Genomic DNA, 283,984 nt, shown 5'->3' on the forward strand with positions numbered 1-283,984 from the left:
AAGGATCTGGTGCTCCAGTGGGAGGGATGGGGGCTGTTGTAAGGCTTTTTGGCTTCATCCTGAGGGTTGTGGGGGGGACCCCTGCAGAGTCAGAGGGCCATAGGGACAGTGGAGTACAGTGGGAGCAGGTGGACAGAGATGGCCAGAACTGCTGGGCAGGAGCCAAGGGAGAAGTGGGCACCCAGAGTCAGGGGGCCAGCTAGGGAATACAGAGGGGCCAGCAGATCTAAAGTAGCTGGGGGTACAGGCAGGCAGGGGTGACGAGGAGGGACGCAGTGAGCTAAACAAGGCTGGACTTCAGACCTGAGTGACCAGGAAGGGACAGGCCTTCCCTGAGAGCAGTCACTGGAGCAGGAGTGAGGAAGTAACGGAGGGCCTGGGCACAGGGAGTGTGTGCTGCCTCAGAAGCTCAGAGGGAGTGTGGGCTCCTGCAGGCCTGGGAGCAGATCTGGGGTGAGGCCCGGGTGTGCACTGGTCCTCAACCTTCCTAATGCCGCCACCCTTTAATATGGCAGTTCCTCAGGTGGTGGTGACCCCAACCATAAAATTGTTTTCATTGCTACTTCATAACTGTAATTTTGCTACTGTTATGAATTGTAACATAAATATCGGATAGGCAGGATGTATTTTCATTGTTACAAATTGAATGTAATGAAAGCATAGTGATCAATCACAAAACAATGTATAATTCTATATTGTGAAATATTTGTTTCTAGTGACAAATAATTGAAATGTTGTCTTGAAGCACGGTGTAGCGTGGGTAACAGTCTTCACACTGCGTACTCATAGGTGGGCGTATCTGCATGTGGGAGGACCCACCTGTATGGACAGAGGAGCCGTGTCTCAGTTCTTAAGGCCATCGGAAATATGTGCTTTCCGGTGGTCTTAGACGACCCCCGTGAAAGAGTTGAGACCCCCAGGTTGAGAACTGCTGCTCTGAAGGTTTTCTGGAGGCTTCCACTGCTAACGCCAAGGATGGACCTTCCGCTCCACCCCCCCTCCCCCGATGATGGGTGATCTGTTCCGGAAACTCGGCCAGTGGGCACGCAGTGGGGTGCAGACCCTGGCTTACCACCTGGGTGCGAGTGGTCAGAACCAGCTCCATGGAAACTGGCCGTTGACTCTCACGGGGTGGAGAGTCACACCGCGTGTAGGGAGCCGGGAGTTAAACCCACTGTCTTGAGTCTCAGAATCGGGCTTTCAGAGGCAGTGCCGCACCGTGTCCCCTGCATAGTTCACTCCCCAGACCAGTCCACCTCAGAAATCAGGCGCCCCAGGAGACTAGCCGGGTCCTGAGCCATCCTCCGCACCGTCTCTGGGCCACCAGCACAGGCCCTTGGCATCACGCGAATCCACCTGGTCCCTCAATCCTGAACTCCCTCATAAACTTCCTCTTCGAGAATGTTCCTCGCAGACAGGAGCCGGCCCATGCTTCTGCTCCTGGTGGAGCACTTTTTGGAGAAATCCCGGGCTCTGGTTTCTGAGTTTCCCAGGCTCACTGCCTCCATGCTGTAAGATCCCTGAGTGCAATCAGACGGACAGATGGATAGGGCAGGATAATGGGAGCATCTGGCCCCTTTGTAGAGCCTGCTGGCTGGCCACCTGGATCTTCAGGGCCCTCCTGAAATTCCTGACCAACAGCAATGGCCCTCATGACAGATGGAGGAGTTTGCTAGTCACGCCGGCCAGTAGAAGGCCAAGCCTCTGGATTCACGGAGGGGCCTTCCTGAGAGGGTGGGGGGCAGGCAGAAAGAGACTCAGAGCTTGGAGACAGGAGTTGGGGTTCACACCCCCAGCTCAGCCAGCGGCCTGTGACCCAGGCTCCAAGAACTGCCCTGAGGGTACCTGTTGAGAGAGACTTGCTTTTGAGGGATTGCTTTTAATTTCAATATCTTTCGTCCCAAAGTGCAGGCCACACCTGGAACTGGCTTCCGGGAAGGGGTGGGCGATGGCACTGGGCCTGAGGCGGGCAGGTTCATGGGGGCGGGGTGTGTGTGCACGTGGTCTTGACCAAAACCCCAAACCTGCACAGCCAGGGGTCAGCCACGCATGTCTCTTAAAGGGGTTGCCTGCAAGAGTGGTGCTCAGATGGCTGCCGTTTCCTTACCAAGCGCCCAGAGACGGAATATGAGGGCAGAGGCCCCCTCGGTTTGTCCAGTAACTGAGTGTGGAGAGAGACCAGCAACCAGTGGACCGCAGGGACTGGCCTGGAATTCAGGACCACTGAGCCCAGGGTGGTGGGATGAGGTGACCGTGGCAGGGACCTCAGGCCTGATACCCCTCCAATGCTGGGGGAGGGAGTAGGCGTTTTCAAGCCACAACCCCTGAGCCTTCAGAAGCAATGGATAAATAAGGTTGTGGTGACGGGGGCAGGAGGTCTCATTGCCACGGCCTGGCTGGGAGAGGAGGAGGATATGGGGGCTCCACAGGACAAGGTGGCATGCGGTGACCATCCCCTGCTAGCCAAAGCCCCCTCCTTCGACTCCGTGTGCTTCTAGCCAGCAGCTCTCCGTTGGCTCCAGCCCGGCCGACTGGCAGCGAACAGGTGGCCGCCCGGCCACGCGATCGGAATAGCAGGCCCTATATTAAGCCTGACCCTGAGGTGTGTGGTTAGGTCACTTGCTAAAAGCGTCAGGGAAGGACCCACAGACAAGGAAGCCATCGGCGTCTTGGTGCGGTGACCCTGGCGTGAGGTCGCCCCGTGTTTGTAAACTTCCCTGGGAGGCTGGGAGCATCCCTGGGAGAGACTCCAGGGCCAGGCCCCCTGCCTGCACCCCATCCGGCCTCTCTGCCTCAGGCGGCACCATGCTTGGAGTCTTCCGGCAAGCCTTCTCCAAAGTCTATGCCGTGCTGGTGGTAAGTTCCCTGCTTCTGCCCGCCCAAAGCCCTGGGCAGTGGCCCTCTTTGGTTTGTGGGCCCCACTCAGACATGGAAGCCCCTGGCCAGCCAGTCGGAAGGCTCCCTTTTCCAGGTGATGGCCATCCGTCCGTCTTGGGACTCCTTCCATCCTGAAGGCAGCAACATGGTGAAGGGCTGCCCTGCTTTCCTGAGCCTCACCAGTGTGCCGCTGTGCCGTGCCGGGTGCAGGCTGACCGCGTTTCTCTGTGTGTCTGCATGGAAAACCCTCACACGCTCCTGGCCTTCCTTCACGCCCCATGCGTTCCCGTCGGATGCAGAGGCCATTTGTTCTGCCTCACTTTTAGGTCCTGGTTCACACAGACGCCTGTTCTCGGTCAAAGGTGTCTGAGCTGACACTGGCGTGTGAGCTGGCCGCCGCCCTCCATTCCTGCGCCTCCGAGGGGTGCTCTGTCCACGTGGCCTGGGCCTGTTCTCAGGCTCATTGTTAGTTAAGTGGTGATTGTCCTGTGTGCACAACGTGGGTCCCTAGGTGGACGTACGGGCAGGTTCCCCTGTGAGGCTCCCCCTCCTCCTGCCCCTCTTCCTCCTCCTCTTGCTGGCTGCTTCTCTCTCTCTCTCTCTCTTCTCTCTCTCTCTCTCTCTCTCTCTCTCTCTCTCTCTCTCTCTCTCTCTCTCTCTCTCTCTCTCGTCCCGCACCCTGCTCACCCAGAAAGGTGCATGGTAAGCTGGAATCAAAGGATTCCCCCAGGAGCTTTTGGAAGCCCCTTCATATCCCTCCCCTTCTTCAGACCACAGAGGCGAGAGGGTCCTGGTGCGGTAGTCTGAGAGTCAACCAAACCTGGCACAAGGGATCCCTGCACCCCTCTCCCTGACTCCCGTCTTTGAGCATGTGATTCAGGGTGGAAGATGACAGAACAAGTTGGGGTTCTGCTCAACGGCCCTGTTGTGCCTGTGACCCCACTCCTCCCTGGGTGCCCTGTCCTTCCTGCATCCCAGCTGCCCTTGGATCCACGTGCTTGATGGTCCTGAAAAGTGTGGCCCTTCCGGGTGACAGTCCACCTTGCACTGCTGTTGGCGGGGCCACCGGGCTGCCCCATGTGCAACAGCCGGAGACACGCTTCCCCCAGTCTGGCTGGGTGAGCTCGCGTTCACCCTGCGGGCCCGCCGCGGGCCTGCACACTGTTGGGCTGGAAGCTGAGCTGGTGGGGTGAGGTCTGGTCCCGGCGTGAAGGGTATCTAAGTGGGGCCCACAGACTCGGGGCCCCACTGCTCTCTGCCTGATCTTCCTGTGTAAAGTGCGGTTATGGTTTGGGTGGAAACTTGCAGGGCAGATCGGCTCCCATTGCACAACTCACTCGTGCACGTGATGTGTCCGGAGCTGCATGCCCATCCACCTCCCTGACACAGACCTTCCTCCAGCCCCCGCCCGCCTGCCCGCCTGGCGTCGCTTTCAGCTTGTCCTTCTTTCCCGCTCTCCCTGCCTTCCTCTTGAGCCCCTGTTGACCTCTCTCTCGGTTGTTCTGTAGCTCTGGCCCCTGTCGCAGCCCATGGGTGCCTGCGGCCTGTTGGCTTCCCCCGGGCTCCCGGGGCCCCTGCCCATCTCCTCTCAGCAATCTTGTGGCTTCTGCTCAGCACTTTCTGTCCGTACATTTCTTCCCACATTTTTCAGGTGTGAGGTGGACACATGGTCCCAGCTTCCCCACTTCCTCGGAGTTGACCACACCCACACGGGACCCCTCCTGTGTGTTGGATGAGAATGGTGATCCCTTGGGCTTTCCTGGGCTGGTTTTCCTGGAATAGATCACCAGGCCTTTCCTCCAAAGCCCCTCTGGGCAGACTTGAACACCCAACATTTCAATCAGCAACTGAGATGCTGGATACATATACGTGGGTGGCGGCAGAGGGACATGCCTGCAGGATTTGCTGCTCTGCTGGGCCCGGCATGCCCTTCGCCCAGGCCCTCAGAGCTGCCAACACTTTGGGAGATAAAGTCTAGCTGGGTCCTTCAAGACCACGGGGCACGGGGTGCAGGCTCTAGGTGCAGATACAATGTGTAGTGGGGGGGGGTACTGTCTAGTTGGTTGTTGTACAACAGGACAAAGTACTGCCCAGTCCTGCGCCATCCTCACGATTGCTCTCCTGTTGGGCCCCATGGTTGGAGCCTCTGTGCCCGTCCTTCTTGTTGAGGGCCTTCTTATTTTTCACTGCCCCTCCACTTTGCCAAGCGTGGTGTCCTTCTCCGGGGTCTTGTCTCCCCTGACAACATGCCCAAAGTATGGGAGATGAAGCCATCCTTTGCTCCAGGGAGCATTCTGGCTGTAGCTCTTCCAAGAAAGATGTGTTGGTTCCTTTGGCAGTCCATGGCACTTTCAATATTCTTCTCCAGCACCACAATCCAAGTGCATTGATTCTTTCCCAGTCGTCCTTACTCAATGTCCACTGTGAACATGCATATGAAGCAACTGAACATATCATGCCTTGGGTCAGGCACACCGTGGTCCTCAACGTAACATCCTCGCTCTTCAACACTCTAACGAGATCTTGTGGAGCAGATTTGATCTCCTGACTGCTGCTACCATGAGCATTGATCGTGGATCCCAGTGAGACAAACCTTGGCCACGTCAATCTTTTCTCCATTGATCATGCTGCTACCTATGGGTCCAGTCGAGAGGATTTGGGTCTTCTTTACGCTGAGTTGTAATTAATCCACACTGCAGGCTACAATCCTTAATCTTCATCAGCAAGTACTTAAAGTCCCCTCACTTTCTTCAGGCCAGGTTGTGTCATCTGCCCATCTCAGGTTCTTCACACCATCCAGGTAGAGAAGGCCCTGCCCTAGGTGGAGGGGTCATTAGGGAGTCACCAGAAGGAGCTCAGGGGCCCCTGGGCTCTGTAGGGTCATCTGCTCAGAGTGACAGTGGCAGGGGGGGGGGGAGAGGTGGACATGGAAGCAGAGAGGCTGTGGTGGCCTGGTCCTGGGGAGTGAGCAGGGACAGTGCAGTGGGGAAAGTGCTGGCAGAAGTAACACTGGATCTGATGGGAAGATGAGGTCAGGGAACCTGTCCTGAGGTTGTTAGAGGGTGGAAGGTGAATGCAGCTTTAAGGTGGGGGGGGGCAGCGACCAGGCCCTGCTCATCTGTCCTCACTCCCTGCACCTCCCCCCAACACACACACACAACCCATGGCTGGCAAGAGTGATCACCACATGTAAAAGGAGAGCTATTGCATCACCAAGAAGCCCTGATGGCACACTGAGATAAGCTAGGTCGGTGGTTCAAAGCCACCAGCGTCTCTGAGGGAGAGAAGTGAGGCTGTCTGCTTCCGCAATGATTGACAGTCCTGGACACTGTAAGAGGCAGGTGGGCTCTGTCCCACAGGGTCAGCATCAGTTGGAATTGACTCAATGGCAGTGGGTTTTGTGGCGTTTTGTGTTTTTATGGTAACACACACACAGTTGCAGTCTGGTCCATTGTACCTCCGAATGACTTTCTTGCACAAGGTTGAGCTGCCCACGGAGTTTCCAGTCTGGAATGTTGATGGAAGCAGTCTGCCAGGCCTTTCTACTGAAGCCACTCATGGGGTCTCGCTGCCGGCCCTGCACTCAGCAGCCTGGAACTTGCCCTCTGAACCACAGGGCCATTCGGCCTTCGGAAGAACAGCCAGGGTACTCCTCAGAGACAACGATGGCAAGACTCCGCCTCGTGTACTTTGGACACGTTGACAGGAGAAGCCAGTCCCTAGAGAAGGGGCGTCATGCTTGGTAAAGCGGAGGGGCAGTGAAAAGAGGAGGACCTTCCACAGATGGACAGACACCACGGCTGCCACAATAGGCTCAGGTACAGCAGCAACGTTAAGGATGGTGTGAGACTGGGCAGCGTCTCATTCTGTCGTGCCTGGGGTCACGCAGGGTCAGAACTGTCCAGACGGCAGCTGAAACAAGGTACCCACAACAGATCTGTTGGCTTGAATTGGTGAACCTTCTGGAAACTCTGGAGGTCTTCCTTTTGATGAGGTGGGTGATATTTTGAAGCCACCAAGAGCATGTGATGTCAGGGATATGAGGTTGACAACTACAGGCAGACACGGCATACAATTTGTGTCCGACATGGATCAGCCAACGATTAATGCTTTTATTTCATTAGTCTTCTCTATAGATGTGAGCTCAGGAAACACCCACCCAGGGCAGGCTTGTTTAGGGGCTCTGTGATCAGAGGCTCCCCTGGGAGAAGCCGACAAGCAGATCTGCTTGTCCTATGCTGGCCTTGTCTGCCGGGCTCCATAGACCATGTCCATTGGTACCTCAGAGCCTGGGTGCACTTGGTCAGTTTCTACCCTGCTTGACCTCAGAGGGTTGGCATGAGTGCCCAGTGGCATGCAGATGCATTGGGTGGGCCCTTGGGAGCACCTGGGGCACTTCCTGACCCCAAACAAACAAAGCTGCATCTTAGACTGAAGGACAATTGCAACCATGGCCTAACCAAGTTGACGCACATTTGTGGGTTGGGGGGGACACGATTTAATGGGCACCCAAGTGTTACTGTATGCCTGACTCAGAGCAGATGGGTGCTGCTCCTGGTATGCTTCTACTACTGATATTATTGTCAGAGACTTTGGGGCTGGGTGCCGATGAGCAGCTGCCAGCACATGACATCTCTGTGGCCTGGGCTCAGGTATGGGCAGCCATGCAGGTGGGCCTTGAGCCAGGCCCTGTATGGACTGTTATAACAGCCCGGCTGTTATGCTATATGTCACAGTGTGTCCCGGGGCTGTCACCTTGCCTTTCTCCACTGAGACGTGAGTTCGTTCCCAGCCTCACCTCCTTCCTTCCCTTCTCCTCTCCTGCTGAGGCAGGAGGGGAGCCCCTGGCAGGAGGCTGGCTGGGGCGGGGTGCCTCCAGCACGTGGATATGGAGCTGAAAGGGCAGTGACATCTGCCAGAGGAGGCCCGCATAGCTGAGGGAGAGAGAGCTGTCCTACACTAACGGGGGACTCCTCTTGGAGAAGACACCCCAAGTGTGTCTGCTGGCATGGATCTTGTTTCTGGTACCTCCAAGCTCATCCCAATCCTGTTACTTCCCTGATAGCCATGTAAACGTGTCCAGTCTGGGAGTTCTGTGTGGCCATGGCAACTAGTGGTGGAACCTGGGAGAGAAGCAGAGTGCCCCATGGTCAGGACAGTGGGTGTCAGAAGTGGGTATGAGGAGGAGGAGGGAGGCAAGGGGAGGAGGGGAGGAGGAGGAGGGGGTAGGGGTAGGGGGAGAGGGAGGAGGAGGAGGGGGATCAGGGGGATGGGAGAAGAGGAGGAGTAGGAGGAAAAGGGGGAGGAGAGTGAGGGAGGGGGAGGAGGAGGAGAAGAGAAGAGGAGGAGGGAGGCAAGGGGAGGAGGAGGTGGAGGAGGGAGGAGAGTGAGGGAGGGGACCAGGAGGAGAAGAGAAGAGGAGGAGGGAGGCAGGGGGAGGAGGGGGAGAGGAGGGGAGGGAGGAGGAAGAGGGATGAGGAGAGGAGAGAAGGAGAAGGAGGGGAGGGAGGAGGGGGGAGGAGACGGAGAGGGAAAAGGGGAGAAGGAGAGGGGAGGAGGAGAGGGACTTGGAGAGTGGGAGGTGCTGAGCTCTGCCTCTCAGGGCTCAGCTGGGGTGTGGTGCTGGTGCTGGTGCTGGCTCTTGTTCTCCCAGAAGTTTGAGGAGGTCTGGAGCTGCCATGACCAGGACCCTCCCCGGACCTGGATTTAGACGTTTACAGAAAGAAGGCAGAAAAGCCCTGCTGGGTGCCAGGCTCACTGGGGAGCCAGCATCCCAGAGGTCCCTGTGGGTATCAGTCACCAGGATTCTCCCTGTCTCTGCTTCCAGACTTTCCACGGCCTCTCACCCCGGGCGTGCACACTAACACTCACACACACCACACACTGTTTTCACACATTCTCACAGGGGTTGCCACACAGCACACTCACACACATACAGGCACACACTCATTTACACGCTTACACTCGCGCTCTCCAACTCACACACCCACTCTCCACATGCACGCTATCAGGCATGCTCCAACCTCACTCACACTCAGTCACACACATGATCCCTCACACGCTGACACACACAATTTCACACACTTTTAAAAAATCATTTTATTGAGGGCTCATACAACTCTTATCACAATCCATCCATCCATCCATTGTGTCTAGCACATCTGTACATTCATTGCCCTCATTATTCTCAAAACATTTGCCCTCCACTTAAGCCCTTGGCATCAGCGGCTCATTTTTCCCCTCCCTCCCTGCTCCCCCCTCCCTCATGAACCCTTGACAATTTATAAATTATTATTTTGTCATATCTTATACTGTCTGGGGTCTCCCTTCACCCACTTTTCTGTTATCGGTCCCCTGGGAGGAGATTATATGTAGATCCTTGTAATCAGTTCCCCTTGCCACCCTACCCTTCCACCTCCCTCCCGGTATCGCCACTCTCACCACTGGTCCTGAAGGGGTCATCTGCCCTGGATTCCCTGTGTTTCCAGTTCCTGTCTGTACCAGCACACACTCACTTACACACAATCTCATACACATTGCCATGCACACTTCCCTCCCACACATTCACACAGTCTCTCCCACACAATCTCACACTCACACACACACACGCTCTCATCCATTCTGACATTTTCTCTCTCTCTCTCTCTCTCTCTCTCTCTCTCTCTCTCTCTCTCTCTCTCTCTCTCGGTGGGAAGCAGCATTGGTCATCTGAGCTGTGGATTGAGGGTCCTGGCATGCTGAAACTCACAGAATGGTGTCTTCTCCGTCTGGTTCTCCGTCCGACGTGCCCCAGTGAGACTGATGCTCACACTGACCCAGGGACATGGTTTCCCTAACAACAGCACTGTGGGAAATAGGAGCCTGTATTGATCAGTGGAGGGGCGTATTTGTGTCATAGTCCTTAGGTGAACCAAGGATTTATTCCAAACACAATCTGAATAACATACGGCCAGACAAGCAACAGGAAGGGCATTTTAACAGCACCCTTTATGTGGCTGGAAGGGCGGGTATGTGGACTATGGATTCTAATTCAGAAATGAACGCTTCGCTCCTTGGTTAACGGGGAGTAGACTGTGACCTTCTGACCTCCCCATGCATGTCCCTTGCCAGCAGATGTGAAAAGCATTGTCAGGGCTGTGTGCTGGCAGTTCCCATGATGCCACACTCCGAGTGCTCTCTGAGTCAGCATCCACTCCATGGCAGCGAGGCCGGTACCCCCTGGAGGTGGCTCGTGGGCCCTTCTTTCTCACACGTGTGCCTCGGAGTGAGGCCTGATGAGAGGCCCAGGGACCACTCAGGCCGAGGCCAGTGCTGGGACCGACTGTCCCCCACGGAGAGGCCTTCCTGTCGCTGTGACCATTTCCTCATTCACGTTTGAGTCTTCGCTTTTCAAACCTGGCATGGTTTGGCTCTAGAGACTGTGTCTATGAAGGGTCAGGGCCTCTTAGATACAACAGTGAAGTCCATTAGTGAAACCCACTGCCTTTGACTCAATTCTGATTCATAGCGACCTTCTAGAATGGAGGAGAACTGCCCCCTCCCCCCCAAGGCTTCCAGTGCAAAGCTTCATGGGAGCTGATCGCCTTTCTCCCTGGGAGCAATCGAGGGGTTTGAACCACTGCCCTTTCAGTAAGCACCATGGCCCTGTGCCACTTTGTAACAGTCAAGTAAGGCATGAAAGGCTTGGGATGCAGAAGAAGATACAGAACCGTATGTGTGTGGGGGGACACACACACACACGTTCTTCTTACAGACCACATGGGCGGGGTAGACCGCGTAGGTCTGGTGCAGAGGGCACTGACCTCGCAGTTCCTGGTGAGTGCTCTGGACCTGTGAGCAATGCATCTTAGTAGGGCCTCCTTTTCTTCCTGCCCCAGTACAGCTGTGCATCTGAGCTCCCCCAATCAGTCTGCTTCCTGAATGCACCTACTGGGGGAAGAATGGTCAAGTCCCCCCCCCCCTGCCACCCCTCTGACAATGTGGCAGATGCTGAAGCACAACCAGCGAAGCCTCCAACCTGGTGTGGCTGGTCACCACTGCTCTGCCCCCCACCCCCTACCCCCCGTGTGTCCTCTTGGCTGGGGCTGGGGTGGAACGCCAGGCTCTAGGAGAAGTGAGCATGCACGCCCACCTTGGCAATTGTAAGAGTAACTGAATATGAAGAGCGAACGGATTTCTTTTTTAAAAAAGAGCAAGGATATTCCGTTTTCACACAGTGGCATGCCAGAGCCAATGTTTGATTAAACAAGAGGCAGAGCCAAGTCGTGCGTGAGGTTTTCATGTGAATCAAGCTTTTTCTCCTCCCCCGCTTGCCGCCTGGGCTCAGTCAAAGGGAAGTTTAGTCCGAAACAGAATCATTGGGGAAGTTACCTGTCGGTTCAACACAAAAGCAACATCAATGTCAATGTTGTTTTTGTATTGAGTTGACAGGCAGTGTCTAAGACACCCTTGAACTTTGCTTAAGGAAGGGTAAATTTTCCCCAGGAAATGATGCGTTGATTAGAACTTTTCTTTCATGTTCTCATTTGTCATCTTCTGTTTTAAACCCAAACTTATATCAGAGGTGAGAATGGTGGATGGGGGCGGGAATGCGAAGGCCAGCAGGGAGCTTGGGTAAAGGGGTTGGCTCTGAAGGCCAAGCCGAGGGCCACTGAACCCCTGGGTTTTATTCAGACCTCTCTGGGTTTCTCCACGTGTGGTTGGGCCGGGATTCTCTAGACAGGAGCCTCTCTTTTCCCACTGCTTGGATGTCTTTGCTCTGACCTGCATAACGAAGGTGAACTTAGGACCAAAATAGGCCAGAAGAGAGGGAGCAAGACAGGTGCTGGGTGAAAGAAAAGCCGCCCTTGTCCACCCCTGCAGAGGAGAGTCCCGGGGCAGGTCGTCCCCAGTGAAGGAGGAGGCGGGAATGACAGTGAGGAGGACACCTTCCTGACTTCCCAATGTCGGCAGCTGGAGTGTGGCCACCCTCAGACTACTTTCTGGACATCTCGTGTTACTTCTCACGTTCTCTTTCTGGCTCCGTCTTCTGGGTTTTTCCCAGCGGGTATGGTCTAGAATTACCGGATCTCATCCACACTGGAAAATGCAGCAGAGCCAGCTGCCGCCTTTAGCGGTGCTGGGACCTGAAAGGCAACGTGCCCCACCTCAGTGTCCTGCCAACAGTAAAGCCCTTCTCCAGGCTGACCTCGTCTTGTTTTGTTCTCCATTCTTGCCCACGGTGGTCAGCCAGCTTTTATGACAAGAATGGAATCCTATAAAGTCCATACTTGCAGCAAACAAGTACTGTGTCACTTACAAATGGCTGTCGTTCAAAACTAGGCTGGCAGACAGCAAGCTCCCTGCGGTCCTGCTGCCGGGCTCCGTGTAGTTGGTTCTGACGCACACAACAGACCACGGGGCTGCCCGGTCGGGGTCACCCTCACAATATGTGCCCTGTCTGAGCCCCATGTTGCAACCATTGTGTCGATCCGTCTCCTTAAGGTTCTTCCGCCTTTCCTCTGACCCCACCTCCTGATAACATGCCCAAAGGGTGTGAAACGAAGTCTCCCCAGCCCCCCTTCCAAGGAGAATTCTGGGTAAACTTCTTCCAAGACAGGCTTGTTTGGGCATACCGTGCTAATACTTAAAATGATTCTCGGCACCATCATTCGAAGGCATTCATTCTTCTTGAGACTTCTTTATTCAGTTAGGCTTATCTAAATCTCCACGGTTCCCACCATTTTCGCTCCTTCCACAAGCTCTACAGAACTCATCTGCGGTGAGGGGATATCTGCTGAGCTCTGTGTTAGGCCGGGTCGACTAGAGAGCAAGCCCAGTGACACTCATATATGTGTAAGAAAAATCTCTATATCAAAGAGTAATTGGATATCAAGAAAACATCCCCGCCAAGTCCAGATCAAGTCCGTAAGTCTGAGACTAGTCCATAAATCCCTCTTCAGACTCACGCAGCTAAATGCAAGGATGAAGGATGCAGGAAGATCAGAGGCTGGTGGGTGCAGAGTCTTGGGGGTCCACTGACAGTGGTAACATCACAAGGCGCTGGCAGGTCTCAGCCACATGGCTTGTCAACAGGAAGAGTGTGTGGCCCGCCTCCAGGGAGAAGAGAAAGAGAGGAAGTTCCCAGAATCCTCATGTGGCAGTTACATCATCTCCTGTCAACTTGCAAAGGGGTGGAGCCTAGCCTGTCAATCAGGTCATAGTCAATGAAGCCTCTGTGTGGGCATGGCCTTCTCCTGAGGATTCTGGGAACTACTGTCTTCCTCCTTGCAGGCAGGACACACTCTACCTCTGCTTTGTCTTCCTGCTCACAAGACATATGGAGCTGCATTGATGGAGCCAGAGCTCTGGAGCTAGAGCCTTGGAGCTGGAGAGCCCCATGGAGACCCACACCAGCGCTGAGATCCTTCCACCACCACTGGATCCACAAGACTTCCCACCCACTGGCCTGTGATCTTCCTGCATTTGGCATCATTGCATGTGTTCTGTGAGTCTGAAGAGGAATTTATAGATTGGTATCATACATATGGGCTAATACTGGACTTCAGGACTTGATCTGGACTGGGCTGGGATGTTTTCTCAATATAAAATTACTCTTTATATAAAGCTCTTTGCTATACACGAAGGAGCGTCGATGAATTTGCTTCTCTAGTCCACCCAGACTAGCACCCCTCATGAGAAGGCCACGCCCATAGGAGGCATCATCAGGCTGTGGCCTGATTGACAGGCTAGACTCCACCCCCACACTTATTTATCGAGTTGACATAAAATGAAGTAACGACCACAGTGTCTGAGCGCAGGCTGCAGCTAAACAGCATGAGCCTGGGACTGTGTGTGTGGAGGGGAAGGGGTGGGGAGCAGCATAGTAGGAAATGGGGAGTGGGAGGACCATGTGTTGAGTGCCTTTTCACCCCTCTGTCGGGGAGGTGGTTCTAGTGCGTGAATGCGACCTGATGCATAAGATTTCCAAGCTTGTCAGTCTTCATGAGAGCACTCAGCCTCATCTTTCTCCTGGGGAGCAGTTAGTGGCTTTGAACCCTTAGCCCTTGGGGTAGCAGTCCAACACATAACCCACACTGCCGTCTGGGCTCCGTCTGGACCCTTGGGAGTTGTAGCCTGATGCAGGCCACCATGGCCTATGCCAATGCTCTGACCCCTTCAGATTGCTTCAGAATTTCTCTGTCCTCCCCTCCTGCCTCGCCTGAACCTCCATGGGTGCAGTTACTGAGTTATCTGCCCCTGGGCTTCTCCTGAAGAAGAAGCGGTGTAGGGAAACACACACTGTGGCTGTCCACACCACACGCATGGACATCCCCACCGGGAGACACTGCTGCCTTATGGCCGAGCCAACCCAAACTCACTGCCACGGAGTGGTTTCCGATGGATATTTCAAGCACGAAATACCCAAGAGAGAATTTGGGAGCAGCCCACTGAAATGAAGTGAAAGCTGAGTTAGGGAAGAGGACACCCCAGACGGGATGTGGTAGAGAACGACTTTCTGCCGTACGAGAAGCTTCAAGCACAGCTCCGGAGAACAGCAGCGCGAGACGGCTCTGGCTCCCTGGGAGAAAGTGGAGGTGCGTGGTGGGGGCCATGAGGAGATATTTTGAACATGGGTGTTTCTGTCCTGTGAGTGAAGCAGAGAGGAACTGGGCCAATGCATGTGAGGACCTATCACTCGCCATGAGGCTGCGATGCCAGGAGCTAAAGGCTGCCGGCACTTTAAACACCTGCAGGCTCACCAGGTTTCAGCAGAGCTTCCAGAATAAGACAGAGTGGGGGCGGGGGGGAAGTCTGGCACATTCTTCAAAAATGAGCCAATGGAAGCACTATGGGTCCCAAAGGAACGTCGCCACGGGGATCTGCTTTGGACATGTCAGCAGCCGGGGTCAGAGGCTGGTGTAGGACATTGGATTTGGCGAGAGGAGACCAGGAGGGCGAGGCAGATGCTCCGTGAGATGGGTGGTGGGCACTTGAGCTGCAACGATGGGCTGGCACATGTTGGTGATTTTGCCCCAAGCACATCCCACTGTGTGCCCCTCAGAATGCCCCCTACTGCTCCCAGGGTGCCCCTCACCATCTCACAGATGCCCCAGGGTGCCCCCAAGCAGCACTGCCGGCTAGGCCTGTCTGTTGTTGGGTAGAGGATTAAGCCACTCAGATGGCTTAAAAGGTTCCAGGGAGATGCCAGCTGCCAGCCCGGAGGTCCCCACACCCATCAGCTCTCTGTTGGTGTCAGAAAGAATGCGTAGAAGCACGATATTAAAGAACATTCATTAAAGATGCCATGCTCACTCCCACGCTGGCAGTGCCACTGTCGCTGTAAACAGAAGTTCCACTTCCCCGAAGCCCTGGGACCACACCCGCTCTCCCAAACCCATGCTCGACAGGTGACCACCGCGCTTCCTGTCTGGCCAGCACCCAAGAGGCTGATCGCGGACCTGCCATCGCTCCTGTCCTATGGATCTCGTCAGAATCCATGTGTCCACCTGGCTATCCAACAGGAGGCCAGTGGGACACCCTGCAGCTGCCCCCACCAGAGCCAGCCCAGGCCCCTTCAAACAAGCGCTTCCTGTTTCCCGCAGAGAAACAGCTTCCAGAGGGCACTGCCCACTGGCCTTTTGCAAGCCGTCTCAGCGTTAACAGTGCGAGAACAAAGGCCATCCGGCTGGCGAGCTCTGGGCATTTCCTGTACTGGCTGGTGCTTCTCTTTGTTGTTACAGAGAACAATCCACATGTTTACCCAGAACTCCTTTCCCCCAAGGACACGGGTCTCTCGGGTGTCCCTGGAGGGGGAAGAAGCTCACTGAACACGTGTCCCTGCTGACAATGGTCAGGCTCTCTGTACACACGTCAGGTGCAGTTCTGCAGGACAAGCACACAGCGTCTGAGGCTGCTTCCAACAGCCATGCCCGGAGAAGCCAGGGTGCCCTCCCTGTGCCCAGGACATCGCAGGGTGCGCCTCAGCATGGCCCTCACAGTGTCACACAGTGCTCCCAGTGTGGCCCTCAGAAAGGCCCCTCGAGCTCCCCCAGGGTGCCCCACAGTGAAGAGCACCTGCAAGCAGAACTGGGTGGGAGAGAGAGTTCTCGGGGAGCCATGGGGTGCTCTCCATTCCCTGGAGTTCAGCCAAGGCAGACGCCCTCCTGGACCCCTGGACACACAGACAGACAGGCATCCAGTCTGGTTGCAGTTCAGTGGCAGAACCCTAACCCTCCCCGCAGGACCCAGGTTTCTCAGGCAGTGCCCCCATACAGTCATCCCCATCCTGTCCAGACACCCTGGCACTGGCAGGCCAGTCCTGTCCTCTGGGTGGCTTCTCTGTCGGCACAGTGGCAGAGCACACCTCCGGCCCATCAGAGTCCAAGGGGTGGGGGCTTGGGGCTCCGTCTGTGGGACCATAGAGGCTGGCATGTGGCCGGGACTCAGGAACTCTGACTGGGGTATTCATATGCCCGCAAGGTCACCCACAGTGGATGGATTTTGGCAGATCCTGGCTCCCAGACAGACTTGGCCCACCGCGCTCTTTTCAGAAAAACAAAAACCAAAAAATCCGCCTTCCTCAGCAGCCTCTGGCGATGACAGCGTTGGGATAATGAGGGGGTGTTGGCCTTTGCAGCCCCTACCCCCACCCTGGAGTGTTCTAGGGACCCCCTTAGGGGCGTGTCACCAACTTTGGGAAACGCTGCAGCCTAAACTAGGAGAGACTAGGGCACCGGGCTTGGAGGTCCACTCCTGGAACAACCTCTGGCCGGCTGAGTGAGGAAAGGGCGCACCGCAAAGCAACCGCGGGAGGGGCTCCAGCTTAGCTCACTGTTGTTGGAGAAGCAGGCTGGGGACCAGCAGCCTGCCCTGAGCTGAGGGTGCTGGCCCCCCACTCCGAGGTCAGAGCCTGTGTGAGCCTCAGTGCGCAGCGTGGTGCCCAGTCTGGTGCGTCTGTCCGTCCACCAGGTGGAGGCGGGTGAGGAGGGGCGGCATGCACACATGTGCACCTTGTGAAATTGCAGTAGGGGGTGCGGGGTGAGGAGAGGGGAGGGGAGGGCTTCAGTTCAAGCGGACAGACAAAATCATGGGGAAATAAGCTGTTTCCACAGGGTGTGTCTTCCAGCATTTAAAAATGAGGAATATGGGTTCCAAATTTTTTTTAAAAATCCCGTCAGCACCCTTGCGTGCTGTTATACAGCGGGCGGCAGGTGCTGACACCACGGTCACATCGAGCCGCTCGTTCTGCGTTGGCATTTAAGAAGGGCCTTCTGGTATGTCTACAGTGCAACCTTGAACCTCTGCTGTCTCACGATTCTGTGCATGGATCAAGGGCTGAGCTGCCCTGGGCTCCAGGGGCTGTCAACCTGTACAGACACAGACTGCCGTCTTTCTCCCCATGAGGGGCAGGTGGTTTCGAACTGCTGACCTTGCAGCCCAACTAGCAACCAGGACACTGTCGGACTAACATGGGTTTTCCGAGGCTGCGACTCTTCATGAGAGCAGGCGACCTGTCCTTCCCCTCCTCCCCAGCAGAGCCTGGGGCCGTCCCGGAAAGCTGACGGGGCTTGGTCAGCTGCTTTGGTAAATGTGGTGCTAAGGAAGCCTTGTCTTAAGTGCCTTCACAACCCTCTGGCCCCTGGAGATGGTAGCTTCTCTCTCATATGCTGGGAGGGGCCCAAGAGGGCATCTGTGTTGGCAGGTGCTGGGCAGGTGTAGGCAGGTGCAGTTATGGTGTGCAGGCTGCAGTTCTGTCATGAAACAAAATGTGCATGAACCTTTGGATGGGAAACCAAGTGTCTCTAGAAACTTCCACCCAAGTCACAAGAAAATGCAGAAAATGAGTGGACGGACGCAGTCCCCCTACGGAGACAGGACCTGCAGGCCTGGGCCTGGGCTCCTGACTGCCCCTGGGGACCTGCCCCCCTGCTGAGTCCCCACTGACCCTGCTCCCACTCGACGCCCTCCCCCAGGGCTCTGTACAGACAAGAGCCTGCCTAGGCAGGGGAGGATCAATGGGTCCTGTGAGGAATGCATGCTGGGAGTCCTGGCCCTAATGGCCTGAGTGCCAGCCCTCAGTCGTCCTCTGAGGAAGAAATAACCGGTGTCTCCTCCATCATCTTCCTCCTCCATCACACGCACCCTTCCTGTGGTTGTTGGGTACTGCTGAGTAGGTTCCAACCCATGGGGACCCCATGCCCAAAAGAAGGAGACACTGCCCAATCCTGTCCATCCTCTTGATGGTTAAGTGTGAGTCTGTGTTAGTCTGGATGGACTAGAGAAACAAATTCATAGACACTCGTGGGTGTCCAAGAAAGAGCTTTACATCAAAGAGTAACTGTCTATTAAGAAACCATCCCAGCCCAGTCCAGATCAAGTCCAAAAGCCCCATACTAGCCCATATGCCCAACACCAGTCTGTAAATGCCTCTATAAATGACCACCAGTCTATAAATGCCTCTATAAATACCAGTCTATAAATGACTTACGCAACATATGTAATGACACCGAATGCAGGACGATCACAGGTCAGTGGGTAGAAAGTCTCGTGGATCCAGTGGCAGTGGAAGCATCTCAGCACTGGCGTGGGTCTCCACGTGGCTCCTCCAGCTCCAGGGCTCTGGCTCCATCAGCATAGCTCCATGTGGCTTGTCAACAGGAATGTCTCCCAGGGAGACAAGCAGAAAGAGTATTTATCTCTGCAGTGCCTCCAAATGAGGTCATCAAGCTGCGACCTGATTGACAGGCTAGACTCCACCCCTTCACTCTTAATAGCCTCACGTTGACACCAGATGATATAATTGCCACAGAGCCCATGGTCACAGCCAGTGTGTCCATCCTGCTCGTTGAGGTCCTTTCACTTTCCCCTGCTCCTCTACTTTACAGATAGCTTGTCGGCAGGAAGAGGAAGCAGAGAAAGTGTGGGCCCAGCCTCCAGTGAGCTATTTATCTCCTTCATGCCTCCAACTGAGATCATCAAGTTTGACCTGATCGACAGGTTAGCCTCCACCCCTTCCTCAAGTTGACAGATTAGGCAACTGCCACACTAAGAATTGGTTCCCCTCACGACAGCAGTCCTGCTCATGAGCATCGCGTTGGGAAACCTTACTCCGTCTGCCCTGCAGCCCTCACGGGCCGTCACGATTCTTTTTCACTCCCCAACCTCAGAGAACTTTCAAGAGGTACGTGATTTGAGTTCCTTGAGGTTGTCATGTGACTGATCCACGTTGATTGGATTTTTCTGGGAGGGCCCAGATCGAGAGCAACTCACTGCCATCGAGTCCCTGCCGACTCACAGTGACCCCCGGTGGGTTTCTGCGACTGTCCCTGTTGACGGGAGGAGAAAGCCCAGTCTTTCTCCTGCAGGGGTACTGGTGGCTTTGAACCAGGCTTGTAGCCCAACAAGTAACCACGGTGCTGCAGGGCTCCTTCAGGGAGATTGAAACGCCCCCTTCACGGGGGGGGGTCAGCCTAGAAGGCACAGGGCGTGTCCGGAGCAGCAGCTGCACGGTTCTGTATTTGTGATGTCTGACTTAGTCACAGGGTTTGTGTTTGCTTCATGAAATGCGTTTGGTAGTCTATTGTCTGCCTCCGTCTGTGGAATTAAGTTAAGGCTGTCTGTGTTGGATAAATAGTAATACTCCCAGTGGTGTTTGCTACCCTCAAACTCAAGGCTCAAACTCGCTGCCCCCAAGTTGATGTTGGCTCATAGCGACCTTGTAAAGCAGGGTAACAGACAAGCAAAAAAACACAGGGTAGAACAGCTTCTGGGAATCTTTGACTCTTTGTAGGAGTAGAAAGCCCTCTCTTTCCCCCACAGAGCGGCTGCTGGTTTCGAACTGCTGACCTTGCAGGGAGCAGTCCAGCGTGTCACGACTACATCAGCAGGGTTCCTTTGCTAGTATGATGCTAAATGATTCCTCTTGCTAGCATTGTTATTAAATGCATGCTGGGTTGCATCTGCATGTGTGCTGAACATCTTCTAAAGCTAAGTTGTAGATGTTACTGTTTACGAACGTAGGTCATGACCCTGTGCATCATGTCTACGCAGTCAAGAACTAACCATGACCTCATTGCGATGGCCACCTTGCTCCAGCTCCGGTACCTGGGACTAGCTAGCTCTTCCTCTGGTTGCTCCCAGGAGGGGCACCTGAGTGTTTGCTCAGCTGGTGTGTAAATGCTCAGGACAAGCATTGGCAGATGGCTGTTGGGTTCAGCCTGTGACACGGGTCGTTCCTGTCCAGAAACACAGGCACCGCTGCATTGACTTCACCTGCCACAGAACCTAAGTCCATGGCGTCTTCTTGGAGGTCATTTGGTCTGAGTCATCATATTGCAGTGAGGACGCCGAGGCTCCATGGCTCACGGCTGGCTAGTGGCCAGCTCAGGCTTCTGGTTCCCTTGTCAGGATCATTTTACTTGCCTGAGTTTCCCCACCACCCCCACCCCCCGCCCCCAGGACTAGCAGCTCAGAAAGTCCTTGGTGGGCGTTCTCAGCACTGCTCTGCGATGTACGTGTTTGACTGGCAGCCTCCCGCCCCCCCAACGTGGGAGCCCCTTTCCTCATGTGCTGCTGTGCTGTGGGGGCTGGGGTGGGGGTGGGGGTCTCCTTATGCTTTGCTGGAGGCCTGTCACCAAAGATGCAGTTCAGAAAATGGCCTGGCAGGACGCAGACGTCATCATATTCTCTATGGAACGAGCAGATTCCCAGGACTCGTGGGATTCCTATACTTTCAGATCTTGACTTAAAGTGCATCCAGGTAGATGGGGAGTGGGTATGGGGCTGGGGCCTCGTTTCCCCTCCTTCCCCTTCCTCTGATCCCCTCAAGAATAATAAGGATTTAAAATCATCAATAACAACAAAGCAGCCTCTCCACAGTTCAATGCTTCAACAATAGACAGACCTTCACCACTTCCTTGGGCTGGAGCTTGTTGTTGTTGCCAGGTGTCATTGAGTCCCTTTGTCTGTACAATGGAAGGAAACACAGCCTGGTCCTGCTGTCCTCACAATGATGGTCACCTTGGAGACTTGAGTCTAGTCCTTCCCTAAGAACACTAGAGACAACTAGACTGTTGCTTAAAAAAAATCATTCAAAACCCACCTGCTGCCACCAATGCTGCCTCCTATCAGCCCTGAAGCACAAAGCTGTTTTGCTCCTTAAAGTTTCTGAGGCTGAATCGTTACATGAGCAGGCAGCCTCATCTTTCCCTCACAGAGTGACGAGTGGATTTGAACTGCCAACCCGAGTCTCAAACTTCCTGAAAAGTAACCAGAACCCCCACTGGTCATCTAGGGAAGGAAGCACAATGCCCTAATTACCAGGAGCCGTGATCTCAGACGGCGGGCACAGGCACGGTGAATCCGGCCACGTGGAGCCAGGATTTGCAATTGTGCACACATACACCTGGTCCTCCTGAAGGACAGGGTGTCTGCAGAGCAGATGGCAGGTCCTGCGCAAGCCTGCAGACACCGTTCAGGGTTATCCAGTGGTCACTCAGTTATCTGAGAGGACGAGCTACTGGCCACTTAAAAAGGAGGTGAGAGGAGTGGAAAGGAGGGCTTTTCACAGGAGGGTGCTCTTCAGGCCTGTGTTCCCAGTGTGTGGCATGGGGAAGCCATGGCCAACAATTAGCTTCAGCCTTGGTCTTGGACCAAGCACAGGTGTCTGGAGAGTGACCCAGGGGCCCAGGCAGCTGAGGTGTGTCGTAGCTCACAAGGCCACACCGTCCACGCCCTGCTAGATCAAGACTGGAGGGGGTACTATTGTACAGGTACCGAGAGCAGTCCAGATGGCAGGCCCTCAGCAAGACCTGAGACCAGGAGGAGTTCGGAACAGCCCAAGGCCTGAGAGCAGGGCAGGTGGCTAAAGCCCAGGGCTTCTGGGGAAGGGGTGTGGTGGAGGCTGGAGTCTACAGTCTGCAGGTGTCCTGGTGGTCTCTATGGCACTGGGTGAGGGCTGCCAGCCTACTGTGGGCAGGTTGGAAAGGAAAGGTATCCCAAAGCGGTGGTGTGGAAGTAGGGCCACCATTTTTGTAAAATGCACACTGGCTTCTATTTGGGGTGTACTTGTGCGGATTCATTTGTCTTCCACATGAAGGCCACACCTTCTCAAACCCTCAATGAAATAACTAGTTTAAAGCTGCCTGTTAAACCCTGACCACTGGTAAGGAGAACATACACGCACACATACATGCATACATGTATGTATATACACACATGTGCACATACATGCATACACATACACACACATACTTACACACACACACACACACACCTGCATGCTCCTCTTCTTCAGGTTGGTGTTGGTGACTCTTGGGCATCTGTTGTCCCACTTAACAATGCAAAAGCATATCTGGCGGGCTGCACAAGGTAATTCCCGGATTTTCCTGGGAATTGCGTTAAACTTCGGATTGGTTTGGAGGGAATTTCTGTTCCCCTCATCTGAGGACCCTCTCGTCTTTGTTTTTATTGCTGTGCAGGGGTTCTCTCCTTTTATAATATTCTTTTGCCTTGGTATCACCCATAGTCTCATCATTGGCCCCCCTGGATGTTGCCGTGGTCAGCATCCCGACTCTTGGTACCCCCAGTGACCCCATGGGGCGGTCGGTCATCCGCTTCATGGAAGCAGAGAGCCAGGCTCTAACTCCAAGGAGCTGAAGGGTGGGTCTGAACCCCACACCTTCGGTGAGCAGTCAGTGGCCAAGCGTTCACAGTGCATCCTGCCATTGACTCCCCAGCTCCCCAGCTGCCACGACTGCTGCGTGGCTTTGTAAGTGGCACCCTTTCCGGCGGTGTCTTCTCGTTTGGGCTGGCGTGTGGAAACGAGATGAGCTTGGTTATTAATCTGACTCGTGCCAAATGCCTTCTGGGTTCGTGTCTGGGGGCTCTGAGGAAGCGGCACCACCTATGGATGACGGGTTTGCTCCTTTCTATCCAAAGGCGGACAAAGTCCCCTCTTCTCTGCACAGTGGCTGTTTCAAGTTGTGAGTCTGTGGTTGGGTGCGTGCAAGATCATCAGTTCAGTCAAGGAGACTCGCGTGACCGGTTAGGGTACCCTGTAAGCGGGGCGGGGCTTCTAAAGCTGCAGTCTTCCCAGTAAGGGAGCACAGGCATTTCCCTCCTGGGGCGGGGGAAGGGGGGTACTGCAGGGGGTCTGAATGCCCAGCCCTTTGGAGGGCAGCTGAGCACGTAGTGGTTGCAGTGCGAGGGCCCCTTCACTTCAGGGGTGCATCGACATTAAGGTGACCTTGACCATCAACAGGCAGAACCTATCACAGACCTCTGCTTATGGGTAGCTCCGACCTATGCTTACATGTGCAAATTTCCCGCCCTTGAAGCCTTTCTCACAGCACTTTCTCCATCACACCCACCTCCACAGTTGCTTTTAAGTCAGAGCACTCAACACACACACCAAGCTCACTGCCCTCGAATCCATTCCCACCCGCAGTGACCCTGTCGGCAGTGCAGAACCGGCCCCTGCGGGCTTCTGAAGCTGTAAGTCCTGCCGGGAGCAGACAGCCTCATCATTCTCTCACAGACCAGCTGGTGGGTTCAAACCCCCAGATCTTGCCGTTGGTAGCTCCATGCAAAACCCACCGTACCACCAGAACTCCCACCCAAACCCTCCGACAGATTCCCTTCTCAGCACAATGACCTCATGCAGGGTTTCTGAGACGGTAAACCACTATGGGGACAGACAGCCTCATCTTTCTCTCAAGGAGCGGCTGGTGGGTTTGAACAGCCAAACTTGCAGCTAGCAGCCCAATACTTAGCCCAGAGTGCCACCGGGACTCCTTAAAGTCCAGCCAAATCAGAACTGTGTGCACCTATTCCAACTCCTGCACAAACTTGACTCAAGGATGCACTTTGGAACAGATCTCAAAAGGTCAACTGTCCCCGAGTGCTCCCTCTTTGCATCATTGTCCCCGTTACAGACCTGCCATTGGGCTGGCAATTGAGACCCAGGCATGAGGTCAGTGACCCAGACCTGAGAGGTGGTTAAGGGCCCCATCTCGGGGTCCCCTGTCTCGATCTGACCAATCAGCCTTGTCTGTCCTACTGAGATTCGCAATGTACTTTGACCAGGTCCTGGAGGGCCAACAGTTTGGACCTTGAAACACTGAATCATTGGTTGGGGTCTTGGGAGAAGTGGAGCCAGCAATCTGGGAGAAGACCCCAGTGTCCACACCAGAGTACATGTGGCTTCCTCCTCCTTCAGGTAAAGATTGCTACAGACTAGGCTCTCGAGGGGCCCACTTTGGCCAGGCTGTTTGTTGGACTGATAAGCACAAGGTCACCAGCTCTTGCTTGGCAGAAAGATAAGGCTCTCTGCTCCTATGAAGTCCTAAATAGAGTCACTTTGAGTCAGGATTTGCTTAAGGACATTGGGTGGGACTTACTCCCATAGGAGCCCTGGAGGCATAGAGCTAACACATTGGGCTGCTAACAGCAAGGCCAGCCATTCAAACACACAAGCTGCTCATGGGAAAATGATGAGGCTCTCTGCTCCTGTAAAAATGGACACTCTCAGAGACCCAGTGGGGCACTTGTACTTGGCCCTACAGTGCAGGAAGGCACCCCTTGTAAGTGGATGGTCGGTGCTCCCGTCAGACCAGCAATACCTTTTGTTTTGCTTTGTTTTTAGGGAATTGCCCATTGTTTGCTGGCATTTGTACGCATTCCAGAAGGCTCACTCTTGGGGGGACTCGTCCTTCTGCCAAGAATGGTCCCACCCAACCACCAGCCTCTCCTGCAGCCTCGGATCAGTGGGAGCAGAATCACAGGGCACTGCCTGCCCAGGGTTGGCCCTCCTGGATTTGTGTGTCCGGAGTGTGTGTGCTCATCTCCTTCCGGTTCCCAAGAAGGACCCTGGGTCAGAAGTGCCGTCGGTGTCTAAAAATACGTCTCACAGGATAAACTCCCCCCGCTGAAAACGGAAGTGCTGGCCAGGAGGTCACATGCTCCCTGGGCCCAATGCACAGCCTGAGGGACAGTCTGACATGGCAATGATCTGGATCACAGAGCCCCTTCCTGCTATAGTTCAACTGCTTCCTCTTTCCTGCTGATCCCCACCCCCCTTGGGTAAGACTCCTCTCTCATCTGGGTCCAGGCCTGGGTGGCCAGAGAGCCTCCAAGTTTCCTGTTCACAACTCACTACCTTGGGTGTTGTCAGTCCAAAGGTGTCAGTCAGTGGTGAACTTCCTTACACTCCTGTCCTGAGGCGCGTTTTGGGCTGGCAAACCCTAAAACTGCCACCACCGAGTCGGTTCTGAGGCATCAGGGGTCCAGGACAGTACATCTACGGGGTGGATAGCGCCGTCTTTCTCCCACAGAGTAGCGGGTGATCCAGATCATTGTCATGTCAGACTGTCCCTCAGGCTGTGCATTGGGCCCAGGTGGGTTTGAACCACTGAGCCTGAGGTGAGCAGCCCAGCACTTACCCAAAAGGTGTCACCAAGTCTCCTCTGAACTGGAGTAAACCCCACAACTCCCAGTGACCCTGTAGGGCTGAGAAAAACTGCCCTTTTTGGGTTTCTTTTGTGTTTCTGAGGCTGTACATCGTTACAGGGGCAGAGTCTCATCTGTGTGCGCAGGGTGGCTGGTTGGCCCACACTGCCGGCTTTGCACTTAGCAGGCCATCACAGGATCCACTAGAACACCAGGGCTCCTTAACTTGGGGAACGGGATATAACACAGATAACTATTGACCTTCTTACTGACCTCCTGGAACGAGCTGCATTGGAGCCCTCGAGGAGGACAATGTATGCACAAGGGTAGCAAGCCCAAGCCCCAAAGTCCCCCAGCTGCTGGCATCTCCCCGGGAGAGGGCGGGGCCTGGGCTCTTGCTCCTCTACTGATGATTGCAGAAGAGCACACAATTTATGGCAGTAGACACTTCCCAACCTCTTGCCTGTATACATGCGTCTCGGTGCATGTCCATTTCCCTTCAAATGCTTCTTTCACAGACACAAGCTTCACATCAATGCCCATGCCCTGCCACCGTGCCACCAGCCTTTAACAAAGAAACTGTAGCCATTCTGTGTTCTAGAATGTCCTCCAGCAGAAGAACATGTGGGACTCGGTCTCTGCCCCAGGGCCCGTGGACGTTTTGACCTAACAGCATCTCTTGACCCAGTTTTGTTGCATGATCTGAACTCATCCCTGCTTGAGCTGCTCTCCCTCCTCCCCCCTCCCCTTCTTTGGGCTCTAACCAACAAATGGGTTCTCTCACAGTGAGGAGGCCACACGTCTGAATCTATGAAACTCTCTCTGCCAGCTCTGGGGGATGGTCCTGGTCTCCTTTCAGCACCTGTGGGCCTACCGTTCACTTTCTCCTCTTGATACCATCTTAGTAGCCCATAGCACAATCCAACCAAACCCAACCAACCCCAACTAAGCTGAACCCAACCAAACCCAACCAAGCACAACCAAACACAACAAAATCCAACCAAGCACAATCAAACCTATCTCTTCAGCATCCGGGGTAGAGTCAGGGTGCCTGTGTTGTTTATCTCAAGGGGTCTTACAGGGGTGGAGTGACACTGAGAGAAAGAGGCACCCTCAGAGTGCTCTGGGGACAGCATTCCAGCAAGGTTCCTAAGGATCAGTATGGAACAGGATGGGACAGACAGGCAGTGGATGGGATGAGGATGGCTGACCCAGCCACAATTTATTCAGAGGAGGCTGACCAGAAGCACCCCTCCATGAGTATGGGTGCAGTGGCCGGGTCCTGGCCCCAGTGAATGGGTGAGGGGCTTTAGACTCACCCATTCTGGGGTGCACAGGGTCACCTTGTGTGTCAGAACTGGCTCCAATGCAGTTATCAACAGCCCGGAGGAACTGACCCATAATAGCTTCCAGGGCATCAGTGGATAGTGGGGTTTCAGATGGATGGAAGAGGAAGGCATTTATGCCTTGCTACTATATCCCAGGAAGAGCAAGTGAGGGGGTGACTGTATTGCCGACCAAAGGCTTGGAGAGGAAAGCAGGGGGTTGAGGGGGCTTGGCAGGTCTTAGTGACAAGTGTCGGAGGCTCCTGAGCTGCAAGGAATAAGGAAGTGACAAGTTATCGCTCAACCTGGCCTTCCAGGCTCGGGCAGTGGGGTCGGTGGTAGCTGCTGTTGGGAGCCTGTAGGTCTAAGCCAACCATGGAGACCCTCCGGACAGAACAGAACTGCCCCGTCAGGTTCCCAGGCTGAAATGTTTGCAGATAGCCTGGTCTGTCTTCCTCCTGCAGAGCTGCAGCCACTGGGCGGATTCAAACTGCCAACCTTGGGGTCCGTCACTGAGCACTGGGCTCCTCGGGTGAGTAGCAGTCCAGTTTGATAAAGAGAGCTTTCAGGGAGAAATGATTTCCAATGGCAGCCTTCATTTTCAGTGTGAACTGAAAAACTCGCACTCACTCCCCTGGGATCGATGCCGGCACAGTGACTCGTCCTTGCCACTGTTGTTAGGTGCCATCAAGTCAGTTCCAAGTCACAGCGGCTCTCTGCACATAGGAAGAAGACACTGCCCACCTACACCACCTTCACACCTGTTCCTAGGCCTGAGCCCGCTGACACACCCACGCTAGTATCAGTCCATCTCCTGAGGGCCTCCCTCCTTCCCTCTGCTTTCCCAAACATGACGTCCTTCTCTAGGGACTGGCCCCTCCTGACAACGTGTCCAAAGTATGCAAGATGAGGTATCCCCATCCTCCAAGGAGCACTCTGGCCGTACTTCTCTCAACACAGATCGGTTTGTCCTTTTAGCCATCCATGGGACTTTGAATATTCTTCTCCGGCACCACAGTTCAAAGGCATTGGTCTTCTGTGGCCTTCTTTCTTCAGTGTCCATCTTTCACATGAATTATGAGGCAATGAAAAGTGTCATGGCTCCGGTCACCCACGACTCTCTAAGACAGGGCAGACCTGCCCTGTGGGTTTCCGAGACTGTAACTCTTCATGTCTGGTCTCTCCAGAGGAGCAGCTGGTGTCTACTGGCTGCTAACCTCGTGGTGAGCAGCCCATGCTGATCACTATGCCACCAAGGCTCCTGGGAACCCACTGTGACCCTGGACAGACGCTCCTGTCAACCGAGGGAGCTTACAGATGCAGCACCTGGCAATTCACAAAGCCCTTCCACCTTCCATTTAACCAAGCAGAAGGGCCTCATGTGGGGAATGGACTCGTGGCAACCCCCCTCCCTCTTTCTCAATGGAGTGGCAGGGCTGCTTCCACTCAGGGCCCTGGGCCTGCTAGCAGCCACCCTCAGTCCTGACAAAGCTGTCTCCAGACACAGCCACATGTCCCTCTGGGGGCACCATCTCTCCCCGTGGAGAAGTCAAGAGCTCAGAGAAATTCATCAGCATGGGCACACAATCATACCGTGGGTAGAAGTGTCACTCCAGACACGTTACTTCCAAATGTACCTGCTCTCTTGCTACCGAATGTTTTTAGATCCATTGGTCATTGAGCTCTAGCTGTGTCTAGTTTGTCATTTAACAGTCCATCTGGGTTGAGCTTTGTGTCTTAATTGGAAGGTTTTAAATATATATATATATATATATATGACTACATCTCTCCACTCTACAAGTATTCTAGTCATTTCATATCTGCTTGGTCACTTATGTCTCTCGACGGAGCCCTGGTGGCTTGTGGGGTACAGTGTCGGGTTGCTAACTGCAACATCAGCAGTTCAAACCCACCCTTGTCCCCAAGAAAAGGATGAGGTTGTCTGCTCCTGTGAGAATGTACAGCCTCAGAGCCTCTGGGTCACTGAGTCTGAATGGGCCCCACAGCAGCGAGTTGGGCTCCCTTGTACTGGTTTTATTCTATGATCATAGTTTGCATCCTTGCTTCTGTTTACTTGAAGATATTTAAATTCAATGACTGATATTCCAAGGAGTCCTGGTGGTGTTGTATTTAAGTGTCGGGCTGCTAGCCAAGTTTGTTGGTTCAATCCTACTAGCCCCTCCATGGGAGAAAGATGAGGCTGTCTGCCCCCACTCCCACCCCGCAAAGCCTTGGAGACCCACAGGGGCATGTCTCCTCTGTCCTGAAGGGTCACTGGGAATTGACTTGAGGGTGCGGGGACAAGTGCAGTGGCTAGAACCCAGACGTGCCCACCCTGGGCTCCTGTGAATGTGCCCAGGTGTCTTGGGGCTGAGTCTCAGGGACTCCCGACACCTGGGCTGAGACCTGTCTGTGTTCACTTCTAGGCACCTGGTGTGAGGCGAGCTCGAGGCCCCTTCAATTAGGACCTCTGCTCGCCAGCCAGGCATCGGTGGTACAGCTGTGTATGGACTGGGCCGAGAGGTCAGAGCCCTGCAGTCCAAGCAGGAGATAGCTGGCTCGTGTATGGACAGAGACAGCCACGTGGACAGACTCGGACACCCACAATGGCCTTATCCCTTTCCTACCCACTGCCACTCGGTGTCAAAACATGGGCATCAAGTAAAGTCTCGGCTCAGGGCTTTTACTAGAGAGCCTACAGCCTCGCCTGTGCCCTACCCCACTCCAAGCCCCCCCAAATACACACACCACCACCCCGGCCAAACCAAACACCTTGGTTGTGTTTTGACCGGCCTTCTGCGTGGCCTGCCCCTACCCGGAGTGTCAGCTCCTCTCCTGTTGCCCTGCCAGCTCTCACTCACCCTCAGGTCTGAGATGGCACCTCCTCACCTAGGATTGGTCATGGTGGCTGCCACGTGGGGCTGAGAGTGGCCAGGACCGGGCAATGTTTTGTTGCATTTTAAATGGGGCTGCTCTGACTCAGTGGTTCCTCAGGCCACGTCACCCCAGGCTACCTGTGTCAGCTCTCTGGGCTACCGGCACACCTGCTGGCTTGTTCTGAACACGTGAGTGAGGCCCCATCAGAGCAGGAAATCAAGCTATCAGCTTCTCCATGGCTCACCAGATGCAGAGCACTTCAATAAACAGGCCTCCCAGAGACGTCCCAAGACCCAGAGGCCAGGGAGGGGGTGCATGAAGAAGAGGAAACTAATTTCTAAAGAGCTCAGCATTCAGCATTCCCAGGAAGTCCACGGAGGTCGCCGGTCACCTCCCACCTTCGGGCTTGTCAGGGTCGCCCTCTCGTTATGTCATCTGACTTTTCCATCACTAGGACTTTAGAAAGGCATGGTGTAAAAGATGCCAAGCTATCCAAACATCCCACCGAAATAAAGTGGTTGTGCCCAAGCCGGTGAGCCTGAGCCCCCCCCCCCCAAGGACTCACGGTATAAGGAAAGTGGGGTCCCACCCTGTCCCCTACCCACGCCCCAACAAGGAACTCCTGCGGTGTCCGGAGGACCTAGGTCTCTCTCCAGCAAAGCCCGGCAGAGGTTAACCCCTGCTCTGCCCAGACGCCTGGTGGACTTACTGCCTGCCTCTTTCCACCTGCGAGTCAGCCAGGCTAGCGGTCGGTCGACCCATCGCAGAAAGCTCGCTCAGCACACATGGGAGTTTTGCAAACTGCCAGGCCAGGGCTGCCGCAGCCGCTCCACCTCACAGACCGGGGCACCGGGTCGTGCGCTCGCCCACCAGCTCTGCGTACACCCCCGCTAGGCACGTGGCCGCCGCGCAGGCCCGGGAGACCAGGGACCTGAGCGGCGCGCCCCCGCCACTACGCCCACCCAGGCCTTTCTCGAAAAGCGTGGGTGTGTGTTCCTTTTAGGATAACTGGCGGTAACTCCCCCTCCTCCCCCGACGGGCGCCTGTTGGGGCCGCGGGGCCGGCCTGGTCTGTGGTCTGGGCGGACCCTATGCGTCCGCGGCCCGAGGCCTTTGTCCTCCAGCCCCCGGGAAGCGGGCGCCCGTCACGTGGGGAGCAGTGAAGGGGCTGGGCCGTCGGTGTCGGGCTGGAGAAGCCAGGGGAGGAGCACCGCTTACGGTCTCTGCTTCCTAGGCCCCCCGGCTGGTGACCGCAGGGAGCTTGTGGGCGCACAACAGCCGGCGGCCGGCACGCGCGCGGGGCGCGGCTGTGGGGATGCCTGGGGCAGGGAGCTGCGCCATCCGCCCGGTTGCGCTGCGTGCGGCCAGAGGCGGCTGTGGAGAACAGCGACTGCAGCTTTCCACGGATCTTCTTTCCAGGCCTCGCCCGGTGGCGGAGGCGGGGACCCGGGCGGGGCGCGGGCGGCCCGCTGGGCGAGGGGCGCGGGGATTGGGCGGGCAGACCAGGGGAGCGCGGCCCACGCGGGCCAGGGGGAGGTACCAGGCCCGGGGGCGGAGCCGGAGCGGGGCGGATCCCTGCGGTCGAACGGGGCGGAGCCTGCGAGGCCGGAGCGAGAAGGGAAGGAGCAGGCGATACTGGGGCGGAGCCATGTGCGTGGTGGGCGGATCCAGTGAACCCTGGGCGGAGAGGGGGCGGGGCTAGAGGACCCGCGGGCGGAGCCTGGCGTAGCAGGTGGACCCGTGGGCGGAGCCGCGCGGAGCAGGTGGACCGTGGATGAGGCGGATGAAGCCGGGCGGGGCCGAGGGCGGGACCTATGGGTCAGGGGCGGGGCCGGGGCGGGGCCGGGGGCGGGCTGGGAGCCGGGTGGAGCGGCCCCGCGGGGAGGCTGAGCGGGCACCGGCGCGCCCGCCCTTTGTCCCCGGACCGCGCCGCCGCAGGGACACAGCCGGCGCCCCTGGAGGTGAGGGCCGGCGCTGGGATGCCCGAGCCTCCCGCGCGGCCCGCGGCTCCCGGTGGCCGGCGCGGGGCCCCGGCGCGGGCCATGGACGTGAGCATGAAGAAGTTCACGGTACGCAGGTTCCTGTCCGTCTACCTCCGCAAGAAGTCGCGCTCCAAGAGCGCCAGCCTTGGCCGCCTGGAGGTACGTCCCGCGCGCGGCCCGGCGCCCGGCAGCCACTTCCCAAAGTTGCGCTAAGGCCCGGCCACTCCGAGCCTCGGGGTCGTGACCTGGGATTGGTCTTCCGGCCGGCCCTTCTGGCCCAGCGGGGTCTGGACCCTTCCGAACAATAGCCTTCCGGGCCACTGTGGCCCGGGGCCGGGCGGGGGCCGCCCAGCGCGCTGCCGGGAGCATCCCCGTGGCCCGGCCGGCCGCCGCGCCCTGTCCACCGCCCCCCAGGTGCCTCACGGTGGCTGCGGACCCCTCGTCTGGATGGAGCAGCGCGGGCAGCGGGCAGCAGCAGTCCGCCTCGGCCAGTGTCTTCGGCTCGGCGCAAGTGCCTGATGCAATCTCGTTGGTGCAGCCGGGGGCCGGGGCAGACTTGTCCGGAGCGCTCGGACAAGGGGTGGGGGTGGGGGCGTCCTCTCGCGTGCCCTCGGCTTGTCATCCTCCGGTCCCCAAAGCCCCGGTGGACAGTTGGTTGTGGTGGTTCCGCCGTGTTTTGCAGGAACAATCACGTTGCCCCTCCATCCCTGCGTTCCTGTGACATTGTTGGATCGGAGCAAGGAATGGAGGCTTTGTGATGCCGGGAGGGGGGAGACAGCCCTCCACTGCCCTCACTCTCACCTTCCCCACCAGGGGGTAACTAGCATGGGGCCAGGGAAGGCTGGGGCTTGCTTCTAGTGAAGGCAGATCAGAGAACAATGTCACATTTTTCATCTCTGGAGTCTCTGTCCCCACTGCCATGGCAGGAGACACTGGCTTGGCTTCTGAAACAATTGCTGATCTTTTGAGCAGAGCGCAGGGTAGACAGGAAGGCAGTCAGGGAGCATCTTGTCGGAAAGTTTCTGTTCTGGGGGTGACAGGGTGTAGATCTGAAGTTCCTGGGTTCTGTTTTTGAGTTTGAGGGAAAGGCACCGGGTCCGTCCACTCCTCTGTCAGCCTCTGAGGGCTTGCTTTCAGCCTAACCTTGACCGAAGCAGTCATAAGTCATTGGTGGCCACCACTTTTCCTGGACTCCGGCAGGACCCCAGGATGGGGTTGGCTCCTTTATCAAAGGAGCTTTGGCTGCCCGTTTCACACCAAGGCCAAGCCCCGTGGCCAGCCCCTTCGTGCCTGTGTACTGTCCTGTCCACAGGCAGGCAGACCACAGCAGCACAAGAATGCACTGGCCGCCTGCTCCTGAAACCCCTTAGCCAGCACGCGCCTCTCTGATTTTGTGGTTTGCTCACCCGGGAGACTGGAGTGCAAGTGTTCAGGAAAATGGCAGCATGGGGAGAGCAGACCCCAGGGGCCGAGGCCACCAGGATGCCAGTTTCTACCTAGCCTGAACAAAGGGGCTCTCCCATATAAAGGGAAAGCTGACTGGAGAGAAATGGCCCGGGATTCGTGAGCCAGGCTGGGAGAGGCTTGTGAAAACGTAGGTGGGCACAGCTTACCATCCTCGCCACCGTGTCGGGGAGAGAAACCCTCGAAGCTGAAGGCCCCACAATCCTCACTGCGTCTGAGCCCCTGGTCGCAGCCACAGTGTCCGTCCAGCTCCTTCCTCTTTTTTTTTTTTTTGCTGCCCCTTTACTAAGCACAATATCCTTTACTAGGGACTGGTCTCTCCTGACAAGTCTCCATGGAGAGGTGTCTGGTCGTACTTCTTCCAAGACGGGGTTGTCTATTTTTCTGGCAGGCTCTGGGATAATTGAGCCCGTTGTTGCAGCCACCGTGTCAGCCTAACTCATGGAGGATCCTGCTCTTTTTCAGTGACCCACCGGAAAGATGCGTCCCTCCAGGAGACGTGTGCTAAGTAAGCAGGATCACGTCCCCCAAGGAGCATCTATCTAGTTGTGTTTTCTCTGAGGAGGATTTGTTCCATGAAACAGTCACTGTGTGCCCACAGTGTTGTGACTGTGATGGTTCCTCTGTGATCTTTGTTTGCCACCATGCAGCTCCTGCACGTCTCTGGGGGACTGGAACACCATGGTTTGAGCCAGGTGCGCCTCAGCCCTCACAGGGACAACACTGGTTTCGACGGGTGCGAAGAGGTGCTTTGGCACAGCCTTGCGTGGTGCAGACAGGTTGCTAGAGTTCTCAACAGCTGCTTCCGTGCACGTTGTCTGCTGATCCAAGAACAAAGACATCCTTGACAACTTCGAGGCCTCTGAGTTTTTCACAATGTTGATTATCGGTACAGTTGGAAAGATTTTTGTTGGGCCCTGGAGACCCCCAAAATACAAAACATGACACTTGAATTTAGTGAAAGAAATCTAGTAAGTGGCAGTCCCTGTACTGTCTTCCATCCAATATGTCCCATGTTCCTTCTCATGTGTATTACTGTTCGTTCCTTCCCAGAGAAGCTGACCTCTTCATTAGCATCTTCATGATCAGTTATAGGCCAGGATGCTCTAGCTGAAATAACGCAGTTCAGTTGGTGGGGGAAGGGTACCGGTATTACATACGTATAAAGTGCTTGCTCCGGATGCATATTCACTCTGTGTGGGCTAATGAGCAAGCCAACTCCTTCACGGCTCTTTGCAGTCGTTTCTGTGAAATCTGCATCTTGGAATTGGCACAGAGGCTTATAAAGCTTTGACTTTTGAAATCTGAAGCCTGGAGGCATGACCTGGAGAATCCCAGTAATGTTTAACACAATGCTGCCTTTATTAAAAGGACTTTTGGGAGGGGGCTGGCAATGGTGATCCTGCTCCTGGTGTTAAAGTGAGAGCTACAAAGAACATGTGACAACGGATGTGTAAGTGGATAGTTTGTATCAGCATCATGGATATTTTGTATCAGCACCGTGGATATTTTGTGTCAGCACCAGACTCACTGAGATGTCAGCTACTTGGCTCTGGCAGGTAGAGTACAGGAATGGGGGTCTTACACAGACCCCAGGAACACAGCCTGGAATGCTCAGAGGTTCTGCGGGAGACCCGCTCTGATATGGCTCTGCTCCAGTTCCAGGGTGTCGGCATCCTGGCCTGGGGGGTGAGGTGGCTCCCAGGAAGTGCTCTGCAGGCAGTTATTGCAAGGACTGCACTGTCTCTTACTGAGACTGGGAGTCCTTTGGGGCTGCATGGCTGCTGGGGTTGGCCGTGCCCTTGCTGGATGAGGTATGGAGAGGGCTCCTTGTTGGCATTTCTTTAAAGGAGTGTGTGGAGGGCGTACAACCTAAAGTTAGCCTAGAGTTGTCTGGAATGAATCTGGACTTGAAGCAGATGCATCTACATGGAATTCTCAGTCCTGCCTTCCACCAGCTGGCAGGCAGTTCCTCGACTCCTCCATGCCTCGTTCTCCTCCACAGCCCCTGCTTGCAAGGCTGGCAGTGGGGGGATCCATGAGCTACTCTATGTCATAGGCTCCCAAACCGATTGGCCCTTTCACTCTTTTTCTGAAAAAGAAATTGCTCAGCGCCCTCCTGGCAATTAAAAACACTTGTGCTATTGTTCATAATCCAGGACAAAGAGTAGGTGTCTGCTTTTGCAGCCCCCCAAAGGGCAGTGTTGCCCAACTGGGAAACACTGCTTCATTCCATCAGAGGAGCCCTGGTGGTGCCATGAGGGGGTTATGTGTCAGACTGCGTAAGATCAGCGGTTCAAATCCACCAACTGCTTTGCAGGAGAAAGAGGAGGCTGCCTGCTCCTGTAAAGACTGACAGTTTTGGTCTGTCCCACTGGGTTGCAATGAGTCAGAATCAACTTGATGGCAGTGGGTTATGTTTGGGTATGTCATCGGGGGGACCAGTCCCTGGAGAAGGACGTCATGCTTGGTAAAGTGGAGGGTCATTGAAAATGAGGAAGGCCCTCAATGAGATGGACTGGCATAGTGGCTACAGCACTGGGTGGCACGGGTCAGGCTTGGGGTCCCTCTGAGTCTGAGCAATGTGAAGGCACCTAACAACAACTTGTATAATCTGCACGTGGAAACATTGGCTCAGTCTTTCCTTGTGAGTTATTAATATTAATGAGGCTGCTTCCCGGGCTTACTGACAGGTTCACCCCACTCTGTCTATCTGTCTTCTGCTCCCGCCTGGACCGACAGTCACCCCCATGACCACCCTGGGAACCGGTGGCTTATGTCAGCTCTGTGACCAGCTCCCTGCCTGTTACCAGTGGTCCCTGGACCTTGCCTGAGAGGCCAGGGAATGGGTGCCAGCTATCGGCTATCCCAACCTGTGTTCCAGATTGTTCCAGATGATAAGCCTGGTCCCATTTCGTTTGCTGAGGTGGAGTGGCCTATCAATGTCCCTCTTCCTGCACCTGAGTCACAGACAATATCTGTCTGCTCCTTCCCCCAGCAGATGAGTCACCAAACCTGCTGCCTGGCTGGCCCTCTGGGAGTGTGGGCTTGGAGGGAGGAGATGCTGAGGTCACTGTCACAGCCATGGTCATGGCGCCCGGGTGAGCCTCGGTTGAGTTCGTACCACCAGCCTCTCGATGATGTGCCAAGGATGCTTTCCTCACAATCACTCCGTCCTTGAAAGACCATTAAAATCCCCAAGGCCAAACCCACTGCCACCATAAGGATTCTATCGGAAGGATTTGGACGCATTGCCACCCTGTAGGGCAGCAGGGCAGAGCTGCCCCCTGTGGACCGGACAGCCTCATCTTTCTCACTCCATCGGAGGGGCTGGTGGGTTTGACCACTGGCCTTTCAGTTCACAGCCCCGTGTTTAACCCAATGGGCCAGCAGGGTGCTGGGTAAAGTCTCCAAACCAAGCTCACCTTACTGCCATCGAGTCGATTCTGACTGGTGGGGACCCTCTAGAACAGGGGTCCTCAAGCTTTTTAAACAGGGGGCCAGTTCACTGTCCTTCAGACCCATTGGAGGGCCAGACTATAGTTTTTAAAAAAGCTATGAACAAATTCCTATGCACACTGCACATATCTTATTTTGAAGTAAAAAAACTAACAGGGCAAAAACACCCAGCAGGCCCGATAAATGTCCTCGGCGGGTCGCATGGGCCGTAGTTTGAGAACACTTGCTCTAGAACCAGGTAGACCATGTGCCTGTAACAGAAGTAGAATGGAACCAACGTCAGACACCAAAGGCTAATGTGGAATCCCAACAGAGCAAACGGGAGCAGGTGCTTAGCAAACATCACAAGATGGTTAGGCAGCAGCCATGGGGGAAGGGGCTTCCTGGAAAGGTAAACATGACACGCGATGGGTGAGCTCTTCCAGCACTCGGGAGCCACCTGGAAAACTGTTTCCAATGAAACCCGCCCCTAGGGGGTTCTGAGGCTGACTCCTTACAGAGGCGGGCAGCCTCATCTTTTTCCATGGAGCAGCGGATGGAATAGAACCGGCGACCTTTGAGCCAGAAGCCAAGCATGGAACCGCTGCACCAGCAGGGGCCCTTCTCATTCTGCTACACAAGGATTCTTTCCAACAACGGCGTGCTGTGGTTTGTCCGCCCCGCCCCGCACCCAGCATGACACGCTTGCTGATATAGCTGTGCTGGTCAGAAGCTCCCAAATTAAGCCCAAGTGAGCAGAAAACGGCCCACGGGCGGCCTGTGGCGCTGCAGTGCAACAGAGAGCTGCAGACAAGAAGCCTGCTGTCCGATCCGCTCTGTGGCCATGTGGGAGCTGCACACACCCTGGAGTCGCTGGGGAGGTGGAACTGGTGCGCCTATAATTAAACCCAAGGCACCCACACACCTGGGCCGTAGGACAGGAGCGCCCTAGCCCCCAACCGCTGATCCTGCCGCTCTGCAAAGGCCGGGCTGTCTGTCACCAGCCCAGTGTGGTGTTCATCCTGAGGTTCGCATGGATTCCTGGAGAGATAGTAGGAAGTGCGCCACTGGGTCAGGGAGCCCGTGTGAATGCAGCCAGCAGATCCTCCAGCCCCTCAGTCTCTCTCCTGGAGCTTGACGGGTCACAGGCTGTCTTCACCCTGAAACTGCCCCTGGCCAGGCCACACCTCTGCCCTTGCAGCTGGCAAGGACCCTGCCTGCATGTGGGGAGCCCCCATTCCCCCCCCCCCACACACACTGGACATGCCCAGGCCCTGCTGGCTGACCACGATCTTCCTGCATCTGCCTTGACCATCCACAGAACCCCTTGAATGCCACCCCCTAGGCGCACCCTCTGTGCGGATTGGTCAGGGCCCTCTTGTGGTGACCTTGGGTAGAACAGAAAAGTGGTGGCCAGGCCCCAGGCTGGCTTCAGGGTCCTTATGTGAGCTGACTGGTGTCCCTTTGAAGTCAGCCCTTCCTGGGGAGGGCCCCTTCATTGTCCCTGACCCCGGTGTTACCCAGCATGGTGTCCTCTTCTAGTGATTGGTCAGGAGTGTTCTGGCTGCACATCCTCCCTGGTGGACTCACCTGTTCTCCCGTGGCCCATGGCCTGTGGCTGCTGTAATGTTCTCCTCCAGCAACCGCGCTGCTTGTGGCGGTTTCAGGAGCGCAGCAGAGTTGATTCTGGCTGACGTTGTGGGGTTAAAATCACCTGGCCTCCTTCTGGGCCCCCTTTAAAGCTGTCTCCGGGTTTTGTACTTCCTGCTTTCCCTTCAACTGAGGTTTTTCCTCTGTTTTGTTGGGTCATCGCTGGGCTTCTGTTTGTCTGTTGTTTTGTTCTGTGTGGTCTCCGGTATCTGAAACCCAGGCTGGGTAAGTCTTAGAGGCAGTTACCAGATTAATAATTGCCTAGGGGCATCGCAGGGGGTGGGAGGCGGGGGCGGGGGGTAAGGAGCTGACGACAGTGAGTATGAATGAGAAGAAGGTTCCAAAATGGATCGTGTGCTGAAAGCACAGCTCCTCTTGATAGGATTGAACTATCCAGTTGTTTGATATGTGGAGCATATGCCAATAGAACTTAAAAAAAAAGGAGCTTTTACCAGGTGCAGTGCATCATTGGCTCTCTGGACTGCTGCATCCGTGAGCATTGATGGGGGATCCAAGGAGCAAGCGTTTGTGGACTTCTGTTCCTCGTCATTTGCCACCGATCACTTGTAGGGCCACTTCCTTAGATTGCCCTTCTGTCCCTGCCCCCTGACCCACAGTCAAGCACAGCCCCTGCCGCACTCGGGAAGTGCCGGGCACTGGCTGTGGAAACGGCTGCCCTCGCCTTGTGACACATTGGACAGTGTTGGAGCTGGGCTTTGCCTGGCCGTGTGACTGACTTGTGTTTTCAGCAGCTCCCTCTTCCAAAGTGGGGTGCTGAGTCTGTCCTGGAAGCTCTGCTGAAGCCTGTTCACTTTGGGTGACCCTGCTGGCATATGTGAAGAAGAATGTGGCATCCGGCTCAGAGGGAGGCACATTCACAACTCACGATAGGCAGACGGCACAAGCTCGCTGCTGACAGTGAGGAGAGGACTTGGAGCAGGTGCAGCTAGAGATCCGGGACCACAGCCTGCAGTCTGGATGAAGACTCAGAGTGAAGAAGACCCAGATCCTCGCACCTGGACCAGTAAGAACCATCACGATCGAAGAAGGAAAGACTGACATTGTCGAGGGTTTCGTTTGACTTGGATCCACAATGGATGCTCCTTGGAGCGGCGTCAAGAAATCAAAGGGCACATTGCATGGAATCAATCTGCTGCACAAGACCTCTTTGGAGAGTTGAGAAGCGGGGAGGTTACTTTGAGGACTAAGGTGCGTCTGACCCAAACCATGGTATTTTCCATTGCTTTGTGTGCGTGGGAAAGTCGGGCATCGACTAAGGAAGACCAAAGAAGAATCAATGCATCTGAACTCTGGTGCTGGAGAAGAAGGTCGACAGTGCCACGGACGGCTCGAAGGACAGGCCAATCTGTCTTGGAAGAAGTAAGACCAGGGAGCTCCTTTGAGGCAAGGATGGTGAGACTTCTCTTGCATACTTTGGACATATCGAGAGAGACCAGTTCCTGGAGAAGGGTGTCGTGTTGGTAAAGTCGGGGCAAGGCAGAGGAGGAAGGCCCTCAAGGAGCCGGGTGGACACAGTGGCTGCAACAGTGGGCTCACAATCAGGACCATTGTGAGGGTGGCACCGGGCGGGCTGTGTTTCCTTGTATTGGGTGCAGGGTCACTGTGAGTCCCAACTGACTCGAAGGCACCTAGCAATGACCACTCCTGCTCCTGTATCACACAGAGCCAGCTCTGCGTGGTCCCTCCTGGTGAAGACCTTGGCATTGCATTATGGTAAACAGCCTTGCCAGACCCCTCTCCTTGACCCCTTCCAGATCAGAGTTTATGCTAGCTTCCCAGAGGCTCTGGCTCGGTGGAGAAGGGGCCTGGCATGATGGCTGAACCTACGTTGCTCCCGGGACATTCCTGGTGGCAGGGGCTGCGGGGTTATCCGGGCTGCAGTGTGGGCAGAGTTATGCTTGGTATAGAAAGTGACCCCACCCCTCCTCCTGCCCCCAGTTGGCCATTCTGTCTCCTACAAGGAATGAGTTAGAAGGGAAGACAAGGGTGTGGCTTTCTTCCCTTCACCAAAGAAGGGCCCCGGTGAGACGGGCAGCCTCAGAAACAAGTTTCTCTACCCTGGAATGCGGAGGTTCTGTTGAGGGTGACCTGGTGGTTTAGCACCTGAAGGTTGGTCATTCAAACCCACCAGCTGCTCTGAGAGTCCTGGGCTCCGGTGAGCCTTGCAGGGGGGTTCTCTTGTGTGTCATGGGCTGGCTGTGAGTCAGAATAAACTCTAAGGCAGTGGGCTTGGTGTTGGATTCTGAGGTTTCCCTTTGGGGTGATGAAATGAGCCAAGGGTGTCTGTCTTTCTTATCGGTACCGTGACAGACATGACAGGGGGTGGGGTGGTGGTGGTAGTTTTACAGGACAGACTTTTATTTTCTCACAGTCGGGAGGTGAGAAGCCTGGGCTGAGGGCACGGACTCTGGGGGAGGAGCCAGGTCTCTATAGAAAATGCAGGTCCTGCCACCCTGGCGCTCACGGGGCCCTCCCCATGATTGGGAACGCACCATTGTTTCTCATTGTACTTCCCGGGACATTTAGAGCCCCTCTGGGGATCTGTGCCCCTACTTCCAGCTCAGGTGGTGATGCTGGTGCGTGCCCTGCACTGGCCCAGCCACGCTGCAGAGAGCCCTCTTCCCATATGGGATTGCACTAGGGGTCCCAACACTTTCATGGGAGTGGTGAGGGGGGACTCACAAAAGACCCTAACTCAGGGCTATCGAGTCCGTGCCGACTCAGCAGACCTACAGAACAGGCTTGGGCCGCCCCTTTGGCTTCTGGGACTGTCGTTCTTTACAGGAGTAAAAAGCCTTTTCTTTCTCCGTGTAGCAGCTGGTGGTTTCAAACTGTTGACCGTGTGCTTAGCAGGCCAACATATAACCACTGTGCCGCCAGGGCCTGCTGCCATCAACTCGATTCTGACTTATGGTGATCCTACAGGCCAGGGTGGAAGTGCACTGTGGCTTTCCGAGACTGTCACTCTTGATGGGAATGGTGTGATGGCACTATGATGCTGGAAGATACTCACAGTGGCAAGGTTTTGGTGACATACATTTTATCGCAACAAGCAGTTTCTTTACAGCTCCTCAGCGAGCCCAGGAGAGCTCGGGGAAGCTGGGCTTTCCCCTCGCCTCAGCCAGCAGCTGCCTCCCTGCCCCCAGGGTCCCTGCCCAGGTCTGCCCACCAAAGGGTGCGCCCTCAGGAGGCCCCCAGGACATCCCCACAGCCCTGGCCCAAGGGTCCCAGGAGACAGGAAAGCCACCCGGTGAGGTTGACTTTGAGGAGGAAGGAAGGGGAAACGGTCAGGAAGGAGCCAGTGCACCTATTTTTAGAACACCCTCGGTCTCTTGAATTCTGCTTGGCTGGCAGTCACGTTGTGGGGGTGACAGGAAGCCGATGGCGGTCACAGCTTGCTGCCCTGGTCCCCGATGGCCCCAAAATGCAGCATGCAGCCCTACACCACCCCAACGTCTCTAGCACTGAGGGGTGGGGGAAGATCCTGTATCCGAGGGCGATGTGAAATCCTGTTCTTTGTCACTGTTGTTAGCTGCCCTTGAATTTGGGCCAAGACGTGGCTACCCCAGGCACAGTGGGATGTGTGAAGTTGACTGCCTCACGAGTCTCAGTGTTTAGGCAGTTCAGACCTGGTAACTCCCCTAATGTTGTGTAATACAATGTAATCAACACCCAGGACAGTCCAGCAGTCGGGAGGTGAAGGTGAAGGGCCAGCCCCTCACTCAGGTCGCAGCCCTGGTGCAATTGAAAGGAGGTTTCTTGCTGGGTCCGGATCCTGCACTTGGCTCCTCTGCCTCTGGTTCTTTGCACTTGACCCAACAGCCTGCCCACTTGTCTGCAAGACTCTGGGAGCCAGCAGCCTTGCCATCTCGCCTGCCAACCTTGGACTTGTTGCCCTGTGCAACCACCAGCCCGACGTGCCAACTTTAGGTTTATTATCCGCCTGCCTCTGCAGCTACCAGCCTGCTGTCTTCCCGCGCTCCCCCCCCCCCCAATCCCATCGCATCTTGACATTTGAAACCATGGGCCTGAACTGGACTGGGAGTAGCTGCTTCTCTGGGTCATTATCTTGATATCAGTTTCTCTCTATGTACAAGTGTGCTGGTTTGGCTGCTCTAGAGACCCCCCACCCAGCACAGGATTGGGCCTGGCGAGCCATCGCATTTTCATAGGGTGGCTCACCAGGCCTCGCCTCCTGCTCTGTCTCCCTGGGAGCTGTCTGTTCAGCATTGTAGTGATGTGCAGAACCCCAGTGACAGGAGGTGCATTGACTGGGGACTCAACCCCAGCCTTCACCGAACCACCCCATGCGCGCCAGGCCTCGTTCTATCCCGCCCCTTCCTGCTCACGTCCCTCTTAAGCACGAGGGCAAGCCAAAAGCAGTGCTGCTAGATTCTGAGCACACACGTATGCACGTCTCTGCGCTCAGTGGGTAGCTGCAGGCAGGTCCTCTCAGTCACACACGGCCTTCGTCCCCATCAAACCAAAGGGCGAGGAAAGAAAACCACCGCCGTCGGGTGGTGCCGACCAATTGTGACCCTGAAGAGGGTCTCTGAGGCTTTGTGAATCCTGCTGGGAGCCGTTAGGGGCGTCCAAAGAGACCGGTTGAAGCCCAGGTTTCCCAGGGAGCAGCATTCCCGGCACAGAGCTGAGGGCGCCTGCTGTGGGGGGCTCAATGGGGTCACCCCGATGGGCTTTCTCAGACACAGGACGGTCGTGTGTGGACTGGCCCAGTTAGAGTGACCCCATGGGCCCTAAAGGCAATCCTGAGCTTCCCTGTGCCAGGGAGCAGAGGAGCCATGGAGACAGGGAACAAGAGGGCATGAGGATGAGCAGAGGGCCTGTGATCCAAGGAAAGCAGGTGGCCTGGCACTGCCTTCGCCAAGGTGTCCAGCGACAAGCCATCAGGGTGTGTGTGTGTTGTTGTTGTCATTTTGGTAGGTGCTATCAAGTCATGTCTGACTCCTCGTGACCCTGGTTACAGCAGAATGGGATGTTGCGCGGCCCTGCATCATCCTCACGAAGTCTCCATCCTCAGCTCTAAGGAGCACTCTGGTTGTTCTGCTCCAAATACACGTTTATTCTTCCTGAGGGCCGTGGATTATTACACATGTATTAGTGTGTCTCACAGACTTTAGACATGCCGTCAGGAGAGACCCGTCCCTGGAGAAGGGCTTCATGTTTGGTAAAGTGGGGGGGGGGGGCAGTGGCGAAAAAGAGGAAGACCCTGGAGGGGATGGACCGACACAGGGGCTCCAACAACGGACTCACAGGGGACAATGATTGTGAGGGGCGCAGGGCCTGCCAGTGTCCTTTTCTGCTGTATGTAACAGGGCCCCGGGGATTTGGAGCCAACTTCAAAGCAGCAGTAGTGACAGTGGTGGCGGCAGCAGGCATAGGTCTGGAGGTGGACGCGGGCTTTGTCCTGTGGGAAAGAGCCTGAGCCAGTCCTGAACCATTTAATTCCAGCCCTAAAAGGTCCCCGGTGAGGGAGCCCCGTGACCGTCCATCCCTCCCTGTAAAGTGATCGCTTGGATGTGGAGGGGTTAGACCACAGAAGAGAGGCAGGGAGAGGGGCTGGAAGGTTCTGGAGAGGCAGGGAGAGGGGCCAGAAGGTTCTGGAAGGTGGCTGCCATATGGACAGTTTCTCCATTGACTCAAGCCAGTTGTCGACGGGGAGTGAAGAGTCAAGAGTGACTCCTAGACTTTGGACCTGAGCAATGGGGTGAAAGGTGGCCTGCTGGTCTGGGGTAAGAGACCCTAGTCCTTCTGCCATCCGTCCATCTCCAGCACTGAGGTCGTAACAACTTCCAGCCAGCTCACCCAGCTTCTGGACCATTTGCTGTACAGCTCCCCACAAGTGGGCGACTTTATGAACTGCTAGTAGGTTACTCAACAAGTAATCCCAGTACCTTGGTCACTTTATAAGGTTCACTGGCAGAGGCCACTGCGAGTTAGGGCTGGACTTTGTCCTGATGACTCAATCACTGGGCTCCCCCCCTCCGCTCCCCCCTGAGATTCTGCTTCCCACGGAGGAGCAAGGAGAGACCAGGAGCCTCGTCCAGGCAACGGCTCTGCCTTCTCCCTGCTGGGCCAAGGTGGACATCACCTCTCTGTATGTCTTTGTCTACTTTTAACGTTTTATTGGCCTGTAATTCACATGTCCTATAATCCAATATTCAGTCACCACAATTGATTTTAGAACATTGTCTTCTCTCTTCCACTCATTGTGATTAGTTCCCCGGTTCCCCCCAACCTCTCCTGACATACAGCCAAGGAGCCATTAACCCAGTTACCGTCTCTATAGATCTACCTATCCTGAATTTCACATATAGCAAAACATTTTGGAAAAAAAATATTAACAATAATAGCCAAGTAAAACAGAGAAAAACCTCAATAGAAAAGAAAGCAGGAAATATCGAAAATGAGAACAAATTTAAAGTAGGCCAAAGGGAGATAAAATGATAAGGTGATAGACTTTAATCAAACTGCTTCTGCAATAATTCACTTTTCAATATACTGTACACGATAGCAAGGCTATTCAAACCCCTGGTCCACGGTCAGATGGGACTCACCAGAGACTTAATCCACCTGCACTTCCCCTTCACTTAAAAAGAAAGAGAATTTTAAAACGGGTCAAAGGGGAGATCAGATGATAAGGTGTTACATTGTACCCTAACCCTGTCTGCCTTCGGTGACTTTACAATGCCCTGTCAGCTCACAAGGCCGTTCACATCCCTTGGCTACAGCCAGAAGGGATTCAGCAGAGGCTTCATCCGTGTGGGGACCTTGCAAATGGACTTTGGGCTTCCACTGTCATCCTTGGCCTCCTGCAAACCAGGTGTTCACAATTTAAACTCTGGTACCATTCGCTCCTTCAGATTTGGATTTTACTATTTATAATCCCTGAATCACACTGACTGGTTGACTTAGTTAACACCTCGCTTAGATGACTCCTTGTGTGAAGACAAGCCTTTAAGACCCCAGGCACTATGCTTTCTGATGGCTGGGCACCATCTAGTGTCTTCACCACACTTTGCTAAAGCGCTTAGACTCGTCTCGTCAGTGATCTCTTTATAGAGTCGAATGGTGGAGGAGGGAAGAGGGGAAGGGGCACAGTTCACAAAGGAAGGAGAGGTGGGTGGACAGAGATGCAGAAAGAAGGCTGGCATGTGGGGAAGACTCGGGAGTGGCCACTGGGGAAATGTAAAGGTGTGGGAGGAGGGCCAGGCCCCCAGGGACAGATCAGAAATGGAGTCTGACCTATGGGCTGGGATCAAAGTCTGCTAGTGAAGCTGTTCTAAGCGCACATGTCACATGTGTACCTGGGATCATACCAACCCTCAGTGTCCGTGTCCCTCTGTATATGGGAGGGGGGACAGTCCAGGGCCCCCACAGGTGCTCAGTCCCTGATAACACATGGTGCACACCCTCCCCTGGGCTTCTGGCAAGCTGTCGATTAGTGATAATCCTAAGACAGTGAACATGCTATGCAAATAGCAACCCCCCCCATCACCTTCCAGGGGCTGCCTTGACCATCTACTTGCTCTCCCTCTGCATACCCCCAACCTGGGGGTGGCTGGACCTGAGGGCTGCTGTACAGACACAACAGGGTGTTGAAAAGGAACTGGGTGCCCAGAGGCCTGGTCCTGGTCTTAGGAGCTCGGGGCCCCCAAGGACGGAGGCCAACCAGCAGTTCCTGCCTGGCTGGAGTCCTAGTGGAAGTGCAGTTGGAGGCAAGGCTAGGTCAGGCCAGGTGGGTGGAACCTAGAATTGAAGCATGCAAGGGTGTTCTGAGCAGAGACTGGGCTCGCCGGCTGGCCAGAAAGACATGCTGAGTACTAAGGAGGTGGTTCCAGGTTTTGGGGGGCCTGTTGGTCCTTCCACACCCGTGAGCCAGCGCTCAGAGCTCTGATGGTTAAAGGACTTGGCTGTGTACCGAGAGGGCTGTGGATGGAGTCCACCAGCCACTCTGGGAGGACGAGGAGGCTGCCTGGTCCCAGGAAGGTGTGCATTCCCGAGGCCCCTGTGTGCAGCTCCGCACTGAGTCAGACTCCAAGGTCTCCCTGCCCCTCCCCCAAGCAGCCAACACCCAGAGGGTCATTAATTCTACCTGTGACTCAGTGGGGCTTCCCCATCACATCAGCGAGAGATCAGCAGCCAGCCATTATTGTGAAAGCGCCCACTCTGCTGCCCCACCAGCTTCTCCATAACCCTGACTGTCTGGGCCAGAACCCTTCCCCCAGGCATTCCTGGCCCACAAGCTGGGCCAGCTAAGGCCTTCTCTGAGCCCCAGTGTGACATCTCCCACCCCAGCATGGATGGTACCATCCTCTCCCCCTACTCTGCCTGCGTGTACATGCACACACACAGGCAGGGTGAGCCCCCCTGATGGAACTGTACTGAGAAGCCCCATGGGCCACCCCAGAGCAGGTGCAGCCTACCTCAGTGCAGAATCTCTGGTCCCTCCAAAAGCAGAGGGTGGGTCACACAGCTCTTGGGAATGAGCATGCAGGTGGGGGAGGAGTCTGGAAGGGTCTATCTCAGTGGTTCTCAACCTTCCTAATGCCGCGACCCTTTCATACAGTTCCTCATGTTTTTTTTTTATTTTTTTTATTAGGGCTCATACAACTCTCATCACAGTCCATACATACATCAATTGTGTAAAGCACATTTCTACATTCATTGATGGCCCTCATCATTCTCAAAACATTTGCTCTCCACTTAAGCCCCTGGTAGCTAGCTGGTCCTCAGTTTTCCCCTCCCTCCCCCTCCCTCATGAACCCTTGATAATTTATGAATTATTATTTTGTCATTATCTTGCCCTGTCTGATGTCTCCCTTCACCCACTTTTCTGTTGTCTGTCCCCCAGGGAGGAGGTCACATGCAGATCCTAGTAATCGGCTCCCCCTTTCCTACCCACCCTCCCAGTATCGCCACTCACCACTGGTCCTGAAGGATCATCAGCCCTGGATTTCCTGTGTTTCCAATTCCTATCTGCACCAGTGTACATCATCTGGTCTAGCCAGACTTGCAGGGTAGAATTCGGATAATGATAGTGGGAGGGGCGGGGGGGGGGTGAAGCATTTAGGAACTGGAGGAAAGTTGTGTTTTCATCATTGCTACACTGCACCCTGACTGGCTCATCTCCTCCCCGAGATCCTTCTGTAAGGGGGTGTCCAGTAGCCTACAAAAGGGCTTTGGGTCTCCACTCTGCACTCTCCCCCCCCCCCATTCACTATGGTAAGATTTTTGTTCTGATGATGCCTCATACCTGATCCCTTTGACACCTCGTGATCGCACAGGCTGGTGTGCTTCTTCCATGTGAGCTTTGTTGCTTCTGAGCTTGTTTACCTTCAAGCATTTAAGACCCTAGATCCTATATCTTTTGATAGCCGGGCACCATCAGCTTTCTTCGCCACATTTGCTTATGCACCTATTTGTCTTCAGCGATTGTATCATGGAGGTGAGCACACAATTATATGATTTTTTTGTTCTTTGATGCCTGATAACAGTTCCTCGTGTTGTGGTGACCCCCAACCATGAAATTCTTTTTGTTGCTACTTCATTACTGTAATTTTGCTACTGTTATGAATTGTCATGTAAATATCTGATGCAGGATGTATTTTCATTGCTACAAATTGAACATAACCACAACTGAATATAAAAAAGACCTATCAGCATCCAGTTTAAGTTCCCATGGTACATATATTTTTTGCAGTAGTTGATGATTTTGCAGTACATGATTTTACATTTACCCAGTAATTATAACTCATGAAGTGCCGTTTTACCTCCAGTACTGCTGCTCTCTGCACAGTAGCTGCTCTCTACACGTGTGACTGGTCCGCATAAGTGACTATGGCGCCAACCCTGTCAAACACCTGTATTTGTATGGGCTGTATGCAATGGGGTTGGCACGATGTTATCATCATCTCCCCCTCCCATACTCGTATGTGGGTGTATCTGCATGTGGGTGGACCCTCCTGGAGATGGATATAGGAGCGGTGCTTTGGTTCCTAAGACCATTAGAAATATATGTTTTCCAATGGTCTTAGACGAACCCTGTGAAAGGGTCATTCGACCCCCAAATGGGTTGCGACCCACAGGTTGAGGACCGCTGGTGTAGACCCTTGGGTTGTTGATGCTGTCGGCTGAGAAGCGCACACACCAGCAGCCCTGCAGTCCTGTCTGAGGGAATGTTCCCTCTTTGAGCAGGCTCCTTCTGAAAGGGGAGGTGGCGGAAGTCCCAGGTGGCCCTGCACTCCACAATCCCATCTCCCTCCCCTGCGCCCCCCGCCCCTATGGACCTGGGGAAGGAACAACCATGTTGGAGACCCCCGTGCTGAGGGACAACCAGGACAAAGGTTTCATACAAGCAAGCAAACCTGGGAGCTTACCGAGGGGGGAGGGCAAGGGAGGGAAGATGGAGCAAGAGGTGTTTGCTGCGGGGAGGGGAGATAGTCTGTCACAAGAGGGAGCAGAGGAGTGGACAGGGGAGCTACTCGGTGGAGGGGGGTGGGGGGATGGACAAGTAGCTTAAGTTGTGCAACACAAACCGCATGGTCCAAAACGTCAACCCCCACCTGAAACCACAGTTCACAAGAGAGGATCCAAAAGTCTGTTCTGCAGAGAGAATCCCTCACCTTTAAGAAACAGAGATCTGGATTTGAGTCCTTTAAATGTTTTTCTGGAATAGGTAAGACATAAGAAAACAATAGGCCATACACCTACCTGTGGGCTCATAAGTCATGCTCAGAGCCCACTTATAACTCAGCTCTCATTTCTGCCTTGCCCACACGGGAGCTGCCGTCGCCCCACAGTCTTGAACTCGCATCTGTCCCCCGGTCTGGTTCATCCAGTTCTCTTTAACGCCCGTAGCAGCTAAGCCGTGCGTGTTCTACCGGTGTTGGGTCTTGGCTGTGAGGTGACTGGGGCCGCAGGGGGTGTCTTCCAAGGCTACGGGGTCAGCATCCCCTGTTTGAGGTGCAGCCGTGTTGATCAGCGTAGCTCAGGACAACCTTACTAAGTCCCGCAGAACAAAACATGCCCCGGCCCGGTCCCAGTCCCACGCCACGCTCCGTGGGAGCCGTGGTTGCCGCCACGGTGTCGGTCCATCTCGGTGGGGGTCTTCTGTCCCTGTTCATCCGAGGTCCCTTTGTGTTGTTGACAGGCCCTGTTTCTGAAGGGGCCTGTGGGTGATGCTGGGTGGGCACAAGGCGTGCTTTCTCTACACCAGGACAGGGGAGAAAGCTTCCTGGGTTCTAGTGCTTGGGGTCTTTGGCTGTGCTAGATGTGACCCCCGTGTGCTCTCGCCTCTGGTGGTGCAGTAGGCCCTCCCCCAGCAGTGGGTGCAAGTCCCGGTCCTCCCCACCCTCGCCTGCCCGCTGTCGGGTGGCCCTGGCTCTTAGCAACCCTGTGGGCAGCAGCAGGGCTTCCTTCTGTGTGTGAGCCCCGCTCAAGCTCATGCAGGACTGCTAGCGTTGGCGCAGGCCCTGTGCTTCACCCACCACGATGCCCTTTTCCAGCGGGAGGAAGTGTTTGTGAGGCCCGGGCATGTGGCATGGTGTCTTCTTGATGCCCACCCCGGACGACCCCTGCCCTGGACGTCCTTCCCTGGGGTGTTAGCGAGGTCCCCTCTGCCCTCCTGGCCTCCGCTCCCTCTCGCCGGTTGGTAGGAGTTCCGTAAATTTGCCCCGTCAGCGGCGGCAGCCCCCAGAAAACCAGCTTGTTGGCACTGAGTCCATTATGGGCCCAGCAGCTCTGCAGGGCAGAGAGACACGGCCCCTGTGGTGTGCGAGGCTGTGGATCTTGACGGGAGCAGACAGCCACAGCATTCTCGTGCAGTGAGAGCACTCCACCACTGAGCCACCAGGGCGCCTTCAGTCACAGGTACGTGGCTCAGCGGCTTCGTGTCGGGCTGCTAACCACGAGGTCAGCGCTGCAATACCGCCAGCTGCTCCGTGGGAGCAAAGTTACAGTCCTGGAATCCCTGTCCCATCGGTCACTACTCAATGGCAGCGAGATGAATTATAAACATCATCTGGTTGGGACCTTTCTTTTAACCTGTGACATCACTGGATGTCTTTCTCCTCTCGCTCTCTCTCACTCTCTCTCTCGTTAGGGTCCTGTCTGTGTCCTAGGTAGGAAATCCACCCTAATTCTGTGTGTTATGCCCCATTGACTAGAGAAACCAATGCAGGACACTCATATGTGTAAGAGAGCTTTCTATCCAGAAGTCACTGTATATCAAGAAAACATCCCAGCCCAGTCCAGATTGAGTCCATAAGTCCGAGACAAGTCCATAAGTCCCACTTCTGACTCACAAAGCCACATGCAATGATGCAGAATTCAGGAAGATCACATGCCGGTGGGTGTAGTTTTGTTTATTCAGTGTTGCTGGATGCATCTCCAGGGCTCTGGCAGGTCTCAGAGTGGCTTTCCCACAGGAAGTTGAAGGCAGAGAGAGAGTGAAGGAGGGAGGGAAGGGGGTTCCCAGGACCCTCCTTAGGAGAAGGCCACGCCCACAAGGAGGCTCCATCAGGCTGTGACCTGACTGACAGGTTGAACACCACCCTGCACTTTATCTGTCTCCAAGTTGGCTTGAAAATTTGTAACTTCCACGCTCTGAACTCATTTAAAGATATAATCTCTTTGCATCTGGAAGCTGTCCTGTTTAGCCCTGTGGTTGTTAACTGCCTGGGATGAATTCCCTGCATGGTCGAAGGCCCACCCACCTTCTCTGTTTGATACGAGCTTGTCCACTTCCCACTGGGTTTGGGCGGTTCCTGTCACACTGTCGGCAAAGCCACTCTGCACGCGCCCCAGTAAGACTGCACCCCATTCCACTTCGAAGCCAAACCCCGTCTCGTTGAAGGTAACCCACTGTGGCTTGCCAATCTGCCCCTCTCTGCCATATGGGGGAGCGTTTTCTGCTTCTTCACGGAGCTCGGAGAGACAGCTCATCACAGACACGTTCTCGGGCCCACACTCCCTGAGGGGTCTTCCGTGGACGTGCTCTGTAAGCTGCAGTCATCCTTGTCAGGTGCCTGGAGCGGGTTCGAACTCATGAGACAGAGCAAAGTACTGCGGGCCGGCGCCATCCTCACAATTGCCACTGTCTGAGCCCGTGGTTGCAGTCACTGCATGAGTCTGTCACCACTAGGGCCTGGCCCTCCACTTCATGGAGCATGGTGCCCCTCCCAGGGCCTGGCATCTCCCGATAGCATGTCCAAAAGGCACCGGACAAAGTCTCAGCCGATCCTGCTTCCAGGAGCATCCTGGTCTCTCCCAAGGCAGTTTTGTTAGTCCCTCTGGCTTTTGGTCAGGTTTGTTAGTCTCTCAGCTTTCGGTCCGTGTTCTCCGTCCGCATCCGTCATTTCCAGGCATCAGTTCTTCCAAACTCAGGGGTGCATATCCTGGAGGGGCTGAGAGCCCATCTCTGGGTCCCAGGTTTGCTCAGATCTGCTTGTAGAGAAACCGGTGGGGGTGGTTGTGGGGAGAGAGAGGCCTGGCTGGGTTCCTCTCCCCCTGTGGATGTCCAGTCAGTATCCTCTGAGCTGATCCTCAGCCGGGCTCCCAGACACATAGGTCTTTTCTCTCTTCATCCACGAGCACTTTTTAAAGGCGGGGGCAGAGGGTTTTCCTGTGAGAAATGCTGGCCACGCCGCAGGGGGCCTGCCGTGGGAAGGATGCCATCCAAGTGGCTGACAGTGAGCATGTCATTTCCTTCTGGTGTTGGTAAGGCCGTTCCCAACATGTGCAGCATGTTCACGGCGAGGAGCAGGTGCGCTTTTGGCACCGATTCCTGCACACTTCAACTTTTGTCTCTTTTAAAACATCACACACACACACACACACACACACACACACACGACACAGGCAGCTTCGTGGCTCCGTCTGCCAGATGCGGCATGGACAGCAGCGTGCGTGCTAAAGGAGCTGTGTTTGCACGCACTCCTTCATTCGACCAGTCGTTGGCCGTGGTGCTCCTGGAGGTGCTGCGTATTTCGAGATCAAGTGGGCACCCTCCTCCCTAGCGTCACAGTGGGAAAAGCACCGGGCCGCTATTCACAGGCTGGCAGTTCAAACCCACCAGCCGCCCCGTGGGAGAAGGACGTGGCTGTGCGTCTCCATAAAGAGCCACACGTGCAGGCTCCCCATAAGGCAGTTGTAGTCTGTCGCCTCGAGCCATCCTCCACTGGGTGCCCAGGGGGTGGGCTTCCTGTGTTGGGTCTCCAGATGCCCCCACTGGAGGTTCTAGGCCACTCCGAGGCCCCCACAGAAGAAAACCTTGATGCTCTCGAGCCGAGGGCAACCTCACGGCCAAGGTGTCCTGGTGCCCTGCTCCCAGATCTGCCCCACGCCCCCGGCAGCCTCGCTGACGTCAGCGGATCTCAGGATAGCTCCTCTGACCACGTGAGCACAGCTTCTTCGGCCAAGTCCATCCAAACCTTCACACGGCCCCTGGGGTCTGCGGTTGGCAGATACCACCTTGATTTGTGGTTTCAGGTCAGAACTCACCTAGAGCAGGCCTTGACCCATCGCCCGGAGCCTTCCAGACTCCTTGAGGGGTGTGCCTCTCCAGGGCTGTGGGAGAGTGGACTGGGGGCTGATGGACAAGGAGAGCGCCCTGGGTGTGCAGGGACCGAGCCTTCCCCTGCCCCTCCCCTGCCTCAGAGGATGGACTGCTGGGAGCCGACTGCCCCGGTGTGGGTGAGGGATGTCTGAGGGGAATGAGCCCCACCAGCTTCGGGGAAAGGCTCAGATGGTGGGGCCCAGCGAATAGAGAGCTTTCAGCACTTACCCAGCCGGCTCTCCCCGCCTCCCCTCTCAACCCCCTTCCGTGGCGCAGCGGAAAGAATGTTGTATACGCAGAGAAACTCCGAGCCCAAATATTTAGTTTGACGCACACAGCATACCACGGTTTACGTGGCGGGAAGCGGGCCCCAGAGCTAAGAGTGCAGGTTCTTTAAACAGATGTCAAGAAGGTCAAGGAGGTCATCCGGCTCCACGACCTCCCACTGAGTCTGGCATTGAAGTTTCCTCCGCACTGATGGAACCCTGGTGGCACAGCGCCTAAAGGCCCGGCTGCTAATGGACAGGTCCGTGGTTCACACAAACCCACTGGTGGATCCGCAGGAGAAAGACGTGGCGGTCGGCCACTCTGACTTCACGGCTTTTTCCCTGTGTCTTCAGACTTATTCTGTCTCTCAAGAAGCATGGATAGCTGTCTCCCTTAGGTCCTGGACCTTTCTGATTAAAATTGGATACTGTTTGTAAGTAGATCACTTCACGTTTCATTTCTACTAGTGGTGGAGCAAGTCTATTTGTATATATTTTTCTTGGTTCCAATCTCTGTTGGAAAAATACCCCAGAGAGTCTAGACATTGTTTACAGAGGTGCATGGGTTTGTCCTAGATGTGTGATCGGGGTCTTAGCCAAGAAAACATGCCCTTGATTCCTGAACTAAACCTGAGCACTCCCTCCTTCCCCCTGCCCCCCACCCTTTCCTCCTTGTGACCTGGGAGGCTGGAGCAGACCGTCATTGCTGCAGTCAACAAGCCACACGCCATTTGCTTCATGGGGTTCCTTGCAAGCCCCTCGCTGTGACCCCACTAGCCCCACCTCCTGCCCATGTTTCCCGCCTCCACGCCTCCCCTCCCAGCCCTCCTGAGCATCATCCTGGCCCACAGAGTCCTGCTGACCTCAGAGGGTTGGGTGTGCTAAGGTGTGCACACCTGTCTGGTTAGAGCAGAATGTTCGGTTCACTTAACCTGTGAGTGCTGACCAGCTCACTGGGAACACGTTAGCCTTCTATTTGGAAAAATCATGTTTGCTGTTCTAATGCTGACTATCTCTGACCGGCCCTCTGCCGGGGAGCCCCGGTGGTAGAGTAGTTACATATGGGGTTGCAAACCCAAAGTTCCCACGTTCAAACCACCAGCCGCTCCTCCGGAGAGCCCTTACCGAGTGACAGTCCGGGCAGCTCTCAGGGCAGTTCCACCCTGTCCTGTAGGGTCCCAGTGAGTCAGCATCGAGCCAATGGCAGGGAGGTGAGAGTCCAGCTGAGCTTTCTGCTATTCTCAAACCATTTCTTTCTAAAAATGTGGATGTTTACAAAGAACACTAACCAACAGCTTTCAGGGGAAACAGGTAGTCAGGCAGGAATGGAGGAACAAGGGCTCTGAGGAGAAGGGGATCAGACACTCCCTGCTCCCCGGGGGCGTGGGGGGGTCCATGGGAGCAGTGAGGTGCTGCCTTGCACCCCTCGGTCAGTGCCCATCACTCCCAGAGCATCTGCCTGTGAGAAATGGGGGTGCACCTCACACAGAGCTGGTGGGATGGTGAACTGAGATTGTTTTGGGGGGCCCACTCACTGCCATCTATTCTGACTCATAATGACCCTATAGGATGGGGAGCAGTGTTCCCGAGACTTTCTCCCTGGGCCTATCGCTGCCAACTCGCTCAGCCCTCAAAGCCTCAACCAGGCCTTGACTTGACCAAGCCTTGGGGAGGGACCACACGGGAGTCCAGCACCATGCTAGGCTCAGCTGACGACAGCCAGACCCCACCGAGAGGAGGTGGGAGGGCTCAGCCAGCAAGGGTAGTGGGTGTGGGCACTCTGTGACCTAGACTCTTCCCAGCACATGCCCATCCAAAACCAACACCGACCTCACTGCCCTGGGGCCCCTGCTAACTCACAGTGCCCCTAGGGGACAGGGCAGAGCTGCCCCTTGTGTGTTTCCGTGCCTGGAAGGGGCTCTTGACTGGAGTAGACAGCCCCGTCTTCCTGTCCCCCGGGACCTCGGAGTGGCTGGTGTGAGAAATCACTAGACCACCCAGGCCCCTACATCATGTTGAGTTGTGAGGCCAAGACCCAGGATGTGACTGTGTGATGTTCTAGGACAGCGTGGAAAAGACGCCGAGCCCCGTCACCTTTGCTGCAGTGTGTGTGGGGGGGGGGGGGGCGGGGGCAGCCAGGAAACCAGACAGCAGAGACTGAGCTGATCGCAGTGGGACAACTTTGCAATGATCACGTTGGTGTCAAAAAGGAGACAGTGTGTGTGTGTGTGTGTGTGTGTGTGTGTGTGTGTGTGTACTCAGACACTGGTATTTCCTTCACTACTATATATGTGTGTCTCTACATGTGTATGTACACGTCTACTCAGAGACTGGCCTTTCCTTCACTACTGTGTGTGTCTGTGTGTGTGAGTCTATGTGTATTGTGTGTACGTGAAGTATTAGTTTTGGGTTTTGGTTTTTTTTGTAGTCTAAATTTTAAATCTAATATCAGAGTCTTATTTTGTGATACAATTCCATCTTTTCTCCTGAAAGCTGACACTTGGAGCTTTAAGTCAGTAAACAGCATTTCCAGCACTGTGTGTCCGTGAGTCCAACTGGGTAGCCGGCTCTGGTCCCAGGGGCCCAAGGGAGAGCTCCTCAGGGGCCTGGCCAACTCTCCACTCCGGAGCCTCCTCCTAGGCTCTCCCCTGACACCCCAAGGAGTCTGTCAGGGCACCAGCCTGGCAGCCCCTGCGTGTCAGAGTAGAACTCGTTTGTCATGGTTGTAAAATAGAGCTGAGGCCACATTGGCCAGCGGGCGGTTTCCACAGGCTGTTAACGACCCCCACGACATCTCTCACCAACATCCACCACCAGACTTCCCGTCCCAGTAAACAGATGCTCACCACTTCCCTAAACAGCTCCCCCCGGCCCCCTACCTACCTCCTGTCCCGGTAAAACCCCAAACAAACACAGCCCTCTGTGGATAAGTCGATTCTGAAGGGTGTACAGCCTTGCAGGACAGAACAGAACTGCCCCCTGGGGCCTCGAGACTGCCGTCATTACAGGGCAGATGCCACGTCTTCCTCCCTCAGAGTGGCCACCGGCTTCAAACCTACTCGATTCCTGGTCAGTGTGTCTGGTGCACACTGTGTGCGCCCCCCATCCCCTAACCCCAATCTGCCTGCCGTGCTGGGCAGCTGTCAGCCGCGCGTCCAGTCCAGGCCAGGCCAGGAAACAAGGCACAGAACCCCTTCTGCAACGCATCCGTGCAAGCTTCTTAGTGGCAGACTTCGGACCCACAGCTGGCCTGGGGGGCAGGGGTGGGGGCAGGATCACGGTGTCTCATGCCACTGTGCATGGGGGTGGGGGGTGGAGCCAGGGCCATCACCTGCAACCCATGGGCATGGAGGCCCCTCGTTTCACTGAGCAGAACTGCCCACAGGATTCTCCTGGCTGGAACCTTGATGGAGGTCACGGGCAGGCCTGTCCCCCCAACTCCCCTGTGGCTCTGCTGCTGGGTGGGTTCACAGCTGCTTGGAAAACCCATACACCCTGTTAGCATCGTGGCCGTGCCGAGTGTCCTAATGGCCCTTGCCGGTGTCACCCCTCCCATCGATGCTTCTTTGATTTCCCTTATTCATGAAGCGGCTTTCACGTGGGCGGACACCAGGCGAGTGAGAGTCCCAGGCTTGGTCAGGTTCATGTCAGTCCCCACAGGAGCGTCTTTGTGTCAACCCCTTACAGAGCTCTCATGCAGCAGATGTGCCCCATGCACTACGGCTGCAGTGTTCATGCGTAAGAAGCCTTGGTGGCATAGTGGTTATGTATTGGGCTGCTAGCTGCAAGGTCAGCGGTTCGAAACCACCAGCTGCTCTGCAGGAGAAAGAGGAGTCTGTTCCAGTAAAGAGTGACAGTCTTGGGAACCACGGGACAGGGGAGGGTGGAGCAGTTTTCCCCTGTGAGTCAGGAGCCGCTCGGTGGTCATGGGTTTCAGTGTTTGAGTTACTCCTCCCCTGACTCCCACCAGCTGCTGCTGGCATGTGCACCCGTGTTTCCCCGAGCAGCTCTGCCCACATTGGGGCTCCCCTGCTCCTTGGGACCCACCTTCCCCCAGCCAGTGCCTCTCCTCCCACTGAGCCCTCCTGTCTGAACCAGCCTGGGCACCTGTGTGTGTGGCCTCATCTCACCAGTGGGACAGGAAGCCTGTCCATTCAGGTTGTGCCACAGGTCCCCTTTAGGTGGACATAAAGCGAGATTCAGAGCCTTTGACTCTGGCCAGCAGATGCCCAAACTGGTGACGTAGTGGTTAAGTGCTCAGCTGTGAACCCAGAGGTTGGCGGTTCAAGCCCATGCCCCCAGCACTGCCCAGGGAGGAAGACCTCATTATGTGCTCCTGTGAAGAGCTCATACGGCCTTGGACACACCCAGGGGACACACCCAGGGGACACACCCCACGAGTTAGAACCAACAGGCGGGCAGCAGCAATGTCCAGGTAGAACCTCTCACGAAATGAGATTGGAACGGAGGGGGGCAGGGGGAGCTGTGAAAAGTGAGGTCATCCTCCAGGATTTGAGCAGAAGGCAACGGGGCAAGGTGCAACTTACCGAGACACGATGCTGATTTCAGCAGCCTCAGCCTCTCCTGCTGCTGGCCTCGAGGGGACCCAGGGGACAGCCAGGCCATGGCTGGATCGATTTGCTGGTGAAGCCACCAGCCCTGAGCTCCCGGCCGGTGTGCATCTGGTGACACAAGGCACAATGGGAAGGTGGGTCCGTGCATCATCCTCCATGCTGGGATGGATTCCAGGAGTCAGAAGAGACTTAGAAGCTTGGTCTCGAACTAAGAATGGTTAAAACCTAAGGAAGAAAGGATGAGGTCAAAGACGGAACAGAAGATTTCAGAGGGCAGCTCTGGAAGGCAGTATTCCAGTAAAATATGCCAGGGGCTGGAGTTAGAGGGCCACCAGGGAAGAATTTGCTTAGCATGGCTCAGCCTGGAAGCACGGAGGAGGAAATGCAGGCCTTGGGCTGCAGTACTGACAGATTCTGTGGGCAAAGGGCAGCAGAAGGATGAAGGAACTAGCAGGACCAGGGGAGCAAGACGCAGTTGAGCCTAGTCAGGAGCGAGCGTAAGATCAAGGAAGGAGTCCAGCCTGCCCTGAAGGCACCCTTGAAAAGCCAGGTAACAGGACGTGGTGGATATTAACTGAGATGTTTTAACAAGCGGATGCAAGTCATCTATGTGGAGACTCTCGGGAGACCACGACCTGGAAGGGACCTGTATTTGTGCCCATTCCTGGGGACGGAGGCTGTCAAAATCTCAAAGGGGTACTTCCCCTCCAGTGCAGGGTCTCGTGTGCCCCTGCAGGAATCGGACGTGGAGGAGAGTGGGCCCCAGCGCCTGCGGGCTGCACACCACCCTGGGGATGGAGAGCAGCCCCAGCGAGCTCTGTGAGCTCTGTGGGTGCAGAGGGTGGTGTCCTGCGTGATTCTGATGACCGCCGGGAAACATGCGGTGCTCTGTGTGACAGTGCTATCTGAGGCTGGGACACATCTTCCAATGACGCCACAGCCCAGTGCTGCTTCTCAACGCAGTCCCCTGGTAACCATCCCCCTGGCAGAGGCAGGCTTTTGCGGTAGCCCACTTGTCCTCCAGAAGGGGTGCGCACAATGGGGTCTTTTGTATGGAAGAGAGAAGTGGGGGACATTAAATAATGAAATGTAGTCACATTAAATGCCACAGAACTGGCCTCTTTGTGCCCAGTGAATCCAGGCTGCAGCCCGCCCCCGTGCGCGTGACAGGACGCTGCCCTTTGGTGGCCTGGTGGGAAGCTTGCCAGGGCACGGTCACTCGGGGCTTTCGTCTGTAAGTGCGCAGACCCGGGTCACTATCCCAGGACCCCAGTGCAGATGCCGTTTCGACAGCGCAGTGGAAAGGCTCTGGGGCCAGCACCACCGGGCCCTACCCTTTGCTCCTCCGTGGGGGCCAGTAGGCTGCAGCAGGAGCACTCCCTGGACAGCTCCCACCCAACGCCCATATACACCCCACTGTTCTGCTTCTCGGCTTCCTGGGGCCCTGCCTCTGACACAGCCACGCCCTGGCAGGAGCCCGCCCGAGTGGACTCGCTGGGCGAATAGCTCCTGAACTGCACCAGTGCCATCTCAAAGGCCGTGGAAACTGCCACAACCCCTCATTCCACGTTCCCACCTAGCGTATGAAGCCCCTCATAAGTGGTGCTCAGTAAGCTGAGCCCCATGGGCCACAGTTCACTGGGGCAGCACTGCTTCTGACTCAGGGTCCCTGCCTGCTGTGGGGTGGGCTGGGATGGATTCCCGGCCTGAGTGTCTCCCACACAGCCAACCCTGCCAGCGAGGAGGCCACATGGCACAGAAGTGGTCCCTCTGTTCCACTCTAGTGTCCTAATTGTATTCCTAGTCACCCTTGTTTCCCAGCATTTTTGTTTCCCGCCTTGTGGGACTTGTGGACCCCAGGGTCATACCATGTCTGGGAGCCTACACCAGTCTGAGCACGGAGACGTGGTTTCAGCTGCCACTCTCGCCCGCAGCTGGTGACTGGGGACAGAGAACAGAGCCATTGCCGGGGTGGGACCCAAGGTCGGTGGGAGCACGCTCTCTGGTCAGGAGGTCCACAGGGGGCCACCACTGGAGGCAGACACAGAGTCCCAGTGACGGGGAGATGAAGGGCCGGAGAGAGAGGTTCTTTGTGTCTCTCTCCTGTAGAAAAGGCCACACTCGCCAGGAAGCATCACCAGGCTGCCGTGTGATGGACTGGGGGGAGGGGGAGAGGAAGGACACCACCCCTCCCTCCACTCAGGCTTCCTTAGGTTGGCATGGAATCTGACCACCACATGCTGGTGTCATTCTGGTTGGATTTCATCCTGGTCTCAAGGTTGGCACCCACCGCACACAACCATAGCTCTCGGTAGAAGTGCCCTGGACTGAGGGATGGGGTCTCTGGGCAGGGCAGTGCTGCCTTGGTTCTCCAGACCATGGGCTGGGTCATGCCCTGGTCTTTCCGTGAGGGTGTCCACACTGGGGGGCAGGGGGCTTCAAGGAGTGCGTTTGCCCCCAGATGCATTGATTTCTCCTGAAGGGGAAGGACATGGATTTATCTGAGTCATCTGTTGGTGGAGGCTTGCCTGGTGTTGCCATGCTGATCGGGTTTCAGCAGAGCCTCCAGACATGGAGAGATGAGGAACAAAGGCCTGGCGGCCACCCAGCAGCAATAGGTTCTGCATCTGACCGTAGAGAGGGCACAGGATTGGACAGCGCTGTGTCCTCGGACGAGTGTGGTCTCCTGGAGGACCATGGGAGGCGGGTGGTGTGGAGGAGGGTGGACAGACCCACACCTATGCCCTCCCCAGCCCCCCGCCCCACCAGGAGCAGTCCCAGCATTTTCAGCTTTGCTGAGAGCTGAGTGCTAACTGCTAACCCAGATTCTCCGCCTGGGCTAATTTTAGCCCAGGCATAAATTTGGCTTCCCTTAGGCCTGTCTCGGTTGTTTAAATAATTCCCGCCCTCAAGGTGCCTGAGGGACCTCCTGCAGAACATGCCTTCCCCTTTCCATTCCCCCCAACCCCCCGGGGGGGGGGATGCTGCCTGAGTCTCTGAGAGGACACTGAACTGGTGCCTCCACCCCCACCCTGGTGCTTCCTTGTGCCTCCGGAGCCTGACCCCAGACCCTGTGCTCTGGATGGGCCAGGATGAGGCTGGCCTCCATCAGAGGACTCAGTGGGCAAAGGGAAGTTTCTGTGAAGGACCCTTTCTCCTTTTGGCAGAGGAGCTTGTACTTGTCTGCCTACTTCCTGGACCCTGACGGTCTTGGTAAGCAGTTCAAACCTACCTGCCACTCTGGAGGAGAAAGACGAGGCTGTCTGCTGGTAGGGAGATTTACAGTCTCCGGAATCTCGGATGGAGTCTCAGAGCCACAACCAACTGAAGGCCATGGGATTGGTTTGATTGGCAGCATGTTAATGGGGAACTAGATCTCTGAATCATACCCCAAACCAGTCACTTCTGACTTAGGATAGCCGGCCCTCCAGGACAGACTAGAGCTGCCTTCAGAAAGGCAGGCCACCTTGTCATCTCTCACCTGGGAACGCTGGTGGGTTTAAACATGAGCCTTTTGGTTAACATCAGTCTTAACCATGGTACTGCTGGGGGGCCTTGGATTTCCTAACAGCTCATGGAAGAAGCGCCTACGGCTCCCTCTTCACAGCCCACATACAGTCAGCTCAGTTCTGAGGCTCCTCTGCCTCCCTAAGACATGCAGGGACCAGCCCTCTGGTGGAAGATCTCTCTTTAGTCTGCTGGTCTCCCCTCAGTGGACAGTCTCCCCTCAGTGGGACGGTCTCTCCTCAGTGGGATGATCTCCCTGCAGCGAGAAACTCTCCCAGACAGACACTCCTGCATTGGGGAGGCCTCCATTTGTCCAGACAGGGGTCTCTAAGTATCACAACAGAGGCCATTGAACATTCCAGGTGAGAAAAGAAGAGCCGGTCAGGTCAGAGGGCACCCCACAGATGGCTCTTAGGACACCTTCTTCTGCAGAGTTCTCCTCAGGGGTCGGGGAGGAGGCCGGCCTGAGACTCAGGCAGCGCAGAGCTGAGAAGGTGGTGGGGAGACGCGTGGGCGTGGTGGGGAGGCACATGGTGGAGAAGCGTGGTATGAGCAGCACGTGGTGAGCCACCCACAGCTGTGCTATGTGCAGAGAAGCTATTGCAGGCTCCGGTGCACGTGGCTCACACACTAACCAGAAGGCCAGGGGTTCAGGTCCCCCTGGTCGCGTCTCAGTAGGAAAGCCTGGAAGCCTACTTCCCAAAGCCTGTGGGGTCCAGTCCTCTGATACATGCCAGGTCAACTTGAGGGGCCTGGTTTCCAGGATGGTGAGAGCCTCTCCAAACCATTTCCATCCAATCAACATTGACTCACAGAGACCCTATAAGACCAAGTAGGACCAACCGCCTCTGTGAGTCCCCGAGACTGCAATTCTTTACGGGAGTAGAAAGTCCCATCCAGGCTGGTGGTCTAGAACTGCCGACCTTGCAGGGAATGCCCAGCGAGACACTGTGCCACGAGGTGCTGGGCTTGGATCTATGGGGCCCAGGCTGGGAGTACCAGCTCAGCCAGGCACGATCTTAACCCATCAGTGACTGAACTACCTGGGGTGGGAGACCCGGTGGGAGAGATGGGCAGCGAAGATGCCCATGACTTCCTAAAGCCGAGTCCATGCTTTTCCTGGGCTCAGTGTCCCCGGGACATGGCTCGTGGCTCACAGCAGGTGGCAGACAGTTCTGCAAGTGGGACTCTTCAGTGAATAATGCCCCAGAGCTCACTATGGGACACCTGAAGCCGGCCTCTGCCAATGCCACGTGCTGTGGAGTCGGCCCAAACTCACAGCCCGATCCTGCACCCGCCTCACCATCCCTGCTGTGTCTGCCGCCTGTCCCCATGGTCACAGCCACCGTGCCAGCCCATCTACTGAGGGCCTTCCTCTCTTCCACTGCCCCTCCACTTTAAAGAGCACAATGCCCTTCTCCGGGGACTGGCCTCTCCTGACAACGTGTCTAAAGTACATTAGGCCAAGTGGCTCCATCCTCGCCCCTGAGGAGTGCTCTGGCTGAATGTGCTCTGAGAAAGACTGGGTGTGGTTCTTTTTGTTGTCGGTGGAAACCAGACCATCCTTGTCTCTGCCCCCACCACTACCCCACTTCCCACATGCTGCCTGGCAGTTTGTCACTTACAAATGAATGAAGACATTGATTCCTCTTCACCTTGTCCAGGGGTTGGGCTCTCCTGCCCAGCACATGCATTAACCATGCTGTGAGGTGAGAGGACCATGTGGCTCTCACGGGACTCGTCGCAGGGACACGAGATCGTATCGGGCAGAACTGCCGACTCGTGTCATCACAGAGACTCTGGGCACCGAGGTCCCACCTAAAGCCCCCCACTTATAACAGTGAGAAGCCCCGGGAGATCCAGCCAGTTCTGTCTGTGCCATGGCCCAGGCCACCGCCCTGGGAGAATCCACTGTGGCCACATGTTGTTAATGGAACAGTGTTCCCCGCCGAACCTGAGCCTCCTTCTAGCCTCCAGCTGTCACCTTGGGCCCCATGTGGCAGAGCAGAGCCCTGCTCCATCTGGTTTCCAAGGGCTGGCCTTTTTTCTGAGGCCCTTTGGGTGGCCCCGTGTACACTTCCCGCAGCTCTGGGACCCATATTCCAGCAACATAGGGCCACCCCTCTCCAAGCAGCAGACCCTGAACTCACGTCCAGGCCGATTTCGGTAGACGGCCACTTAGTCTCCGTAAGATGTGTGTGGCTTTGTCTGACAGGACCTGGGCATGTGTGCCCTTTGTGGGCTCGCAGCACTGACAGGAGTGTTTGCTGGTGGGTCCCAGTCCCCTAACCCGGTGTGTCCTCAGAGGAGCAACTCTGTCGATTGTTCAGCTGGAAGCTGAGCTTCTTGCGCACACAGAGCTCGCCCCGGGGACTCACTGGGATTGTGGTGTTGGGGTGGTCCAGGCTGGCCAGCCAGCCCAGCTCATGGGTGTGAGTCTGGTTGCAGGGCCAGAGGCTGGCTGCTCTCTGAGGAGCTGCTGTGGGCAGCGCGGGCGCCAGCAGGACGAGCAGAGAGGAGGACAGGCCTTCCTCCAGCTGCAGCGCAATCCCCTCTGGATGTGTTTAATACAGGCTGGGGGGCGGGGGGGTTGTCGACAGCCAGCAGGCATCTTCTGAACAGCATATCAGCCCTCAGACAGTAAGGAGGAAGGACCTGCAAGTCGGTGGGTGACACTGCAGGATGGGTTCCCTGGCAGGCCCTGGAGGGGACCTGGCTATGGTGATGGGGAGGGACCGCAGGGCAACCTTAGAGGACAGGGCACCCAGCAAGGCAAGCTGGCTCTGCACGTGTCCTTGCCCAGAAGCACTTCCCGTTGTTGGGGCTGGGGGAAATCTCAGCTAAGTCTAGGGTCTCCCCGCAGCCTGCTCAGTGCGTGCGTCTCCACGGATTACCATCATGGAGACACTTAGGCCCTTGTCCCCTCGTGTGAGGAGTGGCTCTGCAGAGCCAACCTCGGCGATGAGCTGGCCGGACCCGGTGGTTCCCCCCGAATGCCCACATCCGTAACACCGCACCCCGGGACCAGCCCTTTGTCCTTCCACGGTGGCTTGATGGCCACCATGTCTGTCGCACCACTCACCACAGGAACAGACTCCCTGCAGTCGGTCTCAGGGGTCATCAAGACTATCCCCGGCCATCGCAGCCCCAAAGGTCGGAGCCGACGTGCCCCAGAGGGTGTCCCACCCGTCATCTTTGCGGGACCACTGTGCCGGTGCTCATCTTCTGCAGTTGCTCTGGGTTCAGACCACTGGCCTTTCTGTTAGCAGCCGCGCCCAGGGCCCCTCTGCAGGTGGGAAGAGCTCATGCCTTCGAGTCAAGGTGCCAGCAAAGAATATCTGGCTGCGATCCAAAAGGTCGGCACTTCAAAACCATCGGGGCTTCCTACTCCCAGAAAGAGTCACAGTCTGGGAGACCCACGGGAACATTTCTGCCCTGTTGCAGAGGGCCACTCTGAGTCGGCGTGGCCTTGATGGCAGGGAGAGAGGAGCCACCTGTGTTGGAAGAAGCGTGGCCGGAAGGCTCCTTGGAAGATAAGCTGTCGAGACATCACTTCACCTACCGTGGCCCTGTGACCAGGAGGGACCGGCCCTGGCGAGGGGCCGCCTGTTGGCTAAAGTGGAGGGTGCGGCCGGGACTAGATGGATGGACACAGAGGCTGCCACAGGGGGCTTGGACATCACCCTGATGGTGAGGGCTGTATCAGTTGTGTTCTGGGTGGGGCCAGGGGAGCCGCCTGGTGGGCAGGCCCCTTCCAACAACACCGCATTCTCTGTGAGCCTCTAGGCTCCGTGTGGTGAGGTGCCAGGCCCTCCTCCTGGGTGCAGGTGTGTGTCTGCAGGCATGTCTCTCACCCTGACAGTCCCAGCTGCGAGTCCCTCTGTGCGGACCACTGTTTATGAAATCCTCAGCCACCCAGGGGTGCTCAGGAGGGCGGGAAGGGAGCACTTTGAGGGGAGCAGCAGGGGCTGGGGGAATCAAAGCAGAAACCGCGTGTGGGGTGCAGAGCTTTAGGTGAAAACTAGCGGGGTGAAGGGAAAACTTCTCTTGCCTCCATAGAGCAAGTCGGGGGGCAGCGGGAAAGGCAGGGCCGGGTGGCTTGGGGGACAGGGGGGAACTGGAGCAAACATGTGTATGGGAGCATTTGGGCCAGAGCCCCCTCCACAGCGACACCACTTTCCCCGGAGCTGCCGTACTTACTGCTCGGCCCCGCCCTTAGAGCAGTGCCCACCTGTCCCGGTGGTTTCCAGGGCACTTCTGGTCAGCAGCCAAGCACGTCGACCAGGGTGCCCCCAGGGACACTTTGTAACAGTTTGAAAGCAGAGCCCACGGTGGTGTCGTCGTGAGTGACACACTGGGCTGCTCACTGCAAGGTCAGCAGTTTGAACCCACAGGCCACTCCTCTGGAGAAAGATGAGGCTCTCTGTTCCTGTAAAGAGTTACTGTCGTGGAGACCCACGGGGGGGGGGGCATCTACCCCGTCCTGTAGGGTCACTGAGTCGCTGTCGAGCCGACAGCATTGGTGAGCTTGGAGAGCAGAGGCTGCTGGGTCCGTTGCCCATGACGATGGCTGCTCCAAGAGGAGGCAGTGCTGGCAGGCAGCTGGTCCTGCCCCTGACTCTGGTTCTCAGCCTGGGGTGCAAAGGCCTGACGTTTTGTGGTCATGTCACTGGGGAGCTGAAGTCATGCTTGTCTTGCAGATGCTGCAGGCAGTGCAGGTGGCACGGAGCAGACCTGCAGGCAGCTGCATCGTGGCATGCGGAAGCGGAATCAGCTGGGGCGGCAGAGGGTGGGGGGGGTGGCGCTCGAAGAACTCTGGTGGCATAAGGGTTAAAGCGCTTGGCAGGTATCCGGCCAGCTGGCGGCTCAAATGCACCAGCAACTCTGGAGGGGCAGGACAGGGTAGTCGGCACATGTAAGCATTTATAGCCTCCGGACCCCTCTGGGGCATCCTGTTCTGTGCCGCAGGGCCAGCCGGAACTGTGGGTCACACCCCGCTGGACACCGTGGGTGTGCTGTGGGTTTCGGGTGCTGGTGAGAACAGGGGACAAGTCTGGCCTGGCCCCACAGGCAGGATGGTGGCTTGAAGCTCTGAGGCGTCGCCCTGGGGGCTGTGAGCAGGGCCCCCAAATGTTGTGTGACCGCATGCTTCCTATCTTGTAGGAGGAAGGCCTGGTGAAGGAAGTGGACATCTGCCACCATGTGAAGGAGGGCTTTGAGAAGGCGGACCCCTCGCAGTTCGAGCTGCTCAGAGTGCTGGGCCAGGGCTCCTACGGGAAGGTGAGTGTGCGCCTGAGCCTGGGCCAGGGCTCCTATGGGAAGGTGAGTGTGCGCCTGAGCCTCGCAGCCGGAGCGGCACACCTGGCACGTAGGACTTGGCCGGTACCTGGGTGCAGGTCCAGTCCCATCACAAGGGGGACACCTCACGCATACACACATGCACACACATGCACACATTCGTACAAAACACGTGCACACTGTGTACACATATTTACATGCACGCACACGTGTATACCCACATACATGCATGCAAACACATTTTCACAAACACACAAAACATGTGCACACATTTAAATTAATGCATGTATACATATGCACGCACACATATATAGAGTTACATATGTTTGTACACTCATACAAATACATGTTTGCACACTAACACATGCACACATTTCCACACTCATCCATAGATATACACACATGTATATACATGTACACAGACATACTACATATGAATACGGATACATATAACATATACAAGCACACAGGTGTATATACATGCATGCTTGCATACACATGCATATGCCATGGTTATACATACACATATACACTAATGTATATACACATGCAAGTCATACCTGCGTACACACTAACACGTATTTGTGTGCATGTATACACACATGTATATTCAGACATTGCACATACACGCATATTTACATATACATATACTCACACACATGAGCATGCATGTTATCTACAAGCACTTTTATGCACTTATGTGTATGCACGTATGTCTACACACATCCACACATGTACACGCACACATACATGCCACTCTCACACCCACTGCTCCCCTCTCCATCAGTATCCCTCCACTTCCTGTGGTCACTGAGATGAGCTGGCCCCTGTGCAGGCGCCCGTGGACCTGAACACTCCACCTCAGCTGCCATTTCTCAGGAAGAACGCAAAGGGGGAAAAGCACCCTCTGGCTGTGGACAGTGGGCCCCGCCTCCCCTCGGCACTTCCACGCACTGCCCACCTCTCTGAGTCCCAGTGCCCCCGCCAGCTATAAAATGAAGACACGGTCTCGTCTGGCCATTTCCTGTTCCCCTGTGGATTTCAGCCCAGAATGCCACTCCTCACAGGACTCCCCCATTAGGGCACCACGGCCACTCAGAGGCTCAGGGGCTGCCGTGGAGGGAAAGCAGGACACAGAAACGTGCAGAGCCCGACTGGGTGGCCTCAGGAAAGAGACCACGTCCGATTCTTCTTGGGGCGTCCTAATCGAGTGTGCAGCCCTCGCAGGCCTCGGAGGTGATGGAGAATGCGATGGCGAATGCGATGGCCGGGCCAGGCGCACCTTAGTCTTCGAAGGGACCCTTGCTTGTCATCGCACTGAAGAGGCCTGGAGCAGCAGATTTGCCTAAAGAAGTGCATCTCCTGACTGCCGCTTCCATGAGCTGCGGCTGTGGATCCAGGCCAGGCAAAATCCTTGACAGCTCTGATCTTCTCACCTTTATCATGACCTCACCTCTTTGTCCGGCTGTGAGGCCTTGGGGAACCCGCACTGAAGGCCACAGTCCTGGATCGTTGTCAGCAAGTGCTTCAAGCCCTCTTGCTTTCAGCACGCAAAGCCAGGTCAATCAACCTTCCTCCAATCCTGACGTCACATTCTTATAACCCAGCTTCTCTGGTTACAGCACACAGATGGAACATGTATGTTGAGAGGATACAGCCCTGACCTTTCCTGACCTTGCACGATACAGTTTCCCTTGTTCTGTACCCGCTGAATGCCTGCATACCTGCAGCACCTGGCGTTCAGGAGGAGCTTGGCAAACTGATAAACCTACACAGCTGAGGACCAGTCCGTCTCACTGCTACTCAGTCTGCCCTCACTTAGGGCCACCCCCGGGCAGTGCTGCCCAGGCCCACACTGCCCCACAATTGCCAGTCTCCGCCCAGCAGCTCTTCCCCCGGCTCAGTGTCAGCGTTCATTCCGATCCACAAGGTGCTCATTGGCGGAGTTTCAGGATCTGGTCACCAGGCCTCTCTTCCTAGTCCGTCTTCGTGTGGACGCTGCACTGAAACCTGCCTGGGCGGTCCTGCTGGTGCCGGCAGCACCAGTGGGAACGAAAACGGCAACATTGCCACTGACCATCACACGCGAGAGCCGGAAACACAGCCGAGGGCGGCGCTTCTGTGGCAACGCCGGGTCCATTTTGACATCACTCGGACAAGGGTGGGGCTGGCCACTACCCTGTGTGTAGCTGGCCCTCAGCCCAGTCTGCAGCAGGTCGGGGATGGGGGTGTCTGACTGTTCACACCTGCTGGTGGCCGCTCTCCAGCCCTGATGTGGACTCCTGAGTGGACGCTGATGCGGGGGGGGGGGGGTGCTGGTAAAGGGAGCCAGTGGCCTCCTGGGGAGTCTGAGGACCAACTCTCCTACACAGTGGGTCTCCTGATGGACCCAGGGGCCCCTCCCAGGGTGAACTGAGAGTGGGCTGGTCCTCAGTGCCCAAGGCAGTCCTACAGCCCCCCGTGTGGGGACCCCACCTTCCTGTGGTGTCTGTGCCAGTGGTGTCTCCCACACTTCCCCGGGGTCCCCTGTTGGCTCAGGCAGGAAGCGAGTATGGGGTGCCCACCCAGCACTGACACCCATTTGCCCCGGCAGGTGTTCCTGGTGAGGAAGGTGAAGGGACCCGACTCGGGGCAGCTCTACGCCATGAAGGTGCTGAAGAAAGCCACCTTAAAAGGTAGGGATCCGTCTCCAACAGCCTCCTTGGGGCGTCCACGTGGCCCTCATGTCCCTGTGTCTTGGATAGCGCGGGGAGCCCCAGCACTGTCTTGTGTGGTTCTGCTGTGGTCTCAGCATGGATCCAGGGCAGCCAGCTCCTGGAACTGCCCCACCCCAGCTCAAAGGCCGACATGCCAAGTGGGGGTGGGCCAGGACACAGCCTGAGCACCCACCACAGCACCAAGCCACACTTCTCTGGTCCACGGAGTGAACCCCCGTCCACACTGGGTGTCACACACACACACACCCTGCCCTCCCCCCCAGGAAGGTCCGAGTGCTACAGATGTCTGACGGCTTCAGCCCCGGTGGCCAGACTTCCTGCATCACACCTCAGGGTGAGCTTGAACCTCCTGCCTCTGGGTCTCCACATCATAGAGGGTCACTGGAAGCCACCTTCTTCCAGGCCACATCTTCCACCCAGCCAAATGTGCTGGTCCCACACTGACTGCCTGGCTGGGGAATCAGGTGTGCTCTTTGAGCCCCGTAGGAGAGGCCTTTAAAGAGTCTGACGAATCCTATCATCTTTCGTTCCACGTCCCCTCAGCCTCTCTAAGTCCCCTCCTGTACAAGTGTGGAGCCCAAACAGTTAACTCAAAGCTCACTGCCACGGAGTCAATTCCGATTTACAGTGGCCCTATAGGACAGGGTAGAAGCCCAGTGAATTTCTGACACTGTAAATCTCTGTGGGATCAGAAGGTCTCGTCTTCCTCCCGAGGAGCAGCCAGTGGGTTTGAACTTTTGACTTTGCAGTAAACGGCCAACTAGCAACCCACTGCACCACCAGGGCTCCTGAGCCCAGACAGAGACAGACACCCGATGCCCCGGAGGCACTGCGCTGGAAGGTCGGAGGGTGGAGCTCACATAGCATCCCTCAGAAGAATCAACTTCTGAGAAACCAGCCCCTGCACATCCCACTTGGCACACGTGGGTCTGCGTCTGCACAGTTGGCTAGGTTCAGTGTCAGACACAGACAGGAGCCTTTCCCAGCAGGCTGGAGAGAAGACCCAGGAGACCCAGGGCAGGGCAACAGAAGGCGGGTGACATCCCCAGCGAGACCACTGTTACACAAACATGAAACCAGGCCGCTTGTCCAGGCTGCGTGGGGTCTCCTGGTGGGAGGGTGGAGGGCGGTTCTTAAAAATGCAGACCCACCCTCCAATTCTCTTTCCCATCGGATCAAAACACTGGTCTGGTGGTCATAAAAGGAGGAAAAGAAATATTGAAGCTGCCCCTCAGTGCTCTTGGAACCCGGCCTAGTTTCACACAGGGGAAAAGGGGAAAAAAAATGCAGACCTCTGGCCCGATCCCTGCTGACTTCGTCATCCTTTAGGCCTCTTGGCGTTGTGGGGTGCCGTTGAGTCCATCCCGACCCACAGCGACCCCATACAGAATAGAACAAAGTATTGCCTGGTCCTGCATCGTCCTCACAATGGTTCCCATGCCTGAGCCCATTGTTGCAGCCACGGCGTCCATCCTGCTCCCCGAGGGCCTTCCTCTCCTTCGCCGCCCCTCCACGTCACCAAACACAATGTCCTTCTCCGAGGACTGGTCTCTCCCGACCACACGTCTAACGTACCTGCAACAAAGTCTCGCCATCCTTGCCTCCAGGGAGCACGCTGGCCTTGCTTCTCCTGAGACAGGTTTGCTGGGTGTCTGCCAGTCCGTGATATATTCAGTCTTGTTTGCCAGCAACATGAAAAAGGAAGCTTCAACTTTGAGTGTACACTTGTCTGAATGCATGAAAAACGACTGGCCACCCTCTCTAAAAAGCAGTCACAGGTTAGACATCAAGTTCCCATAAACTCAAGACTCAAGTTCACTGCCGTCGAGGTAGAAGCGGATAGAACTGCCCTGTGGGTTTCTGAGACTCTGACTCTTTACGGGAGTAGGAAGCCCCATCTTTACCCCTCAGGTTACCAGATGACCCAGCAATCTGGGATATAACCTATGGGGGGATCGTTATGCATTCAAAGAAGCCCTGGCAGAGGGGTGGGTTAAGTGCTGCACTGTTAACAAGGCCAGTGGTTTGGACCCACTAGCCGCTCCTCAGGAGAAAGAAGAGGCCACCTGCTTCCATCACGTTGTCCCACCAGAGAAACCCTCTGTGGCTTCTGCTTGGTCCTATGAGCTTGCAACAAGTGGGACTCTGCTGTAGTGGGGGGTGGGGGCTCTTGTACAGGAAAGCCCAGGATTGCCGCAGAGCCTGTGTAAGGAGACCGCCAATCTTGCATCCTAACTTGAGCTCAGAACAGGGGCCGGGCCCCACTCTGTCTGAGGTGGGGAGGATGCCCCGTGCCTGCTCTCACCACGGGCCCAGTGAAGTGCCCCCTCCTCTTCTGGAAATGTCGGTCAGCCCTCGTGGGGGGCCGGTTCCATCTCACTCGATCATGCTCCCCGCTCCCCTCACGCCCTTCTCCTCTCCGCAGTCAGGGACCGAGTGAGGTCGAAGATGGAAAGGGACATTCTGGCTGAAGTGAATCACCCATTCATCGTCAGACTGCACTACGGTAAGGAAGCAGGCTGGGAGGGTCCACACAGGAGGACACAGAGGGCCACCGTCCAGCAGGAAGAGGGCCCATCCCGCCTGCTGGGCACTCATCCTGCGTCACAGGCCTTCATCCCCGACCCCACGTTACCGTCCCAGAATGAGCAGCGTGCCCTGCACAACTGCCTTTAGACGGGCCATCACTGTTACCAAGGAGGCCCGGTGGGTGCTCTGGGTCACTCCCTGCTATGGGTGGGGGTCTCTGGTTCCAGCCCGCCAGCGGTGCTGAGGGAGAAAGATGCAGCCATCTGCTTCAAACCCGAGGGATTGGGGACCTTTGTCCTCCAGCCGCTGCGCGTGGAACAGAGACCAGAACCACCGTGGACTTTGCGACTCCATGGTGATCAGTGAACCAGCCGCACTGATGGGTGCCCCCGCCCAGTCCTGGGGTGCGGTGAGCACTGGGGTTCTGCCATCTTGGAGAAGACTCTCAGGGCTCCCCAAACTTGCACTGGAGGCTGGGGGTGGTTTCCGGGGGGAACTGAGGCCCGGGTCAGCGGTTTGAATCCTGGTCTCATGCCTGAGTGGCTGCACCACATTCCCTCCTTTGTCTGCCCCTGCCCATCACCTCAGAGGAGCATTCAGTGAATCCTGATGGAAGTGTTCGAATCCACCCCTGGACAAGCCTGGGGTATGCTGACCCCCCTTACTGCCTGTGGCGGGCCCCTCAAGTCATGGAGATGGTGAATGTGCACGGTGTGCAGAGAAGGGCCAAGAAGGGGCACACACACACACACACACACACACACACACACGACGTTCACTCCTTATCGCACCCCAGAACAACTCAGACTGGCTTGGAAATCACGTAGCAGATAGGTCCAGGTCCTGGTTCACCGTGTGCGGGGCCCCTGGGGAGCGAGCGGCTGTTCCTCTGGCAGGCTGGGGACCGAGTTCCTGCCGAGGTGCATCAGGAGAGAGGACTGACAGTCTGCTTGTGAAGGTCAGCCCATGGCCACCGCTGATGCTACGCCAGGCTATGCTCTTCTCCGGCATCCCTCTGCCCCTGATCAGCTGTCCATCTGGGTCTCTTGTCATCATGGGCAGCTGCCACCCTCCAACCAGCAAGAAGGCCCTCCAGCAGTGGTGGCTGTGGCTGTATGGTCAACCGCACGGACCCTGGAAGAGCTGGGAGGGAGGGAGGCTCCTCCTGCCCTGTTCCTGTCACAAACCCACTGACAGCGAGCGGCCAGAGAGCATGTTACTGAGGCTGTGAATTGTCCTGGAAGCAAACAGGCAGCGTCTCCTCTGTAATTAAGAAAGAAGGGGGTGGGGAGGGGGGAAGCAGGCCCTCTCTGGACCTGCAGGAGAGTCAGAGACTGTCAGTGTTGAAGCCTGAAAACCCACCCACAGCCCCCAAGTCCACCCCAGCTCAGTGACTGTGCTGGACGGCCCTGTCGGCTTTGCAGACGCAGACTGACCGTTGTACTCCTGAGGGGAAGCTTGTGGCTCCAACCCTGCTCTAACCATTGGGCCCCTGGGCTCTGGGTATAACATGGGCTGTGCTCTCTGATCTCTGGCCCTGGCCAGAGTGTGTCTGGTCAGCTCTGCAGACCAAAGAGTGCTCATGGCCCAGGGAGGAGCAAGGCCACTCCTGAGGCCACTTCAGCTGGCCGTCCACTCATCCCTCTGCCCTTGGGACCATACCTGTTCCTTTGGTCACATGTCCTGTCTAGCCTTCAGCCCAAGTGTCCACCTCTGTCCTTCCGCCCACATATCCAACATTGTCCACCTGCTGACCTGTCCACCTGTGTCCCTCTGCCCCTCTTTCCATGTCTGGTCTATGCCCTGCTGACCTGTGTTGGCCATCTCTCTCCCACAGCCTTTCAGACTGAGGGGAAGCTCTACCTGATCCTGGACTTCCTGCGTGGTGGGGACCTATTCACCCGGCTCTCCAAAGAGGTGGGTGTCCCCAAAGCGTTCTCTGGGACCCACGGGGACTGAGGGGTGGAGACCCTGAGTGTGCACGTGTGAGTGCGTGAGGGTTTGTCTTGAGAGGGTGTGCGTGTACAAACGTGAGTGCATTTTGAGAGTGTGTGTCGAGTGTGTATTGAGAGCGTGTGACTGCGGGTGCTTCTACTTGAGTGTGTGCATGCTTAGTGTGGATGTAACCAGGAGTGTGTGTGTGTGTGTGTGTGTGTGCGTGCGTGCGTGTGTGTGATTGCACATTGCGTGGCTGACTTTAAAGTGGCTACCGACGAATCACACTAAAAGGTTGTGAAGAATGGAGTCCCACATGCCTCAGGTTGCCGTGAAGGTGAGCACGGGTTGTGCTACAGCCTAGGCTCACGGGGACAGTATGAGAGGACAGGGCCCATCCCTTTCCCCCACCATCCAGCCAGCTTCCACGAGCCAGAGGTTTTCCTGACCACTAGCCATCCACCGTTCAGTCTCATCGCTGACCTCCCGGCTCCTTCCACAGGAAGTGTGCAGAGTCGTCCCAGTGCCCCCCGAGAGCTTCCTGCCCACTCAACACTTGAGAAGCAAGCCGGCTCCTTGGCCCCCTTCCTCCATCACTGCTCTGAGTGCTGAGCTACCAAGGGCGGGGGCAGCTTGTCTGCGGGGACAGTCCAGGCAGCAGGGCTCGCGTGCTTCTGAGGGGCCTCACCTAGTGTGGAGGAGGGGTTGCTTTCTGTCAGTGGGGTGACCCGAGACCCCACCCCTGCCTTGTGCCACCCCTGTGAGATGTTGAAAACGAGGTCCTCGTGGCCTGCAGTGTTGTCATGGCCAACGGTCTGCAGCCCAGCACCAGGCCTCTTTCGTCACAGCCTGGAAGCTCCACTGACACAGGGCTCCATCACAGCAACTCGCAGGCCTGCAGGTGCAGGGCCTCTCAAGCACGTTGTTGTTGGTTGTCTCAAAGCACTTCCCCCCGCCCCCCATGAGTCAAAGATCCAAACATTGCCTGGTCCTGCCTGCTCAGCCTCCCAAGTGTTCTTAGGTGTGTGCCCATCCATACGGCCACCGTGTCCATCCATCTCACTGAGGGCCTTCCTCTGTTCTGCCGCCCTCCACTACTTTAGCAAGCATGACGTTCTTCTCCAGGGCCTGGTCCCTTCTGACAACACGTCCAAAGTGTGTGTGACAAGGTCTCGCCACCCCTGCCTCCAGGGGGCACTCTGGCCGGACTTCTTCCAGGACAGACTTGCTCATCCCACCAGGGCACAGTATGTCCAGAACCCTGTGCTGCCAAGGTCAAAGCCTCTGTTCTTCTTCGGTCTCCCTGGCCTGTTGTCCAGGGGATGGCTTCTGGGCAGTGGCTTCCTTGGACGTTGGTTTGGGACGCAAGTCAAGTCGCACCCTTGGCAGCATCAGTCTCCTGTAGGTGACGTTGGCCCGCTTGTTTCTCTGAAGGCATGTGTTCAGCTGGGTGCTCCAGGGAAGCACTTGTGAGCACAAAGGGAAGAAATCAGCATCAGGAGGCTCGTGCATCCCAGAGCAGGAAGCCCCGTCCCTCTGGTCTGAGGCTAAGCTGGACAGTCTCTCTGCCTCGCGCACAGCGGTCTGGGGCGCCGGTCCACAGGGCAGCTCTGTGCAGCACTGGCATCTCTGAGCCCCTGGGGGTGGGGGCTTGTGTGTCCATAGGGCAGGGATGGCCTTCTGCTTCACCAGGCCAGGAGTGAGAACCTCCGGGGGTGGGGTCCTGGTCCATCTGGGGAGTTCTCTGGACACCCAGTCAGGGGGCAGGGCCCATGCCCTTTCTCTCTCTGCTCCACTGATCAGGTGATGTTCACAGAAGAGGATGTGAAGTTCTACCTGGCAGAACTGGCCTTGGCTCTGGACCACCTGCATGGGCTGGGGATCATCTACCGTGACCTGAAGCCAGAGAAGTGAGTGAGCTCGAGGCAGGGAGGGAGTGGGCTGGAGCTCTCAGAGGGCCACTTACTCCTGGCCCAAGGCCATTGCAGTAGGCAGCCTCCTGACCTAGTTACCAGATATGAAACTGGGCCAGGAGGGCGGTCTCATGCCCACCCCCCCACCCCCAACACACACACACACCCTATCCAGGGCCTCCGAGGAGAGGTAGCAAACCCCACCTCCCCACCCTGAAAGGTGCTCAGGACTGGTGGGCTGTGCTGGCTGGCCCATACAGGGATGCCTCCGCACCTGCCTCACCTGGTAGGGGCCCAATGATGCCGCGGGTTAAGCCCTGGGCTGCTCACCACAGGTTAGGAGAGGGAGGGGGCAGACTGCTCCCAAGAGAGTCATAGCCTGCAGAACCCACGGCATCAGTTCTGCCCGGCCCTGTTGGGTCGAGATTGACCGGCCCCCACCTGACGGCTATGGGTTTGTTTGGGGTTGTCTGTTCAGGCAGAGTTTAGGGTCTGTCCACACTATCCAGATGAGGCTGAATATGGGCAGGAAGCCGTCCTGCGCCCTGCACCCCCATGGCCAAGAGCTGGGGTTCCAGGTCACCTACGTGGACCTAAGACACCCCAGGGCTTCTGGATGGACCATCTGCACCAGACTGAAGCCAGGCTGCCCCAGGGCACCGGTGAGAGGAAGTGACCATGCCGGGGGCAGGGGACAACCTTGGTTTATGGGGTGGGGGGTTGCTGCAGACAGAAAGTGCTGTTCCGTGGGACACTGGATGCCCTGCCCGCCGAAGCCCAGGGGGAGCTGAGTCCCTCAGGTTTCTGCGTGGACAACCTACAGTGGTTCAGCCCTGACTCCAGCCTAGTGGGAGCCAAGAGGAGGCACCTGGGCTGCCCCATCACCTGCCCTGTAGCAGGGAGCCTCATTCTAATGGCGTCTGCCACACCCTGCCTGGTGGTCAGTGGGAGCTTGCCCATCTAGACAGAGCAGGCATCCTGGCCCACAGAGGGCTTCCAGCCCGCCGCATGGAAGCACACCCATTTGCTCTCTGCTGAAAGCCATGAGGGGCTTTGTCCTGCGCGCTGCCTGTTTCTAGGGATGGGCTGAACGCGCAGCCAGGCTGGTGTGAGAGGAGAGCACGCTGACCGCTGCCTGGCTGCCTCTCTCCCGTGCCTAGATACTAGGGCGGCCTGCCCTGCCCTGCCCACTGTGGCTCAGGGGCAGAACGGCCAAAAGGTGAGCTCCCAGCAGCCGTGCCCATTCTCGGGCCCCGGCGGGTCAGTGCATCCGTTGTCCCTCAGGAATGGGTAGCCAGGGCTTTTCCCACCCTGTCTCTGGGCTTCCCAGCCGGGCTCTGTCTGCTGGGAGTCCCGACATGGGAGTCCCAGGAGACCCTTCAGAAGGATCGAGCATGAACCTCTGAAAGCGCGCAGATGTTTTTCCTTACCCTCTGGGTCTTGGGGGGCCGGGCTATGTGTCATGGGGAGCAGCCTGGAACAGGATTCCACAGCAGACAGACAGGCACTGCCGTGGAGATGTCTTCGAGACCCTCCCTGAGGTCCCAAGGGAGGGTATGTGCTCAGGCAGAATTTGTGAGTTTCCCCCCTGCCCCCTGAACCGGAGCACACTGTGTCTGGAAGTCAGGGACAATGTCACAGCTCAGTCCTGGGGGTCCAGCTAAAGTGGCTGGGGCCCCAGGGACAAAACAGGGGCTGGTGGTCGGGAGAGGGGACATCAGGTGATCTCCACCACACGTAAAGTCCACCCTAGGGTTCCGGATGCTGAGATTCACGCCAAGCTCAGCCCCGCCACAGCCAGGCTGCCCAAGAGTAGGTGTGGGCCCAGCCTGGGGGGATGCATGGCCCTGGACCACCAGGTACCTGGTGCAGAAAACCACTTCCAGAGCCTCTGGGCTCCACAGACCCGCTGACCCAGCCTCCTCTTAGTGTTGCGCTCCACACAGGATGATCCCAATGCTTCAGACCCCTAGCTCCTGCTGGAGCAGGTCCAAGGCCCTGGATTCCCATAGAAGCCAATATGATGTCAGAAGTCCCCTGAAGCCCAAATTAGAAAGTGACCCAGATCCCCAAGGCCTCTGGGGCCCTCCGGTGACTCCACAGACCTGGCCCGCTGGCCTCCTCTAATGCGTCTTCCCTCTCACTTCCTGCAGCATCCTGCTGGATGAAGAGGGCCACATCAAGATCACAGGTGGGTGCCGCTTGACCGAGTCCCTCTGATGCCCCCCGCGCTGAGCCCACACCCCAGAGCCACCAAGACACCTAGGCGCCCTGCTGCCCGCTGCGTTACCTGTGGACATGGGCAAGCTGTGTGTCTACCATGAGTGTTTGGAGATTGTAATGTCCACAAGTAATGCCCCCAACCCCCTCCCCACACATCTCATTTCTCCCTTGGACACCTGGGCCCCTGGGGCCCCCTCCAGGCTCCCATGGCCCTCAGCCACGTGATATTTCTCCTGGGTCACAGGAAGGAAAAACAAACGGGGGGCACACAGTGACCCGGGTCAGCCTGTGAACGTCTGCTGAGCTGCCAGCATCGCCCCAGACAGGTCCACAGCACCCCTAGGAGGGTTAGGGGGATGCAAGGCACAGCCCTCTTCTACCACCAGGGACCTTTGGACCAGTACAGGTCCCTCCTTGCCAGTAGACCCCCCACTCACAGCCTGCCATCCTCATGACCCCTGCTGGCTGGCAGACCCCTTACTCACTGCTGCCAAGGGTCCATCAGAGGAGAGTCCCATGGTCTGGAACAGCCCCATTTACAGTCCCACCCCCATGAAGGTGTCGGCAGATAGGTTCCTTCTGGAAGCTGCTGGAAGAACCCGGCCCGGCTGCCCACATTCCTGGACCAGGCCCCTCCTTGTCACTTGCCCTGGTCTCATGCAAGGGAGGGACCTAGGGGTCACTCCCCATGCTGCAGGGAAATCTCTCCTTCTCATAGCCTTTAACCCATGGGGTGCTACGGAGTAAAATGGGTGTCCATGGACCCTGGCCTGGCCACCATCCTAGCCCCCTAGTACCCAGACTGCCTGGGGCTGTGGGCCGGCTACCCCTGAACCAGGCTCCGTGCCCAGAAAGCTGCCTGTTCCCCCTCCACTGGAACCTGACCCCCACTGGGAGGCCAGCCCTGGAGTCTCCGGCCCAGCATCTGGCGATGGTCCACATTGCTCCCTCGGCGGCCTGCCACCAGCCATGAGGGCAGCCTCATCCTGTGTGTCAGCGCACGGCACGCTGGGTGCTCACCGATCACTGCCCGAGCCTGTGAGCCTGTGCCGGGTTTGTGAATGCAGGCTGGCTTCCCCAGCACTCTCAGTCAGGGCACCCAGGCACACTCACTCGCTCGCCCAGGCCTGGCCTGTGGGCAAGTGTCCCCTGCCCTGACCTCCATGGCAGGGTATGGAGCCGGTACTTCCTGTTCTCCTGTCCAGATTTCGGCCTGAGCAAGGAAGCGGTGGACCATGACAGGCGGGCCTATTCCTTCTGCGGGACCATCGAGTACATGGCGCCTGAGGTGGTGAACCGGCGTGGCCACACGCAGAGCGCCGACTGGTGGTCCTTTGGTGTGCTCATGGTGAGTGGGGAGGCACCCCATCCTGGGGTACCCTCTCATTGTGGTACGGGCTCTGCCTCCCTGTGCCACTGATCGTCTCGGTTAATAGAGGAACAAATCCAGAGACTCCCATGTGTGTCAAAGAGCTTTATATCAAAGAGCAATTGTAAATTGAGAAAACATCAAATCCCAGTGCAGATCCAGTCCATAAGACGCATATGAGTCCATATGTCCAATACTAGTCCATAAATCTCCCTTTAGACTTGCGCAGCACACGCAATGATGCTGAATGCAGGAAGATCACAGGCCTGTGGGTGGAAAGTCCTGTGGATCCAGTGGTGGTGGAAGCATCTCTAGGGCTCTGGCTGCCATCAGCATGGCTTCATGTGGCTCATCCACAGGAAGACCAAGCAGAGAGAGTGTCCTGCCTCCAGGCAGGAAGAAGTTCCAGGATCCTCATGAGAAGGCCACGTCACAAGGAGGGATCAATCAAACTGTGACCTGATGGACAGGCTAGACTCCACCCCTTCATTCTTTTATCAAGTTAACATGAAATCGAGTGTAATTTCTACAGCCACAGACCAGTCACGGCAGCAAACCCCAGTCGCTGCCATCCCTGTGCATCCAGTGCTTCTGGCCCACAGGACCCCCGAGTCCCAGAAGAATCCATCTACATTTCCAGGGGAGCAGACAGCCTGGGCTTTTTGCCCACAGAGCGGCTGGTGGATTTGGACCGCCAGCCTGTTGGTGAGCAGGGAGTGCTTACACCGGGGGCCAGCGGGGTGTCTTCGTCCAGCTCGCCGAGGGAGGACCGTTTCTGTCTCTCGGATACTCGTGGAAGTCAGACTCTGACCAAGGAAGACCTAAGAAGAGTTACTGATGCATTTGGACCGTGGGGCTGGGGAAGATCACAGAGTCCCAGAAGAATGGGAGGGCCAAAAGACCAAACGCATCTGTCCTGAAGAAGTGCAAGCAGAGTGCCTCCTGGAGGCCAGGATGGGGAAGACTCAGTCTTACGTGATGCGGACATGTTGTCCGGAGAGGCCGGTCCCTGGAGAAGGTCCTCACGCTTGGTCAAGTGCAGGGGCTCCAGAAAAGAGGAAGACCCTCAGCGAGATGGATGGACTCAGCGGCTGCAGCCATGGGCTCAGGCTCAGGAATGATGGCGAGACCAGCCCAGGGCCAGGCTATGTTCTGTTCTGTCCACCTGATCTATCGGAGTCGGAACCAACTCGGTGACACCCAACACCAGCGTTTGTGAGAACATGGGACCAAAAGATTCTGGAATTTTCCATGGGCCTTTGGAAGCCTCTTCCTATACCCATTTCCTTGGCCCTGCCATTTCTGTCCTGGTTACCTGCTCTGTGGATGACGCCCCTTCTTGGGAGAACCTCTTGCCCACATGCATGTATGTCCAGTAGCACCCCTTAGGCCTCCAGCCATAGACCTGGCCCTGCACTCAGGGACGCCCCGCAGCAGAGAGGGTTTCCGACATGTAGGGAGAAGTCAGCGTGTCAAACCGAGTGTTACAGAAAAGCACAGGAAGGAGAGGGTGCTGGGCGCTGTGGCTGAGGCCGTGGGTGGTGACAGGGTGCTCCCTGTGTGCCTGTGGGCAGGCCACCTCTCAGCAGGTCACAGAGCATCAGCACATAGGCTCCAGCTGGGACTTCAGCCGGCGTGGGAGATGCCGGTGCATGCCAGTTAGATCTGGGTCCCCTGAGGCCTGATATCCCTGCCTCCAGTTCCCACAGAAGCCAAGCGCTTGTGTCTGCCGGTGCCGTGGGCTCCAGAGTGCAGAGCAGGCCCCCTGCTCCCTCTCCTCTGTGCCCTGGGGTCCTGACCAGTGCCCAGCAGTGGTGGTAATGGTGGCCCCCGGGTTTTTGAGGTTGGTGGCGTCACTCTCAGATAAGTGGGGTCCTGCCCCCAGTGAGGGTGTGGGTGCAGAACCTCCTAGCACGTGGACTGATATCACTGGACCTCCCGGCAGCTACTGAGCCAGGAAGGACGTGCCCTGGTGCATGGAGGTACGCCCCTGGCTCTGTCCCCCGCACCCTGGCACCTATCAGAGGACTAGTATCCCTCTGTGCTTGGCTCCTTAGGAGCTCTCATTGTCTGCCTCAGCTCCCAGCCGGGCGGGGGGCCCTGCCAGTGCCTGCCTTAGTGGGTCAGTTGAGTGTGGGGTCACATGAGCCCTGGAGACTCATGTCCCCGTGTCCTTTTGCTCGGCAGTTCGAGATGCTGACCGGCGCCCTGCCGTTCCAGGGGAAGGACCGGAAGGAGACCATGGCCCTCATCCTCAAGTGAGTCACTGCGCCCAGGGGTGGCCCCACCCTTCCTAGGGCCCCAAGTCCATCGACAAAGAGGGAACATGGCTTCCAGAGCCCCAGCAGATAACCCCGGGTGGTGCACCATCACGACTGGCTATAATTGTTCTGTGCATGCTCGGTCCTGTGAGCGTTGAGGGAGAATAACATCATTCTGGAAAAATGGGTCGGGTTCTATCCTGAGAGACGGGGCCAGGGCTTCTCACAGTGTGGCCGCAAGGCGGCAGCAGGGCCCCAAGACCCTCCCGGAGCTGCAGTGCCCTCCGTGTCCCAAATCTGTGACACCTCCGTGGCCGGAGGTCCACCAGAATGGCACGAGGGACAAGGGCACTGCCTGGCATGGAGTGGGAGGAGACTGTCGGGGGGGCCAGGAGCTGCAGGTTTCTGTGGGATGCTCTCCTGGTTAGAAAAGAGCCTTCCATCCAGAAAGCTGTGTGGGCAGCGGTGTTGGGATTCCAGTGGTGGGTTTCCAAAGAACACACAAACAACTCTCAGCTTAAATGTCTCAACGCACTCAATGCCAACCGCTGGAACCTGCATCAGGGAAAGCGTGTTGGTGTCCTGGGTCACTGAGAGTCAATGGGGCTCTGCTGGGGAGGGGGCGTGGGGCGGGCCACCGAGGATTGCTCTGTGGACAGACCCACCTGCCTTATGCTGACTCTGCTTCTGCATTCCAGAGCCAAGCTGGGCATGCCGCAGTTCCTCAGTGCAGAGGCTCAGAACCTGCTGAGAGCCCTCTTCAAACGGAACCCCGCCAACCGACTAGGTGAGCCCAAGCCCACGCCCACTTGCCAGCTAGGTGAGCCTTAGTCCGTGCCCACCCGCTGGCCAGGTGAACCCTGAGTCCACAGACACTTACCAGCCAGGTGAGCCCGAGCCTATGGCCACTTGGGTGCCACCAACCCTGCTGCTGGGGGCCGCGTCCAGTCAGCCCCCTCTAGCAGAAGCAGACGTGCCCCTCCTGCACCCTTGCCCTGGAATTTCAGCTGTGGCTCTAGGTTGGTGCATCTCAGGGAGGGCGGCCCTGGCCTTGCTGACCAGACACAGCGGCCTTTTCTGGGACTGGGCTTCCCGGAAGTGCCTGGGCCTGGTTGTTGCCCCTGTGGCCTCTTGGGAACAGCCGCGGAGTCTCCTCTAGGAATGAGGTGTCAGGCTTCTCGCTCAGCTCTCCCCCACTCACCAGCTCCATTTGGGCTTTCTTACCACTCACCATGCATCAGTGGAGCCTGGGGTCTGTCACATGAAGGAGACCCTGTAGCACGCTGTTGGACACCCAGGACACAGGTCTGTGTGGGCTGGTGTCAGGCTGCCTGCCACAAAGCCTGTGGTTCAAACCCACCAGCCGCACCGCAGGAACAAAAAGAGGCTGTCTGCGTCCGTGAAAACTCACAGCCACGGGAGTGGTCCTGCTTGACCTGTAGGGTCTCCCGAGTCAGAACCAACTTGGGGGCCGTGGTGTGGGTTTGGGTGTCCATGTAGAGGAAGTCTGATGAGTCACATCGCGGGTGGCGGAAGGATGACTTTGTCCCGTCTGTCCTCAAGTCGTTAGAAAATTCCCGTCACCATGTCCAGAGCACACATCCCTGACCCAGGGCACCCCACCCCAGGGGGCTCCTGGCTGTCCATCTGCCTGGGTGCAGGTCCGCTGGAACTACTGGGGTGGAAATGGGATCGGAATCGGGGATCGCCTGCACAGCCGGGCTGAGCTTTGCCTGGGGTAGTGGTGAACGCTCCCAGCTCTCCCTGTGGGGCCTCTGTGCCCTTCCCTCTGGACCAGGACACCATGCCGACGAGGGGCCTTTCGATTCCCTCCACTTCTCCATGAGACCCCCGGTGCAGGAGGAAGGCGCCCCGGTGGGTGGCATAGAGGCTACACGTTGGGATGCTAACTGCGTGGCCAGTAGTTTGAAACCACCAGCTGCCCCTTGGGAGGCAGATGGGGCTTTCTGCTCCCGTAGAGAGTGGCCGTCCCAGTAGCCCTGCCCTGTCAGGCGGCTGTCCGTCAGAACAGCCTTGGTAGCAGTGAGTTTGGGGCTTGGGTTTGGTGGAGCCTTAGGACCCTCCGTCCACTCCTCTGACCTCACCCTGATTGATTGCATCCACAACACCCGCACCCGGAATTGTGTGTCAGCATGTCTTCTGGGGGGCACATTCCATCCTTGGTTGGGCCACCCAGACAGGTGACCAAGGAGGACAGAGAGCAAACCTGCCCGAGAGAAATCGAAGGAAGAGCTGGAGCCTGCAGGCTGCAGGCTCAGAGCGAGGCCCCCCGGAGCTCTTCTGGGGAGAGATAAGGAGCAGCGACGTGTGGGCAGCCGCCTCCTGTGGCGGGTGTTGGGAGACAGGTCAGACTGGGGGCGGGCAGTCCACTTCTCCAGGTGTGGAGAGGAGAGGCTTCGCCCCGTCAGAGGTGCCGTCTTGGCCGCCAGCTCAGCTCCTTTGTAACGTGACCAGGCCCCGAGGGATGGCAGCTGGAGGCGTCTGGGCTGGGGGCTGCATGCAGTCGCTGTGCAGCGCGTGGAGTGCCTCGTGGAAGAGTGAGCGCACGGGCACAGAGGGTGCGCTCAAAGCCGGTCCGTGTGGGCATCACCGGGAAGACTTCTGCTCGGCCCGGGAGCACAGTACTCTGTGCCGGGGAGGGCCAGGTGGGGTGGAGGGGCTCTGAGGCACAAGAACCACCCCGGATGAAGTCACAGCACTGAGGAGCATGGCAGGGTCCAGGGAAGGCTACGGGCACCCCTTGTGGCCATCACCACGGGCATGGGGGACGCTGGAGGTGCAGCAGGAGAGATGACAGTCCTGCAAGGTGTCTACATGGTCATGAACTAGAGCTGGCCCGTCTGGGCCCACCAGTGCGCAAACAGGTGGAGGGAATGTGTGTGTGTTGGATTGGGGTCTCAGAGGGACACCTGCCCATGCCAGGCGGCAGCTGCCTCTTTGGCATGATGACAGAACCCCTGAGACAAATGCTCCTCCACTCCTGATATTTCCGCTAACAGCCTCCCCATAGGACGCACACTCAACTGGGAGAGGTGACCAGCAGGTGCACTAGCAAAAGTCAGACGGGAGCACCAGTCCGGGAGAAAAGAAACCCCCTCACCCACCCCAGGTCCCTGAAGAATGTGGAGACATGGTGGAGACAGGAGCTGCCAAGCCCTTGTTCTGCATGGACCAGCAACCAATGCCCGTGGAAGCCACAGTCAGGAACCTAGACCATGTACGGACTGGCCACACGTGCTGCACAGACGCCTCTGAAATCCTGAAAAGCCAAGACGGTGTTGAATAAGATAGACCTGAGAAGAATCGCTGTCGCTGAATCCTCAGCGCTGTTGAAGATTATTGACTGAACCATGGACAAACTCATCGTCCCTGGACAAAGCACAACCAGGACTCTCCTTAGAATGGGATGCCTGACCTCACGTGCTTTGGACCTGTCTCAGGGGAGACCAGTCCTTGGAGAAAGCCTGACCTCCCTGTGGATTCTTTCATGTAGGACAGCAAAGTCCAGGGTGGGGGGGAGGGGTTGAGAGAGAGGAACGCCCTCTAGGAGATGGACAGACAGAGTGACCGCATCCGTGGGCTCGGCCACAGGACCGACGGGCAGTGTTTTGTTGTGTTGCATGGAGGGTGACTGAGAGTCAGATGGACAATGGGACAGTATCTGCCGGCGCCCTGGTGGACAGCAGGTAACATTGGGCTGCTAGCTAAGAGCAATGTCGGCAGTTCAAATCCAGCAGCCGCTCCGCAGGAGGAAAATGAGGCTGTGTGCTCCAGTCAAGGCTTACGGACATGAGAACCATAGGGGCCCGCTCTTCTCTGTCCCGTAGGGTCGCCCGATCAGGACTGCCTGAATGGTAGTCGTTTATTCAGTGCACGGTGGAGCTCTGGTGGTGATGGGGCCTCAGCGCAGGGCAACTCACACCTGCCAGCCGCTCCGTGGGAGAAAGAAGAGGCTTTGGGCGCCAGCCCAGGTTCACAGACCCAGAGCCCCTGAGGGCAGCTCCCACCATGCTGTGGGGCCGCCCAGGGGGCAGTGGGTGTGGTTTCAGGTTTCCCAGTCTCTGGCTGGCTGTGCTGGCTTAGGAAAGGCAGGGGGGTTTCCAGGCAAACCCAGTTCCTCCATCTCTAGAGCACCTGCGGGCCCCCTTCCCCGTCTTAAGTTCTGCTCTGCCTGTTCTCCAGGAGTCCGGCATCACCAGCACCTCTGGAACCAGGTGCTCACAGAGACGCCGAGGGTCTGTGAGCAAGGGGTGGGCGTGCCGGTGGACACTAAGACCCTACTATACCATCCACCACCAAGGAACCCCATCCGCTCCATAGCTGTAGGGCCGTGGCTTTGAGGGAGACCATCTCTGGCCGACCGAGGGGCCGCCAGCCTCAGTGCACCCAGGGAGGAGAGCGAGGATCTGGGAGGAGGTGGCAGGTCCCTCGGGCAGAGCATCTCTACCTCCGGAGGCTGGTCCAGAGCACAGACTGAGCAGCATGGGCTTGGGCTGGGCTGCCTGTGGAGCAGGCTCACCTGTCCTCCCAGGTGCGTCTGAGAGATGGTTGTAAAACTCACCTGGACCATGCTGTGTTGCATGATCAAAGGTGGCTGTAGAACTGTAGAGCAGAACAAGGCAGGGGAAGGCAGAGGGCAGCCCCACCCTTGGTGAGAGTACTAGGTCGTGGCAGCCCGTTCACACCAGGCTCCTAATGAGCCGCAATAATGACCTGAGTGGCGTGGACATGCAGACACAGGTCTTTCCAGGAGTCCTCAAACTTTTAAAATAGGGGGCCAGTTCTCTGCCTCTCAGACCCATTGGAGGGCCAGACTATAGTTAAAAAAAAAAAACTATAAGCAAATGCCTATGCACACTACACATATCTTATTTTGAAGTAAAAAAACAAACGGGGCAAAAACACCCAGCGGGCTGGATAAATGTCCTCGGCGGGCCGCTTGTGACCCACAGGCTGTAGTTTGAGGGCCTCTGCCTTAGACCCTCTGCCCCCAGCAGGCAGCACAGCTGGACAAGCAGTCAGGCAGACAGGGACCCTGTAACCTGTGTCCACCTGACAGCTGTCCCTGCAGCCAGGCCTCCCTGTGGATTCTTTCATGTAGGACAGCAAAGTCCAGGGTAAGGGGGTGGGGCTCAGCATATTCCTGACATTCACACTTCACACACATAAGGGGGTCCTTTCTGTCTGAGCTGTGTGAACCCCTCACCTCACACACAGGAAGTCAGGACAGCTGACACTCCAGCCTGCCCAGCCCATAATCTCGCCCCATCCCTCGGCAGGTAGCCTGCTGGGTCGTGGGCCCCGGGAACCTCAGGATCCTGACCCTCTGGCCTCCCTGTGGCCGGCTGCCTTCTCCTCCTCCTTCTCAGGCCTGGGCGGGGATGGGGCACATCAGGGCCTGGTTCTGACCATCCTCTTCTGCTTGTCACAGGGGCTGGCCTGGACGGGGTCGAGGAGATAAAGCGTCATCCCTTCTTCGTGACCACAGACTGGAATGTAAGCCCCCAGGGGGGAAGCAGGGTGAGGGGCGGGACCCTGCAGGGTCTGTGTCCAGGGGAGGCCCTTGTGGCCTGCGGGCCAGGACTAGCTACCACATATCTGGTCCCTGAGAGGGACGGACTGCCTGCAGAAGCCCACCACTGACCTGCCCACCCTGCCTTTCGGGTTAGCCTTCAAATCCCCAACTTTCCTTTGATGCTACTGACCCTTCAAGCCTGACCTCATCCCCAGGGCAGTCAGGACCCCACCCCCAGGGCATCCACCAAGTGTGCCCTCGTGCTGTGTCCTGTGCCCATGTGCTGTGGGCATGCCCCTTTGCTCGACCATTCCCCACAGCCTGCCCTGTGCAGGCATGTCCTTGGAGCCCGGGCAGCACCAGGACAGAGCACAGATCCCCTGCTGCTCCCCCGCAGAGCCTGAGGTGTGGAGGGGACGGAGTATAGGGGCAGATGTGGGAGGGAGGCGGTGCACAAACCAGTGCCCCGCCTTATCACCGTTGTCATGCCATCCTGGGCACGTTCTGCAGGATGGTAAGGACGAGGGGTGGCTGCCCTGTGAGGGTTTCCTGGAAGACATCCTGTCGACAAATATCATCTGCACACCATCCCCCACTCCATTCCCACTGGCCTGTCCCCACCGCGCCAGTGCCAGGTGCCTGGGCATGGGAGCTGAGCCCGGCTCAGGAGGTGGCCCGGCCGCCACAGCCTCAGCCTCTGCCCTCCCCCTAGAAGCTGTACAGGAAGGAGATCAAGCCTCCCTTCAAGCCAGCAGTGGGCAGACCCGAGGACACCTTCCACTTCGACCCCGAGTTCACATCCAGGACCCCAACAGGTCTGTGCCAGCGAATGTATCCCTTCTGGGAGCCCCAGGGTGACACATGGGCTAAGTGTGGGCCTTGAATGAAGAGGCCGGCGGTTTGGCCCCTCCTGCCCGCCCCCCCTCCCCCAACAGAAAGAAGCGGCAAGCAGCTGCTCTGCCCTAACCTGGAGATTCATTCCAGTTTCGTGTGGTGTGCACAGGCACCCTGGTGGTGTGGGGGGTGAGCAGGAAAGTCCGTGGTTCAAACCTGCCCGGCACCAGAAAGCCTTCATGATCTGCTCCCAAGGGGCAGCTCCGCGGGGTCCTGGACGGTCACTGCGAGTCGGCATCGACTCGATGGCAAAGTGGGCTTTGGAAGGAGCCCAGGGGCCTAGTGGGTTATGCACCGAGCTGCAAATCCCAAGGTCAGCAGTTTGAACCCACCAGCTGCTCTCCAGGGGAAAGACGAGGCTGCCTGCTCCCATTACAATGACTAGTCTGAGAAACCGCAGTGCTTGCAGGGTCACTGAGCCGGCATCGACCGATGGCAGTGTAGTTCTGAGTCTCCGAGGCAGTGAGCGAGGCTCACGGGCAAGAACCCTTGCCTCCCACACAGGAAACCCAGGCTCAGTCCCTGGCCACTCCCCTCGTCTTCAGCCACGCCCACCTTCGCTGCAAATGTGTGGGCTGACCTGGTGGTGCGTGGCTCCCTGCAGATCTTCCAGAGATAGACCAGAAAGAAAGGTCTGGCCACCACCTTCCAACAGCCAGTCACTGCCCACCCGTGGGCCACTGCAGTCCAGGGATGGCGCAGACTGGGAAGTGTCAGGTGTCCTCGTGCAGGGGTCCCCATGAGTGAGGAGTTGACTCTGCCCAACTCCTGCCCCTCAGGGTCCTTCTCTGAATTGAGAAAGACAGTGCCCCTGGGGGAGAAGACACGGGGTGCAGGCCTGCCTGTTGAGGACAGGAAGTGGCGCTAGGGCTTCTGGGTGTTTACTGGACCCAGACGCATTTCCTCCTTTGGGGGCCTGTGGGTCTGTCTGTGGTACGGGGGTCGGTCTGTGCTCTGTGGTCTGTCTTTGGGGTATGGGTTTGTCTGTGCTGTGTAGATCAGTCCATAGTACATGGTCTGTCTGTGGTATACGAGTCTATCTGTGGTGTGTGGGTCAGTCTGGTATGTGGGTTTATCTGTGGTACTTAAGTCTGTCTGTGCTGTGTGGGTGAGTCTGTGGCATATAGGTCTGTTTTGCTCTGTTGGTCTGTCTGTGGTACATGGATCAATCTGTGGTACGTGAGTCTGTCTCTGGTACGTGGGTCTGTCTGTGGTATGTGGGTCAGTCTGTGGTACATAGGTCTGTTTTGTTATGTGGGGCTGTCTGTGGTACATGGATCAGTCTGTGGTATGTGAGTCTGTCTCTGGTACGTGAGTCTGTCTGTGGTATGTGGGTCAGTCTATGGTCTGTGGGTCTGTGATGTGTGTGTGTGTGTGTGTGGTGTGTGTCTGTGGTGTGTGTGTCTCTGGGGTGTGGGTCAGTCAGTCACTGGGGCGCAGCAGAGTCAACAGCACCTGGCAGCAGTGACAGCCGTTGGGGAGCCCTGGCCCTGGGCCTCTGACCCACCCGGTCACCATGGGCAGCACGTGGTCTCTAGGACACGGTGTCTCACTCATCAGACAGGCAGGTCCTCTGCACCCGTGCTCGACCCTGGGTGTCTCTTGCCGAGAATGACTTCTGCAGGACTCTTTCCATCTTGGGGGTGGGTGATGCCCATGTGGGGGCTTTTATCACTGTGTCCAGGGGTCTTCTGCACCGCAGGGAGTAGCCGCGCGTCTGCTCAAATGTTGCCCATGCTCTTGGCCAGTGTCCTTCTGTGTCCCTCAGTGAGAAGCTGGCAGTCAGGTGGCACCGGCCTCGCCAAGCTGGGTGGCCATGAGGGGCTGTGGCTCTTCTGACCCTGCTGTTCTGTGCCAGGGCGGGCATCCCTGCCCAACTGTCCTGGAAGAGCAAAGCGCAGGGTCTCCCCTGGAGACTGGGCAGGGTGGAAGCAGGCAGAAAAGGTTGTCTGCACCCCACAGTGTGTGCCTGCGCACACACACTCACACACTCACACCCTACACTCAAGCATGCACTCATACATGCACACAGATGTGCTCACACTATACATACATGCATCCCCTATACCCTGGCACACGCACATATGTGCACAGGGGGTTTCCTTGCTTCCTCTACAACCCAGCCCCCAGAAGCTCTAATGCCCCCGTCTGTGGTAGTCTCTCTAGGCACACACACACACTCATCCCCCCCGCCCCCATGAGCGCAGACTCCCTGGGTGGACACACACACACATGCATACTCACTGCCCCGTATCTGTGCAGACTCCCCGGGCGCACCCCCCAGTGCCAGTGCACACCACCTGTTCCGAGGATTCAGTTTTGTGGCATCAAGCCTGGTCCAGGAGCCCTCGCAGCAGGATGTCCACAAGGCCACCGTCCACCCCATTGTCCAGGTAATGCCGGAGCCCAGGGCCAACCTAGTGACAGGCCATGCTGACGCCTTACACTGCATCCTGAACTAGGGACCCAAGTCAGCACCCAGATACCCCATACCCGCTTGTCACTCTAGCCCCCCACGTGCAGTCCCCTGAAAGAAAGGGAGAGCAGGTCCTTAGCAAGGACTAGGGATGGGAGCAATGACTGAGCCCCAGGTCAAATGTGGGTGCCCCATGTGGGTGCCAGCCGCTGTGAGCCATGAACACTCTGGGGTGGGGGTGGGGGTGGAGACACGCTTCTCCAGGCCTCTTCCCCGGGACAGGTCTGCCCTGTCCTGTCAGGCAGCGGTGAGTCAGAATGGGCCCCACAGCAGTGAGCTTGGTTCTATGTGGGGTCCACCTCATAGCCCTGGGGCTGCGTCCATTAGAGAGCCCAGCTGCTGACCACAAGGTAGGTGTTCAAACCCCCAGCCGCTCTGAGGCAGAGGAGTCCTGGCCATCTGCTTCCGGAGGGCTGTCAGCCTGAGCAGGCGCCCGGGCAGTGGGTGGGGCTTGGTTTTCCATCTTGTCCATCTGTGTAGCCGAAATTCAGAGACGTCTTTAAAGGCGGAGAATTCCCATCCCCATTGTGCAGGGACCGAGTCAGCCACACTGGTGGCCAGGGACTCCCCAGGTAGTTCTAGCCCCCCTGTCCTTGGAGAGAGAGGCAGGTATCCCAGTGAGGGAAGGCCCACTCCCCGTCCCTGCCGGTTCTCGGCAGCCTGGCTGCTAACGGACACTTCTCTCGGCCAACTCTCAGCAGCTGCATGGGAACAACATCCACTTCACCGATGGCTACGAGATCAAGGAGGACATCGGGGTGGGCTCCTACTCCGTGTGCAAGCGCTGTGTGCACAAGGCCACGGGCGCAGAGTATGCCGTGAAGGTGAGGGGGTGCTGGGCCGGGGTGGCTGGGGTCCCACGCGCCCTTACAGCCACTGTGATGACTCCCCTGCAGTGTCGGCCTCTCCCACTGGGCGTCCCCACACCCTGGTCACTGCCCATCAGCTGGGTTTGCTATCAGGTCCCCTGGAGAAATGCGTTTGTGAATCATCAGTGGGGTCACGCATGAACCCTGTGCCCGCCCTAACTAGCACCGAGAATGAGGGAAACAGGGCCAGTCAGGCCTGGCATGGGGGTGAGGAGGAGGGAAGGAGGAAACGGGTGGGGTGGGGAGAAGGGAAGGGCTGCCTGAGGAAGAAAGGGAGGGGCATTTCCTTTCTCCTCCTCGCCCCAGGGGCAGAACCGCCACCCCCTCCAGGTACTGAGGAAGCTGGTGGGGCCTTGCCGAGTTCTGCTCTGGCTCCCATGGCAGCTGTGGCACGCATGTGCCGTGTGTGTGTGTGTGTGTGTGTGTGCGCGCGCGCGCGCTGCTTGTCCCTGCGGGGCTGGCTTTCCCTGTCCCTTCAGCCCATCTGGTGGCCAGGGCCCCACAGTGGTCACACACTGGGCTGCTAACCACTAGGGTGGCAGTTTGAAACAACCAGCCGCCCCAAGGGAGAAGGGTGAGGCTTTCTGCCCCGTAAAAAGTCACTGTCCAGGCAACCTGTAGTGGCCATTCTACGCTGTCCCACAGGGTCACTACGAGTCAGGACTGGCTCAGGGAGCTGTTTGTTTTTGTGATCTGGTGGCCAGCTGCCGTCCTGGGGACAGGCTCTGCGGGCCAGCAGGGGCCAGGGGATGAGGCAGCTGGGGAACTGAGGTCTACAATCAGGCAGCCTTTCCAGAGAACAGCTGTGGGTCTGACCAGTCACCGCCTGGTGCCTTGGAGACGATCCCCCACTGACAAAGGCCAGCAGCGTCTGCCTGCCCGAATGTCCCCACACCCAACTCCGGCAGAAGGACACTGTCTGCATTCAGCATTCCCACGTGACTTAGAGTGCAGGCCCAGAGCCTCGGAGAGTCCGTGTCATGAGGGGCCTTTTGAAGGAGGCAGCTCCCATCGATCAGGGAGAAGAAGTGGGCTGGGGGAGGGGGTGCAAGCTCAGCAGGGGGACACTGCAGGACGCTCCCTCCCCCTGCAGTGAGGACGGCGGGGCGGGTCACTGTGTATGACCTGCAAGATGCTTGAGGTAGCCAGCACAGGCAGGGCCCAGGGTTCCTGCCCCATGAGGGTCTTGGCCCAGCACGCTCTCCATGCCCCCGTCACAAAGCCGTTCTGGGGGCGTGTTTCAGCTGAGCCTCGGAACAGTGACCACAAAGGCAGCTCCCGTGTCTGGGTTACTCTCAGAGAGGAAAGAGAGAATTTTCTGGCCAAGGGGCCACTGTTTGGGACCATTCCACTCAGTCCCCGCCCACTCCAGCTCACGGGCATCTCTGGAGCCTGCCCTGGGTCCAGCATTCCCAGAAGGACACTTACAGGGAAACCTGCCTGGGGATTTTCCCGGGGCACCTTGTGGGTGTGCTGGTGCCCCTCTGCTGAAGGAGGGGCTGTTTTGTTTGGTGTGTAGCTGGACCCCACTTCCACAGATGTCCTGCTGGGGGTCCGTCCTATACCTCAGTCACCCCATGGACAGTCTGAAACCCAGTCACCCAAGATCTTTCTGAAGTGCACCATCGGGATCAGGGGAAGGCTTCTCAACAGCCTGGGAAGGGCAGACGACACCACCTTGCTTGCAGAAAGTGAGGGGGCCTTGAAGCGCTTGCTGGTGAGGACCAAGGGTTGCAGCCTTCAGTGTGACCCAAACCCACATCCTCGCAATGGACCAAAAGGTGACATCAGGATAGATGGGGGAAAGGTTGAAGTTGTCCAGGATTTTGTCTTGCTGGGAACCGCCAACGCTCATGTAATCACCAGTCAAGAGACCAAAAGATGAGTTGCTTTAGGTAAATGTGCTGCACAAGACCTGTAGAGAGGGTTGAAAAACGAGGATGTCACTTGGAGGACATAGGTGGGCCTGGCCCAGATGATGGCATTTTCAATGGCCTCGCATGCATGTGAAAGTTGAGCACTGAATAAGGAAGACTGACGAAGAATAGACACGGGTGAGCTGCGGTGCTGGCGAAGAAGACCGAAAGTTCCGTGGATTGCCAAAAGAATACACAGATCTTTCTTGGAAGATGTGCATCCGGAGGCCTCCCGAGAGACCAGGATGGCGAAGCTCCATCTCGGGTGCTTTGGAGGTGTTGTCAGGAGAGACCGGTCCCTGGGAAGGGCATCATGCCTGGTACAGTGGAGGGCGGTGAAGAAGAGGAAGGCCCTCCAGGAGATGGGTGGACGCAGTGGCTGCACCGATGGGCTCTCACATGAGAACAATTGTGAGGATGGCGCAGGACTCGGCAGCGTTTGGTCCTGTTATGTGTGGGGTCCATGTGGGTCAGAACCAACTCTGCCCTCGTCCTCCTCCTCACTCCCAGCCCCACCCCCACCCCCAGGTCTGGCCGTCCCTTGTGATGGGTGTGTGGAGCCCCAATCCCTGCGCCGTGTGGGGACCCCACCAGGAAACAAGCCCTCTTTGTTAAATGTGTACATCCACCTCGGTGTGCAGGGTGTGTCCCATCCTGTCCCAGAGGTTCATGGAAGAGCCACGTGGGCACTCCCTGGGCCAGGTGACAGCATCGGAGGATCTCCAAAAACCGGAGGGTGCTGACAAAATCCCAAGTCCCTGATCCGAGTTCTACTTCCAGAACTGAGAAAATCATCATCTGTTCCTCAAAGCTACCCCCTTGCGGGGTCCCCAGGTCTGCAGCCCCAGGACACAGAGCCCACGTGCTCTGCTGTGTGGCCACAATATGCAGTTAGATGCTCTGAAGTCACCGGGGACATTGAGCCTGTCAGCTGGGCCTGCGTCTCATTTGGGCAGAGGTTGTTTCAGAGCTGCCTCCCAAAAAACCTCTGGAATCCAGCAGGGGTCCAGAAGGGTTCCTCCCCTGACCCAGGAGAGTCCTAAACTGAGCAGAGACCAAGGTGCCCAGGTCTCTAGTCCCCGTATGCTGGAAAGGATGCCAAGCTGCCAAAGAAGAAACAGGATCCTCCCAATGGCCTTCATCTTCCCTGCGGTGCCAAATGCCTCTGTTGTGGCACCCACCCTCCCAGCCACTCCGGACTGCACTATCTGCACAATCAGGCCTCCCTCTGCTCATCCTCAGGGCCACTGTGTCCCATGTCCTGCCATCCGGGGACCCCCTTTCCAGCTCCCTGTCAATGCTCTCCTGTGGCCCGCGCGATGTTCACTGGCTGACTTTCAGAAGTGAAGCAGCGGGTCTTTCTTCCCAGTCAGCCTCAGTCCCAAAGCCCCACCGAAGCCTGCTCACCTCAGGAGACCCCGCTGGTCTCTGAACTCCCACGACCGAGCCACCCATGAGCTCCACATTGGACACTCGGATGGATGATGGGAACCTGCTCCCAGAGGGATCTTATGTTAGACGGGGTTCTCTAGAGGAACAAAACCAGGACACTAACGATTTTATATATATGTATATAGATAGATACAACAAACAAATAAACAATTCATCTACAAAGCAGTACAAATGGCTCAGTGCAACTCATTCCCGTGAGACAGCTGTGAGACACTGGAAGTCCTTCAAGTCTTGGGGGCCTCCAGGTAGTCCTCCGTGGAGCAGTTCAGGATATCTGGGCACAGGCAGCAAACAGCAAACAGGGTCTGGTAGTCCCCAGCTCAAGCAATGTACACACCAGCAGTGTGGTGAAGCAGGTCTTGAAGGAACCTCAAACTACAGCGACACAGTCCATGGGTTAGTTGTCCCACAGGTAGTGTAGCTTGCAAATTGAGGCACAGAACAAGCTAAGGTGGCTGCACACTGGTCCGATCATCAAAGAGTGAGAGACAAGGAAGACGAAGCTCCCAAAGCCATTTATCTCTCCGCCCCTCAATCAATCCCACGTGTGTTCACTGACCAGGTTGGCACAACAAACCCCACCCATCACAGATATGTTCTGCATGGTCAAAGCCACCTCCGCAGGCCCTGGGGGCGAAGTCCAGCCTTGGCCTGGTGCTTTATGGGCCAGGACCACCTTTGCTCTTATGGAACCCTCTGGAATAGCCAGGAGCCCTTGGGTGGGCTTATGGTCAGCAGTTCAAAACCACCAGCCTCTTCGAGGAACGATGATAAGGTCTTCCACTCCCATAAACAGGCTGACGTGGCCGTGAGCAGCAGGACACGGCACCACGGAGCCCCATTCTCAACCACAGCTGCCACAGGAATCCACGGAATGGCCGGTGGGAAGTGACTCTCGGAACCGTGCCTGGAGCAGACCGAGTGCCACAGCCAGCGGATCCAAGGCCTGGAGCAGACTGCTGGACGGGCTGGTGGGAGTGGGGGACGGAGATCACCCTGACTCGTGGCCAGGAGTCCCCAGGAGACTTCTCGAATCCAATCTATCATTTTCTGGTTCCAGTGGGCACAAGGTGCTTAGAAGGCTGGGCCACTGTTCGTGAACTTGGGGTGTTGGTTGGTGTTGGGTCCCTGACTAGTGAAGTGGGTCCCCAGTGTCTCTGGTCCATTCCCCCCTGCATGCCGTGTGCAGCAGCAAGAAGGCATAGGTGAGGCCTTCGGAGCCGGGAGGGGGGCGGAGCTACCTTTTTCACCCCAGCCTTGTGGAAGTGCGTAGCACTGGGAAGGGTGACACCACTCGGCAGGGGTGTCAACTGTGTCCTGGAAAAAACACAACCAGAAAGCCCCCCGAGCGGCCTGCACCCTGCAAATCTTTGCTCCTGCGGTCAGTCTCCTAACGTGCACCCTCTGCCTCCATCAGACTCACCCCTGACCCAGGACCACCGCCACCCTGAGCTCTCTCACACAGCCACCCCTGCAACGTCTCTGACTGCAAAGGCGCCTGGCCATAAGGACCCAGTCCTCCATCCATGCTGGGTGGACGCATGCTGCCCGGGCCACGCCATCCCTGCTCTGGCCAGCAGGTGGCAGCAGCATTACGCAGTGTTTTCACCCACCTGGCCCCTCTGGAGCCTGCTGGGCAGCTAACTGCAATGCCAGCAGTTCAAAACTACCAGCCGCTCAGTGGGAGAAAGATGAGGCTTTCTGCGCCCCTAGAGCCTTGCAGTCCCAGAAACTCACAGGAGCAGCTCTATGCTTTCCTGCAGGATCACTGCAAGTTGGAACCAACTCGATGGAGGACGTTGGAGAGTCCGGCATCCGTCGAGCTAACTTTGAGGGGAAACTGGGTGGCGTGGGAATGTTCTTTTAACTCCAAGCAGGACAGACTGGGTTCCTTCTCTGTCTCTTGTCTTCTCACTTAGATGAGGCCGGGTCCAGGCCTCTTTCAGGGAGGTGGTCGACCTGGGACAGGCAAGAGAGGCTGCCCACTGCCCCTCCCACCACCTGCCCTGTGTCCCTTTCAGATCATTGACAAGAGTAAAAGGGACCCGTCGGAAGAGATTGAGATCCTCCTGAGGTACGGCCAGCACCCCAACATCATCACCCTCAAAGACGTAAGTGGCCCGAGCTTGTTGGCCCCCGACCCCTGCACATGCTGACCCCACCCCCAAACCACCCTGCCAGCACAGATAGAAACAAGGCTGGGGGAAGTGTGGGGTCTCCAGCCTTGGGCTCAGGCTGAGGGGCTTCTCCTTCCTGTCCTGCCACCACCCTGGGGGGGGGGGGTCATGAGGGCCCCTCTGCTTGGGGAGGTGAGAGCCGAGGGGCGTGGGGAGAAGTCAGAGTTAGCAGGCCTGTTGTGGAAGGGGATATGGCATTGACGTCAGGGGTCCCCAGAGACTCTCACACGTAAGCACACACAGCGAAATGCTTGCCTAATGACCACCAGGCCAGCGGTCAGTGGTCAGTCTGCTCCCCTAAACATGAACAACATGAACATGACAGCCTAAAAGGCTCTGTGGGGCGGCTTTAGAATCCCTTTGTTGACACACTACAGCCATGCGCGCATGTACACAAATACATACACACATGTGAACATGTACACGTACACACGAGCACACACAAACACGTGTATACACGCATGTAAACATGTGCGTGCACACACATAGTCCCACCCATGGTGCACACTGGACTGTGAACCCTAAGGTCAGCTGTTCAGACCCACTGACTGCTGCTAGCACTGCTCTAGTTTGATGGGCAGGAATTGCCCTGGAGGGGCTGTGGATCGCGGAGATGGGAGCATGAGCATTGTGCTCATGTGTTGGGCTGCTAACTGAAAAGCCTGCAGTTCAAATCCACGAACCACTCCAAGGGAGAACAACGAGGCTTTCTACTCCCGTAAAGAGTTACCATCTCGGAAACCCACAAGGGCAGTCCCACCCTGTCCTACAAGGTCGCTGTGAGTCAGCATCGACTCGATGACAGTGAGGTTGGTTTTTGATGAGTTCATCATGGGCCCTACCTTCCCACTCACCTGAGCCCCTGATCCTGGCCAGCCAGTGTGCAGCTGGGAGCGGTGTGACTGGCCTCCCCAGAGCCTTTAACAAATACGGGTCTGGGACAGCCCGCCCTCAGGGGCTGGAGCCTGTGTGCTACCTGGAACCGCCCCTCACCCTCGTGACCATCAGGGTGTGGGGCACCGCGTGGAGGACTGGCATGCAGCCAGGTGCCCACACTGCCCCTTCTCCATCACACAGCTGTCCTGAGGGCAGCCAGCAGGCCAGGGGCCCAACCTCAGAGGGCCAGCATGCAGAGTGGGGCTTCCTGGCAGGAAGCAGGGGTGTGGCTCGGGTCACTGCCGCCCACAGGGCTCCCGCTGACTGAAAGTGGCAGTGCACAAGTGGTTGTGTCTAGCACAGAGGTTCTCAACCTGTGGGTCATGACCCCTTTGGGGGTTGAACAACCTTTTCACAGGGGTTGCCAGATTCATAACAGTAACAAAATTACAGTTATGAAGTAGCAACAAAAATAATTTTATGGTTGGGGGTCACCACAACATGGGGAACTGTATTAAAGGGCCACGGCATTAGGAAAGTTGAGAACCACTGGTGTAGCAGGAAGCCCATTACTCCCAGCCCTGCCCCTCCCTCACACCCCCCCCCAGAGGTCACCAACAGTGGCATGCCAGGCCTTTCTCCCAGGTCACCTCATAGTCTGGAAGGTCCTCGTGTAGCAAGACACGGAGCGGTGTTCTCAGGAAGGGCCTGCTCGGGGTCAACGACTCTGCCCACTCCTCTTCCCTGCCCAGTGTCTCCCCCTGAACTGCACCCCTGCAGGCGGCACCCGACAGCACTGGGAGCCAGCGTCCTATGGGAGGCCAGGGGCGGGTGTGTGAGTGCGTGTGCCCCCAGCAGGGCTGTGCCCCAGAGAGGCATCCCTGGGTGTCTGAGCGTGACCCCTGCCCCCCCCCCCAGGTGTATGACGATGGGAAGTATGTGTACCTGGTGATGGAGCTGATGCGGGGCGGCGAGCTCCTGGACCGGATCCTGCAGCAGCGCTGCTTCTCGGAGCGCGAGGCCAGCGATGTGCTGCACACCATCGCCAAGACCATGGACTACCTGCACTCCCAGGGGGTGCGCCGCCACCCTCCCAGGATGGGGTGGGGGGTGCTAAAGAAATGACACTGTCTGCACCCAAAGCAATGGCGTGGAGCCCAGACCCATCGTGGGGCTGGGCTGCCCACCTCAAGGTCAGCTGTTCAAACCCACCACCAGCCGTTCCGAGGGGGCAGGTCGGGGCTGTCTGTCCCCTGAAGACTTGCAGCCTCAGAAACCCGCAGGGCAGTTCTGCTCCGTGCTGCAGGGCAGCTGAGAGTCAGCGCTGACATGATGGCAGTGGGGTTAGTTTTGGTGTGTTATTTTTGAACCCAGCCCTTCAGGCTTGCTGGAGGGAGGTGTAGAATGTTGGTGACTTGCAGGTTTAAAATCGGAGCCAGACACGCTGCAGAGGAATAGGGTAGGTGACAGTGACGGCGGGAGCTGAGACTTAGCCATCCCTCCGTGTCGTCCCAGGTTCACAGTCGAAGCTCTTCACAGCTCGACTCCTGACTCTGCGTTAGACCCATTTCACAGGCAGGGGCACTAAGGCACGGGGTCTTGGCCAAGGTTGCAGACCTCAGAAGAGACAAATTCAGAGTTTGGACCCAGCCGGTGGGGTCCCAGCGCCCCTGCTCCTGGCCACAGTCCACCCAGTAGCATCACCTTGCTGGCTGCCGTAGTCTGGTCTAGGGGTGTCTCAGGGTGGTCCTCGGTAGCCACCGGAGCCCAGCGTCTGGCCTGGCTCTGGTCTGTGGCTTGCAGTGGCTGGCTTCCACAAAGGAAGCAGAGACAGGCTTTCCAACGTGTGTTTGGGGTGTTAGGCCTGGCAGTTTGCCTCTGGGCCTCCGGGAGCTTCCCTGGCTCCTTACCTGCCCAGTGAACTAGCCCCCCTTCGTGCAGCTCTGCAGACAGCCCGCTTCCCCGCAGCCGTGCCTCACTGTGGGCTGATGGCGTGGCTTCTTCCCTGAGGGCTGCTCCTGTCACGCTGTCCCCTGGACTGGCTGGCGTAGGGCTCATCTTGGGTGGGCGCCTGGACTCCTGAGCCACAGCCCTGGTCCAGAGTACTCAGGGAGCAGGTCTGTTAGCGCCCGCTCTGCCCGCCAGGTGGTTCACCGTGACCTGAAACCAAGTAACATCCTGTACGTGGATGAGTCTGGGGACGCCGAGTCCATCCGCATCTGTGACTTTGGCTTCGCCAAGCAGCTGCGGGCCGAGAACGGGCTGCTGATGACCCCTTGCTACACGGCCAACTTCGTCGCCCCCGAGGTCAGTCTGGGAGAGGGAGCACAGGCGGTGGGCGGCAGGATGGACTCTGGGCTATTACAGGTTTCTGGGCAGCGCCGCTGATATGCGGCTGACTGACTCAGCACCAAGGGGCTCTGGTGGTGCCATGGGGGAAGCGCTGGTCACCTCCCTGAACAGCACGTGGCTGTTGGAATCCACCAGCTTCAACTCGGGAGACAGATGGGCAGTCAGTGTCCAGAGAGATCCCATCTGAGAAGCCCAGTGCAGCAGCTCTGCTCCATCCTGTGGGGTCAGAGAGAACGAGCGAGAGAGTGAATGTTTGTGTGTCGTGAGTGTGTGTGTGAGAGTTGATGAGTGTGTCCGTGCATATGTATGACTGCGTGAGTGTATGTGTGTGAGAGTCTGTGAGTGTGAACGAGTGTGTGAGAGTATATGTGTGAGTGTGAGGGAGTATGAGAGTGTATGTGTGTGTGTGTAAGAGTATGTGAGTATGTGTGTGCGTCTATATGGGTGTGAGTGTATGTGTGTGAGGCTATGAATGGATGGATGTGATTGTGTATATGTGTGTATGTGAGGGTATGAGTGTGTATGAATGTGTGTGTATGAGTGAGTGTGTATTTGAGTGTGAGAGTATGTGAGTATATGTGTGTGACAGTATGTGTGTGTGAGACTGTATGGGTGTGTGAGTGTGTGCTTCAAACTGAACCACAGCAGAAAGGCCTGGTGGCCGGCGTCCATGACGGTTCCTGTCCAGCAGGCCCTCCTGGTGGCTGTGCCCTGCGGGGCCTCAGCTTCCTCCCTCGGAGCAGCTGGGGGCCTGTCCTGCCGGTCTCACCATCAGCAGTCCCATCCCTAGCCCACTACACCACCCAGGTCCTGGGAGTGATATTTAGGAAACAGGAACACGGGGGCCCTCCACCCCCTTGGAGGCAGGCCCTGACTTTGCTAATGCTTGGCCAGCGTCATGTTGCAGTCTCCGTGTGAATAGTGTAAGGGCCCTTCTGGCACGCAGGCTGAGCATGGAGCATCAAGGTCGGTGGTTCAACACCCCCAGCTGCTCCGAGGGAGGAAGCAGAGGTGGGCTGTGCCCATAGAGATCGACCGCCTTGGGAATGCACGGGGCAGCTCTGCCCTGTCCTGGGGGGCTTAGTCGGACTGACTCAGGGCAGTGGTTGGGCTTTAGATTTCAGGAGTGGAGTCAGGCTCTGACTGTAGATGTGCTACTCAGCTTCGAGTCCTGTCAACCCTGCTTCTGACCGGGGCAGACGAGGGGGGCATGTGCCCAGGGCGTCAGCAAGGCAGGGCACCCACTGTCCACAGCCAGCCCCCTGAGGTGCCAGGCAAAGCGGACAAGCAGCACGCGAGCGGCATCGTGGGAGGGCCTGGAGGACCCTCGGTGACACTGCCTGCCACTTCAGTGTGTGAAGGTGCCGGATTGCTGTTCCCACAGGGCCAGCAGGACCATGGCCACTCCACCCTGGCCACTCCAGCCAGCTCCCGGGGCATGGCGTGGTCCCCGCCCCTCCTCCGTGGAGCGCTTGGCTCTGACGCACCAACGTTTGTCCCTGCTTCTAGGTCCTGAAGCAGCAAGGATACGATGCGGCGTGTGACGTGTGGAGTCTGGGGACCCTCTTGTACACCATGCTGGCCGGGTGAGGGACCCCCCCCCCCGGGGCCTCCGCAGGGCTCTGCCCCCAGATGTGCAGCGAATGCTCTCATACTCGTTAGTGCCCTTCGGGACAGCCAGGGATGGGAAGAAGCTCACTCCTGATTAGACACTTGGCCTGAGCCAGACCCCCACCCCTCAGAGCGGGCATGACTGGCTGGCGGCGGCACCTTGGTTCTTGTGAGATGGGTATCTGCTCAGGACTCAGATGAGGCAACAGAGCCCGGGCTCAAGCATAGGTGTCTGAGACCTCAAAGCTCAAGTTCTGGCTCACTGTGCACCCCATCACCATAGGGGCCACTCTCCACACATACTACTCCCACAGAGACCACTCTAGCCCATTAGTCAGAGACCCCTGTACACAGCCTGACTGGACACACCAGAAGTGGTCCCTGGGGCTCCATAGAGCCTTCTTCACACGCCCCCTCTGGACCACAGACCTTGATCCGGGAGATAAGTTAGGCTCTACTTGGCTCCAGCCTTGGAATGGCAGTGTGACAGGAAAGCACGTGTCCATTCTTTGCTCTCGTGCGTGCTCTGGGTCCGGTTTATAACCAGACGCCCACGTTCTCACCTCACAGCTTCACCCCCTTTGCCAACGGCCCCGAGGACACGCCCGAGGAGATCCTGGCCAGGATTGGCAGCGGGCAGTACGCCCTCTCCGGGGGGAACTGGGACTGTGTGTCGGACGCGGCAAAGGTGAGTGGCCTCCCCCGGTGCTTGCTCAGCGGTCAGGCCTGGGGAGGCCGTGTCTAGTTTGGGAGTGGGGAGACGGTGTCCTCCCTGAATGGCACCCCTGTTTGGACCTGCACACCTTCAACTTTCGGGGCTCCAGCGCTTCAGCTGCTACACTGCTGCAGGTGGTCCTCAGGTCCGCGACGTTACTGAGCACCTGTCCTGTGTGTGCACAGACAGGCCCAGCAGAGCTCCGGACCCACGTGCCCTCTGCTGCTCTGACATTCCGTGGCTGGCCACGGGGCTCATTGCCGCTCACACCCTCAGTGGTCTGAGTGGACAGCATCCATGGCTCTCAGCTCAGATGCTGCCGTTCTTCTTGTGCTTGTTCGGAGCCTTTAGTTCCAACTCCCAGAAGACCTGTGGACAACAGGACCACCTGCTGCCCGGTCCTGTCCCATCCGCACACCCCTTCCTGTTGTCACCACTGTGCCTGTCCGTCTGGCTGAGGGTCTTGCTCTCTTGTGCTGACCCTCTACTTTGCCGAGCAGGATGTCCTTTCCCAGGGACAGGTTCTCCCTGATCACACGTCCAAGACACACAGACAAACTCTTGCCCTCCTGGCTTCTACGGAGCACCCCGGCAGTAGGTTCGATCCTCGTTGCCAGCACTGACGTTCAAATAAGCCGATTATTAGCTTGTTTTCCTGATTCAGCTGCACAGTGCTCGCATGCATGTGAGGCGACTGAAGTTTCCTTGGCTGGGGTCCAGCACACCTCGGCCCTCAGAGTGGCATTTTAAGTGGTCCTGCGCGGCACACTTGCTCCAGTTAATGCATGTTTCGTTTCGCTCGACTGCTGCTTTTACGGGCATTGATTGTGGACCCAAGTAAAGGGAAATCCTTCCGTCTTTTCTCTGCGTATCATGGCGTTTTCTGTTGGTCTAGGCAACGAGTTACGTGGCGTTGTACTCCACAGTGAAGGCTGTACAGCTTGACCTTCGAGTTTTATCTTGCTGCAGGGCACTTCAAGCCCTCACTTTCAGCAAGCAGGGTTGTCGCCTGCACACCACAGGTTGTTGGTCAGCCTTCCTCCGATCCTTGTTCATGGAATACAGCTTCTCAAATTATTTGGTCAGCATACAGGTCATCTCCTCCAGTCTTCTCCGGGTCCTTTTGCTTTCTTCGGGAATGGGATGGGCACATCACCCCTGTATTTGAAGTGGTCTCTGAGTTCAGGTTGGATGTTCTCAGTGTCATATTCTGGCGCTTGTAGAATTGTTTTTAATGCTCTTTGGCTTCAACCTGAACTTGAATGCAAGTTGAGGGTCTGTCCCACAGCCAGCCTTCGGCCTACTTTTGGCTGCTGGCTCTGAGCTCCTCCTTCATCTCTTTCCCCATGCATGGTTCACCGGGTTCCTGTGTGTCTACCTGGCTAGGGCCACGTGGACAACCTCCGGGTGTGTTGGTGATGACAGGGCTGTTGGTCCTAGCAGCTTCTACGTTGCCGTCACCGGGACCCTACATTCTAACTTCCGATTTTCACATTCAACCACCGGTAATTGTCGGTGCAGTCTGATTGCATGCTTGCTCGGTTTCAGGCTGCCGAGTTGACAGGATTCTTTGCTTTCTTCTCCCCCGGCTTGAGTGGTCGGTGCATACATCTGAACATAGTCAGATCAACTTACAGGCGGGCAGTGGTCCACCCCGCCCGGTCACAGGCAGCCCTGCCCTTGAGAGAACCTTGAAAGGCCTTTGTTGATGATGAGTGCAGCATCCGCGCTCTCCTCACCCCCCTTTCTGTCTCCTCCCCCCTCCTGTGGCCCATGTCTTCCCCCCTCCCACCCCAGGACGTGGTGTCCCGAATGCTGCATGTGGACCCTCGGCAGCGCCTGACAGCCGTGCAGGTGCTGAAGCACCCGTGGATTGTGAACAGAGAATGCTTGTCCCAGAGCCAGCTCAGCAGGCAGGACGTCCACCTGGTGAAGGTACCACGGCGGCCGAGGACCAGCCCACAGGGACCTCCCCATGTGTGGCTTGTTGGGCCCGGGGTCAGAAGCCCCTCTGGTAGCTGTTCATACTGAGTTGCTTCTGTGTGAGCGGGGAGGGGTCCCACTGAGCCCCTCAAAGCACCAAAGTCCTCAGATGTAGACCAGAAGGCTGCAGCCCGTCCTGGGAGGGCCCAGGCTGGAAATACTTTCTGTGGCCCCTTTGACGTCATCGGGGTAGGGCATGGGCGTGGGTGTGCCCTCCCCTGGGAAGCGCAGGCTGCCCCCTCTGTCCAACTTGGGGGCCACCTTGCATCCTCCCTAAAGACTCAGAGTCGCTGTGGGCAGACCCATGAGGGACCTAAGCCAGTCCCAACTACCGGGAGCCGTCGCCAGCAGTGTGGACGCAACCCTGGCATTGGCTGTTGATGTGTCCCCTGGGCTTGTGGGCCCCGGAGGGCAGGCCTGGCCCTGCTGGCACCATGTGGTCTCACCAGTGGATCCACATCATCCCGGGTCACAGCACAGTGAGGTCAAGGTGGGCTCAGTGGGCACAAGAGGGTGGTGACCCTGGCACAGCTCTGGCCAAGGGCCTATGTACCAGCCTTGGGCCCTGGCACACTGCCCACCCCTGGAGGAGGCTATCCTACAGCAGGGGTCCCTGCTCCCTGCCCCTCTAACAGGGCACTGAGCCCTCTGGGGGGGAGGTCCCGCCCACCCCCACTGCACCCTCCACCCCTAAGGTCAAACGCAGCTCTCCTGCAGGGGGAGGCACACCAGGCCCCTGACTGTGCCCAGGCTCACATTGCTCCTTGCTCCACAGGGGGCCATGGCCGCCACCTACCTGGCCCTGAACCGGACGCCGCAGGCCCCCCGCCTGGAACCCGTGCTGGCGTCCAGCCTGGCACAGCGCCGTGGCATGAAGAGGCTGACATCCACTCGGTTGTAGCCCTGGCCGGCTCTAGCCTCATGCTCACCAGTGGACTCTGGACTGGGTGCCCCACAGGTCGCAGGACGACCGCTGTCCATGCGTCCTCTCTCAGCAGGAGTGCTGAGCCGGGGACCCCAGAGCCCACTGTGCCAACCTTGCTGACTGCCTCTCCCTGGTCCCCACGGCCTTGCCACATCCCTGCCTGCTGGTAGAACGCACATTGAGGGGGACCGTGTTTCCAGCCCGTCACCTGGTCAGCTCCACACCCCCTCGGGGCCCTGAGCACTATGGTAGGGGCACTGTCAGAGACAGATCAGAGGCCCCAGCTTGCTCTAGAACCTTCCTCGCCTACTGGGGGTGGGCGGTGAGGCAGGCGCCATGCCCACCAAGAGACCCCATCCTATTCCAGAGCGATCCAAGAACTCCGTGTGGACTGAGGGTGTTCAGCCCCTTCTCTCAAACTCCAGTGAAGGGGAGAACCCCACCCCCCGGGACCCAGGCCCTCCCTCTGCCTGGGTGTCTGCCTCCCACAGGGGGAGAAGGGTCCCCGGAGGAGCCAGGACGCCAGCCCCTACTGCCCTCCAGGGCTCAGTGGGACGAGGCCAAGCGTGGTTTTTTTCTGGCCGGCGGGAAACTGTGAATACGGATTTTGCCTGCCCTGCGCAGGAGGGGTCCCCAAGGAGCAGGGCAGGCGGGTTGAGGGGCTCACCCCAGCAGTGGTGCCCTGACAGCCCCTGTGTGCTTCGCGTGGTGTGTCCGTGGCAGAGCTCTGTGTTCTCAGTGACCTGTGTCCCCGTGCTATTACTGTGTCTGTGGGCGTGTGCTGCGCCCTGCTGTGCCCCTCGTTCCCCGTGGACGCCCGGTACCCTGTCCTCAGACTCCTGGAGACCCCCAGCCCCGGCCTAGCCTGGCCTGCTTTCACAAGCTGTTGTCTGTAACTTTGTCATCTAGAGTCGTTCCCACCTCCCGAGAGCACCGAGGGGCCACTGCTGGTTCAAACACGGCCTCTGCCCCCCGCCCCTTGCCTCAGCTCACCCCACGACCAGACCAAACACAGGATGCAAAAGTCTACCCCAGGGGTCCTCATATTCCTCCGCCATTATTCCGTGCAGCCCCGCACACAGGACTGGAGACACCAGAGCTCCCAAGCCTGGGGCTGGACCCGCCCCACCCCCACCCCACCAGGGCCCTGCACATGGATCAGATCAGCAGTCGCGGCCCTCCCTTCCTTGTTGTCACACCCTTTCATAAAACAATGCGCCGCCGCAGCCGCGCTGGGTGGGTCCCGTGCTCCGCGCCTGAGTGAGGGTGCGGCCTGCCTGTCTCAGCAAGGCTCCTAGACACGGATCACAGGGGGCCATAGGCCTGTGCCCCACTTCCCCTCCTGTCCCACCAGGCCCATCACAGGTGCTCTCAGCGGGAAAGGCTTTCCCAAGACTGGACTGTCCGCCCCCCACGGCCCCGCCCACCAGCCCTGGTTCCACTCAGGGTTCCCTTCCAGGAGCTCCCGTGTGGTCCACGTCATGGGCCCCACCCTCCCAGAATTCAAGAGCTTACCTACCTACCGGGCAAAGGACTGAGACTAGGTCTAAGAGAGGCAGCATACGTAGAGAGCGGGGCCTAGAACATTCTCTCCGAGTGCCTCCCAGGGCCCTGGTGACCCAGCCTTCCCTCCCTCTGAGGATGAGAACCCACAGGGATCCCTGCCCTACCCGCTGCACTGACCACCGCCTTCCAGGGGGATCCCCGCTTATGCACAGCCCAGCCAGCCCTACTCAGCGTCTGCAGCGCCTGCTCCCGCAAAATGATACTTGAAGCCCACCCCCAGAAAGAGATGTGGGTTCACCGTCCTGTAGTCCCAGCTCCCAGAGCAGCGAGCACTCAGCACCCACAGGGTCTGCATGGACAGGTCTGTGCCGACACGCCCTTACCCAGTGATTTGCACAAATGGTAGAATGCACAAAAGAACCTAGCCTCCCCTCCACACGTGTCACCTCGTCCCCACTGGGTAATGAAAACCACGCTACTGTGTCACCAAAACGCTGGGCCCCAACCCCAACAGGCACGCTTGCCTGCCCCTCCTCTGGCAGCCCATGTTTGGGGGAACACCCAATTCACCCCACCAGTGTGGGAAAGCCCACAGGGTCCAGACCTCAGTGGCAGCCTCCTGCTTGTCCCTGGGTCAGCCCGTGTGTGTGTGTGTGTGTGTGTGTGTGTGTGTGTGTGTGCACGTGCCGTGTGGCAGGCCCTGCAATCTGCAGAGACCCAGCGCCCCATGCCCACCAGTATTGCTCACGAGACGGTGTTATTCTCCAAGCTGCATGCAGGGGGGGTGGGAGAGCTGTTGCTGCGCTTCCCCTAGGCCCAGGGCCTCCAGTTGCCGCCAACCCCTCGAGAGCCACTGGCGCACATCCATCCGTCTGTGGTGAGAAGGAGCAGCCATGGCCGAGGGTGGTTGGTCCCCGGGGACCCCGACTCCGCACTTTGTGTATGAGCTTCGCCTTTGTGTGCACAGTGGGGTGTCCTGCCCACGCTTCCATGCGGTGTCCGTGCTCAGCGGCGCTGTACAGATATTTATTACGCTTTCCAGACTTTCTGAATCGGTTTTTTGAATAAATCTGGGTTTTATGAAGCACAATGTTTTTCCTTCTTCTTGGTAACTTTGGGCATCTCTCCTCCCTACTCTAGCCTGGCGGACTCCCGGGTAGCCACGGTCTGGGTGGTGACAGCTCCTTGTCAGGAAGGGGACTGCTGGCCAGTGTGTTGGTCAGCAAGTGAGAGGGACACATGACACCTGAACACAGCACACAGGCACATGTCGTACACCTCTAATACTGTACACAATAGGTGGCACACCTGAACATAGCACATCGTACACAACACGTGGCACACATCAACACACAACACATACACACCACACATGTACACACCGCACACCTCTACTACAATACACAACACATGGCACATCTAACAACACACAGCACACGTACATGCCACACACCTCTAACACAGTACACAGCACATCTAACACAACATACATGTACACGCCGCATACCTTAACAGTGCACACACAGCACGTGCACGCCACACAGCACACGCGTGATCAACAGCGCATGCACATATCATACAACCCAGTTTGCACATGTAACATATAACCGTGCAACACGCATGCATGTCACACACAAGTACATCCAAGACATTCACAACACATGTGCTCAGATCGTATATGCCCAGTAACTTATAAGACACAAGCACATGACGCACATGGACAACATGTGCCACGTACATGTCCTGCACACATCCACACTGCATGTGCAGCACACTTGTACTCCACACACATGCAACACTCATACGACACACATACTCTGTGCCACACCTGCACATAGCATACACATATGATACACACACACGCGCACATAGCACACGCACCACACACACTCAGTGCACATCTAGCTCACACACAGGACGGGGCATCCCCAGGTGGCACACACAGTGAAGTGCTCAACTGCTAACGGGCAGGTTGGCCAGTCAAACCCCACCTCCAGATGCACCTTGAAGACAGGCGAGCCATCTGCTCTTTTGAAAGCCCCCTGGAGCAGCCCTGCCTGGTCATGGGCCAGGACACCAGCAGCCAGCCGGCCTGAGGGTCAGCACAGAGGATGGGACCTGCTGGCGCTGGGTCACACAGTGGTCAGTGTGCACAGCTCGGGAGCCAGGCTCCCGCTCCAGCGGGTCTAACCGTCTGTCCTTACCCACCAGCACACCTGTGCCTCACTGTCACCCAATGTAATGACCCTCCAACCCCGAGCTTTTCATTGTGTGTCTATGGTCACAGTTGGGGTGTGCACTTCCCCACCCCCTACTCCCCTTTGTCCTTCATGTTTCTCAGGATGGAAACTCACCGAAGCCACGCATTGAGCGTATCCTCACCCCCGGTGCTGTTCCACAAGAGCGTTGCTTTCGGACTCGGGCTTCCCGCTGGGGGGCGAGCAGGGGGACAAATGTACTGCACAGGTTATCTGTCACAGAGGGCCGGGCGATGGAGAATGCAAAGCGGGGTCCTGGGTGCAGGTTGGGACATCTGTTAAACCAGGTGTGACCCTTTGCGTGTCACAGCGGAACACTGGCTTTGGGGAGCGTTGGCTTGCCACATCTTTCATGGAGGCACCTCTGGGTGGACACCAGACCCCTGATTAGCCGCCGAGCCCATTAGCTGTGAGCACCAGGCGGAGGCTCCTTAGGGGTGCTCACTCTGCCGTCAACTCAATACTGACTCAGAGCCACCCTGTAAGGCAGAGTAGAACTGCCCCTTTGGTTTCAGAGACTGCAACTCTGTACGGGCGTAGAAAGCCTCATCTTTCTCCCAAGGAGCGGCTGGTGGACTCAAACTGCTGGCCTTGCAGTTAGCAGCCCAACACATAATCACTATGCCAATGGGTGCCTTTTATGCATTTATTATTAAAAGATCACTCTATTTGGGGCTCTGATACAACATCAGTTGTATCAAGCATTTGTTCCTGTGTGGCCATCATTATTTTCTAGACAGTGACTTTCTATTGAGCCCTTGGTATCAGCTCCTCTTCTTTCCCTCCCAACCTCCCTACCCTCATGACCCCTTGGTAAATCATAAATTATTATTTTCATATCTTACACTGACTCTTGTGTCTCCCTTCCCCCCACAGTTTCTGTGTTCGTCTCCCTGGAAAGAGGGGTGGTGGTGGTTATGTGTTGATCATTGTGATCAGTTCCCCCTCCCCTCCCCACTTTCCCCTACCCTTCTGGTATTGCTACTCCCATTCCTGTGCCTGGATTCCATGTGTCATGAACTCCTATCTCTTATCTGTACCTGTCCATGTACATGCTCCGGTCTAGCCCACAGTGAAAGGCAGGACTGGGGTCACGGTAGTGAGGAGTGAGGAAGCCTCAAGGAACCAGAGGAGTATTGTGTGTTCCATCAGTGCTTTACTGCACCCTGGTTGACTCGTCCCTTCCTGTGACCCTGTTGTGAGGGGATGTCCCATTGTCTACCGATGGGCTTTGGGGTCTCTGCTCTGACCCCTCTCGTTCTCAACAATATGGTTTGTTTGTGGGCTTCTGATGCCTGTTTCCTGGTCCCAACGACACCTCATGACCACAGAGGCTGGTGTGCTTCCGTGTGGGCTGGGGCTCCTTACAGAGTATGAAACCCAAACCAGTCTCACTGTCATCAAGTCAATGCTGACCCACAGTCACACACACACACAAACCAGACTCACTGTCATCAAGTCAATGCTGACCCACAGTCACACACACACACAAACCAGACTCACTGTCATCCACAGTCACACACACACACACAAACCAGTCTCACTGTCAAGTCATTGCTGACCCACAGTCACACACACCCCACCCCCCACCGCACCCCCATGCGGGTTTCCAAGGCTGTAACTATGGGAATAGAGAGCCGCTAGTGGTATCTAACAGCGGACCATGCGGATTGCAGCCCAGTGCGCAACCCTTCCGCCCCAGAGCCCCTGCTGCAGCACACTGGGAAATGCCAAGCATCCTCTCACCTGCTGCTTTTTCCTGGCTACTGGGCTCACCTTCCTTCCCGTGTCTAGCCCAGACCCTTCTGCTTTGTCGGATTCAGCGCCCAGAAATAATGCCATTCAAGGAGCCTTGGTGGTACGGTGGTTGATCTCCGCTGCTTACCGAAGGTCGACTGGGCCACCAGCCCCTCTCCCCAAGCAGAAAGACGTGGCGATCTGCCTCTGACCTGTGAACATCGTGGAGACCCTCAGGGCAGCCCCACCCTGTCCTGCAGGGTCTTTATGGGTCAGCGTTGGTTCAGTGCCCATGGGGTGCTGGTTATTAGGGGCCAGCCCCTCAGGTCCTACTCACAGTGACCCCATGGATGAGAAAACACAGCCTGGGTCTGCGCCATCCTCTCCACGGTCATGTCCGGACCCCTCGTTGCTGCTCCCCGTGACTTTGGTTCGGGGTTTTAATGGCTATGCTTCGAGATCCGGATTGTACGGGACATGCAGCCAGCGTGGATGTGGCAGCAGGGGCAGACAGTCTCCCCCCCCTGGCGGGTTAGAGCCGCCGGCTTAGCCTGGAGCATCCTGACAGGCCACCGCTGTGAAAACCAGGTTACACAGGGCCGCTTCCCAGGGAGCAAGCAAGGTAAACGCAGCTTGCTTGTGCTTACCCGTCTGTGGTGAACAATTTCCCATGTTCCTCACCTCATCTTCTATCGCTCTACCATGTGACACTTCACTGCAGCGAGTCAGCAAGCACAGGTCAGCCCACGGCTCCCTTGCGCCCCCGTCAGGCACTGCATGTGAACGGAGGCTTTGATCCTAAAGGAAGGGGCTGTGGGGCCGGGGGTGGGTGGGAGGCCAGCCATCCCCATGTGCTGACAAGGACACGGAACGTGGTGCACGCAGCTATGTTGGGGCCATTGGGAAGGGTGGTTGTGGGCAGCGGTTCTCAACCTGTGGGTTGGAGGTCAAACAACCCTTTCACAGGGGTCACCCAATTCATAACAGTAGCAACATGACAGTGATGAAGTAGCAATGAAAACAACTTTATGGTTGGGGGTCACCACCACATGAGGAACTGTATTAAAGGGTCACAGCATTAGGAAGATGGAGAGCCACTGCTCTAGGACCTCTCGGCAGTGGCTTAAGCAGCGGGCTTCTATCTGCAAGGTCTACGGTTCAAACCAGCCTGCAGTTCCTCGGGGTAAAGATGAGGCTGCCCGTTTCCACCAAGATTGGCAGCCTCGGAAGCATGCAGGAGCACGTCAGCTCTGTCTGGGAGTTAGCATCGACTAGACGGCGAGGAACATTTTTCAAGGGAGGAGCTGGTGAAGTTGGAATCCGCTTGGCCGGCACAAGGTCAGCTTGCTGACGGTGTAAGCACCTGGCGTAGTGGTCACAGGTTGGGCTGCTAACTTCAAGGTCAGGGGTTCAAAACCACCAGCTGCTCTGAGGGAGAAAGACGAAGCTTTCTACTCCCGTCAAGAGTCAACGGTCTTGGAAACACACAGAGGCAAGTAGGTCTACCCTCTTCTATCGGGTCGCCGTGAGTCGGCATTGACTCGATAGCAGTAAGTTCTGGTGACTCCAGAGGCCCTTTTTAACCTGGTTTTCACAGTGGATGGCCTGTCAGGCTGTTCACAGCAAGGCCGGCGGTTCAAACCCTTCAGGGAAAGAGGACGCTGTCTGCTCCCAAACAGGCTGGAACAAGAGAGGCTTCTAGTTGTGCACCTGCAGTGGAGGCAGCCTGCCACTAGGGGAGCAAGACCAGCACGTCCACCCCAGAGCTGCATTCAGTCATCACCTCTGACTCCAAGGCCTTGGGGACGTCCGTCAACCGGAGCTGGGGGCTGGCTCCTTCCACAGCTCCAGGCAGGCCACTCCATCAGTGGGCTCAACAGAACTCCAAGTCCGCAGTCTCCTTCGGTTCTAGGAAACGCCAAATTGTGATGCTAAAATCCTCCACCTAAACCCAAACAAGAAGGTCGTTTATTTGGGTTTCAGTTGGTTATTCGGTAGCCTGGTTTATCAGCTCCCAAATTCAGACAGCACCACACACTGTGCCCACACGGCAAAGAACCTGAGGGTCTTTGGACCCAAGTCCCTCCCGTCCCATAACTGATTGCTAGTCTCAAATCCTGGTTGCTCTCCTCAGGTGTCAGCCTGGGTCTGGCCTTGCCTTTCCTGTCACCTTCCGCTGATGCAGGCTTGTCTTCTGCCCTGGGGACCCTGCAGTGCCCTCTTCACTGGGCAGCAGGCGGGTTAAGGGGCAAGGGGTAGCAGTCAACAGACTAGTTAGCAGCATCGTTGGGCTCGTTAAGTCAGCAAGCGAAGAACAAGCTAGGAAGCAGGCACCTGCTGCATGTTAACAGCTAGGTCAGGGGGCATGTGGTGGGCATTGATAAACTAGGTAAGTGGGTATGTGGGCATTGAGAAGCTGGAAAATGGGCAACAGCTGGATGTCGAAGGTCTATGTCTTTGAGCCCCTAAGGCTGATGCCAACTTGGTCTCCCCTAGCAAGGACATTGATCTGGTCCTATTACTTAGCACAGGACAGCCACGTGGCCCTCCCACATAATAGAAGGCAACCATTAAGCCCTCAGCTTTGAAAAGAAGGGTGGGGCTGGAGCCCACCCAGTGCATCCTCCGGAGTAAAGAGATGGTGACCGGCTCCTGGGATGATCACAGGCTAGAAGGCCTCTGGGGCCACCCTGGAGGTTCCCCAGGATTGGTGGGGGCGTGTGTCAGGATTGGTGGGGGCGGTCCTCACCAACACAGACCTTTCTCTCTGGGCAGGAGGGATCCCAGCAGTTCCTGGTACCCAGGAGGTCTGCTAACAAGCCACCCAACAGCTGACAGGTCTCGGGGGCCCTCTCGTCACGTCCCCCGTATGCACCCTCTTGTCACGTGCCCATATGCGCCGTATTCTGACTGCTCACCTGCCTCTCATCCTGTCTGCTGTCCTGGCTGGCATGCAGTTTCGATGATAGAAGCAGTACCTCTTGTACCACAAACTCCAGCAGTCACCCGGTTGGGCGGGCTTCAGTGGTGCTTCCAATGTAAGGCCCTCGACCAGATGGACAGATGCCATGGCTGCAACAGTGGACTCAAGCATAGTGATATGGTGGGCATGGTGCCGGGCCGGCCAGCGGCTCCATCTCTTGTTCGTGATGCGCCGGAACCAACTCAACAGCACTTAACAGGGAGAAGAGCCTGGTGACCTACGTTTGAAAATGAGCCAGTGCCTCCCCTGCGGGCCACACAGGTTACCGTGGACCAGGAGCTGCAAGATGAGCCTGCGGCTGGAAGCACTGGGCTGTGGACTGACACACGCTGTGTTGTCAGGGGGGTGCTGCGGGGGCCACCGTCTCTCTGTTGTGTACAAGGTTGCCTGAGCCTGGGCCGATGGATGGCAGCAAACAGTCACATTCTCAGTCCCGAGAGATTCACCTACCTCTGAGCTAGTGTCCCACGCTTGGCTAAGCGAAGCCCTTTCTCCCCGCCAGCACTCGGCTCCCCCGGGGCTCCCTTGGATCTCGGGCAGAACCTGTGGGCTCAGCAGTATAGCTTTCCTTCTTGGCAGCCAATGAGTTCTCAAGTGTGTCAAAGAGTCACCTCTAGGAAGACATTCCTGAATTGTCCACCAGGCTTGGGCTAAGGTCTCATGGACCAGCACTCTGAGCCCATGGATTGAAAGTGACATAATCTAAATTTAAAGGAGGCAATGGTATCAGAGTTTAAATTGTGAACACCCACTGTTCAGAAGGCTCTGGGTGACAGCGGAAGCCCCAAATCCACTGGCAGGGTCCACACATGGATTAAGCCTTCGATGAATGCCCTCAGACCATAGTTGAGGGACATGAATAGCCTTGTTAGCAGACAGAGAGAGTGTAAAGTCAAGTATGGCAGGCGTACTTAGGTTCAAATGTAATACCGTATCATTTGATCACCCTCTGACCCATTTCATTTCCAAGTTGTTTCATAAACACACACACAGTGAAGGGGGATACGCATGAACTAAGCCCTGATGAATTCCCCCTGACCATGGACCAGGGGTGGGAGCAGTCTTGCTATTCTGCTGCAGAGAGCTAGTCTGGGTAGACTAGGGAAACAAATCCACAGAAACGCATATGTACAAGAGAGAGTTTTATATAAAGGGTAAGTGTACATTAAGAAAGCACCCCAACCCAGTGCTGCTCAAGCCCATATGTCCGACACCAATCTATAAAGTTCTCCATCTCACAAAACACATGCAAAGACACTGACTGCCGGAGGAAAGCCAAATCAGTGAACGTGTAAGCATCTCAGCGTTGGCAGGGGTCTCCACATGGCTGCTCCAGCACCCAAGGCTGCACCGGGGTAGGTCCATGTGGTTTCTCCTCAGTGATGTCTCGCAGGAAGCAAGCCTTGCCAGCTGAAGCAGGGAACTGGCTAAGGCAGCTGCACCCTGGTCTGACCATCAGAAAGCAAGAGACCAGAGAACTAAAAAGGTGAGGCTCACCAAGCCATTTATCTCTTCACCCTTCAATTACTCCCAAATGTGTTTATCAGCCAGGTTGGCACAATAAACCTTAACTATCTCAATCCACCCCTTACCAACTTGGCACCTGTACACAATTCTTTAGCCTAACAATTGGAATTAAGTACACCTTAATCTTATAATCCTATGAATATAGTCCCCTACCTATACAAGTTTGTAAGCCAACCACTTCATGCCTTTATTCCCCCCAATTTTGGGTATCTAGTTTCTATACTGCCCACTTAAATCAACCCAGTGCTCTGAGGAGAAAATCGTGTTTTTAGATGTGAAGAGTCTTCGTTCCAGTTGGAACCTTGTGAAGTCTACATCCATAATCAAAGTCAAATTAGGACAGACCATCCATAAAGTCAGCAACAATATGCACCAATTCACAGGCGCAAAAATCTCTCCTGTAAACCAAGTCCACAGGTGTCAGTGGCCAAATTCAACCTGTCTCTTTATTGCTGCATTTCTCCCACTTCCACTCGACAAGTAGATCCAGGGAGTCACCTAGTAAGCATTTCAGCCTGCCCACAGGCTCCTTTTTACATTCAGTCCTAGAAAGTTTTCTTCATGATTCCAGATTTTTTCCAGCTTCTGACAAACACCACTGGTTCCTGAGTACTCCGAAGCACTGTGTGGGGCACATCTTTCTTTGCAGGCATGGCCTAAACCGATCTTAAGATCAAATTTTAATAGCTGAAAGCAAGTGGGATTACACGCTTCCTATTTTATACTTCCCATATTCTTTACAGAAAAAAAAAACCTGAATAAACAGTGTGGCTTTATCTGACCTCTGGCTTGACAAAGAAGAAAAACTACCAGGAAGGAGAGGTCAAACAAACATCTACTCTCCATCTTATGATTAGTTTCTCCAGTACCCCACTCTCGGCATGGCCTGTGCAAATGTCTCCCTCCTGGGGAACCTGGTGTTGTTTGGGGACCAGAAGCTGGGATGTCTCCAAGGATTGAACACAGCAATCCCTGGGGGGTGGTAAGTATGCTCTAGGGGGTCACTATGCCTGGGATCAGCATGCCCCATGGGAGTGGGGATCAGCATGGGAGTAGGGGTCAGCAAAGAGGATTCACCGAAGCACTAGCCCATGGAACCAAGGGAGCAAGGCCTGGCAAGCTGCTTCCGTGAAGATCACAGCCTGTCAGTCACCAGGAGTGGTGGCAGCTGAGACACCAGCGCTGGGGCAGGCAGAGCCGCCCATCCGAGACGGCTGCATGCAAGCTCAGAAGGGCACTGGGCAGACGCTGGGGCCCCTGCTTCCTGTAGCTCACTCACCACATTCTTTAAATGTTTAACTGTCTAGGCCTCTGGGGCCCAACAGGCTGGCAGGGAAAGGACCAGTGGGACCTTGGCTCTGGGAACTGAACTCACCCCACCCTGCCCCCAGGTCTGTAAGGGAAACCACAGCCCTCTGAGCAATTAGCCTGATGACCAGGCCCAAAGGGCAGTGTGGCCCAGGGGCAGTGGCCACAGGACTCAGGGAGGAAGAGGGGAGAGGGTCACTGGAATCACCAAACAGCATGTATGTAAATTGTCAAATGGAAAACGAATTTGCTCTGTAAGCTTGCACACACACACACACACACACACACACACACACTATGAAAAAGGAAAACCAGGTGGGAGGACCCACACAGTCCATTTTTGTGTTTGTAGCCTTATTGTCGTTGTGTGCTGTCCAATCGGTTCCAACTCTGAGAGACCCTGTGACAACGATCCCACTTGTTATGTCGGAGCCTGGTGGCATCATGGGCTACATCGTTCTATGGGAGACAGATGGGCTTTCTACTCCCACAAAGAGCTAGTCTTGGAAGCCCACAGGGCAGTTCCACTGTGTCCTGCAGGGTCCCTGTGAGTCTATAGCGCTTCAGTGACATGAGCAATATCTCACCGCATCGAGGAGGCAGAGGAGGCCGCTGCCTGCTCCTGCAGACATCTGCAGGCTTGGAAATTCTGTCCTGGAGGGTGACTGGGAGGTCGCTGAGAGGCGGAACGGACCCCACACATCGAGTTTGCTTTCAGGTTTGATGTTATTACCAGGCCCTGAGTAGCGAGAAAGGGGGCGTTTTCATCGCCTAGTGGTTACGAGTTTGGCAGAGATTTGCAAGGCCCTAAGTTTGAATCCCCCAGCCGGGCTCCATGAGAGAAAAAACAGGGTTTTCTACTCCCCTAAAGAGTTCCAACTTCAGAAAGTCACAGGCAGGCAATCGTCTCCTGTCCAATAGGGTCTCCTTGGCACTGCGTTGAGTAATGGGAACAGTTAATGCTCCAAGTCAGTGGCCACTGCTTTGGGGACTTCCAAACCAGCCCCCGTGGGTAGTGGCTATATGCTGGGCTGCTGGCCCAAGTCAGCAGGTCTAACCCACCGGCCATGCTGATGGAGAAAGACAAGGCTTGCTGCTCCTTCCATCAAGAGTTACGGCCTCAGAAACTCACAGGGGCAGTTCTACCCTGACTTATAGGGCAGTGAGTTTATTTGTGTGTTTGTTTGTTTTGGATGGGAATGTAAAATTGTTTCAAGAGACCATGAACTATAAACCCTAACAAAAAGTGAATGATTCAACCCCAGGCACTTCACAATGCCCAGATGACTTCTTGTGGACGGAGAGCCCAGGCTCGTTAGTCCAGACCTGGAGAGGGACCAGCGTGTAGGATGAAAGGGTCCCTTCCTCCCACCCTCTTCCCCTGAGCCTGCCTCAGGTGCATCCACTAGCTTTTCGAACTTATATCTACCCACTGTTCCCTAGAAGCTCTGGTGGCCAAGCAGTAGTTACCCCTGGGGGTAAGAACCGAAACATGCAGTTTGAAACCAGCAGCCTCTCTGCAGGAGAAAGAGGGGCTTCCTATTTGGTGAACAGTTAGTTTTGGAAATCCACATGGGCAAGTGACACTGACCTATAGTGTTACTATGAGCTGGAAGCGACACAATTGCGGTTGAGTTGTATTGTTCTCTACAATGGAGCCCTGACAGTGTATGCTTAAGCATTAGGCTGTGATCTGCATGGTCAGCAGTTCAAATCCACCAGGAGCTCCAAGGGAGGAAGACTGGACTTTCCACTCCCATAAACAGTTACTGTCTCAGAAACCTACAGGGGGTGGTTATGAGTCAGCACTGACTTGAAGGCAGTGAGTTGCACAAATAAGTAAGGACTTCTGAGTTAAGCATCGGGATTGCTAACCAGAGTCAGTGGTTCAAACCCACTAGCAGCTCCTAGGGAGAAAGAGGAGGCTGTCTCCTCCTGTAAAGATTTACAGTGTCAGAAACCCTGGATGGGACTGCCATGGGTAGGAACAGGCTTGAGGGCAGGACTGTGGATTTTAGAGTCTACAAATAAGTATATTTTACACACTTCTTTGCACCTGGATTTAGGAATAGACACTAAAGATCTTCACCTCCTAGCCCAAGTCTCATTCTTCTTTTTATCCCCCTTATTATTTTTACTTGTCAGACAGCATCCCACCGAATGGACGCACAAGAAGTGATTAACCTGGTTCCAACCCTCGCATCCTAAACAGGATGGCAGGACATGCCCTCGCACACGGGAGCTCGCACAAAGGAGCTTGTCCCTCTGAGGACGTGCCTCTGGAGATGGACTCTGGGCTTAGAAGGACCGTTCATTCTCAGCGCTCATATTCACCCACTGCCCCCACCCATCTCGGTTCATGGGGACCAGAGTAGAGCTACTCCCCCAAAGATCTTAACCCGCTGGTGTCTTCAACGGCTGACTTTGTGGTTACCAGCTCCGTGCAGCCTCACCCCCTGCGCCACCAGGCCTCCTCCGTTCCCCTGAATTGCCCTGGAAAGAGACTAGTTCTCGTAGGTTCTGGTCCTGCCCAGGCTGCGGCGCGGGCTCCGAGCGGGCGGCGGGAGCGCGCAGAGCCGAGGCCGGCAAGGTGCCCTTGCGGAGAGCCGCGCGCGCGCTCCCGCGGCCGACAGCGAAGCCCGCGCCCGCGCCCGCGTCCCTCCCGTCCTGTCACCGCCTCGCCGCCGCCTAGAGACCGCCAGCCAATCCCCGCCGGGGTCCGCCCACTTTCGAGCCTCGGGCCCTGCTCCGCGCGCCGGCGCGTCGCACCCGCGAGCCAATCGGCGGCGCAGTCGGGGCTCCGCGCCGTCCCATTGGCCGAGCGCGGGGCGCGTCCCGGCCGTCCGGCGTGGCAGCTGTCGTGCGCGGCTGGGTAGCAGGGGCGCAGCGGCTCCTCTCTGCTTGTCTTTGGGCTCCGGGAGCGGCGGTCCGGCGCAGCCATGGCGGGGACGCTGGTGCGCAAGGCGGCGGAATATGTCCGCAGCAAGGACTTCCGGGACTACCTCATGAGGTGAGCGAGCCTGGCCCGACCTCGAGAGGGCACGGGCCGGACGGCGGGGTGCGCGCACGGGCTGGGCGCCCCCGCGTGTCCGGACCTCTTGACCTCGCGCACCACGACCTTTCCCCGAGGGTCCGGGCTCCCTGTCCCCTGGGTCCACGGTCCTCTCCAACCTCGCGCGTCGGCACGCCCTGCCCCCGCGCGCCACGACCTCCCCGCCCCCCGCGCGTCCCTTGTCCCCCGCGCGTCTGCGGGTGTCCTCGGTGGGGGTGGGCGCCGTGGGTGCGCGTGGCCGGCCGCCAGCAGGTGGACCGGCGCCCAGGTGTGAGGTTTGGCAATGCAGGCGCGTGACCTGGAGCTTTTCCAGGCCGGCGGTGAGCCGGTCTCCCCCGTGGCAGGAGAATAACTAGAACCATGACCGTGTACGTAAAAACGTGGCCACGTCTAGTTTGGAGTTCAGTTTTTCAGGACGATGCTGTGTTTCACCGGCCACGTTTCCCCGGAAGGAAATGGGGATTTCGCCGAGGAGGAAGATTGTCAACTTCTGTGGAGCAGTGAGACTCAGGGACGATATAGGAACCCAGCCCGTTCCCAGGGAGAGCCCCGGGGCCTCCCATTCGGCTCCTTACTTTCACCTCTCTTGGAGCGCCCGAATTTACTGTGAAAGTTCAAAAGGTGCACATCACCCAGGAGTGTAATTTGAGGTGGTGTTTACGTGTGCAATGGCCTCTGTTGGTATGATTCATAGTTAAGCTCTTGCTGCAAACGGAAAGGGCAGGGGCTGAAACCCCCTGGCCACCCTGTTGGAGGGGACTTGACAGCCTGCTTCCACAATGATCCCAGCTTAAAAAACCCCACGAGGCAGTTCTCTGCCCTGTGGGGTGGGGCAGTGGTGGCCTGTAGCAACTCTCCTTAGCTACACGGGGCGGGCAGCCAAAGGAAGTGAACAGAAGCTCTTTTGCAATCCCACCGTGAGCCAACCTGGATTTCAGCCATTTCCAAATGATTTTGATCCTGGAGCTCATTCCATGCCTTGCTTCCCTTGGCCTGGCAGCGCAGGTGGTGTTGTTATTAGCGCCCGAGCACATCAGAGTGGGACCCTCACAGCTGTATGGGAACCCACCTTTGGCCCTCGAGGGTGGGCTTCCTCTATTTAAGCATTTCTCAACCTGTGGGTCGCCACCCCTTTGGGGGTCGAACGACCCTTTCACAGGGGTAGCCCATTTCCTAACAGCCAAATGACAGTGATGAAGTAGCAATGAAAATAATTTTATGGTTGGGGGTGGGGGTCACCTCAACATGAGGAACTGTATGAAAGAGATGTGGCATTAGTCAAGTGTGAGGTCTTCTAGGGGCCAGGCCCCTCAGATAGCAAGTATGATATGTGGCTTGAAGTCTCCCCAGCCTCACTTGCATGGAACATTTTTTGGCTGTCTGGCCTGGTCAGCAGTTCGAAACCACCAGCTGCTGTGAGCATGAATGACCAGGCTTTCTACTCGCATACAGAACGACAGAACTATAGCTCTGCCCCCGCCCTGTGGGGTTGCTGTGAGTTGGAATTGACACAGTGGCACTGGGTTTGGGTTTCTTTTGTTCTGTTGATCGTCTGAGGTGTCCCCCACATTCTCTGTGAGTCCCAAATTTCAAAGGCCCAGCTCTTCAGTAGGATGCAGTAGGGTAAGAAAACCCAGCCGTGCAGTTGGAGAGTTTACTAGCAGCCACATGTTTAACCACTCCGCCACCAGAGCCCGGGGAAGTAATGTTCTTAGTCCCTGCCAGTAGCATCTGTGGCCGTGGCTGGCAGGGTCCCCAGTGACTGGTCCCCGCGCCCCAAGTGACTGCTTGTTAGGGTATCCGGACAGACAGACAGACACAGCAGCAAGCTCTTGGAAGGCCCTCCTGGGGTCTCCCTGTCTTCAGGGTCATGCCTCACACCCACTCACACAGTCAGAGGCCCAATTTCTCCAGGCCGTGAGACCCCATGGGTGTGCACCCTTGGGCCTCGTGTAGTCAGTACAAAGCTGGCTGGTTTGTGTGACGATTGGCTGGCTCCCCCCTCCCGGGGTCCAGGCAGGACTGGAACTCAGTAGCTCCTGCTTGCCTGCTCTTTCAAACACCCAAATGCCCTTGAGCCTATTCAAGGAGAGCCTGTAAGGCAGACGGAGCCACCCCAGAGGCTGCTGAGTCGGTGAATGGACAGAGAAGACTGCCGCATCTGTGCGCACGAGGGCTGCTTGTGGGCTCTCTGTGTGTTGACCACCAGTGCTTAGCCCACTGTGCTGCCAGGGCGTTGGTTGTTTCCAGAAGCCAGAGTCGAAGGGCCAGACTGAGTGTGGTCTTTGCTGCAGAGGTGTAGGGGCAGCTGTCAGGCGGCCGCCCTCAAACGGTGGGCGGCTGGCCCCAGGTGGCGGCTGGTCGAGAGTCGAGCAGCACCTGCCAGTGAAGGGACCTGTTCCCTCAGGGAAAGGAGCCAGCTGGGGCTGGGCTCTCAGAGTCTGGTAGTTCTGGGGGTGAGCTCCCGCAGGAGGGAGCAAGCACCCTGCCTGGCTCTCGACTCTAAGGGTGACTGTAGATACCTTTACCGTGTGGAGGCCCTGCCCCAGGAGTTGACGGAGCGGAATCCGCTCTAAGTGAAGGATAGTCTCCAAGGGGAGCACTGGGCACGGGCAGGGTGGGCAGTGCTTCATTCTCTCGTACGAGGGGTCGCTGTGAGCCGGGACCCCTCAGTAGGAGCGGGGAAGGGAGGAAATATGCCTGTGGTCACCTCTGCAGGCAGCCCCAGGGTACCCCTCATGCCTGGCTTGTGTGGGGAAGCCCCTCCCTGTGGATCTGGCTGTCCCGTTTGTGAGCAGGCAAGGGTCGAAGCCTCCGCAGAGAACGCAGTCCTTTGCTTTCATCCGTCACCTCTCTGCACTGTCTGAGGCAAGGCAATGACCCACAGGCCTGGTCGGGCCTTCTTGATGAGGACGGCCACCAAGGAACCCTGTCACAGGGCGGGGACAATGCCCAGTACCAAGACCACATGGGGTGGCCACCACAGAGGGCTGTGGCCTGAGGAGTCCCACTTACTCTGTGAACGGAACCTTCGGGATTGTGGCTGCGGCCCCACTTCCTGCCTGGTTCCCATCCCCGGTGCCTTCTTTCTTGTCCCCTCTGCCTACAGCCATCAGGGATGCTCTGACTGACTGGCCTCCCCGTGGCTCGCTGCCTGATTCTGCTGTTTGGCTGGAAGGGGCTCCAGGGGTAGCCGTGGCCGCTGTTTCAGGAGTAAGGATTTGCTGTGTAAACTACTGGTGTCCCATGCTCCCCAAACCCAGAGCTGCAGTACAGACTCCGATGGTGGCCCTCCGGCCCATCGCTCCTAGGCAGCTAGCTACTAGGGGATCGGTCACCAGGCCTTTCGTCCAAGGCATCTCTGCATGGATGAGAAACCTGCAGCCTTTGGGTCAGCAGCTGAGCTTGTTGACTGTCCCTGGCTGGGACCCAGGTCGCCCATCACTGCCCCCATTTCTTCAGCTCTCCCTCTCGGCAAGAGCACGGGAGAGGGCGCCCCGCCCCAGGCACATATGCACACACATGCACACAGGCATACACATACACTCATACTCACACAGATGGGAAACCGGTCAACCTAAACCTGGCTGCCAGCCTGCTGATGTCCATGGGAAGCCAGCTCTCAGACTGCAGGCGCCGGGGCAGCACCGGGCTGCTGTGTTCTCAGGGAGCTGAGACGTCCCACTGGCACACATGGGGCAGTACAGTCCCTCCTGTGGAAGGGGGGTCCCCGCTGTGGGCACGCAGAGATGGTCATCTCTGGCCCCGAGTTGGTGGAGGGGCTCTACTCGGGTTGTCCGTGCTGCGCATTGCAGCCTGCACTGACTGGCCTGCCCAGCCCTCTGCCTGGTCTCTCCACATCCCGCCCCCCCCCCCCCGGCTTCAGGACTGTCACAGTGCACTGTCTACACACCTTTCACGTCGCCAGGGACAAGCCCTGGACCTCCTCATCCAGGTGCTGGGAGAGGCCCGTGCAGGTCCTGGAGGTGTATCCGTAACACTTTCATTTGGTCAATTTTATAATTTTGTAATTTTGTCTTAACAAAGCAATCTGCTTAAACCAGGGGTGCTCGATATGTCGACTGCGATCTACTAGTCGGTCACAAATGTAGTGCGGGTAGATCACATGGCCTTAAAAAAATAGACGTAAGCCTATCATCAATCCTGTCTCTTATTTGATGTACAGAGCAGCCAATCAGATGCAATCTGAGGTGTCAAATGCAGGTGCAAACAACTCCACTAATTGCAGCAAATCTGACAAGCTTTTAGACCTTGTTTTTTCCTCTGAAACGTAAGAAAGGGTACCAGAGTGAGTGGGCGAGCTGGACCAAGTAAGAAGACAAAACGTATCACTTTCAAAGGGAATGGGAGATTTTGACACCACAAGCCGACATTCAGCTGAAGCCCTGAACGCATGGACAGTTCTGGAACTTCCTCTCAGAGGGACAGGACCCAAACATGAGAAAATGTGCTACCTCCCTGACTGCATGATTCGGCTCTGCTTACTTATGTGAGTCAGCCTTGTCCCACATGAAGAGCAGTTAGTCCAAGTAGCGTCCACCATGACTGATGGTCATTTGGAAGTGTGCTTGAGGCTGGCTGTCAGCAGCTACTGTCCGGACTATGCAGCCCTGGCCCGTTCCATTCAGAGTAAACTCAGGTCATGACAAAAAATGTACACAGTTCATTGTGTTGTGTTGTGCAATATGGACTCATGCGGTTATGCAAGGTACATAAACATACATTGTACATACAAAGAATTCCCAGTGCATTTACAAATAAGTGTAATAAATAAATAAAAATCCATGTATGTTTTGCATTTTTGTAGTTGGTAGGTGATTTTGACTTGAGCGTCTTATAAGTAGCTCGCATGTTGACAAAGTGTGAGCACCCCTGGCTTAAACTGTATCCTGGCAACAGAAGGTGCCCTTCCAGAAGTAAGAGCGTTCACTGTCACGTTCCTGGGGCCTGGTTTAGCTGATTCTCAGACAGCTCACTGGTCTGAAAGCTGTGGCTCTGTGGACTCAACCAGGCTTGCCTGCCTATCGGTTCACCTGTACTCCGGGCGGGCCCTCTGCAGGCTCTGTCCATCTGCCCTTCCATATATCCATCTTTCCTCTGAGTGGGCACTCTAGATTGTCTGTCTATCCATCTTTCCTGTGGGCAGGTCCTCTGCAGGGTTTGTCCATCCGTCCAGACCTTGTGCTTGCTGTGTGGGCAGTGTGTCCATCTGCAGACATGGAGAGCCCACTGCTCCTCAGGCCCTGCCCTGCAGAGGCCAGGCCACAGGCAGCTGAGCACCAAGAAGAGCTGGGTATGGGGGTGCAGACTGCCGGGAGCAGGAGCGAGGAGGAGCAGGAGGCACGCAGCTGCCCTGAGCACGTGGGGCCAGCCCCCCAGGCTTTGGAAGGCCTGACTTGAGGCTCTGCCTGTCCCGCCCAGTGCCCTCGCAGGACACCTGGGCCACACAGGCTTCCTGCAGCACTAAAGTGGCGTCTGGCGTTCAGAGTGACCTCTGACCTGCGTGTCATAATACTGTACCGAGCGTGAGCGGACGAGCGTTGCCCCAGCCTACTGCTGGTGGGACGCAGTGCTCCTGCCAGCGTTCCGCTTAGTGTGGCTATGGACGGACAGATGGGGCCCAATCACTCCAGGGCCAGGACCCTGTGGTAAACTGTGAGTCAGTACCTGGGTGAATTTCTGTTGTTTGGTTCTCACCTTGGCACCTGTGTATATGGGGGTTCTGTGTGTGAGCTCATGTGGCTGGCATTGCCTCGTGGCCCTGCCTCTGCCCCCGTGGGTGGCCCAGCATGGTGGCCAGATCTGGAGCCCCTGCAAGGATTTGTCCAGGGGATGCTGGTGTGGACTGCTCACCGTTTGTTCTGGAGAAATTAGTTCGCAGGGCAGTTCAGGGCCACCGCCCTCACCTTGCTCACGCAGTTCTGTGGCGTTCTAAGTTTAGCTTACTCTAAACGAAGTCGTACTTTCAGTCCGTGGAGTCAGGTGCCACTCCGTCATGCTGGAATCTCAGTAGGACCCTAATCGGCCTGGTGGGAACACGGGTAGGGGTAAGGGTGAGGGGCAGGGGCAGGGCATAACCTGGCGACCAGGAGCTGCCGGCAACATCTGATCTACTCTTTTTCCTTCCATGTCCCCTGTGCGGCCGCCGGCAACCTGTCTTGAGCAGCACGGTAAGACACAGTGAGTGGGACCCTCCCTGCCCCTCTGTACACTCTCTGGTCCTAAAGCCAAGTTAGAAGGGAGGGTGCCCAACCCATGGCCCAGATCCTCCCACCCACCTCCCCGACACCCATCACCATCCGACACCCGGCTCTGTAGCCTGGCCAGCTCCCCAGGCGGCCATGGCTGTGGTGTGGAGTGAAACCCTGTCGAACTTCTCATGTTCTTGCTGTAACTTCAAAGGTCGTTTCCAACCCTCATTTCTTAGTATCTGGCCCCAGGGATAGAGTTGCAGGCTCTCTGGTCTTAGAATATCTCCTAGCGGAACCCTTCTCTCTGCCACCAAGTCGGGTCTGACTCGGCGACCCTGTAGATCAGTGGGACTGCCCCTGTGAGTTTCCAAGGCTTCAGCTCTTTGCAGGAGCAGACAGCCTCATCATCCCCCATGGAGTGGCTGGTGGGTTTGAACCGCTGACCATCTGGCTAGCAGCTCAGTGTATCTATAGAACGCTACACCACCGAGGAGCCTCAGTATTGTTCATGTGAACAGAAAACACATTTTTTCCTTGCTTGACCCCCTCTTCAGAAACATTCTGTTTCTGCCCTGCGTTTTAGGAGATGTGGATAGATACCCCTGACGCTTTGGAGATGAGGCCGGGCTGATGTAAACACAAACCTGTGGAGATGTCACAGGCTCTGACTTCTATTAGAAGTTAATCTCATCTCATCTGGGCAGGTGGACCCACTGCGATCCTCTCAGATCTGATCCCACAGCCCATGGGGTGGATGAGATATCTTTGGGCGGTTTGAACCCAAGATATTGGATTGCTTAGCCTACGTAGGGACTCCAGAGCTGGCTCCCAGGGGTTCTGATAAGTCGCAGGGACCTGGGGAAAGCGTGCATGTCTGCAGATTCGTAGTCAGTATCCGGCAGCGCAATGCCTGAGGCCCCGTGTCTTCCGGTCTCACCCCAGCTGTCCAGCAGGTGTCTGAGGCTCAGCTATCCCACAGCCACCTAACACTCTCCCTCCCTGCCGTGGGCCCTGGGCTACTCTCTCCACAGCACTTCTGGGGACCTGTGGCCAACTGGGGCCTTCCCATTGCCGCCATCAATGACATGAAAAAGTCTCCGGAGATCATCAGCGGGCGAATGACATTCGGTAAGGGCCGACTCCACACTGGCTGTTGGCTGCTCACACTGACCTGGTCCTGAGGCAGCCAAGGGGTGTCCCTCCTCCTGCAGTCATTCCCATCCAGGACGGTGCAGCTGCAGTGGGTGGCTGTGCATCCGTGGGAGCGTGGCTGGCCCCCTCAGGTGCTGCACTGCAGGAGCCAGTGTTCGTGGGCCCTCCTGTGGTGCACTGACCCGAGTACTTACGAGAGCAAAGATCTCAGCTGACTTTCAGAGCCCCTTACCGCTTGAAGACGGTGCCTGAGCTTTCTCGGGGAACGTGTCCCTCTGTTGACTTTGGAGCTCACCAACACTAGACCTTAAGCTCTTGGTGGAGAATGGGTACCTGTGGGTCCCGGAGGACTCGGGCACAGAGAGCCTGGTAAGGCCTAGACCGGGCTCCCTCCAGCCAGTGCCTGCACTGTAGCACTAGGGGATGCCTGGCCTCCTGTCCATGTGGCCGTCCAAGCGTGGCCCGTTGCCTAGGACCCTGTCTTGGAGGCTCTGCAGAGCAGGCTCTGGGTGGGCTCCCCACGGCCTCACTGCCTGCTCTGTCCCACAGCGCTGTGCTGTTACTCCCTGACCTTCATGAGGTTCGCCTACAAGGTGCAGCCTCGGAACTGGCTCCTGTTTGCCTGCCATGCCACCAACGAGGTGGCCCAGCTCATCCAGGGCAGCCGACTCATCAGATACGAGTGAGCAGATGCTGTGGGGCAGGGGGGTGAGTGGTGGGGCAGGCTTGATGCAGCACAGAACCCCGAGGTGGAGGTGCAGGTGGCGGGCACTGTGGCAGCCCTCGGGAAATGCACGGTCACCCAGTGGACGCTGCCACCCATGGTTGGACCTGCTGCGGGCATGCCCTCCTGACCTCACTGTTCATTCCAGGATAAGCAAGAAGAGCTCGGCATAGCCGGGCACACCAGGCCTGCGCCATGTCCCCGCCGCCACGGACACAGCACACCAAGACCCGCCCCGTCAAGGGACACTCTGGGTGCTTCTGTACCACCGGGGTGTGCCCCTCACCCCGCTCCCTGCTGCCTCGGCCCTGGATGGAAACGTCCCTTCTCATCTCAGAGCAGCTTGTGCAAGCCTTGAAGCCACCCCCACAGTGGGGGTGGGGGGAGCCGGCTGACGTGTGAGCTTCCGCTCTCAGAATTCACTCAGTGAAAAACCCACGTGGGGGCAGTGTCACTCCCGAGCCGGAAACGGTTGAGACAGCCATTCGCGCCCCCCCCCCCCCCCACCACCACCACCACTACCCCGTCCCTGTGCTCTGACCAGCCTGGTGTCTCCGGGCGGCGGTGGCGGGTGTGTGCTGGCACGCTGCACCTTGAGGACAATAAATGCTTTAAGTACTTCTTACGCCCGCCCGTGTGATTCAGTATCCGCCCGCATCTGTCAGCACGCTGACGGCCTCACCCCTAAAGGTGGCTTCCGGGGAAACGTGGCCTCCCTGGCCGTGGCCTAGGGTGGGGAGCATACAGATGACCTGGAAGCAGCCCCCAGGTGCTAGACATCTGTGATGGCTCTTGGGTCACAAGACCAGGGTCCCCCAGGACGCGCTGACCCCTCAGACAGTTCCACCAAGAGCGGGCAGGCACGAGGCCCACATCCTCCTCCCTGCTGCTCCCAGCACAGCAGGTCAAGAGAAAGTGGGTATCTGTCAGCACGCCCAGAACTGCCCCCCAGCACAGCCCTACCGCGAGTCCCTGGCCCCCCCGAGCAGGGTCCTCTGCACCCCTCATTTTAGCGCATTCTGGGCCCACAGCACTTTGGCGGGAGCAGAACAGTGTCGTCCACTGGGTGGACCTGAGGGGACAAGAAGCTTCGTGCCCTAGTGTCCCGAGGCTGCCACTCACAGGCCCGCCATCAGGCTTGTGAAAACCTGCAGGCCCTGTCTCAGGTCGAGGCTCAGGGTCCAAAGCAGGTCAGCCCACCAACTCCCAGCTCTCTCTGGGGGGACCTCCCTGCTGTTGCAGCTTCTGGTACACGGCGGTTCTGGGTTTGTGACCACGCTGCTCGCTGTCCCCTCTTAGGATGCCGCTCCCCTGGCTCTGCACCCACGTGGGCCCAGGTGACGGTGTTCGGAGGAAGGCCTGTTCTGACCGACTCACGTGTAGATAGGTTCCGAGACTGTTGTGTGCATTGGCTGTGTTGGCATCTGGGGGTCTGGGGCCCTGTCTGCTCACACGGGGACAGTTGCTCCCAGATGCAAGCCTGTGTCTTCTGGGACGTGTTCAGCAGTTAAGCAGCGGGGAGTGGTGGCCATGGTGAGCACGGGGCCTAGGCATGTTTTCTTCTTCATCCTGCAGGGAGCTTTCAGACCAGCCGAGGCGCCTTCGGGAGTAGGAGGGCGCCTCACAGTCCCCGGGATAAGTCCATTCTCTTTCAGGCCACGGTCAGTTCTGAAGGCCTCAGTGCCTGCCCTGCCCTGTGCCCCCCAGACTTAGCACCAACCCTCTCTGGCTGGGACCTGTGTCTGATCAGCTTTACCTCTGACGTCAGTGCTCAGAGGGGAGGGGCGTTTGTGACTGGACTTTATGTAAAGTACTCAGGGTGCCCCCCCCCATCCTTTGGTTGCATATGTGAACTGTGAGGACTGACTGTGGACGAGGCTGTGGGCTGTTTACCATGCAGACACGATAGCTGTCAGACATCATCACAGACGCTATGTGGAAGGTCACTGTGGGCAAGGTTACGGATTCTGTGGCAGTCACTGTGTGGCTGCTGTGTGGACACTGGTTACTGTGTGGAGGTGGCCAGTGTGACCCTGGGTGACAGCGGTGTGGATTGTTCACATAATACAAACTCACTGCTGTGGGGGCAATTTCTGTTCACAGTCTCTCCCTCTCCCTACAGAGATGAGGGGAGAGATGTCTGGATGCTGTTGTCTGTATTTGAATAAAACCTAGTATCTTGAGTATGTTATTTGAGTATTAATAATTTCTAGATAATGTGCTCTCTGGTTAATTTTGAAATGTGAGTGTTTGACAGTTTCTACACAAGCCTAGCTGCACCGTGTTCTCAGCGTGGTGGTCAGCCGAGTGGTTAGCAGCACCAGTGAGGGGCACTGCCACCAGGCACCAGCCTCTGACCCAAACCCACAAGCCATCGTCCACACAAAAGCCATCATGTGTAATCAGCAGTCATGTCCACTCAGCCATCGTCCACAGTCACCAGGTCCACACAGAGTCCAGAGTCCAATATATACATGGAGTTTTTAAAAAAGAAAAAAAAACCTGTCACCAAGTTGATTCTGACTCACAGGGATCCTATAGGACAGAGTCGAACTGCCCCTGTGGGTCTCCAAGGCTGGAAATCTTTACAGGAGCACAACGTCTCGTAGGAGATTCAAACCGCTGCCCTGTGAACAGCAGCTCAATGACCAGTCCACACCACCACCTAGACTTCTCTTAGGAAACGTGTGTTGTTAGATGCCAGCAAGCCCATGCCTGCTCAGAGTGGCCCCGAACAATAGAAGGAAACACTGCCCAGTCCTGTGCCGTGTACACAGTTGCAATGTGTGAACCCACTGGAGCTGCCACCGTGTCTGTGTGTCTTGTCCAGGCTCCTCCTCTTTATCTCTGTCCTACTTTACCAAGCACAAGGTCATTGGCCAGGGCTGGTCTCTCCTGACAACATGTCTGAAGCATGTCAGACAAAGCCTGGCCTCCCTTGCTTCTGAAAAGCGCTCTGGCTGTATTTCTTCCAAGACAGATTCCAAGGTACTTCAAGCATTCTTTACCAGCACCTTGATTCAAATGCATCAATTCTTCTTAGGTCTTTTTATTCCGTACCCAGCTCCCACATGCGTGTGAGGCCATTGGAGATACCGTGGCTTGGGTCAGGCACACTTCAGTCCTTGTCTTCAACACCTCAAAGGAGTCTTGTGCAACAGGTTTGCCCAGTGCAGTGCGCTGTTTGATCTCTTGACTGCTGCCTCCATGAGCCTTGATTATGGATCCAACCAAGACAGAATCCTCGATAACTTGAATCTTTTCTCAGTTTATCATGATGTCACTTATTGGTTCAGGTGTACGAATTTCTTTTCTTGACACTGACATGTCATCCACATTGAAGGCTGCAGTCCTTGATCTTCATCAGCAAGTGCTTCTAAGTCTCACTTTCAGCAAGCAAGGCTGTGTCATCTGCATATCCCAAGTTGTTAATCCTGATACCGATTCTTTTTTTCTTTTTTATAGAAGCCAGCTTCTCGGCTTATTTGCTCAGCATACAGATTGAACAAGCACGGTGCAAGGCTATAACTCTGACGCACACCTTTCCTGATTTTAAACCATGCAGTGTCCCCTGTCCTGTTCTCACAACTGCCTCTTGACCCGTGGGCAAGTTCCACATGAGCACAACGACGTGTTCTGGGGTCTCCTGTCTTCTCAAGGCTGTCCGTAGTCTGTTAGGAGCCACACAGTTGGATGCCGTGCCATAGTCAATAAAACACAAGTAAACATTTTTTCCTGCTTTTAGCCCAGCTCTGACATTAGCAAAGACACCTTAGTTCATGTCCTTTTCTGAATCAGGCTTGAGTTTCTAGCAGCTCCGTGTCGATGGACTGCTGCGAACAGTGTTGAATTATCTTCACCAGAACTGAACTTGCTGATAGCCAAGTGGCAGTTACAACCCTCTCCTGCATCCTCAGAAGGGATCCCGGGTCACTGGAGCATCGACAGACATGGTAGATGAGAGAGAGTGGGCACACAGAATTATAAGGTCTCAGGTCATAGCAGCCCCTGGATATCGGATGGGTCAGGAATCCCTGGATCGGGTCAGCATCACCCAAGCACATGTGGACCACATCACCGGAAGCAGGTCCTTCCAGGAGCCATCTTTTGGGGCACAGCGGAGCGCACATAGCAGTCCCAGGTGAGATCTCTCCTCGCTTGGAACTGACCCAGGTGGCCCTGTGCACAGGTGTGTACACTTTTTGTCCCATTGTCTTGTCTCTGGAAGACTGCCGTGACCACATGGAAGCCCCCGGTGGCTTTCATTGTGAAGGCTGGTCCTGGGTCAGACTCCTCCCTCCCGTCTTTCCTGCACACTCATTCCTTGGGAGCAGGCCTGAGCCAGCACATACGGGTCTCCATCCGCCTGAGTCCTGGTTCCTCGTGCGGGCTCACAGGATGCACTCGAGGCAGGTGTGATGAGGTTCTGGAGCTGTCAGGGCCATAGACTCGGTTCTGACACAGTGACGCCAAGGACAACGGGAAGAAGCCGGCCTGGCCATGCACCATCCCCAGTCGCCGCCATGTCTACACCCATGGTTGCAGCCAGTGTCGAACCATCTGGTGCATGGAGGGCCTTCCTCGGCCAGCCCTCTGCTCTTGGGAGAGTCCAGTACAGGTGGACTGCACTCAGGCGGCTCATCACTTCATAAGGTATGACTGGGTGCTGGACTATTGGGATGAGATGGCCCTCCAGCCAGGGGATGTTGGGGTCACGCGCTGAGGAATCACCAACCCCTGAGACGGAAGGGCAGGAGCTCACGTCTTCTCTGCAAGAACAGGAGGGAAGTGGTTTGACCACGCACTCAGCTGTCACTGATTTTGAGGCTCTTGAGTGTAATCATAGACTCGCCAGTTTGCATAGATCCATTTACATTGATAACAGTTCTGCTTTGAGGCTGAAGTGGCCTAACGGGGGACAGAGCCCTTTCAAGACGTCTGCCTGAGATCTCCCACCCCTCTCTCAGAGTGTCCACAGGGCTTCCCTGGTCCCACAGGGACCTTCTTCCAGAGGTACCCCAGTGCCTTTGGGTGGAGAGCTGGGCTCCTGGACCTTCACCCAGGAGAGACCCATGGCCTCCGGCTGCTCCCTGAGTGGAGCTATCCCTTTGAAACACCTTCCTGAGCTCCTGAGTTCTTGTTGCCATGTCTGCCCTAATTTGGTACAGTGGTTTTATCGCTGACTGCTGCACCCACGCACTCCACAAACAAGCCAACACTGCCATCCTGACGCAGAGTCACCCTATGGGTCTGCGTAGAGCTGCCCCTGTGGGTTTCTAAGACTAGCTCTTTACAGTAGAAACTGGCCATTGGGTTTGAACTGCTGACCTTTCGGATCGCAGCCCCACATGTAACCCCTGTGCCTCCAGCTCTCCTCTCATGCTAAGTGGGAGTACTTCTAGCAGTGCACACCTTTCCTGTCTGGTTGGCTTTACCCAAGAGTCTGCGGGAGATCCCACTCGCCACAGCAGTGCCATTGACACTACACGCTGGGGGCCAGGGAAGGGCGGTCCAGGCGCTCTGCTCACCGTCCTGTCAGGGGCCGCAGGTCAGACCCTGACCACTGCAGTCAAGATGCACGCGAGCCCGTGCGATGCCAGGTGCACTGTTGGCTTCCAGGTGACAGACTTGCAGTTGGTGGAGCCCTCAGAGGGTGGGGCCTTCCGCCGGCGCTCCTTTATGTGGGTGTTATATGGAATATGGGTGGTCAGAGCCCAAGCTACCAAGTATGAGGAGATAACAGGCCAGTGAGGACAGTCAGACACTAAGGCAAGCCTCTCAGTCCACACCTGGCCAGCTGTCTATCAGACCCTCCTGCCTCTGACTGCTTATATCCACATTACCAGAAAGACGGGGTTTTCTACTCCCATAGAGAGTTACCATTTCAGAAGTGCATGAGCAGTTCTCTTCCCTGCCGGGTGGCTGAGTATGTGAGTGAGAGCTTGCCTGGTTTGACTTCTTCCCTTGTCCTGCTGTGACGCCATAACAACCCTTTCCCCACTACCATTGCTGCTTCTAAAAGCAATCCAGAAATGCTAGATGCCGGGCTGTGTGTCTTCAGTCCACGGTCTGCAAACCCTCCCCTCTCAGTTGGGTGCCCTGCAGTCAGGCGGTCTCAGCTGTTAGTGAGGCCATGGTCCCTGCAGATGTCCTCCCCCGGGAAAGCAAGAGACCTCGGGGTGGGTGGAGGGTGGGGGTGGGGCTGCTGCAGCCCTCTGTGCCGCCTCCAGATGGTGGCTGACAAACAGGAGTGGGGCCCTTGCTGTGTGCTGTGCACACGCCAATCTGGCATGCAGCTGTGCTGCCCCATCAGAAGTAGGGCAACGGTCAGTGGGAGTTAGAAACCTGTGTGGGCAGGAGGGGACGGGCTTGCGACATCTCTGCTCCTGGCTCGGGGAAGACGAAGCAGAAGCCAGTGCACTCTGGGGCATGTGCCCCACTCCCGTTGTTGTTCAGTTTCAGTCTGTTTATTTCCTTACCCCAGGATGCCAAAATATTGAGGCCTGCTTGACAACTAGCCCACATGTCAGTGGGTCAAGCCCACTGGCCACTCTGAGGGTGAGAGAGGAGGTAGTCTGTGCCCATAGTCTTGGAAACCTGCGGGGCAGCTCCTCTCTGTCCTGTGGGGTGACTGTGAGCCAGAATGGGGCGCAGGGACTGGGTTTATAATTGGAGTTAACAGAGACCGAAATCCACAACATGATCGTGTCCACACCCACAGGTGACCCCTGAGCCCCAGAAGGCCCCTTGTAATAGGAAGGTGAGTCTCTGCAGTGGAGGACGACAACGAACAGGCCCTACATCGCTGTGGCTATCAGGACATTCTTGTCATTGCTGTTGACGGTGTTTAAGATGTGCCTCAGGGAGGTCTTCTGAGTGTTTCATGCATAAAAAGGTACACTGTGTACTCCAGAAAAACAAACTCCCTGCAGTGGAGTCGATGCCAACTCTCAGCAGCCTGCAGGCCCTGTGCGGTAAAACTGCCCCTGTAAGTTTCCAAGACGGGAACTCTTTAAAACCAAACTCACTGCCATTGATGCCAACTCTTCGTGACTCTAGGAGAGGTTCAAACTGCTCTGTGGGTTTCCCAGACTTTAACTCTCTGAGCTTCAAAGCCAGGCATACGTTTTCAGCAGCTTCTTCCTTCAGAGTGGGCAGCCACTCTGTCCTCAGTCTGGAAGCTCTGCTGAAACCTGCTCACTCCAGGGGGTCCCCCTGGCATTTGAGACACAGTGACAGCTTCCAGCATCACAGCCACACACAGGCACCACAGTAGGACAGACTGACAGACAAGTTTCAGATCTGCCTACATCAAAGCGCAAGGAAGCAGCCATCAAGAGACCAAAAGCCGGATTGCACTAGGTAAATCTGCTGCACAGGCTCACGGAGAGCAATTACTTCGTTACTGTGAGGACTAAGGTGAGCCTGACCAAGCCAGGGTGTTCTCCACGCCTCGTGTGCATGTGAACTTGGACACTGTATAAGGAAGACCGTAGAAGAATCGATGCACTTGAATTGTGGTGCTGGAGAAGAATTTTGAAAGTACCATGGACTGAATGAAAGATGTAGAAGCTGTTGAATTGGTCAATGTTCTGCTGCATATATTTTTGCCAAAATTGAAAAAAAATTACACGAATAAGAATGAGTGAGTACAAGGAAGAAGAAACTGTTCTAAAATTTATTGTGGTCAAGATTGTGCAACTCTGATATGGTTGACCTATCGAGTTTTATGATATGTGGATGAAGTGCCAATAAAACTTTTTCAAAAGCAAGTACCATGGGCTTCTAAAAGGACAAACTGAACTGTCTTGAAAGAAGTGTGGCCTGAGTGTTCATTTTATGATATATGGATAATTGCCAATAATACTGTTTCTAAAACACCAAGGACCATGGACTTCTAAAAGGACAAACTGATCTGCCTTGGAAGAAGTACGGCCTGAGTACTCCTGAAGTGGAGCAGCTACGTCCATCCATCTGGCCGAGGGTCTTCCTCTTCCACTGCCTCTCCACTTGACCGCACGCGCAGGACCCCTGCACTTTTCAATGACGCCTCTTTGCCCCGGAGCAGCTCCATAGGAAGGAACCCTGGGGCACCTGTGAGCGGACCCTGCCGGAGCCGAAGCCATATCTTGCCGAGACTGATGCTAGGAACCTCGGGGCTTGCGGTTGGTTTGATCAGCATAGCAAGCTTTCCTTTTGACCTGCCGACGGTTCCTAATTAGAGCACCTGTAGGAGAAAGTGGAGGAAGGCTGAATCTAGCGGATGCAGGACTTGGAGGCGTGGCCTGCTGCTCCTGCTGGGTCACATTGGCACTGCCGTTGTGGTGGCTCAGAGGATTCCCGGCAGCAGAGTGGGTTGCACTTCGGCTGCAAACCACAAGGTCAGTAGTTCAAACCCACCAGCCACTCCACTAGAGAGTGATGAGGCCTTCTACTCCCATAAACAGGTACTGTCCCCATGACAGTTACACGGCAGCTATGAGCTAGGCTCGGCTTGGTAGGGATGAGCGGTGAGAGCATAGATGTCCGTCTGTCTCTTACACCTGAGGGAGGCTTCCGCTCAGGCAGTGAGGCACAGGGGTCTTGAGTGGAGAGAACACCCAGGGAGTGAGGCAGGGAGGGACCTTTGCATGAGCCCCCAGGCCGGCTGACCCCATGGCTGCAGCCTGGAGACCCTGAGCCCAACAGCGGGGCCAGCAGAGCACACATCCTGGCCTAGGGGGCCAGGGGTCATAAGCATTTGATTCAAGCTGCTGAAACACCGCAGTAGCTCACTCGTGTCAATGCACCAGGTCCCTCATTGCAGCGTGTCAGGAACCGCTGGAGAGCCGCCCAGACAGTGGAGATGGTGGTGGGCAAGTGGGCAGGCTGCCCGTGACCCCGTGGGAGCAGCTTCGAGAGCTCAGCGGTAGGGTTTCTCGGCTGTGGGCTTTAGAAAGCTGGCATCTGAGTGGGTGATGTCTCACTGTTTGCTCAGCAGGGTGGAGTTATGAGCAGAAATAGGGGGATTATCCAGGGACTGGTGGGGCTGGGTTCCTGGGGTAAACAAGGGGTACGCACGCCACGTGATAAGGTCTTTCTTGTGAGCAGGAAGAAGGTGTAGGGGCATGTGTCTGCTCTTTCCTGCCAAAGAAACACTGGAAGTCAAACCAGAAATCTAGGAGGTGCCTGCAACGGGTAGGTGAGAGCAAGGTGGGAAGTGTGAGGGGACAGCGACACACCATGTGCCCCTTGCTTTGTCCTGACTTGTAGCTTGCACTCTCCCAGCTGCCTGCCCCCATCCCAATCGATACTTAAAAATCAGTTGGGATGAGGGAAATCCCAACTGGAAGGATAGGAGGGAAGGCAGTGCCCACGAGCCCAGGACGGCGGGAATCAGTAAGACAAGCACAGAGGGGGGTTGCTTCTAGTGCTGCCGTCTGTCCGTCCATCTGTCCGTTCTCAGGGACAGTGGCCCCGCACCTGTGCCACAGAACAGCACACACCCCGCTCTGTGTGTTGTTAAGTTAGGGTCATGGTTGCAGCCGCTGTCCCCATCCAGCTCCTGAATTCCTACTCTTTTTCTTCACTTTCCCAAGCACAGTGTCTCTCTCCAGGGACTGGTCTCTCCTGACGACACATCCAAAGTCTACGAGGCCCAGTCTCACCATCCTCGGGCTTTGTTGTATATTTGCTCCTTGACAGCGGTATCTGTCCTTCTGGCGGTCTGTGTCCCTTCAACACTTTGCCCCAGCACCATTGTTCAACTGAGTGGATTGCTCCCTGGTCTCCTTCACAGGCATAGGGGGGACTGAAAATACCATGGCTCAGTCAGGGCCATCTTGGTCCTCAGAGTATCACCCCTATTCTTGGACACTTTAAAGAGGTCTTGGGCTGCAGATTCACCCCGTGCAGCCCATGCTTGATTTCTGGTCAGCTGCTTCCATGGGTGTTGATGGTGAATTCACATACAGTGAAGGCCTTGTCGCCTTCCCTCTTCTCTCTGCTGATCATGACGTCCCCTTTGGTCTAGTATCACGGTAACGCCCCAGCCACCAGACCAGGACAAGCCGACAGAGGAGTGGACACAGCAGGGAGGGGGAAGAAAGAAGTGACCTGAATGAGTGTGCACCGCCTGAGACAAGAAGTGAGAAAGCAAGTCTGTGAGTCCCACTAGGAAGTGCGCTTTCCGTGAGAGTGAGGGTAGGAAATTGTACAAGTTTGCTTACGCTGGGATTGAGTGCGTCTACGGGATCTAACCTGTGAGGGACCCGGATTTCACCAGAGACACCCAACACAACTGGTGTGACGACAGCCCGTCTGCAAGGCCAGGCCAGGGAGCTGCCCTTGGGTCCAGCCCGGCGGTTCCTTGCCCACTCCCTTGTGTGGTGCTCATAGGCTGGACGCAGGCAAAGCGCCTGAGAAAAACCACAGGCCCGTGAGGAGAAGCAGGTTCTGAACATGGGCAGAGGACAGACAGGCCTGGAGATGTCTGTCAGCCTTTTCAAGCAGTGAGTCCCTGGCCCAGTCACTATACTCACCCGCTGCTCAAAGTCTGGTGGTCCCGCCTACCCAGAGGCACCATGGGAGAAAGACCTGGCGGCTGACATCAGAAGATCAGCCCTTGAGAACTCGGTGAGGTACAGTCAGAGCTGATGGCGACCGGAACTGGTGTGGTGACAGACTCTCCATTCGACCTCTCCTGTGTAGTTGTGGTCCCGAGAGACCTGCAGCCGTCTGTGGTGGAGGAGACGCCTCACAAACAAGCAGGCCTAGCCGAGAACCTGGGAACCAGCAACCAGCCGTCTCCTGTAGAATTCCTGCGGGGCTCAGCTGTGCGGACAGCCACGGGCCCTTCCCAAGGCCCAGAATTCCCTACTGTTCTATGGGGAAACAGTGCCCTCTTGTGAGTTAGTATTCAAAACCAGAGGTGGTGACAGTATCAGTTACTCAACAAACCAAACCCACTGCCTTGGAGTCAATTCTGACCACAATGACTCTCAGCAGGGGAGGGCTGCCTCTGAGGGTTTCTGAGATGGTAACTATTTACAATGCGAGGCCTTCAAGTTGACACCGAAGCCTGGTGACCCCAAAGGGCAGAGTAGGACTGCTCCCTGGGGCTTCTGGAGCTTTCCTCGTGGACAAGGTTGAAGTTGTCAAGGATTCTGTCTTGCTCAGATCCACAATCAAAAAGACATACCAACGTGTGATCATGAAGGGCCGAGAGGACCAGGTTTCAAACAACAAAGGCAGGGGGAAAAAAATCACATCAACGTGAATGAGTGGGAGTGCGTGACGGGGACCCAATGCCCGTCTGTAGACAGCTGGACATCCCTTGCAGAGGGGTAGTGGGGAGATGAGTCACTCAGGGTTCAGTGTAGCAACAATGAAACTCAAAACCTTCCTCTGGTTCTTGAATGCTTCCTCGCCCCCAATTATCATGACCCCAATTCTACCTTGCGGACCTGGTTAGACCAGAGGATGCAGTAGGGATCTGGAAACACAGGGAATCTAGGACGGATGAACCCCTCAGGACCAGCGGTGAGAGTGGTGACACCAGGAGGGAAGGGGGAACCGATATTGGGGATCTACATGTAACCTCCTCTCTGGGGGATGGGCAATAGGAAAGTAGGGGAGGGGAGATGCCGGGCAGTGTAAGATAAGATAAAATAATAATTTATAAATTATTAAGGGTTCATGAGGGAGGGGGAGCGGGGAGAGAGAGGGAAGGAAAAAGGAAAATGAGCTGATTCCAGGAACTCAAGTGGAAAGTGGATTTGAGAATGATGAGGGCAACGAATGTATAAGGGTGCTTTACTCAATTGATGTATGTATGGATTGTGATAAGAGTTGTATGAGCCCCAATAAAATGATTTATTTTTAAAAAGAGATAAAAAAGACAAGCTGCACTGGGTAAATCTGCTGCACAGAACTCTTTCGAGTGCTGAGAAGCAAAGATGTTACTTTGAGGAATAAGGTGCCCCTGACCCAAGTCATGGCATCTTCAACCGTCTCACAAGCCTGTGAAAGTTGGACATTGACTAAGGAAGACCGGAGGAGAATCCGTGCGTTTGCATTAAGGTGGCAATCAAGAATATTGAAAGCACCATGGATGACTGCAAGAATAAACAAATCTGTCCTGGAAGAAGTACAGCCAGGATATTCCTTAGAAGCAAGATGACGAGCCTTCTCACATCTCTGGGACATGTGGTTGGGAGAGGCCATCACGCCTGGTAGAGTCGAGGGGAAGCAAAGGAGGAGAGCCCCGACAAGTGGCTGCAACCATGGCTTGAACAGGACTATGAGGATGGAACACGAGGACCAGCTGGTGGCTCCTTCTCTTGTACAGAAGGTGACTGAGTCTGAGCCAACCTGACAGCACCTAACAACCCAGCGACAAATGTCTTAGAAAGACTCGTCTTTCTCCCATAGATCAGCTGGTGGGTTTGAACCGCAGACCTTGCAGTCAACAGCCCAACGTGTATCCCAGTAGGCCAGCAGAGCTCCTCACAGAGTCATAGGTACACGTTATAGGATTAGGACTTCAACCCATGTTCCTGGGGTATGTTCAATTTATAGCTGTTACTATGAATCAAAAGGAAAATCTTGGAAAAACGTATATTTCTTCTTTCTCCTCTTTTTCTTTTGTTAGATTTCAAACCATGCAGTTTTCCTTTGTTCTGTTTTCACAACTGCCTCTTGATCCATGTTCAAGTTCTGAATGAGCACAATGAAGTGTTCTGGATTCCCATTCTTCTCAAGGTGATCACAGTTTATTGTGGTCCACACAGACGAATGCCTTTGCATAGTCAGTGAAACACAAGTGCACATCTCTCTGGCATTCTCTGCTTTAAGCCAAGATCCATCTGACATCAGCAATGATAGCCCTTGTTTCACATCCTCTTCGGAATTCAGCCTGAACTCCTGTCAGTTCCCTGTCAGTGTACTGCTGCACCATTTTTTTTTTTGGTGTTTGTTTTTTTTTAACTTGTGTGGGGTATCAGTGATACCGTTCTAGAGTCTGAACAGTCTCTCAGGTCACTTTTCTTTGAATGGGCACAAATGTGGATCTCCTCCAGTCAGTTGACCAGGTAGCTTTCTTCCAAATGTCCTAGCATAGACAGGTATACTTTACATTTTGTTAAATAAAAGCTTAGGGGTTTATTACCTTACATATGTTTAGCAATATTACGTATGTTTAGCAACTGTTTTCTAACATTTTAATATTAGAGACAAAAGGACAGGATTTTTTATTGTAGTAGAAATAAGCCAGGTACCAGCTTTCCTGCCTGTGGGGGCTGAGCATTGCAGCTCATAGGGGATGTGCCAGAGTCCCTGTAGCATGTTTCTATCTCACAGATATCAGCATGGTCCTCGCTGACAGCAGTAGGTAGACAGTAAGTCTCTTGGGCCTGCTTTTCAAACGTGTCAGTTTAGAAGGTGGGAGGGAACCAAGTGGATGATATACTTGAATGTTAATTTTCATGACTACCTGATCCTGGTGGCATAATAGTTATGCATTGGACTGCAATCCAAAAGGTCAGCAGTTCAAAATCACCAGCTGCGCCATGGGAGAAAGATGAGGCTCTACTCCCGTAAGTAGTTACAGTCTCAAAATCCCACAGGAGCAGTTCTACCCAGTCCTATTGGGTCACTGTGAGTCAGCATCGACTCCACGGCAGTTTGAGTAACCTCAGCAAACCTATGAGGAAAACTGATCATTTAATGACACTCTTAAACAAAAACCAGTGCCCTCAAGTGGACTCCGCCCTGTGGCGATGTCATGTCTTTGAGTGGAAGGGGACGCCGTAGGACTCCCATTGGCTGTGAGCTTTTGGGAGTAGATGGTGGCCTGACCTTCCCATCGTGGCCTTGCCAGGGGTGCTGTTCCCCGGCCAACTGTGTGAGAGAGTAATTGTACCTCTTGTGGACTAATCAGCAGAGATGGAAGTTTTCCATTGGAGCAAACAACTTATGAGGAGAGTCTGCCAGAGATAGGAAGGGCCTAGGCAAACTCAATCCTCCTCTGCTCAAACAAAAGCAGGCTGGAGGGGTTTTAAAGGCTTGGGCAGGAAGGGACATTCTGTTTACTGAGGAGGTAGGGAGGGAGTCCCAGGAAAATGGCCCATACCAGATGCACTTGGAACGGTCCCCTCCATGTGGGTTTCATAGTGGAGGCTTCCGGTCGTGGTGGACAACATTTATTCTGGGGTGGATGTCAGGTTTGCCTAGTTGGCCTGGGTTGGTGGCCCTGGCTCCCAAAGGTCATGTTGGAGGGGCAGTGTCCGTAAACTCCATTGTCACAATGCAGATCACAAATGTCATTGCCTATGTCGGGGCGGCCAAGTTCTTTTTTATTTGACCGGGCTGGTGTGCTGAGTTTAATAGCCAACCCTATTAATCTGTCTCAAAATCAACAAAAGAGTTCCTCAATGTTAAGATAAAAGAGACTGATTTGTTTGTTTCTTGAGTATAACATACTTGAATTTTATAGGACATTGGTGGGCTTTCTTGAAGAAACCAGAGAAGACTGGACCAGAGTCGCAAGGAGGGGTTGCCAGCTCTGCCAACCTCTCAGGGGGACCTCCTGATGGGCTCAAATGGTCATACTTTCAGTCAGTCCTCAAGGGGCTATCTGATTGTGCTACCCAGGGGCCCCTGCTTGACCTTAGGCTGACATGATCTGGAAAAGGTGTATTTCTGGAAAGCTCCAAGACTTTCTGGGATCCATGCTACACAAACAGCCCTGACTTTTTAAGGGAAAAAAATCTCCCTTTTAGTACATGGAGAATGGCAGAGGAAGAGCCGGTCAGGGCCCTGAGTGGGAGAGGTCACACAGCACTGACTGCCACAGCAAACACTTGCTCAAAGGCTTGTATCACAGGGGCCAGAACCAGAAAGGTGAGCGAGATAAGCTGTGTCGCCCTAAAGCGCTCAGTTCCTGGCAGGAATATGAATGGAGTAAATAAATAACTCTCATTAGTAAGAAGGAGTAAGTGCCCTGCTGGCATAGTGGTTATGCATTGGGCTACCAACCACAAAGTTATGGATTCAAAACCACCAGCCTCTCTGTGGGAGACTCTACTCCATAAAGAGTGACAGTCTGGACAACCCACAGGGGCAGTTTCACCCTGTCCTACAGGGTCACTGTGAGTCGGCATCAACTCATGGTCGGTGAATTTGTCTTTTGATTGGAAAGGAGCAAGGCAGCTTGTCCTACCGAGATAATTCCAGATAGAATGCATGTCCACTGCCAATGAGTGGACTCTGCTCATATCGGCCCCATAGGACAGAGGAGAGCTGTCCCTTTGGGTTTCCAGGCAACCTTCAGGAGGAACCAGGCTGTTTGTAAGGAGTTACAGCCTTGGGAACCCATAGGGCAGAACTGCCTACGGATTAGTCTTCATGGAAGGCACGGCGCCATCCTTTCGTCCAGGAGCGGCTGCTTGGTTTGAACCACTGAGCACCAGGGCGCCTTTCCATCGAGACTGTTCCAGGACCCGATGGCACAGCTTTACTTTGCTCGCTGTGTGCAGGAATCGACTTGTTGGCAGTGGGTTGGGTTTGGCATGCAACCGTGAAGCGTTGGTGGCGCAGCGGTCTCAGCACGGAAAGGTTGTTGGAGACCCCTGGCCGCTCGGCTCGGCTAGGGGCAGACGAGGCGGTAGGCTCCCCCAGAGTGACAGCCTCAGGGTCCCTGTGGGGGCAGCTGTACCCAGTGAGAATAGCCTCGCCCTCCGGACCGTGGGCGCAGCGGGCGCCTCCTTCCCTGCGGAGGGCAGTCCAACCATGGCCAGCGCGGCGGGTCCCCACGGGGCATCGGTCCCCAAAGCCCTTCAGTCCCCTCGCTGTCAGATCTGCGCAGGATCCGCCGCCATCTCCGCCCGCCTCCCCTGTCCACTCGGGGTCCGTCGCGCCGATCGGCACGGCTCCTACGTAGCCCTGCGGAGCCTGGAGGTTCCCCGCGCGGTCCAACAGACAAAGACCACGACCCCTTCGCAAGAGGTCCACCTGCCAAGGCGTGTCCGGGTGGTGCGGGGGCGCATGCCCAGCACTCGCCGTTGGCTGCACACACTGCCGCATCTTCCGCCCGGTTTCCCGTTCGCCGTCAAGAAGTGCTCGGCGCATGCGCCTAATTCTACGGCGGCCGCAGAGCCGCAAGCGGACGCTGGCGGACAAGGGACTTCCGGTCTGCTCGCGGGATTTCCGCCCTGGGGTTCCGGGTGGGCGCAGTGGGCCTGCGAGCGGGTAGCGGCTGCGAGCCCCCGGCGATAGGACCATGGAGAAGCTGCGGCGGGTGCTGAGCGGCCAGGACGACGAGGAGCAGGGCCTCACCTCGCAGGTACGCCGCGCCCCTCACCTGCCCCGGGGCTGCAGCCGGAAGTCCCTGCGCCCCTCTGGCCTCCTGGGGTCTGCCCGGAGCCAGCCGGGTGACCGTGTGTCTGGCCGAGGGGCCGGGGTCTGCACTCGTGGGGGCTCTCCCGCTCCGACACGGGACAGAGGCGGCCGCTGCGCCTCAGGAGTCTTTCAGGGTCTGTAGTATTCAGGTCAGCTCGCGTGGGGACCCCACTTCTCCCTCTCCTGTTTGGCTTCCCTGGGGACCCTACTTCGCTACCCGTCTCCCCTCCTTACGTGACCCGACCCCCAGGTCCCCCTGGCTCTCCGGTGCCGTGAGGTGTGTGGGGTCCGGCCAGCGATCCCGGGGCGGGAGGTCAGCCGCCCCAGACCCCACTGAGCTCCGGAGATCCCTCGCGGGCCGGGCGGGGAGGAGGAGAGGCCGGGCCGAGCCCAGGTGTCTGTGAAAGCAGTGAGCCGTGGGGGCGGAGAGTTATAAAAAGAAAGCAGTCACGCTTCGGTGGGGGGTGTGCCCGCGCGTGTGCAGGGAGGCTCGATAAGGGCCACTTCCCCCTAAACATGGGGGTGGGGGCTGCAGTGGTGCGCTTTTCTTCCCTGCAGCCGCCCAGTGGCGCATGCAGCCAAGCCTGGGGAGCGTAGACCCCGCGGCTCTGGTACTTGCTGCCTGCGCTCCCCGAGCTTCCTCTCTCAGCAATCCGTGAGTCGGGCGGGCCATCATGGTCACGCCCCAGCCCACCCAGCCGAGATCAGTGCCAGCCGAGCGACACGACAGGACGGAGTCCGCTTCCGCGGGACTCTTCGTGGGAAAGCCCTGGTGCACAGTGGTTGGTTATGTGTTCAGCCGGGGATCGGAAAGATAGGCAGTAGGAAACAACCAGCCGCCGAGCGGGCGAAAGGCAGGCTTTCTCCTCCAAAGGAGTCACCGATGGAAACTCACAAGCAGAGAGTGGGTTTGAAGTGCTGACCATTTAACCCCTGCGCCACCAAGCCTCCTCTAATAGTAATACCCAGCCCTCGGCCATCGAGGGCTGCGATCATAGCTGCCATATGGGACAGAGAGAGGTCAGCTGCCCCATTGGGTCCCAAGGCTGGGAGCAGAACAGCTGGTGGGTTTGCTGCCTTGAGGCCAGCAGCCCAGGGCTTCCCCCACAGCCTGGGGGGGCGGTGTCCCTGCACTCATAGCCACCCTTATAGGACAGGTGAAACCGCCCCTGCGGGTTTTTGAGGCTGTTATGCTTTAGGGGAGCAGAAAGCCTCATCAGCGAGAGGCTGGTCATTTTGGTGAGCAGCCCAGTGGCAACCACTATGCCACCCAAAAATAAAATGCCCACCCCCAGGGAGCTTACACTGTACCTGGAGAAAATAGTGAATAACAGGGACAGTGTGGTGCATTACTTAACTGTGGCCCAGCTGGACACTTGGCTTCTGTAGCCCCTCCCAAATGCCTGGGTGAGATTATGCGGCGTCAGGGCCCACCTAGGAGATCAAATCACTTACTAATAATGTAAATAAGGTACTTGGCTTCCCTGAGAGGGCGGGGCCTTGCAAATAACGTGTCGAGGAGCCCCAACAGGGGGATTGGCCAGTATTACCCCCCCCCCCCCCCCAGGCTTAGAAGTGCACTGCTTCCCTTGGACCTGGGATCCCTGTGCTGGGAGACAGAGGGCTAGAACTGGAGTTCACTGTGGGAGTCAAAGCTGGTGAGAAGCAGCAGTCTGCTGGGGCTGCAGGGCTTGGATAGGGCCCTTCCACTGAGGGAGTGAGCTGGGCACCTTTGGGTCTGTCAGCGGTGCTGAGGCCCTCTGGGGGTTAGCAGGCACACTGGAGGTCCTGTCCAGCTACGCTCAGCTGCAGGGGTGGCTCTGTTGAGGTTGTTAGGTGCCATCAATCGGTCCCAACCCTGTGCACAGCAGATTGGACACGGCCTGCCCCATACCAACCCCCTGGTCCTTGCTGTGATGGATTCCTCTGCTGCAGCGCTGGGTCAGTTCATCTCCCTGGGGTCTTCCTTTCCCGACTGTGCTCTACCAAGCATGGTGTCCTCCAGGGACGGATCGCTCTTGACATGCCCAGAGTACATGCGACCAAGTCTTGCCATTCTAGCTTCTAAGGAGCATGGGCAGCATTTCTTCCGAGACAGACTGGCTCCGGCAGTCCATGGCACGGTCAGGGTCCCTTCCCGGCACCATCATTCGAACGTATCAGTTCTTCTCTGGTTTCCTAATTCTTGCCCAGCTTCCACGTGCCCCAGGTGCTTTGGGTCAGGGGCACCTTAGTCATCCAGGTGATATCCTCAAGAGGCCCGAGGTCTTTCGCAGCAGGTTTTCCCAATTCTGTATGTCGTTGACCATCTGCAGTTCAGGCAGAGGAAAGGACTGAACGTGGGCTCCCCATTTGTCCTGTGAATGCATCAGGACAGACAGAGGGCAGAGCTGTTGGGACATTCTCTGAGGAACTGTTCAGACTGGCCAGGTGCCCCAAGGTGGTAGGGAGAGAAGAGGAGGGTGTGAGAGGAGGGGACGGCCCTGAAAGGAGGTCCGGGCAATGCGGGTGGGGCAGGGGTGAGCAGAGAGTGTTCAAGGGGCGGGGGGGGGGGGTGGAGGTCAGAGAGGGGTACTAGAAGTGGGCCTTTGTTACAGATACAGGCTTAGTGGCTGGAGGACAGAGGGGGCCATAGAGCTGAAAGGATGGCTTGCTGGCTGTTGCTTCCATGGTAGGTGCTCAGGAACGTGGCAGGAGAGCAGGGAGAGGCAGCACAGTGGCCACACAGACCTTCCCGGTGACAAGGGCGCGAGTCTGGGGGTTGGTGCCCCGTCAGAGCATGTGGCACAGAGACCGTCCAGGGGTTGACCACCAGTAGCCCCCAAGAGACCACCACACTTAGGTTCCCATCTGCTATCTGTGTGTCCCGTGGGGCCTCTCTGAATGTACCCACAGACCACAAACCCAAGAGCTGCATTTTCATTCTGGAGGTCCGAAAACCACCTGAGAAGCTGAGGAGGTCTGTGTTTCCTCACTTGCTCCTTCCTGTCGCAGCTGCTGGGGGACCAGGGCGCCTGGTGGATGAAGCCTGGCGTTTGGGCCATTTTGGAAGTGGCTGCTCAGAAAGCCGGGTTTGAACCCAGTGGTGCCCTGTGAGGGAGCAGGACTTACCCTGGGGAAGCCTCACTGGGTGAACCAGCAGCTGGTCTGATCCAGAGGGAGAAGGTGTTGGGCCGTTTCCCGGGGGCATCTCTCTTCTGGAAGTGGCTTTGGGGCAGCAGGCGGTGACACGGGTGGACTGCCCCAGGGTGGACCGGCAGGGAGAGCAGCAGCGTCCAGGTGCCCCCACTGCTCCCCCAGGCCCAGGGGTCTGCTTTTGTCTCTGGTCCCCTGGCTGCTTGAGAGGCACTTGTCCAGACAGACGTCACCTGTCGGACGCTTCACCGTGAAGATCATCCTGTGGGTGGTGGTGGCGGTGGCAACAGGACAAGCAGCTGCCCTTGTCTTTGCTTGGGGGGCCCTGGCTGAGGCCAGCAGCCCAGTACCCCTGGGGTGACCAGACTAGGGACAGAAGCAAACAGGCTGCCCTTCCCCTTGTCAGCCTCCTCGAGTCCAGGTACTTCCTAAAGCTCACCGGATTACTGCCCCGCTGGCCCGCCCCACTGTCTTGGTCCCTTATGGAGTCCGACGTGCAGGCTTGTTGCCCCTGTGCCCATCGCACAAGCCTGCTGTCTGTGCCTGAACAGGAAGAACCAAGCTTGGGGATTTCTGTAGGCAAGTGCATACACTGTTTAAGGTTAGATGATCAGTTTTGTTACCAGAGGATCATATTCACGGCAAATCAAAGGGGGTTTAAAATGGGTCAGAAGGCACTGTGTGGCACCGACAGACTGCTTAGTGATCTTATCTGTTTACATGCTGCGTTCGGAGTCAGCGGAGATGAGCTGTCAAGGTAAGGAGAATGATGAGCGGCGTGGCCCCTTCTGGTGTACTTCGATGTCCTTGGAACACGCTCCTGGCTCCTGGTGAAGGGGCAGCAGTGACAGTCAGACACTAAATGTTGGGATAGAAACATGTTGATTTCTCAGTTCCTGAAGCAGCTGTGGGGATAGTTTATTGGGAAAGTCCCATCTCATTGTGTTCTTGTTGGTCTGAGTGTTTTCACTGAACACTTATTGAATGGGGACCACCACACCATGAGGCAGGCCTAAGAAAAACACACGTGTGCGCACACACACACACACACACACACACACGGCGATGCTTGGCGGCACAGAGGCATGCCACTTCTCCAGAGTAAGCAGGTGAGGGGTGCTGGTGCTTCCTTCCCCCCCCCACCCCCCACGCTGGGAGTCACCATCTGTCAGAGCTCCTGAGACCCTGCTGTGTCCCCACCCCGCCGTGATGACACTGGTGAAAGCCACTCCTGTCTGTGGGAACCCAAGTGAGGCCCCAGCTAAGATCACAGCCTGCTCTTCCATCCCCTTCCCAGTCCACCCCGATGCCAGCCCCTCCCGAGGAAGGCTCCTTTCTAGTGCGTGTGCACGAGCACCCTCACCCCGCCCGGCATGCTGGCCTCAAGCGTCCAACCCTATTGCATCCTGGGAGCCCAGCATCCCTGGTCTGCTGCATGCTGGGAGCCTGATGCTCCAGCCTGCTTCTGTCCTCACGCCCAGGGATCTTGGGCCCATGGCAGGCAGCCTCGTCTGTTGATTGCAGTGAGGATTTCCACAGATGTTCGCATGCACACACACCCAGCACCCAGCCACCTCCCCAGCACCCGCCAACCCTCAGCCAGGCCCCTGCTCCCGTAGAGACCCTGCTGCTGCGTGCTCTTGTGCTGGCGCCTTCCAGCCAGCGCTCTGCAGACCGGCTCCTGTACCCGGGGCTGTGTCGGAAGGGGGTGGTGCGCAGGGTCATGTGCTGGCCGCCTGTGGGCTTTGGAGCCTGTTCTGACTCGAGTCCATCCCCCTAGGTCCTGGACACTTCGTCCCTCAGCTTCAGCACCAGACTCAGGTGGTTCGGCATCTGCTTCGCCTGTGGTGTCCTCTGCTCCATCCTGGTAAGGCAGGTCTTCTGGGTGGGGGGCAGCGGGGGACTGCCCCTCTCTGCTGCTGCCATTCCCTCTCTCCTGTGTCCCAGTGGCTGCCAGGCTGTCTTGATGAAACTGTTTGTCACCTAACATCAAGGGCACAAGAGATCAATAAAGACACGGGGAGTTGTAGTTCAGGGTTTTGCCAGCTTAAAAACTTTTTAAATAACCTGTTACAAAAGCTGGAAAAATAGAAATTTGCTTATTAATTAAAGTATACTTATTCCTTTTTTACATTTTTAGAGACACTTTGGTGGTGTAGTGGTTATGTGTTGGGGTCTGAAAATCTCAGATCAGTTCATCTCAGCCAGCAGTTGCTCCACAGGAAAAAGATGTGTCTTTCTGTGTCTGTAAAGAGTTATGGTCTTGGAAACCCACAGGGCCAGTTCTGCCCTGCCCTGTGTGGTCACTGAGTTGGCTTCCACTCGGTGCCGTCTAATGGAGTGGGACTCGCAGTGACTCTGTCGGACAGGGTGGACTAACTGCCCCTGTGGGTGTCTCAGACAGAGCACTTTACAGGCGGGGGAAGCCTCTTTCTCTTTTGGAGCAGCTGGGGGTCTCAAACTGTTGATTTTCGGTCAGTGTAACCATTATGCCAGAAGGTCTCTTAGGGTTACCAAGAGTCAGAATCGAATCGATGACAGCGACTTGGGTTTTTTTCCCCCAGTTTTGTAATCCCTTCCTGACTCCTTCCAGGAGCACACACCTCATCTTTCCCCCATGGAGCAGCTGGTGGGTTGGAACCACCGACCTTGTGTTGAGCAGCCCAGGCCTAGCCGAGCGCACAGCAGGGCTCCTCAGGCTGTGCCAGCAGGCATATAGCTTGGCGCGTGTGTGTCTCGTGTCTTGCGGGAGGTGCAGGTTTCTGCTCTGAGCCGCTCAGAGGGCGGCAGCGTGATTGCAGCGTGGCTGCTCTTCCCACGCAGGGCGTGGGGCTACTGTGGCTGCCGAAGGGCACGAAGCTCTTCGCCGTCTTCTACACCCTGGGCAACCTCGCCTCGCTCGCCAGGTACGTCGTTGGCATGGGCCTCTCTTGTGGCTTTATCCTGACAGGACACAGGCTGGGTGGCGAAGGCCGAGGGTCAGCGCTCATGCACGGGACTCGCATGGCTTCCCTGTGGGCTGGAGGGAAATGGAAGTTTTGGTGGAGAGGACAGGCTGGGCTTCGCATGAGCCTTGCTGGACCCCGCTCAGCTCTGACTTTGGTCTTGTTTCAACAGCACGTGCTTCCTGATGGGGCCCATGAAGCAGCTGAAGAAAATGTTTGAGAAGACAAGGCTGGTGGCAACCATCCTCATGCTTGTAGGTGCTGCCGTGCTCTGCGCCCCGTGGGGCGGCCGGGCAGGTGGCTGGGTGGTTTTCTTGTTGGGTGTGATGGTTCCTTGAGTGTCCTGAAGGCCAGGTGTGTCGGCTGCCACTCTGCTGGGTGGCCTGACTCGGCAGTCACGCCCTGGGCCTGACCCCGTGGAGCCTTGGCAGGTGGCGGGCGCTGTTCAGGCATATGCTTGCAGATGAAATTTAGGTCCCCAGCAGGTCACTGCCCCGTGTCCCGCCCCATGTGCCTGGTTCTGCCCATCCCTTGTTGCGGTCACTCCTCCCTGAGATCGGGCACTCTGCAGAGTTTCCATGTCAGCCTTGTAACTGAAGCATGGCTGCCCCAGGGCTGGGTCTGGCAAGTCTCTTCCCGTCTCCTTACCAGAGGGAAAGCACTTCCTTCTTGGCCGTGCTTAAAACCGGATGTCCTGACTCGGCATCGTTCTGTCTCAGTGCCAGCACCCAATTCTCCAGGGATCTTGAATGTGCTCTTTGAGTGTGTGTGGCCGCGGGTGGGAGGGGCCCTGTGGTGCAGTGGGACACGTGTTGAGCTGCTGACTACAAAGTCAGCAGTTTGAAACCACTCGCAGCTTCTTGGGAGGAAGATGAGGCTGTTGGTCTCTGTAAAGAGTTACAATATCGGAAACCCACAGGTTCAGTTCTGCCCTGTCCGGTAGGGTTGCTATGAGTTGGCACCAACTGGATGGCAGTCAGTTCAGGTGTGTATATTTTTTGGAGTAGCATGTATTTTACAAGTAGTTAACATTAGGTTGCTGGAAAACTCTACACTGTCAGACTATTGCAAGCTTACCTTCTTTTAAGAGTCTACATAGATCCGCCCCTTCAGCTGCCCTTGCTACTGTTGCTTGGCTTTTTGGTCACTTAGTTCCCCTGTCACAGACTAAGTGAACGGACAGTAGTCGGAATGTCGGGAATATAACCGCTGACAGAGGGACACCGTGCTGCAAGGCCCCCGTCAGTGCCCTGCTGGGTCTGACTTGTTCCTGGTAGACGATGAGCCCAAGCATGGGAGGCCAAGGGCTTCCCTGCCTCCTGCCCCCTCCTCCCTGGGCCAGGATGGCCCTCGGGTGGGGTCAGTGGGTCACAGCGCTCAAACAGGGCCACGCACTGGTCACGTCTCTCCTACCTCCTGCTGTCTCTGCAAATGGTCCTTTTCCCGCCTTCAGCCGACCTGTTGTCCCCAGTGCTGGTGCTCCAGCCCTGTTTCCCACCTTGAGCTGACCTCTGCCGCCCATGGTGCCCTAGCCTCCACCTCCTGTCTCCAGCTGGCCTCTGGATAGGCAGGCTGGTTCCTAGGGAGGGCAGCACCACCATTCCCGATGTGGAGCCAAGGCATTCCTGCCTTCCCTCTGTGGACCGGGCTCCCGCCTACCCCCATCCAGGCGGCCGTGGGGACGTGCGCGTGCATGTGGGGCAGAGTAGTGGAACAACCCCCTACCCGTGGGTGTGCATGCGGGAGCTCTGTGCACGTGGCACACAGCATTGTCCCCAGCGTGTGGGTGAGCGTGTGGCAGCTCTGCGCACATGCCAGACAGCACTGTCCCCTATCGGGAGGATGGCAGCAGTCCTGCCAGGCCTTCAGGGCACCCGACATCCAGTGCACTCGGTGCCCCGTGCCGGCAGCTCTGACCTCACCCCCTCTTTTCCTCCCCAGCTCTGCTTCGTGATCACCCTGTGTGCTGTGTTCTGGGTAAGTGACAGCGAGGTGCTGGCTTTCTGCTGGTGCTGTCCCTCTGCCCGGCTGCTTTTCAGCTGGTGACTCGTCACTGTCCCATTTGGACATGGTGCCACCCAGTGGGTGGCTGCCCTGCGACCCCTCCTCTCCTCTGAAACCGAGGCGGAGGTGAGGTGGTGATGGGGCTGCAGACAGCACGGGCTCCAGTCTGTCCACCTTTGGGTCTGTCCACAGCCCTTGGTGTGCAAGCCTTGTCTCACTGTAGAGTCCGTGTGTTTTCCAGGGCAAAGGGTCCTGGTGGCGAAAGGGGTCTGAAGTGCAGCCCAGCACCTTAACCACGGTGCCACCAGGGCTCCTGGAACGAGGCAACAGAGCCCAGAGAACATCCGTCGACCCATCCCACCCAGAGCTTGGGCGGCAGCTCCCTGCACCATTAGAGACACACACTCCCACAGTCTATTCAGACCAAGGCCTCTGGTCCCCAGTGCTCATTCACAGTCTCCGCTCCTTTCCAACGAGGCAACCGACTGAAGAAAGGGAGGTGTGGGGCCTCAGAAAGACCCCCTCCATTGTGGGCACTGGGCAGGTAGCGCCACCTCATCCAGGTCCCACCCCCTTGGTGCCCCACACATGCCTCTCACCACCCGTGGGGCCGTGTGCTCTAAGAAAGACTGTAACTAGAGGGCCGGGGTCCTCTGACGCCTGGAGGCTCTCATCAACGTCAGTCCACAGGCTCACAGTGAAAGGCACTCTCCCTCCCAAAAATGTCTGTGGGAGGGGGAGCCAGGTGAGATGCGCGTGGCAGGACTTCCCGTCCTGCAGACAGCAGGGCTGTGGTTTGTCTGCATCACTGAACTGTCCAGAGTGGGGCTGGCCGGGCCGTGGACATAGCCTTCAGGAAGTCCTGCCTGGCCCTGCTCTGCTATAGTAGCAGAGGCTCGAGGCACGAGAGACCAGGGCCTTAGGGAGGGGTGCACCCTGGGGAGCATGGGTGACCAAGCCTTAGGGAGGGGTGCACCCTGGGGGACATGGGGGTCCAGGGTCTTAGGGAGGGGTGCACCCTGGGGGACATGGGAGACCGGGCCTTAGGGAGGGGTGCACCCTGGGGGACATGGGGGTCCAGGGCCTTAGGGAGGGGTGCACCCTGGGGAGCACGGGGGACCAAGCCTTAGTGAGGGGTGCACCCTGGGGGACATGGGGGTCCAGGGCCTTAGGAAGGGGTGCACCCTGGGGAGCATGGGGGACCAAGCCTTAGGGAGGGGTGCACCCTGGGGGACATGGGGTCCAGGGCCTTAGGGAGGGGTGCGCCCTGGGTAGCCGAGTTTCAAACAGGGAGCCGGCCCATGTGTGGAGCTGTGGGTGCAGTGAGTCTGACCAGCCCATCTCTGTCGGCAGTGGCACAAGAAGGAGCTGGCCCTGCTCTTCTGCGTCTTGCAGTTCCTGTCTATGACCTGGTGAGTCCCTCTGCTCCCGTGCCGGGGTGCAGCTGGTGCCTGAGTCTGTCTCCTTGGGGTTCTCTCAGCCCGGGGGGGCGAGGAAAGTCCAGAACCACGCCCTCTGTCACACTGGGGCGCTGGCATGGTGGTACACGGAGCAGCGGGGAGGGGGGAGGGGACTGGGGTGTGAGTTACTCACTGTCATTTTACAGTGTGCCCCTCACGTCCCCGAGGGCGGTGCGTCCTCAGCTGTCCCAAGCAATGCTCTAGAGAAGCCAGAGCAGAGGGGAGGCAGCCTGTGCATGCTGTGGGGTCACAGGGTCAGAGTTGTAAGGCCATGGTGGGTATTGTACACATGTGTGCGTGCTGTGCACACAGGGCCCCTGGGAAGTCCGTGGGAGGCATCTCACTGTCTGCCATTCTCTTCCAGGTACAGCTTGTCGTACATCCCTTACGCCAGGTGAGTCGCCCATTTTCACTTTGCCGTCTGTTGGCGCATCTCTGAATGAACTCACAGAAGCTCATCAACACGTGTGCGCGCCCACAACTGCCCCTAAGCTGAGGGAGAAAGGGGAGGCTGTCTCCTCCTGGGAGAGTTAGCAGGGACTCAAGCGAGTAGACCAGGTGCTGGGAAAGGAGGGGTGAGGATGCATTCTTTATACCTTCTCTCCCTCCACCAGCCTGAGGAATTCAAGGGCCTTAAAATATTGGCATAGCCTTTACTTTTTCTCAGCCCCTTTGAGGCCCCCTAGAGTACTAATTTAATTATGAGTTTGCGTAGACTGACTGCTGGAGATCACAAGGTAGAGTTTTGCAAGACTGAACAACGTCTTCGTAGCAAATACCTTTTCTCAACAACACAGATGGTGGACTTCTCCAAATGGAAGGGAGCAGGCCAGGGGCCCATTCTGGAGCCGACCATCAGTTGCGCATCTGTAGGCAGGTTCAGGAAGAACATTAGCCTTGAATCTACCCCACCTGAGTGTAGAGAACATCTCTACAGATCTGAGACATTGAACACGTTGCCAGAGACCTGATGAGCTGTGGGAGGACATCGTGAGCATCGTTCGTGAAGGAAGAAAAAGGTCTTTGAAAGGGTAAGAAAGAAAGACAAGGTCAAAGTGGCTGTCGGAAGAGACTGAGCCGTGCTCTCAGTCGCACAGAAGCTAAAGCAGTTGGGAGAAAGGGTGAAGTCAAAGAGCCGAGCAGGAAACTCCAAAGGGCAGCCCGAGAAGACAGAACCAAATGTTACAATGGCACGTGCAGGACCTGGGGTTAGAAATCCAAGAAGACACTCAGCATATCTTAAACCACAGCAACCGGGAGATAAGTACACGCCTCGAGTTGCAATCTCGGAAGATCCTATGGGCAAAATATTGAGTGACGCAGGAAGCATCAAGAGAAGATGGACAGGACCCACGGAGTCCCTGTATCCAAAAGAACTAGTCGGCACGCCACCATTTCAGGGGTAGCCTGTGAGCACCACTCGGTGTGGTACTGAAGAAAGCACTTCAAGCTTCACGGAAAGCTTTATCCAAAAGCAAGTCTCCAGGAATCGATGCAAGACCATTTGAGATGTCCCGGCACACTGATGAAGCGCTGGAGACACGCCCTCGTCGATGCCAGCAGCTTTGAAAGACGGCTCCCTGACTGGAAGAGATCCACATGTGTGCCCATGCCAAAGAAAGGTGACCCAACAGAAGGCTCAGATGATAGAACAAAGTTATTAGTATCACCTGCAAGTGAAGCGATGCTGACCGCCAGCCAGCAACATTTGCAGCAGTGCATCGGCCGTCAGAAGAGATGCAGAGCGAGGAATTTCACTGCATGTCAGGTGGATCTTCCTGAGAGCAGAGAACACCAGAAAGACGTCTTCTTGTGTTTTATCAACTGTGCCAAGGCGTTCGGCTGTGTGGATCAGAACAAACTACGGGTAACCTTGCGATGAATGGGAATTCCAGGAGGCAGTTGTGCAAACAGAACAAGGGAATGCCGCGTGGTTTTAAATCGGGAGAGGTGTGTGACAGGCCTGTGCCTCTCACCATATTTATTGAGTCTGCGTCCTGAGTGAGTCAGCAGAGGAGCTCGGTGACATGAAGAAAATGCAGCTTTGGGACTGGAGGAAGGCTTATCAACAACCTGCCACATGCAGCTGGCTAAAAAGCGAGGAGGACTTGGGGTGAAGCACTTGCTGATGAAGATCAGGGACCGCAGCCTCAGTGTGGACTACGACTCGATGTAAAGAGGACTAAATGTGTCACAAGCAGAACTATAGGTGACGTGATAAACGGAGAAAAGGTTGAAGTTGCCAAGACAGTGTGCTCCTGGAAGCAGCAGCCAGGGGACCAAGAGACATAGTGCATTGGCCAAATCTGCTGCAAAGACCTCTTTTGAGGATTAAAAAGCAGGGGTGTTCTTTGAGGACTAAGGAGGGGCCTGCCCATGGTGTGTTCAGTCACCTATGCACATGACAGTTGGACGTTGAGTGAGGAAGGTGGAAGAAGAATGCGTGCATGTGAATTGTGGGGAAGAAATTTGAAAATACCGTGGGCCGCCGAAAGAACAAACAAAAATGTCTTGGACGGAGTAAAGCTAGAATGCTCCTTAGAGGCGAGGATGGCAAGATCACGTCTCAAGTATTTTGGACATGTTGTCAGAAGAGACCAGTCCCTGAAAAAGGACGTCCTGCTTGGTAAGGTAGAGGGGCAGGGACACAGGAAGACCCTCGATGAGGTGGACTGACACCGGTCTTAGTCATAAGACCAGTCGTGAGGCTGGCTCAGGACAGGGAGTTCTGTTTATCTGGGGCTGTGAGCTCATAGCAACGAATTGCCAGAGCCACGGTGCCGGCTCCAGACAGAGAGTCTGCACCTGGGACCCGCGTGTTACAGTGAAAACAGTGCATGTGCATAATGTGAACAGAGCAGCCTGGTGGCACAGCGGTTTAGCGGTTCGGTGCTCTGCGGTTAACTGAAAGACTGATGGTTGGAGCCCACCCGCAGCTCTGCAGAAGAAATCCCTGGCTGTCTGTTCCTGTTACTAGAGTGCCCTGCAGACCCTAAGGGGTCTCCTCTCTCTGTCCCCCGGGCTCTGCTCTGTTGTCTCTGGGTTGTAATCCACTCAGATTTCACAGTTGCACAGGCAACAGTGAGAACGGGGAAGGAAACCAGTGAGAATGCTCTTTATTCAGTTTCAATTAGATGATTCTTTTTGATGTAAATCTGCCAACTGCTGGGGGTGGGGGAGAGCTTATGGGTGTCACTGCCAAGTGCAGGAGACGTGGACAGCTGGCCCCTGCTGCCCGTCCTCAGAGAGGCTGCCCTGCTCCCCAGAGCCCCCGGGGTGGCCAGCGGTATCCTGGATGAGAAGACGTGCGGGTCAAATAGCAGGGCTCTGCTGCAGCCCTTTGGATGAACCCTTGGGTCCAGTTGCAAACATCTGCCCTTTAGGATGTTAGGGGCCACTCGAAGTTGATGACGTCATTCTCAGGCCATACTGGCTGGACATTGAGTGAATTCACCCAGCGTGGTGGTTGGAGCTGCCACCCTTCGTGAGCTGTGTGAGGTTAGCCAGTACGAATGATCTTTGCAGATCTCCTGTGGCGTGTGGGAGCCCTGGTGGCATAGCGGTTACACATTAGACTGAGGACCACAAGGTCAGCAGTTCAAAACCACCAGTGGCTCTGTGGGAGAAAGACGAGGCTTTCTATTCCTGTAAAGAGTTCCAGTCACGGAACCCAGCAGGGGGGCAGGTCGACCCTGTCCATTGGGTCGCTATGAGTCAGCATCAACTCAATGGAAGTGAATTTGGTTTGTTTTCTTCATACGGCCTTGGGTCAGGCACTCCACCCCCCCCCCCCCCCCCCCCGTGCCTGAATGGATCCATCCATCCTTTTCTAAAAGTTGGTGCTTTGTAAGTGTGCTTACTAACGTCAGCTTAGGTGCTGGCAAAGATCTCCCCGTAAACACCGGCGCAGCAGTGAACACGTCACCTCCAAGGGTCCTGCTTGGTCTCAAAGGACATTGCACGCAGCCATGGTCTCTCTGGGATTGTCTGGGGCCAAGGGCACTGCAAGCTGGCCTCGCCCAGGTGGTCACGTTTCCCCCACTTTGTTCCCCACCAGGGATGCGGTCATAAAGTGCTGCTCGTCCCTCCTGAACTGAACATCAGACACCCGGGGAAAAACACACGGAAGCCCAGACTGCCATGCTGCTCCTGATAGAAAACCCAGAACACCGCTGCGCATCCCGGGCGTGGGGTGCCAGCAAGTGCCGCGTGTGTGCGCGTGTGCGGGATCAAACCGTTGGATGCGTGTGACCCCAGCTTCTTCCGAGGCCCTCAGCCTGGTCTTCCCAGCCAGAGGCGAGAGTGGGCACCACTGTCACAGGGCAAGAGCAAATCAGGGTGACATGATAGACTCCATGTTCTGGGCTCTGCTAAACTGTCCGAATTTTAAACTGCTTCTGTTTCGCTTTGTGTGGGTTGGGGTGGGGATGGCGGGAATATGTGTGTGTGTTTTTATCATAACTGTGAACGTTTTTTACCTGAAGCTAAAAATTGCTTATTATCTATAATAAAAAATAATATATGAGTCTTTACACAATGTAGAAATAAAGCCACACGCAGGGGGCGAAGAGCATTGCTAGATCAACTTGATGATGCTTTAAATGGGTGGCACATCGATCCATTTCAGTAAAACTCAGCACCAGGCAGTCTTTAGTTAGAAAATTGAGAGGGACAGCCCTTCGTCAGTGAGGGTGGGGTGGACAGTAGGTGGGTGAGTGGATTAGGGGGAGGGAGTGTATGTCAGTGGGAGCTGTGGATGGTGGATGGATGTTGGGTGGATGGACACAAGGAAGCAGAGACGACGCGTGGAGGGCGGGTGAGTGGTGTTGAGTTGACTGAAGCATGGTGGCCTTGTGTACAACGGAACAGTGTGGTGTGATCTCACGTCCTCATGATAGCCAGCCTGTCCCAGCCCATCCCCGGGGCTCCTGTGCCCGGGCACCTCACCAGTGGTCTCCCAAGCCTCACAGCCCTCTTAAGCTTCCCTCCTCTTGGTATGGGGGTGTCCAGGGCGTCCCAGCCGCACAGGGCCAGCAGGCTGGATGGAGCAGTGAGTGGGTGGGCCAGCAGTGGCAGCTCCTGTCCTCAGTCAATGGGAGCCCTTAGAAGGGGAGGTGCAGCAAGTGATCACGGTGCTACCACATCCGGGGGACACCCTCAGCATCTGTGAAAAGCGGGGCACACCCTTAAACCCAGCAGCTCCCAGGCCAGTGCATACAGGTAGGTGGCCTTAGCCTGCAGTGATACCGTATTCAGCAGGACAGTGACGGCAGTGACGTGAGGCCTGTGGGCAGCCCTTGGCTGGTGAAGGGGCCAAGTCAACCAAAACAAGGGCATCTCAGGGTGTGGGGAGGGGGGCCCTCAGCCAGTAGCTGGAGCCAGGCAGGCGAGGGATACTGCTGCCGGCAGAGGACGAGGCAGGTCAGAGATGGCGTTCCTGTTGGTTGCTACAGACCGACGTGACCTCCGCTCCCTGGGTCTCCCAAAGGGAGATGTCTGCAGGTGTAGAAGTAAAGTAGACAGGGCAGCAGTGATTCCAGGGGGGACCGGCAGCGAGCCCTGTCACTGTCACCCTGCTTGCCCAGCACACCCACAGCCAGGGGGTCCTTTCAAGCTGATTGTTTCAGATACAACTGCAAACAAGATACCTGTGGGAGCAAGCACTGTCGTGCCACCTGTGGTCTCTCTGTGGGCCAGCTGCCTCTGTGTACACGGGAGCGGGGACTAGGCAGCACCTAGCCCTAGCCACCCCCGCTTGGGGAGAAGATCTTTGTACCGGAGCGAATCCAGTACCCAAACAACAGTGCCATCCTTGAAGAGCCCCCGCCGCCATGAAGACGGGTCAGCAGGACTCTGTGGGGTCACTCAACTCTTGCCGTGGGCTACTTAAACCAGATCAGCACTTCAAAACCACCAGCTGCTTCCCCGGTGTACAGTATGCAGCATGGGCTCAGAAACCCACAGAGGCCTGTCCTGGGGAGGGCAGGCAGTGCAGGTGGCGCCTTGACGTGGAGGGCCACAGTACTCCGGGCTCTCCCTCAGCCTTCGCTCCGCTCCAGGGGCTCACGAATCCAGACTTGCCTCATCCCCTCCCCACTGGCCCAGGTACTGTCTCAGACCAGGCGCCCCGGGGCCCTTCCCATGTCCAGCACCATCCAAGTGGCACCAACCGTGTCCCCTGCCCAGCACCTGGAGGTGGGCAGCGCGGGGGGTACAGGTAGGGACCTCTGTGTGCGGTGAGTGCCTGAGGCCCACCTCTCCCTTGTGGGTGGTTAGTACCACAGCTGTCCCCCCAAACCCCTGCACGCAATGACACAGTGATCCCAGGGGAAGAGGGAGGCGCTGCTCTTGACTCCAGGGCCACCAACAGGGCGCTGTGCGGGTACCCAGACTTGGGCCTACTGCCACTGCCCATCTGTGCCTGCTCCAAAGACCGCTGGACGTCGTACTGCGTGGTGGCCGCCTCCAGGCTCTGTTCCAGAGCTCCACACACTTCTGCCAGCTGCATCAGGGCCTGCTGCTCCTCCGCCGGGTGCAGCCCAGAGCGACCGCCACCCCCAGAGGAGCCTCGCCCCACGCTGCAGGTGCAGACCCTGGGCATGTGACATTAGGGCAACATCGGCGAGGACCAGGCCATGGACCGGGTGCAGACTAAGGTCTGGTACGCAAGTGCGCAGATGGCTGCCCGGTGGGACTGCCACCAGGCCCGGGCACCCTGTGCCCATCGCCGCGCCTCCCTCTGTGACCCCGGTCCTGAGCTCACAGCCCCACGGGGCCATGCAGGTGTGTCCCCGCTCCCCTGGGCTGCTGAGACCTGACCCCAGGGCGGAACCCAGGCGCATTGGGGTCTGGGGGCACAGGCCACTGCCAGGCAGGCCTGGGGCTGCGGGCCTGGGTCCCCTACTCAGGAAGCATTGGCCTGGAATTGGGGGCTCCCTTGCTTGCGTTGCCCGGGACAGTCGCCAGGACCCAGTGCCTGGTAACTGAGAACGCAGCAGAAATGCCTGGTGACCAGTCCTATGGGTGGGGGGTGGACCAGTGGCGGGATCGTCCCCATTCACCTGGTCTAGGCAGGAGCCTCAGTCAAGGTCTGTGTGGGTTCAGATGGGGGCTGCCCCTCATGGAGGGGCTGCCTGCTGAGAGCAGGTGGGGGTGGCTGTGGGCTGAGGGTCTATCCCTGGCATGCTGTGGACGGCTCTGCATGGGGTCTGGAGTCAGGACGTTTCTGTCGCATAAGCATAAATACTAAGGACCCCTGACCGGCCTCCCCACCATGCTCTGTCCCTAAGTCTCTGTGTGTATTCCACTGCCAAGCTGAGTGGGAAGGGACTTCGGGCGGCCCCAGCCCCATTCAGTGGCATGGAGTTGAATATGTATCTTCTGTTTTAAATGGAAGCCTTTCACTCACCCAAACCAGTGACTGCTCTTCCCCTGGAAACCTGGGTTCCAATCTGTCTTTGAAGGGTTCAAATCCACTTAGGAGCCAAGAGTGCATTCTGGCTGGCTGGGTCCACACGAAGCCCCACGCCTATCCTCTCTACATTACCATCCCCGACTGAATGCCCAGAAGTGGACATTTTGTATTAACACCTGAAGCGACATGAGACATGGGTCCGCCTAAGTCCTCGTGCACCCCTCTGGACCCCAAAATGAAGCTGCACACAGGCCTAGAGGGTGGGGAGTGCTAACCAGTAGGCGAGAGCGAATCTGAGGTGGGGGTGGACATCTGAGCCGGCTTGCAGCCATCGTCTGGTGTTGTGTGGCTGTCAGACTCCGCGATGCTGCCCCGGTTTCCATGACAAACAGCATTTCCTGGTCTCTTGGACTGAAGACAGGACTCAGCACGCAGCTGCCTGTGTCTCACCCTGGGGTTCTCTCTCCCTGGTCTGATTGTCTGTCCCTGAATACTGCTCTGTCTTCTGTTCCTGGGCTGGGTCCTTTTCTTCAGCCCCGCCCCCGCCCCCGCCTTTGCACGGATCAGCTGGGCTTGTAGGTGCCACGGAAAGGCCAGTCTGTGGAGCGTGTGTCTGGCCGGCTTAATGGCCGTGGTAGAAAATGACACGGTTCCTCATCCCTGCGTGATTGCCGCCGCCACGCCGTTGCCCCTCAGCAAGGCTTTCCTAAGTCTCTGTAGCATTTAAACAAGAGGGAGAGCGGATGTTTGTTGATGGATGATTGCCCAGAAGGGATCTCCCAGGTGTTTAAATCCCTTTGAGGCGGCTGTGGAGATCCTGAGATTCGCAGGGATTGGGAAGGCAGTTGGTTTAGTCTCCACTTGCCAGGATGAGTCTAAGACACGGGGGGGGCGGGGGGGGCGCTGGTTATTACCATGGGCTTAACCTTTGGTGGGATCATAGCCCCCGGGATGGGAACTAGGTGACAGTGAGAACCCGTGCTTAACTGGCAGGGTGCAGGGTGCTCAGACCCAGGTGCTCGGAGACCCTTCTCTGGTGGGGTTCCCTGAGGAGGGGGAGGAGGGTCCCTGAGGGTCCCCTGGTACAAGAGGAGGCTGCACCAAAGGTAACTGGGTGGCTGTTGGCACTGCACAGGGTGGGCAGGCGAACCCGACTGCTGCTGATTTAGGGTGTGCCCTGCCCCCACCCAGGGCCGGCTTTCAAGCCCATCTGCTCTCCTGCCGCTGGAGGGTCAGAACCTGGGCTTCTGTGGTTTCCCCAGAAGTTGTGCCTTGTCCAAAATAGCTTAGCAGGCAACCTGATGCTGTTGAATTGAGCCCAGCATCCTAATTCTGCCCCTCGGTTTCCTCAGCCAACTGGGGAGAATCACCCGAGTGAGTCCTGGAGCAGCCGCCCCCGCTGGTCACTCACTGAGGTGCACACACACGCTTTTGTGAATGTGGGGTGCGCAGGCTGGTGCAGCTCTGATCACATGCTCCTGGGCCTGGGACAGTGGCTTTTAGATGTAGCCCCCCTCACCCCCCACAGAACTGTTCAGAAGGAGTTACTACCCAGTGGGTTAAAACGGCCGGTGCCCAGGACTGACCGCCTGCATCAGCAGGCTCATTAAGTGGTGTCTTCACCTCCTGCCCATGGACGCCCGGGGCCGATGATCCCAGGGGCTCAGGTGGGGAAGCTCCAGGCTGCATATTGGACGGCTGGCACAGTGACCTTGGGATGGAGGCCAGACACCTGTGTCAAGAAGGTCCGAGCCATGCAAACCCAACTGCGTGGGTCCGCTCCGACCTGTGGGTTACGGTTATGGCAGCTGACTCTGGCAGCGTGTTGACGCCTAGAGACCTGCCTGCCAGTCCTCTGAGCCGTGGCGCTTGTCAGCTGGGAGGTCTGCCCCACTCAAGGACATGTTCTCTGACGGTCCAGGCCACACTGACGCTGAGCACGCACGCACTCGCCATCCCACCACTGCATCCCGGCTCACCACGCCCACATTCACCACACTCAAAACCGTGCCCACGGCTCCTCGCTCACATCCACCACACTCAAAACCGTGCCCACGGCTCCTCGCTCACATCCACCACCACATCAGGCTCATCACGCTCACCCAGCGGACTTGCCGTGAGTGGGAACCGACTAGCTTACTGTGTGCAGGGTGAAACGCTGGGGCTCTTCTGCAGATGTGTGGGTCCCTCCTGGCTCCCTTTTAACTCACGGGTGAAAACGGGTTGGGGGGCTTCCTTATTTTGCAAAGTTGAGAACCCGGCTGATGGAGCTGCAGCTGCAGGTCTCCCATCAGCCACTCCCATGAGGGTTCCCACTGGAGGGGGGTACCCAGGGGGCATGGTGTACCCCTGCCCAGTGGGTCCCCTGAGAGCCCAGTTTTCTCCAGCTCAGCCCTGCCCCACCTCTGTTCTTCATCTCCAAGGAGCCTGTCCTGCTCTGAGTAGTTCGCCCATGGGGAGCAAGTCCAGTCCTGGACATGATGCCCGACTCTCAGCACCTCCCACTGCCTCTGGCAGCCCCATGATAACCCCTCCCACCCCACATACAGTTCCCCCACGGAGTCTTGCTCCACAGCCCCCTACAGCCTCCTACCACACACAGAACCCCCACCTCACAGCCCTCCACCCCACAGCCCCCATCACACAGCCCCCACCACACAAGCCCCCCACCAGTCAGCCAGGCCGGAGTCCTGCTCCACACTGCCACCTGGTGGCTCCTACCGTATTCTCACCTGCGGAACCGCCACTCCCCATGGGGGGACCCCCAGCCCCTCTGTGCCCTCAGCTAGAGTGTGAGAAGGGCCAGGGGCTGGAGACCCTTCCTGGACCTGCCCTTCTCGGCTCCGTTCCCAAACGACCGAGGGGGGAGTTGGGATGCGACGGAGAGGGTTGAGGGGCGACGTGTCTGCTCTGAAAAGGCTGTCCACACAACCACCCCGCCTGCCGGGCGCACTCCTCTGGCAGCTCTTCCTCTTGTCCTCGGCCCAGCCAGCCCTCATCCCACGGGACGCAGCACCGCCCCACCCCATGCCATGGCAGCCTGGGCGTCATGTCTGCGCCCTTGGCTGCAGCCATTCTGTTGGTCAGTCTCCTAGAGGGACTCCTTCTTTAGGGACTGGTCTCTCCTGACAACAAGCAGATCTGTTTGCCTTCCCGGCCGGCCGTGCTGCTTCCGATAACCTGCACTCAACACTGTCACTGGGAGGCATTGATTCTGCTGGGTGGTCCTTAGTAAGTGTCCAGCTGTCACGTGCCTACCAGGCGATGGAAAAGACCGTTGATTTACCCCCTGCCAGCCCCATGCCGGGAACAGTCCCGCCCTTTACTGGGCAGATGGTGACAACCTGCCGTCCACCCCACCCCTCGGACCACCCCTCAGAAATAAGACCTGACCGACTGTCGATGTGTGTGTGTGTGTGCATATTTATGTCTATGTACATATAAGCTTTTAAAAATATTGTGAAAACACACTAGACAAATAAAAAACATTGCCACAAAAATCATGGACAGTTTATTACACAAAACTAGAAAGCGCCCTTCTCTCGACTTGCTTTCCATCGGAGTCTGTGGGACCCTTCTGAAGGCGGCTTTCCATCTGGTGGCCCAGCGGCGACGCGCTGGACTGTGACCTGCTAGGTTGGCAATTCGAAACCTCTAGGTGCACCTTGGGCGCAAGATGAGGCTCTCTGCTCCCTGAAGAGTGCCCATCTCGGAAACCCACGGGCGCAGTCACACCCGGCCCTCCAGGGTCGCTGTGAGTGGACACAGGCCTCGCGGCTGGGAGTTTGGCTGAGCCCTTTAACTCACACCGGTCACCTGGTGGTTTTGTCATCCTCCAGGGCCCCAAACCAAGGCCGTCGGGTGGGTGGGGTAAGGTTCTCAAGGACTTTCTCTCAGGACAGCCCTGCCACAAGCCTACCATCTGTCAAAAATGTGACGTCATTGTAGTGTGGTCATTGGAGGTCTGACTGTGGCTGGGAGACGTGGGCGTTGACCTGTGGGGGGGGGGAGGGTGCACTGTGTGTGTGTGGGGGGGCAGACACCCACAGAGAGAGTTCTTTATGGACAAACGTGATGTAAAACCCCATCCAGTCCCAATCCGCCTCGCAGCGACTCAGCAAGACAGAGTGGACCTGTCACACATCCACCCAAGGACAGTCTCAGCCACGGCCACGCTTCACCTGGGAGCAGCTGCCCACCCACACCTGCTGCCCGGCTCCCAGGGAGGCTGTTTCTCCCTGTCCCTCCCTAGCTGGGACTGTGGGGTCCCACTGGACTGAGCCTCACACAGGGACTTCCCTCTGGACATTGGAGAAAACTGACCTGCCAACAGGGACAAGGATGGGGAGACCTGTGGGAGGTGCTCGGGGTCACCCGGGTGTCTTTGTCAGCCCACCGGACTCCTGGACTGTGCGGACTCTGCCCAGGACGGGGACATGGGGTAAAGGTACAAGGAGATGGCGTAGTCCCTCCCCTGGAGGGCAGGGGGCGCTGTGGGTTAGATGCCTCACTGTCAGGTCTGCAGTTCTAACCCACCAGGGGCTCCCAGGGAGAAAGAGGAGCCTGCCAGGCCCCATGAAGACTGGCAGCCTCAGAAGCCCCTCTGGAGTCCCTGTGAGTCAGAAAGGACCCTGTGGCAGTGGGTAGGCTAGATGCCTGGGAGGGCCATGACACAGTTCTGCAGTCAGGTGGCTTCTGAGAACAGAAATAGATTCTCTCCCAGTTCTGGAGCTCAGTGGCCTGGAATCAAAGTGTGGGCAGAGCCCAACCCACCCCCCAATCCTGGGTGAGGGTTCCTGTCCCTTCTCTCCCTGGCTGGCAGCTGCAGCAAACTCCCCCCCCCCCCCAATCTCCCTTGCTGTTGTCACCGGGCCAGCCCACCCCACCTCTCTTTTACAGAGAAGCAACAGGCTGCTGGGCATGGGGTCAGTGGGCACAGTGGGCCAGGCCCTGGGCAACTAACCACCAGGTCAGCAGTTCAATCCCACTGGCCACCCTGCGTCAGGACGAGGAGACTGCCTGCTCCCATCCAGACGCGCAGTCCTGGGCGAAGGGAAGGGTGGCCGACAATCACGGGGAGGCCACTGCAATCCAGGAAGGGGGGCATGCCCTCTCTCCAGGAGTGACAGCCTTCTTCCTTCCAATCCTGACACCTGTCAGGGAAGCTCATTTCTGTGTACAATTCTTTTCTGGGCTTTTTAATAATGTCTCTCGGACCTCTTTGGAGTATGGATCAGCAAGGATGTTACTCTGAGGACTAAGGTGTGCCTGACCGAGCCATTCTGTGTTCCATAGCCTCATGGGCATGTGAGAGGAAGCCCGAAGGAGGACCGATGCCCTTGGATTGTGGTGCTGGAGGAGCATATTGATAGTACCGTGGGCTGTGTTAGTCCGGGTAGACCGGAGAAACAAGTCCATAGACACTCATATGTGTATAAGAAAGAGGTTTACATACAAGAGCAATTGAACATTGAGAATACATCCCAGCCCAGTCCAGATGTAGTTCATAAGTCCGATATTAGCCCATATGTCCGATACCAATCTAGAAAGTCTTCTTCAGACTCACGAAACACATGCAATGACGCCGGATGCAGGAGGATCACAGGCCAGTGGGTGGAAAGTCTTTTGGATCCAGTGGTGTTGTGAGCATCTCGGCGCTGGTAGAGGTCTCTGTGTGGCTTCTCTGACTCCAGAGGTCTAGGTGCATCAGGGTAGGTCCGTGTGGCTTCTCCAGCCCCCAGGGGGTCACATTAAGTGTCTTGTCAGTAAAGCGTCGTCTCAGGGAGTGAGCAGAGAGAGAAGTGTATCCTGCCTCCAAGGAGTCAATCCAGGAGTTCCCAGAATGCTCAGGAAAAGGCCACGCCCACCCAGAGACCTCATTGGTTATGACCCGATTGACAGACTAGACTCCACCCCTTCACTCTCAAGCCTCTCAAGTCCGAAATTGACAGCAGATGACGTAACCACACAAGCTGCTCAGGGACAAGTTGATCTGTCCTGGAAGAAGTCCGGCCAGAGTGCTCCTGAGAGGCCAAGGTAGCGGGGCTTGATTTCCCATTCTTGGGACGTGTTGTCAGGAGCGAACAGTCGCTGGAGGAGGACATTGCGTTTGGTCAAGCCGAGGGAAGGCCCTCGAGGAGATGGACCACACAATAGCTTTCACACTGGGCTCAGGCGCGGGAGCCATTGTGAGGACGGCCCAGGAGCAGGCGGGGTTTGTTGTGAACCGACTCGGTGGCACCTCGCAACGACAACAGCCACGAGTGGACTGAGTGTGGTGCGTCTCCTGTGGCCACAGTCAACGACTGTCACACGGGGAGCCTGGGTGTCGGCGATGGCAGAGGCAGCCGGTTAAAAGGCGACCCTTGATCGTCCGATCTCCTTCGACCCATCTTAAAGTTGCTCCAGCTTTTGGTATGTTCTGCGCTCTCTTCCACTGAGTCCCTCCTCTGTTTGTTTTGTCCTGCTCATTAGTGTTTTGCCTTCCTGTCTGCGTTTCCTATGCTTTTCTGGACACGCGATCAGTAAACCCAGGGCGACAGTCGCTGGATTAGTGATGACACAGGGAACATGGCAGGGAAGGGTGGGGGATGGGGAGCTGACCGCAGGAGCAAGAGGAAGAGGAATGCGTCTGAATTTGGGTGTGGTGGTGACCGCCCAGCGCTCCTGGATGTGACTGAACCTTGACACTAGCGACGTGTGGGAAAGTGAAACGTGAGGTCGGCGTGATCCCCACAGGGCAGGCGGGTAAGCAAAGAAGAAGATTTGCAGTCTGAGAAACACGGAGGGCGGCCTGTTCTGCCCCTGCGTGTCGCTCTCACCAGCCGGGTGACACCGAGCGGGGCCCAGCAGAGCTTCCAGACTACTGGGCTAGGAAGAAAGTCCTGGCAAAATGTAGCCCCCGGAACCCCTGGATCACAGAAGACTGTCATGGACGGCTGGGGAAGAGCAGCTGGGGGCAGAATTGGGGGTGAGTGGCAACAAGGCCATCTTCCCACAAGTTCAGCCTGGTTCCTCTGAGATCCAAGTGGACGCTGGGGGCGGGGGCGGGTCGGCAGTGGCTCCTCCTGCGGCCCATCGGAGTCCTGGGATCTTCGAAGCGTGTGCTGAAGCCCTAGTCCTGGTGGGCCGCTGAGCACAAAGTCAGCTGTTCAGACCCACTAGTTGCCCCACGGGGAGAAGACAGGCCGTCTACTCTAGCACAGAGTTACAGTCTCAGAAGCCCACGGGCAGTTGTACCCGGTCCTACTGAGAGGAACAGGGCATGGGTGGGGGAGGGGGGTGGGCGTTCTGTGTTGGACCTGGGCTGCCAAGGCCCGGAAGAAGTTCGGGGCTAGGTGATCCTAGTCACCTGCCTCTAGGAGAGACACGTACACCTGAAAGGAGGCGCGTGGCCCGGTGAGGGAGCAGTGAGTTTATCGAAATGGTGGTTTAGTCTTTTGTAAAAGGGTGTGTGTGTGTGTCCCCAGTTTGAAGGTTGTCAGCAGTGGGGGTGAGCTGTGTATGAAACTGTGGGTCCCTTCACCCCACCCACCCCACCAAATAAATGAAGGCAAAACCAAACCAAGATTATTAAAGACATCCATCCGGCCAGGCCCTGCCTGCTCCTCCTCCACCCGGCATGTCCCACTCCTCTCAAAGCTTCCCAAGGGATTCCAAAAATACACACACCAAAAAAGCCTTCTGTTGACAATGCCGAGTGCCAAATACCAGCGTCCCCGTGGGGGGCTTATTAGCATTCTATTAATATGTGCCCGCGAGGGGCCCTCCAGCCCAAATACACCCTGCCTGGAATCAAAGGGAAGCCTTCACACCTTTTGCCTATGTCATGCTGCACTTTTATTTGTTCAAAAACAACTTCCTCCGGAGAATTTCCTTTCTGAAAGGGACTCCCCTCCATTTTAAAGCCACACTACCCTGGTCCCCACCTCCTGCACCCATGGGGGTGGGTTCCTAGTGAAGGGGAGGGGGGCGAGCATTTCTCAGCCCCCTTCTTTAATCAAGCGGCCTAGGCAGGAAGCCAGGCATCCTGTGTGGTTTACCCCAGACCCTTCCTTCCCTGCCTGGGCCTTCTTGGAGAGCAACTCACGTGAAGACGTGGGAAAGTGACCCACCAAGAGCAGAGCACTGCGGGCCGCTGAAGAGGAGCCCCTGCTGGAAGGGCATCCCCTAACAGCCAGGACCCCAGGGGCAGAAGTGGGGTGAGGGGGGCAGCAGCTCCTTACACACAGGTTTGACTTCACACAGTGGGAGCCCTTCCACAGGGCTTGCCATCGTGGGGGTGGGGTGGGGGACTGTTTTCAGACCGTCCCAGGTGTCCGCACATTCTTCTTTGTGCCAAGCATTTTATGTCTGAGATTGATTGATTGATTGAAGGTCTTCAAGACGATCCGTTACGCAGCCCCCCACCCCTTTTTTTCTTTCACATCTGGACTCCACCTGTCTGGGTCTCTGCAGAGGAGGAATCCGGCCAAACCGGCTTGTAGAGGCTGCGTGTCTTAGGCATGTGGGCTGCTACCACAGACTGCCACAAGGGGGTGGCATTCACAAACAGAAATTCATTTTCTCACCAGTAGGTTACTTGTCTTCCTGAGCATCTGCACGCCCATCTCTGCATCTTCGTTTCTGGAGAGTTTAATCTTCTTCCTAGCGCCCCTCTGTCCTCACTCTGTATCACATGACAGAGACAACTCCCCCCACCCCACCCCCCCACCCCAACCTGCTGCCCCTCCGCTTTCCCAAGCACAATGTCCTTCTCCAGGGACTGGTCTCTCCTGACAGCGTGCCCACAGTACATGGGACAAAGTCTCACCATCCTCACTGCTAAGAATCACCCTAGCTGTGAAACCTGCCCTCAAGCCGCCTCCCCATTTAGCTTTTGAGACTGTGAGCTCCACACCTTCAAGGGACTTGATCCCTAGGTGGGGCTGGGGAGTGGGGGGCAGTGGTGGTTCTTTGCAAGACTCTCTAAGCTCCTGAGTTGCCGGGTGGGTGGTCTGAGAGACTAAAAGCGGCAGGCAGGAAGCCAGGGCCAGTCGTGTCTCTGGAGGAAGGAGCAGGGTCCCTGGCTGCCAGAGAGGTGTGGTCCTTTGTGACAGTGGAACCCCAGGGTGTCCAAAGAACAGAGGCAGTTCACGCTCACATCAAGCCCCTGTGATTCAGAAAGACCCCAAGAAGGATGCTGGTGGGGGTTGGGGGGTGTCCCTGAGGGGACGTAGTTATTCACAGGGGCTGCTGGGGTGTGTGGGTGACTTCTCCCAGGCAGCAGGGACCTCCCTCCTCAGGCTGCCCTTTACCTTGGAGTTGGAGAGATCTCACCTCCACCCCAGCTTCTGCTCACCCCCCCCCACCATGTGTGAGATCACAGAGCTCCCACCTGCCTCCTTCATCCCCTTAATCTAAGGGTCCAACCTGAGGGGCGCCCAGACCCACCCGTGCTTGGTGACACTCTGGTCTAGGCCCCAGGCAGCCCTCTGGGGCGGCCACCTGCAGGGCCCTCATTAGCGCACAGGCAGCTTAATGGCTTCCTGAGGAGGCCTGTTTACTTGTCATTTGTTGGTGGCCTGTTTCCCAGCTACAGGGAGGGGGTGTGGGCACAGGACACACTGCCTTTTTCCAGTCCATCCTGTGTCTGAGCCCAGGGTGGGGGATGCAACGATTACCCCAGGTCCAGCGTCAACCTGGTCAGTCCAGAGGAGGCAGTAGGGACCATCCTGTCCACCACATCCTCCCATGGGCTCCATCACCAGGGGGCCGAGATTGAGCCCTGTAGGGGACAGTGCTTGCTCTGAGGACCCCCAAGGACACTGAAAATGCTGGAAGGGGGTGGAGAAAGGGACCACCTTCCGGAAAGACCCCCACTGACTTTGAGAGGGGTCCTACATGTGGCCAGCAGAAGGAGGGGGTCTCATAGACCCACAGGTCTGCCTCCCGAATGCCTCCCCACCCTCTCCACCCCCCAACAAAACAAGCTGGCACACCTGCCACCACACGGGACATCAGACCCTGTGCGTGCCCGATGGGTGTGGGTGTCCACTACACTGTGTCATCCGAAGAAGACCCTGCAGCCCAGGCCTGCGCTCTGGGTGGTCTCTGTAGAACTGGACACCACCACGGGAGGGAACCCGGAGCCCCGTGGCTCCAGCCCAGTCATGGTTCCGAGGAAGAAAGACCTGGTCATGGCTCTAGCAAGGACCCCACCCTGCTGCCACGTGGAGTCATTGCTGACTCACAGTGACTCTGTGTAGGATTTCTGAACCTGCCCATCTTTACGGGAGCACTCAGCCTCACCTGTGCCCCACTTAGCAGCCCGTGGGTTGGAACCACCAACCTCGTGGGGAGCAGGCCAGCCCTCACTAGACGGCATCACCAGGGCACTTCAGGAAGCACTGCTGGCCGTTCTAGGGAGGCGGCCAACACCAGCCTCTGTCCAGAAGATGCCAAGAGTGTCCATCTCTTCTCCCTGGAGCAGGCTGGTCAGGCTGGTGGATGCCCAAGGCTGAGAGGGCATCTGGGAGATGTGAGCAAGCCCATGCCTGCGTCCCAGGGAGCAGCTGCAAAGAAAAAACCCAGCGCTGCTATCGGGCTGATGCTGACATTCCCCGAGCAGCGGCTGGGGGTTTGGGGCTGTGCATCTGGAGGATCACGGCCCCACGCATGTGCACCTGCCACCGGCAGTCGAATAGAGCATCCCTCTTTCCTGTGCCTGTCACCTTGGAGCAGGGGATCATCAGTCCCTCTGAGGGTGGGGGAGGGCACCTCGGGGTCCCTGATCATTGTCCAACACCTGATCCTGGACCCTGGCCTCTTCTCATTGACCCTAGGAGCAGGGAGGCATCTGGGACCGTCACCAGCTGTTTTAGTCTGGGTACATCAGAGAAACAAGTCCACAGAAACTCATATGTATAAGAGAGAGTTTTATATAAAGGGTAAGTGGCACACCAAAGAATGCATCCCCACCCAGTGCTGTCCAAGCCCACAAGTCCAACATTAACCCTATGTCCGACACCAATCCACAAAGTCCTCACAAAACATGCAGTGATGCCGACTGCAGGAGGAAAGCCGAGTCAGTGACCATGTAAGCATCTCGGCACTGGCAGGGGTCTCCACACGGGTGCTCCAGCACCCAAGGCTGCATCGGGGTAGGTCCATGTGGCTTCTCCTCAGGGATGTCTTGCAGGAAGTGAGCCTTGCCAGCTGAAGCAGGGAACTGGCTAAGGCAGCTGCACCCTGGTCCAACCATCACAAAGCAAGAGGCCTGAGAACTAGAAAGGCGAGGCTCACAGAGCCATTTATCTCTCCGCCCTTCAATTTACCCCATATGTGTTTATCGGCCAGGTTGGCACAATAAACCTTAACTATCTCACCAGCGATGGGAACAAGTCCACTTCCTAGCCGACAGAACAGGTGGGCTCTCAATGGGGCACTTAACTTCCTGTTTTTATTTCAGTTGGGTGAGGAAGGGTTTTTTGGGTTCTTTGCATGTCAACCACGTTCAGCCAGAATGCTCCTTAGAAACAAGGATGGTGAGATTTGGTCTCATGTGCTCTGGACAAATTGTCAGGAGAGTCCAGTCCCTGGAGAAGGACATGATTCTTGGTCAAGTGGAGGGCCGCCTTGAGCCCAAGCATAAGAAGAGCTTCCCTGGCTTGGGACAGGCTGGGAGCAGGCCGGGCTTGTTTCTTGCACACAGCGCGGGCGCGGGCCCTCTCAATGCCGCCACCAGCAGTCATAGCAGCAGTCCGGCCCAAGCGTCTCTTCGCCCCTGGTTAACAGACTCATTAGCATAGCACGGACTATTCATATTGGATGACAAACGTGAATTTGTTCCACTTTATTCAGAACTATTCATTGACACTCCCAGTGGCTCCTGCAGAGAAAGATGGGGCTTTCTACTCCTGTCAAGAGTCCCATCTTGGAAACCCACAGAGGTGGTTCTTCCCTGTCCTGTGGGGTTGGCTCCGGGCAGGGAATTTATTCATTGACATTCACACCCAAACAACCAAGCTTCCCCTGTCGATGCCGACTCGGCGACTCTACGCAGGGCTCCGGAGACTGTGAATCTTTACAGGAGCAGACAGCCTCATCTCTCTCCCTCTGAGTGGCTGGTGGGTTTGAACTGCTGTCCTTGCAGTCAGCAGCCTGATGGTATAAATACTGACTGAAATGCCCACGTGCGGAAGGAAAGGCAGAAAGAGCAGTGTCAAAGGATCTTTGTGGTACATGCGTGTACATGCGTGTGAGTGCTTACACACATGCAGACACACATGTACACACACATGTGCACGCACACACACTATTGGGCCCCGTTGTTTCAGTTGAAGACTGAAGCCCGCCCTGGGGACCGTGTGGCATGTGTGAGGAGACAGAGAGGACAAATGTAACACTCACCTTCCCTGTATCCTGGAGCCACCCTCAAAACCAAGCTCCCTGACACCACGTCCAGTCCCACCCCCAGTGACCCTAGAGCACAGGGTTGACCTGGCCCTGCGGCTTCCTGAGGCTATAACTCTTCCTGGGAGTAGACATCTTGCTCTCTGCAAAGGTGGCCCTGGTGGTCTCAAACTGCTGAGCTCGTGGCCAGAAGCCCGGTGAGTAGACACTGCGTCACCAGGGACCCTGGACACCAGCCTGAAAATAAGGGCTTTTGCAGAACTGCCTCGTGGGGCCAGCAGGGAAGCATGCAGCTACTGACAGGAAGACGGCTTCCGTACCACCTCGGAAGAAAGGCCTGGCTCCCCGCCCTTGAGAAATCAGCACGGACAGCAGCTCTCCTGTGACATGCACAGGGACTCAGGGGGTGGGTGTGCATGAAGGTCTGGGTTTTGGAGCGTGGATTCACACACTTGCTTGGCCGAGAGGAGAGGGCTCAGTGTGCCTAAGCCCTGGGCTGGTTTGCCTGCTGGCCCTTGTCTGAGGCTGGGTCCAGGTGAGCAGTAACCAGGAAAGCGTGAGGAGCCGGAGACGTTAAGCTAAGGCAGGCAGCGTCCAGTCCGAGCTCACGCACAAACCCACTGCCACCGTGTCGATGCCGACTCACAGCGACACTGCAGGACACAGTAGAACCACCTTTGAGGGTTTCTGAGACCGGAACGTTTTTGGGGAGTAGAAAGCCTTATATTTCTAACAGGGAGCAGCTGGTGGTTTCAAACTGCTGATCTTGTGGTCAGTGGGGAGCACACCAATATGTAGTCACTACTCTGGGGCTCCTCTGAGTCCAGGTGGCAACCATTTCGTTGAACACCCCAAGACTCATGCATGCTCTGTCCGGATTAGGCCTCGCTTCCTGGCAGAGCTGCCCTAGGGGCTTTCTATGACGGTCCATTCTAACAGAACCCGACGGCCACAGCTTCTCCCAGAGCCGGTAGCCAGTGGCTTTGAACTGCCGACCTTGCGTTTTGCAGCCCAGTCTGTAACTAGTCTCCTTCCTGCAACCTCAGGCTCCCTGACCTCAATGTCCACCTGCAGAAGGATGCCGAGGCCAGGTCCACACATGAACGTTGCTCTCTGGTCATGAGTGGGATTGTCAGGGGGCAGCTGGGAGTCGCCCCCGTCCCTAGGATGGACAGTGCAGGTGGCGGCACGCTGTGAGCAGCCCAGCCGGCCTTTCTTCTCCCCCTGGATGCCGTGGCCTCCGTGGCCCCACTCCTGTTTGGTTCGCAAACAGAGCCTGGACTCAATATTTTGGTGGGGTGGGGGGCTGGCGGGTGGGGCAATGGTTCACAGCTGGGCGAGAGAAAATAAAGCTGGCCGGGGGCAGAGGGAGGAGTGGCTGTAACTGGGCTCCCCATGACTCAAGGTGGGCTGGGCTAACAGCTTGTCAACAGCGGGCGAAATTAAGTGCAAACAGGCAGGCGCAGGGTAGGGGGGGCGGCAGGACAGCAGGGAAGTGAACCAGGCCAGCCCCAGCTCTGGGGATCCCTGCTTGACCTGCTGAGGGTGTGGGCCCCACTTTCCTGCCTCCACAGCAAGGGTCTGCCTCCACGTCACAGTGAGTCTCCACCTCCCACTTCTTCCTTTTCTGGGTGGCAAACAGACCAGCTCCAACTTGGCACTGCAATGAGGTAAAACCAGAGCACGGTTCCTGGCTCTTTGCTGGCCAGCAGCCTACAGCTGCAGGGTGGGGAGGCCTGTGATCCCATGAAGGCCACGGCCACTGAAAGCCCACAGGGTGGCCGGTCCTGACCATGGGGCTTCCTTCCCTGTGTCCCAACGGACCCAAGGACACCAAACGACAATCTTTTTTCTATTCTTTTTTTTCTTTTTAAATCATTTTATTGGAGCCTCGTACAGCTCTTATCACAATCCATCCATTGTGTCAAGCACATTTATTGCCATCATCATTTTCAAAACATTTTCTTTCTACTTGAGCCCTTGGTATCAGCTCCCCATTTTATTTCCTCCCTCCCCCATGAGCCCTTGATCATTTATAAATTATTGTTATTTTCATATCTTACACTGATTGCTGTCTCCCTTCACCCACGTTTCTGTTGTCCGTTTCTCTTGGTGGGGGGTGGGGGCGGTTTTATGTCGATCTTTGTGATAGGTTCCCCCTTTCTCCCCCACCTTCCCTTGCCCTCATGGTGTCTTTGCTAGCATGATTGTTCCTGAGGGGTTTATCTGTCCTGGATTCCCTGTGTGGAGAGCTCTATCTCAAACAGTAATGTTTACAGGAGCCGCCGCCAGGTCTTCCTTCCGCAGCACTGCTGGATGGATGGGCCTGACTGTCAGCCCCTCAGTTTGTGGCTGTGCCTGTAACCACTGCACCGCAGGACACCGGCTCTTGTGTGCCATGCTGTGTGGCCCTGAGTCTATCACGAGGGCAGGGTGGGACTAGCCCGCGGGGCTGCCTGCCTAAGCGCAGGGCTGCTGAGCAAGGCCGATGGTTCAATCCCACCAGCAAGTACAGGGAAACCCTGTCTCGGTGGCTGTGGGCTTGGGCTTAAAATTGAGAAAACCTTTGCAGCCACAGATGGGCACGGTCTTTTCCTGAGGAGCAAGTGGTGAGCTTCAGCTGCCACATTCCCGGCTCCCAGCCTAGCGCTGCACCACCAGGCCCCTGGGGCTTGTTTTCTGTGGGTAGGTAGGATGGTTTGTTTTTTTGTGCCAACATGGCACCTGTAGGAAGATATGGGCAGAGTCAAGCCTGTCAATCAGGTCACAGCCTGAGTGTGCCTCCTTGTGGTTGTGACCTCCTCATAAGGAGGGTCCTCAGAACACCGCCTCTCTCTGCCTCCCCCACTCACAGAGCTGCCAGGGTCACCGCCATTGGATCCACAGCACTCTGTGCCCACTGGCCTGTGATCTCCCTGCATTCTGCACCACTGCATGTGGCGGCCTGAGTCTGAAGAGGGACTTATGGAGAAGTATCGGACTTAGGGACTTGACCTGGACCAGGCTGGGATGTTTGTTGATATATAATTGCTTCTTGATATAAAGCTCTCTTTTACATGTAGATGAGTGTCATTGGATTTGTTTCTCTAGTCAACCGACCTAACACAGTAGGGAATGAAACTGTGTGTCCAGCCCCAATCCCAACTACATGTACCTGCTGCTCCCCCCTCCCCCCCCCGCCCCCCTCCCCCCCCCCCACACACACAAAAACAAGAATTCACTTCAGAGGACAGCACTGAAGCTACAGCTCAGGGAAAGGGCAAGTGTCAGATCAGAGCACACAGAAACAAATGAAGGGGGAGGGAGAGAGAGTGGAGCACATTCTGGCCCACCAAGCCCCGAGGACTATATCCTGCTCAGAGCAGCCAATCCACAGAGAGGACCATAGGGCTGGCCCCACCACAAGAGACTACATCCCTCACTGACCTGTAGCGCTACGGAGGACAACACTGGAGACACAGTGCGGGAATTGTGCCCGATCTGACCCCACCACACTGAGGCGAGACACTAAAGGCATGCAACAGAGCAGTAAGGGGAGCAGAGCAATGAAGTCCCTGGGGAATCCCCAAAATCGACTTCCATCAGACTCTACCAGAAAACAATCCTAAAGGTCAACAAACAGACCTGGAACTATTTATAGGCTTTTCTCTTTTTTTGGTCATTGTTTTTGTTGTTGTTTTTCTCTGTTGTGTTTTTGTACTTATTATCATCTCTGCATGTCTATCTAGATAAGACAGGCTGGATAAATAATCCAGAGGAGAAAACAACGGGATGGATGGTTCCTGAGGGGACTCAGGAGAAGGGGAAGCAGGGGAAAGGAAGTAGGTGTCAACAAACCCAGGAACAAGAGAACAGCAAGTGATCTAAAATCAAGGGTGAGGAGGGCATAGGATGCTTGGTGGGTCTTGATCAAGGGCAATGTAGCCAAGATGAATTACTGAAACCTGGATGAAGGCCCAAACATGATGGTGGGACAAGAGGAAATTAAAAAGAAATAGAGGAAAGAACTAGGAGGCAAAGGACATTCATAAAGGTCTAAATACAGGCATGTACATGTATAAATACATTTATACATAATTATAAGGAAACAGATCTACATACATATATCTATATGTTAAGTATTAAGGTAGCAGACAGACATTGGGCCTCTACTCAAGTACTCCCTGAACATACAAACACTTTGTTCTAATAACCTGGCATTCTGTGAAGCTCACCTTTCCTGACATGATCACTGAAGACAAAACATGTGCATAAGCAAATGTGGTGAAGAAAGCTGATGGTGCCCAGCTATCAAGAGATATAGTGTCTGGGGTCTTAAAGGCCGGAAGATAAATATGCAGTCATCTAGCTGAGAAGCAACAAAGTCCACACATAAGAAGTACACTAGCCTGTGTGATCATGAGGTGTTGATGTGATCAGGTATCAGGCGTCAAAGACCCAGAACAAAAGATCATGTCAACGTGAATGAGGGGGATCATGGAGTGGAAACCCAAAGTCCATCTGTAGACAATTGGACATCCCCTTACAGAAGGGTCACAAAGAAGAGATGAGCCAGTCAGGGTGCAGTACAGCACTGATGAAACATACAACTTTCCTCTAGTTTTTTAATGCTTCCTCCACACCACTATCATGACCCCAATTTTACCTTATAAATGAGGCGAGACCACAGCATGGACACTGTACAGATAAGAGCCAGAAACACAGAGAATCCAGGACAGATAAACTCCTTAGAACCAATAATGAGAGTAGCGATACCAGGAGGGGAAGGGGAAGGTGGGGGGAGAAAGGTGGAATTGATCACAATGATCTACATATACCCTCATCCCAGGGGACGACAACAGAAAAGTGGGTGAAGGGAGACAGCAGTCAGTGTAAGACATGAAAAAAAGTTTATAAATTAGCAAGGTGTCATGAGGAAGGGAAGGTGAGGGAGGACGGACACAAGCTGATACCAAGGGCTCAAGTAGAAAGAAAATGTGAAAATGATGATGGCAACATATGTACAAATGTGCCTGACACAATGGATGGATGCATGGACTGTGATCAGAGCTGTACGAGCCCCCAACAGAATGATTAAACAGAAACCTGGTTGGTCTCCAAAAAGACAAGGCAAGGCGATGAATTGCCTTTCTCTTGAACAGAAAGGACTCTGGCTGGCTGCTCCGGGCGGATGTTACGGAGATTGCAATGATGCACATTAGTGCATTGGTCAGCGCCTCAGCTTAGAAGCTGATTTTTCTCGACACCCCGCCCGTGGTCCACCACCCTCGTTGTGACCACACAGCTGTCCTGAGAGCATCTCTAAGCAGCTGGCCAGGGAACACTCAGCGTTGCTTCTGCACCCTCAGGGCTGCCTCTCTGCCTGTCGCCGCTCCCGGACTGACGTCTCCTTCGGTACCTGCCAACGACCCCGCCTGTGGGGTCCCGGTGGTAACTGCCTGTGCCTCGCGCACAGATGACGTTGTTTGTCCCATCGGGAAAGTTCTACGGGGCCCCACAGGTGTACGTAAGAGATGCAGCTCAGGTAAGTGCCTCCGGGAGGGTGGGCTGTTCTGGGAGGTGTGTGCACACAGCTGGGAGGCTGGGAGCAGGTGCGCTGTGTCTGGGTGATGGGGAGTCCTTCTGCACTGGGCGCTTGTTCCCAGGCACGACCAACCCCCACACCACCCTACCTCACTCACAGTTGATGCCAGAGCCCTTTGCGTCACCTTGAAATCCTCCTGATTTGTCCATGTGACCCTCAGGGGGGCAGGTGGTGTGAGAGCCACGGGCTCCTTCCCAGGACTGCCAGCCAGAGGAGCGAGGGGTGGGAGGAGAGGGGGGCGAGAATGAGAATGGGAATCGCTGGGTTTTCTGGAATGCAAGACTGCTCGTTATCACCGGCATCTTTCCCTGGTGCAGGAGGCCTGGTGGCGCGGCGGGAGGGGCGCTGGACAGCCGTTCAAAGCCGTAAGCCACCTCTGCAGAAGAAAGATGAGTCCGGCTGCCCCCAGACAGATCTCTGCTGAGGGACCCTGGGAGGCCTGGCCTGCCTTTAGGGTCACTGGGAGCTGTGTCTACTGGGCTGCGGTGGGTTTGGTCCGGGAAATGGGGGTACTGGCCCCAGACTCTGGGGGTCTGGACTCCACCTGCTCCTATGGCTTCGGCAGGCTCACCATCTGCCAAGTCAATCTTCGTCCTCTGGAGAAAGAAAGACACAAAGGCCCGGCGTGGCTTCACAGGAAAGGGGTGACATCTCCACGGACCCTGGGCGTCCGCAGAAGGGACCTCAGATCCTGCCCTCCCCCGGCTCACACACTAAAGGACTCTGGGCGCTACACCCTGCGTTTGTGGGCGTTAGCAACGGCTGGGCCCCGCCATCTGCCTGAGGGCCCCTTTGAACATTTGCCGTGGCTTGTAAAGCCCCCAGCTTTATTTCCCCCAAGTGGGTGGCACCCACCAAACGTGCTCGGGCCGCCCCTGCCCCAGAGTCCTCATTTTTTATGAAAGAGACCTGACTTTTCAGGGTGCCCAGGAGTCTGGGGGCTGTGAAAACCCCCAGTCTTTATCATTCCATGCTTCATTTATGGCTCATTAAGTCATTAGACACCGTGGAATTGGAGGTGGGGAATCAGGGGGAGGTGCTCTCAGATCAACCCCCAATTCTGATCCCCCCCACCCTTTCTCTCATCAGGACGGGCACAGACAGACCTGGGCACGAGGTGTGCTGTGTGGGTCCCCACCCCTGGCAGTACTTGCAGGGCTAGGCCGGGCTCCCATTGGAGACTTCAGCTTCAGGACACTGAGCAGGACTGCTCCCCTCGGGGTGGCTTCCCGAGTCCCTCTGTCCCTGTGTCCCCACTGTGGCCACTGGCGGGCTGCTGGGCTTCTGGCATTTCCGTGGCTAGCAGGGTCACCCCGCAGGGACAAGTTTCCACAGCGCTTCCAGACAAAGACAGACTAGGAAGAAAGACCTGGAGATCTATGCCACCCCCCACCCCCACCCCCACCCCTGATCAGCCAATCAGAGCCCTTTAGGTCCTAGCTTACCCTTGTCTGACAGGGGCCTGGAGGATGAGGGCCCTAGGTGGAGGACCCTCAGGACACAGTGACCCCAGCCTGGGACGTGCAGGGCACCCATGATGGCAAAGATGGACAGAGCAGGGAGGGTATCCATCACCGTGTCCTGTGGGGGCTCACCTCTGACCTTCGGTTCCTGGCCAGCGCGCCTCCGGGGCAGGGCGGCCATCACCCTCTCGTCTGTGAAGGCTGGCGGGTGGCAAGGATGTCGGGCAGTTTCAGCAAGGCTTCCTGCGCAGGCCGACTAGCGAGACGGACATGGGACATGGGAAGGTCCTCGCATGGCTGTTGGGGTCACAGAGTAGGGCAGCCCCACTGGAAATGAGTAGGGTTAATGCGAAACACAAGTACTTCATGCTCCGGCAGACCCTGGACTGGGCATGTACCTACTGCAGCGCTTCCCTGACAGCAAAACATGGAGACAACCCGAGCGCCCACTGCAGAGGGCAGGTTCATAGGGCGGGATGTGACCCATGGGCCACCACATGGCCCGCATGATGTGACCCCTGGGACATGATGAGCGGTCCCCCTCCTGGACTCTCTAAGGCGTGGGCCTGCCTAGAGGACATTAGTCAGTCTTAGCAAACACAGTCAGCCTTATCGAGGCTAAAGTTTCATGACACCATGAGGATAAGCAGCAGCAAAGGGACAGAGCAGCGGGTTTCACACCAAAGAGGAGGAGGAGGAGGACCAGGAGGAGGAGGCCAGGGACAGGGGCAGGGCAGGACATTATAGAGCAGCGGTTCTCAACCTGTGGGTCACAACCCCTTTGGGGAGCTGAACGTCCCTTTCACGGGGTCACCTAAGACCATCGGAAAACACATATTCCTGATGGTCATAGGAACCGAGATACCGCTCCTCTATCCGTCTCCAGGCGGGTCCGCCCACATGGAGATACGCCCACATAGGAGTACCCGGCATGAAGACTGTTACCCATGCTACACCATGCTTCAAGACAACATTTCATTTATTTGTCATTATAAATAAATATTTCACAATATATAATTACATATTGTTTTTGTGATTGATCACTGTGCTCTAATTATGTTTGATTTGTAACAATGAAACTACATCCTGCCTATCAGATATTTACATGACGATTCATAACAGGAGCAAAATGACAGTGATGAAGTAGCAACGAAAATAATTTTTTGGTTGGGGGTCACCACCCCATGAGGAACTGTATGAAAGGGTATAGTGGCATCAGGAAGGTTGAGAACCACTGCTATAGAGGGAGGGAGGGAGGGACATAGACAGGGGTTAGCAGGATGGCCTGATTGGCTGCGTCTACTGGGATGGGCCATGCACCCACCTAGAATGTGCTTCTTTAAACAACAAAACAACACGTGAGGGACTGAAGGCTCACAGCCCCCCAGATCCCCCGCCCCTCGGATCCGCATAGTCTTCCGAGTGTCTGAAAAAGGGAGGCAAGCCAAACTGAAGTTGACTTGGCGGCGTTGGGGACACACGAGTTCATCTCAGATGCAGGGAAGTGAAGAAATGGAAGGGGGCATGGGGAGGGGAGACCTGGAGATCTGTCTCAAACACCAAGCGACTGACGGACGGCCTGTCCTGAATTAACTTTGCTCATGGATGCGGACTTCACAAGGTTTCAACTGGGATGAAGATTCTTCACATCCAAAAATATGATTGTCTCCTTGGAGATGGAAGTGGGCACTATAGAAGTTGGATACTCCAAACCGGGCAGATCAGGCCATGAAGTAGTGGGTTTACAAACTTTCATAGGCGGAGGAATATGTTCACAGGATGATGGTGTAGGTGTTCATATAAGTATAGAATATTGTTGTTTTGTTCACTTATAGAATGTTATGTTTAATGAGGGTGACACATTCTTGAATTAGTTTTATCTTGTTAGATACAGATATTATTCTAGTATTGGTTTTTAAAAAATTATATGTGGCTAAAGAGTTGTGTGACAGTGTCAAGCTGACAAAGGGGTGGACAGTGGTAGTTACATAATCTGGTGTCAACTTGAGACTATTTAGAGTGAAGGGGTGGAGTGTAGCCTGTCAATCAGGTCATTGCAGCTTGATGACCTCATTTGGAGGCACTGCAGAGATAAATAGCTCACTGGAGGGCAGACCCAGACAGACTCCTTCTGCTTGTCTCCCTGAAACACATTGCTGTTGACAAGCCACATGGAGCTATGCTGATGGCAGCCAGAGCCTTGTTGCTGGGGGAGCCACGTGGAGACCCATGCCAGTGCTGAGATGCCTCCACTGCCATTGGATCCACAAGACTTTCCACCACTGGCCTGTGATCTCCCTGCATTCGGCATCATTGCATGGCTTTGTGAGTCTGAAGAGGAATTTACAGACCAGTGTGGGACATATGTGCAAATATCAGACTTTTGGACTTGATCTGGACTAGGATGTTTTCTTAATATATTAATAATATAATATATATTAATAATATAATATATTATTACTCTTTGATATAAATCTCTCTCTTACATATGGAAGATGTGTGTCTCTGGATTTGTTTCTCTAGTCTGTTGGGGTGAGGGGTTCCCAACAATTGAATGGGTCCTCAGGAGCTACTTTGTGATTGAGAAAAATATTAAAGAGACAGATAGATAGACAGCAGGGCACAGGGGCTCCTCCCTCGTCCCATGTCAGGAATGAGAGAGAGAAGGTATTTTCCAATGGGTCTATATAATGGGGCTTACAGATCTTTCATAAGGCATGCACGTCATACAGCTAACGCCAGACATAATCAATAGGTAGTATCTTCAGCAGGTAACATAGTAAGCAGTATTACGAGTCAGTGTCTTGACCTTGTGCTAGTTGACCTCACCTCCACGGAGCTTCTGGGGGCGTGATCTCTGATCAGTATCAGTAAGAGAGGTTGCCACATTTTGCAGCGGGTGGGCTATAGAGCCTGATTGCCTTTATCTGCAGACAACCGTTAGGCACTGAGAAGTAGCCCAGCATGGACATGATTCACCTTAGAGGACAGCTCCTCTGTGACAGCTCCTCTATGGGGCGGTTATTGGAGGGACGGTGTCCGATCAGAGAACGTGGATGAAGATTTATCTATATCCCACCACCGTGAGAGTCTTCCCCCACCAGAGTCGGCTTTCCAGACCCGTCAGGATGACCATGGATGAGTTAGCTTTATTGCGTTCTCATGCGGTCCCTCAGTTTACCAGGACTAACACAGGATACCTCAGTTCTTGCTTCACGATGCTGAAAGAATTCAGCCACAGAAGCAACTTTGCAAGCCAAGTGACTTGAACGAGAGAAAGGAAAGTTGTAGGTGCTACCGTCTCTAAAAAGTACATCCTGCTTCTGGAAGGAATGCAGGAGCTGGAAACCATGCAGGTAGAACTAGGAAATCCCCAGAGGCCAAGACAGCCCGCCTTTACTCCCGTCAGCCCCACTGGCTGGGAGGTGTGGTTGAGGGGATTGGTCGACTTCACTGGCTGAGTTTAGGCATACCTATGGGATGTCGTGTGCCTAGGTTGTGGCTAGGTTTGGTTTCACCTGGGCCGTCATGGCCCTAGTCTGCACATGCTCGGTTTGGATTTTTCCATAGGTGTCCAACGGGTGCCTGGTTTCCCTGCAGCCCCTTCATTGCGGCCCAAGGCAGGCATTTGGGGAGAAAACCCCCTTTACTCCATATTGTGGCTACACCTAGCAACTGGATGAATCGTTTCTTAGGGTCTTGGCAGGGGAGGCTGTAGGGAAATGAGGAGTTAGTATTAATGAGTAGTAAATGAAGAACATCTTCTAAAGTTGATTGTGGCCATGAGCGTACATGTATTTCCAACATATTAAACCCCCTATATAGTACGAAACATGAATTATATGTCAATAAACTATATATATGGATATTGTGTTAGTCTGGGTAGACTAGAGAAACAAGTTATGAGTCTAAGAAAAAACTTTATATGTAAGAACAATTGAATATTGATAAGACATCCCAGCCCAGTCCAGATCAAGTCCACAAGTCCAATGTTAGCCCATATGTCCGATACCAATCTATAAAGTCCTCTTCAGACTCATGAAACACATACAATGACGCCAAATGCAGGAAGATCACAGGCCAGTGGATAGGAAGTCTTGTGGATCCAGTGGCGTTGTAAGCATCTCAGTGCTGGCAGGGGTCTCCACGTGGCTCCTCCAGCTCCCAGGGCTCTGGCTACATCATGGTATCTTCATGTGGCTTCTCCTCAGGAATGCCTCGCAGGGAGTGAGTGTCTCGACTCTCCAGCGAGCTATTTATCTCCTTAGTGCCGCCATATGAGGTCATCAAGCTGTGACATGATTGACAAGCTAGACTCCACCCCTTCACTCTTCAGTCTTAACATGTCAACAGATTATATAACTGCCACAGATATGTGTGTGTTGTGTGTATATACACATACCTGACACCCTATGGACTATGGACCCCAAGCAAAGGCAGGTCAGGTCATGGCCTGCTGGAGTGTTTCTCTGCTGATTTCCATCATCTGTTGCTGCTAGGTGCTGTTGGGCGGGCCCTCCACACACAACAGAAGGAAACACTGGCCGGTCATCCTCACAGTTACGCGGGAATCCGTGGTTGCAGCCACTGTGTCCATCGGCCACACGTACTTTCTCTGGGCAGGGCCAGCAGAAATTGTGTGAGACTATGCTGGCGGTTCAGGTGGTGGATGTCTCCACCCAGCCTTCTCCCGCCACGCTTTCTCAAGTGCTAGCACCGAGGGCTTGGCTCCAGGGCTGTGGTTTAAGGCACCTACTTGGCAAATCTCCTCTCCGGTTTTAACGTCTAGGGCAAAACTTTGTTTCTCAGTCGCATTGCGCACCTTTAGGTGTCTGAAGCACCGCAGCCCCTTCCTTGTCTCCCCCACGGTTCCGTGTCAACCTCAGCCGGTTCTGCCCTCTCATTACCGGCCGGGATCCTGGCCGATGGAAGTCGGTGCTCGGAAGACCGTTGGCAAGGACCTGTTTTCCTCCATCCAGGTTCCTTCTCAGTCCTTGACGAGGTCTGAGAGGTGTGTGTCTGGAGGTATGGAGGGGGTTGAGTCTTCCCCTCTGGAGCGAGCTTTCTGTGGGCTGAGCAGCTCCGGCCCCGCCCGGCTCCCGTGCGACCTCCAAAATCCAAGAGCATGGATTGTTGTTTTTTTTTTTTTGGATGAGGTCCCATCCTTTTGGCTTTTGTCCACGGGGTGCTTCTCTGTTGGAGAGCAGTGTGCCCCAGCAAGCAGCAGCAGGAAGAGTCCTCCCCCTGCGCAGGTCATCGTCCCTTCTCCTGCCTCCTGCACATACGTCTCCCCATTCTCCCCTCCCTGAGGTGGCGGAGCATTTGCAACTGGATGCACTCAAAACACCCAAACCTACAGCGGCTCCTCACAGCGACCATGTAGGGCAGAGCCAAACTGCCCCCACTCCTCCGTGGGGTTTTGAAACAAGATTTTCTTGTGGGAGAAGACAGCCTCGTTTTTCTCATGAAGCCAGTGGCTGGCTGGTGGTTTCAAACAGCTGACCTGGTGCTTAGCAGCCAGCACGTAACCCAGATTTCGAGGCTGGCAAAGGCCTGGGCGGGGTCCGGTCCATGGTACATGGGCTCTCTGCGTCGGAGCCCAGTGGAGGGCATCTAGTAAGGACAACAGCACAGGAAAGCTGTCTTCCTCTCCCTGCAAGCAGAGCGATCAAAGTGCCACCACAGAGGAGACTGCTTTAAGGAGGGGCGATTGCCTCCCCCGCCCCCACCCTCACCTTCTGGTTCCCAAGTGCCCAAAGCTTCCTCCCAGCCTGGCAGCTTCCATTCTCAACAGCTAGGTTCTTCAGCCTCTAGATGGAGGGAAAGGACGTGGGGAAAAAGATACCTTCAGATGTCACCTGAATCTGGCATCTCTGTCGCCCACTGCAGGGGACGCAGCCCTGGGGCAGTTGACAGTATACTGGTGCAGACATTAATGTTGCTTCTCTCTCAGGCAGCCTCTGAGTGCGGAGGGGCCGGCATGGCACCCAGGGGTGGGGGTGGGGGTTACAGAAGACATAGGTGGGTGGGGCGGGGGCAGCAGGGGGAGGTGTGATTCTATAAACAGTCTTAGAAGTCACCAGTCCACACCTGGCTGTGGTAGGACCCAGGGGACCAGGACTGGTCCAGCCAGAGGGACCCCTTCTTCCCAGCCCCTCTCTGGCAGCTCAGTGGGGGGCCACAGGGAAATCATTGCCAGCTCCTCCCGCCCCACCACACCTGTCCGCCCCCCCCTCCCCCTGGGTGGTTTTATGGAGCCAGGAGGCAGGTTTGACGCGGAGAACACAGCCTGGCCAACAGCTGCAGACGGCTGCCCCGCTCCCAGACAGTAAAATGTAAAGAGGAGGGAGGGGCGGGGACCTTTGAAGTTAGGAAACGTGTGACTTTGACCACTTCCTTTCTCTCTTTTAAATGGGTGTCCAGGTACGTGGGGCGCAGCTCACAGAGCCCTGCAGGGGGCCGCCTCCTCAGCCTGGAAGACAATTTCCTAGCTCTTCCTGTCTCAGGCCACCTGGGAAGGCTCTCCTCTCCGGAGAAGCTGCCCCTTTCAGGGCAACATGCATGATTTACCTGCCCACGTGCGATTTACCTGCACACTCAATTTACCTGCCCACGTGTGATTTACCTGCCCCAGCATTTGCAGATTCAAGGTGAAGGCTGACTCTCATGAAGCCCCCAGAAGTGCACCCATTGCCTGTTGCCAGGACAGCAGGGACAGGAAGCCAGCAGCATCAATCACACTGTCCTCTGCCCTGTTGTTGTCAGGTGCTATTGAATGGATGGGTCCTGACCCATAGCGACGCTTTGCACAACAGAACAAAACATTGCCCAGCCCCACACCATCCTCACAATTGTTCTTATGTTTGGGTCCATTGATGCAGCCACCGTGTCCATCCATCTGAGGGCCTTCTTTCTTAGCTGCTCATCCACGTGACCAAGCACGATATCCTTCTCCAGGGCCTGGTCTCTCCTGATAACATGTCCAAAGTGCGCAAGACCAAGTCTTGCCAGTCTTGCCTCTAAGGAGCACTCTGATTTCCCTGCTTCTTCCAAGACCGACAGGTCTGTCCTTTGAGCCGTCCACAGCACTTGCCATCTCCTTCTCCAGCACCACAGTTTGAAGGTGTCCATTTCCCTCTGGTCTTCCTCAACCAGTGGTCAACTGTCCATGCAGCTGAGGGACCGAGGACACCGTGGCTGGGCCAGGGGCTCTGCATCCTCACAGTGACGGCCTCGCTCTTGGGCACTTTAAGGGCTCTCATGCAGCAGACTGACCCGATGCAATGGGCCCTCTGCAGTGGCCCCTTCGTGCCTCTTTGCTGTTACTGTTTGTTTTGTTCTCTGTCAGAAAAGGACTTGAGAAGCTAGTGGGCTGTCTCTTTGAAGAAGGAGCCCCAGTGGCACTGTGGGTTAGGTATGGGGTGGCGATGACAGCAAGGCTGGCAGTTCAAACCCATCAGATGTCCCGAGGGAGCAAGCGGAGACAGGCTGCTCCTGGAAAGAGGTGTGCTCTCGGCAACCCTCTGGAGGGTCGCTATGAATTGGAATCTTCCTGTGGGACACGTGTGCACATGTAGGTATGCACACGTATGTGTATGGCTCCGTGTATGCTTCTTCACGCAAGCTTGTGCACACGCGCTCCTGGGTGGGGTGTGTGTTGTGTGTGCTTTAACCGGTCGCCATTCATCTCATCACAGGGAGACCTGGCAAGACCAAATCTGAGGACATATCACTCCTGGAGGCCATCCCCTCCCCTTGGAGGTGCAGGCAGCAGGCCTTGGGTGTGGGAGTCACTGCCGAGAGCTGGTTGTCTTCGGGCAAGAGCGGGAGATGAGGAGCTGGAGCAAGGACTCTCACTGCCCCCCACTCCCACCCTAGCTTTTGCCTAGAAAGCATTCCTTCAGCAGAAGGAGGCTGGATGGCACAGTGGATATGCATTGGGACACTAATGGCAAGGTCAGCAGTTAGAAACCACCAGATGCTCTGAGGGAGAAAGATGAGGTTTTCTGTTTCCGTGAAGAGTTAGAGTCTTGAAAATCCCCAGGGGGGCAGTTGTTCTTCTTTTTTTTAAAAGTAATTTTATTGAGGGCTTTTTACAGATATTATAACAATCCATAAATCAATCCCGTCAAGCAAACTTGTACATATGTTGCTGTCATCATTCTCAAAACATTGTCTTTCTAGTGAACCCTGTGATATCAGCTTGTCTTTTTCCCCTCCCTTCCCCACCCTCCCCCCTTATGAACCCTAAATACATTTTATATTGTTATTATTTTTTCATATCCGACACTGTCTGCTGTATTCCTCCACCCACATTTCTGTTATTGCACCCCCTCAGGAGGGGGTGTTATGCACCCATCATTGCTATCAGTTCCCCCTTTCCCCCCTCCCCCATATCCTCATGGTATTGCTACTCCCATCACTGTTTCTGAGGGGTTTGTCCTGGATTCCGTGTGTTGAGACCTTATCTGTACCAACGCACATATTCCGGTCTAGCAGGATTTGTGAGGTAGAGCTGGGTCATGATCGTTGGGGGGAGTGGGGTGGGGGAAGCATGAAAGGACTAGAGGAAAGTTGTGTGTTTCATTGGTGCTGTACTGCACCCTGGCTGACTCATCCCTTCCTTGAGACCTTCTGTGAGAGGATGTCCAACTGTCTACAGGTGGGCTCTGGGTCTTCACATTGATATAACTGTTTGTTTTTTATCCTGGACACCTGATCGCATTGACACCTTGTGATCACACAGGCTGGTGTGCTTCTTCCATGTGGATTTTGTTGATTCTCTGTTAGATGGCCACTTGTTTAACTTCAAGCCTTTAAGACCACATATATCTTGCTATATCTTGTAATAGTCAGGCATCATCAGCTTTCTTCACCACATTTGCTTATGTACCCATTTTGTCTTCAGCGATCATGGGAAGTTGAGTATAACACAATACTAGGTTATTAGAACAAAGTGTTCTTTTGTTGAAGAAAGATTTAAGTAGATGCTGAGTCTGTCTGCTACATATAAGTATATGTACATAGACCAATACCCCTATTCTATATATTAATGTATTTACATATATACATTTACATATATTTACATGTCTATAGACCTTTTATGTCCTAGTTCTTTCCTCTGTTTCCTTTACTTTCTCCTGCCACCAGGGCAGCTCCGTCCTTCACTGTAGGGTTGCTATGAGCCGGAATCGACTCAGTGGTGGTGAGTTTGTTGTATAGTGTTTATGAAATCAACTCAGGCAAGTATGGACCTGTGCCGTGGTAACATTTCACCAACTGCTTAACCCCCGGGCTCGGTTTTCCCAACTGGAAAACAAAGTAGCTGCTCTACATCCTTGCCAGCCACAGGAACCCCTACCAGGAGGGAGCAGTCACATTAAAATTCAATGCAATTGGATAGCATTTTAAGATGAGTTGCCCCATCCCATGCCAAGTGGCCATCGCCAACGGGGGCTGCTGTGCTGGGCAGAAACAGAACTTCTTCAGGCCACTTGGGAGGAGACATGAGACCAGGGATCCCTGGTTGGGGCAGACAGTGAGCCCGCTCAGCTGCTGACCTGAGGCTGGAGGTTCAAGACCACCAGAGACACGGTGGGAAGGATGCCTGGCATGGCCTCAGCAGCATCAGCCCCGAGCCCGTGGACCACAACTCTCCTCTGAGTCCACTGCAGGGCAGGAGGCTGGTGTCCAGGCAGGGTTGGGGGTGGGGCTGCTTGGTGTCTTGTAGACCAGGGAGCCAGCTGGTATTGGACTGGGGGACTGTTTGGTGTCTGTATGGTGGGGCTGGCTACTGTCTAGGCCATTGGGCTGCTCGGTGTCTAGACAGTGGCACTGGCTCTTGTTGGGACCCCGGCGCTGGACCAGGTCGGGCTATAGCACAGAGCTGTCTTTGTTCACAAGGATCGGGTTGCCCTGTGGAGGAGAAGGTTGCAACCATCTCCAGGGTGGGGAGGGGAGATGAAGAGCGGACTTAGCACTTCCCAGGGGACCCCAGGCTTCAGCTGTGGGGGAACCTTCATCCACATTGTTACAATCGAGGAGCCTCAGTACAGGAACCACTGAGTCAGAGAGCAGGAGAGAGCAGCAGCAGGGAAGTTCTGTTCTCTCACCTGTGACATGAGAAGCTCTTTATTCTCACCTCGGAGCAGCAGCAGGCGGGGAGGCTGGCAGAGGCCCCAGGCAGCGTCCACTCTGTGGCTGGTCGGGTCTCTGGGAGTCGAGGCCACGTGGAGGCCTCTAACAGCAGCCACACCCATTTGGCTCACCTGGGAGCCCATGCTGAGTAGTTTCAATAGAGGACATATTTTGTGGATTTTCACCAATATTAGAGATGGATCATAGCCAATTTTGTATGTCTCTGACAACGGTTGTTGTTGTTAACTGCCATCAAGTCGCAGAGGACTTGGCACAACACAAGTAAACACTGCCCAGTCCTGCACCACCCCCACACTCTGGGCTGTGTTTGAGACCATGGCGTCCGCCGCTGTGTCGATCCACCTGGCTGAGGCCCTTCCTCTTTCCCGCTGCCTTCTCCGGGGAGTGGTCCCTCCTGACAGCGCGCCTCAAGTACGTGAGTCCACTGTCCTTGCTGGTGAGGAACTTCCTGGTGGCACTTCTCCCAGCAGCCTAGGGTCTATTAGGAAAACCAACACCATGACTCAAAAGAGCCAAGTCTTCTTTATTCTTTCTTATGCATCGCCCAGCTTTCAAATGCATATGAGGTGATTGAAAATGCCAGATTGGGGTCTTTAAGATGACATCTCTGCTGTTTAGCACTTTAAAGAGATCTTTTGTGACAGATTTGCCTAATGAATTACCACATCTCTTGGTTTCCTGATGGCTGATCCTGGTAGAATGAAATCCTTGACAGTGTCTGCCAGGATCTGTTTGTTTTCTTTCAGTCCGTGGTCATTTCTATGCGATGCCCTTCAGCAGCACCATGATTCAAATGCACCCATCCTGCCCTGTCCATTGCCGGGCTACCGTCCGTCCGCATGAGAAGTGTCCCCTCTGCCTCACTGCTGATAACCTGGTTTCCTTTTGTTTTCTAAATTTTCTCCATTGGAAACCAACCTGTCACAGAGTTGCAAAAACACAAACACAAAGTTATCTTTTTTTTTTTAATGCTTGCATTTGTGGAAATTATTGTAGTTCTTAGGTAGCTGAAATGTACCCATCTTTTCTATTGCTGATCTTCCCCAAGGATTGTTTATTTAAACTACCTAAGAAACAGGAAGGCCCTTGGCAAGGTGGATTGACACCCTGGCTGCAACAATGCGCTCAGGCAGAGGGAGGATTGTTAGGGGGCAGGGGGGGGGGGCAGGACCAGGACCAGGCAGTGTTTCCTGACTCAATGGGACTTATGACAACAACAAAAATTAAAGTAGGGCATGAAAACAAGCATGTTGCCTGGCAATTTGGGTGGCTAGTGGCCCAGTGCTTAGCTTAACACCCTGTGCCCACAGGGCTTTAGCTTGCTCTACACACACACACACACACACACACACACACACACACACACACACACACAGAGACACACACACACACTTCTCATCAGCAGATCCAAGCTCAAAGAAAAGGCTTTGCTCTTCCTCAAAACCTGTTGCATGAACGCATGATTATCTCTTTAGCTCTTACATACTTGCATTCAATGCTTCTGGAATGAACTAACTTTACTTCCCAAAGAACCCTCTTGGCGCATCCCGGGGTGAGGGTTGGGGCTGCTGGCTGCAGGGTCAGGGACTGGAGGCACCCCCCAGCCACTCCTTTGGAGAAAAATGGAGCTTCCTGATCCGGTAAATACTGACAGGCTCCATCTGGTTTGGGTTTCGATTGGGCTCCCTTCCCATAGCAAAACCCGCACCTCCCCCACCAACTCACTGCCACTGAGTTAATTCCAAGTCTCAGGGACTCCATGACAAGACAGAGCAGAACTGCCTCTGTGCGTTTCTCTGGCTGCCAATCTTTATGCAAGTAGAAAGCCTCGTCTTTCTCCCTCAGAGCGGCTGCTGGTTTCAAGCTGGTCACCTTGCACCTAGCAGCCAGCATGTAAGTCAGTACAGCACCCCTAGCAAGTATGTTGTCAAGGTTGATCGATCCAGTGTCTACACACTGGAGCCCCCTGTGCCTGGGCCCCAGCCCAGTTACCAGCTCGTGCTAAGGAGATGCCCAACTGGACAACCACATACTGTGACATACTGTGACAGTGGAAGCATGCCGTTTTCTGCATGTATTCAGGAGTGCTGTCTGACAGAATGCTTCTGAACAATTCAGACATGCGACTCGATGGGCTGCACGCTCCTCGTCCTTCCCCAGCCGGGAGAGCATGCTCCTGGTATCCAACATGCCTTTTCAAGTCCACGTGGGTCTGCTTCTGTGCTTCCTCTGTCCTACTGATCCTTGTGGCCCTGAGGTGCTCCGTGGGATGCGTCCCCCGGCACTTGTTAGCACATGGCAGTCAGTCCCCATTTTAAAGAAGCCCACAAGTCTGGGTTGGCTGAGTGAGGGAGCCGGTAACAATGACAATCTCCAGAGCCATTGGCTTGGATTGATAGTCCGTTAACAGTAGAAGTCGGTTCATTCTCCATGCTCAGAGCAAACCTCTTTTTTAAAAAATTTATTTAATCATTTTATTTGAGGCTTATATAATTCTTATCACAATCCATCCATCCATCCATCGTGTCAAGAACATAGGTACATTTGTTGCCATCATTATTCTCAAAACATCTGCCATCTATTTGAGCCCTTAATATCTGCTGCTCATTTCCCCCTCCCTCCCCATTGTCCCCTATCTCATGAACCCTTCATAATTTATAAATTATTATTATTTTGTCATATATTACACTGTCTGATGTCTCCCTCCCCCACCACCTTCTTCTCTGCTGTCTCTCCCCCAGGGAGGTGGCTATATGTAGATTCTTATAATCAGTTCCCCCTTTCTACCCCACATTCTCTCCACCCTCCAGGCATCACCTCTCTCATCACTGGTCCTGAAGGAGTCATCTGTCCTGGATTCCCTGTGTTTTCAGTTGCTCTCTGTGCCTATGTACATCCTCTGGTTTAGCCAGATTTGTAAGATAGAATTGGGATCATGATAGTAGGGGAGGGAGGAAACATTTAGGAACTAGAGGAAAATTATATGTTTTATCGTTGGTTCCCTGCACCCTGACTAGTTCATCTCCTCCCCACAACCCGTCAGTAAGAGGTGTCTGGGTGGCTGCCAATGGGCTTTGAGTCTCCACTCTGCACCCCCCCCACATTTTCAATGATAGGATTTTTTGTTCCTTAATGCTTGATACCTGGTCTCTTTGACAGCTCATGGTCACACAGGCTGGTGTGTTTCTTCCATGTGGGCTTTGATGCTTCTCATCTAGATGGCCGTTTGTTTATCTTCAAGCCTTTAAGACCTCAGACACTATATCTTTTGATAGCCGGGCACCATCAGCTTTCTTCACCACATTTGCTTATGCACATGTTTGTCTTCAGTGATCGTATCAGGAAGGTGGGCACCCACTGATGTGATTTTCAGTTCTTTGATGTCTAATAACTGGTCCCTTCTACACCTCATGGTCAGACAGGTTGACAAGCCTCTTTTAAAGCTGAGCGTGTAGTCACGCAAGCATTGTCCCGCATTTCTGATGAGGGGCGTGGTCTCTGTTTGGGCAGGGCAGCGGATGAGAGGAGGTTGAGAAAAGGAGCCCTGGAGGCCAGGTGGGGAGTGTTGAGCTGCTAAGCTCTGGTCAGGGTCTGAACCCACAGCCTTGCAGCAGAAAGATGACACTGCTCCTGCAGAGAGCTGCAGTCCCAGAAGCCCCACAGAGCAGCTGTGCTGTGTCTTATAGGGTCGCTGTGAGTCAGGATGACCCAGGAGTAGTGGGGTGTGTGTGTGGGGTGTGTGTGTGTGTGTGTGTTGTGGTGTCGTGCTGTCTACATTTTCAGCTTCTGTTTGAAGTGTTGGAAGTTCCCTGTTGTGTTAGTCTGGGTACATTAGAGAAACAAATCCACAGAAACTCATGTATAAGAGAGAGTTTTATATAAAGGGTAAGTGCGCATCAAGAAAACATCCCAACCCAGTGCTGCCCAAGCTCACAAATCCAACATTAACCCCTATGTCCAACACCAATCCACAAAGTCCTCCTCTATCTCACAAAACAGACACAATGATGCCGACTGAAGGAAGAAAGCCGAGTCAGTGAGCGAGTAAACATCTCAGCGCTGGCAGGGGTCTCCACACAGCTGCTTCAGCACCCAAGGCTGCATCAGGGTAGGTCCATGTGGCTTCTCCTCAGGGATGTCTTGCAGGAAGTGAGCCTTGCCAGCTGAAGCACCCAGGTCCAACCATCACAAAGCAAGAGACCCGAGAACTAGAAAGGCAAGGTTCACCAAGCCATTTATCCCTCTGCCCTTCCATTAACCCCACACATGTTTATTGGCCAAGTTGGCAAAATAAACTACCTCACCTGTCCACGCATTGCTGCAATGAATTTTCATTATCGCCAGCAGAACTTCATCTCTGTGTGTGGTATTGTTGGATTATTTCCACATTCTCTTGGGTCAACTGGTTCTTCTTTGTAAGGGGTACAAATAGGGGTCGCTTTCCATCAGCTGACCAAGGTAGCTATCTTCCAAACTTCTTGGCATCCATGAGTGAGTGCTTCCAGAGCTTCATCGGAGCACTGAGACATTCCGGAGCAGTGTGTGTCAGCTCCCGGTACTAATGCCTTCAATGCAGTGTGGACATCTGGGTCCTCCTGAAATGGCACAATGACGACCAGCTATTTCTAGTACAACGACTCTGTGTAACCCTCACCATCTTGTATTGTAATCTGTGGGGTCCTTTAGAATTGCAACTCAAGTGTTGACATCTGTCCTTCCTTCCTTCCTTCCTTCCTTCCTTCCTTCCTTCCTTCCTTCCTTCCTTCCTTCCTTCCTTCCTTGAATCAGTGCTGGCTCATAGAGGCCCTAAAGGGCAGAGTAGAACCACTCCTTTGGGTGTCTGAGGCTGTAAACCTTTACAGGAGCAGAAAGCCAGGTATTTCTCCCATGTAACCAATCTACCTTGCCACCAGGGCACCTTTCTCATGCCATGTAAGAGAAGGCAAACATTAAATTCTTATGAGGCTAGCAGCCAGAATTGTGAGTGCCTGGTGCTTAGAAGACACTCAGTAAATACCTGCCCAGCTATAAGCACAAGTCAAGAATTTAGAATTTGAATATGAAAATAAATATGCTTACAATGACATGAGAGGCATTCATTCTGTACATATCAATGTAGCCATGAAGGTACTGGAATTCCATTACGGAAGCACCTGATAGGACCTCTAGCAGCCAAACCCATGGAGGAGACCTGTCTTAAGCCGGATTTTAAGGAAACCTGAGCATTAGCGAGAATGAGAGGATGTTGGTGCTTGTTTTAGATAGAAAAGCAGTGCAAGACCAACGGTTTTCCACTTTAATGAGCAAGCAATCCTTGCTGTAAGGAGCCAACAACTGATCTTAAGATAAGGTGACCAGATTTTAACATTGATAAAGCGGGACATCATTGAGTGGGGGGCGGGTCTTGATTAAAATTTTGGTCTATATGGAGCAACAAATATTTTCCTAGAATGAAACATAGTATTCTAATATAATATTTTAAATTTCAACATAAGTACAATTTACAAATATAATGCATTAAAATTATGTATAATATTATTTTATTCTTTGGCATATTTCTCATTTGAGTGAATTTTTTTAGTAGATTGGTGTCGTTGTTTAAAAGGTCATGAAATTTTTCACAAGAATATGTTAAATTATATTTCACACATAAAATGGCTTTCAAAGTCTCAACACTTAATTGTGATTTTTCTGATGTCCACACTTTATTTATCATAGAAAAAATGCGTTCATTCGCAGCATTAGTTCTTGGTAAGGACAGCGCGTATTCCACAATTTTTAGTGCATTATTGTATGGAACATGGTTTGTTTCAAAATGATGAATTATTTCTAACCATTTGGTCTCTATTATGATTTTTGCTGATGCCCAAGATTTAACCTTTTCCTTATCAATATATATTTTTAATAATGGTACCTCATTCAAAAGATCATTTTTGGAAATATTACTATATAGGAAATTTTAATATGATAGAATGATTTTTGCACATCATTCCAATTAAGTTCTTGTTTTAATGTAACCCAATGAAAACGTTCAATATCATTGTAATGTACCGTCCACTCTTCTAAAAAATCTATGCAGTTACTGTAGAACTTTTAACGTGATTCATGATGTCTGCACAATTTATTGCACCTTGTTCTTCTAGCTGGCTTACACAATTATGGATAGTTAACGGAAGAAAATTATTTTCTAATTGCTCTTACGCTGAAATTTTAAATTATTAACTTCATCTGCTACTTCAATTACCGACATTTTGTCACCTTCAGTAAGTTTTATAGCATAAAGAGCTCTTGATTGTGTACAAACTCTGGCCAAATTTTTGAAGATTCTTTTTCAAAAAACTCTTCTAAAATTCTAGGACATTTATCCTGTGACAGAGAGTAGGATTTCAAAGGATCATAGATTTTCAAAATTCTTTCCACAACTGATGAAAGAGCTAACCAGCGCGTTTTACTGTATTCAAGTATTTTCTGATATTCGGCTTCCACAGTTTCACAAAATTCTTTAAACATTTCAACGCACACAGTGTATATATAGAAACAAGAATATACTTTAATAACAATATTTTCCACATCTACATGCAACAAATCAGCAGCTGTTTGTATTATGTGCGCAATGTATCATTGCACTGCACAACCAACACCAATAATGTCTTGATTAAGGTTTTTGTTTAATTTATGAAAAATATTATTTGTACCTCTTATTGCTTTTCTTCCAAAATTTGTGTTTGTGTTGTCTGCACAATATGCAATCATTTTATGTTTTAAATTGTTTTTTCCCTCAAATATTAATAATGGAACTGAAAATTATTTCAGAAGTTTCGCTGGGCACCGAAATGAAATCTAAAATTCTAATTTTTATTCCAGTTTCTGAATCAAAAAATTTAATAATGACTGGAAATAACTATATCCTTATGATTAGATGCATCAGAATATATGGATATAACATTAATTTTTTTGATATAAAATTAATTTTTTCTAGAATTTTGTTTAATTCTGAAAATGCATATGGGGAAAGCACATTACACACAATTGCCTCAGATTTTGGTCTAGCCCAGGCAAATTGTTGATTAACTTTTTGACAACTTGTGATGTACAGTCAATAGATCTGAAGGAATGATTGTGATTAATAGCATGAAAAGACAGAAGTCCTTCTGCTAATGCTAATTTCTTTTCTTCATCTCCATAAGTTGTTTTCCGAAAAAATTCCTCTATTTTGGAGGAAGATGCAGCATACTTAAATATCTTTTACATTTCTGTGTCTCCAGGTGCTTTGAAATATCATTCTTCCTGCTGTGTGAAATAGAAAATTCACCATTACATTTCTCACATTTTACCATGTAATCGCTTTTGGTTTTTTTAATAAAAGGAAATTCACTTCTTAGATCATCGTGAATTTGCATCCTCTTTTCTTACTCATTATGTTAAAATCTAAAATAAAAAATATTATAAATTATTATATGCATATTGCTTAAAAACACAACAAGTAGGTACATAATTACACGAACATATTTTATTGTTAGTTTATAAATTAAATAAATTTGATTGTTATAAAGTAACTATATTTTAAAAATTATTTTAATTTTAATCCTATATTTCTTTCTAAATAATAACGATACTGACTTGTATTATTTTTTCTCTGAATTTGCCGTAATGTAAGTCATGTCACTTTCAAGCCTGGTGCTAGACTTTGCCACCACTATAAAACATAAATAATACTAGTACTGTCTGCTAAATTCAAGAAAATTTATGTGTTTATGAAATAAATAAATTACTTACCTATGTAAATGATCTGAGCAGCTGATTTGTTGACATCACTTGTTTAACTAGCACGAGCACTCAGTATGATGTGTATTGTCTGAGAGACAGTTACAAAATGCTTTCATCGTTGACAATGCCAAAAAACGCCATTGTTCATTAAGTCCAAACAATGGTGGTCGAATTCTAACAATTGATCACCAATACGAACTTTGATAAGCAGTTCTCGATAATCAGTTCTCAACAATTATTTGCTATTATTAAAGTCTAACATTATAAAATTAACAAAAATAATATAACTCTCATATCCTGGTGAAATAGCCACATGGCAGCCGAAAACCATATATCCCCTTCCCATTCTCCCGTCGTTCCCTAGCTTGTCGTGCATTCTTTCCAAAAATCAGGACTTTTTAAAAATGCTGCAGGATATGGGACAAATTGTTAAAAATCGGGACTGTCCCCCCAAAAGCGGCACTTCTGGTCACCTTATCTTAAGAGCCAGTTTGTCTGCAGTGTTGGGTTTTATTTTTCATTATTCAATGATGCCTCATTTATAAAATTTTGGGTTGTAATTGTAGATTCACAGGGAATGCCACAATCGCACGAGAACCAGTGTTCTGGCCTCCCTCCATGTCAGCATCTCACCTAGCTCTAGCACAGTGCGTCTCCACCTTCCTCAGGCTGCAACCCTTCAGTACAGGTCCTCATGTGGTGGTGACCCCCAGCCATAACATTATTTTCATTGCTCCGTCATCGCTGTCATTTTGCTACTGTGATGGATCAGGCTACCCCTCTGCAAGGGTCATTTGACCCCCAAAGGGGTCGCAACCCACAGGCTGAGAACCGCTGCTTTAGCACAACTACAAAACCAGGAGAGGGACACTGCAAAAGTTCACAGAGCACTTTCCATTTAGAAGCAATATGGGCATTTCTCTCTCCTCTCTCTCGGTTTGTACTTTCATCCAATTTTAAGACATGTGAATCTTCATGTAGGAGGAGCCCTGATAGGATAGTGGTTATGCATTGGGCTGCGACCTGCAAGATCAGCAGTTCAAAACCCCCAAGACCGGCAGTTGGAAACCCTCAGCCCCATCTTGATATTAGGGTCTCATAAAATGGGTTCGGACATACACCCCCATCTCTTCTGTATTCTGGAAGAGACTGTGTAAAATTTTGTATTGATTCTTCTTGAAATATCTGGTGAATTTTCTAATACAACTTTCTGAGCCTGGTGATTTCTTTTTGGAGGGGGTCCCTTTAATGACCCAGGAGCTCTGTTGGCACCATGGGCTGCTGATCCACAGAGGGAGGAAGGCGGGGCTGTCTACTCCTGTAAAGAGTAGATCTAGGGTTTAGGAGGGTGGGAGGGTGGGAGAGGGAGGGGATGAAAGAGGAACTGATACACAGGGCTCAAACAGAAACTGTTTTGGAAATGATGATGGCAACATATGTACAAATATGCTTGATACAATGGATGTGTGGAATGTTATAAGAACTGTAAGAGGAGGGGGGAATGGGGAGGAAGGGGAAAAAAAGAGGACCTGATGCAAGGGGCTTAAGTGGAGAGCAAATGCCTTGAGAATGATTGGGGCAGGGAATGTATGGATGTGCTTTATACAATTGATGTACGTATATGTATGGATTGTGGTAAGAGTTGTTGGAGTCCCTAATAAAATGTAAAAGAAGAAAAGAGAAAAAAAAATGATTAGGGCAAAGACTGTACAGATGTGCTTTATACAATTGATGTATGTATATGTATGAACTGTGTAAAGAATTGTATCAGCCCCAATAAATTGTTAAAAAAAAAAAAAAGAACTGTAAGAGCCCCCAGTAAAGTGATTTTAAAAAGCAAAGAGAGAAATGCAACCAGAAAAGATAAAAAAAAAAAGAAAAGAGTTGCAGTCTCAGAAACCCACAGGGGACCCCGTCCCCTGTCTTGTAGGGTAGGTGTGAGTCAGCACCGCAGCACAGCCTGGAAAGGGTTTGCTTACAATGGGACAAGGTTCCACCTTTGTGAGGAGGAACCCGAGGCTCAGAGATCTAAGTCCTGCACCCAGAGTGACACAGGACGAAGGGACAGGCCTGGGACTTGAACACAGAACGATCCCGTTCCAGAGCCGCCCATCCCACCCCCAGCGCCCTCACCAGGGGATTGCAAGGCAGAAGTGATGGATGGAGTGGCCTCTGGGATGTCTCTGTGCTGCTCTGCAAGGTTGCCATGGGTTGGTGTCGACTCAATGGCAGTGAGTTTGGTTTGGCTTTTTGGTTCCTCTGGAGAAGATTCAAGGGGAGCAGAAATGGGGGCCAACTTAAAAGGAGGCTGCAGACCGAAGTCCCCCCAGCTCAGAACACTGGCGATGCCAGCAGCAGCAGCAGCAGCAGCAGCAGCAGCAGCAGCAGCAGCAGCAGCATCAGAGGGCCCACGAGCATCACGATGATGCCGCTGTTAGGACCCCACCTCGGGTCTGGCCACAGCGGCCTACGAACAACAAATGGAAACACTGCCCGGCCCTGGGCCGCCCGCCCATCGCAGGTCTGCTTGACCATGACTGCAGCCACTGTGGCTGTGTTTGTCTGAGTGGACTAGAAAAACAAATTCATAGACACTCATATGTGTATAAGAGAGAGCTTTATATAAAAGAGCAATTGTACATTAAGAAAACATCCCAGCCCAGTCCAGATCAAGTCCGTAGGTCCTATATTAACCCATATGTCCAATACTAGTCTGTAAATTCCTCTTCAGACTCATGCAACACATGCAATGATACCAAATGCAGGAAGCTCACAGGTCACTGCATGGAAAGTCTTGTGGATGCATTGGTGGTGGAAGCATCTCAGAACTGGCATGGTTCTCCATGTGGCTTCTCCGGCTCCAGGGCTCTAGTTCTATCTGGGGTCTCCATGTGGCTTGTCAACAGGAAGACAAAGCAGTGAGTCTGTGTGTACCTGACCTCCAGTGAGCTATTTATCTCTGTGGTGCCTCCAAAATGAGGTCATCAGGCTGTGAACTGATTGATAGGCTAGACTCCACCCCTTCACAAGTTGACAGGAGATGATGTCACTACCACAATGTCCACCCATCTCATGGAGAGTCTTTCTCTTTTCCACTCACCCTCCACTTTGCCAAGCAAGATGTCCTTCTCCAGGGACCATGCCCTCTGACCTGTGCATCTAGGGTTTGAATTCATTTTTATCTATTTCACCAGAACACAGGAGAGCCCTGGTGGCAAAGTGGGTTCGGAAATGGACAGCTAGCCTCAAGGTCGATGGTTCAAACCTACCAACCATTCAGTGGGAGAAAGATGAGGCTCTCTGCTCCCATAAAGAGTTACAGCCTCAGACACCCTTGGGGGCAGTTCTACCCTGTCCTACAGGGTTGCAGTGAATGCCATCGAGCCTGTCTCGAGACCATCTGTAACAGCAGTCTCTGCACAAGTGACAATGAAGGCCACAGCACAGAGCAGTGCTCCTGGGCTTGTCAGCCCGCCCCAACGCTGCCAGGACTGAGTACTGCATGACACAAGGTATAGTCCTGCCAGACACAGACGGCCCTGCCGCCCTGGAATTGTGGCCCAGATGGAGTGGAGGTGCGAGGAGGAAGCTGGCCCGGCAGGTCTCCTTACTCTTCCCTGCCCCCTCACCTACATTTTTAGACCAAGCCAAAAAAACCTGCTGTCGTCACCCTATAGCACAGAGTAGAACTGCCCCTGTGGGCTTCATAGACTAGAACTCTTAATGGGACTTTGATGCCTGAATAGGGGCTTGAACCGTGGACCCTCAGATTGAAAGTCTGGTGTGCTATCCAATGCCCTCATAGGCATGCGAAAGGTGGCCATTGACCAAGGAGGACAGAGCATGGATGCATTTGAACTAGGTGCTGGTGACAAGTGGCCCCGAAAGCCCACGCGCGTTGGCTTGGAAGAAGTCCAGCCGGAGGGCTCCTTAGAGCAAGGATGGCGAGACTTCAGCTCGTGTCCTTGGACGGACACTGGGACTGCACCGATGGGCTCACGTGTCAGAACAAGGGTGTGGGTGGCGCCGGCCCGGGTGGTGTTTCATTCTCTCATACTTTGGGTCGCTGTGAGTCGGGACCCAGCAGACAGCAGTGAGGAATGATTCTGTATGAAGAGTAGAAAAGTCTCGAGGCAGCTGGTGGTTTCAAACTGCTGACCTTGTGGTTGAAGCCCCACACACCTCGGGTTACCTGCTAGTGGTGAAGGCCTGGGGGAGGCCTCGGGGTGTTGGGAATTCAAAGCAAACACTCAAGACTGAATAGCCAGAGGCTGGGAAGGCCCGCAGAGGACAAAAGCTTCCCTTTATCACAATCTTAAGAGCTGAGCCAGCAGGCTGGCCGACAGAAGATGGTCTCAACCAATCACATCCCGAGTCTCTTCTCACCCAGAGGGCCAGTCAAGGGGGACCTCCCAGCCCCCAGAGGGCCTCACCTACAACCTCACCTACAGGTGAGTGTCTCAGGGTTCCTGATGGATAGACTTTCTTCCCCAGACTCCTGTCCCCGGACTCCTGTCCCCGGACTCCTGTCTCTGCTGGGACAGCGAGGACTGGTCTCTGTTGGGCCCTCCCCTCCCCAACTCAGAACCTGGTGAGACCCACGCACACACATGCCAGCACCCACCCAGCACACAGAGAGCCCCAAACGGGCAAGCTGGGGTCTTCTCAGGCACCCACCCTGGCTGGGAAATTGGAATCTGGGCCTCTGCCCCAACAGAATGAGCATGCGCACACTCACACCCCACACAGCCACGGACCACAGTCACACGCACACTGCATTCACACGTACTGAAACCCACTCACACCCACTTACCTACACACCACACTCATCCATGCACAACACTCACACACCATCCTCACACGCACCAATAAATACCACATGTGCGCACACCCACTCACACAACACACGCTTACATATTTTTTACACACACAACGCACTCATCCGCATGAACACCACACCCCTCATTCGCACCCTCACCCACATGCCGCCCTCACATGCACACACGCCTGGACACATACATACACCACACACACACCAGATGCAAACTGGCATACAGCACACTCTCCCATCTGGCCTCAGTGCCTTAGCCCTTGAACACCAGAGTGTGTGGCCGGGCATGCCTGAGGGCTGCTCCTGGGCTGTCTTTTTTTCCCCAGCTTTTCCCTGTGAATTGGGGGAAGTCTTCAGGATGGATCCTTCTAGACCTGTACGTCTTCCCAGGTCACAGATCCCTACAGACCTGCCTCTGGTTTGGCTGAACGTGGCAACAGTGTTGCAAGTTCATATCCGGCCAGAAGGGTCCTGCCAGTCCCTATCCAGCCAGAGGCCCCAGCCTCTCCTAAAGATTTTGAGTTTGTGCCCAGCCTACGCAGGACCTCCCTCTGTGACATCCCGGGCAGACCCAGGACCAGCAGCAGGGGCGAGAGTGGGCATTAGAGGGGGCACACAAGATGGTTTTCTAAGACGAGTGGGAAGGAGTCTCCTGGGAAAGCCTCCCTCCCACACTCCCTGGCTCCCAGGGAGGCCTCCAGAGGGTAGGGAGGATGCCTGCTCCCAGGGTGCCTCTCACAGCCACGCCTGACGTTCTGGAGTAGACACTGGGCAGGGCGGTCACTGGCAGTACCCAGGGTCAGGAGTTGGGGAATGGTCGCTGGAGACCCCAGGGGGCGAGGGGTGAGCATTGTCCACAGGATGAAACAAGATGTGCACGGAATGTGGCGTGCACCCCTGGTCATTAGGTGGCTGTCCCCCCAGGAATGGATCCCTGAAGAAGCCCTCCTTCACAGACCCTGCCGCCTGAGACCCCAAAGCTGGCCCCCAGCAGGGGTGTGGCTTTCTGGCCGTGGGCGTGGCTGGCTCTCCTCCGGGAGCCGGGAGCTTCTCCATTAGCATCTGAATCCGGTTGTTTTGATTGAAGGGGGAGGCCCAGCCTTTGTTGTGGGGACTTTAGGGCGCTGCTCTCTCCCCACTTTCCTTTAATCAGCTGGGATGAGGGTAAGGCGGGTAGGGGGCGTCCAGGAAAAGCCACTCAGCAGCCGGAAATGCAGTGGGCACTTGGAGGCTGGGGGGGGGGGGGGCTGTGCGTGTCCTTGATCCCAGGCCTCTGGGCCTCCCACAGACAGGACAGTCAGGGAGACCTGGTCGTGAGAACAATGTGGGGGCACCCAAAAGAGTGCCCAGATCAGGATGAAAACAACCCAATGCCTTTGGAGAACACCATGGGGCTTAGAGGAATGCTGGTGGCCTGAGTCTCCACCTCCATCAGGGTGTCCCTAATGCTCCCACAGAAGGCCCGGAGGGAGACGGAGGGGCCAGGCGGAGGACATCCCACTCAGCGCTCCGTGAAGACCCTCCCAGAGGCAGACACCAGAGGGTGAACGAGTTGGGTCTTCACGTCTCTCAGGGACCTGGCCAAGTCATCAGGACAAGCCATCTGTCAGAACTTGGGACAGATTGACAGGAGGGACCGGTGCCTGGGGAAGCACATCACGCTTGGTAAAGCAGAGGTGGCGGTGGTGCTAGGTGCTGCATGTTGAGTCCTGACCCACAGCCACCCCCTGCCCAACAGAAGAGCACACTGGCCATCCTCGCTGTTGTTCCCGTCTGAGCCTTCTTCCAAGACAGACCGGTTTGTCCTTTGAGCAGTCCAAGGCACTTTCCACAGTGTTGTCCAGCACCGCAGTTCGAATCCAGCTATTCTTCCTTGGTCAGTGGCCAACTCTCATAGGCATAGGAGGTCATGGGGGTATCTTCCTTGCTCTTCAGCACTCTCAAGAGGTCTTGGGTAGCAGAGGGGCAGGCCGAAAGAGGAAAACTTTCAACCGAGATGGAGGTGAGTGGACCCAGTGGCTGAAACACCAATTGTGAGGCAGGTGCAGGACCAGGCAGCGATTCTGCTATTGTGTGTCGGGTCAGAATAGACTCAAGGCCAGCGAAGGTCAGCAATCTCCACTCTGCAATGTTGGAGAGAATGAAAAAGACTCCCTTCCCCCCATTCCTCGACTGCACCCACGGTCACATCTCAGTGGTCACATCTCTGTGGGGCACTAAGCTATAGAATCCTTATAAGCACCGATGCCTGAGGCAAGCCGGTCGGGATCTTGGGGAGAGCTTTGTGTTGGTGTCTGAATTGGGCCAAAGTTGGGGGTCTCTTTGGCAGTCAATGCTTGAGCAAACCCCCAGGCGTGATGTGAATGCTTTCGTCACACGTGGCAGTGCCCAGCTACATGGGGTGGGGGTGGGGGTTGACTCTGGGCACTCCCCTGAGCAAGAGGCTGTAAGATGCTTCAGGGAGCCTGGGGGCTGGCTTGGTGGGTCTCCCAAGACCACCCTCACTGGCCCTGGCCCCTGACAGGTACCCTCCTGGATGAGCAGGTTCAGAGGGCACCCTCTTGAGGACTTATGATGTAACGGCCCAAATTGTGAATGTGTGGCATGGACACAGTGGGGGTTTGGACGCTAATAAGCAAACGTGGTGGTGACGTCCTGCCGGCCAGCGCCTCTGCTGTGAGATGGTGGGACACAGCCTTCAGGAGGTCTGGATGCAGACACCTCTGTGTGCACCCCGACTGTGCACGTGTGCACCTACACCAACATCATGTGCCAGGATTCTCCATGGTTTGGCAGTTCAAAATGGAAAACCCTAACTCATTGTCCACGAGTGGTTTCTGACTCACAGCGGCCCCGGAGGACAGTGTAGCACCACCCCTGTGAGTGGCTGAGGCTGTAACTCTTTCCGATGGTTTGGAACTGCTGACCTTGTGGCAATATGCCCCTGTGAGGATGGTGATGCGGCCGAGTCACAATGCTAGAAGCTCCAATCGTGTCCTTCCACCAACTCATCCAGCTGGCCAGCCCCCGCGTTGGCCGCATCCCAGTGGGCAGAGTGGAAACTGGCATCATCACTGGGCACGAGGTCACCTTTGCTGCAGTCAGCGTCACCACCAGGTGAAGCCAGCTGAATCTTGAAGCTCTGCCTGGGGACAATGCTGGCTTCCGTGCCAAGGGGGTCTTGGTAAAGGTGCTCCTCAGAGCAGTGTGCCTGGTGACAGCGAGGGAAGCAGCTGGCTCCGTGACCAGGCCACATCTGAGGTGGCCAGGAGTCGGGCTGGATCCTCACACAGATTGCATGGCAGTAAGTTTGTTGAGATGAAGGAGAAGGCCCGGTGGCCATCCTGGTGACACACCTAGGGGCGGCCCTAAGGCTGGGGCCCTCTGGAGACAGTGTGGCTGCCTCGGGTCCTAGAGAGCCTGGAGCGTGGAGGGCGTCTGAGGGTCTTGGTAGAGCTGTGAGACAGACAGACGCTGTGGGTGCCGTCCAGGCCATGGATGGCAAGGCGGTCGCCTTACCTGCCCAGCAGAGTGTGAAGGCTGCGTGGGTACTCTCATGATCCGGGCTGGAGGGACATCCGGGCCACTTCTGCTGCCTGCTCAGGCTCAAAAGCAGAGGCTGCTTAGTGCTAGCCAGGTGCTGTCAGCCCTTCAGGGGGGAGGGGGTGGGGCTTTCTGGACCATTTGTTTATCATTTTTGTGTATGAGGCACTTTTAACAGATGATTTTTTTTACTATAACTTTTTTTTTTAACAATTTATTGGGGCTGATACAATTCTTTTCACAGTTCATACATATACATACATCAATTGTATAAAGCACATCTGTACAGTCTTTGCCCTAATCATTTTTTTCTCTTTTCTTCTTTTACATTTTATTAGGGACTCATACAACTCTTACCACAATCCATACATATACATACATCAATTGTATAAAGCACATCCATACATTCCCTGCCCCAATCATTCTCAATACTATTACTTTTAAGATGGAAACAACCTGCTTCTCACCCCCCAAATTGTCCGAGAACCTGGAGACTATGAAAACAGAGTTAAGGGAAAAGAGAAGAAAGAAAGCCCTGTACAAATGGCGACTAGAGAAACGAATCCAGGGATGCTCATACATGCATAAGAGAGAACTTTATATCAAGAAGTAGTTATGCATCAATAAAACATCCCAGCCCAGTCCAGATCAAGTCCATAAGTTTGGTATTAGCCCACAGTCTAGTATCAGCCCATGAATTGCTCTTCAGATTCACTCAGCACATGCAATGATGCCGAAGGCAGGAAGATCCCAGGCCTGTGGGTGGAAAGTCCTGTGGATCCAGTGGTTGTGGAAGCATCTCCAGGGCTCTTGCTGCCATCAGCGTGGCTCCATGTGTCTTGTCAGCAGGAAGAAGAAGCAGAGAGAAGAGTGTGTCTCGCCTTCAGGGAGGACGAAGTTCCCAGAATCCTCATGAGACGGCCACGCCCCAGAAGGAGGGATCGACCAGGCTGTGACCTGATTGATAGGCCAGACTCCACCCCTTCATTCTTTTATCAAGGTGGGGAAAACAGCGGTGATGATGGGAAAAGTGTCTGTGTCCCTCCAGGTGGACTACCTGCTCCTGCATGGACACCAGCCGGCTGGGATCCAGCCCCCAGAGACCGGGACAGAGGGGACACCACCAGCAGGATAGTGACCTTAAGGCTGGCCTCACCTCTGCTTCCTGAGGTGGGAGAGAATCCAGCCTGCAGTCAAGAGGGCCCCTGCTCCCCCACCCCCAGTGGTGAGTGAGTCCTCCAGAGGATGCCAGAAATGGGAGGTGCTTGGGTAAACCTACTGAGGGGAGGGTGGTGGCACCGCAGGTCAGGCCCTGGGATATTGACCGCACAGGTGGTCATTAGAACCCCTGGGCCACTGACCGCACAGGTGGCCGTTAGAACCCTGGGCCACTCTGTGGGAGAATGATGGGCCCGTTGGCTTTGGTAAAGATGTACAGTCTCTGGGTCCGAGGGCTCATGGCCCTTGTCTCAGGGGCACTGAGGTCAATTGACATCACTTAGTTCCTAAACAGTGTCTACATCCCACTTGCTGAGTAGCCAGCCACCGGGCATCAAGGAGCTGGGGGTGGGGGCCCTAAATGTTTGTGAGCACACACCTAAAGTGGGATTCTTGAATTCTCCCTGTCTGGAGGAAAGAATTCAGAGACGCATGAGAGCGAGAGTGCGATCAGTCTACTAGACTCCTCCGACACGGCCTCCACCGCCCTGAGCCCAGAGGAACTTGATGGAGTCTGGCTCCCAGCACCAACTGCCCAGAACCTTGTGTCCTCCTGCCGCCCCCCCCCCCCTCCCACGACGCGCGCAGTGTTCCAGCCCTGGCACACTGGCAGCTCTGGTCAGCCTTTCTTCTCCGGGGGCCCAGAGCTGGTGAGTAGCCAGACTTCCAGTCTGGGGCTAGAAGTGGCCCCAGGGGAAGGGTAGTTGACAGCCACACAATGGGGGGTAAACATACAATGAGTTTAGTAATGACCTGGAAGGCAGGTTTGGGTCTCTCCTCTCTTGTGGAATGGCAAATGGTCCTTTCCCTCCCCTCCAGCCTCTAGTTTGGAATTCTAGTAGCTCCTGTGACTGCAGTCTTAGATGATGAAACCTGTTTTACAATTTCAGATTTCAGAAGTAGTTATTGACAACCTTTTTACAGATGCGTGTGAACGCTGGAGGGCGGAGGTGGGGAGAAAGAGAAGGACACACAGGAGCCGCTCCTCCTCGGATACCTGGAACAGAAAGGAGCCCAGGTGGCTCCGTGGTGGCTCCCTCCCTGCAGGGCAGCCCTGTGAGCTTGCCAGCCCTTCCCTGGGGGAAGATTTGGCAGTCTGCTTGCGGGAAGGGGAAGGCCGACAGCTTTGGGAACGTCCATCCTACAGGTGGCTGTGACTGGGAAGGGACTCTGAGGCCCGTGGAAATAAAACCCAAACCCAAACTCACTGCCCCACGGCCCCGCAGGACAGGGTAGAGCTGCCCCCCTCCCACGTGGGTTTCCCAGACTGCCACTCTCTCCTGGAGTTAGGAAGGCTGTCTTTCTGCTTGGAGCTGAGGGTGGAGACAGAAGGCCTTTAAAACCGGACAGAGCGGGAGTCAAACTGGGGGTTTTCCAGCACTGGCCTTAGAGGCCAAAGGTGTGAACATGCTGGGCAGGCAGTTGAGGCATCTCAGAGATTACATATGCAAGTCTCTGTGTATACAATGCCTCCCCTCCCCCCAAGCTCCTAATCCTAGCCTGTTGGGCTCCAGTGTCCGTTGTCTGGGAGAGGCTGGCCCCTATTTCCACTAGGCCTTTCCCCCTCAGCCTTTCTTATGGTGGGGACCCCTGTTCCGGGTCTGTTCTCCCCAGTGTGCTGGGTGGGATTCAGAATAACCGGCTAGGAAGCTTCTCTTCGCCTAGTGGCTAAGACATTGGCTGCTAATTGCCAGGCGCTGCTCCTACCCCATCCTGCGGTCCCTCACGGGAAAGTCACTCACTGGCAATCCTGCCCTGGCCAGTGGACCGCCAAGAAAACCCTGCGGCAGGTCACTCCGTGCTACCTATGAGTCGGCACAGCTTCAACAGCACCCAGCTGCCCCACTCCCTGCGCCATCCTTCATGCCACCCCTGCGCTTGAGCCCACTCTGACTCGGCTGACACTACGGGGCGCAGGAGAAAGCTCCCCAGGGCTCCCCAGACTGCACACCATTACAGAGCTGCAGCCAGCCTCGTTTTTTTCCTGAGCAGGAGATGGTGGGTTGAACCCCTGACCTGATGACTATCAGTCCAACCCACTGCTCCAGCATGGCCCCTGACACCCCTCACGGGCCACCTCTGATGTAGGATGTCTGAGGGGTATCTGCTTCATCAGAAAGGTTCAAGACCTCCCTGAGCAGAAAAGCAAAACAGAACATAAACATAAACAAACGCACTCAAGCAGGCCAGTGCTGTGGCTTCTGTGTTCACACACCTGTGGGTGTCTGTCCCCATGTGTCCGTCCAGCAGGCTGCCGTACGGTGCCGGCTAGCGTGTGGCTGTGATGCTGGAAGCTGTGTCATTGGTATTTTCAGACACCAGCCGGGTCACTCAAAGTGAGCAGGTTTCAGCTGTGCTTCCAGACCAAGAGCAGATGATGAAGGTAGCCCCTGGGAACCATGCAGACACCATGGAAACACGGTCCGACTGGGAGCCCCGAATGCACAACAGCGGGACACTTGTGGGGACGGCGCAGAACCACAGGGTCGCCGTGGGTGGGAGCTCACTTGCTGGCACCTGCAAAACAGCCTGGTCTCTGTATCTTGGTTTGTACCAGGGAGGTCAGTACGTCTCGGCCTGGTCCCTGTACCAGGGAGGTCAGTACGTCTCGTACTAGGGATCCATTCTACCCACTGGTGAATAGACTGTTTAAGAAAAAACTCGTGCAAGCCTCCCTCTGCCATCAGTGTGCAAGCCCTTCTCTGCCATCAGTGTGTCAGCTCTCTCTGTGATCAGTGTGCAAGCCTGTCTCTGCCATCAGTGTGTGAGCTCTCTCTGTGATCAGTGTGCCTGTCTCTGCCATCAGTGTGTCAGCTCTCTCTGTGATCAGTGTGCAAGCCTGTCTCTGCCATCAGTGTGTCAGCTCTCTCTGTGATCAGTGTGCAAGCCTGTCTCTGCCATCAGTGTGTCAGCTCTCTCTGTGATCAGTGTGCCTGTCTCTGCCATCAGTGTGTCAGCTCTCTCTGTGATCAGTGTGCAAGCCTGTCTCTGCCATCAGTGTGTCAGCTCTCTCTGTGATCAGTGTGCAAGCCTGTCTCTGCCATCAGTGTGTCAGCTCTCTCTGTGATCAGTGTGCAAGCTTGTCTTTGCCATCAGTGTGTGAGCTGACTCTGCGGTCAGTGGTCGGCTGCACACAAGTTCCCTCCGTCACCTACGGTCTTCCCAGTGTGCTTTTCAAAAAAGTAAGGTTGATCCAAACAGGGGCTTCTGAGGGGACCTGGTGGCCAGTCAATCCCAGGCAGAAGGGTCTGCTCAGAGGTTGTCTCCATGGGTTTTCTTGAAGGCCATGGGATGATACTGGGGACGGATCAGGAGGAAGTGCTGGGAGACAGCATCGGTGCGACACAGGCCAGGAAGGGGCGTCTCTTCACTCTTGGGGAGTCAAGGGCTGTGCTCTGAGGAGTCCATTGGGAAGGCTCCGCTCACCCATCCTGCAGTCCCCGTCTGCTCTCAGCCTGCTTTTCGTTCCCCAAGCTCAGAGCATGGAGCAGAGGGGCAGCACTCAGCCCTGAAGGATGCCAGCCAGTGCTGGCACTAAAAATGATCGCAAACGAAGTTGAATTGCGAGTTAGGTGAGGGTATCCATTTTGTATCCAACCATTCAAAACCCTTACAGCCCGGTCCCAGCTAGCTCCCCCCCACCCCTCAGTAAGGCCGACCCTTTGGACCTGGTGCTGATCCAAGGGTGGAGTCACCTGTCCGGAGACAGTCACCACCTCAGGAGCACACAGACCTGGATGGAGGGCAAGTGCAGGGTCACAGCTCCACATTTTGGTCCTTTGTGGATGGAAAGCCCTGTGGCTATAGCAATGTTTAGAGGGACCCTTGTGGGTAGAGCCAAGGAAGCCTGGACCTATAGGTGCAAAGACTCCACTCTCCCAGCCTTCCAGCCCCTCTGCAGCCTGCGACGCCCCAGGGCAGCTCCTTCAGTTCTGCAGGCTCCCTGTGAGATGGAGACCATTGGATGGACTGGGGGGGGGGGGGTTGTTAAAGCTGTAGCTCTCTCTACATATATATGTGTATTCACTGCCATCAGTCAATGCTGACTCATAGATAGGACCCTCATGGGTTTCCAAGACTGTTAACTCTTACCGGAGTAGAAAGCAGACAGCCCAGTCTTAGACACACACACACAATGTTTGTGTATGGTACATATGTATATATAGTGCACACATACTATATATGTGCAGCATCTATGTCTCTCTCTATATATATATCTATATATGTCTATATATATCTATATTAAAAGTGAAAGCCACTGCTATGGAGTCAATGCTATCTCATGGCAACCCTCCTGTGAGTTTCCATGACTGTTAACTGTTAATGGGAGTAGAAAGCCCAGTGCTTCTCATACGCAGACAGTACATCTATTTATAGTCTGTATAGCACACACACGTAGTATATATCGGTGTAGTACATGTGTCTGCATAGCAGGCATGTGTCTATGAAACTCATTGTATGGAGTCAATGCTGTCTCACAGAGAAGCCTCTGGGTTTCCGGGACTGTGAGTGAGAGAAAGCCAGCCTTTTCCCCATGGAGCTGCTGGTAGTTTCCAACTGCCAACAGTCCAACGCATAAGCACTCTGCCACCAGGGCTCCTGTCTATGAATGTGTACATTACATCTCATGTACTTTGGGTGGGTTGTCAGGAGAGATCACCGCCCTGGAGAAGATTGGTAAAAGTGGCAGCGAGCAACAAAGAGGAAGTTCCTCAACAAGACAGATGGACACAGTGGCTGAACAATGGATTTAAACGTGTGTGGAGTGAGGGGGAGAGAGAGTCATTCCTGGAGTCAGGCAAATAGCTCGTGCTCTCAGCTGTTAGGTCGGGGTGCTAGCACATCCCGGGGTGCCTGGAAGAAAGGCTAGGCAGTCCACTTACCCAAGTCAGCCACTGAAAACCCAGGGGTGGGGGCAGTTCTACTGAGACACACCTGGAGCCAATGCCACAGCGAGGGGGTCTTATTTATATAGAAGCTAAAGCCAACCCTACTGGCCCAGAGTTGGCTTTAAATTGACCTGGAGACTATAGAGCAGAGCAGACCTGCTCCACGGGGTTCTGAGACTGCAGATCTCTGTAGGAGCAGGTACCTCCTTTTTCTCCCTCAGAGCAACTCATGGGTTTGAGCCAAAGACCACAAGCAACCCACCAAGGAGCCCACGAGGAATATCGATTTCTCCCAGTGCACGGGGTCTCATCAGCAATCAAATGCAGTAAAAAAAAAGCAAAACAACAGGGATCAGAAGACCCAAACAAACATCTCTATGCGAACAAGGTGGGTCAGAGTGGAGACCTAAAGCCCATCCATAGACAATTGGACATCCCCTCATAGAAAGTTCACAAGGAAGAGACAAGCCAGCCGGGGTGCAGTATAGCACCGAGGGAAGACACAGCATCCCTCTAGGTTTTTAAGGCTTCCCCCCCGCCCCCCACTATCGTGACCCCAGTTCTACCTTACAAATCTGGCTAGACCAGAGCATGTGCACTGGTACAGAGAAGAGCACTGGGCACACAGAGTCCAGGACAGAGAAAGCCCCTCAGGACTAATAATGAGAGTAGTGATACCATGAGGGTAGAGGGAAGGTGGGGGGGGCAGGAGAAGGGGTGAAAGGGAGAGCCCATCGTAATGATCGATTTACAACCCCCCCAGGGGGACGAGGGAGACAATGGACGATGTGAACTCTGAAAATAAAAATAATCTATAAATGACCAAGGGTTTATGAAGGAGGGAGGGTGAGGAAGGGAGGGGTATAAAGAAGAGCTGATACCAAGGGCTCAAGTAGAAAGAAATATTTTGGAAATGTTGATGGCAACATATGTACAAATGTGCTTGATACAACTGATGTATGGATTGTGATAAGAGCTGTAAGATCCCCCAATAAAATTATTTATTAAAATTAACCAAAAAACTGACTTGATGGCACCTAACAACAAAAATTTCATCACTCTGTTTAATCCCCATAGAAGGCAGCTGTCATAAACTCTCTCTCTCCCTCCCTCCCTTCCTCCTCCCTTCTCTCTCTCTCTCTCTCTCTCTCTCTCTCTCTCTCTCTCTCTCTCTCTCTCTCTCTCTCTCAGAAGGCTCCTTGGAAGCGTTCTTGCAGAGGCTGCAACTGTGGGTCCAGGCGTTCCACTCTGCTGCACACAGTCACTACACATCAGAACTGACTCGGTGCCACCTGATAGCAGCATATCAATGAATGGGTGGCCAGGACCCCCGTGGTGGTCATCCGGCTCTGGGTCACACGCAGACTGCCCTCTTTCCCATGAATCCATTCTGTCAAAGGCACAGGCTGGCAGGGGCAGGGGCCTGGTATTGGGAAATTGAGGTGTGGGCAATGTGGCCTGTAAAGTGCTTTCTAAGTTACTTTGGGGGAAGTTGCATGCAGAGCCCCAATCCTAAGACTGTGCCCCGCAGTGGCTGTCTCCCATAGAGGGGTGCTTAGAGGGGCATGGAGGGCGAAGAGGGGGCTCTCCTTCCCAGGCCTGGTGTCCCTGGGTTCAGTTCCAGCCTGGCTGAAGGGAATTTTGGACTGTAAACCTGCCGCACCCCCTCCAGCCTTCTTGAGTGGTCTGTCAGAGTGGAGGGTCTTCTCCTGAGAACAGAGACCAAGCCCCCAGACCCAGACCACAGGGTTCTGGAAGGAGGGAGAAGGCATTGGCTGCTCCAGAAGGCCACTGGCCTCCTGAGGGGCCCCTGCCAGCCTAGTGGCATTTCCGGAGTCTTTGGTGTCACACCTCAGATGGACGCCCCTGCAGGAGTGTGGGAATGCCTTCACGGGCATGGGAATGGGCCGTCTTTCCCTAGGTTTTGTTTCCAGTTGGCCAAAGCTGAACCAGTTTGCAAACAGCCTGGCCAGTTTTGAGTGGGCAAGCACCAGCTCTTCCAGACCATGGTGAGCCCCTGGGTACTGCCTGGACCCCCTTTGTTTTAGGCACAGGGAGAGGCTCTGGCTGCCTGAGACCACCTACCTCACCTTTGGGTGTGTCGTGTCCCCACAGTAAGGGGAGGGTTACAAGGCTGGCCTGTCAGAGGCAAATGCAAGCCTTTTGGTGCCGCTTGGCCTAAGGAAGTCCCCTCCTGTGTCAGCCTTTGGGGGATTCCCACCACCCAGAGCAACAAAAGAAACAGAAAAACGCAGCGAAAAGGAGGCGTCAGGTGTGGAGCCAGACTGCCAAAGCGGGGGAGGGGGTCGAACCCCCCCACCCCAACTAAGTGCCCGTTCCCCCACCCTTACCCAGGGCGGCAGGCGTCCTACCTCGGGCTGTCTCTTATCAGAAGGCCCCGCTCAGACACCGAACCCTGCTCGGAGGTGCCTTGCAGAGCTATGGGAAAGCGGGGCGCTGATGCACACCCCCATCTCCCTACCACACCCAGGTGACCAGAGGCCAGGGACGTGGTACATGCAATAGGGACCCCCAGGAACTGGAAGAGCTGCAGCGTTGCCCCAGCGTGGTCCCCGCCCCCCAACTTCCCGACCTTCCCAGGAATGTTATTGTTGGGATCCCCCCCACCCCCGCCCCCGGACAATTTCCTGCCCATTGTCACCTTCCTGCACTCGCCCCGGCCTGGTTCTCACCGCAAGGTCATAAACCGCCACAGGCTGGCGGGCCAAGCCAGGATGCGCCCCTGGCCTCCGGCCCCTCCAGCCTTGCCCCAAATGGCCTCGCAACGGCCGGCCCCCGTGGTCGTCCGTGCCGAGGTCTGCCCGAGTGGGCGCGGGGACGCCCTGGGGCGCTTGCGTCCAGTCCCGTCGGGCTACTGGGCGCGCGGGCCAGGGGTGCTGTGCGGGATCATGGGACCCCTGAGGTCCGCCCTGAGCGGGACCTGTGCCCTTAGGCGACCGGCCCCTCCCCCTGCCGGCCCCGCCACGACGACCGAGGTGCAAACAGCTGCGGGGGCGGGGGTGTGGGCGCTGGCCGTCGGATTAGCATGCGGGTAGCTGGACACTCTGGTGGCGTTCCCCGGTCTGATGTGGCCGCCCGGACCAATGGGCAGCCGCCTGGCACTTCAAAGGCCAGTGGCCACGCCCTCAGCAGCCGTCCTATTTAGGGTTGGGGGTGCCCAGCGCCACCGCTGAGACCTGGCCTGCCTGCCCTGGGGAGTTCAAGTGGAGCCGCGCCTGCCTCGCCCTTCCCCGCCCCCCGCAGGGTCGCGCTGGCCCCGGTCCGGAGGGCACTCTTTCTTGCAGTAGAGGCGGTAGCGAGGGGGCGACAGTGGCTGTCGGGGCGCGGTGGGAGCATGGGGTCCCCGGGCGCCGAGGGCGCGGGGAAGGGTCTGCAGCACCGGCTGGACCACCTGCTGAGCGCCGTGGAGAGCGAGCTGCAGGCGGGCAGCGAGAAGGGCGACCCCACGGAGCGCGAACTAAGAGTGGGCCTGGAGGAGGGCGAGCTGTGGCTGCGCTTCAAGGAACTCACCAACGAGATGATTGTCACCAAGAACGGCAGGTGGGTTGGGTGCGCCCTCCGCCCGCGCCCCCAGCGCCCTCTCACTGCCCAGCCTCCCAACCATCCAGGAGGAAGGCTGGGCACCTGAACGCGGTGGGCTGGAAATCGCTACTAGAACATTTTCGGTGGGATGAAGCGCCCCTGGTTTCCCGGCCGCTGAGATACAGCGCCCTGCGCTTTCCCACTGCGCCATGATCTTCCCAGGGCTCTGGGGCAGGGATTCTGAGTTGAGTATCAACCCCGCATTGGGGCCCCCCTCCCCACCCCCGCACTAAGGGCTGCGTGCCCCTGTCCCTGGCTCGCTCTCTGCTCTCAGGAGGATGTTCCCGGTGCTGAAGGTCAATGTGTCCGGCCTGGACCCCAACGCCATGTACTCCTTCCTGCTGGACTTCGTGGCCGCGGACAACCACCGCTGGAAGTATGTCAATGGGGAGTGGGTGCCCGGGGGCAAGCCGGAGCCGCAGGCGCCCAGCTGCGTCTACATTCACCCGGACTCCCCCAACTTCGGGGCCCATTGGATGAAGGCACCAGTCTCCTTCAGCAAGGTCAAACTGACCAACAAGCTCAATGGGGGTGGCCAGGTAGGTTGGGGGCGTGGTGCGGCCAGGGGTCCCAGAGGCCTGTGGTAGGGGCACATCTTTTCTTGTGGGGCGTGGGGTGGGTGCAGCGTTGGGCCATGAATTAATCCTGTAAGGCATTTTCCAGACCAGGGGATGGAGACAAGAGGATAGGATTCACCTTCAAAGGTGGGCTCACAGACCTCAAATTTAGGGGGTGGATGTGACCAGGAATGTGTATGCCCCCAAATTCTTTAGAGGGCAGGGTGTGTCAGCAGGTACCAGCCTATATGGCAACAGCCCATCAAAGTTTACTGTGTGCATTGGTGTTTCCCTGCGCGAGCCCAGCCCTGAACACACTGTAAAAGCCTCCTTTCTAAAGAAGGGCCTGTAGTCCTTGGGGATTTTTTAAAGCCGGACAGGTCAGCTGCAAAGCAGCCTAGACCTTAAAGGTGGTCCCTCAGCCGTGGTGGGAACCAGGAGCTTCATCCTGCCTTCAATGGGCTGATGGATACTCAAAGGGCCAGGGCGTGGAGGCAGGTTAGCCTCTCTTCTCCCTGTTTCCGAGTGTATCTGTGGAAACCGCAGGTGTGAAATGCTGAGCCCCTCAACTGGGTCCCCCACTTTCCTATTCCTACCATCTGGGGGTGGTAGGGTAGTGGGCAGGTTGTGTTGTCTCTGAGGCGGGACTCAACTGCCATCTCTCTCTGTGTCCCTCTCAGATCATGCTGAACTCGCTGCATAAGTATGAGCCCCGGATTCACATCGTCAGGGTGGGGGGTCCCCAGCGCATGATCACCACCCACTGCTTTCCTGAGACCCAGTTCATAGCTGTGACAGCCTACCAGAATGAGGAGGTGAGGCAAAGAGGGAGGGGGAGGGGTGTCGGGGACAGATATGTGCCAACTGAAGGATGGGGCTCCAAATCCACAGTCTCCATTGTGCGGAAGACACTCATGGGAGCATCTAAAACCCAGGAACCAACCATTACATGCTCATCACGAATGCTGGAAACCAAACCCTCAGATGTTTAGAAGCTTTGGAGAAGGGCACCTCTCTCCTCCCCAAAGGACAGGATATTTCCACCCCCTCCCAGCTCCCCTCCTCCCTCCCCCTGTGAGAGGGCCCCTCATCTCGTTGCACAATGCTGGTGTTTCAACCAGAGCCACTCCCATCTGTCCCTGGCGGCATCTACATCTCAGGGACAGTCTGTGATGTCATGATGCCTATAGGTCATTGCCTCCCTTGGCCAGAAGTTAGCAGAACATGCCTTCCCCAGAGCCAGACTGCGTTTCATCCTGCTACGATTGATACACCTAGCATATTCGGTTAGCTGTGGGTTAAAACTCAAAGCCAAACTTGCTGCCATTGGGTCAATGCCGTTGGCTTTGAACTTCTCATCTTATGAATGTTTAGCAGGCCAACTTGTAACCTACTAGGTACGCAACCAGGCCTTCTGTAAAACACACCAAACTCACTGCTATCGACATGCTCCCAACTCGTAGTGACCCTCTAGGTCAGCGTACAACTGCTTTTGTGTTTCTGAGACTAACTCTTCATTGCAGTAGAAAGCCCTGTCTTTCTCCCTCATGGCAGCTGGCAGTTTTGGACTTCAGACCACAGCCTGACATGTAACACACTGTGCCCCCCGGGGGGATGAAAATAAAACCCTCAAACTCACTGCCATGAGTCAGTGCTGACCCAGCAGCCTCCTGTGGGGTTCTGAGACTAACTGTTGAGGAGAATAGAAAGCTCAGCCTGTCTCCAGAGGAGCTACTGAAGGTTTCGAACTGCTGACCGTGTGGATCACAGCACAATGTGTAACCAATACTCCACCAAGGCTCCTGGTGGGATAAGAGGCAGTGGGAATCCCATTTAAAAGAACTCAGCATTTAAAAACTCCATGCTTACGTGTCACATTTCCCCTTAAACTTATACACAGCCACTGCAGAGCTCTGGAAAGGCATCTGACTTGTGTTTTCATGTTTCAAGGGGGTGGGTTGGGGTGGGATGGGATGGATGGGATGGAGATTGGTAGGAGGCCTGGTGGCTTTAGTGCGTTACACTTGGGCTGCTAACCATACGGTCAGCAGTTCGAAACCACCAGCTGTTCTGCAGCAGAAAGACGAGGCTTTCTACTCCCGAGAGGCTTTAACAGCCTTGGAAATGCACAGGGGCAGCTCTCCTCTGTCTTGTGGGGCTGCTGAGTCAGCCAGCATGGGCTCGCTGGCGGTGACTTTGGGTTTGGGTTTGGGCGCCACTGGGAGAAGGCTCCATCTTTGATGTTGAGAAACACACTGGTCAATGCTGTTGCTTCTTTTTTCAGATCACAGCTCTTAAAATCAAGTACAACCCATTTGCAAAAGCCTTCCTTGATGCAAAGGAGAGGTGAGGCTGTGCTGAGGGCCCCCCTGATCAAGAAATTGCATGGAAAGATGAGGCTGGGCATGTCCCTCTGACTTTCAATGTGCTCTCTTGGCAGAAATGACCCCAAAGATGTGCTCGAGGAAGCGGGGGACAGCCAGCCACCAGGGTACTCTCAATGTACGGTTTGTGACTTGGTCCCTTTTGTCCCAGGCACCTGGAGGGCCTTGCTGGTGTGGTGGTTACTCGGTGGGCTGCTAACTGCAAGGTCAGCAGTTTGAAACCACAAGCTGCTCCAAGGGGAGAAAGACGGGACTTTCTACTTGTGTCAAGAGTGACAGTCTCAGAAACCCACAAAGGCAGTTCTACCCTGTCCTACAGGGTCACTATGAGTCAGCATGGACTCAATGGCAGTGACCTTGATTTTTGGCCCACCTGGGCACCCGGTTTCAGCGGGAGCCAACCAGTTGAGTGTAGAACCTGTGGATAGAGAGAAGGGAGGGAGCCGAGTGCTAGAACCTGTGGGTGGAGAAGGAGGGAGGGGAGCAGTCACCCCTTGCCTGGTACTGGGGTTTGGAAAATGCCACAGTTCTTGGTCCTGGTCTTCAACTGTGCTCTGGTACACTCCCAGTACATGAGAGTTTAATCCAAGTTCAGAGAGAAGGGTCCTGGGTCTGAGGATGGGACCTGGGGGCCGTGGTAGGCATTGAGACCACCCTGAGGGAAGCCAGAAAGAGGTCAGCGTGAGCTCAGCTCTGCTTTACTGGGTGACGAATACCAGAGGGCCATCTCTGGACTGGCATTCAGGGACAAGTGTGGCTCTTGGGATGGCTTGTGAGCTCAGGCATGGTTATGGGCAACAGGTGGCTCCCATCTGGGAGAATCCCAGTTCTGGGTTCTCCTGGGAGTCTCAGGAGACAGGAGTGGTGCCTGGCAGGGAAGTTAATGAGTCAGTGCAAGGGCAGCCTGCTTCCACCATCCGCAAATGAGGAGGGGGTGTTGAGGAGGAGAACTGGCCCCAGGGGAGTCCTGCCCCCATGACTCTACCCCCGACCTGGGCTGATTCAGTCCTTACAGTGGTTGAGCCTGAAGGCTGACCACCCTTAGGAGTAGTATCTCCTAAGGACTTGGGGAGAGTCCAGTAAAGACACCTGGGGGGCCCTGGGGAGTGTTTGCTGGTCAACATGCTTGGGGGCTGAGGCCAGTCAGCAGTCTATGAGAAGAAAGGCCTGGTGGTCCCCTCCACAGGACCCTCCACTGAGAACCCCATGGGGCATGTCCAGGCCGACACTTGGGGTTGTCTTGAGCCTGGATTGACCCTGTAGCAAAATGCCATTTAAGGAGACCGGTTGGGTCTGTCGTCTCTTGGGCGCCTCGAGGGTCCACTGCAGTTGGATACGTGGCTGCCCTGTGGTCTTGGTGTGGTGTGTCCTGGGGGCTGGACATGCTGAGTGCAGTGTGAGGTAGAACATGTAGCTGACTTGTGGGGTCAGTGTGGTGTGTCCCTCTGATGGGACATCCTGAGGGTAGTGTCCTGCAGGCTGGACTCAAGGCTGGCCTGTGGCCTCTGTGGCCTCTTGGTGTGGTGTGTCCCGCAGGGAGGATATCCCATGGGCTAACCTGGGGCATTGCCGTGGAGTGGAGGCAGACTCAGCCCTGCCCCGCCCTGGGGTGTTGGCAGACAGACTATGTTTAGGGGCAGGGGATAGGGAGCTAGGGGACAGATGGTCCCATCCTTCACCAAGATCCCGGGAAAAGCCCCACAGCTCCCTTGGGGCCCCACTTGTTGGAATTGGGCCGCCCAGGCCCCTGTTACCCAGCCTTCTTTCCCACAGCAGGGGGGTGGCTTCTTCCTGGAACCAGCCCGCTCTGCCCACCTGCCAGTCCCCACCCTCAGTTTGGTGGCCCTCTCCCGCTCCCTTCCACCCATGGCTGTGATCGCTACCCTGCCCTGAGGAGCCACCGCACATCCCCCTACCCCAGCCCGTACTCACACCACAGCAATTCTCCAAGTAAGTCTCGTTGGGCACACCGGGTCTTGGGGGCGGCGAGGACAGGTGGGGAGGGCGCAAATGGTGACGGCTCAGCGTGAGCCCTGGGGACTGTGGGTTCGAGTCCTGGCCGTCTGCTTCTGGAAAGTCCCACCTGGGAAAACCGAGCAGTTCTGCTTAGACATGGTGGTGGTGGTGGTGGTGTCCCTGGGGGTCCTGGAAACAGTGCCACCCCCAGTTCACACTATGCTGAGCCTGCCCCTCCTCCCCTCGGGAGTTCCCAGCCTTGCGGGTGTCCATGGCCTACCAAGTCACCTTGGGAGGTCCCAGGTGTGCTGGCCACTAGGATGGTCCCAGGGCTGTCTGTCCAGGTCATGGGCTTTTACAGTGACCCCTAGGGGTAAGCGAACATGGACATCACTGGCTTTGACTGGACATGCAGACTGGCATGGGCCTGGGCCTGGGCCAGCAGGACCAGCACCACCTGGGCCATGGGGGAGAAGGCCTACCCAGAGGGGCTGACTCTGATTTGGGTTGGAGGCTGGATACTCTCAGAGATGCCATGGAGCAAAGTCCTGGCAATCTCCTCCAAAAAAGACCCCATGGCCCTTGTGCTTCTCTGATACATGCGCATGGTCTTAGGCAGCTGGTGTTGGCTCAGGGCAGCCTGAGCCCCCAGGTGACTGTGCATGAGCCCCTTACTTCCTTATGACTTGTGAGTCACTGCATCCTTCACGAACACCCTGTGTGCCTCCAGTGCCCCCAAGCCTGGCTTCAAGGAGGAGGGACAGCTAAGGGGCCCCCAAACCAAGGAGGCAGCTGCCTGTACACAGGTGCCTAATTGGTGGGAAACAGTCACTGTCTGGGCCTCGTTCAACCAGGACCAGGCTCCAGGCTGGAATAGCATCCCCTCCTCTTCCTGGGATGCTCGTGAAGCTGGACACCCACAGGGGCAGCTGTCCTTTGGCCCCTGGAGTCCCCTGGAGTTGGGCTCTCCAGTCTCCAAAGTTCCTTCCAAGTGGTAATGACATCATGCAGAGAAAGGCAGGGTAAAGTGATGTCCCCGCTGATGGGTGACGATCAGGACTGTCACCCCAATCCAGAGTTCTGGGGTTCAGCTTCTCTGGGATAACAATAGGTCTGGTGAGGAAGAGAAAGCCTGTGTGCTGAGATAGGCCTCACACCTGTCCACAGGTGACCTGTCCACAGGCACTGCCGAGAGAAGCAGGCAGGCAGAGAAGCAAGCGCAACGTTTCCTTAGCTCGAGGTTCTGCTCGAGGTTCTGTTTGCTTTCCACTTGGGGGGGGGGGGTCATGCTAGGGAACAGCAAGAATTGATTGGGGGGGGGTTCCTGGAGGAGCACGTGACTTGATTCCACATTTGTTCTCCCACCTCCAGCATACGCGGAGACTTCACCTGCGTGCTTATCCATGCTGCAGGCCCCTGACAACTGGTCTGGACTCGGCATGCCTGCCCATACCAGTGTGCTGCCTGTGGGCCACAACTCTGGGCCCCCGACTGGCTCCAGGTAACGTATGTCAGGACAGATGGACAGGCTGTCGGGCAGGCCATTGGTTTCTTGCATCCTGGCTCTGGTTCTGTGCTTTTGCTGTGTGTGTGGTGGGCGGGGAGGGGGGGCGGGGGTGGGGGATGGCTTCTTCCAACAAAGGCCCCAGGCACACATGGACACAGTGACTCTGAGGCACCTCTGGGAGGACATAGCCCTGATGACCCCATGTTCTGCCACAGAGGATCAGACCAAGATCTGGGCTGGACCAGAAGGAACCAAAACTCTGAGCTGGCCTGGCCGCTTGTAAATCATTCCGTGGAAGGGTCTCAAGCTTCCCTAATCGGCTTCCTCATAGGTATAGCGCACCAGCCTGTCTTCCTACAGGCGCCCTGGTGGACACTTCGGGTTAAGCACTGGGCTGCCAACCACACGGTCAGCAGTCTGGGAACACCAGCTGCTTTTGGGGAGAAAGACAGGGCTTGCCCCTCGCCTCAGAATCCCACAGGGCAGTGCTGTCCGTCCTGTACAGTCTCCAAGAGTCGGAATCAATTCGACGGCAGTGTTTGTTTTGTTTTGTTTTACAGGGTTCTTGGGGGTCAAGCTGTGCATTTGAAAGAAAGGTGTCCAGAATCTTCCTAGGCTAGCAGCTGTTAAATTAAACTGGGGGTCGGCAAACTTTTGAGATGGGAGAGCCAAAGCTGTCCCTCGCAAAAACTTAAAAATGATTCAAGAGCCATAAATGTATCTTAACAAGTGAAGTCAACCAATTCTCTGAATAGCGTCCTCCAAAGATTTTATGAATGGAGCTGTTAGTTCAGAGAGTCAAGGTCTGCCAACCTCTGTCCAGAACTAAAGCTTGGTTTCCCTGTGAACATAGTTAGAGACCCCCTGGGTCACCAGCATAGCCCGCCCCCACCGACCGAGCCAGCATCCGATCCTGGCAGCCTTGAGAGCTTTCTAAGGCTTCACAATCTTTCATGGAAGCAGGCGGCCTCATCTTTCTCCCTCAGAGCCGCGGGTGGGTTTGAACCGCTGGCCTTACTGTGGGCAGCCCAGCACTTGACCCTTCCTGGCGAATGGCGCCTGGCGCCGTGCAGTCACTCGTGGGGAGAGCGAGGCTTTACGAAGCCAGCTGCGGGCTACTCAGACTTCCTTTCTCCATAGGACCCTCTGGATACGGGCTCAGAATACTCACAAAGTCAGGAAGGGCCCTCACAGGCTACAGCCCATACTCGGTGTCCAGACTGAAAATGCCCCCGTCCCAGGGGGTTCACGGGTCCTCCCCGACCCAGGTGCCAACATCCCAGATTCTCTGAGATTGAACAAGGATGGGGAAAGGATGTCGGCCCAGCGCACACCTTCCCCAGCGTTGAACCACACGGCATTCCTTTGTTGCTTGGAACGCCGGCCTCTCCTTCAGTGTTGTCCATGACGAGTTATGATCCATACAGTCGGACGCCTTTGTGTAGTCGGCAAGACTGTCATCAAAATCTTTCTGGCATTTTGTCTGCGTACGCGATGGGGTGGCCTCTGTTACATGGCCTCTCCTGAGAACCAGCCCGAGTTTCTGGTAATTCTCCCGGTTGCAGCTGCTTTTGAACAAGCTCTGGGGACCCCTTGGGTGTGGTTCCAATCCACCAACCGCTCTGTGGGAGAGGGGAGGATTCACAGGGTCACAGAGGCTCAGAAAGTCAGCACGAGAGTCGGCATCCACTGGGGGACAGTGTGTTGGGTGGTGTGGTGGTGCCACCGAAGCCGGCTTGCCCCTGCTCTCATGGCGGGCCATTCCGGCATTCCCTTGGATCGCTTCCACTTGCTTGGCCAGGTCGCTGTCTTAGAAACTGCACAGCAAAGATGCTTCTTCGCAGCATGGCATCCCCTTGTTGAGGAACCCCAAAAGTGTAGATAGGGCCTTACTTATTTAGGAGAAGGACTCTTGGAAACTGCCTTCCTTTCCCAAACCAAGTTTTTAGTGTAGTCTCCTCTGTGGTCCACGCGTTTTGTCGACACCGAGGGATTTAGAAAGTTAATGGAAAAACCCCATCATCACCTTTCAATTCCATTTCTTCTCAAACCTGTTTTTTGAAGGGTCAGTGGGATGGCTGTCCTTGTCAGCATGAGCCAGTTCCCTGTAGCACAGAGGAAAGGACCACAGCTGGCCAGCAGTCCAACTGCTGCCTCTGACTGGTGTGTCTTTTTTTGCAGCCAGTTCCCCAACCTGTGGTCTGTGAGCAATGGTGCAGTCACCCCAGGACCCCAGACGCCAGGCATGGCCAACGGGCTGGGCACCCAGTTCTTCCGAGGCCCCCCAGCGCACTACACGGCCCTCCCCCACCCCACCTCCGCAGCATCCTCAGGGTCCCCGCTGTACGAAGGGGGAGCCACCACCACAGACATTGCCGACAGCCAGTACGATGCTGCGGCCCAAGCCCGTCTGGCCGCCTCGTGGACGCCTGTGTCTCCACCCTCCATGTGAACCCGTCTGGAAGATGCCCTGAGTCTGGCTGCACTGACTGTGGGCTGGCCCCGTAGATGGCTCTGGGTGTGGGCGCAGGCTCGTGGTCACAAGAAGGAAGCCGACCCTTCACGAGGGCCTTGGAGGACAGGAGGAGTGGGACCTGAACTTGAAGGGCCTTGCAAATGTAGAGAAGAATCCGAGACATCAGGTCCTCTAGTTGCCTGTCATCCGAGGTCCGGTCTAACCCGGGACAGCATTGACGTGCTCCCAGACAAGTTTAATCATGAAACTGGCAGTGGGCCAGCTCCCCACTTCCCATCATCCAGGCTGAAGTTGCTCACCAGCCTCCAGACGCAGCATCTAGGTGACGCAGCACCACCTGATTTCCAAGCCCCTGGTTTGGGTTCAACTTCGGTGAGAGCAGAAAATCAATGAACACACCCCTGCCTTGGGCATAGTTGTCAGGTCCCCCAGCAGTTGCTGGGGTGGGTGGGGGATCGCTGACCTGTGAAGGCACAGTGGAAGGACGTCTGATCTTCGTCGAAAGGGGGAATGATGGCTCTGGCCACTAGAATGTTTGTTTTGTAGTTTGTCCTTTGTATTATTGAAACTGCACGCCAAAGACAATCAGCAGGAAGCATTCTCTGCACAATAAAGGCAATATGCACACTGGCTGCGCTGTGTGGTTCTTCAAGGCCCTCCCCTCCGCTGCCTGGGCTTCCGTTTACGGTTTAGAGCAGATGGGAAAAAAGTTGGCCCTCCGACGCGCCAAAGGCACTCCATCCTGTCCCAGCTGGTCGGTGGACTTTGTGGACTGACCTGAAGGTGTCAAGTGCCACAATGTGATTTGACATGATTTCCAAGAGCAGTATGAGATTGGCTGTGGGGTGCTGGGCAGAGCAATCGTGTGGGGTGTTAACCCACCATGCACAAGTGCTGACAATGAGGGGCTGAGGTGGCTGCTGGAGATGGCCTGAGATGTGGGGCCACGTGCGTAGGAGAAGGAGTGGACAAAGTGGAGTGGTGGGTAGGGTGATGGGGCCTTGTGGAAGGATCAGATGGAGTGGTGGGTAGGGTGATGGGGTCTTTCTTGTGGAAGGATCAGATGGAGTGGTGGGTAAGGTGATGGGGTCTTTCTTGTGCAAGGATCAGATGGAGTGGTGGGTAAGGTGATGGGGTCTTGTGGAAGGATCAGATGGAGTGGTGGGTAAGGTGATGGGGTCTTTCTTGTGCAAGGATCAGATGGAGTGGTGGGTAGGGTGATGGGGTCTTTCTTGTGGAAGGATCAGATGGAGTGGTGGGTAAGGTGATGGGGTCTTTCTTGTGGAAGGATCAGATGGAGTGGTAGGTAAGGTGATGGGGTCTTGTGGAAGGATCAGATGGAGTGGTGGGTAGGGTGATGGGGTCTTGTGGAAGGATCAGATGGAGTGGTGGGTAGGGTGATGGGGTCTTTCTTGTGGAAGGATCAGATGGAGTGGTGGGTAGGGTGATGGGGTCTTTCTTGTGGAAGGATCAGATGGAGTGGTGGGTAAGGTGATGGGGTCTTTCTTGTGGAAGGATCAGATGGAGTGGTGGGTAGGGTGATGGGGTCTTGTGGAAGGATCAGATGGAGGGGTGGGTAGGGTGATGGGGTCTTGTGGAAGGATCAGATGGAGTGGTGGGTAGGGTGATGGGGTCTTTCTTGTGGAAGGATCAGATGGAGTGGTGGGTAAGGTGATGGGGTCTTGTGGAAGGATCAGATGGAGTGGTGGGTAGGGTGATGGGGTCTTGTGGAAGGATCAGATGGAGTGGTGGGTAGGGTGATGGGGTCTTTCTTGTGGAAGGATCAGATGGAGTGGTGGGTAGGGTGATGGGGTCTTTCTTGTGGAAGGATCAGATGGAGTGGTGGGTAAGATGATGGGGTCTTTCTTGTGGAAGGATCAGATGGAGCGGTGGGTAAGGTGATGGGGTCTTTCTTGTGGAAGGATCAGATGGAGCGGTGGGTAGGGTGATGGGGTCTTTCTTGTGGAAGGATCAGATGGAGCGGTGGGTAGGGTGATGGGGTCTTTCTTGTGGAAGGATCAGATGGAGTGGTGGGTAGGGTGATGGGGTCTTTCTTGTGGAAGGATCAGATGGAGTGGTGGGTAGGGTGATGGGGTCTTTCTTGTGGAAGGATCAGATGGAGTGGTGGGTAGGGTGATGGGGTCTTTCTTGTGGAAGGATCAGATGGAGCGGTGGGTAAGGTGATGGGGTCTTTCTTGTGGAAGGATCAGATGGAGCGGTGGGTAGGGTGATGGGGTCTTTCTTGTGGAAGGATCAGATGGAGCGGTGGGTAGGGTGATGGGGTCTTTCTTGTGGAAGGATCAGATGGAGTGGTGGGTAGGGTGATGGGGTCTTTCTTGTGGAAGGATCAGATGGAGTGGTGGGTAGGGTGATGGGGTCTTTCTTGTGGAAGGATCAGATGGAGTGGTGGGTAGGGTGATGGGGTCTTTCTTGTGGAAGGATCAGATGGAGCGGTGGGTAAGGTGATGGGGTCTTTCTTGTGGAAGGATCAGATGGAGTGGTGGGTAGGGTGATGGGGTCTTTCTTGTGGAAGGATCAGATGGAGTGGTGGGTAGGGTGATGGGGTCTTTCTTGTGGAAGGATCAGATGGAGTGGTTGGTAGGGTGATGGGGCCTTGTGGAAGGATCAGATGGAGTGGTGGGTAGGGTGATGGGGTCTTTCTTGTGGAAGGATCAGATGGAGTGGTGTGGACAGGATAAAATGATGGGGATAGGGTGGAGGGAGGGAGGTGGGTAGAGACGAAGCGTGGGTAAATAAGGTGGCTTGGTGGGAAGGATGATGGCGCGGGGGGGATACATAGGATGAATGATACGGACAAGGTCCAATGCTGTGCTTGTCTGCTCTGGTCAGAGATGAAGGGCGTGGACAGGTAGACAGATCAAAAACCGAGTTAAAGCAGTAAAACCCAAACCTTATGGAAAATGAGAGAGATCCCAAACTGTCTCCCAGCGTAACCCTGACCTTGAGAAAGAGCACTTCTGTCTAAGCTGAACCATATAGCTGTCCAGAGAGCTGTCCCCATATTGGACTCTGGCAACATACCCAGAGTTGTCAGGGCCTGATCACTCCAATCTCTTCTCTACAGTGCCCAGGGCTTCCGTTGTGAGGGGAGAGATGTCCTTCCTCATGTTTAAATATGTTTCTGAGTGAAGCACTTTTATTAAAAAGAGGGAGCTGGATCACGGCCCTGCTTTGACTATCCATCTCTAATGACTCCCGGTGGAGAAGGACGTAAGCATGAATGAGCCAGACAAGGGAACAACACTGCTAGTGCTTGGATGTGAGGCGTTCCTCCCTTGAAGCCGCCGACCTGAGGACACAACCGGCTCCCATTTCTGCAAGCTCATATTTGTGCAGAGGGACATGCGGTTTACCTTTCAGCATGACACTGAAGCAGGGCTTCAGAATAAAACACAGAAGTGGCCTCCGTTAAGCCATCCGGTAGCACAGTGGTTGTGTGTTGGGGCTGAGAACTGCAAGGTCGGCAGTTTGAAACCACCAGTTGCTCAGTGGGAAGCCTGAGGGGTTCTACTCCCTTAAGGACTCACACTGGAAACCCATGGGAGCAGCTCTTCCCTGTTCTGTAGGGAGGCCACGAGTTGGAACCAACGTGATGTAGTGAGTTTGGTCTCATGATTCCATTTACAAAAGTGAAAAAACCCAAACCTCCAAAAACACCAGCTAAGGAGCCCTGGCAGCTCTGTGGGAGAAGTGTTGGGCTGCTAACTACAGGTCGGCAGTTCAAACCCACTTTGCTGCTGCTTGGGAGAAAAAGGAGGCTTTCTGCTTCTGTAAAGATGTACAGTCTCCGAACCCTTCTCTCGGGTTACTATGAGTCAGACTGGGACTTTGGGTGGGGTTAACGTGTGCTAAGGACAGATGAACTTAAGGTAAACACAGTGTCCCATTGAAGTTCCTGTAACTGGCCACATGCCAACATACTTTTCTTCCCAAAGCTTGTGGTCATTGGTCATGTGCTGTTCCCTTGTGATGGTTGCTTGGCCAACTGTCCTTGCCCCAGAACATTACCCACCAGAGCAGCCAACAAATCAGGAGGCCATTGGCTCGATGGAGCTACTGTTGGTCGCCCTTGAGGCTGCTCAGCCTCACGGAGACTAGGCTCAACAGACCACACCACCCCAGCCCAGTGCCGCCATCATCATCATCACCATCCTCGTCGTCGGTATACTTGAGCTCAGGGCCCAGTCTCCTCGTCTCAGTGAGGGTCTCTCTCACTGACCTCTGCTGTACCAGACGTGACGTCCTTGGGTGGGGATCGGCTTGACTTGAGGCCGTGTCCAAAGCAGCGAGCCTAAGCTCCTCCCATCTCACCTCTAAGGAGCGTCATGGCTGTGCTTCCTTGAAGACAGGTTTGGATGCAGGTAACAGTATCTCCTGAGGAGGAAGGGAGGGAAAGGGTTTGCAGGCCTACATTGGACTAGGAGTGCAGACACTGGGAGGTGGAAAGGGGTCGGGATTCTTCAACAGCACGGCAGCTCTGGAATGAGGCACAGAGAAGGTAGTCCTGCCGTCGGTAACAGTGTGGCTTCCAGGGGCCAAGTATGTCTTGGAGCAGCCAGCTAATGACACTTAAAAACAAATGCCTGCTTTCAGGACTGAGACATGTCCAAGTCCTAGACAGTTGCACCACTCATTTAGATGAGTGTGCCACACGCTCTGACTGCCCAGTGGACGTCACGTTGACCACAAGTTTCCCTGCGGAGCTGTGTTGATCTGAGTCTGAGGCAATCCCTTCTGGTAACAAACAACCTCAACAATCTCAGGAGCTTCCAAGACTAATATTTATTTCTCAATCCAGCTGGGCATCCTGGCAACAAGGCTGGCTCGGTGCCTCTCTTCTGGCCAGGGAGGGCCCAAGCTGACGCCGGGCCCTTTCAGCAGGGACCGGGCTTCACGAGCACACATTTCAGGCATGCTTTGTAGAGGGAAAAGCCTCCTGCGCTTCCTGCACTATTGCTCAGACCTGTCCACTGTCACGTCCACTCGCATTCTGCACTGCCAAGTCCTACCGCAGTGGGTGTGTCAGGGGTGTGTGTCAGCGACAGAGGTTGCTATGAGTCAGAACTGACTTGATGGCGCCTAATACCAATTGATCCAGATCTGAGGCCAGCATCTTCCACCTGTCCCCGGGGCACTGTTCTTTGCCACGTGAAAAACACCGCTGTGGTTATCACCCGTTGACTGTGACGGCCCGCAGACCTCAGCGAGTCATTGACCTCCCTGTGCTTTGGTCCCCTTCATTCTTAGTCTTGTAATTGTTCTTGAATCCAGGATGATTCGATCCAGTTTTGTTGTCTCCTTGTAGACATTAGAGGTGAACTCAAATCCCTCTACACTCAAAACTCAAACCCACTGCCATCGAGTTGACTTCGACTCCCAGTGACCCTGTATGACAGATCGTAACTGCCCTGTGGCCTTCTGAGATGACGTCTCGATGGGCGTAGAAAGCCTCGTGTTTTTCTCTCATGAGGAGCATCTGGCAGCAGTTTCAAACTACTGACCTTCCAGTTAACAGCCCCCCTCGTAACCCATTGTGCCATCTGGGCTCTTGTGCTGTTGGGGAAGAAAAGTGGATATACGATGGACTCCCGGAAGAACAGACAAATCTGTCTTGGAAAAAGTACAGCCAGAGTGCTCCTTACAGGTGAGCGTGATGAGACGACTTTTTTTTCATGTACTTTGGATGTGTGATCAGAAGGGACCAGTCCCTGGAGAAGGACATCATGCCTGGTAAGTAGATGGTCAGAGACAAAGAGGAAAACCCTTCAAGAGATGGATGGACACTGTGGGTGCAAGTACGGGCTCAAGCATAGCAATAGCTGCGAGACACAAGTAGTGCTTCTTCCTGTTGTACTGAGAAGTTGTATGTGTCACGACCACGTGACGGCACCCAACAGCAACACAACCATTGATTGGGAAATACCTGCGCTTCAAGCGGAAGGCTGTTGAGTGACCCTTACTTCACCCGTGTTGGGGGCCGAGGCTCCAATCAGACACGTCCCTGCTCACAGTCAAGAGTGCAAAAACCAGGTGACCTAAATGATGCCGGTTCCCCTGGGCTCTCTTGGAATGACGTAGTGAGAAGCTGGTGCAGGAGATTCTAGGCTTCCTGCTGCCACTCAGAAGATAGACTTTCCTCCTTTCTCTACATGGACTAGAAGACAGGTCAAAATCATTTCAAAAATAGTTGCATGGTATTTATCAAATGTGGGGAACTGTGCAGCAGGAAGCTGAAAAAGCCCATTGCCGTTGAGTCGATTCAGGTTCATAGTGACCCTAGAAGACAGGGTAGAACTGAGCCCAGGGTTTCCAAGAGACAGCAGCTCTTCGTGGGAATAGAAAGCCCTGCCTTTCTCCCAAGGAATGGCTGGTGGTTTCAAACTGCTGACCTTGTGGTTAGCAGCCCAATCTGTAACCAGTATGCGACCAAGACTCTAATGTGAGCTGTAGAGTTTCGTTCACAATAAGGCATGGTTGTTGGGTGGCCATTTTCAATGTTCCACAGATAGCAGGAGAAACTGTGTGATGGGGTGGGGGAGGGAGATAGCATGAGAATTTGTACTTTTAGAACAATTGACTACAAACCTACAACTGTTCTAAAAATAAGGGTGTCTAACACACAATTGCCTGAAGTGTAGAAACAGTTTGTTTTAATTACTTCACTCTCAAAATAACCTCCTCTAGGCCCGATGGGGCCTCCATAGTCTGCCTGAAGGGACAGTGTTCTTTCAGGCTACCTCTCTAAACGAGCAGGTGAGACTTTTATCAATATTGTTTCCCCTTCCCTTCTCTGTCTTGATCGGTTGAATGTGACTTTGGTTGGTTCGTGCTACACAGGCAAGAAGCATCCAAACACAGAGATTAGACCTTCTTTGGGCCTGAAAGAAGGGCACTCTCACAGTGAAGGTAGAAATGTGAACAGAACTGTCCACCAATGTCCACTGTAGCAATGGGTGGAAGCAACCGAGATGCCCCCAGCAGATGAACAGACACACACGTGGTGCATACTGTGGAACATCGTTGTTCGCTGCCCTCCAGCCCGCCCTGACTCAAGCGACGCTGTGTAAACGAAGAAAGCACTGCCTGATCCTGCACCATCCTTCTGATTGTGACGTTTGAGCCCATTGCTCCAGCGCGATGTCCGTCCATCCCTGCAAGGTCTTCCTCTTTTTAGCTGACCCCTCTGCTCTCTCGTGCATGCTGACCTTCACCTGGGACAGACCTCTCCTGATAACATAGCCCAAGTTTGTGAGACAAAATCTGGCGTCTGTGGTATTTTTCGTAATCCTTGCCAATGCCGTCAGCCCAGTGTGTCTGTGATTCTCCAGTCTCCTGGATTCACTGTGCAGCGTTCACACGCACGCGAGGGGACCGAGGACGCCATGGCGTGGGGTAGGGCCACCTGCGTTCTCAAAGTGACCTCTCTGCTCTTCAACGCTTTAGAGAGGTCTTGTGCCACGCAGGATATAGTCTGATTTCTTGACTTCCACTTCCATGACTCTGGATTGTGGATCCAAGTGAAACAAAATCCTCCACCACTTTGATATTTTCTCCACTTATCTTGCTATTGGCCTGATCCAGTTGCGAGGATTTTCGATGTCTTTATACCGCTCTATAATCCGCACTGAAGTTTTTGACCTTTGTCAGCAAGTGCTTTAAGTCTTCTTCACTTTCAGCAAGCAAGGTTGCGTCCTCTGCATATGACAGGTTGTGAGTGAGCCTCCCCCCAATCCTGCTTCATATAATCCAGCTTCCCTGATGATGCACTCAGCGCACGGATTGAAGATGTATGGCGACAGCATAGGAAGCTAAGCCACACCTTTCCCGTTTTAAACTATCCCTGTTCTTTCTGATGACTACCTCCTGATCCAGGTACACACTCCGCATGAGCCCAATCGCATGTTATAAAATTCTCATTCTTCTCAGTGATATCCATAGTTTGCTGTGAGCCACATAGTCAAATGCCTTTAAACAGCCAACAAAATACAATGAAACCTCTTTTTGATAGTCTCTGTTTTAAGCCAAGGCACCCAAGTGACGTCAGCAATTGTGTTTGGCCAGGCTGACCAGAGAAACACATCCAGTCATACGCATGTGTGTAAGAGAGAGCTTTATCTCAAAGAGCAATTGCATATTGAGAAAACATCCCAGCCCAGTCCAGATCAAGTTCATAGTCTGATATTAGCCCAGATGTCTGATATTAGTCCATAAATTGCTCTTCAGACTCACGCAGCACATGCAATGATGCTGAGTGCAGGAAGATCGCAAGCCGGTGGGTGCTAACGTCTTGTGGATCCAGTGGCAGTGGAAGCATTTCAGCGCTGGTGCGGGTCTCCCCGTGGCTCCTCCAGATCTCTGAGTGTGACTCCTCAACAGGAAGGTGAAGCAGAGGGAGGGGAAGTTCCCAGAATCCTCTTGAGAAGGCCACGCCCACAAGGAGGCATCATTAGGCTGAGGCTGTGACCTGATTGACAGGCTGGACTCCACCCATGTGTATCAAGTTGATGTGACATTTTGTAACCACCACAGCAACGGTATCCCTCCACGTCCTGTTCTGAATTCCAGGCTCTGCTGAGAAAGTAGTTAAAAAACAAAAACCCAAACCAAGGTTCTAGGAATATTTGTAGCCCCGTGAGGAAATGAAGGTCCCCCAAAGCTTGGCTCCCTCCCAGTGACTCTGGTGGACTCCCTTGTGGTATTGTCAGTGGCTTCTGACTGACGGCCTCACCTTCCGGTATCAGTGCATGCTCTCTTTCTCCCCCTAATGTTTTCGGGGCCCATGTTTCTCTGGTGTGGCTGCCGGGTCCTTCGCTCTAGTCGGTCTTAGTCTGGAAGCTCCGTGGAAACTCATCCACCACAGGCATCCTGGTGGTATGTGAATCATCACAGGGACACTGAGCTGCAGTAGGCAGACCAGCAGGCGAGTGACGGGCGGCCTGGGACCTCCGTGGCTTTACTCTAAGCCTTCCATTAATTATGCTCAAGACCCTTGGACTGGGGTCTGAGCCCAGACGGTGCCGTTTGATTTTGCAAAGGGGTGGTTGTCAGGCGTCACCGGGTTGATTTCTCCTTGTAGTGGCCCCAGGTGACAGAGTGGAACAGCTCCGTAGGGTTTTCTACCAGCAAAGTTCATGGGGGAGGATAGAGTGCCAGGTCTTTCTCCACCAGAGCCTCTGAGTGGGTTCAATCCAGCGACCTTTCCTTTAGCAACCGGAGCCCCCCCCCCCCCCCCCCCCCGCTATGCCAGCTGTCAGGTGGCGTCGAGTCAGTTGTGACCCGTAGCAACTCGATGCACAACAGCAAGAAGCACTGCCCAGTCTTGGCCGTCTTCACGGCTGTTCCCATGCTTGAATCCATTGTGGCTCCGCCCGTGTCCGTCCATCTCGTTCCCCTTTATTCGCTGCCCCTGCACTTCACCGTGCATGATGCCCTTCTCCTGGTCTCTCCTGACCACACCCAAAGTTTCCCCGTCCTTGTCTCTGAGGAGTGTCTGGCCCTACTTCTGAGCTAGACTTCTTTGTCCTTTGGCAGTCCGTGTTACTTTCGATATTCTTCTCCAGCACCGCCATTCAAATGCAACGATTCTTTGTCTTTCTTATTCAACGTCCAATTTTCACAGGCATTTGAGGCCATTGGAAATGCCATGCCTTGGGTCAGGCACAACTTAGTCCTCAAAGTAACACCCTTGCTTTCTAATACTCTACAGCAGTGCTTCGCAACCTTCCTAATGCTGCGACCCTTTAATACAGTTCCTTGTGCGGTGGTGATTCCCTTCCTCCAACCATAAAATTATTTTTGTTGCTACTTCACAACTGTAATTTTGCTAGTTATGAATCCGGCAACCCCTGTGAATGGCTCGTTCGACTCCCAAAGGGGTCACGACCCACAGGTTGAGAACCGCTGCTCTAAAGAGCTCTTGTGCAGCAGATTTACCTAATGTAACACGTCGTTGGCTCTCTTGACTGCTGCTCCCAAGAGCACTGATTGTGGATCAAGTGAGACAAAACCCTTGACCACGTCAACCTCTTCCCCATTGGTCATGCTGTGACCAACTGGCCCAGTTGAGAGGATTTGAGTGTTCTTTACATCAGGTTGTCTTCCATACTGAAGACTGCAGTCCTTCATCTTCATCAGCACGCGCTTCAGGTTCTCCTCATTTTCAGCAAGGTTGTGTCACCTGCATTTCAAAGGTTGATCAGAACCCTCCTTCAGTCCTGATCCCGAGTTCTTCATATCATCCGGCTTCTCTAAGGAGCTCCTCAGCATGCAGCTTGAATACGGTGGGCAGAGGGGACAACATGGCTGTCCTGTGGTGGCTTGTGTGTTGCTGTGCTGCGTACAGGCGATGTCACTGGTATGTCACAAGCCAGCATCAGCAGAGCTTCCAGACTGAGAGCAGACAAGGAAGAAGGATTCAGGGGCGCACTTCAAAGGAAGTAGCTACCGGAAACCTTATGCCACCGGATCTGGGCTCCGTGATCACATAGTGGGGATCTATAACACCTATTTCATGAAAGGTAGCTACTGGAACCTCCGATTATCTGGCATAAAACCAACCTATCCACTGCCTCCTCTTTTCCTCTCCTGTCCCAAAGTTCACACTTGGAATCTTGCAGTGAGCCGTCTCCTAGAACTTGCGCAGTTTCTGCTCTATAGGATGCACATAGCGCTCGCACCTGTGTCAGCCGGTTCCTGAGGGTAAAGGAAGGCATTGGTGTGCACGATTCCTGCCACAGAGCAGGAGGCATGCCAGCTTAGCACCGGTGCTCATAAGCAGTCCCGGTGGCACGGTGACTGAAGTGCGCAACAGAGCGCTCTAGGGCAGAAGCACCTGACGACCCAGATTCCAGCCTCGGTCGTACTCTGACACAGGGCTCGCCAGGACTGGGACCCAACTGCATGGCCGCCAGCCACAGCGATGGCCGGGCTTTTTCCAGGTCCTTCCGGGTTTTCTGCAGGACCACAACTCACAATGGAAATGGATAATGAGACTCAGCAAGGAAGAGGTGGGGGGGAAGTTAGGAAAGGAAGCTCAGCGGGAAAACGCCATTGTCTGGGGATGGGGGTAGGGGACAGCCAAAACCACACTCAGGCCTACACGTAGGACAGGAGGGGAGCACTACAGAAATGAGGCCTCTGCAGGCAATCTGACCCTAGTCCCCAAGAAAGCTGCCGATTCAGAGGTGGAACAGAGCATCTAGCACAATTCATTAGCAATTAAACCATTACGTTCATATGCTTATTAAATTTCTGGCACAGCTTTCCTGTAGAGGGCTTCAAAAATCAGTCAAAAATGAAACGAGAAGAGAATGGAATTTTAAAGAGCCTTTCATGTAAAAAGACCCGTTGCTGTCTTGTTGGTTTTGATTCGTAGCAGCCGACCTGTCCCCGTGTTAATGTCGTTGGGTGACATGGAGAGGCTCCACCCCACCGTGACCCCGCGCAAACTGAATGAAACCCCGCCCGCTCCTGCACCATCCTCACCACTGTGCCTACCCCTGAGCCCATTGATGCAGCCCCGGTGTCCGTCCATCTCCTTGAAGGCCTTCCTCCTTTCCGCTGCCCTCCACTTCACCAAGCACGAGGTCCTTTCCAGGCACCCGTCTTTCCTGACAACGTGTCCAAAGTATGTGAGACGAAGTCTGGCCATCCTTGCCTCCATGGAGCCTCTGCCCTTACTTCCTCCAACACAGATCTGTTTGTCCTTTTAGCAGTCCGTGGTCCTCTCTGGCACCGCAGTTCAAACGCATCCATTCTTTCCTGTCTTCTGGATTCCATGTCCAACGTTCACATGCGGAGGAGGCAATGCAGAAGACCATCGCTTGGACCAGGCGTGCCTTAGTCCTCAAAAAAACATCCTCAAAACTCTACCGAGGTCTTGTCCAGCAAATTGGCCCAGTATAATAGTTTTTGATCTCTTGAGTGGTGCTTCCAAGTGCATTGATTGTGGGTCCAAGCAAGACAAAATCCTGGACAACGTCGACCTTTTCTCCATGGGATAAAGCCTGTCCCCAGAGGATTTCCAAAGATTATCATCTGCACAGATGCTGATTGCCTCATCTTTCCCCCAGGAGCGACTGGTCGAGTCAAGCACCCAGCTTTCTTGTTGGTAGTGGAGTGTTTGACCACCGTGCCGCTGGGCCACCTGCATAGAGGGCCACATTTCCAGCCCCTAAGTGGAGCACACGGTTAAGCGACAGCACGGTTTTCGCTTTCCAGTGACCCCCAACGCATTGCCATTGAGTTAATTCCGAGTCACAGCGAACCTGCAGCACAGAGCGGTACATCCCCATCACGTGTCCACGGACACCGTCTCTACAGAAGCAGACTGCTCGTCTTTCCCTGCCCTCAGAGTGGCCGGTCGTTTGATGGCTAGTCTGTCAGTCTGCAGCCAAGTGTACAACCACCGCAGCCCCGGGGCCCCTGCCGTCCAGTGACTAAGCCAAACATTGCAATGCACTGGGGCTGCTTAGCGGGTATTCAGAATGCTCTCAGTCCAACTTTTCATCACTGTAGGCATTTAAATGTAATTCCCTCTTGTCTTTCAATACTCTCAAGGTAGCAGTAGTCTTTAAAGGAAAAAGACAAAAATAAAAAAACCCCAAGTTATTTCTAACTCTAATCTTCTAACTTTAATCTCATCTCAGTTTATACCGGATGACATTGTAAACTCACATTACAGTCTTAGTTACAAATTACCCTTCTTCTGGGGCATGCTTGGGGAAACCAAGATCCTCAAAGCAGCTTCCTCTCCATGAAAATAAGTGTCCAACCAAGTCATATGAATGCCCGTTGGAGTTTTTGCCACGAGGTTTTTTCACTTGGGGGCTTCTGGACAAAGCAGTCTCGAATTCACCACGATTCAAACCGTCATCAGTTCTCCCTGTCAGAAATAAATCCTTACACTGCCATTAAGATCCACCACGCTGGTCACGAGTTACCTCACCACTTTATTGGATGACACAGAGACTGCTCTTTCTAGTCTGTGTCCATCCATCACTCGGGCCACGGCGTTTTCTCCAGTGCTGTCAGAACTGTGTGCTTTTCCTGATGAGAACATTCTCCTACGTAGGTGAGGAATGGCATGCATTTCCAACACTTGGGCTCTAAGCGCTGAGCACACAGAGAGGAACTTGGATGGGTTCCGGCTTGGCTATCTGAGAGCCGGGCAGATGCGTCCCCTCCTTGTACGAGCTGAGGACCGTCCCAGCCACAATTTGTGCTCCGCGGCACAGCCTCCTTTTAATGGAAACGTTTTCCAGTCCAACCATTTCTATGCGCATACGCTAGGAGCATTGGCGACCTTTCCCCAGAACATTCTGCCACAATGAACACAAAGCTCATTCTTTACTCCCCCGGCTAACCCCTGGGAACCACTGATACACTTTCTTTCTATGTATTTGATCATTTCATGCAAGTCAGACCACATAGGATTAGTCCTTCGGGAACCAACCTACTTCAAGCAAATTAATGTCTTCAAGGCTTATCCATGCCGTGCCTTGCCTCAGGGCTTCATGTATTTGGGCTCTCATGGACATTGCTACACTCAACAAGGGTGTGCAGACGTGTGCGTGTGTACACAGTAGGGAGATTGTAGGTTCTAAGGTAATTGCGTGTTTCCATATGTTTAAAGGAGCACCACTTTGAGTTACAGAGGGGTTGTACAAATCCACAGCCCCCACCCCACAAAATGTATGTACACTCTGAGCTCTCCACAGCCTCTCCAGCATTTTCTGTTTTGTTTTCTAATTTTGCTTTAAGCATCGGTGTGAGATGGCAACTCATTGTTTTAATTTCCATCCTTCTTAAGGCTACTGAACACGGAGATTCCACCAAATGGTTTTTGACTGCTGGGATGTCCTCTTTAGTAAATTGTCTATTTATGTCTGGTGCCCAATTGTTGATTGGGTTGTTTGTATTATTCTTATTAAGGTGCTGTAGTTTTCTTTTTTAATCATTTTATTAGGGGCTCATACAACTCTTTTTTTTAAAACAATTTATTAGGGGCTCATAAAACTCTTTTTTTTAAAAAACAATTTATTAGGGGCTCATACAACTCTTATCACAGTCCATACATATACATACATCAATTGTATAAAGCACATCTGTACATTCTTTGCCCTAATCATTTTTTTCTCCTCTTTTCTTTTTTAACATTTTATTAGGGACTCATACAACTCTTATCACAATCCATACATACATCAATTGTGTAGAGCACATTTGTACATTCATTGCCCTCATAATTCTCAATACATTTGCTCTCCACTTAAGCCCCTGGCATCAGGTCCTCATTTTTTCCCCTCTGTCCCTGATCCATCCTCCCTCATGAACCCTTGATAATTTATAAATTATTATTTTGTCATATCTTGCCATGTCTGATGTCTCCCTTCACCCACTTTTCTTTTGTCCATCCCCCAGGGAGGAGGTCACATGTAGATCCTTGTAATTGGGTCCCCCTTTCCAACCCACCCTCCCTCTATGTTCCCAGTATCACCACACACAACACTGGTCCTGAAGGGATCATCCACTCTAGATTCCCTGTGTTTCTGGTTCCTTACGGTACCAGTGTCCGTCCTCTGGTCTAGAATTGGGATCATGATCATAGGGGAGGGGGGGTGAGGAAGCATTTAGGAACTAGAGGACAGTTGTATTTTTCATTGTTGCAACATCGCACCATGTCTGGCTCATTTCTTCCACGAGGCCCCTCTGCAAGGGGTCTCCAGTGACTTACAAATGGGCTTTGGGTCTCCACTCCTCACTGCCCCCTCATTAACTATGGTAAGATTTTTGTTCTAATGATACCTGATACCTCATCCCTTCAACACCTCATGGTCACACAGGCTGGTGTGTTTCATCCATGTGGGATTTGTTGCTTCTGAGGTAGATGGCTGCTTGTTTACCTTCAAGCCTTTAAGACCCAAGATGCTGTATCTTTTGAAAGCTGGGCACCATCAGCTTTCTTCACCACATTTGTTTATACACCCACTTTGTCTTCAGTGGTTATGTCAGGAGGGTGAGCATCACAGAATGTCAATTTAATATAAGAAAGTATTCTTGCATTGAGGGAGTACTTGAGTAGAGGCCCAATGTCCTTCTGCTACCTTAATACTAAACCTATAAATATATGCATGTAGATATATTTCCCCATCTTCATATATAAATATATTTGCATATATACATGTCTTTATCTAGACCTTTATAAATGCCCTTTGCCTCCCAGTGGTGCTGTAGTTTTCTATAGATTTTTGACATTTGCCTTTTATGTGATGTTTCATCACTAACTTTCCCCCATCTGTGGGCTCTCTATTAACTCTTTGGATGAAGTCATTTGGTGTGCACAAATATCATATTTTCAGAAGGCCTCAGTCCTTTTTTGTGTCTTCTATAGTGTGGATATTTTCCAATGCTTGGTAGTGTATTTAAGCCTTGTATTAGGGCCCTTACATCTGTTCCTCTGGGACTCCATTTCATTTTGTGGATGAGTAATATTCTTCACTCTTCTGCCAGTTTTTCTTACTATGATAGCTTGCCTGTTGCTGGGATATTGGAAACTATGTCATCAGCATTTCAAGTACCAACAGGGCTACCTGTGATGGACAGGTTTCAGCAGAGCTTCCAGACTAAGAACATACTAGAAAGAAGTAAAAGGTATACCAAAGTGAGCCCCTCGGGCTGGAAGACCATTAGATACAAAGAGCTGCCTCCTCAAAGAAGAGTCCTCCTTAATAACATGGATTCAGAAAGGTTTTGGGGACCTTTGTTGTTGATGGGCTCAACTCACAATGGGAAGAAGCAGTTGCAAAGATCCATTGATGAGGACAATGTGGAAGGTATGGCATATGGATCTGTGAGTTGACCTGGGCCGGTAGCGTCCATTTTGAATCTGACAACTATCAAACAATAGCTTTGATACCACGTGGACATTCTGCTCAGGAGCATTAAAAAATTGATGTGCTGCAGCACCTCAACAGGGAGATGCCTAAAAACTCAAGCTGGGTTCAGAAGAGGATGTGGAATGAGAGACGTCATCTCTGATGTCAGGTGGATCTTGGCCGAAAGCATACAAGAACCGAAGTAGGTTCCCTTGTGTTTTATTCACTGTGCCAAGTCGCTAGACTGTGGGGATCATAACAAATGATTGACAACATTGAAAGAAGGGGAATTCCAACAGGACAGGCATGGGTCAGTTGCACAACACAATACACCCCTGCGTTGAAAGTACTAATCGTCAGAGAAAGTCACTGCTGACTTCATGCCTTCAGCTGGTAAGTAGCCAGCATGGGTACTGCTGTTGGGTTGACTCCAACCCATGGTAACATTTGAAAACAGTTCACAATGGACCACAGGGCAAATATTCTGACTCTATAGAGTCACTTTCCAACTTCATGTAAGTGGGGTCACAGATATGCGTGTGCTTTAAAAGTTGGTGGGGGAATTCCATGGTCTCTGAATTCCATCTTTCCACAAACCTCTCGACACCTACTGGTGTTCGGAGTTCTGGTTTCGCTGTGGCGTCTGAGGGGGTCAGCACTGTCAGTCGGAATAGCTGTGGCCTGTGCCGGTGTGACGGCTCACTACGTTCTGCCGATAAAGATGGAGGGCCATACACCCCCTGCTTGCCATCTGGCTATTTGGGAATGCCATCCGTCGGGAAGCCCTCAGAGGCATTAGTGAGACGGCAGCAGGAAGGCTCTCAAACATGGCCGCGGCCATCCACGATGAGGAGGGCAGACAGCATTCCCTCTGGCAGACACTAGGCTGCCAGGGCCTGGAGCAGACTCAAGGGCAACTCACACCCGTGATGGAGAGTTGGGTGGGTCAAAAGGCTTCTCTCTGAATCAATGGGAGGGGCAGGTGGGGCACTGGGCCCTGTGACATGGCGATGGTTCATGAAGTTTCTGATGAGACCTCTCGGAAGAAACCGGAGTTTGGTAGAATTTCTCGAGGGGGCTTTGTAATACGCTTGTTGGGTGGTTCAAATGTCTTTGGGATCCTAGCATTTGCAGTCGGAGTGTCTTTCAGATGAAAGAAGAAGTTGAGAGAGAGGAAGGGGGTGGGCAGGATTTGTGAGGCAGGGAGGTTGGGGGGGGGGTCCAGGGTGATATATGGCTCTTGCTTATTGCTGTCTGTCTGTGAGGACATTCCCTCAGATGAGGCAAACAGAGCCCCGTCCATTCCTGACACTTGCTCATGAAGTGGAACTGGCTTGACCCCGGCTCCTAAGTAAACAGCTGTTGGGTGACTCTCTAACAGTGGTCCCTTTTTCTGCACCCTGGCTTTGGAGGGTTGGTCAGGTGTAAGGAGAATGATGTAACTCTGAACCAATGGGAAGTGGAGGAGGCCTGGGGGCTGGGGTTTCCCTGCCAGCCTTTGGTGCACAAGAGCCTTTACTCTGGTCTGAGTTCTTTTTTTTAATGCAGCGAGTGTGAAGCCCATTGCTGTTGAGTTGATTCCAATGTATCCAGCAAGACAGAGCAGACCTACCCAGGGGGCTTCCACGGCTGTAATGTTCATGGAAGCAGATGGCTGCAACTCCCCTCCAAACACCTGGTGGCTTCATACAGCCAACCCCTTGGGCTCCTTACCAGCTAGTGTAAGTGGCAAATGTCAAGTCTTAAGACACAGTCCCCACTACTTGGCAAATATCAAGTCTTAAGACACAGTCCCCACTAGTGTAAGTGGCAAATATCAAGTCTTAAGACACAGTCCTCACTACTTGTCATACTGTAGTGGCTTGTGCATTGCTGGGATGCTGGAAGGTATGTCACTGGTGTTTCAAATTGAGCAGGGTCACCACAGTGACCAGGTCTCAGTGGGGTTTGCATACTAGAACATACCCCCCAGAAGGAATAGACTGCCCACTTCAGAGGAGCTACCCATTGAAAACCCCAGAAACACTGTCCGTGACTGAAAACCCAATGAACAGCAGCAGACCACGGTTAGAGACAATACCGGAAGATGAGCCCCCTCAGGTCAATGTGACTGAGGAAGAGCAGCCTTCTCAGAGTAGAGTTGACCATCAAGACTGCATGGGTCTTTGGGACCTTCATTTACGGATGGGGCATGACTCACCATGAGAAGAAACACCTGTAAACATTGATTAATAACTAAAATTTGGAATGTGTAAAATATGTTAGAAAATGTAGGAAAATTGTCATAAAAATGAAATGGAATCCATAAAGATCCATGTTTCTAGGCACCAGTGAGCTGAAATGGACCGGTTCTGGCTATTTTGAATCAGACAATCACATGGTTTATCATGCCCCGAATGACAGAAGCAAGAGGAACAGAGTTGCATTCATCATCAAAAAGGACATCTCAAGATTTATCTTGAAGTACAATGCTGTCTGTGATAGGTCTCTATCCACCTCAAGGAAGTCCAATTAGGTTAGTCCAGTTTGACTAGAGGAACAAATTCATAGACACTCACATCTGTATAAGAAAGTGTTTTATATACAGGAGCAATTGTATATTGAGAAAACATCCCAGCCCAGTCCAGATCAAGTCCATAAGTCCAATATTCTCCCATATGTCCAATACCAGTCTATAAATTCCTCTTCAGACTCATGCAACACATGCAATGATGCCGAATACAGGCAAGTGGGTGGAAAGTCTTGTGGATCTAGTGGCCAGGAAGCATCTCAGTGCTGGTGTGGGTCTCCATGTGGCTCCTCCAGCTCCAGGGTTCTGGCTGCCATCAGCATAACTCCATGTGGCTTGTGAGCAGGAAGACAAAGCAGAGAGAGTGTGTGTCCCACCCCCAGGGAGGAAGACAGCAGTTCCCAGAATCTTCAGAGGAAGGCCATGCTCACACAGAGGCATTGTTGGCTATGACCTGATTGACAGGCTAGATGCTACCCCTTCACCAAGTTGACCCCTTCATCAAGTTGATTATGTAACTACAACATCAGTACAACCATGATTCAAATTTATGCACCAACCACCAAAGCTAGTGATGAAGAATTGAGAATTCTATCAACATCTTCCATCTGAATTGATCAAGCATCCCACCAAGATACTTTGATAATGATTGACAATTGGAATGCAAAGGAGGAAGGAGCACTAGTTGGAAAATATGATCTTGGGGATAAAAAAATGAAGCTGGAGATTGCGTGTTAGAATTTCACAAAACCAATGACTTGTTTGTAGCAGAAACCCACTGTAACTTGAGGGACCCCTTTTGGGTGGAGGGGAGCAGCCTGCTGTCATGGAGTATCGATCTCCTAAGAGTAGGTTTGACTGGTGATGGGTGCCATTCCATAAACCACAGGGGAGCTCTAGGAGAAAGCCTCTATGTTTTTGTGCATGTGGTTGCAGTCAAGCCTAGGGTTTGGAACTCTTGTTGGTGGGTAGTTAGTGCAATTGGTGCGTTCCAGTCAAACCAAGGTCATAGTCCTTTGACCTGAGCCAGATCACAAGAGAAGACTAGAGAGGGTCAGAGGGCAGAGCGCAGGAATTTCCCGGCTTCAAGACTACATAGGAGACCAAACTCAAGGCGGTGAGGCCATTGGTCTCAATCCTGAGATGATTTGATAGGAGAAATTCTGCAGTGCACGTTTTTGAGGTTCTGAATTTTATCAATCAAGGCTTGCAGCAGTGACTTAATTCAATTCTGTGATGTCTGCTGTGTGCCCTCTCTTTTTATGACGTGTCTTTTTCTTCTATCCCTTTCTTCCTCCCCCTTGTGGGCACACCGTTAAGTATATGTTAAAACAAAACAAAGGGAAAACTGTTGTTGGCTCCAGTTTGACTCACGTTGCCCAAGGACTGTGGGCCCTGTAGGATTCCAGACTGGGGCCTTCAGAAATGGATGCCCAGGCCAGTCTTCCAGGGAAACTTTTGGGGAAGAGTCTGAATCACCAACCTCCTGGTTAGTAGTCAAGTGTTTAGCTATGCACCCCAAGAGGAAAATGGGCCAAGAGGAAAATGCATTTCCTAGATGCCAATTTCCTGACGGTCACACATCAACCAGCACAGGCCTGGCTCCCCTCTTCTGTAAGTCTTTTTGAGGTAGTCTGTTCTGAGGGTCCTGAACCCCCCATGGATCTGACTACCCAGCTACTAAGAGTCCGGTCCTATTGAGCTCTTGGAAGCCAAAGGACCCTCAGGACCCACAGCGGACACTTCACAAAGGTGAGCTAGGGCTCTGAGAGTCCACCCAGCCGGCACCCCATCCTTCCTTGTCCTGTTGCCTCAAGTCAGCCCCTGCTTCCCTCTCTCCTCAAGACCTGACATCTGTGGTGTACCGCAGTCTTCCTAGCCGTGACTCAGTGTCTCTATTTACAGCTCTGTACCCAGCAACCTGGAATACTTAGGATGCTTTGGGTCAAATCTTCCCCAAACAAAATACAAGGTAAACTCATGGCCATAGAGACAATTCGGACTCACTGCGACCCCATGGGCCACAGAGTAGAACTGTTCCTTGGAACTTTCTTGGCTGTGATAGTTCTGCAGCAGACCACCAGGTCTTCTGGGTGGGTTCCAACCACCATGCTTTAGGGTAGCGACCAATGGCAGCTGTGGCAACCTTTCCCATTCCTAGTGTGCTTCCTCCTGTCCTAGTGTGTTTCCTCCTGTCCTAGTGTGTTTCCTCCTGTCCTAGTGTGTTTCCTCCTGTCCTAGTGTGGCGCCTCCACTGGACGGGACAGGGGCCCAGGCTTTGGAGAGGGCTGGTCTCCTTCATGGAGCCGACGCAAATAAACATATATATATATATATATATATATTTTTAAAAAATATTTTTAAAAACATTTATTAGGGGCTCATACAACTCTTATCACAATCCACACATATACATACATCAATTGTATAAAGCACATCCGCACATTCCCTGCCCCAATCATTCTCAAAGCATTTGCTCTCGAACTTTTATATTTTATTTCTAAATTGTCGCCGCTCCTTCAGTCCAATGAGAAGTGTGGATGGATAGAAACCACGGGGAGCTTCATTTGACTCAGATGTCCAAGGAAGGTGAGAGTTTTCACATAGCCCTCCGACTCTGGCAGAGAGGAGGAACTGGAAAAGGGATCCACGTAGCCGGAAAAAGAACAGCAGCCCTGGTTTCCCAGGCCACCGGCCTTGAGGAAAGACCATGAAGGACGTGTTCCTTGGACAACGCAGGCACCTGTTTCTAAGGGGTCCTGATGCGGCTTGAAGAAGCTGCATCTGCTCTAGGAAGCCAGCCCTTCCCCTCCTGTGGTTGTTGCTGTTGGTAGCATTGAGTTAGCTTTGACTCAGGAAGGCTTTCTGGGCAGTGGAATGCAACCTTGCCCAGTGCTACCCAACCTTGGCTATAGTTTGGTTCGTTTGTGTCCCTTGCATTGGTGGTTGTGTCGATCTATTGCCTTGAGTATTTGCCTTGTTTGTCACCTACTTGAGGAAGCACGCTGTCCATCTCCAGGGACTGGATTCTCCTGAAGACTTGTCTTACCGTCCTTGCTTCAAAGGTACATTCTGGTTGTATGTCTTTCTTTTTAAAGTATATATATATGCTTTACTGACATCTCTTACACATTCCAATATATCTATTCACATACAAGTGTGTTGTTCAATCCCATCAGGCGGGTTTGGTCAATCGTTGACGCTAGCTGCTCCCCTTCCCCGACCTCCTCATCCACATATCACACAATTCAATAGTCCAATGGTATCAAGAGTTGTACAATCATTGCCGCCATCACTTTTAGAACATTTCTTCTTCCTTGTGCTCATTGTTGGTGTTATTTATTTATTTTTCATTGTGGCAAAACTATCCACAACAAAGCACTTTCTGATTCACCCACTTCTCCGTGTGCGTCTGGTTGTTTTCCTTTTGAGGCTGCATCGTTCGTTCTTCTGGAAGTCCGTAGAGGGTTCAATATTCTTCACCAGCACCACTGCCGAGCACATCAGTTCTTTTGTCTTTCCCACGTGCAGGAAGGGATTGAAAAGACCATATCTTGGGCCAGCTGCACCAGGTATCAAAATGACAACTTTACTTTTTGAGACACTACAGAGATCTTTGTCGTAGATTTGCCGTATGCAATGAGCCGTTTGATTTCTTGGATCCTATTTCTACAGGCAGTTTCTTTTTCCTTCTACAGAAGATTTGGAAATTCTAACCTGATGTTTGCTCATCTCTAAGTCAACCACAGAGGTAGAATGGCCCATCAGCTTTGCAAGTGAGGCCTTTGACATCTCTGACTGCCTTGGACATGTGGTCAGGAGAGACCAGTCCCTGGAGAAGGACATCGTGCTTGGTAAAACAGAGGGGCAGATATTTACAGAGCGGAGGTGGCATGGTGGATTTTGTGTGGGATTGCTAACCACAAGCCCAGCCATTTGACCCTGCAAAGTGAGGCTTTTTACTCCTCTGTAGATTTACCACGTCAAAACCCCACAACGGCCACTTCTATTCTGTCCTATGGGGTCGCTATGAACCAGAATGGACTTGATTACAGTGAGGTGGATTTATCAAATTTTACTCAGCATTGTGTATTTCTGTAAAAAAAAAAAAAAAGAGGGGCAGAGCCAAAGAGGAGGACCCCAGACAAAATGGATTGACACAGTGGCTGCAAACTGAAGAACAATTGTGAGGATGGCCCAGGACCAGGTGGTGTTTCATTCTGTTGTGGCCAAGGTCACTATGGGGTGGAGCCCAATCAATGACCGCTAACAACAGCAAACATGCAGCTGGTGGTGCAGCAGGCTGCACACTGCGCTGCTCACCACAGAGTCGAAGACACTAGCAGCTCTCATCCCAATCCATCCATACACCCAGTGTGTCAAGCACATTTGCACATATGTTGCCATCAGCATTTTCATATTTTCTTTCTACTTGAACCCTTGATATTAGCTCCTTTCCCCCCTTACTCACCCTCCCTCCCTCCCTCACAAACCCTTGATTATTTATAAATTCACCCCCCCATGTCTTATACTGACCACTATCTCCCTTCACTCACTTTTCTGTTGTCCATCCCCCTAGGAAGGAGTTATGTAGATCACTGTGATCCGTCCCCCCTTCCTCCCCACACCTTCTCCTTCCCTCCTGGTATCTCTATTCTCATTATTGGTCCTGAGGAGTTTATCTGTCCTGGATTCCCTGTGTTGTGAGCTCTTATCTGTACCAGAGTACATGCTCTGACCTAGCCAGATTTGTAAGGTAGAAATGAGATCACAATAGTGAGGGGGTAGGAAGCATTAAAGAGCTAGAGGAAAGTTGTGTGTTTCATCAGTGCTGTACTGCACCCCGACTGGCTTGTCTCTTCCTTGTGACCCTTCTGTAAGTGGATGTCCAATTGTCCACAGATGGAATTTGGGTCTCCACTCTGCGCCAACCCCCCCCTTCACGTTGATATGATTTTTTATTCTGGGTCTTTGATGTCTGATGCCTAATCCCATCAACACCTCGGGTGGAAATGAGGCTGTCTGATTCCATAAAGATTTGAAGTCTCAGAAATCCGAAGGGGGCAGCTCTGCTCTGTCCTGTAGGGTTGTTATGCTTGGATTGTCCTCGGTGGCAATGAGTGTGGTTTTATGTAGAAATGCTGTGCCGCCTCCTGCCTGTGGGCAGTCATTTCTCTCCACCCCTGCTGCCCCGATGACCTTTACTTACCACAGCCAAGGTCACAATGCCCGCTCTCTTCCTGGAAGATAGCGCAGGTAGAAACCTCCCTCCATGGACCCCCGCCACCTGGGCTCTGCTGGGGGCTCAGGACGTCAGCCCCCCGAACTCCAAGACTGGCAGGAATATTTTCATGGATGAATGGACTGTGAGGGGAGAGGGACAACGAGGAGTTAAGAACGACCCCCAGGTCCGTTATGGGCAGAAGGGGAGTTGGTTGTGCAGTTGACCCAGATCGAAAAGACCGGCCGAGGACAAATTGGCGTAAAGAAGGAGACTCAGTGTGAGACTTGTCAAATTTGGTGTGAATGTGGCATTTTCAAAGGAAGTTGTTAAATCAGCGGCTGCAGAGAGTGAGTCTGGGTGGACACATCAGTTGGGGGCTGTTGGGACATGGATGGGGCTCCAGTGACCGGAGGTCACTTAGGCAGAGTTTGAAATAAAGCAGAAAAGCGGGGAGATGGATGAGGAAGTAGCAAAGGAGACAAAGGCAGGAAAACAAAGGCTCCATCCATGGCCTGGACGAGGGAGGAGCAAGAAGAGGGAGACCTTAGCAGGACGATGCTCCCAGCGAGGAGGACGCAGATGTCCATGCAGATGCCAATCCGCAAGACGCAAGCGGAAATGATCGGTGGCTGGGATGCAACTCCGTCCTCTCTCCTGTTGGTTCTTTTCCTCCTGCCAAGCAGCTGCCCTGGGAATCTTCCCTCTGCCCCCTATCTTATCAAACACTCAAGATTGGCATCAAGAACCAGGCGGCTGTATTAGTCATGGACTTCTTGGCTGATAATCAGTTTTCTCCTTTGGAGACCTCTGGGGAAGGGGAGGTTAATGAACACCCCAAGGGGGCTAGGTTTATTCTGGGTATGTTTCCCTGTAAGGTGTGCAACTCCCATCTGGCTCCTCCGAGTCCTGTCTGGGTCCACTATTGCTTACTGCTCTGTTGGCTCAATACACCCCACACCCCAGGTTGATTAGATTGTGGACAAGCTGTGGAGATGTGGTGTTCATGTCACAGGAAGGCTGAAGGCAGAAGAAAGCAGTGGTCGCCGTAGAAACCCAGAGAAGCCGGAGATGTTTGGGGGAAATGAAGCTTGGTTGCTAGAGACTACTGTTTTCAGGTGGTGCCACGAGTCCTCACGTGGTCCATCAGCTCCCACTTGAGGGCAGAGGTCAGGAGAGAACATCAGGTGCCCCTCTGACCTGGGAGAGGGCAGCTCCTGGGGAACGGGACCACGAGGGAGTCAGTCAGCAGCAGGAATGGCGCCTGGAGAGCACCCCCCTTTCCCTCCTCGCTCCCTTACGTGACGGAGATCATCCTCTTCCCGTGCATCAGACACGGGGGTGAAGGGAGACAACAGTTGGCGTGAAATTATGAACATAAAAATAATTTATGTATATGTATGGATTGTGATAAGAGTTGTATATGCCCCTAATAAAATGTGAAAAAAAAGATATTAAAATGTTATACGACAAAAAAAATAAAATAAAAGTAAGGACTAGTTAGTTGAAAAAAATAATAATTTATAAATTATCAAGGGTTCTTGAGGATGGGTGGTTGGGGGAGGGAGGGGGTAAAAAGAGAAGCTGATACCAAGGGCTCAAGGAGAAAGAAGATGTTTTGGAAATGATGACGGCAACACATGTACAAATGTGCTCGAGACAACCATTTCACTCCAAACTCACTGCCACTGAGTCACAACGATGCTGTGAGGCAGGACAGGACTGCCCTTGTGTTGTGGGTCTCCGGGATGGTAAATCCTTGACAGGAGCAGAAAGCCCCATCTTTCTCCAGCAGAGTGGTTGGTAGGTTCCACTTACTGAGCGCAACACACAACCACTGCACCGCCAGGCAGCCTCACAGCACTGTGAGTGTGCACAGATAGACACACATGGAGAACACAGGCCTGGGACTGGGAATTCTGGGCCAGAAACACTCACGGCCATCAAGCTGACTCCGACTCATAGTGACCCTGCAGGGCAGGTGAGAACCGCCTTTGTGGGTTCCTGAGACTGTACCTATTTATGGGAGTAGAAAGGCTTATTTCTCTCCCATGGAATGGCTGTGGTTTGAACTGCCAACTTCATGGTTAGCAGTTCAACATAGAACAGCTGCAAAATCTCCCCCAAAAGAGGTTGGACCAGTTTGCACGACCCTCTTCATAATGCAGCGTCATCATCTGCTTACTCACTCACACCTTTCCCATAAGATGCTATGCTATGAAATGGTCAGGCATTTCCATTCTGTTAGGAGGACATGCTACCTCATTTTTTAATAAGCGATTTCATAATTGAGATAAAATTAACCTCTTAAAATGTGCTAATAGGTGGGTGTCAGTAAAATGATTCCAAGTTGCCCATCCAATACTACCGTGGGAAACCTTGTATCCATTGGTAGTCTCTCTCTCTCTGTCTCCCTCGCCCAGTCTCCAGGCAACCACGAATACACTTTGTGTCTCTGTAGATTTCCCTACTGGGCACATTCCTATACATGGAATCGTCTCACCTGGTCTTGCTGTACCTGCCCTCAAGGTTCATCCACATTGTAGCATGCATCAGTGTTCACTCCTTATTCCTTGCTAAGCATACACCACCAAAGGGCTTGCTCGTGTTCATGAATCCTTCAGTTGGATTGGCGTTGGGATGTTTCCGTCTGTTGGCTGCTATGACCAATGCTCCTGTAAGCACGTGAGTTCAAGCTTTTGCATGGATACATCATTTCCTGTTTCTTGGATAAACAGCTAGAAGTGGAATTGTTAAAGTACCTCTGCATTTAATATTTTGAAGAACTGCAAAAATATTTCAATATTGCCAAACTTGTTTATAATCCCACCAATAACTTATGACTGTTCCAACTTACCTACATCCTTGCCCAAAATTGGTTTTTATTTTAAAAAATTGAAAAGAAAAGATTTAGTCATGCAGTGAGTTCGGTTGCTGACTCAGCTGTTCAAAAGCGCCAGGTGCTCTGTGGGAGGAAGTTGAGACTTTCTACTTCCATAGAAATGCAGTCTGCCTGGACTGGAAAACACTCCTAAAGGCCAACAAACAGTCCTTGAACTAACTACAAGCTTTTCTTTCTTGTTGTGTTTTGTTTTTGTCATTGGTTTGTTGTTGTTGTTTTGTTGCATATTGTTGCTTGGTCTTGCTCTGTCTTGTTTTTGTGCATGTCATTATCTCTACTAGCCTATCTAGATAAGATAGGCTGGATGAACAATCTGGAGGAGAAAACAACAGGAACAAAAGTTTCAAGGGGACATGAGAGAGGGGGAAGTTGGGGGAAAGGTAGTGGTGTTAACAAACCCAGGGACAAGGGAACAACAGGTGATCCAAATCGGTGGTGAGGAGGGTGTGGGAGGCCTGGTAGGGCGTGACCAAGGATAATGTAACCAAGAGGAATTACTGAAACCCAAATGAAGACTGAGCATGACAGTGGGACAAGAGGAAAGTCAAAGGAAATAGAGGAAAGAGCTAGGAGGCCAAGGGCATTTATAGAAGTCTAAATATATATTTATATATGAGGATAGGGAAATAAATCTAGGTGCATATATTTATAGGTTTAGTATTAAGGTAGCAGAAGGACACTGGGCCTCTACTCAAGTAGTCCCTCAATGCAAGAATACTTTCTTCTATTAAATTGGCATTCTATGATGCTCACCTTCCCGACACAACCGCAAGACAAATGGGTGCATAAGCAAATGTGGTGAAGAAAGCTGATGGTGCCCAGCTATCAAAAAATATAGCATGTGGGGTCTTAAAGGCTTGAAGGTAAACAAGTGGCCATCTAGCTCAGAAGCAACAAAGCCCACATGGAAGAAGCACACCAGCCTATGCCATCATGAGGTTTTGAAGAGATCAGGTATCAGGTATCATCAGAATAAAAAATCTTATCATAGTGAATTGGGGAGGGAGGGCAGTGCGGAGTGGAGACCCAAAGTCCATTTGTAGGCTAGTGAACATCCCCCTTACAGAAGGGTCTTGGGGAGGAGATGAGCCAGTCAGGGTGCAATGTAGCACCGATGAAACATACAACTTTCCTCTAGTTCCTAAATGCTTCCCCCCCCCCCACTCCCACCCCTATCATGATCCCAATTCTACCTTGCAAGTCTGGCTAGACCAGAGGATGTACACTGGTACAGATAGGAACTGGAAACCCCAGGGAATCCAGGGCAGATGATCCCTTCAGGACCAGTGGTGTGAGTGGTGATACTGGGAAAGTAAAGGGAGGGTGGGGTGGAAAGGCGGAACTGATTACAAGGATCTACATGTGACCTCCTCCCTGGGGGGACGGACAACAGAAAAGTGGGTGAAGGGAGACGTCGGACAGGCCAAGATATGACAAAATACTAATTTATAAATTATCAAGGGTTTATGAAGGAGGGAGGGAGAAGGGAGGGAGGGGAAAAATGAGGACCTAATGCCAGGGGCTTGGGTGGAGAGCAAATGTTTTGAGAACGATGAGGGCAATGAATATACAAATGTGCCCTACACATTGTGATGAGTTTTATGAGCCCCTAATAAAATGATTTAAAAATATATAAAAGATTAATTAAAATAAAGTCAGCACTGCTGCATTTCGAAACTTAAAAAAAGAAAGAAAAGAAAAGAAAAGCAGTCTGCTCTGTCCCGCAGGGTCGCTAGCAGTCAGCATCAACGCAATGGCAATGAGTTTGATTTGGGTTTGCAGTTTTGTGAAGGCTTCGAAAGAACACGGATGTCACCACCACTGGCCACTCAGTTTGTGGTATCGTGGTGCCGTGCGCGTTACTGGGATGTTGGAAGCTCTGCCACCAGTATCTCAAATAGCACCAGGGTCACTCATGGTGGACAGGGTTCAGTCGTGCTTCCAGACTCAGAGCAGACTGGGAAGAAGGCTTTCCACTCTGAGGAAACCGCCACTGGAGAATTCATGAACAGGAGGCGAACACTGATAGAGCATCAGAGATGAGCCCCTGGGCGTGCAAGGCAGTCGGAACAGGACTGAGAAAGAGCTGCCTTCTCAAAGCAGAGTCGACCTTAATGATGTGGAGAGAGCAAAGCTTTGGGGATCTTCCCCAGTGGGTGGGGCACGACTCAAAAGGGAGAGAAACAGCTACAAAGATCTGGGAATAATTAGAACATGAAATGCATGCAGTATAAAGCCAGGGAAATTGGAATTCATTAAAAAGTAAATGGAGCGCATAAAGCCAACACTCCAGGCATCCGTGGGCTAATATGGAGTGGTGCAGTGCCTTGTGAACTGGCTAATTGTATGGTCTATGATGGCAGGAATGAGATTCCAGAAAAATGCCCTTGCATTCGTCGTTACGAAGCACATTTCAAGAGCTACCTCGAAGTGCAGTGCTGTCCACGACAGGATATCTACCCCACAAGATGGACAGTCAACACAACTATTAGTCAACTTTACCCACCCAACACGAAAGCCAGTGATGAACAAATCGAGGAATTCTACCAATGGCAATTCTACCTATCCGAAACGGATCAAACGTTCAATCGGGGTGCATTGGTAATTACGGCTCCTGAGAAGCAAGTCTTTTAGCCTTTGCACATGTTGTCAGGAGAGACCAATCTCTAGAAAAGGACACCGTGCTTGGTAAAGCAGGTCATCGGAAAGAGGAGGCCCCTGGAGGAGATGGATCCACGCAGTGGCTCACACACGGCGATGGGTGTGAGGAGGGTCAGGCCAGGCGGTGCTCCGTTGGTTGCTCAAAGGGTTGCTTTGGGTTGTAACTGATGGGACTGCACCGAACAACAACTGACTTATGAAAGAGCCCTGGCAACATAGTGTTTCACACATTGGGCTGCTCACCTCAAGGTCGGAGGTTCAAATCTACCAGGCGACCCTCAGGAGAAACCCGAGGCTGTGTGCGCTCCTGGAAGTATTTAAGGCACTTGAATCCCTCGGAGACATTCTGATCTGTCCCATAGGTGGCTGTGATCGAATGGTGGTGCGCCAACAACGTGGAGCATCTGTTCATGTGCTCATTGGTCACTTCCGTATCTTCTTTTGAAAAATATGTATTCAGATTTTTGCCCACATTTTAATTGGGCCATCTTTCTATTGTTGGAGTTCATAATCAGATACAAGATGATCGGCAAAGGCCTTGCATGCTCCATGGGTTGTCTTTCATTTCCCTTTTCTTCCCTTCTTTGTCTACTATGGGACTTTGTTGACGGTGTCCTGCGATGCGCTGCGTTCTAGTTTTGACCAAGTCCAATCTCTCCGTCTTTTCTTGGGTTGTTTGTACTTTTTGGGGTTCTATCTTAGAGTCTGAAAGATTTACACCCATGTTTCCCTCTAAGCATTTCATGGTTTTAGTTTTTGCTGTTATTAGGTCTTAAATTCACCTGGACTTAATTTTTGTATATGATGTGTGATAAGGATTTACTTTTGACCTTTTGCTTGGGGGTTGTCTAGTTGCTCCAGGATCATTTGTTGGAAAGATGATTATTTCCCTACTTTTTGGTTGTAACATCCTTGTCAAAAAGTCACTGACCATAAATGTGTTTATTTCTGAACTCTGAATTCTAGTCCATGGATTTCTGGGATTTTTTTCCTGAAGGACTTCCTTACTAAGGCTGTAGGTCAGGTCTCCTAGTGTTAAAGTTTAGTTTCTCTGTTGTGGTTAAGTGCCATTGTGGCTGTTACATCATCTGGCATCAATTTGAGAGGTTTGTGAATGAAGGGGTGGGGGAGTCTGGCTTGTCAATTAAGATATAACCAATGAGGCCTCTGTGTGGGCATGGCCTTCTCCTGAGAATTCTGGGAATTCCTGGATTTCCTTCTTGGAAGTGGGAGACACCTCTCTCTCTCTGCTCACTCCCTGAAGAGACACTCTACTGACACGACACTTGGCGCTATGCCCTGGGAGTTGGAGAAGTCACATGGACCTGCCCTGATCCACCCAGACCTCTGGGGCCAGAGAAGCCACGCAGGGACCCCTGCCAGTGCTGAGATGCTTACAACACCACTGGATTCACAAGACTTCCCACCCACTGACCTGTGATCTTCCTGCATTCAACATCATTGCATGTGCTTTGTGAGTCTGAAGAGGACTTTATAGATTGGTATCGGGCATATGGGCTAATATTGGACTTATGGACTTGATCTGGGCTGGGCTGGGATGTTTTCTCAATATTTAATTGCTCTTGTATAAAAACCTCTTTCTTATATACATATGAGTGTCTATGAACTTGTTTCTCTAGTCTATCCCAACTCACACAGCCATTGAGTCTATTCCGACCTGATATAAACTAGAACAAACTCTCGCCCGATCCCACACCAGCCTCACATTGTTCTGTTGTCTCAATCATTGCTGCAGCCGCTGTGTCAGTCCTCTCATCGGGGGCCTTCCTCTTTTCCACCGCCCTTATACTTTACCAACACGAAATCCTTCTCCAGGGACTGCTCTCTCCTGACAGCTTGTCCAGAGTACTCAAGACAAAATCTCGCCATCCTTGCTTCGACGGAGCATTCTGGCTGTACTTCTTTCAAGACCAAAACTTTTGTTTGGCAGATCCAACATTTTATTTTTCTGGGAATGCCGTCATTTTTCTTTAACATTTGAAAGTTAGATTTGATGGATATAGAATGTAGGCGGATGGCCCATTTCTTTCAGTATCCTGAAGGTGTCATCTCTCTACTCTATTGCCTGCGTCATGTCTGAGAAGAAGCCACCTGTCAGTCTTATCGAGGACCCACGGTACGTTCTCCAGTTGCTTCCAAAGTGAGCCTTCTGTCTTTGTCTTGTGGCAGAGTGTGCAGCTTCTTGGAATGTCTTGCTGAAAGTTTGCTTAAAGTGTGGCCTGTGGGTCTGGTTAACTTTATCCTGTTTGGAATTTGCTGAGCATCCTGAAAATGTTCCTTTTCCTTTTTGCCATTTTTGGGAAACTTCCGACATTATTTTTTCAAGTTCTCTTGTTACCTCTTTCTTGTCCTACTGAAAGAGTTTGTTGGTTCTTCAGCTCAAATTTAATGGTGAGTCCTTCTGGTAAATTCTGTGTATTGGTGATTGCTGCTTTACATCCCCAAATTTATGTGCGGCTTTTATAGAATGCTATAATTTCATATAATTATGTAGGCATGAGTTTTCCAGAACGATGTAGCTTTATATAATGATATAAGTATGAGGTCTACAAAATTATATAACTTGATATCATTATCTAAGTATGAATTTATATAATCCACAGTATTTTTTTTTGTAGTTTTCATCCATTTAGATCTGTGGTTGACTTTAGTTCATTGACCATCTTTATAATCTCAGACTCAGGTTCCTCCTATGGCCCAGTGTTTGGGCTTCCTAGTGACTCCCTCCTGCCTCCCCTCCCCCCCAACCCGGCTATGAGCTATGGTTCTTCCTTTTGGTCTGTATGCCTAATTATTTCTTTTTCCTGAAAAGTAGATACTTTGAATATAATTTGGCACATCCAGAAATCAAATTTACTTATTCCCCTAGGGTTGTTTTTTGATGTTTTTTTTGTTTGATCTTGATCAATTTAGCAACTTTTAAGTGCTAATTCTGAAAAATCCGTATTGCTTATGTGCAGCTCCTGAAGTCTATGCTCTGTATCTCAGTAAAACTCACTGCCATTGAGTTGATTCTGACTCATTGCAACCCTAGAGCACAGGGTAGAGCTGCTGATGTGGATTTTTGAGACCGCAGCTCTTTAAAGTAGAAAGCCTCTTCTTTCTCCCTTGGAGCACCTGGTGATTTCGAACTGCCGACTTTGCGGTTAGTAGCACCGACCACTACTGATTATTAATGAGTGGAAAACTATACAAGGGGATACCCCCAAAAAACCCAGAACCACCCCCACCACCAAATCTATGTATTTAAAAAAAAACAATCATTACTTTCTAAGCACTTTCCATTACACTTAATACATTTTTCAAATCTGTGATTCAATTCTTGGGAACATTTTTCAAATTCATCTGTTTGAATGGCCGACAGCACCTCCCTCATTTTTTTTCCTTCACCACTTCTACATCGCCAAATCACTGACCTTTCATGTTCCCTGCATTCATGGAAACAAAAGAAGTTGCATGGAGTGAGGTCAGGTGAGTAAGGTGTGTGGAGCAAGATAGGCATGCTGTTTTTTTTGCCCCAAACAGTGCACACTGAGATGGCTGCATGAGCAGGTGCATTGTTGTGTTGGCAAAACCAATCCCCTGTCAGCCACAAATCAGGCCTTTTCTGTCGCACACTGGTACGCAATCTTTTCAGAACCTCTAAACAGAAGCTTGATTAACAGTCTAACTTGGTGGAATGAACTTCAAATTCACTATGAGTCAACATTTCCATCTGTTCTGGAAGTTGATGGACGTCAAGAATGAGGTTTGTCATCAATTGACATTTCACCTTTTTTGAAAGGGAAAAACCACTCATATACTGAGTTTGTCTTTGTAAGCAGTGCTCAATATCATAACAGTTTCTATGGCATTTTTCCCAAGCAGGAAATAAAATTTCACAGCCACACACTATTCTCTTAAATTGGCCAACACAAAAAATGAGGTTCGAGCAAAACTGCTTTTATGGAAAATTAACTGTGACCAGAGAGAACCTTCCTAGAGGATGCCACTGGGTGCACGAACTCAGAGCGACTTGCTCGATGCTTGCCTAGCCAGGAAAAATGTGTAGTATGAAAGTACCACCTAGCTGAGCTTTTTCCATTTTTATTGGGGGGGGGGGGGAGAAGGGCACTGTCCCCTTGCATTACATTGTATTATGTCATGTCATGCCATATACCATACTACACCATGAAAACCTAGCCCACTGCTGTTGAGTCATTACTGACTCATATCGGCCCCCTGTGGGTTTCTGAGACTGTAAGTGTTTATGGGAGTAGAAAGCCCTGTCTTTCTCCTTCAGAACAGCTGGTGGTTTCAAACTACTGACCATGCGATTTCCAGCCGCACTTGGAACCACTGTGCGCCAGGGCTCCTGTGAAAAATAAGGAAGACCCTAAAAGTCACTAGAGTAAAACTACCCATTACACTGAGGGGAGCTGTCATTGAAATAGCACATCGTTTACATTAGAAGCCACACAGATTGCAGAGCAAGGTTTTTAATTATGCTGTGAAAATAACTGCCAACCTAGAATTCTGTGCGCAGCAAAATTACACTCCAAGGAGGAAGATTATAAAAATAAGACTATTGGTGTTGTTGTCCGGTGCCATCGGGTCGGCTCTGAGTCCCAGGGGCCCCGTGTCCAACGGAAGGAAACACCGTCCGGTGCCCGTCTTCCGTTGGAGCCAGAACATCCTTAGATGAAGGCAAGCTGAAGGCGCGTGTCAGCAGCAGACGGTGTTACTGAGGTAGAGTGCTGCGTGCGGCACAAGCGGAGTCTTCGCCCGGAAGGAAAGCGGGAGCGAACACAGCAGCTTGAGAAAGGGGAAAGCCCCTTCTTCCCGCTTGGTGATCTCGAATAGTCAGGACCACGGAGAGCCAGCATTACAGCGCTGCGGGTGGGCGCTTGGTGTCTGCAGACATGATACCCTGCTCCGGGCGGGCAAGTGAGGGTGGGCGTGGTGGAAGAGAAGCTGGCCGCAGGTCTGCCACATTTTGCCTGGTGTGGGGCCCTGCCAGTTCTAAGTCAACTGTGGGAATTCGATGCGTATATCTGCATCCATAGACCAATCACGGAACACCCCGCCCCCCAACTCAAAACTCAGGGCACTGAGTTGATTCCAACCCAGAGTGACCCTATGAGGCAGGGCAGGGCTGCTCCTGTGGGTTTCTGAGACTGTGAATTTCTGTGGCACTAGAAAGCTTCATCTTTCTCCTGTTGAACAGCTGGTGGGTTCGAACAACCAACCTTGCCTTTAACAGCCCAACGTGGATCCCCACCATCGACTCCAAATGCACTGCTATGGAGCTGATTCTGACTCACAAATGACTCTGTAGAACAGGGTAGAACTGCCCTTGTGGGTCTCTGAGACTGTAGCTCTTTATAAGAGTAGAGCCTCCTCTTTCTCCCAAGGAATGGCTGCTGGCTTCAAGCTGCTGACCTTGAGATTGGCAGCCACCCGGTGCATAGCCACTACACCACCAGGGCTCTCACTGCACAACCAGGGCTCCTCAAAACACACATCAGAATATAGGCCCCCAAAGTCAATAGATCAAATTCAATACTAAAATATGAATTCATTCAACAAAAAGACAGAGAAAGGGGATCAGAGAAACAAAGCTAGAGGGGAGGGGGCTGCCTCGTTGAATTTCCCAGGCTATAGTTCTTGGCTGTGATTCAGGACAGCTTCATCCCTCGGAGGAGCAGCTTGTGGGTTTGAACCAGGGACCTGGTGGTTAGCAGGCCCACAATGACCTGACAGGGCCAAAGTGATCCTTTCATTTACTAACCATAAGCCCCCAACTTGCCATCGAGTCAGTTCTGACTCACGGTGACCCCATCGGACCAGGTAGAACTGTCCCTCTGGGTTTCTGAGACTTTGAAAACCTGTATGGGTGTAGGCAGCCTCATTGTTCTCACTCAGAGCACCTGCTGAGTTTGAACCACTGAACTCCTGGTCAACAACCACCACCCACACCACCAGGGATGGACCAACTCTGAGGGGTTAATGACAGACAAAGGAAAGGCGTGGCAGGGCCTGTCAGCCTCTGCCTTAAGTCCACCAGCAGAGAGCCAAACCCGAGTTCCATCCCCATCTCTACCAGTATTTGTGAAAATGCACCCCATCCTTAGGGTCCCCGTGAGTCATAACCAACCAGACGCCAAAGGCTCTTTTCAGCCTTCAGCTGCAACCTCCCAAAGGACCACAAGAGGGCGAAGCAGCATCTCTAAAGCTTCTCAGGTCCCTGCACTGGTGCTCTGTCTCTGTGGAGTCCCAAGCTTAGTTTGTGCCAAAGCCCTGCCTCCCGGGGAGTCCTGGAGGTGCTATGATCAGGCTGTGCTCAGGCTATGCGTGGGTTCAAGCCCACCAGCCCCTCTTTGGCAGACTGATCTCCTGAAAGATTTGCTTACTTCCAAAAAAAAAAAAAAAGATTTGCTTACTTCCTTGTGCAACATTCACTGAGTACTTAAATCATGGCCAGGTACCAAGGCTACCTGTGATCATGACAGGAGTGGGCTTGAGGTACAGAAACCCCCTGCCCTCTAAGAAAGTACACAAGAATTATAATAAAAAAAAACCACTGCCATTGGGTTGATTCTCAACTATGGTGACCCTATAGGGCAGAGGCGAATTGCCCCACAGGGCTTCTGAAGCTGTGATTCTTTCTGGAAGCAAACTGTCTCATCTTTATTCCATGGATATCTTGTAGACTCAGACCACTGATAATTCAATTAGCAGCTCAATTTGTTACCCACAGCACTGCCAGGGCTCCTTAAAGGTGACAGGAGAAGGTGGTAAACTGTGTTAGAACGACAGAACCAGGTGCATTGGAGAGAGAGAGAGAAAGAGAGAGAGAGGGAATTCTGCGAGGGTGGAGAGTCAGAGAACTTGAGCCAACCCAAGGTCGCCTAGCAGGGCACACCCACCACACTGATCTGCAGCATAAGCCCAGGGTCATGGGTACCTGCCCAGACACCAGTCAGATTCCTGCTTCTCGACCGTCCCAGCAGTGCTCCTTAATGTGTGGGTGTCTTCATGAGTGGGCGGCAGATCCCATGCTGATGGACGTGAATTCATCTCTAACATTCATGGATGTGGGCCACACTAATACTCAGGTTCACGTCTGTGAACTTTCTAGCTCTATGGTAACTTGGCTGGCCACAATTCTCAGCAGCTCTGCAGTGAGCATGAAACCCCTCGTGGCTCTGGGACCCTCAGACTCTGTCTTAACTACTCTTTCTGCTTCCTGCCCTCTGTGGTCTATCTAACAGTTAAAGACAGGCTTTGGTTTAGAGCAGTGGCTCTCAACCTCCCTCGAGCTGCTACTCTTTAATACCGTCCTCATGTTGTGGTGCCCCCCCCAACCATAAAATTATTTTAGTTGCTACTTCATCACTGTCATTTTGCTACGGTTATGAATTGGGCGACCCCTGTGAAAAGGTCATTCAATCCCCAAAGGTTGAGAACCGCTGGCTTAGGGGGATAGAAGAAGAACGGGGGGGGGGGGGCTGTGGTGTCAATAGGGAGGGAGATGATGGGAGTGGCACTTACATAATCTCCTGTCAACTTGATACATAGAGTGAAAGGTGGAGTTTAGCCTGTCAGTCAGGTCACAGCCTGATGGCACCTCCTTGTGGGCGTGGCCTTCTCAGAAGGAGGATCCTGGGAGCCTCCCCACCCCTCTCTGCTTCACCTTCCTGTTGAGCCACTTGGAGCCACACTGATGGCAGCCAGAGGCCTGGAGATGTGTCCACCACCACCATCAGATCCACAAGACTTTCCCCAACTGGCCTGTGTGCCTCCTGCATTCTGCATCATTGCGTGTGGCTCCATGGGTCTAAAGAGGGATTTATGAACTAGTATTGGACTTATGGACTAGTATCAGATTTATGGGCTTGATCTGGATTGGGCAGGGATGTTTTCTTGATATATAATTGCTTTTTGATATAAATCTCTCTCTCTTTAAAAAATCATTTTATTGGGGGCTCATACAACTCTTATCACAATCTATACATACACCAATTGCATAAAGAACATTTGTACATTTGTTACCCTCATCATTCTCAAAACATTTTCTCTCCACGTAAGCCCCTGGCACCAGCTCATCATTTACCCACCTCCTTGCTCCCCCCTCTGTCATGAACCCTTGATAATTTATTAATTATTATTTTGTCATATCTTACACTGTCTGATGTCTCCCTTCACCCACTTTTCTGTTGGCCATCCTCCAGGGAGGAGGCTATATGTAGATCCTTTTAACCGGTTCCCCCTCTCTACACCACCTTCCCTCTACCCTCCCGGTATCACCATTCTCACCACTTGCCCTGAAGGGATCATCTGTTCGGGATTCCCTGTGTTTCCAGTTCTTATCTGTACCAGTGTACATCCTCTGGTCTAGCCAGACTTGCAAGGTGGAATTGGGATCATGATAGTGGGGGGAGGGGAGGAAGCATTTAGGAACTAGAGGAAAGTTGCATGTTTCATCATTGGAAAGTTCTCTCTTTCCCATAGATGAGTGTCCCTGAATTTGTTTCTCTAGTCAACCCGGTCTAACAAATTGGGGGTGCAGATGCTGTCAGATGGGGTGACCCCAAAGTGAACCCAGGCTCCATGGCAGTGGTGGTGGTGGGCAGACTGGCACTGCAGGGAGAGGGGCCACAAAAGGAGTAGGGTCCCCTGTTACCCACCATCCAGATGTGATTACAGACCATGGGGCAGAGAAGAGTTTCTGCACTTTGGGCAAATGGGGGAGGGACTCTCTGGGCGTGGGCTGGAAGGGGCGTGACAGGGGGGACTCAGCCATGTGTGGGAGCGGGCTGGCCTCTCCCACAGGGTGAGTCGCATCCTGAGCTGGTGCATAGGGTGACACCCACCTTAGCAACCACCCCACTGCAGTGCGGGTTCAACGGGGGACTTCCTACCTCTCGGGGGGGGGGGACGCAGTTCATTTTTGGCCAAAGTTGCACCCACCCCGCCCCGTGCTGCCAGTGCCCTTTATTATGAGTCAGAATGGACTCATGGGCCGTGTCTAACCAAAGCAGAGCAGTCTCCCAACATCGCCAAACGATTCCTGTCATACAGACGGGTTTCAGAAGTGATGCGTCCCCCATCCCTTCATCCCCAAATGTGCTTTATCAACTGCCAGCGCTGAATCAAACACGTTACTTTGCAAGGAGAGTCTCTCCAGCCAGAGCGGGATAGCCACACCCTCAGCTGACACAGCAAGGTCAGCCGTCAGAAGGTCATAGAGAGCTAAAGATTTAAGTACGCTGTGCAGCTGAAAGCTTCAAGGGAGAGTTGCGCCCATAATGGGATGTTCCTCCCTGATGCTGGACACCGCTCTCCCCCACTGTCTCTCAGCAGCCTCTCTGTCCCCAGGCGTTTGCCCCTATGATGAGGCATGGTGTCCCTGAGGATGGCAGGCCAAGGTGGAAGAGGAGTGGGGTAAGTAAGACAGGGGGCCTGGGCAGTGGGACCCTCCTTTTCCAAGCCGTATCGCCATCTTGGGTCAACCTTGCAGGGGCCATTCAGGAGGAAGCTGGAATGTATCCCGGGCCACTGCCTGTATTCTGGTTAATTGGAGGATAAACGCGGAGACCGGAAAGGACAGACAACTGGGGGCCTAGGGGGGCAGAGGTGCGATAGTGGTAACTGCAGCTGAAGCCCAGCCTGCAGGGGAGGGGCAGGGGGCCATTGGGATTGATCACAGAGAGACCCCATCCTTACTGTGGGACCCAAGCTCTCCCATGCGCACACCCATGTTTCCCAGGACACAGGGGCCATAGCTGCCCTGCCACTCAGAAAGGAATTGTGCAAACGCAAGGCTCTCAACGCTGGGAGGTCACCCATGCAGAAGAGGGTGGGGAGGCCACGGACCGTCTGCTTGTGCCGATGTCCTTGGGCCATGAGGCCCCCAGAGCCACATGGCCCTTCATGGGTTTGCTGAGTAGCCTTGCCTCTCTTCAGCTGCAGGGCCCAAGCCTGCTGCCCAAGCCCTGGGGAAAGAGAGGTGATTCCCCCCTGCCTGGAGCTCAGGACCTGCACCCTCCGGACCTGTGGCTGACGGGTCCAGGAGCGCTGGTGGCATAGCGGAGAAGCACTCGGTGTCTGGACCTCCCTAACTGCTCTGCAGAAGAAAGGGTTTGCTGCCTGCCCTGGTGAAGAGTCCAGCCGAGAAGACTGTCTAGAGCAGGCCTGCCCGTCACCTGCAGGAAAAGGACTTGATAGTATGGGACAACAAAAGGGGCCATGGCTGTGCCCCCTCTCCCACCCTGCTCCACTGGCATGGCCTGGTGTGCTAGTTATGTAATTTCAGGTCAACTTGATAAATGGGGTGTAGGGGTGGAGTCTAGCTTGTCAATCAGTTCAGCGCCTGATGGTGCCTCCTAGTGGGCATGGCCTTTTCATAAGGAGGGTCCTGGGAACCTCATCTTCTCTCTCTGCTTCACCTTCTTGATGACGTCACGTGGAGCCCTGTGATTGCCCTGGAGATGTGCCAACTGCCATTGGATCCACAAGACTTTGCACCCACCAGCCTGTGATCTTCCTGCATCATTGCATATGGCTTTGTGAGTCTGAAGAGGGGTTTGTGGACTAGAATTGGACTTATGGACTAGTATTGGCTTATGGACATGAGTTGGACTGGACTGGGACGATTTCTTGATGTATAATTACTTCTTGATATAAAGCTCTCTCTTACACATGTGTGAGTGTCACTGGCTCTGTTTCTCTAGGCAACCCAGCCTAACACACCTTGGAGAGACAAGTGAGGAAGACAGACAAGCCAATTGCCACAAATGTTTTTCAGCTGCTTTGCTCAGCTTGACGGCTGTTCTTGGTAGCAGCCCCCATCTTGCTCTCAGATCAAACATGTAGCTATCTGGGGAAATCATGACCTAACTAGATCTGTCCTCAAGGGGACCAATTGACAGGTACTCGCTTCCATTGATCTTTGCTGCCAGGATGGAACATTGGGACGGCTTGAGGGCAGACAAATGTCTCTTGCTCTGGCGCATAGACCAAGCATGTTTCTTGACCCATGGGACAAAGATGATGTCTCTCTCAGCTCCAATAGCGTGCTTGTCTGTTGTCGTTGCTAGGTGCCATTGAGTTGTTTCCATTGTTGTTGCTAGGTGCCATTGAGCTTATGCAAAGCAGGCCCTGCCCCCTCCATCTTCACAATCACTCCTGTGGAGTCCATTGTTGCAGCCATGGTGTCAGCCCATGCCCAGGCCCAGCTTTTGAGGGCCGAGACTCTTTTGAGTTGCCCCTCTACTTTAGCAAACATGAGGTCCTTCTCCAGGGACTGCTCTCTCCTGGCGGCATGTCCAAATTATGTGAGACGGAGTCTCGCCATCCTTGCCTCAGAGGAGCACTCTCATCCGACTTCTTCCAAGACAGATCACTTGCTCCTTTGAGCAGCCCATGGTGCTTTCAGTACTCTTCTCCAGCACCATTCAAACACATCCGTTCTTCTTCAGTCTGCTTAACTCAACATCCAAGTCCACATGCCTATGAGGCAATGGAAATGCCATGGCTGGGCCAGACACACCTTAGTCCTCAAAGTGACCTCCTTGCTTTTCCATGCTCTAAAGAGGTCTCGGGCAAAGATTGACCCAGTGGAACTCACCTTTGGACATTTTCATGGCCGCTTCCTTGCGCATTGATTACGGATCCAAGCAAGACAAAATCCTTGACAACTTCAATATTTTCCCCTTTTATCATGATGTGACCTACTTGTCCAGTTGTGGGGACATTGGTCTTCTTTATACTCAGTCACAAACCATACTGAAGGCTGCAATCTTTGATCTTCATCAGCAAGTGCTTCAAATTCTCTCACTTTCAGCAAGCAAGGTTGTGTCATATACATATTGAAGATTGTTAATGAGCCTTCCTCCCATCCTCACGCCGCATTTCTCTTCATATAAGCCATCTTCCCCAATGATTTGATCTTCATTCAGATTAGATAAGCATAGTGAGAGGATATAACCCTGACACACACCTTTCCTAATGTTAAACCACGCAGTACTCTCTTGTTCTCTATCTACTCTGCTTCTTGAGCCATGTACAAGTTCTTCATGAGCATAATGAAGTATTTTGGAATTCCCACTTTTCTCAAGCTTACCCACATTTATTATGGCCCACACAGTCAAGGACTTTTGCATCGTCACTAAAACACTCTGCTTTGAACCAAGATCCATCAGCATCATCGGTGATACCCCTTGTTCCAGGTCCTCTTCTGAAGCCGGCCTGAGCCTCTGGCAGCTCCCTGTCAATGTCCTGCAACTGCTGTTGGATGATCTTCTGAAAATGGTGCTTGTGTGCGGTATCAATGACATTCTACAGCTTGAGCATTCTGCTGGGGCACCGTCTCTGGACTGGTCACAAACATGGATCGCTTCCAGTCAGTCGGCCAAGTGGCTGTCTTCCCAATTTCCTGGGACAGATGAGCGAGGGCTACGATTGGTTCATCAGCTCGCTGAGGCATTTCAGTGGGCACTCCGCCAACTCCTGGAGTCTTGATTTTGACCCGTGCTTCCAGGTCAGCTTGAACTTCTTCCTTCAGCACGCTGGGTTCTTGCTCACATACTGCCTCCTCAACTAGGGGGCTGTTCACGGGTTCTTTTTGGTGCAGAGACTGTGTATTCTTTCCATCCTCTCTTGATGCTTCCTGCATCACTCAATCATTTTCCCACAGAATCTTTCAAGATTGCATTGCTAGACTTAAGCTTTCTCTTGAGTTCTCTCAGTTTCAGATACGCTGAGGGTGCACTTCCCTTTTGGTTTCCTAAGTCTAGGACCTTATACACTGTTTGGCTTTGTGTTCTCACGGGGTTGTCCTTTGAATTTCCTATTCCGCTCCCTGACTTCATCCTTTCCTCCATGTGTTTTAGCTGCTCCACGATGAAGAGCCAGTTTCAGAGTCTCTTCAGACACACACTTTGATCTTTTCTTTATTTCCTGCCTTTTTAATGACCTTTTGCCTTCTTCACGAATGGTTTTCTTGCTGTACTCCCTGCACACATCAAATCTTCTCTCATTAGTGTTCACTGCAGCAAGTCTGATCTTGAGATGTTCTCAAAATTCAGGTGGGTCGACTCAAGTCACAGATGTTCTCAAAATTCAGGTGGGGTCGACTCAAGTCATATTCTGGCACTTATGGACTTGCTTTAATTTTCCTCAGCTTTATCTTGAACATCCATACGAGTAATTAAAGGTTTGTTCCACGGTTGGCCCCTGGCCTGGTTTTAGCTGCTGATATTGAGCTTCTCCATTGTGTTTTCCGAAAGATGTAGTCCATTTGATTTTTCTCTCTTCTATCTGGAGAAGTCCATGTGTATAGCCAATGTTTGTGCTGTTGGAAAAGGCATTTTCTATGAACAAGTCACTGGTTTTGCAAAATATTAAAAAAAATCATTTTATTAGGGGCTCATACAACTCTTTATCACAATACATACAATTGTGTAAAGCACATTTGTACATTCATTGCTCTCATCATGGTAAAAAAAATTTACTCTCCACTTAAGCCCCTGGCATCAGGTCCTCATTTTTTCCCCTTCCTCCCCGCTCCTCCCTCCCTCATGAACCCTTGATAAGACGTCTCCCTTCATCCACTTTTCTGTTGTCCGTCCCCCAGGGAGGAGGTTATATGTAGATCCTTGTAATCAGTTCCCCCCTTCCAACCCACGCTCCCTCCACCATCCCAGTATCACCACTCGCACCACTGGTCCTGAAAGGATCATCCGCCCTGGATTCCCTGTGTTTCCAGTTCGTATCTGTACCAGTGTACATCCTCTGGTCTGGCCAGATTTGTAAGGTAGAATTGGGACCATGATAGGTTGTTTGTTTGTTTTTTGCAGGGGGAGGAGCATTTAGGAACTAGAGGAAAGTTGTATGTTTCACCATTGCTACATTGCTACAAGTCTGTTGGGGCGCCAAGCCCTGGCCCCAAAGTTTATTTTTGGTATTCGCTGGGGACTTCGTTGCTCTGTTCCTCTTGCTGTTCTGTTGCACACCCTTAATGTTTTGCTCTGGTGTGGTAGGATCAGATTGGGTGAATTCCCACATTGTATCTCCAGTGTTGTCCCCTGTAGGACTATGGGTCAGTGAGGAATGTTGTGTCGCATAGTGGGTCTGGCCAGGTGGTCTTCTCTGTTGATTGGCTGCTCTGAGCAGGAATATCGTCCTCAAGACTTGGTGGGCCAGGATGTGCTCCACTCTCTCTTTGTCTCCCTTCATCTGCTCCCATGTGCTCTGATGAGACATGTCCCTCTCCCTGAGCTGCAGATTCAGTGCTGTCTTCTGAAATGAATTCTTCTGCGGGAAGGGGCAGGTGTCCACATAGTTGGGATTGGGGTCGGCCCCTCAGATGTCTCCACTGGTTCCCTACTCAACACATGCATATTGCAGTCACATCTGGGAGCGGTTTTGCAAAATGATATTGTGTGATCCCCAGCTTCGTTTCTATCACCAAATCTGTATTTTCCAATGCTCTTCCTTTCTCTCTGTTTCCAACTTCTGCATGCTAATCAACATTATCTATCAATGCATTTCGGTTACATGTTTGATCAATTTCAGACTGAAGTAGTAGAATTCTTCAATTTCTTCATCACTAGCTTTTGTGGTTGTTGCATACATTTTAATAATAGATGTATTGACTGGGTTTCCTTGAAGGCAGATATATTCCTATCACAGACAACATTGTCCTTCATGATTGATTTTATGATGTCCTTTTTGACTCTGACTGCCATGCTCTTCCTCTTGATTGTGTTATTCCTGGCACAGTAAATCATATGATTTTCTGCTCCAGAATGGCTAATACCAATCCATTTCAGCTCACTAATGCCTAGGCTATCTGTTTGGATGAGTTCCATTTCATTTTTGACCACTTCCAATTTTCCTAGCTTCATGCTTAGCACATTCCAAGTTCTGATCACTAGCATATTTTTGCAGCCGTTCTCCTTACCCGAGTCCTGCCCCATCAGAAAATAAAGAGCCTGAAGGCTCCACTCCCTCAGGCTTTACCCAGCACACATCGCCACGGTGGATTCTCCTCCGGGAAATCAGCTCCTCCTCAGTTAAATTTTGAATGTTTCTGAACTGAGCAGCCCATCCTCTGGTCCATCGCCAACAATGTTCTGCTTCCAGTCCGTAGACTTTCAGTATCTGAAAATGTTTGATGCTACAAATGAGGTTTTCAGTGGCTGCTTCCTCTGAAGTGGGAAACTGAATTCTTCTTCTGGTCTATTCTTAGTCTGGAAGCTCTGCTGAAACCTGTTTGCGTTGGGTGACTCTACTGGCATTTGAAATATCAGTGGCATAGCTTCCAGCATTGCAGCAACACACAAGCCCCCAGAGTGTGACAAATTGACAGACACGTGGCTGGCAGTATGTTCCCTAGGTATCATTAAAATAGACAGTAATGATTGGTACCAGGTTTCTTCTTCCTGTTAAGTTCTGAAAGAAATGTCAATATCCTTGTGAAACTAATTTTATAAGTTCCTTGACTGATTCTTCACCCTCTGATTTTTAAAGTGTGAGAAATCATACAATGTTCATAGAATCAATATGGGAAAACCCTGGAAGGGGTATTGACAATTAAAGACACTCAATTTTCACTTGTGGATTTTGAGTTTCAACAGTCATCAAAATGTAGCTACAGATCCCAGTGGAAGAAGCGTTCATAAAATTTATTCTTTCACTTGGAAAATTAAATGCTTATTAAAAAACAATGTAAAAGTATATTGATTTTACTTCATTAGCAATCACATCTCCCCCCTTTTTCCCTCCAGTTTACAGCGATGTGTCCTTCTTATTGAAAAGGGTATGTTGCACAGCTGATTAACATAATTATTGTCAATAAGTTGTACATCTGTCAAAAAGTGAATTGGCAAGTTGTGTGTGAGATCTATTTACAAGTTGACAAAAATGAAAAGGACTAGCTGATGAGGTAAATAGGTGCAGTCAAATGCATTAAAGGGTTTAATTCATTGGTATAGGGTCTTGGTTTCATGGAACATCACCAGTAATTGGCTTAATAATATATCCGGTACTTCTGCTTTTGCTTCTTAGTTTGTTGTGTAACATTTGGGACCATAAAAGTTGGCGAGTGGCCGTTTAAGGTGCTTCAATTGGTCTGTATTTTGCTGGAGCTACGATGAGGATGGAGAGTCCAGGACAGAAAGAGGCTATGTATGGATTGCAGGGAAATTGCTTCCATGAAAAACTGCCTCCTTTGCCAATGAGACATGATGGTGCGCAGTTCTTCATCAAAATCCTATAGAAGACTCCTGACCAAAATGGAGAAAACAGAATAGAATTTCAAATTCTCATGGACTCTCTGGAACTACTGAAGTTGTATGAATCCCATAAATGATTAGCCCAAGAATCTTGAAAGCTTAGGTCTTAAATCAAAAAGGTCTTAAACCAAAGTATTCTTGAAACCAAAGAGTCAAAAATCAAATTTACTGCCATTACGTAGATTCCAGCTCATAGTAACCCTAAGCACAGGGTAGAACTGCCTCTGTGGGTTTCTGTAACTATACAGTTTTCCAGGAGTAGAAGCCTTATCTTTCTCCCATGGAATCATTGGGGGGTGTCCAACTTCCCACCTCGTGATTAGCAGCCCAATGCCTAACCATTATACTGCAGGGCTCCTCAGATGATCATTTAACTTAACTAGTAAATTATGTCTGTCTTAAGCATTGTGCTCTTTTAAGATTTACGTATGTTAGGTCAAGGAGTCCTGGTGTTGTCGTCATTATGCACTGGGCTGTGATTTGAAAGAGCAACAGTTCGAAACCATCAGCCACTTGAAAGAAATACTGGGTTTTCTATTCCCACAAAGAGAGTGTTGGAAACCCACAGGGCATTCTACCCAGTCCTATATGGGTCCTGTGATGGGCATCAACTCCATGGCATGGTGCGAGTGAGAGATATGTTGGATCAAAGTGACAAAGGCAACTCAGAAGACCAGGCAGGACTCTTAGGGTCAGTGAGTTGATGTTGATGGGGAGGAGTGACGATGGTGGCACAACAGGAAGGACAAAACCATGATCCCTGAAGGACACTCATAGAAACTCTTGAATTGGTGTGTGACCTGCTGCGTAGACCCTCAGCCACAACAGTACCGTAAATGATGGTTTTAAGGAGATATTGACTGCTTTGGGCAAAGGAACCCAGGTGGTTCTCTCAGGTAAGCTTTGGACTGCTAACCACAAGGTCATCAGTTCAAGCCCACTAGTGACCTTGTTAGGGAAGATGAATCTATCTATTCCTGCAACGATTCACAGCCTCAGAAACCCTGGGTAGGGTTTTTCGGAGCTGGAATGGACTCTATGGCAGTGTTGTATTTTTTTGCTTAGGGTAAAAAAGAATGACAAGATGTGGTGGTATTTATGGCACACGTAGAAGGGAAAGTATGAAAACAGGGATAAAAGGGGACAAAATTTAAATAATATTGTGAGGTACTGTCAAGTTGGTTCTGAATCATAGGGACTTAGGTCCAACAGAACAGACATGACTCTGTCCTGCACCATCGCCACAATTGTTGCTATATTTAAGCCCATTGTTGCAGCTCAAGGGCCTGCTCTTTCCCTCTCTTCCTTCACTGAAACCTCAGGGACTGGTCTCTAATGACAATATGTCCAAAGTACGTGAGACCACGTCTGGTCATCCTGGCTTCTAAGGAGTATTCTAGCCGTACTTCTTCCAAGGCAGGTTTGTGTGTTTGTTTGGCAGAGCAGAATACTTTCAATGTTCTTCAGCAGCACCATAATCCCAATGCACCAATTCTTTGGCCTTGCTTATTCACAGTCCAGCATTCACATGCACAGGTGGCTTGGGTCAGGTGCACTTTGTAACCAAAGGAACCCCCCTCCCCCATTTTTGAACACTTTAAAGAGGTCTTGTGCAGCAGATTTACCCAATGCCACTGACCTTTTTATATCTTGACTGCTGCTTTCATGTGCATTGATTGTAGATCCAAGCAAGACAAAATCTTCTCCATTTATCATGATGTTACCTCCTGGTCCAGTTGTGAGGATTTTGGTCTGTTTACATTGAATTGTAATCCACACTGAAGGCTACAACAATCTTCATACTTTAGGCAAGTAAAATATTGCATGGTGGTAGAGTGATATATTTACAATTGATTTTTAAAAGAGTAATTTCTCACGAATGGTAAACTCTTCAGTTGTTATAAACAGAAGAACTAGAGATAGCCTGTATTTTCAGGTAGTCAGACTGGCAGGTGTTTCATTGATGCTATGTTTGGTACAGTTATTCAAAGAAACATTAACCACATAAACATGCATGAGAAAGAGGAAGTTACAATTTTCAAGCAGTTCCCAAACAATACTTTGGAATAAGCTGAGAATCAAAGGCTAGAGAAAAACATACCAAGCAAATAGCAATCCAAATAAAAGCAGACGTTACAATCCTATTTCAGATAAAATTGACCTCAAAGTTCAAACCATAAAATGAGATAAGGAGGAACACCGTATAATGCTCAAGGGAATTGTTGACCAAGAATCACTAAGCATTCGGAACATATATTCACCAAACAAGAGATCCACAGAATACATCAATCAATTGCTCCAAAAGATGAAAAAAGAAACCACAGACTCAATAATTATAGTAGGTGACTTCAACACACTGTTCTCTGAGAAAGATAGATCACAGGGAAAGAAACTCAACAAGGAGGGTACAGATCTAAACATTGCAATTAGATAATTTGACCTGATAGATATTTACAGAGCTCTCCACCCAAATACGAAAAATTCACATTCTTTCCAAGGCCACATGGCACATATTCAAAGATACATCACATACATAAGTCAAATCTGCATAAATTGAAGCACGTTGATATCATACAGACCTCTCTCCCTGCCATGGTGCCAGAAGGCTGGAAATCAACAAACGGAAGATGAAGAAAACAAGAGCAAGCAATTGGAGGATGAATAACTCTCTATTTCAAAAGGAGTACGTACTGGCCCAGATCAGAGATGAAATTAGGAAGTTTCTAGAAACCAACGAGAAAGAGCATGACATACCAAAACTTATGGGACATAGCAGAAGAAGTTTCATAGCAATACATGCACACCTGAAAAAGGAAGAAAGACTTATGATTGATATGCTGGCACAAAATTTACAGCAACTAGAGCAGAATCAACGAGATAATCCTACTAATAGCAAAAGAAAAGATATAAGAAAAATCAGGGCTGAGCTTCAGGAGAAGGAATATAAGAAGACTATGGAGAACATTAATGCTGCTAAGAGTTGGTCCTTTGAAAGGATAAACAGAATCGACAGACCACTGGAAAGCCTAACCAAAGAAAGGAGGGAACAAATTTCAATAGCAAGGATGAGGGATGAAAGAGGGGACATTACAATGGACCCTAACAAAATTAAAAGGATAATTAATTACGCAGTACTATGAAGGACTAAACGAATTCAACAACTTGGAAGACATGGACAAATTCTTGGAAAAGCAATCTCTCCCTGGACTATCCCTGATGGACATCAAAAATACCAACAGACCCATAGCAATAGAAGAAATACACAAGATTATCAAAGGATTACCAGCAAAAAAGTCCCCTGGACCAGACGACTTCACAGGAGAATTCTGCCAAGTAGTCCAGAAAGAATTAACACCAATCCTACACAAATTCTTCCAGATCATAGAAAAAGATGGCAAACTCCTGAACTCTTTCTATGAAGCTAGTATAAACTAGTACACAGAAACCGGCAAGGACCCCATAAGAATCCAGACGTATAGACCAATTTCCCTATGAACATGGATGCAAAACTCTTTAACAAAATACTGACCAACAGAATACAAAAGTATATAAAACAAATAATTCACCATGACCATGTGGGATTCATACCAGGATGCAGGGATGGTTCAATATCAAAAGATCATTAGTATTATTCACCACATTGAAATGAAAAATTATAAGAACCACATGATAATATTGATACATGTGGAAAAAGCATTTGACAACATCCAACACCAATTCCTCTTTAAGACACTCAGGAAGATAAGAATGGGAGGAAAATTCCTCAGTATAATGTATATCCTCTTGTATAATCTGAATTTTTCAGCACATTTTTAATGCAGTTTTTGTGGTGAAATTGGGTGGCTTGGCTGATATTCGGGTTGGCTTATACTTATATATGTTAAGACAAGTTATATATGAAAAACAGCCAATGTGGTAGTCAATGAAGAAAAGACAACCAAACAAGTATGCCCCTGTTCCCACTCTTATTTACCATCATGCTAGGAGGTTTTAACTAACAATATAAGGCAATGAAAAGACATAAAAAGTATTCACCTGGGGAAGGAAGAGGTGAAACTCTTATTATTCACAGATGATATGATTTTATATATGAAAAATCCTAAAAGCTCCACAAGGGGAGTGCTAGAAGTGATAGAGGAAGATGGCAGAGTGGCAGGATACAAGATCAACAGACAGAAGTCTATTTGACTGCTATGTACATCAGACAAGACCACGAAAGAGGGGATCAAAAAGGTAGCACCCTTCACAATAGCAAACCACAAATTGAAATATCTAGGGATATACCTGACTTAAAAAGCAAAAGATCTATACGAGGAAAACTTCAGAACATTATTAAAAGAAACCAAGAGTGACCTCAACAAATGGAAGAATATTCCATGCTCATGGATCAGAAGACTCAATGTAGTAAAGATGTCAGTCCTGCCCAAGGCACTATATAAGTTCAATGCTATCCAGATCCAAATATCTTTCTTCAAATAATTGGAAAAACTGATTACCAACTTCATATGGAGAGGGAAGAAACCCAGAATTAGCAGAGAACTCCTCAAGAAGGACAAAGTTGGAGGGTTTGCTTTACCTGACTTTTGCACCTGTTATACAGCCACAGTAGTCAAATAGTGTGGTATTGGTATAATGATAGATTCTCAGACCAATGCAAAAGGATTGAAAACACAGAAATAAAATCATCAGCATATAGACAACAGACTTTCTACAAGGGGCCAAAACTATCAAATGAGAAGAGTATGCCCTCTTCAATAAGTGGTGCTGGAAAAAATGGATATCTATGTGCAGAAAAATGAAGCAAGATCCTTACCCTTCTCCATGCACAAGAATAAGCTTAAGGTGGATCACAGACCTCGAGGTAAAACCCCAAACTATCAGGACCCTCAACAATGGAATTGGGACAAATCTGAGATCTTTGACTCAGGGAATACATAGGCTATTGGAAGAGGCACACATTGACAAGTGGGCTATACTAAAGCTAAAACACTGTGTAAATCGAAAGAATTCACCAAGAGAGTATTAAGAGAGACCACAGACTGGGAAAATATCTTTAGCAATGACACATCAGACAAAGGCTTTATTACTAAAATCTAGAACACTCTGCTAACTTACAACAAGAAAGAAACCAATTGTCCACAGAGGAGTTGGACAAAGGACCTAAAAAGAAGTTTCTCAAGGGCAGAAATCTAAATGGCCAATAAACATATGATAAAATGTTCCAGATCCCTAGCCATAAGAGAAGTGCAAATTAAAACAACTATGAGATACAACCTGACACCCTCAAAGATAGCCCAATTAAAAAAATCAGAGAGTAACAACTGTTGGAGGGGTTGTGGAGAGATAGAAACTCTCATCCACTGCTGGTGGACCTGTAGCTATGTACAGCCACCATGGAAATCAATTTGACGATATCTAAAATAGATGGAAATTGAGCTACCATACAATCCAGCAATCCCCCTACTGGGCATATCCCCAGAAGAGAAAAGAAACAAACCAAGTCCAGACATCTGTGCTCTAATGTTCATTGCAGCGCAGTTCACAATTGCAAGGATTTGGAAACAACCCAAATTTTCATCAACAGATAAATGGATTAAAAAATCTGTGGTACATACATACAATGGAGTACTACACATCCTTAAAAAGCAGTGGTGAATGCATGAAACACACTGCTGTCTGAGAAGAACTGGAGGAAACCATGCTAAGTGAAGTAAGTCAACCACAAAAGGACAAGTACAACATGAGTCCGCTGAGGTAAGTGAAAGAAAGAAAGAAAGAAAGAAAGAAAGAAAGAGAAGAAAGAAAGAAAGAAGGAAAAAAGAAAGAAAGAAAGAAAGAAAGAAAGAAAGAAAGAAAGAAAGAAAGAAAGAAAGAAAGAAAGAAAGAAAGAAAAGGGGACATATGGGAAAAGTGACTAAATACATATATGCCCGGGGAGAGGTCTGGGTACCACGGCAGGTGCCAACCCTACCCAGGGATATGTATGCCAGCCAAATAACGAGGGAGGGAAGAGAGAGAGAGAGAGAGAGAGAGAGAGAGAGAGAGAGAGAGAGAGAGAGAGAGAGAGAGAAGGGCAGGGGAACAGGGCACTAACACCGACAGGGAGAGTGTTGTTGATATCTCCACAGGAGATGAAGGAAGGGACCTGGCTTCAACCCGGCGCACCAAGACGTGAATGCAACATATAGGTATGAACCAGGGAACCAATAGAGAGGTCGACGGGGCTGGCCCCCAATTCCAACTATGTTGGTACCCCAACCCCGACCCAGAGAAATGCACTTCAGAGGACAATACGGAAGCTGCAGCTTAGGAAGTGGGGTGCGTCTGATCAGGAGTAAGTGGAGAGGGAAGGAGAGAGTGGAACACATCCTGACCCACCAAGCCCCGAGGACAGTATCCCGGCTCAGAGAAGTCCAAGCACAGAGAGGATCACAGGGCCGGCCCCACCATGAGACAGGACGATGTGTCCCTCACTGACACACAGTGCTAAGGGGGACAGCACTGGGGACATGTTGTGGGAGATGTGCCGGGTCTGACCGCACCTCACTGGGGTGAACACTAAGGGTGTATAGCTGAGTAGCAAGAGGAGTAAAGCAACAGAGTCCCCAAGGAATGACAAAGGTGGACTTGGGGGCCAGGGTGTGGCACTCCAGTGGACTCAACTGTAAAACACTCATAAAGGTCAACAGACACACCTGGAATTGTTTGAGGTTTTTTCGTTTTTTGCTGTTGTTTTTCCTTTCTCTTATTATTTTTTGTTTTGTTGTATTAGCTGTTGTTGATTTATTTTTGTCTTCTTTTTTGTTATGCTTTGCTCTGCTTTATTTTTGTGCATATTATTGTCTATCTATGTCTATCTGGACAAGATAGCTGGGATGAACAATATGGAGGAGAGAACACAATGGGGACCGATGGTTCTGTGGGGACAGGGAAGAGGGAGAGATGGGGAAAAAGAAGGGGGTGCCAACAAACCCAGGGACAAGGGAAGAATAAGTGATCTAAAATTGATGGTGAGGAGGGTGTAGGCTGCTTGGTGGGAGGGTGGGGGCTTCAATCAAGGCCAATGTAGCCAATAGGAATTACCAAAACCCAAATAAAGGTCAAACATGCTTGGGACGGGAGGAAAGTAAAAAGAAATAGAGGAAAGAACTGGGAGGTATAGGACAGTTATAGAGGTCTAAGTGCAGGCATGTAGATATGTAAATACATTTATATACACCGACAGGGAATACAGCTATTGACATATACTTATAAAGTATTAAGGTAGCAGTTGGACATTGGACCTGCGCTCAAGTACTCCCTCAAAGCAAGAACAATTTGTTCTACTAACATGCACTCTGTGATATTCACCTTCCCTGACACAATCGCTGAAGACAAAATGAGTACACAAGCAAATGTGGTGAAGAAAGCTGATGGTGCCCAGCCATCAAAAGATACAGCAACTTGGGTCTTAAAGGCTTGAAGATAAACAAGCAGCCATCTGGCTGAGAAGCAACAAAGCTACATTGGAGAAGCACACCAGCCTGTGTGATCAGGAGGTGGCGATGCAAACAGATATCAGACCCAAAATAAAAGAAACAAAAGACATATCAATGGGAATGAGGGGGAGGGCAGAGTGGAGACCCAAAGCCCATCAGTAGCGAATTAGACACCCCTGTCTGAGCAGCCACAAGGAAGAGAAGAGCCAGTAAGGGTGGAGTATAGCACCAATGAAACACACAACCTTCTTTAATGCTTTCTCCCCACCCACTATTATGACCCCAAATCTAGCTTACAAATCTGGGTAGACCAGATACTAGTACAGATAAGGGCTCGCAACACAGGGAAACCAGAACAGATAAACCCCTCAGGACCAATGAAGGGAGCAGCGATAAGGGGCGGGGGAAGGGTTGGGGGTGGAGAGTGAGGGGGAAGCCATCATAATGATTAATGTATGGCCCCCATGCCAGGGGGATGCACAGCAGAAAAGTGGGCGAAATCAGATAGCAGTTGCTGCAAGACATGAAGAAGAAGAAGAAGAAGAAGAATTTATAAACTATCAAGGGGGCATGGGAGAGAGAGGGAGCGTGATGGAGAGACAGGGGGAAATGAGGAGCTGATGCCAGGGGCTCAAGTAGAAAAGAAAATGTTTTGAGAAAAAAAAACCGATGACAACATACGTACAGATATACTTGACAAAATGGATATATGTATGGATTGTGATAAGATCTGTAAGAGCCCTCAATAAGATAATCAAATAAATAAATATATGTATATATTATATGTAATCTAATAGGTTTATCCTGGAATTGAAACCAGGCCTGGGATAGGCGGATTCAAAGAAACATCAGAGCTTTACATTTCCCTAGTGGTCCTCCAACACTATCCCAGACGGCTACCACACCTGCCGTACAGGTGAGCTTCTTGAGGCTTGCTTTCCACATTTCACTATGAATATCAGAAAACCTCAGCCTTCCTTCCCTTCAGGCACCCAAAGAAGTCTTGTGAAGCTTAGAGCATTACAATCTTTCCAAAATTGTTGAAATGTTGCAAGACTGCCAAAGAGCATTAATAACAAGGACAGAAAGCCGACAGCACTTCAGAAAGTACTAGTGAAAGAGATAATTAGACAGCCGTGATCACAATACCTTGCAGCTGGTACTTGTCTCTGAGTAACAGCTCCACACTCATTTTGAGTGTAACTTCAAGTTTTGAAAATATCATTCTTGGGGAGTTTTCACAGGGAATTAAATGCCTGGATTCCCACGAGGGATGTGTTTTCCAAATTACACCAAATGAGTAGAGATTCAAATCTCAAGATGCTGTGAGTGTATGTCTCAGATTTGTATCCCAGCAGGAAATAAAGTAAAAAATCCCCAGCAGTTAAAAAATATAGACAAAGTTGTTTAGCTATGCAAATCGTTCCCCAATTTCTTCCAAGGGCAGAGCCTTACCAGCAATGGATAAGGGGATCTATTGATCTGACTGAGTTTCTAAACCCAGTGAATGGAAAAGGGCCTCTTGCAGTGATCTTGGTTTGCGTCTCCCTCCTTACTAAGGAGACGAAGCTCTCTAAGGATACACGACCAACCAGAGCCAGCCTTGCTTCCATCAAGGTGCTTCTGGCTCAGGCGATCCTATAGGACAGGGTAGCACTGCCCAGCGGTTTCCAAGGCTGTCACTCATTAGAGCAGGAGTAGACAGTGCTGCCTTTCTCCGGAGGAGCGACGGCTGGTTTTGAACTGCTGACCTTGCTTAAGGGGGGCAGGCCAACTCGTCGTGACCCACTACACCACCGGCACTCCTTAGGTACAAGGAGGCTTCAAACGGTTCGTGGAAATTGCTATCAGCTTCCAATTCCATTTCTCCACAAACTCTTCAACCCTCTCGAATTTGGAGGCCTCTGTGTGTCTGCTTCTGGAAATGGCTGCCTCCTATTTTTCTGATATTTGTGTGAGTTTTTAAAGACCTTCATTTCTCCATAACTTATATTCATATTATTCTTCATGGGATTGGACCAGTATGGGGAGAATTTATTTTTTGTAAGACAAGAAAAGTGGAGGACACCCTCTGGGTGAATTTTGCGCCCTAGAAAGACCTGTTCCGTCTCGCTTCCACCGTCCTGGGATACAGTTTCTGGAGAGGGCGCTGCCTGGTCTTCAGAGAGTTTGGAATCTTCAGAGTTTCTCTCGTGGAGTAGCGCGGCCTTCTGCTTTCACAGTTCTGACCAGTCTTTGTTGGGGTTTGATGCTCCTGAGAATTAAGAATTCGGAGCAGGAGACAAACCCGATGGGTAGGCTTCAGTGGCACAGACTGGGCACCAGCTGGGGTGGGTTTGGGTGAGGGGGTGTGGTAGTTACATAATGTGGTGTCACTTTGGACTTGAGAGGATTAAGTGTGAAGGGGTGGAGCCTCGCCTGCCAACCCGGTCATAGTCAATGAGGCCTCTGAGTGAGCATGGCCTTCTGAGAATTCTGGGAACTCCTGAATTTCCTCCTTGGAGGCAGGGGATACTGTCTCTCTCGGCTTACTCCCTGAGAGACACCGTACTGACAAGACACGTGACGCTACACCCTGGGAGCTGGAGAAGCCACATGGACCTACCCTGATGCAACCAGACCACTGGAGCCAGAGAAGCCACATAGAGACTCCTGCCAGCGCTGAGATGCTTACAATGTCACTGGATCCAGAAGACTTCCAACCCACTGTCCTGTGATCTTTCTGTGTTCAGCATCATCACACGCGTTTCATGAGTCTGAAGAGGACTCTATAGATTGGTATGGACATATGGATTAATATCTGACTTATGGACTTGATCTGGACTGGGCAGGGATTTTTTTCTTAATATTTAATTGCTCTTGTATATAAACCTCTCTTTTTTCCCCACATATGAGCCACTCTGAATTTGTTTCTCTAGTCGAACCGGACTAACATAGGGGTCTTCTCCTTGGCTGGTAGGTTCCTGGCTTCACCACTACACACTGAGTCTGAGGTTATCTGTTTTCAAATCCTTCACCTGGAGAATTGTCTTGACTGTTATAGTTTGTTCTATGAATCAGTAAAACACAGCACTCTAGCTCTAGTCCATCCTTCAATTTCTGCTTTTGAATAAAGTAGAAGCTTCTCATCTATCCTCCTCTTATTTTTCTCTCAATTTTTTCACGGAGAAAGAAACACCTTCACCAACAATCAGATCCCAAGCCAAGAAAACACACAAAAGCACCATGGTATTCTCAGCAGATTCAAATATCTCACACTACGGCCCTAAGTCACATCATCTTGCTGCACAAATCAGCCGTTCTCTGTACAAGACGTTGTGTGGCGTAGGCTGCAGAAATCACTTTTAGACGTGAGAAGACACCTCGCCAGTGACCCAGTGACGATTAGGGACCTACGACTGATGGAGGGGGAAGGGTGGGTAGAATCCAGCTTGGGTAGATTACTTGGTTCTTGGTGGGCGCCCTTCCTCCACCACCATCTCCTCCTGTGCGAGGTGGCTTGCATGCAGCTCTGATGTCGAACAGGTTTCGGCGGAGTTCCAGACTAAGAAGGACTAGGAAGAATGGCATGATGACTTAATTCTGAAACTCAGCAACCAAGACGACGTGAGGCACAAAGGACGGATCGCACCGCTCTTGGTGCTGTGAGTTGCGGCTTGACTGCGCAGTAGCAGGAGCAGCACGCCAGGGTCGGCACTTGGTCAGGGCTTGGGGTGGTTGTTGTCGGGGCCGCGGTGTTGGTTCCAACCCACTGGGACCTTATGCAGCGCAGAAGGAAGCAGTGTCTGGTCCTGCACCGTCCTCATAACTGTTCCTGTACCTGAGCCCATTGATGCGGCCCCGGTGTCCATTGATCTTCTTGAGCACCGTCCTCATTTTTCCTGCTCTTCCTCTTTACTAAACATGAGGTCCTTCTCCAGGGACTGATCTCCCCGGACGTGTCCAAAGTCTGTAAGACCATCCTGGGCTCCAAGGAGCACTCTGGCCATACTGTCAAGCTTTGGAAGTACTGAGTGCTATCTATGCGGTACATTAGACTATTATTTTATTGGGTTTTCTTAAAATCTGATTTCTTCAAAACATTCATCAGATCCTAAATCCACCCATTCAGCGTTCTCATTTCCCACTGTCCTTCAAGCTCTGACAGTCAGTGGTGCAATGGCCGTGACAGAAACTCAAGGCTCTGGGGTCACGGGCAGCTTCCCTGAGTGCTCATGGGGTAGCAGCATTCCACTGGGCACCCCATCCACTTCCCTCTTCAATCACTGTCTATGAATCTTTCAAGTTACTATATATTATTTCGATGATTTTCTCCTTAATTTGTAACAGGAGCCTTCTTAAATATCTGAAGCGCATTTGTAAGGACTGCCTTTGAATGATACGGCTGATGAGGGACATGGACAATGCCATGGCATTCCAGAAGAACAAGCAGATTTGTCTTGGAAGAAGTCCAAGTCCAAGCCAGAATGCTCCCTAGAAGCAAAGAAGAAGGGGGTTGGGTGTTCCACGAAGCAGTTCTTCTTTCTGCTGGAAACCCTGAGTTGGAGAAAGATGAATGACTTTCTGGCAGCCACTTCTTGAGTCAGGGACAAAGAATCTGAGTGCTTGCGTTGTCCTTGCTGGCCTGCATGGACCTGCTTGCTTGCTGTCTGGACACTGGTCTGAAGGACTTCATGTTTATTTGCATGAGGGACCAAGGACTCCACAGGGAGAGACTCACCTGGCCCTCAGGAGAGCAGGAGGATCTGCTGTGATCCCCAGGATCATATCTGCCCACAGATTGAGGGAGCTGTAAAAAACCAAAAAGGCGTTGACTAGACAGCGTCGGTGTACGGTTGCCGAGAGCTCTGCGTGGGCGGGTGCATTGCAAGAGTCTGAGAGCTGCCTTCCTCTCCTGCACCTGGAGTTGTGTCTGCAGGGACTTGAGTCTGGCTGCAGCAGCATCAGGGAGTCACAATGCCCAGGTCTGCAGGACCACCTGCAACATTCAGTGACTCGCGGAGGATGCGGAGCACCGGGGACACTGAGAAGCATTCTAGGCACTCCCACCAAGGACATGCTACTCACAACGTGGTGCTTGCCAGCCGGTCTTCACTTTGGAACCACTGGAGCACCCGGGAGTTCGCTTTGCCTTCAGGCTTGTATCAGTCGCGAGTCTTTAGAGACACAGAAGCAACAGGCGCTAGGTAATTTCTACCTTCCTGAATTTTAAATAAATATCTATCTTGCTCTTTTCTGTGCCACATTCTGGATAGTTCCACTCGGGGTATCTTCCAGTTTGATAATCTATCTGCAGCTGCATCTAACCATTGATTTTAAGCTTCCAGCTCTTCGGTTGTCTTATTGATGGAGAACATTGGCTTGTGGAAGCGGAGCTGGACCCTCCCCCAAAGCCAACAGAAAGAGCTCGCTCTTAAAGATAGCGTCCTGAATGTGCACTTCCAGCCTCCAGACCTGCGAGAAAACACGTTTCTCTTCTTTACAGTCCACTGTGTGCGGAATTTCTGGAGCAGCAGCATAGGTAATGAAATCATCACATCCTCCTGCTGTATTACTTTTTCCCAGAACCAGGATCACTTTTTAACATAATCCCCATTTTCACATTTACAGTGCTTAATCATATACCCCCTCCTCCAATAGAATGGCAGTACCATCAAACAAACCCAACAGGCTGCCGTAATGATTGAGTTTATCCTGACTTATAATGGTCCCAGGATCGCTGTCGCTAGTGTTTTGAAGTCCACGCCATTGACGAGATTAATGTCACTATCAACGGAGTCACATTATGTCCAATGGCAATTGATTGCTAATGCACTCTAACGTAAAACGACAGTGATGTCTTTAAAGTGAACCAGAGGTGTGTAAGCCATAGATCTAGGAATGGAG

General features: G+C 53.9%; 4 protein-coding genes and 1 non-coding gene across 8 annotated transcripts; all 5 read left to right on the forward strand.

Annotated features, from left to right (window-relative positions):
• Window positions 1-31,364: 31,364 nt before the first annotated feature.
• On the forward strand, window positions 31,365-107,596 carry RPS6KA2 (ribosomal protein S6 kinase A2). The gene is made up of 21 exons (XM_075554274.1): window positions 31,365-31,647; window positions 66,147-66,263; window positions 68,875-68,956; window positions 71,424-71,504; window positions 73,365-73,444; window positions 75,266-75,372; window positions 77,529-77,566; window positions 78,804-78,946; window positions 81,155-81,225; window positions 81,927-82,015; window positions 86,681-86,745; window positions 87,477-87,579; window positions 89,921-90,051; window positions 90,833-90,958; window positions 96,393-96,482; window positions 98,343-98,501; window positions 99,570-99,731; window positions 101,286-101,362; window positions 101,958-102,075; window positions 103,900-104,037; window positions 104,861-107,596. Exons 1-21 carry the CDS (start codon window positions 31,486-31,488, stop codon window positions 104,984-104,986), a joined length of 2,265 nt encoding a protein of 754 aa, XP_075410389.1. The 5' UTR covers window positions 31,365-31,485; the 3' UTR covers window positions 104,987-107,596.
• Window positions 70,148-70,266, forward strand: LOC142454084 (small nucleolar RNA SNORA61). Its single transcript, XR_012785613.1, has one exon. It is a non-coding gene; the product is annotated as a small nucleolar RNA SNORA61 (small nucleolar RNA).
• An 11,564-nt stretch (window positions 107,597-119,160) lies between the features above and the next one.
• On the forward strand, window positions 119,161-128,094 carry MPC1 (mitochondrial pyruvate carrier 1). The gene is made up of 5 exons (XM_075554276.1): window positions 119,161-119,339; window positions 123,084-123,087; window positions 126,625-126,721; window positions 127,295-127,427; window positions 127,618-128,094. Exons 1-5 carry the CDS (start codon window positions 119,269-119,271, stop codon window positions 127,640-127,642), a joined length of 330 nt encoding a protein of 109 aa, XP_075410391.1. The 5' UTR covers window positions 119,161-119,268; the 3' UTR covers window positions 127,643-128,094.
• Window positions 128,095-143,629: 15,535 nt separating this feature from the next.
• Window positions 143,630-157,930, forward strand: SFT2D1 (SFT2 domain containing 1). 2 transcript variants are annotated; one of them, XM_075554278.1, is made up of 8 exons: window positions 143,630-143,790; window positions 148,762-148,848; window positions 149,805-149,887; window positions 150,099-150,180; window positions 151,868-151,903; window positions 153,284-153,342; window positions 153,755-153,784; window positions 157,448-157,930. In XM_075554278.1, exons 1-8 carry the CDS (start codon window positions 143,728-143,730, stop codon window positions 157,485-157,487), a joined length of 480 nt encoding a protein of 159 aa, XP_075410393.1. In that variant the 5' UTR covers window positions 143,630-143,727; the 3' UTR covers window positions 157,488-157,930. The 2 variants fall into 2 exon arrangements, with proteins under 2 accessions (XP_075410393.1, XP_075410392.1); XM_075554277.1 differs by having other exon boundaries at window positions 143,631-143,790; window positions 150,099-150,184; window positions 157,448-157,929.
• Window positions 157,931-216,005: 58,075 nt separating this feature from the next.
• Window positions 216,006-225,109, forward strand: TBXT (T-box transcription factor T). Of its 3 annotated transcripts, none has more exons than XM_075553858.1 (8): window positions 216,006-216,211; window positions 216,528-216,792; window positions 217,491-217,625; window positions 219,095-219,156; window positions 219,251-219,312; window positions 220,968-221,144; window positions 222,522-222,651; window positions 224,839-225,109. In XM_075553858.1, the coding sequence occupies exons 1-8, from the start codon at window positions 216,006-216,008 to the stop codon at window positions 225,107-225,109; spliced, it is 1,308 nt and encodes a 435-aa protein (XP_075409973.1). The 3 variants fall into 3 exon arrangements, with proteins under 3 accessions (XP_075409973.1, XP_075409974.1, XP_075409975.1); XM_075553859.1 differs by having other exon boundaries at window positions 220,971-221,144; XM_075553860.1 differs by lacking the exon at window positions 220,968-221,144.
• The last annotated feature ends 58,875 nt before the right edge of the window (window positions 225,110-283,984 follow it).

This window comes from Tenrec ecaudatus, chromosome 7 (assembly GCF_050624435.1).
Source record: "Tenrec ecaudatus isolate mTenEca1 chromosome 7, mTenEca1.hap1, whole genome shotgun sequence".
Lineage (NCBI taxonomy): Eukaryota > Metazoa > Chordata > Mammalia > Afrosoricida > Tenrecidae > Tenrec > Tenrec ecaudatus.

Bases quoted from the DNA above. Each gene is read 5' to 3' on its own strand.
- SFT2D1 (XM_075554277.1), top strand. From the start codon at position 143,728: ATGGAGAAGCTGCGGCGGGTGCTGAGCGGCCAGGACGACGAGGAGCAG. The intron at 149,888-150,098 runs GTACGTCGTTGG...TTGTTTCAACAG, and splicing joins AACCTCGCCTCGCTCGCCAG to CACGTGCTTCCTGATGGGGC. The intron at 150,185-151,867 runs GTGCTGCCGTGC...TTTCCTCCCCAG, and splicing joins AACCATCCTCATGCTTGTAG to CTCTGCTTCGTGATCACCCT.
- RPS6KA2 (XM_075554274.1), top strand. From the start codon at position 31,486: ATGCCCGAGCCTCCCGCGCGGCCCGCGGCTCCCGGTGGCCGGCGCGGG. The intron at 101,363-101,957 runs GTGAGGGACCCC...CTCACCTCACAG, and splicing joins TTGTACACCATGCTGGCCGG to CTTCACCCCCTTTGCCAACG. The intron at 102,076-103,899 runs GTGAGTGGCCTC...CTCCCACCCCAG, and splicing joins GTGTGTCGGACGCGGCAAAG to GACGTGGTGTCCCGAATGCT.
- TBXT (XM_075553858.1), top strand. From the start codon at position 216,006: ATGGGGTCCCCGGGCGCCGAGGGCGCGGGGAAGGGTCTGCAGCACCGG. The intron at 217,626-219,094 runs GTGAGGCAAAGA...TTCTTTTTTCAG, and splicing joins CAGCCTACCAGAATGAGGAG to ATCACAGCTCTTAAAATCAA. The intron at 219,313-220,967 runs GTACGGTTTGTG...TCTTTCCCACAG, and splicing joins GCCACCAGGGTACTCTCAAT to CAGGGGGGTGGCTTCTTCCT.
- MPC1 (XM_075554276.1), top strand. From the start codon at position 119,269: ATGGCGGGGACGCTGGTGCGCAAGGCGGCGGAATATGTCCGCAGCAAG. The intron at 126,722-127,294 runs GTAAGGGCCGAC...TCTGTCCCACAG, and splicing joins CAGCGGGCGAATGACATTCG to CGCTGTGCTGTTACTCCCTG. The intron at 127,428-127,617 runs GTGAGCAGATGC...TGTTCATTCCAG, and splicing joins AGCCGACTCATCAGATACGA to GATAAGCAAGAAGAGCTCGG.